Below are 288358 nucleotides of genomic sequence, written 5' to 3'. Positions count from 1 at the left end.
TCTCTTAAGGATGGATAGGGAGCAGTCCTGCCTCCAGCAATGTTTTTACTTCCCTCTTACACAACTCTTCTAAGCAGAAGGGCACATTTATCGTTTGTTTACCTTTGAGAAGAAAAAAAAGAAAAAGGACTGATTTTTTTCCAGCAATTTAGATTGTATCTAAATCAGTTCAAGGGGGTTTTAGATTAGTAGATACATTTATACAAGAATACTCTGATTTACTAGTATATGTAACTATTTACATCTTCTGATGCTTTATTGATTAATATTGGTCTACGAGATTTGAAGATCTGATTCTTGGTGCTTGTTTCTATGCTTGTGTCAAGTAAACATATTGTATGTAGCCAGGTAATTATAAACTATTGAAAATGTCTTCAGAATTTTCTACAGTTACAATACTGAAGAAATTTGAGCGGGTAGTTAAAGAATGCATGGAAGGATCTGAGGGCTGGACATTTTTACATATTTGTCACTGATTTAGATTATTAGTGTAGCTATTTAAAGCTTTCACACTAGCTCTTTTATATGAAAGGGGATGAAGAAACTTATTTCATAATGGCTGAGTGTTCATAACGCCAAAAGATTAATAAAAGTAATACACGCATCAGACCAACTGTATGGAGTCTGAAACTTATCTTTTAAGGTAAAGTGAAGAACATCAGTCTCAAACTTCCTTCCCTTTCCCACAAAAGTGAGAAGAAAAAAGCTGTTTTCTCGGCACATTTGGGATGTGGTTTCCCCAGCTTTCTGATGGTGAAGAACAAGGCTGGCACACTCTTCCCTTTGAAGGAAGTTTTCCCTATTCCAAATGATGCTGCCTGATTTCAAGCATAAGGAATTGTGGCTCGTTGGATGTGTCAGAAGGATGTCATACCGCAGCAGTTTAAGAGGATAATCTCTGGGCGAAATGGCTTTGGTTAGAGATATGTCTGTAAATCACAGAGGTCAGAGTACAACAACTAATCTCCCCCTGGTGAGGCTGCCTCCCTGTGACTTCTGTCTCAGCTGAGCAGGTTCAAGTCGATCCTATAATCTGCTGTGAAAACATTGAGGCTGTTCAACCAAAACAGTGCTACCGTGTCCCTGTGATAATAAAGCAGGGATCTGTTAATTTGCCCCAGTCTAACCTTAATCTGCGTTTCAAGGCATGTAGCTACTTGTTAAGCCAAATGCCAGTGACAAACTTCATTGAAGCTGCTGTTCTTGCCACACACCGTGCGTTTTGCAGCCTCACCTCCAGCACTGTTGCTTGAAGACAGTTATTTGCTTTTATTGCAGCTCTAAATCTCCAGAAGATAAAAAGGAAGATTTCACATCTGTACAAGGTTTTGCAATCTTTGCACCTTCAGACAAAAGCAATTAGCTTCACACAGTAAAACCAAAAGAGAAAGCTGTCCCTTTGCCTTTCACGTCCTGAGTTGTGACCATGAAAGGATTAATAGACACATGACAGTCTGACAAGCAAAGAGAATTTGTTCACTTAAAATTTGTTTCCTTATAAATGCCATATACTGAAACACACGCTTATAGCTTTGAGCACTCAGCTATGTTTTATTAATTACTACAAACACTTTAGCTTGGTTTCTGCAGGTGCTTCTTGACTCACCAGTCTCAGGCAGATTCCGGGTGCTTTCCACACGGTTAATCCCATCAGACAGAGGGGGCACGGCCACACAGAACAGCAACGCAAAGTACTTGGGTGTATACAGACCACAATGCCGGGTCTTGTGTCTGCTGAGAAAGTCCCGTGCTATACGAAATAATATGTCCTGCTGCCATTCTGAACCCTGGAGTTAGAAAAGCATTTTTGGTGGGTTTGGTGAGCCTAATTCAGCTCCAGCTCTGCTGATAGCTGCGGAGACTGAGACTATTCCCATGGCTGTCCTGTTCTAAGTGCGTATGCGTTCTGTCCCTGGTCTGTGTTTTACAGCCCTTACTAGACTAGGCAAGACCTGGACAGAGTCTCACTAGTTTCTTACATGTCACAACAGGGTCCTGTTGATTATCTTGCCTAAATATGTACCTTATGCTATCTGAGTAAAGAGCTATTTGTTTTAGACCCCCATGCAGGACTCTGTGGATAAGCCTCATGTCCTGAAAAAACAGATACATAAATTTGGTCATCTCTCTGCATCTGGCATATTCCCTGCGCATGAAGTGAGCACTGGCAATTGCTGACTGTACAGGAATTGCATAAATAAAAGTATATATACATAAATATTTTACACACACAAGCATGAAATCTATATATTAATAGGCAGATGTATATAGATGTGTATATATTCTACCTATAGAAGGAAATGTCCATAAGGACTAAAGACTTTCTAATAGTGATCTTTCATGGACTATAATCTTTCACAAACTCTGTGTACAGGGATACTTGCCCTATTTCTTCCTGATAACTTCATTTTATACGTGAAAGGGTTGTGTAAGCAGCCTTTTCAGCTGCCATCTGACTGGCAGCTTATGCTGAAATGATCATCTACAATTACTCCTAAATCTGTCTCTGAATTACTGCTTGCCAAGACAGTCCGTGCGTCTGTTTCTGGTGTTGTGTAAGTTGGTATTTAGCTACCTGCCAGTGGATGTCATGGGACTGTGACCAGGCAAGTCAGGTTTGCATAACAGTAACCTCTCTTTGTCCCTCTTGTAATAATTACCCTTCAGTTTACATGTCTTCACAGAATTCATCAGCAGTTTTCTGTCATTGTCTAGTTCACCAATGAACAAACTGAATTGTAGCCAAAAGACCTCAGCCCTTTGGCATCGTTGGTGAATGTGGTCATGTTTATTGGTGTGTCCCAATGATCAATGGTTTGAGATCAGTGAAAGAACAGTTTTTTAATCCATGTAGTTAACTACCTGGTAATTCCATATTACACAAGTTTGTAAGATCAAATACAGTATTGTGCTAATGTCTTGGAGGAATTAACATTGCATTACAATGGCTTTATTTATTCAACAGACCTGAAATCCCATCATTAAATAGTCACCAGTCCTATATTATTTCCCTTTGTCACCACCAGCCAGTAAAGTGCTCTGAACCAAAAGGTTATAGAGGATCTACTTCTCCTATTAGGATTTTCTTCCCTATTTAGCTTTGAGCAGGAAATGCTGCTGGCCAAATCCTGGTTTCTACTGCAATTCCTAATGATGAAAGGTAATACCTTTAGGTAAGGAATGTGCTGGGAATATTTGGCTGGAGAAAGCACAGCCCTGGGGAAGAAGTGGGACTTGTGTGTCAGCTAGATGAAGTCACACAGAAAGGGGGGACCACCACCCTGGGGACTGTCCTGCCTGGCACAGCCCAGACCTGGCAGCTCGTCCATCCCTGGGCAATTGTCTATGTTGGACCAAACTTGCCGAGCCACAGGCCTGGGGCTCCAGCTGAGCTGCAATGGGGTTCCTGGGCCGTGGGCTGGGGGTGAGGTGGCGTCCCAGGTGAGGCAGGTCAGGGCATTTGAGGCACTCGGTGCATGGACAGAACAGACGCGATCACGCAGCTTGCAGCTATGTCTCTATGGAATTAAAACCTACGTACTTTGGTGAAGATAGCTGTAGTGGACCTAAATCTGGTTGACAATATGTCCCCAACACCCTGCTCCAGCAACATTTAAAGGCTTCTGAAAGGAACACAAGTGTAGTCTTCACCCATGTTTATGTTCCAAAAGTCACCACAAAACAGTGAGCAATGCTGATGAGGTAGGAAAAGACAGTGAAGAACAACATTTTTAAGGGAGAGCACAACTTTTTGAGATGCACATGGTCCAGGGCAAGCCAGTGATACCCTCTCTCCAGTGGAAAGGGCGGCCAGCCCCAAGCCCTGTTACCCCAGTGGCAGTCATCCTCACAAGAAGGCCCAGGCAGTTTTCTGTCAGCACTGATTTCCTGAAGATAATGCACACGTGGTCATAGAAGAATGAGTCTGGGGTCTGCTTGCCTTTCAAGGAAAGCCAGCAATGCCATCATCCAAGCTCAGGAATTTTGTCCGAGGGGATGCAGGGCTCTGGGGTGTTATGCTGTGGGCACAGAGGTGGCATTCCAGTGTCACTAATGGGACCACCCAGCAGGCGAGGAGGGTGTGCTGTGTCTGGCTGACCCTGGGCTTTCCTGCAAAACAGGGCTCACAAGAGTCTGGAGAAGAAAGTCCCGGCCTTTCCCGAGCCTGCAGGTGCCAGGTAACTGCACACAATGCTCCTGCGTAGGGAGGAGCTCCAAGACTAAACTGCTTGAGCCAGGACTTGACAACCCACAGTGGCTCAACAGACCTCTCTGGGAGAGGACCCTGTGCATTTATAGAGCAACTCAGATGTAAATATGTGCTATATTTTGGGATTATCTATAGTGCAACAGAGATAATGCACCATAATGCACCTCCCAGAGCCTGTCCTGGTTGCCTCCCTGGGTTCCTCCAGCCCTGGCTGCTCATCCGGAGTTTTCATCTTCTGGAGCCTCAATGTGCAGTTCCCTGAGGGCTGTGAGATCCCCCGTGGGTGAGCAGAGAGCTCTGCCTGGTGTGGCTTCCACCTCTGCAGGACAGCCATGGACATGGAGCGACTCCACAGTCCCCTTCCTCCTCCTTCACCCTCTGGTGGAGCTGCCACGCTGTCTTGCCAGCCCTGGGGCCAGTGGCCCTGGGCAGCAGCGTCCAAAGCTGGGGCCAGAGAGGCCACTGTGGCATTAGCGTTTCCAGAGTGAGCTTGTGGCTGATGACAGGATGAAATTTAAAATGCTGAGTTAGATACAACATAGACATGGATCAGAGAAGTATAATGTCAAGAAGGAAGTGAGGAGTAACCAGCCAGCAAACCAGCCAAGGGCGAAGAGGAAATTCCTGTCAAATACCCAGCATATGCTGCAGAAAAAAAAAAAAAAATTATATGAAGTGCTTTTTCCACTTCCACATTGCTCCTTCTCGGTCAGATGTGAGCAGGGATGAACAATCATCTTTTAGCAAGCAAGGTGCTTCCCACCAGGCTGAGCTGTCCATGTGAGGTGCATTTGTGTTTCAAAACTGAGTTCTACCTCAGCATAGCTGCAAATTGGGGGACAGCAAAGTCATATAGACCAAAGGAGAAGGCAGTTTGGAAAAGAGGAGACTGAGGGGTGACCTCATTAATGTTTAGAAATATATTAAGGGTGAGTGTCACGAGGATGGAGCCAGGATCTTCTCGGTGACAACCAATGATAAGACAAGGGGTAATGGGTTCAAACTGGAACACAAGAGGTTCCACTTAAATTTGAGAAGAAACTTCTCAGTGAGGGTGGCGGAACACTGGAATGGACTGCCCAGGGAGGTTGTGGAGTCTCCTTCTCTGGAGACATTCAAAACCCTCCTGGACGCCTTCCTGTGTAACCTCACCTAGGGGTTCCTGCTCCGGCAGGGGGATTGGACTAGATGATCTTTTGAGGTCCCTTCCAATCCCTAACATTCTGTGATTCTGTGAAAGGAGTCTGTGGGGAAACAGCTGCTGCAAGGACACCAGATCCCTCTGTCTGCCTCTAAGGAAAACCAGGGGGATGGGCACTGCTGTGGGCATCCTGCTGAGCACAGGGGAGGACTGGATTGCTTCCACTAGTGACCTTTCAGCTTCCAAAGGCTTGGCTGCAACTTGCTAAAACACACTTTGCCTTTACCATCACACCTGTCCAAGCAGAGGCGTGAGGTAAAGAACTGAACTGGAGCCAGGTGAGCACACTTTGAGCACACCGCTTCCCTGAAGATGCCAAGCCAAAGCCATGCGGCATGTCCAGGCCGCCCTGCACCCTGCAGTGAGCCCTCTCCACCCACAGTTGCTGCCTGGATGCTGCTGTCACCCCTGCAGCCCAGCGATGTGCAGGACCAGCCCCTGGAGCAACTCTAGTCCCAGCTCCAGGTGAGTCCTGAAGGTGAGACCTGAGCAGCCTCAGCTCAAAACTACATCAGGACTTCAGGCAGCATCAGGCTTCTGGTGAAAACCGCTGCGCCCACCTAGTGTCTGTACAGGGTTTATTTCTTCTGGGGAGACGTGTGCCGTCTCAGGACAGGGTATGAGGTTTTTCTCTCCTCTTGCTGCAGGTTTGGGACAGGGCACCCTGGGTGACGGGCAGATTTTGGCAGAGCCAGTGGCCCACAAGAGGTGCACTTCACTCCTGCCTCGTTCCTCGGCACCTCCTTCTGAATAAGATCCTCTCTCATGGGCCCAGCGTCACTCAGTGCCGTTCAGAAATGGGCAGCAGGCAACACCAGAAAGGAAAAACAACTTCAAAAGTGGAAGAATCCAGGGTTCTCTGATGCCTTCCTCTGCTGGGTGAATAACAAACCACCCAGCCACAGTGTTTGTAACTAGACTCTTCTCTGTATTTTTAGCAACTGATCTATGAGATCATTTTGCTATTTTCAGTTGTTTGTGACTTGGGACTTTTCTACTGGGAACATGCTGAGTGGGAAGGAGCACATAACCTGAGCTTCCAGTGAGGGGCTGAGCAGACTCTACATACCCAGTAAATGATACTTATTTTCTGAGCAGTTTACCTTCCTGGAGCATTAGCAATCCAGGGCATCAACAACAGTTTTTGGAAATGCTCTCCAGATTGTTCCTCCAAAATGCAGGCGAATAAGCATGTACTTAGGAAAAGTCCAGACAGTCTTCATCAAACTGATCTAATCACTTCTGTAAGCAGGCAGAGTCTGTCTGTAAGCCCGGATGCTGTCTCCTGTGCCCCATTTGCAAGCAAATACCATCTTGCTTAAAGCAAGAAACACCATTCCCACACGTGCATTTTGGTGACTTGGCGGTTTCAGTGCAAAGGGTCTCACAGTGGATGATATATTCTGTGTATCCGACACGATTCCCAGTGTTAACCCAGTGCTTGCTGCAGACACCGACATCTGGCAGCTGGACACCGTTAGCGGGCCTTGCCCTCTGAAAGGGACAGCGTGATCGTCTCCCTCTTGCCGTCCTCTCCTGCTTGCCCTGCTGTGTTACACACAATGTGCCGTATATCATCTCTTATCTCAAAGTACAGAGACCCTGAGCCCTCATAAATGAATAAAGAAGAAATAATTAATTGACTGAGTGATAAACCACAGCTATAATTCACATCAAGCCTGCAGAATCACCTGCAGGATTCCCCTAATGTTACCCGCGCTGTGCTGCAACTGCCGCTTCCTTTGTCTACGCCAGAATTTAACATTCTTTAAACAGAGCCACCCGGGCGAGGCCCAGAAGAGGCGAGTTACCTGGGCTGTCGGTGTGTGCGTGGTCCTGGCAGCGCGGGGCTGGGACGCGGGGCTGCCGGCCGCAGCTCGGCACGCTCCTGCCTGGTGCGTTAGGCTTGGCTTTAGCCGCTCGCTCTCGGGGCTAACAGCCCCCCCTCCAAATCCGTTTCGCATTGTAGATGTGATTTCTTGGTAACAGCATCCTCCTGGCATTGCATCTCATCAGCCCAAGTCCCCTGTAGTGTCCCTTTTTCTCCTCAGGTGGCTACAGCCATACCCCGTCTTCTCTTTGACAGGATAAACAGTCTCCCACTGCAAAGGCCTTTGTAATGAGGAGCTTATCTGCCCTTCCCCGCACACCTACACCACACCAACAGCCCTTCAAAAGCCCCTGCAGCAATTGCCACCTGGGTGCCAGCAGTGCCACCGTCCCCTTGGCTCAGGGTCCCCCGTGGCCAGGCCAGGGTCGCACGGTAGGATACTGGGATTTGGCTCATGCCCCAGTCCCGCTGCACCCGTGTGCTGGGTGGGCGAGTGCTGCCGACCTTTAAGACCTTGTCAGAGAAGCAGAGTTTCCAGCCAGGATGAAATTCCGTCTCTGGAAAACCAAGGGTAAATCCGGGGGCAGGAGAGCTCGATTTCATCTGAACCCCCAAGTTCAAAGTGAGCTTTGAGATTTTTGCGTGTTGGGAGCCCTGGCAGGGCTCTGCCGGTTGAAGCACAGGCACCGACCAAAGCACAGGCACCGACCCAATAGGACCCTGGACCTTCTGGCAGCCCGGTGGCCAGCAACGACCTCTTCAAACCAATGGGCATGAGATGCCCCAGCCTGGGGACTCCAGCTTTTCCACAGCTCCAGGTTCGCCAGCTCAGCTGCGGAAGTTTTATGCTCCTTAGTTACTTTTTCTGTGGTGCTCCAAATGTATAAAGTACTTATAGAAGTACAAAATATCACTTTTACTACCAAAAGGGGAATGTTTTTCAGTTTTTATTTTCTTTTGAGTTAGAGGAGGAGAGTGGAAGAAAATATGAGCTTCCTCCAAGAAAACAAACTGACCTTTTGAGTGTTATGAAAGCCTTTATACAATAATTTGGGCAAAGAGAAGTGGAATTTCTCCTGTGAAGCACATTTTTCCTTAAAAAATGCCAGTTTGCTAGAACAGGAGCAGTTTGCAGAATGGCTTGGTTTGAGTGAATCTGCCCATTTGATAGCTGGTTAGAAAAGTTTCAAAGCAGTTGAAATGCTGACTTCGCCAGCAAAATTCTTCAAATATGAAGTTTCTCTACAGCTGGAGTTTAAAAAATAGAATTAGAGTTTTAAAAAATAGAAAAAATAAATAATTTTTTTAAAAAATAGAATTGAAATAAAAATGAAGTATTTTTGCATTATTTAAAACCAAAACGGTTAAACTGACCTAATCCAAACCATGTTGTGATCACCAGTGCGCAATGGCTTTGAAATCTGGATTTCTGGGGAGGGGAAAGTTCACCCCCTCTGGGGAGGAGGCCAGTAAGAGCCCTACCAGGAAAGCTGCAGGGGAGGTGGAGACAAGGGCATCAAGCTTCTCGCCTCTGCTCGAGAATAAACTGACGACCTTGTGCAGTGGCATCACTTTATTTACAGGTATCTCTTCCAAAATGGGTTCAAATAACTCCCTGACCGGTGGCTCTAACCATGGTCATGCAAAGCATGACCTCTGCATTTGAGCAGGTTAGCATGTAGCTGTTACCTCCTCTGAAAAGCTGTACACAAAATAAATCTATTACCCTGATGCAGAAATAATGTCGGTTAGAAATCGGGAAGCCCCATCCACCTCGTGACTCTTTTCTTCCAGTAGCTGGGACGTGTGACGCAGCCGCCTGTGGTTTCACAGCCCGGGGAGGGCTGGGGCAATGTTGGGTTCCCCTTATTTGTAGCTGTTTTACTGATCTGCTCCTACTTGATGGGTTTGTTTTCAGTTTTCAGAATAGCACAGGTTCAAAGCAACAGGTGAAACATTTCTGGCTCCCTCCCTCTTCACCAAAGGCGGTGCAAGATGTCTAATCTGAAAAAAACCCTAATATTAAGCTAAAGGCACATGTTGGTCTTACTAACCAATGCTAACTAACCTTAGAAGGCTTATTACAGTTTTGCTGCTGTTTTTTACCCCAAAAAGGAAGTATTCTGGGCTGGAACTACTGTGAGGCATATCTAGAGCAAGATAAAGGTCCAGTCAAGATCCTGCCCTCTTCTAAAGGTATTTTTGTCAAGGAAATATATTCAGAATAACTGGTGGGTGGGGGAAACCAAAGGAAATACTTAAAAATAGGTGAGTAAACTGTCGTTCTTTTTCCCTTTTTTCTTTTTTAAAATTTTTTTTCCCCTGCTTTCTGCACCAGAGAAAGCACACTAAACCAGTTACATTCATTCTAATTTTTGAAAGAGTGGGGGTTTTAAGGCCAAAATAGAAAAGGAAGATTTCATCCTGGAATAACTCTCCATAGCCTGCACTGGCAAGGTACTAATGCACTTCTCAGCTTGGAAATGATGCTGCCTTTGGCATTAAGCCCCACGGCACACCAAAGGCATAAAACTGGCTCATCGCAGATATCCTTCCTTGTGGCTTAGTGCCCAAAAGGCAAGAACAATGACTTATATTTGCACAGCATGTTTCATAATCCACTGGGGCTGCAACCAAGCAGGTTGTGTGCAGCTGTGTTCTTCTCCTTCAAATTCCTAAGCACCAAATTAATACGCTGGTTTGTGGTTGTTAAAGACACTAACTGGCCTGTCTTTCCTCCTCATTGCTTGATAATGCATCCTGCTGCAAGTCCTCCTGAGAGCTGCTGCTGTTGACTTTTATCCTCCTAGGGCTGAAGCATTTTAATACCAGGCAGTGTATAGTCAGTGCAAACCTGCCCTTGCTCAGGTCCTTGGCTGGAGCAAGAGATGTATCTGCTTGAAACCCAGAAAGACAAAACTATTCCCCCTCTCAGTTGATCATCTCCAAGCTGCTCTCCTTGGCAGCTGGGCATGAGGCTCACTCATCTGGAATTAATGTTTGCTCTTCAAAAAATCACCCATTGCTTATTTTTCTGCTTTCTTGCTGCTTAACCTAGCATTTTCCTGAATAGCCAGGAATAAAGTGGCATTGTGAGGTTTTTTAAGTTCACAGAGCTATGTGTGATTAACAATAGCTGAGAATCAAAAGCATTGTGCTTAAACATGTCTAATAAATATAACAGAGAGAGAGAGAAGTCTGAAGGTTTTTCTACATCTGAAACAGATAAATCAAGGGTCATAAAAAATTCACTGCCATAAAACATGTAAGTCCCTGGAGCTTTTGTAGTAAATCCAGTCTGAACCCAAAGACTGTCATGACTGTAATAAACGTTTAATTCATCAATCATTGTATCACGTGGTTCCTAATTCTCTTCTAGTAGGCTTTTTACCTGGTAATTAATTTATCTATATACTGAGCTCACACCAGTGTCCTCCTCCTGTTAGACAATGCTGCTGGTGGACACCCGTTACAGTCTCCATAGCCCTTGGTGCAGCTGTGCTGGAGTCCAGAGCTCAGCTCAGAGGATCACCCAAAACCACAGTGCCCAAACAGCCAGATCAGGCAAGTGCCTGTACCTGCACCCAGCGCTCACGGGGCGGCTGAGGTTCCACCATCTCCCACAAGGGACAAAGAGGAATGTGTCCTCCCACCAAGACCTGGGGTGATGCAGTGGCTTCCCTCATCACCTGGGACTTCATTGGTGATGAGGAACCTTTGTCTCCCAGCTCCTGCTGGCTTTGTCCTTGGGAGTCGCAGGGGCAGGATTCAGCTGGGCTGCTGGAGGCTTACGTTCACTCTTTAGGAGCCACAAAGCTCCCAAGGCAGCCAGTGGGGTGGTGGAAGGGGTGAAACCCAGACCATGAGCACCCCAGCTTGGGTCTGGGGATCCCCCAGGCACCTGCAGTGTGCTGGCAGAAGCCTGGAGGAGCAAAGCAGCCCAAATAATGTTATTTTGCAGCCCAAAATAATGTCACTGAAGCTAAGGCAATGTCAAGTTGCATTCTACTGCCCAGGGAAGTGGTTGAGTCACCATCCCTGAAGGTATCTAAAAGACATGCAGATGAGGTTCTTAGGGACATGGTTTAGAGGTGGACTAGGTGTTCTTAGGTTAAAGGTTGGATTCAATGACCTTAAAGGTCGGATTCAATGACCTTAAAGGTCTTTTCCATCCAAAACCATTCTATGCGAAGGGCTATCTCATTCTGTGAGCACTTTCCACACACCCCATTATTGTCCAAGCAGGTTTCTTACCTGCCTCCTCACACCTGTGCTGGGGCACTTGTGGGCAGGAGGGTAGGGGATGGGATTTCCCTCCCTCTGTGTTCCCAGGCTCAGGAACCAGTCCCCAAGCTGACAGCCAGCTGGCGGGGATGCTGCCATCACCGACCTCACCATGGGCTTCCCCTGCAGAGCATGTGGCAGCACAGATGACTTCACAGCAAGTGCACAAGACAGTCCCTGCGTCGTACACATCACCATGTAACTCATCACCACTGCCGCAGTGTGACTGCTGGTCTCTCACTGATCGTTTTTGGTTTTAATGAAAGTAGATGGACTTTAAAGCCCCAGAGGAGTGATTATAGGCAGGGGAAGGTCGATGTGTGGCTCAGTCTTGCTGAGCAACTTCATACGGCTGAGGCTAAGCTGAATCTGATAGTGGTTAGTTAGAACTGTGGGGATGTGCCTCTGCTGCAGGAGATACATGTCCACCAACCCAAGTAGTCACTGGCTACGACCAACCCAGTCTGCAAGGGGATGCAGACAAATTCTCCATGGCTGAACTGAGTGATGGGATGCACACTTGTGGGGGGCACAGTCACAGGGAGGGATTTCATTCAGGTCCCAGTGCTGGCAGGAAGTCACCAGGACAAGTCTGGGGTTGGGGCAGCCTCCTGGAAACAAGCCAGCGTGGGTTGGCCACTACCCACAAATCTAACGAGGCCACTGTGGCACATATGGGCTTAATGTGGGAGTGCAGGTATGGCTGGGAGGGATTCAAGGAAAGGAGAAGGTGGTGCCATGTAGACAAACAGGAATAAATTGGATTTTTTTCATGGAAAGTCCTACTTTTTAAACAAGAATAGGAAACTCCAGAGCAGGTGGGGATGCTGCTGTTGCTGTTTGATCCTTTGCTTCCATGAGCAAGGCAGGGAACTGCAAAGCAGTTGCCAAACAAGCCCTGGGGAGTGTGAGTCCAAGGCACGTGGCAGCTACAACAGCACCGTCCCGGCCCCAGGGCGTGAGGCAGGTGAGGCCGAGTGCAGGTCTCAGCCTTGATTACTGCACTTGCTGGAGCCCTGGGATTATGTGACAATCGCAGCTTTGACTTTTAAAAAATTTCTTACTCCTCGAGGTTAAAAGCAAGGGTTAAAAATGTGGTTCTGGATGTCCAAGAAACAAAACCAAAAAGATAAAAATGTTTTGCTTAAGTCACATTTACTTTAAATCACCCTCATGATTTTGAGTTGGTGCAACTTCTTTTTGGGGAACCGAGTGCAAGAGACCATGCAGTCACCACATTGTTGGGACTGGAAGGCTAAAGCTGAGCTCCTGCTCTGAGCAGAGTCAGCTGGGACATCAGACCAGGTGTCCTCCTGGGCCTGAAATCCCCAGGTGCCTGCCTCTGGTCTCATATAGGTCACTGTCAATCAGATATAGGTCCTGTCAAGTCAGCAGATGCACATTGCCGCTGTCTGTACATCACCGCTCAGCCTCTCATACGCCACTTCACAAGGAATCCCCAACTCTTTGGTGCAGGTGTCCTTTTCTGCACATTTTAAAGAAGGTGAATTAACCTGAGCCTGTTGATATCCCAACAAAGTTGGAATATTTGCAGGTAAAACATAGAGCTCGGATTGGTAGTGACAACTGGAAATGTTACAAGGGCAGAACATTGCATCTGGGGATGCACACGAGGCTGTTGAGCTGGTTTGATACGGAGCATTGATTGTCCTCTACAGTCAATTGCTGCCGCACAACTTTGCAAATACTCCCTGTTCCCACTTTGTTCAAAAGCTAAAAATGGCCTATGGTGCTGGAGAAAAGGTTGACGAAACAATAGCTCTTTTTTTCTTTTCTCAGCAACACAGGGAGAGCAAATTGTGAGGAAAAAAACCAAGCAAACACGTATCTGCCAAGATGAGGGTCGTCCTTTTTGCCAGTGGGCTGAGCAGAGAGCATAGCATCTTTCTCAGAAGCAGCACAATGACTGCAGAGAAAACTACAACTGAGTCAGTTCTGGTGCCAGGAAATCCTGAGTTTTCCCACATTAAATGACCAGAGAAGACTTTTTGGTCACTGGAGTCTATTAGCCTCTTCCCCAAAGGCAGCACAGGAGTTAAGAGTGCAAGCAGCTGCTGTCAAATGGCAGGACTATAAATCTCTGTCTGAAGGGTGATGGAAATGAAACTGCCTCAAGTTCTGTTGGAAAATCCCTCCTTGTTTCTTACTGTGTTCAAGCCAACAGAATTAAATCACTATTTTTTCCTTACTCAGAGCTGTTCATCTTGCAGATAAAGGAATATAAATGTAGAGCCATCCACCTCTGGCAGTTTGCATGGTTGATGCTCTGTGCACAGGGGCTGTAGAAAACCACTTTCCAGAGTGAGGCGATGACTCATCTGTACAAGAATCAGGCCCTATTTTCATTGAACTTACTTACGTTTTTTCTTTCTCTCTACGGAAGATCCAGCATCAACATTGCTGTCATAGCAGCTGCACAAGGAAATAAGTGTTTTCCTGTCTGAGCGTGTTCCATTGCTCTGCATTTTATTTTTGTGCTAAACCACAACCAGACATGTCACCCCACCCTGTGCGGGGGCACTCTACTCGTCCCCTGCCATGGGAAAGGCACTGGGAAAACATCAGGGAGGCAAAATGTCCACAAAATGCCCACTCAGTACTCGCACCAAGTGCCTTCCCCAGAAACATGCCGCCAAGGGAGATTTTTCTGGACTCTTTGAACAGTCAAGGACTCTTCTTGCAGCCTCTTATTGCTTTTCCTTCCATTAATAATAATTCTTATAATATGACAAAACTGCTAACTCACATCTGAAGAGAAGCAGGTTCTGCCTGGGCGCGGAGCTACTGATGTCCACGACAGGGCTACTGGCAAGGGCATTTGGGTGTTTTACTCTCGCAGAAATACAGAAAACGCACTGCCAGCTTTTTGGAAAAAAAACCACGGGCACTTCTGCTCCCTCGCAAGCTTTTGCACAAGCTCTGGCTCAAACCAAAGTGCCCTTGCACCGGCTGGAGCAGCATCTGGGTACAATGTGACCCCCTCTGCCCAAAGCAGCTCTTGCAGCAACAAAGTCATTAATGACTTGGCAGCAGCCTGGAGCAGTTTTGGGGACTCTGCTGCCTCTAGCCCTGGCCCTTCGCAGGCTCCTGGACAATCTTTTGCATTTTCAGAATGTCTGAGATGAGTTCCATGTTGAGGACTGATTTTCTTAATAGTGCAGTTGAAATAAAACATGTTTTATTCACACTCGGCAGAAAGATTTTGTTGGATCCGAAACAATATGTTCCGTGTCTGTTCAGCCTGGAATCTATTCTCATTGTTAAATAAGGCAAATTTGAGAATAAAACATGTTTTCAAAATTAAAAACTACAGCATTTTAATTAAAATACGTAAAAAATGTAATCTTTTTATATTTATCCATGTATATTCTATATACCTATGTAGCATATATTAATCAAAACATTTAATATCTTTTTCTTCTCTGTATATATTGTACCATTACCTTCATCCAAAAGATACCTTCTGAATTAGATACAATTTTTGGTCAACAGAAGAGGGGTTTGGAGGGAATAAACTATCTCTCAGAAAGCAAAAAAAAATCCTTTTCTAGTTCTGAGATTTTGCTTCCATTCACTTTCGCAGTCACCAGTAGAGCTGTTGGCTCTTCTGAATGCACCTTGAGTGAAATTCAATCCGGTCTTGAGGTCAACATGAATGTCAGCATTGCCTAGACGGAGAGGTCCTACTTGAGAGGTATGTGATCTACAGACTTGTGCCGGTTGATTGCACAGGGCTGAATGTGACCTTTAGATTGCTCCTTCAGCTCATCTGAGACTTTCTATATTATCTTTGGGACATTAAGCATGGCAGGATGAGCTCTCCAGGGAAATTCTACAGTGTTGCCAGCACTCTGAGGGCTGGTCCCGTGGGACGCAATGTACTTCTTCTATCTCCAGTTTCTGGAGTCATATGATTATTTGAGGATCTCAGCTTTCACAACAACGAAAAGTAGGTTTCTAGCCATTTTAGACTGCAGAGAAAAACTGGCAAATGTCACCTTCTAAAGGTACAGGATCAGAAGACAAACGAAAAGGAATCTCAGCTGTATCAAAAGCCTGATTTTTTAAGCTAACTGCGTGGCTTAAAAACAGCATGGTTTTGAGGACCAACTATTAACTTTTGAATACTTGGAATAAGACATAACACCATGGAATTCTTGAAGAGAGAAAAAATTGCTCCTTGTTTTCCCCATCTTCTCTCCCTGCCCTTCCTCCTGCTTTTCTAAGGCTCTAGCATTTTGCTTGATGTTTTCCCAGTCCGGAGATGCCATTGGAGGAGGATGCTGTCAACCAGTCAGCTGGAGTGTGAGTACTGGGAATTTTCCAGGGTTACAAAATGTTTTCCTTGCATCTGCCAAAGCTAACTGCAGCAGTCACTGAACACGTGCCACTGGAAAATCACAAGCAGGCTGCCCGCCAAGCATGCAGAGCTATTTGGACAGAGGCATGTCAGGGTCTTGCGAGCGCGAAAGGACGTTGCCGTGTCGGAGCCGGCGAGGCAGCGCTCCAGGTTGGACTGGGACGTGTGACAGCGCAGGACCGCGCTCCCTGCCAGCAGGGCTGGGGCTGAGCCAGGCGCTGCCGGCAGAGCCGCACCGCGAGCTGCCGGGCTGCGTGGCAGAGCCAGCCTTGTGCGAGGACGGTCCACTTGTCCTCAGAAAAGCACATTTATTTTTAACGGAACAGTTTAAGTGGAAGCAAAGTGGTCGGCATGGAATAAACAGTCTCGGCTAATGGCTTGCTGACATTCAATCACAGTTCTGCGGGGACACCTCCAGCACCCCTCGAATCTTGTGCCAAGCCATTAAACCCCTCTCACTTGGCAATGGGCATTTGCCAAAGGGAGGCTAAAAAGAAAGCTACTGAGGAGTTTGTCTACTGTGAGCACGTGAAGAGGAGTGTCATCAGTGTGAGTTGGGGAATTTTACATTTATATGGTATATATATTCATATAGATTTATAAGACATGGGCAGAAATCAGCCAGAGCAACGTCCATACTAGATCAGACCTGGGGCCTGTCTTATCCTATAGTCTATTCTCTGTCAGTACTCAAAACCAGGGGAAAGATTCCTAAAACTATGGAAGTGTTTCTCCCAACCTCAAATGAGTTGTGACACGTGGGCTTTGGTGGAGAAGTCCATCTGCCAGAGGAATTGTGGCAAAAAAATGAGATCTTTTGAACACCTCAATGAATCCCAAGGCTGTCAAAATGTCTCATCTATAGAAAAGCTGGTGGGAAAGACTGAATTTTTCATACAATCATAGAATGGTTTGGGTTGGAAGGGACCCATCTAGTCCAACTCCCTTGCAGTGAGTAGGGACATCTTAAACTAGACCAGGTTGCTCCAAGCCTGACCTTGAACACTTCCAGGGATGGGGCAGCCACAGCTTCTCTGGGCAGCCTGCTCAGCGTTTCACCACCATCATTATAAAAATTTTCTTCCTTACATCTGATTTTGATAGTATCTGTCCAGGCAAGAACCTCGTCTTACTTATACAGAGAAGAGCAGAGCATTCCCACAGGAACACACAACCCTGTGTACAACTGCTCTTGTCTGGCTTGATTTCTACCTTCATGCTTTTGCACTGAAGCCAAATTTGTCAATTAAAGCTATCTATTTCCATGAGAGATGCTCAGTGGCATCCATTTTTTTAGGATATTACTTCCAAGGAGTCATTCTTGATTTATATCATCTTAATGAAAAAATCGAATGAAGCTCCATCTTACAGAAGGTTTTGTCAAAACACTTAGGTCCTAAATTCTGCCTTCCATTAACAATATGCATTTTAATCAAGTTCTTGAAATTTATAGCTTAATGTAAATGATGTGCACATATGTTATGTGCCAAGCCTATATATACCTGTCTGAGGGAGCTTCAAACAAAAAAGGTCTTCTCTCTTGGATGTTAACAGGAAAGCTTGGAGAAGGTAGAGTTTTTAGGCACTATGTATAGCCCAGGATTCGGTGTGTGCTCAGTGCAGAAAGGATGAAGGGAGGAAATAACAGTGGATTTATGCCTTTGCAGAACCAGCCAAGCTGGGATAGCCTTGCAGTTTGCTGCCCATGGCCCTCAGAGGTTGTTCCAGCTTTATGTTTCACTAACACACACTACTGAAATGCTGCCTGGGGCCGACAGACTACCAGCAAGACTGATTAAACCAATCACTGGAAAAATCCCCAGGAAGCTAGTCAAAACATAGCATTTCTAGCGCTGAAACATGAGCTGTATTAGCTCCTAGAACCGACTCCTGGGTTTGGTTATTTTAAATTATATGTTCCCACACACCCGCAGAGCAGCCCAGGACCATGAGGTGCCAGCACAAGGAGCATCTCTGACGGCACAGCAGAGCCGGAGGTTTAAAGCGCTGTGCGCAGGAAAGGGACGTGTTACTGGCTGTGCTCCACTGACACGCAGCTATTTGCTGAAGGACACTTTGCAATGACAAGGGCACCAATATGTATAAATGACCTCAGAGTGACCACGTAATTAGGCAACCTGGACTTTCCTCTAAGCTTTCTGTTCTTCATAATTTTCTCTGAGTAAAGGGCTTGTTTGTGAATATGACGAATGGCTCATGAAATTGCTTGTATAGCGGGATGCTTACAATAAAACATGTTTGGAGCAGACAAGGCAGCATTATCATTCCCTCGTCTGCCTGGCTTCTTGCCAGCCTCCTGCTGCCTTCTATCTCCCATCACAGGAGACTGGAAAAATTCCCCTGGGATTGATTAACATGAGAGAGATCCTGTGAAAAACGGAGGCGGTATGAAGGAGAGAGGTGATAGCTGAAGGGAGAAATCAGGCTTGCAAGGACTGACACAAGCAGTTAAGCGCCTGGAGAGGTGGGAAAGCAATGAGAGTCACCAAAAGAGGAAACGAGAAGAAAATCTCAGGCAACTTCTCTTTCCATGGGTGCTCCAGCACTCCCACAAAAATGCTGATTCTATATGAGAAAATTCAAGAGCATCAAGGAGATCCACCTGCCCTGGGGTGCTGTCGGTCAGCAAACTGGCGGAGCACTCTGGGACAGGAATTGGACACATGGACATGCTCCCAAATAATTCCCAGGCACAGTTCAAGAGCAAGGAGACTGAGAGAGCTGGGTCTGTTCAGCCTGGAGAAGAGAAGGCTGAGAGGGGATCTTATTTATACTTATAAATATCTCAAGCCTGGGTGTCAAGAGGATGGGACCAGCCTTCTTTCAGTGGTGCCCAACGACAGGATGAGAGGCAACAGACACAGACTGAAGCACAGGAGGTTCCGTCTGAACATGAGGAGAAACTTCTTTACTTCGAGGGTGCCAGAGCCCTGGAACAGGCTGCCCAGAGAGGTTGTGAAGTCTCCTTCTCTGGAGACATTCAAACCCACCTGGACACATTCCTGTGTGATCTGCTCTGGGTGAACCTGCTTTAGCAGGGGGGGTGGACTGGGTGATCTCCAGAGGTCCCTTCCAACCCCAACCCTTCTGTGATTCTGTGAAGGATGGTGCAGAGATGGTTCCCACCAGGTCATAAAACCACCATGGTGTCGGGGCTGAGGCTTTATGAGCAGAAAGTCAGATAACGCCATCTCGGCCGGCCTCCATGTCCAGGAAGGTTCCTGGCCACATTCAATTTACTGCAGTTGAAGCATCTTGGGAAACTAAGGTTTTCTTCTGCATTTTATACTACGTTATACACTGCATTGATAAGGCTCTAGAAAGATAAGAAGTCTTTAAAAATTAAACTGAAAAATTCTTAAAGTAAATCTTAAACCTGATTTTAAAAAAAATCTCTCTGTGAGAGCCAGTTATTTCACAGCCCAAGTATTTGAAAGTCTGGACTTGTCAGGTAGCCTATAGGAAATCCTTTTCTTTTGGTTTCTCTGTGATATTGTTTTTCCAGGATGAGCTGACAACATTGCAACATCTTTCTCAACTGATATCCTCATGTGCTTCATATTCCCCTGAAATCGTGCTCCTGTTGCAGCCCATAGTGTGACGGGCAGGTGTGGGCAGTGACCGAATTTATTCCCTGCCTCTGGACACAGCGAGGAAAGGGCAGGGGTCAGTGTGTGCCTGCTCGGTTTGCTCCTGTTAAATGTCAAGTGCTGAAGCAGTCTTGGAGGGAAGAAGTTAAACATGAAGCTACCAAACTACCGTGCCAGAATACACTTGGCTTTTTCTACATGAAGTTGGGCTTGGCTTGCATCAAAAAGAGAACTCACCCTTGCGTTTGGAAGTGCTGTGAACTTTTAGAATAAGGATTTGTGAACTATCTTCTTTCACCGAGTAGCATTTGCATTCAATGACATTAAGAAAGGCTTTTTTATTTACATAGGCTGCTTGAGATTTGTTTGGTTTGTGTTTTTCTTTTCTAGAAAATTTAATTCGGTCAGATGATAACTGAATTAACTACATAGCAACACTTTAATTTTATTATGCCTTCTATTTCAGATTTCACTTCTCATTGCTGTTTGAATTTTCTTTAATCTATACTTTTTTGTAATTTTTGATCTAAAATATACAATCTACCCAGTGCATTTCATTGCTTCCAAATTCCTAACAGATTCTTTAAGAACATGTACTGTGTCTCATTTGGCAGACAAATAATACCTGCTGGACCATCTGTATTTGTGTACAATTATTCCACCCAAGTACACAAGACTTCCTTTCTCACCATTTAGAATGAGAACTATTTGTACTGTTGAATAGATTAATTTTTATGTTGTGGCCTGTTGTCCATGACCCGGATTTGAGTTATAAACCTGTCATGTGTCAGGACTCATTATCCACTGATTGCATAAGCTATTGTTACTGGGATAAATTTAGAATTCATCTGAAAATCACAATTAATCATTTGACCAGCTCTACAAATGAGGTCGGCCAACGTCTACCGACTCTAAGTTCAAGTTTGCTGCCAGACTTTCTTCTGAGTTTCAGCTGCCTTTATTTGTTTTATAATCAGAAATATCTCATTTCAGATTCAAATTACTTTGTATAGTTAGCTCACTAACTCAAGTGTGTTGGCATGTCTTTTAAAGACTAACGTTATCCTAAATATGTGCATAGAAAATAAACTAGTAAGAACTGAAATAATTACTATTTATATTTTCCTTTGTTTTCTCAAAAAAGCAGGATTTTATACTTAGATATTGCTTTCAAGATAATTGAACTGACTCCTAAAATGTTTTTTCTAAAATATTTTTGTTTTTTTCAAGTCCAATAATGCTTCAGGACAATTTCCATCTGGTGGTAATAGTTCTGTTTATTCTGGAACATCTTGGTTTATATTATGCCTCTGTGTCACAAAATCTATTGAAATCATGCAAAACACTGATTTCTCTGCCAAAGTCAATAAAATTACTACTTGTTGAAGAAAACGGTAAACAACAGAACTTCATAATGGTGTCAATAACACATCCTTTGTCAACAGTTGGGAAATCTGGAACCTTCAAGAAAAATAAAGAAGAAAAAAAAAAAGTAATGCATGCAGCTCAGTTGTAGAATTAATTATGCATAAACTTCTAATGAGATTTGGTTAGCAATGTAAACAATATTTGTAGCAGCATCGGCTGCACAGCACCATAGCAGAATTAGTTCGGCGTGTAGAGCGGATGCTGCATTTTATCCATCCATCAGATAACTTGACACATTTTAAAGCTTCCTTAATTTTCAGACTCAGTGTGCTGCAACAGGCCCTGAGAAACTTGGAGCTGGTATATAGCTCTGGGTTGATCCTGAGTCTCATTCAGGGCGGTGTAGTATATTTGGGAGTTCCCAAGGGATTTTGTCCTATCCTGCATTTTCTGCTAGGAGCCAAATTCTCCTGCTCTTTTTGTTCAGAAAACGCCTAGGATATTTTTCTGAAAGGGAATTCCCTTCCTTTTTGTTTCAGTGGGGCATCTGATGTCTTTTATATAGGACAGCTTTTTGCGGGGAATCTTTTATTAATTTAGCCTTTGCGTAGGGAGAAATCCCTAAGGTAGCTGGGAAAATGGTATTTCCCACTCCTCAGCTGCCTATTCCTGTCCCCAAACTACCTCTTGTTTTGTGCCAGCATAAGCTTTTTCACATCAATTTGGTACAAAAAAATAACTTATTCTTGAGGTTAGTTTTCGTCCTGATCTGTTCAAATGTGGGACAAAACTGCAGAGAACAGTGCAGCTCCGGATGGAGTATGTTTGTTTAACTGCTAGTGCCACCCAAGCAGCACATAGAGCACTAGAAAACACAGCAATTGCCTGAAGTACTGATGGACAGATACGGCCTGAAAGTGGCATGATATGGTCCAAACTGAACTTACCAGGTTAGTTCTCATAGATCTCATAGAAATGAAGGGAGAGGGCATTTTGATTTCTAGATTCATCAAAAAGTAAATTAATAGTAGCACTAGACATGTGTGCTTTACCATAAGATATAGCTCGCATGTAGTAGTAAATACCGGGCTTTAGTGAGGCTAATGTATATTGAGGGATGCTACTGATGTCCACACCAACCTTAAGTGGTCTAGTTGAAGAAGAGAATAAGTTTTACCTCCTTTTGTCCATGCCTTCCACTTGAAATCAATGCTTATGGTATTCTTAATGTGTTCCCTTCATCCAAGAAATTCTATTTGGTTTCACAGACGACAAACATAAATTAATAAAGATTTATTATATTAAGAATTAACCTCCTTATCCTGAAAAAGGGTAATTTCCACGGTGTGCACTATCACAACACGCCACTAGATGGTAGAACAGGATTCTGTCTGCACAGTTCTGCAGCCACTCAGCACTCCCAGATAAAAACCCTTCCAGTAAAGCAACTAAATTAATTCTGGCTGAAGATTCCTAAGTCTACAGTGTAATTTAGAATTTTTATTCCACGTGCATACATCATATTCTTTGTCCTTTACAGTTAATTGTTATGTTCCAGCACTTTGTCTTCAGCAATGACTTTCCAAGGTGTATTTACAGAACTAGGCACATTTCAGCATACTGTACAGGGGAGCTCCCACAGCTACCTAGTTAACACCTACAAAGTGATGAGCTATGAAAATTAAGCCACAGGATTCGTTTGTAGATTGTGATCCCCCATGGAAATCACACTGCCTTGGAGGTAAGAGCAGCTACAAGAAAGCTCTGCTCCGAAGCATCCGCCAGAGGAGACACTGCCCCTCTGGGAAGGGCTGCCAAACCTCCTGCCCCTCGGAAACGTACACAGAAATGGGGCGCAGGGGGCATGACTGCCTGCCCTTCGGTGGTTTCCATGGGGATCAAGGAGAATAACAAGAATTTTTACACATGCAGCAGTAGAAAATTACAATTCAGGGCAGCAAGGATACTAATAAGCAATGTAAGTCTTCAGAAGAAACTAAGCTGCTATGAGTAAATGAAATAAAGGTGGTGTAAAATGCTGGAAACTTATTTTAAAAATTGTGATAGAGTGTCTCAGAAAATCTAATTTGTATTAACCACAGAACTTAAAATCTGCTGGGATATGATAGATGAATGGCACACGCAATGAAAAAATGTCTCAAGGACTTTTAGCAAGAGACGACATTAAACAAGGATTTCAAAATCTTGGAGAAAAGACAAAGGGGTGCCACAGAAATTGTTATTAGAGAGCCAAAAGATAAATAGATGGAATAATAATATACTAACAAGTCAAAAGAAGAAAGACTTAAACCAGCAGAATGCAGAAGCAAATAAAATTATGCAAAGATACTAGAAAACAGACAGATGGCTAACAAAACGGACAAGAACTACCCAAAGACATCTATTTGGCAGATGAGATTTATTGAATTTGGGAGGAAGAAAAGCACTTTCCCCACCTGGAGTTTCCAAGTTACAGCAGGCCTGTTGCACAGACAGTGTTGTGGGCAGAGCGATCCCGTGCAATGGTGTCTCCCCTGGAAGATAAGTGTTAACTTCATCATCCACTCTCGCTTTATGTATAAACACAGAGCTCAGGACTTCCCTGAATTAATCCTTGTTTGGACTGTGTAGGGGTTTAGGATGGGAAAAGGACACGGCGAACCATCACGTTTTTTCCACTGCTATCACAAGCAACAATACCACAACTATTCTGACTCCCTCTTAAAACATCTTCCAGTGTTTGCCTTCTGCTGGAAGACATTTCCAAAATCTCATACTTACACTTTATGTTCAGCATAAATTATATTCCTTGATTATATGCAGCAATCCCTGTAGTAAAACGGTCTTTTAATATAAATCTCTGCCTTCCCTGTGTCTATTCCTTGGTGTACTTCAAGCCAGCAGCAATACCTTCAGAAACCCTTCATTTTGCTAAGCTAAACCACCTGAGTTCTTTCAAGTCTAAGCAAATGAGCTTGAGCTCTCCATGACCCTTAATCACCCAGGTAGTTCAAATTAATCTTCCCAAGCATTAGTAAAGGAGTCTGCGGCACAGTGCTCCAGAGGAAGCTCGCTCGCTCCTGGCACAGGGGCACTGGCGCTTTGCTGTCTCTGCTGGGGACAGACCCCCAGGACAGCTGGGGATCCCACTGTTCTCTCCCACATCCTTCCCAGACACCATGAGAGCAGCTATATTAACCCCACAGTTCTGTCCTCCTTTTTGTTTTCCAAAGAATGGGACTCAGTATACTGAGAAATTATTTCTGTTTTCTCACTAATAATACCCACTTTTAGTTTAAGAGCTACAGGTTACCTAGTTTCTAATTACATCAGTGTTTCACATCAGTTTTATATCCTTGTAGAGTCATCAAGTAACAGGTCAAATATCTTGCAGAGCTTGGAAGTATATTACAGTGCCAATGATTATCAGCCCAGTCTTTTGATCATCACTGATTAAGCATTGGCTAATCAGCAAAAACTAACTCCCAAATGACCATGCATCTTGAGACTAACTATATTGTTCTAATTTAATGCTCTGTCAAGAGGGTTCTGCATCAGTCACCCCATCTTTTTTCTTAGGAATAGTGATAAATGGATAGGCCTATATTGCCACGACATCAGACATCTGGCTCTTGACCAGAGTTTCAAAGATGACCAGCAATCATTGTTCGTATCATGAGAGCTCCTTTATCAGCCCTGTCCAAACTGGGGCTGCTCAGTACTGACAACTGATATAAAAGCTCTAGCAGATGTGACTCAACACTCCCCTGAGCCCTGCTGGAGTGGAAAGGATTTGTTATTAATTAGCATATTAATAGTTTCCTGCACTTTTTTCCCTCAAATACAGAATATAATATTGGTAATTTTCTTTTTTTTTTTTTTTTCAGTTGATTCCATCATTTCTGTCTGTTCACTTTGGTGTAATCTCTTTTCTTTCTCCTTTGTTTCAAAAATGGATTGCTGTTGCCTGCAAGTCTGCAGACCATATACTGGTCGTTCAGTCCATTTACTTTCTTATCACTTTTCTGCAATAGGCTGCCTTCTAATTTATATTCATTATTGCCAACTTCTCCTTTCTCCCATTTGTTATACAATTTTTATACTTCTGTCACTTTCTCTCTAAGCCAAACTGATTTTCCAAGCAAAATAACCCTCTTTTTCTGTAGTGGGCTTTTTCAATGCTCTTAAACAGTATACAGTCTACCTGCTTAAATTCTTCCTTGCAGAGATTTGATATAGAATTTGATTTCAGCATATGAAATTGGCCCTGTGGAAGTACTATCTATATTTAAAGTGTTTGATACCACTTTGGAACGCAATCCACTAGTAAAAATGTTCCAAAATACTTTTAACCCCAGCAGAGAGAGAAGTTATATGGAATGAAAAATTAAGAGCCTTTTCCAATTTTGAATTAATGAGCCCACAGCTAGTACATTATATATAGTTCAGAGTACATCCATACCAGACATCTGACACCTGTAAAGACTTGGGGTGGGGCGGGGGGGAGGAATATCAGTCAGGGGCTGAGAGCAGTTTTGAAGAATGCTTTAAATAATTAAATATTTTTAACTACTGACAAGAGGAAAATGAGAGAAATCTAACAAGGGCCTATATGTATTTTTAGGGAGATACATTGCTTATAGGGTTTAAGTAGAAGACAGGGAAGAGGGAAGACAGAGAAAAAAATACTGAGACATATTGGATGGGGGGCAGGGAATTGCTTGGTTCATTTACACTGAACCAAGATGTTATATGTCACTTATATATGGAACAGTTTTTCTTGGGCATGGAGGATGCGGAGATGACAAGCAAATAGATATTCCAATTTTTATCTTGGTCTGTTTCCTTTTTTTATATTCCTATTTCACTTCTTAAAGGCACTGGCTATTCAGGCAGCAAAGGTAATCAAGGTGGCTCAAACACCCAGCACTGCTTGTCTGGATCATGGGGCTTTTTTTGTGAGATTCATGTAGTATATGGAGAGCAGGATGCATAGTCTCCTATAGCCTACATTTTCTCAGTTCAGCCATTGCTCATTTAATTCGGGGAAAATACCATTGAATTATGACAGATCCTTACAAGATCAGAGGGCACTTCACCTGCTTGAGGGCATCCAGCTGCTTTAGGAATACCACATTAAATACAGAAAAAGCACTGTCAGTCTACAGACACTCCTCCATTGGAATTTAGTCCTACAAGACCTGCACAGTGCAAACTAAAGCTGTTTTTAGTTGTGCCATTGCAATATCCCCAAAAGAAAGACCTTAGGAGACTTGAATATCTCTCTGTAGTCTTGTTCCCTAATCTGAACCCAGTGTTCAACTCCATTGACTTCAAGGGGAATTAATTTTAGCACCAAAGATCACATTACTGTTCTCCCCTTGCAACATCAGTCAATGACATATTTTATGAATACAAATTGTAAGTTCATCATCATTAGGGAAATAACTAGTTTCATTGTCTTACACCTTATCTTGGACAGCCTTTGCTGAAATGATGAGGGGTCTGGAGCATCTTTCTTAGGAAAGACTGAGAGCGGGGTCTGTTCAGCCTGGAGAAGAGAAGTTGAGAGGGGATCTCATCAATGTTTATAAATCTCCCAAGGGTGGGTGTCAAGAGGATGAGACCAGACTCCTTTCAGTGGTGCCCAACGACAGGATGAGGGGCAATGGGCACAGACTGAAGCACAGGAGGTTCCATCTGAACATGAGGAGAAACTTCTTTACTTTGAGGGTGCCAGAGCCCTGGAACAGGCTGCCCAGAGAGGTTGTGGAGTCTCCCTGTCTGGAGACATTCAAACCCGCCTGGACACATTCCTGTGCGATCTGCCCTGGTGAACCTGCTTTAGCAGGGGGGTTGGACTGGATGATCTCCAGAGGTCCCTTCCAACCCCAACCCTTCTGTGATTCTGCGAAAGCACAGGATGATAGCCCAGGCAGACGGCTCTGTCCCTCCAGCACTAAAGGGCTGATGGTGCTGTGGAACAACGCATTTGCAGGAGCTAGAGCTTCCTCAGGCGTGTGTCAAATACCACATCAGATCCCACAGAGGAGGTCCAGACCCTCACAGACCTTGTCAACTTCTTTTGCAAATGCAGACTGGTGATTTAGGTCCCTCTTACCCTGGGGGTTCCCACTCCTCTGATACCCTGCTGTGATTTCTAACAGTACAAAGAGTGTTTTAGTAGTCTGCTGCAAGGAACAGCTGATCTTTTTTGTGCTTCGAAAGCCTGCATACATCTGAGAATGTTCTACCCCCATGACAGAATTAAGACAATGCAACATTTTAAAAATTAAATTCAACATACGCTTGATGACACCTGTACACTCTGCTAGAGTCCTGGGAGGCTTGGCACCTTGCTCCCAGCTCCCTGAGTGCTTGCAGAATGGCCTTACACTGCCAAGGAGAGCTTCACAGGTAGCCCTTGCCAGACAAGTGCTCTCACCCTTCACTGCACTCTGCACCAGGTGTGTTATATACCCACAAACACATAGCCTTGGATACTTCAAATAGACAGGCAAACTAATCATCATTTCTAATTAATTAGTTACTAATCTGTAAGTTGATTTTAACAGCAACCTCATACATTAATAACCACTGTAATAGCGGTGCTGGCAAGCCTACAGTTACATTAGATTTAAAAGACATTTACAGATACTGGAATTAATAGAATCACTCATACTAATTCATTATATTTTGAGGTATCAACAACCGGATTTTCATGTAATAAATGAGGCTATTCTATTAATTTTAAAAGTTCATATAACCCTCAAGGACAGGCACGTCAGAATTTGACAAGTGGGGATTGACCCTATTTTGTGTGTGCAGTCTATGTTATGCTCACAAGCGCCAATGAGAACAAAGCAGGAGTCACCAGCCAGGGAGGAGGCTGCCAGGCTGGGCACCAGCTGGAGCTGTAATGTAGCAGTGAAAGAAAGGAAAGAGCCATCCTTTCCACAGCTTTAAACTTGGACTACCTCCAGGAGCCTGTAGCAGCAGGTAGATCTCAGCGCCTCTCTTGCTTGTTGCGCAGAAAGCTAGGGTCGAAAATCCGCCTTGAACAGAGAAGCAAACTGTGTGAGAACGTCCCACCCTTCTGCCAACGTTTTGCAGCACGGCAGCCCCAGGCCAGCTCTAAGACTGACTCTGTTACCATTCTCACATGCATTCTCCAACCTGGAAACTCCCTCATGTATTTCCACTCATAGAGCATCTCACCTTGTCAGCTCCCCATGAGAAGCTTTTCATCACTACCCTCCAGAAACCACCCGGATTGCTTGTGACCTGCCATGTTGCCGTTCCAGTAGGTACTTAAAGGTCCCCTTGAGGAGCAGGACCACTTTCTGGTTATCTGAAGAAGGTCTCCTCTACTTCTTCTTGATCAGGTAGTTTGTAGTAGGCAGCCGCACTAGCATCACCCATGTTGGTCTGCCCTCTCTCTAATCCTAGCCCACAAACTCTCAGCTGGCTCATCATCCATTTCCCTGGCCCACAGACAAGGTCCTCCATGGCAGTAGCACCTACCCCACACACCTGGGGCCTGGCCTCTGATTTGGGGCTGAGGAACCCCAGTGCGAGGTAACCATGGGTGGGGCCATCCCCAATGTATGTGGTGGGCGTGGCAGGGAGGAGCGCAGGGGCTGGCCCTATAGGGACGTGTCTGCGGAGGGCTGCATCTGTGGGTTGGTGGATCTCTGCAGGTTGCTCTGGTGTCTCCCAGAATGGCTCCATTGAGGGTGGACTTTGGCTTGCTCATGGAGCCCTTGGGTTTCATTAAGGTCCTTGAGTGGGTGAGTAGGGCTGGGAAGGCCTTGTTCTCCTTGTGGGGCTGTTTCTCCTTCTTTCCCAGGCTTGGCTTTGCTCCTGTGCCCTGGCTGGGTAGGGCTGCAGAGGTGTGTGCTCGTGGGCTGCCCGCTCCCTGCCTCACGTCACTGGTGGTAGATGTTCAACGCAGAGCTGCTCCTCAGCCTGGTCCTCTGGCTGGGAGGAAAGAAAACAGTCCTGCAGATACGTAATATCTATGTGTTCGTTACAAGCTTTGCTGAGCAGCTTGTGCTGCTGTGTGTTCTGTTTAGGATTTTGTTAGGGACCAAAGGAAAAACAAGAGCTACTCAGAGAGTCAAGCTGATGTGTGATACTCTGAGCATGTAGCTTCTAGCTACTCTAAGTATACTGTTGCGGATGTCTGAGACTCCGAAAAATACTTCCTTTACCAACTACAAGAGGTACTGTGATGGCTTTTAGCATTACAAACAAACAAAAAATACTTTTAAATTGGCTTTTGTTAGTGGTGTTGCTCACGTGTTTTGGATTATAGAAACTCAACACTTTCATCACTTTCATATTCATCAGAGTTAGTGCCTATTTCTTGCTTTCATTAGCTGTTTCAGCTAAAATGTTGAACTCGTTTCCTTTGAGCTCTAGTGGTGTGTACAAATATGTCTATGTATCAATTCCGACAGATTTTTTCCATCTTTGCTTTTGCCACATGTGGAGGCTTTCAAGGTGAAACTACCCTTCTAGTTTCCTGCAAAGATGTGGTAAACAAAACAATTACAGCTGCTTTTGCTTATCCATTCAGGTAAGTATTAGCTCTTCACTTGTCACTCATACACTAAGTATTTCTTATTCGCTTTTCTTCCCAATCTGTGTCTCTATGAATATGTACTTACTGCATATATCTGAATGAACATGTGAAACTTGTAGCTTGCTCTGTAGTAGCAATAAATAAATATTTAGTTGTAATTGTTCAAAGCATTGTTGTTGTCAGTGGCCTATAAAAAGAAGTAGGTAGAAAAGGCAATAGGCTATATTACTGCTTTCTATCACTCTACCTTAGGCTCTGTCCTAGCAGTGTATGAACAGAAGGTAGTTAATAAGCAAAATAATACAATTAATTTTAACAGTCTATGTCGTTATCAATTTGTAATTGCTTTGGAGGCCCAGATTATCTTTTTTGAAGACTGAATGGAAAATACTTTTCAGTTTATTTGATTATGATCTTGGTGAGACTGTTGAGTATGTAAAGACTATATATTCCACTGTCACTGTAGTGCTCTTGTAGAGGCCAGCTCCTTGCCCGGAGCACGAGGAGGAAAGCTTTGTCTTTGTTATCACAACTGCACAGTTACAAGTGTGGAGTTGAAGTTCTGTATGTGTTTGGTAAGCATAGGTGTAAGTATAGAAATGGATTCAGAGGCCAGAGAATAAAAACTACTATAGAAGCCTGTAATTTGGTCACAAGACCCAGTGTTGTAACAACACTTGGAGGAGAGACTAGAAATATGAACTGATTCTGTGCTGATCACAGGTTTTGTTAAACTTCTGTGCTTCAAGGCTCAGTTCTTGCATTTTCTGTAATACAACTCGGTGCCTTTTAAGTCCTGATCCCTTCATTTAACTGCCAGTCTCCAAAATATTGTTGTTAAGTCTGCTTCCAAATCGGAGTTTCTTTTTTCAGTGCCTCTAAACATAAGATTAAAGATTCTTCTCCTGAATTTTCTACTGTGTATCTCAAAGAAGGATGGGGAACGATCTTCAGATAATCTTGACAAATCTTTGCATTGTATAACTGATACATTATGCAAACACGAATTGTCTTTTTGAGTAAACTTACACAACGAGAATGCTAAAGAACTGTTATTGTGAAGCATAACTACACGAAGATTCCACTGCAGAGTAAAATCTAACTACATGAAAGACATAATCTTTGCAGGTTGAATACTGTTGTATTCAGTGCACCAGACCCAAAACGCTGTGGTGGTACTTGGACTGACGTCTATCTCGTGGGCAACTTCTCCTCTTCTGTACAGTTCTTTATTACACTTGCAGTGTTGGCATTCCTCTACTGTATGGCTGCCCTTGTGGTATATATTGGATATAAGCATGTGTATCAGCAAAACAGCAAGTTTCCACTAACTGTAAGTAACACTAAGATATTGTAATGTTTTGCCCTTGAAACAGCAAAGATATGAGAAATACTGCTAACACAAAAATGTCGGAAAAACTCATGAATATTCAGTAGTTCCAAAAGCCAGTTGTACCATGAACACAAATCTCTCAGACTAGCGACTACAGCACTCAAACAGAAAAAGGGACCCCAAGTCCCTGAACATCCATGGCATCATACCTTATGCAGTTATTGAAGCAAAGAGTGGAATGAAGTTTCACCTTTTCAGGTGAACAGTGTCTTCATTGCAACTTCTCCTTTGTACAGGGTATTTGAATTCTATACAATTATATACAATATACAATTGTTCGATAGGTGGAGCCTCCTCTGTTACTCTCTGGGAATTTTCTGTGTGTAAAGCATGTGCATGCACATGCAATTAGCCGAGGGAAATGGTTATGTTGTAAATTTTGGTCACCTTAAATACCAAAGCCTTGTTCCTCAAAATGAGACATTTCAGAGCATGCCCAGAAACAGACTTAGGCTAAAATTTGGCTTGAAAGGTCACTATCAGCCATCCGGACTTAAATCCCCTGCACTCCTTCCCCCCTGCCACCCCCACTTTACTAAACTTTGACTTAAATTTTTATAACATAAGTGCTAGGCGTCTGATTTCTACAAACTAATTTCTTACAAAGGATAATATTGCTTATACTGGATAGATGCAAAAGGCATACACAGTTTCGTAGCTGATTAGCCACACAGATTATAACTTGTTGTAATTATAGCATTGTTAATGGCTAGGTTTGCTTGTGATCATTAGCACTGATGCAGTTATTTTGGTGATATAATTGATTCTGTCTCTGCCTTACTCTTTCATGTACATTCATGAAAATTTTTTTTAACCTAACAATGCGTACTTCTCTTCCGCAGGACTTGGCTATCACTGCCATAACAGCCTTTCTGTGGCTGGTCAGTACTTTTGCTTGGGCAAAGGCACTTGCTGACATCAAAATGTCCACAGGGGCCAGCGTTATTGCAGGAATTGAAGCTTGCAAAGCACCAGGAACAACTTGTCGCTTTGCTTCTGTGACCAGTATGAGAACTCTGAATGTGTCTGTGGTATGTGTATCTTCTGCCATAAGGGTACAATAAATGTGTCAGAAAGTAGCCAATGGCACCTGAAAGCCCTGTTCTACTGATTGCATGTGTTGCTTTAAGATTGCTTTATGGCTTATCAGTCATTCGGGCCCGTTAATACTGTGGTAAAACACTGATCAGGTTTTTTTTTCTTTAAAAGTAAACTTGTTTCCTTAAAAATGAAGAGAAACAACTTGTAGGATCTGTCTCTAAAGCTGTTGGATGCAGTATTTCCAGACACATTTGAGTCTCCGTGTTATTTCTGCCTCTAACAGAGAGCACCTTAAAATATGTTACTGAGCCACCCAAGTGGTTCATTGATATAAGTAAGGAGGAAACACTGTGCTTACTGCTCTACCTTTTGATGCAGAACCTAGCTTTTTAATCCACTGTGAGCATTTCTACACATCAAATAGAGGTTCCTTGTAATACAATGATATAAAGCTTGTGTTCATTGAAAAAAAAACTATTCACAGCAGAGCAAATGAGGCTTGTTGTATGAGCTTTCTACTGAGTCCTACTCTTCAAAACTCTGGCCGTTATTCATTAGCACAGTAATAATTAAGCATGTGCTCTGGATGTGCATATGCAGAAGTGCTAAGTGACCAAGAAGAATTTGTATAATCCCATCAAAGGACAGTGTAAATTGACTATCTGATTTCCAAAGAAGTCTGTTTAAAACAGCTTGTAATATTCTAAAGCATGTGGAAACATGTTGTCCATACTAAAGGGATGCCAAAGATAGCAGTTGTTTCTGACTTGCCTTGAAATCGTATTCTGTTGTGGTTTGGTCTGGCTTTAAAAAAGTGTGTGTGTTGTGTTTTTTCTTCTTTACCTACAGGTGTTTGGCTTGCTTAATATGGTTTTATGGGGAGGAAATGTTTGGTTTGTATACAAGGACACCAACTTGCACAACCGATCAAACAGAATTTCTCAAATTACAGGAGTGTATTCAGCTCAAAGAGGAATATAAAAACAAGGTGACATTTTGAAGTACTTTCACTTTTACATCACACTGCCAAGAGCACGGAGCCATCAGGATTTATTTCAATAATAACTGATAATACTTGGTACAAACTGCTGGTTCGTACTATGGTTTGATACAAGGTCTTGGATATTCCATTTGAAGTGTTTAATTATCTTGAAATACATCATGCCTTTCAAAGCTGTCCAGCTTTTAATTACAGTTTTTGAAGAGCAAAATGTTGAGGTTATCTGTATCCTGACCCTTTCAGGTTGTTAAGTTAGCCTTACAGGAGGAATGAGTGAGAAGCAATTGCATTTGAGTTATTACTGCAACTTCTGTAGTTCTAACAAGGTTTGGCTGAAAAATGCAATGTAAATGTCAAAATAGAATTCAGTTTCTTCCTGTCACTGATACCTTGTAAAAGCCATCTGAGTAAAACTCATAGCTCTGAGAGAGTTGCCAACATCATATGTTGTTTCCAGATATTCTATTCAGATTACTGTATCAAATCTGCTGATAGGAAAAGCATATTAAATACAGGAATAATGTCCCATGTAATGCCTCAGGACAATCTCTGAACTCATTTAGCAAAGATAAGTGTGTATACGTATGCAATTGATTACTTAAACGCTTTAAAAAAAAGTATGTAGAAATCAAAGCTGAGAGATTCTAACTATTAGTGTCTGGGCTTCTGTGGATTTTTTTTTTGAGGTGTATGAACAGTGCTTGTGTGTGAAAGTCATATTCAGACATCTCCAGTTCTGTCCTAATTCCTCATTGATGTCGTTCAGCTTACTCAATGGGAGCAGTATTTGATTCTTCTCATGTGGACCTCTTAAGATATCTGGCTCCCTGTAGTGCTCAGAAAATGTTTGTTTTCACAAATCTAATAAACAGTTTAAATGAAAAATGATCTGAAAAAATGTTTAGGATTAAAAGGGACATAATTAGGGTCTGTGCGATGTACTCACTACTATTCAGTGTGCCAGAGCTACTGAATTTCTTATAGTAAACTTCCACTCCAAAGAGCATAATAAAATGACTGTTGCTGAAAGAATGTGGCTTGAGTCCTTACTGCTCTAACAGCAATGCAAACATATTAGCTTTGTAGCTTTTGGGACATGGCTTTAGCTATTGCTGACCTTGCTAGCTGAATGAGTTATCTGTGCTACAGAAAGTTGTTTTTCGGTGTTATGTTTGTTTTTTACACTGATGGCTTGAGGTTTTTGTAGAGGACGGTCTATCAGCCCTGCGGACTAGAGCTGCCAGGTGCTGCCCTGCAGTTCCTTCTGTCAGCCCGTGGGGGTGATGCTAATGGGGTGTATTACTTATATCTACCCAAAATGTCATTTGAATTTCCTTTTGGAAGAGGTAAGAAGTGCAACACTCAGATACCCAGAGTATGGTCTTCTGTTTCTTCCCCATTCCTGGACGAGGGATTTGAAAGCCAAGAGCGTCTGCCGTTCCCTGTTCAACAACACAAGCTGTGTTACTGCCACCAGAGAACAGCCTGGTCCTTTTCTCAGTGGTCACTCAAGTACCAAGTATTACCCCACCTTACAAAGGCCTCTTGAGGGAAGATAAAAGCAGTACTTGGTTTTAACTCTTGCATCAAAAGTATGGCACTAAATCATTATGTAGTCTTCTCAGGACCTTCTTTCTGTGTCCTGGACCTTCTGCAACCCAGGAGGCAACTCTCAGCAGGAAAAGACTGGGGCTTAGGGTTTGAAAGATGAGTGTGATCTTTCATCTCTTCTACCAGGCCCTACCCAGAACAACTGCATTGAGCTATAAATGTAGTGCAACTCTTGTGGAAAGGCTGTGCACACAGTGATTACAGAGCTTTGGTGCTAGCTAACATGGGATGCGGAGCTTTGATTGAGATTTAAAGTATTGAGTTGGGTGGTTGACTATCAATATAAGGAAGTGTTATTTTGAAGTGCTCTTGTGCAGACTGTTCTGCCTCTCAACTGTTCTCCCTGCTGTGACTTTTGTGTCCTTTCTGACCTCTTTGCTTGCATCAGTTCCACGTTCCACATACTAACTTTAAACTTTAAATCCTCATTCCTCTTTGAGGTCAGTTAATTTATTACCTAATGCTGCTCTGAACTGGCAGTTGCCACAGATGGCTTGTTTTGTAACATATCGATACCACTATAAATAGTTGGGAAGAGAGGGACAGAGAAGAGTTTAAAAAAAAATTGCTGCACATAACTCTTTTGTTTGTTTTTAACCAAAACTATTGGATCTTCTCTGTTCTTACTCTTGCAGAATTACAGACACCTGAGATAAGCTCTGTGCTATTTCATCATGGTGAGCTATAACAGGATCACTAGTACAAGGTTACTATAAAGATCAATATTTAGATGTTTTGGTAATTCTATTACTATATTTTAAATTTCAACACTAGATGTGAGGCAAATTAGTATTTGTCACCTGATCAAAGTTAGCACTGCTTTGAGCAAGAGGTAGAACCAAGGGTTTTTTTCAGAGGTCCCTTCTTAGTAATGTTGTGTTTTTTTTCTTTCCTCTAACACCTGATAGATCATTGTTTGCCTCTGTGGTTTTTTTTTTTTCTGTTAGCCAGAGGTTCCCTGTTTGCATTATTGTGCATACCTATTTTAAATATCTATTTCATACTAAAATCCAAAACTTCTATGAGTTTTCATATTGCCAAAAAAAAAAAAAACCCTGCTAATTATAGATAAAGTTTTTCAATCTCATAATTCTTTGGAATTTAAGGTTACACATGATATGGCTAAAATATTTTTTTAATTAATCTTCAATATTTTTAACAACACTGTGCTCTTGTCTATTATGTGCTTATCTACCACCTGAAGCTCTAGTTCTATGGCAAACTGAGTTTGTCACAAATAGCCCTGTTAGCCATTGGAATGGCTTAGTTAAAAAATGGCAATTTTGTGTATTTTTGCATACATGGGAACAGAATGGATTAGATTAGTATATGCCTCATTGGTGGCTAAGGTTTAGCCAGCAACTGAAACAAGTTGGAGGGCTTAGCACACTATGATTGTTTCAACAAAAACTTAAATTTCATATGTGCTTAATAAAGAGACATTCTGGTTTTCCACAGGGCTGAAGCTTTGTCTTGTGTGATTCGTAGATTAAACAAGTGTGTCCTGTCCCCAGAGTGCTTTCCTTTGGAAGACAGGGAGACCAAACATGGCAGGCAGGACTACAGCTGGTAAAATACAGATCAACGGAGATGTGATTGTTTTGTAGAGATTCAAGCTGCACATGTGTGTTCTAAACCACTAAATGTTAACAGTGTCCTGGCTCTGCAGGATAAGGTGAGTGTGGTGTGTAGTCCACAGCAAACAAGACTTCTAAAAGGGAAAAATAAACAGATGTCCCCTTCTGCCTCATTAGGATAAGACTTATTTTTTCTTCACAAGGGGGAGGGACTGATGCTCAGTTCTGCTGGCTTTGATGTCTGCCAGCGTCCTGCAGCTGAGACAGAATGGAAAGCATGGTGCAGCAGGAGCAAGCAGCTGCTCTCATTTACCCTGGACACCCACAAAGGGCTGAGCAGCCTTTGCCTTTGAATTGACATCACATTTGTCCTGGCACTACTCAGTCTTGTTCGCTCATGGAGGGGTGGGGTGGAGGAAAAAAACCCACCTCTCTTTGACTGATTTACCAGCTTTATCATGACTGTGCAAGAATCACCATTGTTATCAGGACATTCAGTGTGCTTGATCCCTCTGTAGTGAGGGAACAAAGGGCCTGGAAATCTGCCAGGTCTCTACATGTAAGAGATCCTCAGCTGGCAGCAATCTCTCTTGCAGCCCTCCGCGGAGCAAGCTCATAAAAATCCTCTCACACAGTGTGAATTCTTCTGGTAGCAGGCCGGAGTTATGTAGCTCTAGCGAGCGAAATGAAGTATGATGTATGGTGTGATACTAGAGAGAGGATTTGTGATCAGAAACCGACGGCAAGAAGAAAGGCTGGATGGTGGCAGTAAGGGAAAATGGAGCTGAGGGATCAGTATGGGACAGCAATAGGGAATTTGATGGTAGAGAATAGAAACCATCCGCATTAGGAGGTATTTAAGAAACCAAGTAATCTGTGGTGACTAGTGATCTGAAATGTGTGTGTTAACTCCCAGAAGAGTCCCCAGCACGGGAGCTAGCGTGGTGTTTGTTGTGGCTCAGAACTTACAGGCAACCTGCGGGAAAAGCCACAGGGACTCGAGCCCAAGAGACATCTGAGAATGTCAGATCTCCAGAGACCAGTGCACGGTGCAGATGGTGCGGAATGGAGTTACTCAGATCTATATCACTATGGCCACTGTCACCCCAGTGAGCAAACTCATCTCAAACACAGGCTGGAGCCAGGACACTGAAATGCCAGCTGCCAGCCCAGCAGTATTAGTGCTTATATTGTAGTGGAGCTGAGCAGTGTTCTGTGATGTGCAGTGAATTCATCAGGGCTCTGGCTCTGCTTGGACACTCCTGTTACTTGCAGTGCAGGGTGCAGGTGTGTAGCTCTCTGAAGGTAAGAAAGAGGATGGTGCCTTCTCGCTGTGAAGAGCTGTAAGACCACGGGCTCATCACCTGATCAAGGATACAGGGTAGCTACAGACTTTTTATTTTCCTCTAGAACCGAGCAGACCATCATGCTGGGGAACCTGGCCATGCTGTGCTGCACCATGCTGGTTTGGCTGCCTGCCCTGCTGAAAACTATTGGGGAGCTGTCTAAAGATAATCCCTGATGCTTCCAAAAATGCCTAACTCTCGAGCAAGCCACGACTGCACATCAGTCATTTTGGATCATCCTGGATCATCTACTTTTATTCTTGTGGTAGTATTTAGGACATGTTTGTTCCTAGCAGATTTGCTGTATAGCCTAAAGCAAAGTTGTTGTCACAGAGGCCAATTTTTGCTGCTAAGTCGCTTTTAAATATTAACCTGAATAATGAAATTACTCAAAAGAATGCTACAGGGTAGGAGTGCATCCCCCCCTCTTGAATACTAGTGAATGAGGCAGTTTCTTTCAAGGTTAAGATCAAGGCTGCATGTGCCAGCAACAGCTATTCAGAGCCATATTTTAGAGCCTGACTCAAACACAGAATTGCCTTTTCTTCTGGCATGTCAAGTGAATCCAGGTGTACCTTTAATAATGCTGCCCTCCTACAGATGCTCACCAGCACTCCTTGCAAATAGTTGGGCTGTATTTGAGCAGCTGATTCTCATAATCCTTTCTCTGTTCAAGGAACCTGATTGATTGCTGTCACTGCCAGGAGGGCTGCAGGTACTGGTGCCCCATCAGCAATGGATGGTTTGTACTTGCTAATATATCCTGCCGATATTTGAGCAACTCATTTATTCATAAAACGTGTTCTCTCTTTTCTTGGCTTGTGGCTTCAAGTTAGTGCTGCCAGCCTCATTTTCTTCTTACTTGCCTGCTTGTAAATTTGACTTAATTCAGTGATGGAGGAGGCTGTATACTGCTCCTTTAGTCACAAACTGAGTTAAAGCTGGTGTTAGCACAAGCTCTAATCTATTTGCACATTTTATTTCAACTCAATTCAAAGTTTGAAGTAGTCTCTAAAAGGACCATGCTCTAGTCCACAGCTGTGCTAGCTTTCTGTGGCCCAAGATCAGTAGCTACCTTGTCCCAGATGCCCAGGGTCATTTCATGTAAAGCAGCAGCACTTTTACCTGCTGCATCCCCTGCCTTGGGATGGTAATCTGTCAGTTCTTGCACATGCTGCTGTTCCCAGCTTCTTTACCTTTTCCCATTTATACATATCACCCCCTAAATCATCTTCCTCAGGTGATTTCAAATCTAATTCTTCACTGCTTTCTGCAGATACAGCAGCTATTTTTAATTTTTGCATCCTGATCAGCTTTTGCAAGCATCTAATGTTAGCTTCACATTTAATATGATCAGGTTCCCTTGGAACTCTCCTTTGCTATGGTGCCAATGGCTGCACTGTGCATGTTAATCCTTCTACCAGATTCTGGCATTTTCTACTTCCATAGTTTTTCTTTCCCTTTTTCTGAATTGAAAATACTGTATTATGTTGTTGCTTTTTTGAGACACTAGACTGTAGTCCTTTTCAAATTTCTTAGTATTTTCTTTTAAAACACAGCTTTCAGATCATAGCAGTTATTTTCTGCTTTTACTCTGGCTCGATCAGCACAAAATGTTTTAGCTGCTCCCTGTCCTGGTTTTGTTAAAAACAAGTTTCTCTTTTAGTGAATTTTTCCCTGACAGCTAAAGTCCTCTTACTAACTGCAGTTTTCCTGAAAGTTAGGTACATGTTTTGGTAGACATCGCAATGGAATGCAAGGTCATTGATAATGATGCATCCCGCGAGATGTGCAGGCAAGAGGTGAACTGAAAATTGACCAACTAAAGTATTCCATCCCATTCACGTCATACTTCATATAAAAGTGGGAGATCACGAGGATCTCGTCCCTTTTCCTTATGGCCGACATTGGGAGAGGACCTTGCGAGTTGTCCCTGCGAACTGAGGCCGAGTGACAGACTGAATCCAGCTCCGGTCGGCTGCAGAGTCCAGTCCAGGACTTCGGGTGCTGGCCCCACATCTGCTGGAGCAGCTGCCGGGACTTTCAAGATCGGTTTTGTATATTTTGTATTATTTTCTCTATTTCTATTAGTAGCATTAGTAAAACATTTTTAATTTTTCCAACTCTCTTCTCTCTGTCCTTCTTTCCCTCCCAATCGCCTGTCCTTAGTGGGAAGCGGGGAGAGAGGGTTAACAATACATCTGCCACGGTTTTATTGTCACCCTGCAATCAAACCACGACACTCCCCCAACAGTCACAGTAATACAGGAACTGTATCTTCAAGTTTCACTTCGTAAGATCTACACTAACTAGAGAGCATCTATTCTATATCACCCCTGGTCCTATGGGCTGAAATGACATACCTCTTCTTCCATGCAGATGTGCCTGTAGCCTGGAAGATCTTGGAGGTTTTTTTGGTTTTTCTCTTACTGCTCAGATCTTCAGCTAGATCAGTTAGTATCATTTGGGTGGAATTAGTGGCTCGTTGAGGCCACTGCCTGCAGTGACATAAAGCTTCATGTCCAGCAAACAAACAGAAGACTGGGCAAACTGCAAAGGACACAGATGGACTAGCTAACGAAAAACCTTGTTTTCTGACCATGCAACATCCTGGTCTGAACACAGCAAAAGGAGGCTGTGATGCCCTCAGACTGAAATTGCACTGTTCTTACACAGGGGCTTCATGGAATATGGTGTGTCCGGAGCCTTCCCCCATCAAAGGGGCCAGCGTGGTCTTTGGGCTCCTTACTGACACGGTACACTTCTAGTGCTCCTGGAACAAGTTATGTTTACACCTGGGAAACAGCCTGCAAATCAACAGAACACTGCATTGTGTTTGTTGAGCTGGCCAGCAGACATATGCCTGATCAGAAACAGCAGAGAGAAGGATGCAGGATGCTAATAATGAGTGCCAAGCAGAGAAACAGATACAGTCCTTCAAGATGGAAAAGCTCAGAGCTGAACTCAGGGTTGTCAGGAGTTCCCAGTGGTGACCATGGCACACAAGACATGAGAGCGTACAAGCAACAACCCCAGGCACAGCACCAGCAGGACCCCTGGAGAAGATTCATGCAGAAATGGGCATGGTACTGCTAGGGTCTCTTCCCAGAAGATCATTAATGCAGGTAGATCAAGTGGTTACTGTTGGAGAAGAAAACAGTATGTACCAGTAGAAGAGATGAGGGTGATTATAGATGAGGGTGATTATTTTTAGTTTCCACAGAGACTGTGCATCAAAAGTAATGAGAAAGGACTGGCAGGCACAGGAGGCTGTGAGATTTGCATTCAGCTCCATGAAGAACAGCTCTAGGATGAAGCGAGACCAAGAAATGAAACTGAGAAAAGCCTTGCTAAAGCGAAAAGACAAAGGGGCCATATTCCCATCTTCTCCTGAGGCCCTGACAGCTCTTAATCAAGGAACTAATTTAATTCTGAACTTTACCGATTGGCTGTTTTCACTTGTAGCCAATATGGGCACTTCAGAGGTTTCAACTTGGCTGGAAATAGAGCAGGGCTGCTGGAATCTTGGAAGATGTCTGTCTTCCTCTTCAAGAACCATGAGCCTGTTCTCCTATGTGCTGTGCAGCTACTCGTATGGATCTACAGCAAGTATATGACAGCACGGATTGACAGAGTTTTACCTGCCATGCATCAGCACGGCTGGCCCAAAATGGGCAGGACTGTGAAGGATCAGTCCCTTCAGGATTAATCCCTTGGGGTACCATGTCATTGCAACCACAAGCTCTGACCTACAGCTAGCAAAGCTGAAATGACAGTACATCTTCTATGCAAGAAGAGCCTGCAGAGCGATTGCAGCCAAGATCTGGCTGGAGGCACCCTGTGGCTGGCTGCTGCTTTATTTTGCTAAGCGGGTAAGTTCATGCTCTTTTATCTCAGGGGAAAGGCATCTGGTTCAGTGATGGGGCAGGATCTCTTCAGGCGTCTTTAAGAACACAGTATTGATTCAGCCCTGGATGTGCTTAAGGAAATCCCTTGGAGCATCCACCTTTGTCCTGACTTACCTGTCAGAACAGCACTGAAGTATTAGCCTGAAATGTGTCACTTGAGTTCTTTGTTGATCATCTGAGCTGGCTCCCTTACACCAACCACGGCTGTGGTGTGGAGAAGGAATGAAAGGCTATAAGGTACTGCTGCAGCTTTTCTGGTCCTGAAGGGAACACTAAAGCAGGTTATAGCTGCCAGCTGTCCCACGGAGACTCTCCACCCAGCGCAAACTGCCAGGGAGGGTTGCATCGATGCTCTGCTCACTTCCCTCTTTCCTCTCCAGAGCTGGGGGGCTAGGTAGGACCTCAAAACACCTCCTGGCATCAGGCCAACTAGTTGGGGAAACTCCTCACTGGGGTTGGTCTATCACTGAGCTGGATATACTGCTGTTGGACATTATCAGAACTCTGGTCTCTCTAGTAAGGGTTGGAAGTGCGTTCTCAGGCACCCGCGGGGGGTTTTGGGGCAGTCATTGACAGACCAAGGTGTCCACCTTCTTCAGACACTCTCAGAGCTGGGTAGCAGATGAAAAGGTGGGATTGCATATCTAGATTTTAAACCTTGCCTTTTAATCTTTGACAGCAAGCAAATACTGCGGTCACTCAATACAGGGAATAGGAAATACTTTCTGACGGAAGGTCAGCATTAGAAACTGTTGCTCATTTTGATATCTTTAAATGGTGTCACTTTTCCGAACTTCTGAACTGCTTTTTTTTTTTCCCCCTGCAATTTTGAGGGTGTCTGATCTCGTAGATGCTTCTGCCGCAGGCTGCATGTGTAAGGCTGTTCCAGAGCAAGTACATCAGATAGTTAGCCCTGGTTACTGGCAGTTAATGGGGAAAGCTCAGCCTCCTCTGTAGATAATGTGATAATACTGCTTGCATGAAGTGGGAAGACATGGTCAGGCTGGATATCGCAGGGAGGAGTGTTCAAGAAATTCAGTGTGAAAAAGGATTGGATATGATTTTTTATTGCTTTGCTGGCCATAGCCGTGTAGAGAAATGCCAGAGCACCCTTCCCTGCCTGCTAGTCGCACCTGATCTGCACAGATACAGAAGACTTGTTGACGAATTACAGGAGGCTCCATTCAGTGTCTTATATAAGCAGTAAGGAAGGGGTTCAGCTAAGTCTGGCAAAAGGAAAAGCTCAAAGAAAATGGAAAATAGGGTACTTGGTCATTTCAGAAGTGACACAGTGTGCTCTGCAAGAAAATTAATCCTATAATGGTGCGTGAGCTGGCACAGGCAGGATGCGGGAACAACCATAAAACCATGGATGAAATGCAAAGAGTAAATTTATTTTGGTTACCTCGCCAGTCAGGGGATCCCCAAAGCAGCCCCCAGGCAGAGGTTCACAAGCAGGGACGCAGGCACTGCAGAGCTCAGTCCTTGCTAAAGGATCAATGAACCTGCTGGTTTTGCCTGTTTATCGAGGATTCACGCAGATGTAGTTTTTCTCTGTGCCTTGGTCTTTCCTACAGCAGGGCGGGAATCTCAAGCATGTTCAATAGGGTGTCTCTGAGTCTATTACAGGCCTACGTTATGTAAACACCGAGGTTCTACTTGTCCAACACATAAGGCTAAAACAAGGATTGGTATGACAAATGTGGCTTTTGACACTTCACTTGAGCATGTTTACAATCCTCCTCACCAGTTTCCCATTATTTTCCCACAAATGGCATAATGTCTTTTGGGATATGTCTACAGTGTTATGATGCCTTGATGGCCTGGCTTTTTTTCCCTTGTTTTTCTCAAATTTGCTTGTTCTTTCCGCCTTTCCCTGCCTTTCCGGGCCCCAGCACACCCCGGCCCCTTCCCTCCTCCTGCCGCTGGGCTGGCGGCCCCCGGGAAGCCGCTCTGCCTGGCTATGGGTGGATCCACAAACCTGGATCCGGGGAAAAAAATAATACTACTAATAATTTAATAAATAAATGAGGGCCCCTCGGCCCGATTCCCCGGTTGCCGAGCCGCTGGGGGTCAGCGTTGCTCCGCTGCAGCCGCGGCAGCGCCGGGCTCCGCTGGCCGGGGCTGCCGCGGGGCGGGGGAGCGGGGAGGACGCCGGGGAGCCCGCGGCTGCGCTTGGGGCGGCCCTGGGCCACGGCGGCGCGGCGGCGGCTGCGCCCGCGGCAGGAGCACGGCTGAGCCCGGGGCGGTCGGACACGCCGCAGTCGTGCTTCCCGACGGGAAGGCCGTGCCTCAGTTTCCCTGGCTGAAATGCAGTGCATCGCTTGCCGCCCTCCTCTCAGTCAGCAGTGCCCAGGGGCCCTGGTGAGAGCCTTCAGCTGAGTAGTTCACCGACCAGATGGCAGAGACCCCCTTCTTTGCCACTGCTTTTAGTAATTACAGGAGAGGAGAGATGGCTAGAGCAAGCTGGGATCGGGCCAGCGAAGGGGATGCTGATGCTTCTCCTTTCCCCAGAGCCCGTGTGGCCACACGTGCACATGTTGTCCTGCCTGGCCCCTGCCAGCCGCCGTGCCGAGCTCTGCCAAGTGTGCAGATCTGGCAGCTCGTAGGCACAGCCGCTCTGCTGCCTGCAGGGATGTGCACCGGCCCTGCAGGGCTCCCTGGGGTTCATTTGCACCAGGATACGTGCAGCCCCTCTGAAAATGCAGCCGGCTGTTGTGGCTCACTGGCAGGCAGGGTGTTGTGGGGTGAACCCAGACAGACACGCGGGCAGAGCAGGCTGTGCTGGACCCAGCGGGGCTAGTCCAGGCAGGTCCTGCACAAACATGCTGCTGCTGTTTGCATGTCAGTATCCATGGGAAGGAACTGAAAATCAGGCACAACTGCGTGGCTGAACCAAGCCTTGCCTTGGCCATGTCATTCACCAGCTGCTTTTTACAAGCCCTGAAAGCTAAGTGAGGAACTTTCTTCTAAATCAAATCCCAGGGCATCCGTTGATCTGCTGCAGCTGGAGCTTGGTACCAGAGAACTACAGAGCAGTGGCATCCTCAGATGACATTCAGAGTAAGATCTATTGGTTTACTTTGCTTTCAAGTATGTCTTTGACTCAACCATTTGGAGCTTGCTGCAGAAACTCAATGAAGATTATGTTTGTCTTTGATCTTCTGGCCAGGCTGGTGCTCTTCTACCTGGCTGCTCTGAAGCACTTCTCATCACATGCTTCCAGGTGCCGACCAACCCCAAAGGCAGGTCCCACAAAGCAGCCTGCAGCCCTTGGACATCCAGCAGAGCAAAGATGGTGCCCCATCTCCACCTGGGATCTGAGCAGGCAGCAGCAGAGCTGGGCTGACCTTGTGCTTGGCTTCCTTGAGCACTGGTGCTGGGGCACAGACCTGCCCTCCCCCGAACAAGCTGAGCTGAGACACAGCTGATCTACCTTTGCATGTGTGGTGCATAGGCATTGATGTCTGATTTAATCAGCCAGAAAGAGCTGCTTTTAGGGCACAGTTCATCTGACCTATTCTAGACAGATGTCTGCTTTGCAATAAGTCACCCCTAAAGTGTCTTTTTCTCCCCAGTGAATACACGGGGAGCTTGCAGAGACTAGCTCAGACAAGGCATGTGTGGGTGAAGCCCAGTGGGTGCTGAGCCTTCGTTCAGCCTTTCAGCTGGAGCCTTGCAAAGGGCCTGTTGTGGCTGGGGATCTCCAACAACTCATCACTTGGGGTGTGTGCAATATGCAGTTGTAGCTGTTTACTGTCAAAATGTTATTTCCATGATGGTGTTGCAATCTAGGTCTCATAAAACAACCTAGCAGTTAGATCCTTTGCTCAGGAAAAGGAGGATTGTTCTCTTTGTCTGACACCCTTGTCTGAGGGGATCCAAGACCCAACTCCTGCTCCTAGCAAGTAGTCATGAAGTGGCAGCCTCCTGGGCAGACATTCTCCATCACTGCAGCCCAAACTGTTCTCCGGTGTAGCTCTCTTGGAGACCACGAACAAATACAGTATTAGCACTTTTACATTCCTTGATATAAATGAAGTTACATTGCCAGAAGCTCAGACTTCTGATGTTTAGTGCAAGTGCTTTTTATAGTAGTGACATGACAGCAGAGCATTTATGCTTTAAAAGTACACTCACTTTGAAGAAAAGCACAAAAAACCCCCAGCAATATGATCGCATATAAACTACTGGGAGGACTAGACCCAGTCAGGAAAACTGACCCATGCTCTTTCATAATCACTCTTGAACTTTTCAGAGCAATGTTAATCCAAAGGTCTCAAAGCACTTCAGAGGTGCGTAATAGGTGGAGACACAACAATCAAAAGCTGTGGCAGAACTCGTACTGATCTTTGTAGACTTTGGATAAAACAAATGTGTAATGTGTATGTGCTGGTTTGACTTGAAAGCAAGTTAATTTTCTTCATGCAGTTAAAGCCCTTTCTTTTTCATAGCTAGCATGGTCATTCTTTGTACCTAGTTTGAGAACAAGAAGATAACATCCTGGGACAGAGTTAATGTTGTTTGGTTGTGGTTTTTGGTTTTTTTTTTTTCAAGTAACCTGCCAGTGTCTTTGAGTTGGAACAAAGAGAATGCAAGAGCTTATTGTTGTCTTAGTTGTTTTCTGAGACCCAAGGTCTCTAAGCTCTCTGCCCAAAGGTGTGAGGCAGCTGGGACATGGGGGCATGGATGGGGCAGACCTTGATGACATCCAGGCTGATCAATGAGAATTTTTCATGCCATTAGCATCATGCTTCATATTTAAGGACAGTCGGATTTTCTGGCTGTGAAGACAGACACTCATTCTGGTTCTGCTCCGTTTGGGTTGAGTTCCATTCAGGAGTTTCTTTATTTTGGCCTTTTGTCATCCTGCTGGTTTGCAGCGGCCTCTGGGCCTTCCTGCCTTTTCTGTCCTTCCCCCAGGATCGGCTGTTCAGGACCAGGGTTCTCTCTTCCCAGAACAGGCTGCTCAGTGAGGACAGAGTTCATGAGGAGTTGCACTGAGTATCTTTTATTTTATATTCTATTTCAATTTTATATATATTAGTAGTAGTGGTGGTATATTAGTGTTATTTTGTTATTTTATTAAACTGTGTTTGTCTCAATCCACGAGTTTCTCCCTTCCCTTTCAATTCTCTCCCCTATTTGTTGGTGGGGGTGGTGAGTGAGTGAGTGGCTATTGTGGTTTTGATGCCAGTTCGGGTTAAACCGCGATAGCACAGCAGGCAGCTGGGGGTCAGAACTGCTGCCCTCAGCCACTCTGCCTGAACCACCAGGCACCCTTCTTCCTTTTCTAATCTCATCAGTGTCATCACTCTAAAATAAATGGCACCAAAGTTCACACCTTGTAACTATATGCAGACTAACAGAGCTGTTGATGACTAAAGAGGCTGTTCCCATCATCTAGTCTGACCCTCTACAGCACACAGCAGCCGTTCTTGACTTCTGAAGTCTTCAAATAGTGGAAAAGCCTCACAGTCTTAGCTAATTGTTCCAATCTTTAAATACTTTCATTGTCTAGAGCCTGCACTTAATCCTTGCTCTCAGTCCATCTATTGGCAGTTTTCAACACTGAATCTCTGTTCTCAAAGACACTTCTGAATGAAAAAAGCACAAAAGCTGGTTTAACAGTTAGATGAGGTTCCTAGCATTTAAAGCTGTACTGCACAGCATAAGTATCATATGCTATATTGTATGAGACAATATATGTTTCTTTTACATATATTCAAAGTATCTTTTCATATCTTGTTTCATATAATATGCAGTAAGTGTACATCTGGGTCAGTCAGTTGTCTTCTGTGCTTTTGCTCCACCAAAGGCAGGCCAAATAAATGACTTGCTGTGCTTCAGCTCAGTGAGACCTGAGTTCCTTCTTGATTGCTTCACAGGGAGGAAATCAATAGTAATAGGGGAAGCTGTCAGGAAAATGGTGCTGTTTTTGCAAAGAGCTGATACTCCAATAATCCTTGTTATGCCTTGATTCTGTAGATCCTGAGCAGAGAAAATAGTTTTGTGCATGGCCAAAATAAGACCTTACAGTGAAGACCAAGATGAAGAATTAGTTGGAGCTGGAGATCAGCACTGGCCATATTGAACCAACAGTGTGAGTGAGGAAGCACATAGCTGTGCCTTAGGGTCAGCACACTTGTGCCCCTATGCAGCGAGTTGCATGTGACTCACAAGACAGCTTATTTTGCCTGAACCTGCCCCCCAAAAAGCTGAGTGCATCAGCTAAACTCACCTCAACTGGACAGAAGCATCCTGGGCAGTATTAGCTCTTAGATCTGGCAGCTCTTAGACCCATGGTGCCTCTTCATAGAGCTGCCAGTTGCTCAGAGGTTAGCGTGTGTGAGCATCACAAGGGTGGTTGCTTTTCACTCAGCTGTTGGCCAGCTGTGAGAGACTACAGCACCATCAGTGTTGGCCATGACAATGTGTTTGCACATGCAGATGTTCAGAGCATGCTGTGATACCATGTTGTGCTGTTGTTGGAATCTTTTTTTCCTGAGAAGAAGGGAAAGAAGTTTGTGCAGTTCAGCATCAGGAAGAGTAGTAAAGAAAGATGAGTTTTCATCCATCTCTTTCTAGGTTTCCTGGCTGAAACTACAGCCTGTCTCTGTCTCCCCTTAAAAAAAAAAAAACAAAAAAAAAAAAACAAAAAACAAAAAAAACCCAAAAATTATTATTATTATTTCTTAATCACAAAAGTAGAATGAGAGGAATCAAGGAAGCAGAGTGGCTGCCCTAAAGAAATGCAAAGGAAAATAAATACAAAAGCCTCCGTGTCTTCCTGTCATGAAAACAATGTAGTTAACTTCTTCAGGTAATGAAGATTTAATGTTTGAAGGTGCCAGGGATGCCTGTGGGTAGTTTGGTGTCACATTGATAGAAGGATCAGTTACAGCAGTACTACAAGTAACCACAGAACTTCCCTGTGTCATTGGAAAACCACCCACATAGGAATTGAATGTATCGTATTTACAGCACACAAATGCAAACAACAGTGGGTTGGGGCGCTGAATGTGTGGCCAGCCCTCTTAGTGCTGGAATGTCAAACAACACTATAACAACCACCGCAGACACAGCAAACCGATAATGTGCTCAGAGAGTATAAATTGCTCTTTCCTGTCTCTGTTGCTGTGGTGTTCATGACACGCTGGGTTTCTGGTTGTGCAATAAAGTGGCATTTCAATGAAGACATTTGGTGTTTGTAAGGGAAGTTGTTCCTGAGCTAAACCGCTCCTTTGGAGCACAGCAAAGAGCCACAGCACCATGACAGGGTGGTTTTGTGAAGTGTAAGATCTTTGGTGAAATTACACTGGAGCTCCTCATCCAGGTGTATGACAAAAAACAATGCATGTTACAGATTGGATAAAATCTTCATTGACTGCCCCTTCTCAACTTAAATCAAGTATTTTCTTTTGCCACCTGATATCAGTCCCTTGCCACTAAAAAAACTTTTTGTAATCAGAAAAGAAAAGAAGCCATCATATTGAGTGTTAACTCATAATTTACAACTAATTTTCTTTAGATTAAAACCATTTTCTGAAATCTTGCAGAGTTTGCTTGTTTTATGTTAGGTTATTAGACAGCACTTAGATAATACATGCCCACACTTGGAAAAGATTATTTCACCCCATGTGTTTACTGTCATTATTCTTTTGAGTGTATTCCACTTGATTCTGCAAAACATTAAATATGCCAGAGGAAATACCAAAGGTGAAGATATTGAATGCTGCTAGTGTTAGAAAAGATAAATAAGCTGAAAGTGTTGACATGACAGCCTGTGATACTGTAACAAGCTGTGGGTTTTCTCCACTCCAAAGCTGCTTTCAAGCCATGGCCTTTTCTACAGCAAGGTGGGAGGGTAAGGAAGGGATGAAATAAAATACTGAATGAAAAGGAAATCTTTTTAGCTGTTACCAGCAAACATTTCAACCCTGATGTGCTTTTGACCCATTTTGTTGCTCAGCAGGGACAGGAGATGCCATTCACCGATGAGAAAGCATGTCCATGTGGACACTGCCCTCTCCAAAGGCAGTCAGAGGAGGTGGCTGTGGCCGTCTGGGGGTGCAGAGCTCTTCCAGGAGGAAACTGCCAGCGGCTGTAACTGGAGGACAGTGGGCAGCAGATGCTTCTGTCTGTGACTCTTCTTTCATTTTATCTTCCCCCTCTTTCGCCTCCTCCCCTTCTCTCACACTCTTACCCAAACCTGCTAAAGGTAATTCTGGCTTCATCCCGCCTTTGGGTCCCGTTTATGCAGCAGTGCCCACCTAATGTTTTGCAGCTGGGATACATAGAGAGAAAATCACATCTGTTCGCATTTGTTGATTCTTTGGTTGTTCGGAGTGGGGGTTGCTTGGGAAGTGTCTTGGAGTCTCATGCACCCTGCTTTAGGGCTGGCTTAACGGCAATGCTGTGGTCATTTGGGGAGAGGAGGTTGGTATCTGCCTTGAGGGGCTGGTGAGAATAGACCCCTGTCCTCAGGCTCCTCTTTGGGCTTTTGCAATCTCAGCTGATCCTGGCCTGGTGTTTCTGATCGCTCCGCTGAGAGCTTGGCAGCTGGTTTTGTCTGTGCAGTTGGCTCTTTCATCTTCCTTGAAGGCTCTTTTTTGCTTGTTGCCTCTGCTCTGTCTGTCCCTTGTCCACCATCGTCTGTGACGTTGGATGTTACCTGCACGGCTGGCACTGGCTGAAGGAGCTCGTTGCTTTTCTTCCACCTCCGAGCCCCCGACAATGTATTGAATTCATACATTTTGCCGGTAACTTGCAAGGGAGAAAAAACAACTGATTAAAATCATTCCTGCTTTAGCAGATTAAAGCATAACAAACCTCCTCAGGATGGGGTCGAAACAAGAAATGTGAGGCAGCTGGAATATCAGCTGAGTTGGGAAGCCAGTCCTGAGAGGGAAAGACTCGTTTCCACAAGCGAGCGTGGGGATCTGGGCGTCATGGTGCCCCCTCAGGGGAGGTGCTATTCTATCTGTATAAAAACTGACTCTGCAGTTCAGGGAATAGGAATATTCAAAATACTCCCATTCCAAAAAAAAAAAAAAAAAAGGGTCCTTCTTATCATCCGGTACCTCTATCCAAGTTACGACTAGCATGGGTTAACATGGGCAGTGTAACAAGCATGTCCATAGTCCCTAGTTGTTAAGACTAACTCTCCCACAACTTTTGCCTTTGGTCATGCTGAGCAAGGCCACTGTATATGTCTGTGCCTATTTTTTCTAGCAGAATTGCCTACCTGAGCTAGCAAAACCTGCTAGGAGCACAATATGTTACATACATCTTCCAGACCATGTCAGGTCATCTAAGTGGACCCAAGATTTGGAGATCTGGGATCCCCAGTGAATTCTGGCTGTATGCATTTCTTCTCCATTTGCACAAAATGCCTTCCTCCAGGCCTGATTGCACGTTGTCATTAATAGAGTGAAATACTACATATATTCTGTTTGTGCAAGTATATGCTTCCCTCATATATATATATATAATAGTGTTAAATTTGAGCTGTTTAGCACACTTGGCTACCTTTCCTTGTTAGAAAGATTTTTTGCTTTTATGTGTAATCTCTACTTGTACTTTAAAAGCAAATGTCTTCTCTTTCCGTTTATTTGCTACCTAGAGACAGGTGGCAAAATTGCCATGTGTCCAGTGTGATTACCTCACAGTCGAAATCACTGTCTTTTGTGAAACAGATGGAGAATCAGGAGCCATAGTGGCACTTTTTGTAATTAAACATTATTAATATGAGACAAACAAAACACCATCAAGGCCTGGAAAGAAACAGTGGTTACATGTTGCTACATGTTACAGTTTGTATCAGAACTAATGGTTTCTGACATATTAATACAATTTGAGCAATTAAAGATGAAACTGGATCTCTTTACATGTTATTTTTTCTCACTGCTTACAAGGCGGGTATGTTACAGCAGCCCAGATCAGGAAGCAGCTCCTGACCATCCCTCCTAATCATATTCAACAGATGATGTCCTGGGAATTATTAAATATCATTTCCAAACCACCAACACTTGATCCTCTCGGGTTTGGGATGAGCCATGGAGGGGAGAGGGGAGGAGTGTGGAGCACACTTTTCTCTGCTGACACCACAAAGCTGTGTTACAGCTTAAAATTTGCCTCAGGCATGACACAAATGCTATGGCTCTGGAGGGCAGTTTGGATGGGCTCAGATATCCTTAAGTCCGATGGGGTCAGGTTTGCTGAGGAAAGGAGCCACCAGCTGTCCTGCAAAACCACCAGGAAACAGTTCTTGCAGCAGCCTAGAGAACATCCATGTTTAATATTTTACAAATGCAGTTACATATTGGAAAAATCAGGGACTTTGGAGCCTATTCCTCCAAATCTCTTTATAAATAGCAGGTGGGCTTGGATCTGGACCAAACTGGCATTGAGCAGCCTTGTGGATGGGCTTAATTGCACAGTCGGGTCCCATTTGTTCACCCAAATTCTACTGAAGTCCCCATGCCTAGTGTTTCCTATTAGCTCATGGCATCCAACAGCTCCAAGCCAGCTAATAAGAAACACAAGGTACAGGCACTTGGGTGGAAATTGGGCCAGATGAATCCAAGCCTTGAAACAAGCCTGCCTTCTTCTGGAAAATTTTTAGACCTATTGTTTCGGACTTATTTTTGGATCTATCAAAGATCTATTTTGACTGTGTCACATTTTACCTTCACGCTGGGGCCCTCAGGCATTAGATGCCGGGCTGGGCACCCTAATGCCAGGCCAAGCATCATGGTGTGGGGCTCAGGCAAGGGCTATAGTTCAGGGGGATGAGGTAAGGCACATCAATCATTAGAAAGAAAACATTTTTCTGTAATGAGCTCTGCTGCAGAGCACAGTGGCCATCACTTGGGAAAGGGGATAAGAACCATATCTCCTGGGTCATTCTGGTTTTCCTGGCTTTTGTCTTAATTTCACTTTTCCCAGCTGGTTAATCAGATATGCTCAGAGTTAGCATAGCTGGAGCCTGGTGACACACTTGGTAGCTGATGTCACCACAACTGTTTCTGAAAGCAAATGGTTTTACCTTTCCTTCCCAACAAGCTCAAGCCTTAGATAAATAGCAGCAACGCACTGTTGCTGCAAGGGAGGAGGTTTGTGCAGGAGCGAGTAACTCATCCACCTGCCCTACATCCAGGGAGAGGTTTAAGAGGCAAAGTCAGTACATCTGTGGCTACATTAATCTGCTGGCCACTTCCCAGACATGGGAAAGGTGAAACCACGTAGCCATGACAGCACTGGAGCCTTGCAGCAAATTGCTCCTCCCCTCCCACCTTCCTGTATCAGATCCATACATTCAGGTTTAGCAGAGGAGAAGTGAATAATCTGGCCATTGGATGTGTGTTTTCAAGAGCCGTAAGTACATTCTACCATCAGAAATGTTACTAAGGCACTGTCTTGATTTTCACCATCTGTGGAATATAGCTCCCATTCTCCTTAGAAACAGCAAACTTGAAATACAAAAAGCAAATATCGAACCATATTTAAACCAACTAATCCCATGTGTTTCCAGCCAAATATTCATATCCACTGTTAATTGCTTTTTATTACCTGGGTCTCTGGCTTCTCCATCAAAGACAGTGTTTAGCTTTGTCATTGTCTGTGAAGAGAGACAAAATGTGAAATGAATTCTGTGAATTAGTTAAATAAGAAGGAGGAGCAGTGACTTGGAAACTGTGACCTGCATGGATGGAGGTGGATTTGTACAACCTGCATATCGCATTCCTGTAGGCTAGGTTTAATCAAAACTGGCAACAAAAGCCATTTGTGCTGTAGGGTGTTGCCACTAGATTTTCAGAGAGTTAATAAGGTCTGACATGCTAAATGTCTCCACATGTGTAACCACAAGAGGGTCCCCTCCACCCAGAGGATGCTTGGGAATCCCCTCTCCGAAGAACTTGGGGAGGGAGAGTGAACTAATGAAAGTCCTGTGCAGCCTTTATGCTTTGAAAAAGGAATGAGACGTATTATAGTGGGAATAACTAAGGCATTTTTCTGCAAACAACTTATCAAGGCTAAACTCTTTACAGCAGGGGCGTCAAACTCATTTTCACTGTGGGCCACATCAGCCTCGCGATTGCCTTCAAAGGGCCGAATGTAAATTTAGGACTGTATAAATGTAGGAGCAGTTACATTGATACAGCCCTAAAATTACATTCGGCCCTTTGAAGGCAACTGCAAGGCTGATGTGGCCCTCCGGGAAAATGAGTTTGACACCCCTGCTCGACAGCTTGGATATACTTGTGTACCTTACTGGTTGGGCTCCAGTGGGTTGGGGTTGGCTGTGCTGGTGTCTCAGGAACATAACATGACCATCAGTGATGCTGGGACACTTGTCCACCTGCCTGTACGGCTGCAGCTGGTCTCCTTGTCAATGCTCTGGGCACAACCTCTCTGGCTTCCCACATACAGGGCTGCCAGAGCAGCTGGAGAATTTGGCACTTGGAAGCAAAGGGTGAGCATCTCAGTGCTGCTTCCAAATACAGAGTCCGGCTGGAGCACTGAAGTGTTTTTTATTTGAGGCCAGTCCTTTTTTTCCTCACCTGTCATTTTGATATTCTCTTTGGAAAACAGACACCTTTCATAGGAAGGGTCTCATGATCATTTGCATGATGGGGCTGGGCAAAACGGGGTTTTGTTTTGAGGCTGGCAATACTTACCACAACCACTTCTTTCTTAGGTTTCTTCTTTTCTAAAGAAAAGGAAATGCACATTCTAAAGAACTGGATTTTTCTGACAGTCACTATAGACACAAAAGCCAAGACTTCCTCAAAAATTGGCATTCTTGGTACTCAACTTCTGTGGCACCTCCCATGAGCCTTATTTCTTTTCAAAGGATGATCCCTCATACTATTTGAAAAGCAAACTCCTTCACAGAATTTTGGAGTGACAATCCAGTGTTGCCAATGACTAATCAAATTTTAGCCTTGAAAGTTCTTATTCCTTCAATAATGAAATAATAACGATGACTTCTTTTAAAAAAATCACATTCTAAATAGTACAAACACATATAGAAATTCACCTTTCAGAATATTTGAATTCTAAATGTAGATTTTTTTTTTTCCATGAATGTTTGTAGTTACAAAGCTTGTGTGCTTAAACATGCGCTTGGAGACAAAACAGGGAAGCGCTGCAGATCCAGTCAAGTAAAATTCAGATTGAACAACAGTTTGGTTATGTGTGAATTTACCACACTATTAACTCATCCCACATGCAAATACAGCAGCAGTACCACAGGCATCTTGACAGCACAAATTTGTGGATAATACCCAAGTAGTTGCTATGATTTCTTGCTTGCTCCTTGCCAATTTAACAGCCTTTCTTTGGAGAACTGTATGCCTGGCCACCAACAAGCTTTACAACCGGGTGTGCAACACTCTGAAGTGCTGCAGATGGGTCTCAACCTGAGCACTGATGGGAAACCTGTTCTGTCTGGCCGTTGCTGCCCCGCATTTGGGAACCAGTTTTTCAGAAAGCACCAATCATCCATTTTTGGAAACCAGCCAATGCTGAAATGTCTCAAATTGGGCAAACAAGACAACAGCTAATTTCATTGGATTTTGTTAGCTGTGTGTTTTTTTCAGGCTTGGAGATACTAATTGAGGAGAGGGAGTTATAAAAGCAGGGTCTCACTGAGCCATGCTTGCTAGCAGAAAGCTAATGGGACTAAAAGGAACAAGGCTGCTTAAAAAAGCACTTTTTAAAAATGTGCAATTTTTTACCCCTGCTAAGTTATACAAACCCCTTTAAAAGCACCAATATTTTAAAATAAATCTTCAGGTACATGAAGTAATGGTGTGAAGGGAGCAAATGAAGGGATCAGAGAGCATGGAATTAGAATGGAGAGGGCTCTTGAAGGTGCTGCAGAGGGATGGGATTCTTTTTTGACACATAGCATATGAATTCCATGTAAAAAATACAGTAATTCGTTAGCATCCATGCCAGAATATCAGGCTTTGGTTTTGACCTAGTAGTTAATAGATTTGAAGAACAAAAGGACCATGAAATCACTTAGGCAGGCCTCCCATAATCAGCCAGGGTTATTTAATCTCAGTACTCTTGTACTGGGTCAAAGTTATTTGTCTAGAAATGGATTTACTTACTTTACGCTGAATCATAAACAAGGTCTCGTTGTTAAGTATTAAAATATAGAAAAGAGGTACACACCTGGAGCATTTATCCTGTAATGAAAAAAGATTAAGAGTGTAGTTAACAAATGTCATACTTGTGTGTACACAAAAATATCACACTTTGTTCTCTGTCATTTGGCAAGAAGGATGTATTTCCTTGAGTTCTGGGATTTGCTTGATTTGTTTGGTTTCTGGTTTTGCTTTCACCAAAGGCCTGCATCATTTAATGCTGCTCTCAAACAGGAAAACAGCCTTGAGCATCGCTCTAACCCTTCTCCAAGAGGGGATAATGTTAAAAAAAAATAAAGTCTTATTGATGATAGCATGATGGATTTATATAATCGAGAAAAATATGTTTTCAAATATTGTCAAGTTTTCCCATTCTTGGAGGAAGGTCAATTTTTTCATCCAATGTGCTCAGATAACACCTTTTAAAATATTTGAAAGATTGTAAATGTTTTTGAAAACATAGCAATTTCTCTTTAATGGGAGAGCCTGGCTCCCAGTGAATCACTTGCCTATTAATAAATAATAACAATAGTCAAGCTATATGCTGCTAGATTCATTTGTCATTTTTATCACAAATTGCTAAATTCCTTGCACACACCATTTGAGTTATAATCACAGTCATATACTACCTCTTTACATTTACTATGATTTCTAAATTTAAGTCCAAATCCTGAGAATACTTATGGATTTTTTTTTTAATCTCAGTCCACTTAAAGAGCTCCTTATCTCTGTTTTGTGAAGTAAAAAGTAAATTTAGAAGCAGCCTAGCTCCAGCCCACGGAGACGGCAGCCAGCAGGGACCTCTGCTGCTTCCCACAATGAACCAGAGCCGGTCCCAGGTGCTTCCATGGCTTTTGCCAAGCACGAGCACTTAGAGGCACCACGAAGCTTTATGGGCCAGAGCTTGGCTAAAACGCCAGGAAATCTGCGGAAGTCTTGCCAGAACAAAGAATTTGGCATGAGCACCAAAGTTTGAAAAGGACTCTGGGATTTGAGCTGAGAGGTAGGAATATGCATCCAGTAACTACCTAGGTGGGAGCTCCCTCGGAGTGGGAGCCAAATGCAAACCAAAAAAATGTGTATTTTTGGTGAGCACAGTCAGGCATGGACTCTGACTGTGCCTCGCAAGTGCAGCTGCCTTTATAGGTCATAATTGTTAATTCCACTATTGCCTTCAGCTAATGCATTTGTTAAACTGTTAGTAAATCCAGAAAATAAAATTCCATGGACACTTTTCCCTGATTTCACATCGTTAACTCCAAATATCACTGTAGCTGGTAATACTACAGCGAGTGCATACTGCTATAAAATATTCAAAGCATAGGTTTCATTACTGCTGAAAGTCATGAGCTCTCTCTGACACTACTGGGTGTTGCTGGGCACTTCCCCAGCGTGACATTTGGGAGGACTCACAGAAGTGTGCTGTCTGCTCTGCCTGCCGGAGGGCGGTGGGTGCGGACCCACGTTGTCAGCAGGAACCCCAGGTACCCCAGCAGTCCGAGGAGAAGCAAACTGCCGAAGGTGATGACGAACGGCACATACCACGCCGAGTCAGAGTAGAGGTTTCCCCTTTTTGTCACAACAGTGAAGCCGGGCTGTTAAAACAAGATAGGAAAAGTTTCTCAGGGCTGCATACTTGTAAGGTTACTGGCACCAACAGCACCTTTCATCTGGCTGAACTTCTGTGCTGAAGTACCTGGCCCCAGGGCTCTGCAGATGATGGGCAGAGGGAGATAGTGATTTATCCCATGTTCCTGATTGCCATGCCCTGCCAATTGCCAAGGTAGCTCAGTTGACTGAGATGGACCATCAAGCTCCTACAGCAACCAAGGGCAGGTGAAATGGAGCCCACCCACAACACAAAAATGAGGTTCCAGATCATCTTTCAATGTCTTATATTAAAACAGGTATGCCATGATGGGGTTTAAAAGCCTCAGGTTGACTGAGAAGCTGTAAGTGCACTGTTGGAGGATAAGTCCAGGGAATACTGCCATCACCAAGATAATGGTTTCTCGTTACCTAAGGCAAAACTGGAAGGAGGTCATCTTCATTGCAGTGATCATTTGGCCCCCTTTGTAAGAGGAGTTGAACCTCAAGGAATTGGGTTATCGTATAAAAATAAATGAATCTCTTCCCCGCCCCCCCCCCCCCCCGCTATGACTTGTTCCAGAAGGGAAAATCACACTCCCTGAGCAGTTGCAATCTCCCACATCTTCCTGGGTGCTAGGAGATACAGCTCTGAGCTGGCACTTCACTTGGCACTGGCAACTCATTCATTAGGGTCCCATCATGAAACTATCCTCACATGGATCAGAAGTTACTTGTTCGCTCTAGCAGGATCATTATCTAGTGTGGTACTATCAGTCTTGATTGTCTGATGAAGATTTTATTTATTTTTCTGTAAGACATTTGTAATCACATTGTGTATGAAATTTAGTAGGGTATCCGATTGTTTCCTGTTTAGGGATATCTTTAACTTATTTAGACTTGCAAAAATTGGCAGGTAGCTGAACTGAGTAACCATTAAAAAGAAAAGTTTAGAGTGAAGTATTGACAGTGTCTAGTGTCAGCCAGTGGTGCTGGGTACGTGCAATCATTGGACAATCTCTCAGATAACCTCAAGTTCACCACCACAACTCCATCTTCACTGGAACTGAAGTCTCAAGTGACGTTGTACAACAGAGCTTCTACTCTACACTACCAGCTTTCCAGCATCTGATTGATCAAGTTGCTGCACTGAACACATGTAAGGAGTAGTGATGGGAGAAGTTGCTGCAATGGAAGTGCTCTTCTGGAAAACAGACTGAAAGTAGAAGGCTGATATCTCTGGGGAGACAGATTTAATGCTGTGGTATGTGGTCTAGACTGTTTGTATTTGTGGTAAAGCATGGGAAAGAAATACAGAATAAGTTTTGTTATTCAGCTTAGCTTTTCATTTCCACATCAAGTAGGGGGAGGAGAAGGCTGTGAGAAAACCATTTATTCCTTCCCAATAGAACATTAGATAATAATAGGTTTAGTAATCAGTCTGTAAGTTTGGATTTAAGCGTTTTCATAGCAAAGCATCCAGACTTGCATGTGCTGTTCGCAGGATCCTCTGGTTCTAGCTCAGTTACCAGTAGCCTCTAACAGATCTGGACCATTCTATAGTTCTTCACCAGTATCCTCACATTTTCATTTCTGCATGCAAGGGAGAAAAGGGTAATGCCATCTGCAGGTAGGCAAAACATGGATGGACTCCAGATGATGGACACGTGGTGCAGCAAGGGATGAAGGCAGCAACCAGTAGAAGGATGGGGACAGAGTGGTCTGTACCCTCAGGCTGTGCTGCTGCTGCAGGCAGGATGAAAGCAAGCTCTCCTCAGGTCCTGCACCAGCCTCATGGAAATCATCTCCAAAATGAAAGCGGTGAGACACAGCTTGCCTGGGATGCTGTGTGGACGAGTAGCCTGTATTGCTGTGACACAGGCCCACAGCTCCACAGGCTGTGCAAGGCCAGATCCCATCCCAGCTGCCGAAAGTAATGCAGACTTCTCCAGCTCAGCCATGGACCACCACCTGGATAGGGAGCTCAAGAAAGACCCATCCCACTTCTCCAGCTTTGCCTGTCTGAAACCTCAGCAACACACTGAGGCTGTGCACAACTGTTTCAATTCCTGACAAAATGCTCAAGGTTTTACGTGAGGGTGGCCTCAGGGGTGGAAAAAGGTCCCTACCAAGTGATGAGGACTTCTTGTTGTTGTTGTGGCCTGTTTCAACTTCCGTAGCCACAGACTAATGTGTCCCACTGCTAAAGAAGCACGTTCAAGCGCAAGGCAGCTGAGGGAGTTAATAGCTATGAATAAAAAAAGAGGTAGTGCAAAATGCATGAGGTAATTTTAAGGTTCCAGGCAAAGGTTAACCCCTGCTCTTTCCTTATTAATAAAACTGCCAAGATCATTAACTTTCCGGTTGCATGATAATGGCAGCATGCCCAGTCTTTTGGCTACTTGCCCTTTTTGTTTTAGAAACTAAAATACGAAACATATGTTATGACTCTGTACCTGGGACCAATCCTTCATGACACTAAGCACATCAACCACCTTTGGCTTCAATGTAAGCGCACAAGGCTCAGCACTTCCCAGGACTGCACCCACTACAGGTTTTTGATTTCCTTTTGCATACATCTACCCTCTTTTCTTCGAACTTATTAAGATTAGTCCATAAAAGAAATGCAGAATTAGCAATACATTTCAGTGAACTTACTGTGGTGGTAATGGCAGTAGTTGGGTTTGGGATAACTCTGATGCTTAAAGTCACCGTTCCAGTTTTAATGAGGTGTGCAGATTTGTCCCTGGTAGATAGTAAATTGTCATCTGTTATATGGACACGCAGTCTGTAGACCCAGTTTGTATCAAGTCCACTGTCATAGTTGAACCTTGACGCAAGAATCAGCCGAGATACATTAGAGCCAGCACTTGGCGAAAAGGTGAAATGATTGTTCACATTGCCTGAAAAAAAACCCCAAAAAACCCAAAAAACCAAAAATGTAAAAAAATTTACTTTAATTCCACGTTAAAGTAAATGCATGAAACAAGGAAAAAGATGTTTCTTTTGATAACTTGTTATGGAACACTATACACCTGTGTGGTGAAATATCATTGACAAGAGTGGCTCCTCAGTCTTCTTGATACCATATAAAATAATTTAAAACAATATAGTCATAAAAGCATTAAAATACAGAATAAGACCCTCTATGGGGACACAGCTGAGAGGAGGCTGTGGAAATGCTTCAGAGCCACATAGGGCACACAAGAGGTCATCCAAACAACCTGTCTTTACAGACTGGAGGGCACCCTGAACTAGCAGCACCCAGCTGGGGTGAGGACCCTATGCTGTTGCAGGTTCTTTCCACTACTGAGATGTCCCTGGAGCGGCACCTAGGCCACATGGACACCACCAGCGTCTTCAGAGGCCACTCCAGCCCCTCCCCATGGCTCTCCATGGCAGAGGCCTTTGAACAGGTCCTCCGGAAGAGAGATAAAGACTCAGGGACATTAATTGCCTCCAAGGCTCTGTCTGCACTGTGGAGGCAGAGAGAGGAGTTCAGTGATGCTCCCCAGCCCTCAATTTCTGTAATACCTGGAGATCTGCTAGTGGCTTGGGCTGCAGCCAGGCCAGCCCCAGCTGTTAGGGTCCAGGCAGACTCCACATATGAGAGACCAGAGCCATGAAAAGGCACCAGATATGCTTTGGTTTTGCTCTCATTGCCCCATAGAGCTGCCAAGTTGAAGTGACCTTGAAGGCCATGTCTACTGCACAGCACCAAATGGGCCATGGGCTGCTCTGTAGCTCAGAGGCCAACTGCGTAGCACTGCTTATATCTGTACAGCCAAAACTGGACTTGTGGTCAGACCCTGATTTACTAATACAAACACAGCCTTTGTATGCTCCTCTGCAGCATTAAGGGGCTACAACAGGACAGAGTTTCTCTCTTTTTATACTCATAGCTTTTTCTGGCACCTGGGCAATCTGTTCTCTCTTTCTCGGCAGTCACCTTAGCAAGAAAAAAAAGGAATTGCCCCAAGAGAATGTGTTCTCTCTTTTGTGAAGCTGAGCATCATCCTATAGCATTGCTGTTCTCTAAGTGGTTGCATCTGATTATTAGGTTCAAACAAACATTCTTAAAATGGGGGTTTAATGCATACAGCATGAACTGAGGACATGCAGATTTACTCAGTCATTTTGAATGGTGTACCAGCATCTAAAGGTGAGGTATACAGAGTAACAGAAAGCATCATCGTTTCTCAAGATTTACTCATCTGTAACTGGAAGAGAAATTTGACCTGCATATCAGTCCAGCTCATTCTTCTGAAGTTCTTATTAACTGTGTAATTAATTGCCAATTAATTAATGTGGTAAACAATCCAGTCTTGCGAGGGAATGTTTCTAGGTTGTAGCACCAGTAGCCAATTTGTGGAGAGACAGCTCTTTTGGTAAGCAGCAATGTAATGATGTGGACAACTTGAGGATCACAAGTAGCTCACCATGAGAAGTAGCACATAAACCATGCTAGACTTTTATTTACAAATCAAAGTAAACCATCAGTATTCACGAATTTTTGCACTCCTCCCAGTTCACACACCGTGACACAGTACCTTCATTAATGAAGTAACGGAAAGACCTGGGATCAGAATCGCGATCTTTACATTCAATCCTGAAGCCATTAATATTGGTCCCAACTGCTAAGCTGACTGGGATTTGAAACGAATAGAAATTGGGTGAACAAACTGGTTCTTCATCATTTACTTCCAGAACATTGACAGTTACCTGAAAGAAAAGAGCAAGAACAAGCTGAAGCTCATCCACCGCACTGAGCCAGAATTTTATGAACTTCAGAAACTGTTTGGCTTTGCCCATTTTGCTTGTTTGGTCAACAGGAGTTGAAGAGCAATGAATCTCCCTTTCTACCTAGTTTCTGCCAGAAAACATCTATGATCATTTGACTTCCTTGTGATCAGCTCTTTTCTGGGAGCAGGTTCTTTAACCCAAATCATCTTCCAAAACCACAGTGGTTTCAAGGTGATGTTTTTGACTGTTTGAATCACTTGAAGTGTGTCACAGCTAGAATGAGAAATAATAATAGTACCAAGTATTGATCAAACTTCCTTTCAAACCTCTCAAGTAGCTTCACAGTCATTAGTTAGGCTTCTTAGCATATTTTATAGTATTTCAGAGCATGATCCATGCAAGGAAGGAAGATAGAATCCTTATAGACTGACTGTTCTAGTCAGAGAGAAATGCTGGTAATGCCTTCTGCATGGCTGGGAGCACCCTGGATTGTGCTAGATGTCAGCTAGATGTGTTTGATGTCAGCTGGGGTTAGCTGGCTGAGAGAAAAAGGTTACTCTTCTCAAAGATCTCTCTTCTAATGTCTGTTGGTCTTTAACAGGCAGCAGATAAACTTGTCATCATAAAAACCTCCTGATGCTAAATTTTCCTTAGTCATCAACTTGAAATATTATAGGTGATAAAGAGATTAAGTGCCTCCCACTTAAGATCTCCATGGGTAGTGCTTGGCTGGAATAGAAAGCAGGCCTAGTACCTGTATCCCTCCCCAACAGATGTGCAAAAATCAAATGAAAGGCAGTCAAGAGGGAGAAGACATGAAAAGAAGTAAAAAGGAGTCTGTATGTGAAGTACACTGGGATTCTTTGAAAGAAGTGACTATATAATACCTTTGTAGATATATCATCTATATTTTTTCTTCTCAATAAAATAGGTCTAGGCATCACAGCCTTCCTGATTAATATTATCATAGTCCCTGGCGTGCTCTTGGCTCCTGCCAGATAGCACCATCAGGGACAAAACTAGACCACGGTTGGGGGAGGCGTGTGTGAGGGACCCTCCCCAGTAGGCCACGTGGACACAGCTGTACTGGGTGGGCCTTCTGACATTATTGCAAGAGGCTGTCCAAGCCCTCATCCCATCCCCAAGGTATGCAGATGCAGCACATCCCCTCTGTCCCACCCCATGAAAACACAATTCTGATGGGCTGCAATACGATTCTCACATTACTTTGGGCACTTTGCAGTGAAAAATTGTCACATACAAAATCGAAAGTATGTTCAAGGGTCAAGGGTCACTACACAAGATCTGTAAAAGACCTGGCACTCAGCATCATTAAAATTAGGTTGTGCTACCTAGCCTCAAGGCTCTGTCCCTTTTCTATCTTCCAAGACATATGTTGCCATAAAGAATATCTTAAATTTTCTAGGGCAAAGAAAACAATTTCACTGCCCAGGTGAAATAAGGAAAAAAGCCTGAGAAACAAAAACCACAGAGTTAAAAACATTAAAAATATTACTTTAGTCCTTTTTGTAAGAAATAAACCAAGACTGAGTGAACACTACCTCCTTCATTTGACTAGTATACAGCTCTGTGCAGGAGTGGACTTGCCTTTTACAGACCAAAGTGCTTTGCCCAATGTCATACCATTCTTGTCAGGAGTAAGAGAGAAAAATGTAGATAAAGGGGTAGAAGCAGTGGATTTACTCACAGATGCTGTTGCAGTCTTCTCTTGATCTGAGGCTTGTACTGTGAGAATGTGTTTCTGAGTTGTTTCATAGTCTAATCTAGCTAAAATCTTCACATCTCCTTTGGTTGGGCTGATCCAGAAGATATTCGTGTAACCCCTGGTGCCTCCTCCAGCTACGATGGAATAAGTGATGACACTGGGTGGCCAGTCCTTGTCTCTGGCATTCACCTTTCCAATGCTGGATCCAACTGAGAGACAGAAAATCCATATTTCATTAACATTTTAAGGAAAAGGAAGTACAGAGTACTTGTTCCAACCAAAACCTGATGAAGCTGAACTGAAGATTTGTTTTAAAGATTTCACCCCAAAAGGTAAAGCAAAGGTGTGAGAAATACTAGTTCACCATGCTGTGCTATGGCTCTCCCAGGTATGATTCGTCTGCTAGCAATAAATACCAAAACATGAGGAGCATGTAGGGAAGCACAACAGAAGAGCTCTGGTGGTCAGGGCCACCGCAAGCCCTGCACCAACACGCACAAACTCCTGCCTCGTGGCAGCCCAAGCGCTGGCTTGGTTCTTGGTTAGAAGAACAAGGCTCTTTGCCTTGAAAAGCAATTGCTGCTCTTCCTTCTGAGGTGTTTGAAAAGCAGTTTGAATTACTTTCATGCTGAGCATGTATGAAGCAAACTACAAATGGCAGCACTGTAAACTGTGAGAACAAAGCTGGGACTGTGCACACCCGTCTCTGCAGACATTGATTCAATGCTAAATGCATCCACATGACTCATGCATATATAGGATGAATAGTCTTCATGCACAGAGTAAGACAGAAGATGGATGTAAAAGAAGGGTTCGCTTTTTTTTTTTTCTTTCCTGACCCTGTGAACTTCAGCCCTATTGCAAACTGTTGGCTCCTGTTTGGTACAGCAATAGCAAGCACCCTGTTAATGTCAACTCAGCTCTAAATAAAAGGCAGTCTGAGTCCAAAAGTATTTCTCTTGACAGTCTCAGTAACCAGCAAAGTTCTGTGGCCAACACAGAGACATTTATAGACATACCCATGACACAGATGGGTTTCAAGTATTATATTTCTAAGGTACACGTCAGTGGTATGAGGAGACACACACAGAATAGGAAATGCCAGTAAATTCCCTGCATTATATCCACTGTGAAACAATGTAGAAAGCCAAGCTCCATCCATGCACCATAGAAATAAAAGTTGGGCAAGAACAACAGGCTGCTGATCAATGTGAGGTGCTGGTATGAACACCTGAAGGTTGGGGTCCTCTGCTGAGTGCCCACCCCGTGCCTTCTTGTCCTCCCTTAGCCCTCCTTGCTTTCCTGGCAATTTGGCTCCCGTGGGGGCCAGGGTTACCAGGGTCCCTCTGCCAGGCAGCCCCTCTGGGAGCTCCCCCCGCCTCTCTCAGTCTCCCCAGTCTCTCCAGCTCCCTCCCAGGCCAAGCTGCAACTTCACCATACTCAGCAGTGGCTGATGATGGCTTCTCCATAGGGCAGGGAGGAGTGATTTTTGCAGACCTGTGGGCCTTGGCAGGATACTCCTGACCAGAAAAGGAAGAAAACAGAGAGCTGAGGATGAGGGCTGGAAATCTGGATTTGCTTCTTCACCCATGGCAAGGGAGAGGAGGTCATGGGCAGGCTGGCGGGGCTGCTTGAAGCATGTCTTTGCCCCCTCCCAGCCCTGCCTCCTGGCTTAGGCAAATGGACACAGAAGCGCCACAGAGCCCACAGCTCTGCTGACCAGAGGCACAGCTGCCTTCGCCTGTGCTTTGAGCCTGCCCTGGCCAGAATAATTTGATGAATTCAAGCAGATATGAGATTATCTGGCTGCTAAATCTCCTGGAGTTTCATGAGCAACTTCACCATGTCCCACTCAGATGCAGTGATACAACTGGACGTCTTCCTCGGTGGTGTGGCCGTTGGGGCCGGTTTGTGAGTAAGAGTAGCCTGGGGCAGTGCTGGACGTGCTGGAGGACAGGGCTGCAGTTCAGAGGGGCCCAGCAGGCTGGAGCTATGGGCCAGCAGGACTTGGGGAGCTCAGCACAGACAAACGCAAAGTCCTGCACCTGGGCCAGAACAAGCCCGTGTGTCAGTGCAGGCTGGGACTGACTGAGCAGGCAGCAGCTCTGCAGGAATAGACCCCAGGGCCTGGTGGACAGGTTATACACGAGCCACTGGGGTATCCTTGGGGGAATGGAGACCACATCCTGAGCTGTATTAACAAGGGTTTTACCAGAACATGGTGGGAAGTGACTACTCCACTCTGCTCAGCACTCGTAAAGATACCTGTGGTCAGTTTGGTGACCCAGGTACAGGAGCATTGCCAAGAAACTGGCTGAGAAGGGCCACTAAGGTGTCAGGGGCTGAGCAGAGGGTGCAGGAGGAAAGGCTGATGAAGCTGGGTTTGTTCAAACTGGAGAAGGGAAGGCAAAGGGGGAAATTAATTGCTTTGTTCCACTACCTAAAGGGCAATAATCCAGAAGACCAAGACATTCTCTTCTCAGAAGCAGACAGTGAAAGGGCAACAGAGAACAGACACAAGGTGCAACACAGGAATTTCCAGCTGGATACAAGGTAAAATTACCTGAATGAAGGTTGCTCAGCTGGAACAGGGACTCAGAGAGGCTGTGCAGTCTCCATTCTTGGAGATTTTAAAAATTCATCTGGATGAGGCCCTGAGAAACCTGATCTAAGTTTGAAACTAGCTTCACTTTAAACATGAGTTGGACTTGAAACCACCAGATCTCCCTTATGGCTTCAATTATTCTGTGACCCTAAGAAGACCAGAATGAGGCTCAAGATTTATCCAACATCTATCTAATGGACCTCTCAATTTTTTCTCAGGCAACAGAATAAAGCCAGCAAGTGAGGTCCTGGGACAGAAGTTTTATATTTGGTACATTGGGTCATATGAGGGAGAGGCCGAAGGTGGAGAAGATGCCATTCCCATGCCAACTTCCCTGCACCCCAAGCAGCACAGCATAGAGCAAGGCTGGTACTTGCAACTGGCATGTGAGGCTTATCAAGGAGGCAAGTGACACTGCTCGGCACACTCATGAGGTGCAGGAATCACCAGGGGACAGGGAGGGTGCTGAGGTGGCAGTCAAGCATGTGAAAAATTTCAACAAATTCAGTTTTAAGGCCACGTTTGCAGCCACTGGTCCTGGGCTGTTGCAGGAATGGGAAGGACCCTGGCTCTGGGCACGAGGAGCTGCTCTGGCTGAGCCAAGCCTCCTCCTCCAGGCACTCCCACCCCATCTCCAGGGTACCCACTGCACCCGGGGAGAGTCGGATCTAAGGGGACAGTGGGGTGGCCAACCTGCACCATGCCTGGGCCCAGGGAGTCCTCGCTCACCTGTGTCAGTCTATCGCGGTTTCTTTGCACCACCACAGTCCCTCCAAAAGGCTAATTTATCAAGAGCAGAAAGACAGTCTAAAACAAGACATCTGAGTTCAGTTTCTGGCTCTGTCACAGATTTCTTGTGCAATTGCTGAATTTTAGTGTGTCTCAGCTTCCATCTGTACAATTGGAGTTGTTGCCAGTTTTGTCTATTTAAGGGTACTAGGTGGTTGTATGGTAAGACCCCAGTTGAACCAGAACTTTGAGCCATTCTCCTCATTCAAATACATGAAAATCCATTTGGAGCAAAAAGGTACTTATCAACAGGACATTATTATTTCTATCATGTAGGTGCTACTTACGGTACCTTTAGTAATTTCTGGAACACTGAATTCATATGATAAATTACCGAAGACTGGAAAAAATTCATTCACTGGCTTTATCCTGATGTAAATGTAGATGATATCTGGAAATATAACAGAAGATTAAATCATAGTTAAGTATGGCTGCGAAATTTTCTCATGCATATATTCAAAATACATATGGTATTCTTCTCTCCATGCTGTTACAGCACAGGAAAATATCGAAAGAGTGTAAAAGGGATACTTGCTTGAGTAGCTAGGACAGGCAATATCTTGCACCCTGACAGTCAAAGAATAAACTTCAACTCCTAGATTAGCTGGGTGTTCTAAATCAATACTTTCAGTCATCTAAATTAAAAAGAAACACAGTTGTATTTATACTTGCTTACATGAAGTCACAACACACATGATGGAAATTACTTTTTTCAGCATTCTGCAAGTGTGGTCTCCCCCTTGGATATACAGAATTGCTGTGTAGTAGTAATATAGACTATTAACCAGTTACAGGATTGAATTCCGGGCTTTTTCTACGTGTTCACACTCTAGTGTCTCTTGGCAACTGAAAACACTTACCTTCTGCCAACAAAATATCTTCCCCTTAAGTGCAGGAAATTTTATCATGTGGATCATAACGTCTTGGCCTTTTACCTGGTTAATTCAAATAGCGTGTAATGAGCTGGCGATTTGCTGTGCCCTTTGTTGGCTCAACAAGAATCTGCTGTTGCTAAATAGTAATGGTCACCCCTTGAGCTTGTGCCTGCAGACACGTATTAAAGGTATCAGGTTCAGCCACAAGTGTTTATCCAAGAACCAAGTTGTTACTAAATGGTGGCTCACGTGGATTTAAATCCTAATCTCCTGAACTCTCTGGAGGAGCCCCATAAACTCCAGGGCAACAGAACTAAAGCACAAGCGTGCACTGTTTATCACCTACAGGGAAATTCCTGCAGGGACAGGACACTGCAGATAGCCCGGTACATTACATATACACAGTGATCAAAGGGCTGACAACAATCATGTCCTGTGCAGCAATGAAAATGCTTTTAATGTTGGCAGATGAAGCAGCTAGTGGCAGTGCTTATTGACATGTATACCTCAGATCTAAAATAAAAGTAAGTCATGCAAAATTGTTTTACTGCTCCTGTAGCACTCTTGCCTTTTAGATGGAATGCCTATTTTTTGTTGTTTCCTCTTTTCTGTATTTGTCCACAGTTCTTTTCAAAGTAAGGAAACAACCACCATTGCACATGTCCAGCAACAGGTGGAGGTTCCAGCCAATGCAAATATACCAGCAGCTATCAGCATAAGGAATCGATATTTTGACATGCAAAGTAACACAAGCACAAATCCCACCACACTTTCATGAAAATTTACCACGCAAAGTAGTTTTACAACTCTGACCAGTGAGGCTGGGAAGTATTTACTGAGCGTGGGATTTCGCAAGTATTTCAATTCTTCATGCTGAATAGCATGGATCTTGCACAGTCTGTCATGAATAGATGGGTATGAAATGGCAACAAATTTCTCTGTTTATCCATGTCAAAGTTGGTGCTTCACACTCCCTAAAAAAGGAAAATTTTTTTCAGTCGTTTATAGCACATTTATTTAAAACTGGAGAAAACAGTCCTCTGTTTACCAAATTCTGTAGAATCCAGAGAAAGCATCCTATCAAAGGGTATGTAGTTCACGTCTAGTCAAAACACTCATTCTCCACATCATACCCACTGTCACATGATTTATAGTAATTATATTTTTTTTGTACAGACCATTAATTTAAAGAACTTATAGTATTTAATAAGCTGACTTCGAAAATGGGACAATCTAAAATAAAGTCACAAACAACTGACCACAAGTCTTCCAGATACAGCAGACTCCAGAGCGAAGTTATTGCTTCCAAAACCAGATAGTCCAGTGAAATTAAATTGATTGTTTGATGGATCAACATCAATATCTTTACAGTAATTTCTGAGATCAAGAAGAAATGTCCCAGCAATCGTACTTTCATCTGCCTCCTTCCTGTTTAAAACAAACACATTTCCCACCAGAGCAACTTATATTTCTCCTCTTGAACTTTTCATAAATCACATGCCAAAACATTGACTTGCATTTATTTTCTAAGTGAAAGTCTAGATCTGAATAGGCAACAGTTGATTAAGCAACCTAGTATTTGATCCATACACTGTGGTGGACAACAGCCCTGTACAATGGGCAGGACATAAATATTTAGCCAGATCCAAAACATAAACCTGGAACCCAGTTAAACTTCAGAAGCTGCCACGAGATCTTAATATTCAAAATTAGTTCAATTAATAATCAGTATTCTAAAACATCTTCACAACATTCATTTCTTCAGTATGCTATAATGTTCTCCTGATTGGAAGCTGTGATGCACCTAATGGAACTGCGGCTGGAGGGTGCCAATTTAATTGTTTCTAATCAAAACTAATACAAAAAATTGAAGAACCAACTGAAATAATGTTAAGCTCTGATTTTGTTCCCTCGCGCAATCCCTATAAGACTAGTTCTTTATTTGATCATATTTTTTCCCTGAAGATTTTTGCCTCATTCAGATAAAAAATTAAGTTCACTAGATAACAATGAGACTATTGTGTTACTGTCATTAATGTTGTAACTAGTCAGCGCTCCGAAGCATTGGATTATCTTCCTGCCAGTGTGCAGAAGTATGTTATTTAAATGCCAGACATTTCTATTAGATCGTGAGCAAGCAATTCTAACAGATAGCCACTAACTGGGTATTCCTCATTGCATAGGTTCTTGGCCTGAGATGCTGGATTTTTATCTGCAGGACCATCAGAGTATCTTATGTGCACCTGAAGAACTGCACTAGGCTGTGCGGTGTACCCTGAAGGATCAGAGCCCAGGCACATCAAACTCTTCAGATGGACAATTTTGATGTCAGTCTTTCTATGACACACTTCATCTGTAAAACTGAGTTAATGTTATGTCCTCGTCTGCAAATATAAACTACCTGATCACCACAAAGGTCTCAGAGCATTTGTAGCCATAGCAAAGTCCATAACTAAGTTACTATGCACAGAGGACACCTATAACAAGAGGTGATCTGGGCTCTGAAGACCTTACAAATTGCATTAGACAAAAAATATGCAGGTCATAAGGGAGAGATTTAGAAGAGAAGAACAGGAAGTTTAAAATAAAACTGCAGAACTGCCTGGCAAACTTGCCCTGGTGAATGATTTCCCACAGTTTAGCATAAAGTGGGCAAGGAGGAGCCTGGATCTGTATGGGTCAGAAAAGTAACTCTATAACACATGGTCTGATATCCTATGGGTTTAGGTACCTGAAAGAAAGATAAAGTATGTGACTATAGACACAATTTTTTAGTCCAAATTTCTAGTTTGAACATAAGGAAATTGAGTTTTGTGCTCCAAGACACTTACACTGAACAGTAACCTCTAAAGGGTTAAAGATGAATGTCCATTTGAACCTCTAGCTGTAATAGGTCTGGGGACCATAACTGATGTGCCCTAGTCCCCACACTGGTCTGGGGCAACAAGGCAGCACTCAGGCAATGAAGAGCCTCAATACCTGAAGGTAGAAGGATCGCACTCTGGTGGGTTGTCATTGATGTCGTCAATAATGATTGTGATCTCCATTTCACTGGCATGACCGCCAGTGGGGCTGTCCTCCACTCGGACTATCACTGAAATGTTTGGGTGGAGCCGCAGCGGAAGGGCATCTCGGTCAATTCTCCCAGTCACCTGCAGCACTCCAGTCGCTGGGCAGAAAGCAACCAGAAATTAGAGAAGTAACAAACACTCATGTACATGCAAGGGGACAGGGTACCTCAGCAGACAGGCAGCAGAATAAAAAGAATTCTGTTCTGTGCAAATCATGGCTGGTTTATTTGTTTTTTAAATGAAACAAAACGGATCTGAAAGTTCTGTAAGACTTTAATGGATAGATACCTATTGCTCAAAAATACACTGTAGGTGGCCTCAGCAGAGGGTTTGGAAAGCAGTTAGATTTCCCTTGCGTTCTCAAAGAGCTAGTGCAAGTCAGAGTTGAGTGGGCTCATGGAGCATCAAGGACAATGAGCTGCTAATGCCTGTGCCGTCCTTGCTCTCTAGATAGTAAGACTGCTTCACTTTCTACTGTTATCATTCAAGCACCCTTCAGCACCTCTAAATTTACTCACACCATCCACAGAGCTGTTCTTGGCTGTGACAGATTGCGCCAAGTGCTCTGGTCAGGCAGATACAGCAATACCTAGCCAAAGGACAGAGGGAATCCAAAGCATTTAAGGATCATCTCAATCTGCAAAAGCACGCTGTTGTGTGACATCTCTTCCAGCTGTGATAAGCAGGTCTAAAGCAATAGCAGAAAAGGAGCAAAGCAGTCACTGAATGCCAGCCCTGGAGCAAAACCTCAGAGCACTGGTGCATGCACCCCAGAGAGCATGGGGAGACAGGACCACCAAGAGAGAGAGGACTCTTTTGGATGGCCTTGCCTGAAAAGTATCATGAATCAAGCAATGAAGCTGAGGTGCAGATTTGCTGTGCGCTTCAATGCTAGAGCAGATTTCAGGCAAGAGAGAGGACGTTCTGGTCTAACTGTGTGCAGCTGTTTCAGGAGCCCCAGAAGGGTCACTGCAATCCTCAGAGTTTAAAAAGAAGGCAGCTAACCTTATTTATTTTCATGGGAGTGTTACCTTCCAGCTTTAAGTCAAAATTTCTCAAGAAGTCACCTTTAATTTACGTTCTTCAAGATATCTTATTGAATGATGGTCAGCTGACTGAAGAATTTTACCCTAATAACATACTGACCCTTTATTTTTTTCCAGAATAAAGTAAGTCAATTTAAAACTGAGGCAAAAACATTTCTCCAAAGTAGCAAGTCTCTTTTTGTGTGTGTGTCAGAAGGTAAATTTTTGTTTGTCTTACATGGATTTATGGAGAAATATCTGTCAGAAGACTGGATGCTGTAGAAAAGTCTGCTGGGGGAGTCTTCATCATCAGGATCTTTAGCTGTTAGATTGGCAACGAAGGTGCCCGGGCTTTGCTCCTCTGGAATCCTGTAGATTCTTTGTTTTCTACAAGATAGAACAAAATTCAGCAAAGCGCACATCTGTGTTTGCAAAGGCAGCTGAACACAGACTTAGCTGAGCAGCCAGCTGTAGTAGCAGAGCCACAGCCATGCTGGGCTCAGAGACGGCTATTTGCACGTCAGAGTAAATATCCCTGGTCACTGGTTCTGCCAGTTGGACATGTAGCAGTAGCTGAACTAGTATGTGGTCATAAAGCATGACATAGCCACAAAAATAAGTGTTCTTCCCCTGAAAGTTTTTCACAGTAAAAACAATTTGACTTTCACAGAATCATGGAAGCTGAAGATGGAAGGGGCTGTTCAGTCATGCAGTCCATCTCCCTACAGAGCTGCCAGATTGTAAAGCTACTTGCTTTAATTCCTTCATTTTGCATGAGAAAAACAAAAATAGAAGCAGTAATGTAATGAATCAGCTTTTGGAATGAATGCTGGAGGCTTTGGGGGGACAACAGTATTACTAAAAATCTGAGTTGCCCCTGCAGTAGGTGGAGGCAGGGAAGAGCATTCCCGTGGGTGCCCGCCAGACAAATGTGCTCCGAACTCCCAGCAACATCTGTCTGATTAATTTTACAAAAGAAAATGGTTCCTTACTGCTGCTGTTTGTTATGCCAGGGCTCCCAAGTTTCCCATTATTTGAGTTTTATAGCTCAGATATAGTCTGTGGGCAATTGTGCAGGATTGCTTATAATGGTTGCAGTTGCATGTTGACCAGGGTACTCAGGTATGCAATTATGGTACTTGAACTACATGTAACAGCAGGCATGGACAAGCACAAAAAAACTCTGCAAGGAATTTGTGAAGACTGACTTACTCTAGTGAAACACACACAAACACACAAACATCTCCTGCTTCTAGAAATCAAAGGGAGTTGAAGGTACTCAAGAGTTCAGAAAAGCATTAGGAGTATGTTTCAGACTGAATCCTTTTAGAACATTTTAAACTTCCCATGCATCACTTAGTTAATTGACTAGTCTATAATTGCCGGTACACGAAAGCATGAGCCCTTTGTCGTCATGTGAAAATCAACATCATGAGACACTTAGCAATTGGAACAGAGAACTGCAGAAACAGAAGATCCCATGCTTCCAGGTTTCCACTTGCAGTTTTAAAAATGGTTAAGACACAGTATCTTCAACTGTTTTATCAGCTGATGTGAAAAGAGGAAAGCATACAGGAGAGAAATCACATGGTGTTTTCCCAGTAAAAACACCTAACTTACAGCCGGAAGTAAACAAGTGGTTCTTGAAGGCTGTGGAGTCAGTGTATTTATTAAGTTTCTGTCTTACTCTTGGCATTGGGTCTCTTCCTTCCTTGCTCTCCTGTTGCTTCCAGAGTCACTCAGAAACAAATAGCAATAGATCTCCTTCATTGCTACCAAAAATGCCACCCAGGAGAGATTCTAACTGGTTTTGGCTCACAGTAGGGAACTCCCTATGACCACAGGCACCACAACTCCAGCCTCTCTGTGGGCAGCAAACTCACTACAGCTCCACCTTCACAGCCCTACCAGCTCTCCTGCGCCCTGCACGGGCCTTTGTCTGGTCCCCACCAGATCTCTTGGGAAGAAACGGGATGTTTTTGAGCACATCCCCGTAGCACCAAGTACTAGTACAGCTGCAAGGAGTTGGCGCCACTTCCTACGCAGCTACGTCTGGGCTGTGTCCTGTTGTCCATCTGTCTGCCACCTGCCAGTGGCTTTTTACAGGATGGTTCAAGTAGACCTCTTAAGACACTGCAATGTAATTGCGAAGGAAGCATATGTTTGTTTTCTTGTCTTCTCCTTTGTTTTCGTGACTCCACAAGTTTTCCATTGATTTTAACAGCCAGAATTTCAAAAGGCTGAATGCCAATGTAGTGTTGTGAACACCAAAACCAGATGTGCTTGCATATACTATGGGAACAATTAGAAAGACCCTTTGAAACTATGTTCTTGACAGCTTTGATCGGGAGAAAATAAAGGTTTTCTAACTCGTCAAGTTTCCCCAGCTCCCATCCTAGCACTAATTATTACAGTGTCAGAAAGTACATTGCCGCAGCATGCAGCTCACATTTTAGCAGGGGAGAGGCCATGCGTGTTTGTACTGAGGACAGCTCATGAAGTGTAATTCAATCTACAGCTCTTTACAAACTGAGCTGCTCTTTTTGGTCTGTAGTGTCAATCTAAAAGGGAGAAGATTCAAACAAATACCAGGCCTTACTTGTGCCATATGAGAAATGAGTCTTAGACCTTAGCTGTTATGGATGCTAAAGTCACTGCAGCTTTCACTAATTCTTGAACAAGTAGATAAATATTTAAAAGAGCTCCTTTAGCATTCCAGACATAAGGATAAATAAACAGAGATGGCACCATTTGGAGGAAATAATCAGTCTAGAACACATTGTGCGAACGTTGGCAGTGGGAAGAGGATTCCTCCTGCTTGTAGCAGTACAGTAATATGGAGCGAGCTGTTAACCTTATTGACTATTGCAGAAACCATGCCTGTTTCTAACATTTCATTCTTCTGTTTCTTCAGATTCTCCATCTCTTTGCCCAGTGAAGTCCAAATTCTGGGCCTCAGCCCAGGAGCTGTGCATTGCTCTGGTTCCACCAAGCACCCAGAAGATTGCTCCAAACAAGTGGCTGAAAACCTCTTGGCATGGCCCAGGTGCTACGCTGTCCTCTCCTTTCCAGAGATGGCAGGAGGGCAGCCGTCATAAATATTCTCAGCAGAGACCTTGTAGAGCCTCAGGATCAGGAGACATGAAGAGAGTGTCTCGAATCCAATCAGTGTGTCATGCAAGTGACAAAGATAAATCAACAGAATCAGATTGACTGTAATTGTCAAACTCCTGCTTCAGAAACAATCATCCATCGCACTTTCCACCGCAAAAAAGCCTGCTGGTGGCACATGTATATTCTTTCTTGTTTTTCCAAATGTACAACAACATTCCTGATTCCAACTAAAACTCCATTAGTCCTCAAAAGCTATTTCTGACTTGTCTGTTATGACACAATTTCCTGCTTATGACACAATAAGAGACGACAATGTTTCAAAGATCACCAGGATTGTTCACACGTCTAAGTGTCTGGGAAGAAGAGGAAGACAGATCAAAAGTGAGACCTTTTTATGTCTAGACATTTCCGCATGAATAAACATCATTATGGAGAAATACACATCTGCGTGAAGGGTAAATTTCTGTATGATGGTATTCATACAGGGTAAAATTCATCTCCTTGTCTGAACTTGTCCAAAGGTCTTTGCATAGCTTTAACCTCTCTAAATGCTAACGAGCACAACAAGCTTGTTTGGCTGTTCTTAGCATGAATGCAGAGCCTGGAAAACTTGAAACTATTAAGAATATAAGTAAGAACAAAAGAGGTAAATCAGGGCAAAGCTTTCTGGTAGAAAAACAGGAATCATAATGAGATGAAAATACTGTTTTCAGTAGTATTTTGTTGTTATATTTACTTGTCCTTACGTTACACCCTCCCATTGATGTCAAAGCAGTAAAGTTTGGAAAACATCTACATTTGGAGTACAACAGAAGTTTTTCACTCACGTGGTAAAGTAAGGTGTTTCATCATCAATGTTAATGATATTTATATTAACTGTTTTAGTCGAGTCGAGTCCGTCTGGATCTGTCACTGTTATATTTAAAAAGTAACTGTTAAATAAGAAAACAAAACAAGAATCATTCTGTGGCTATGAAGGAAAACATTTCTCTACCTACTGTAAGATATTAGGCCATGTGAATAAAGTACATTCTCACCAACATTGGGCCATGTGAATAAAGTACATTCTCACCAACGTTGATCTTTCTCATAATCAAATTCTTTTGTGGAAAAAATGTCTCCACTTTCCAAGACGAGGAATGGCACTGGTGCAGGGAGCAGTGAATACTGAAATAAAGAGAGCAAGAAATTAGTCTTCATATCTTTAAATGTCCCTCCATTCATTCCTTCCCTTGTAAAATGGGCCAAGTTATAGAACAGTATTTGCCTCAAAACTTTGCATATTGAAACATGCTGACATACAGCTGCTGGCACAAGCCCTGATCATCTGAGCTGAAGCAGCTCAAACTTGGTTGTACGTGCTCTACCTGACAGTCAATGCACAGTCACAGATGCTGAATTACATTAAAGCCCACATTATTCTCTACCTCTTTGAACTCCAGCTCTGCAATGAGGATTTAACAGAGAGGCTGGCCAGCAGAGCCACTGTGGAGTACGCAAAAATCAGCTTTGTGGTGGCAGCAGAATACATGCACAGAGGAGAAGTGAGAGGAGAAGGGGTGAGGCTGGATTTGGGGGGCGTAAGATCTACTGTGCAGGAGGCAATGAAGTAAGTTTAGGGAACCAAGGAGAGGAGAGTGGACTTTCACAGAGTACATGAGGGTGTGAGGCTGAAAGGTGTTCACAACAGCTCGGCATGAATGCGCCTGTTCAGCAGTGGCGGGTGGCAGCTGCCGCTCTCGGCATTGCACGACACAAATGTGTCCCACACCAGTGCGTGGGTGTGGGAGGGAGCTGAGCACCCCGACACCCCACAGAGCAGGGAGAAAGGCAGCACCCTGAGCCCCATGGCTGCAGGGCAGCTACCACACACCCACCACATCCTCCCTGCTATTGTCCACATGCCTCTGCCAGGCCACCACCAATAAGCCCTAAAGGACATTTTCTTTGTTAGTGCAGGTGTTAGTAATACTCATAAAGTCTAAAGTATGCAACATCAGAGGGTCATGCACTGTACAAGTAATCTGCAAAATCCTCTGAGCAACTTGTCCAGGGGATGCAACTGCTCTCATATCATCTTTTGGAAAAAAAAACCAAGAAGTACAGAGAGCTGAGTAAAACAACTTGCCTCCTGCTGTGATAGATTTAATTGAAATTGCTTTAAAAAACCCAGCCAGGTGATCACAATTCTTTTATCAATTTTTTTGCCAGTTAACCTTTCTAAACTCCCTCTCCAGCTGATTATTTTACCTGTTGCCCAGAACTTCTATACTCGTAGCTTCTTATTATGCTTGAGTTTCATCAGGGGTTAGAAAAAGTGTGGAGGTCACTGCCATTGGCAGAACTAAAGCCCAGCCTTCTGTTTCTCTCCTCACCAGCTCAGGTTTGGTGGTTTGACTGGGCAAAGCTTGAGGACAGGCTTAAACATAATCACTCTCTAAATAATGCTGCACATTGAAGTAGCATCTTCAGGTTCAGTTCTTGAATGTGCTGTCTTTTATAATGCCAAAGCCAAAAAAGCAAAGCTACAACACAATTCTTAGGTAAGTGCAGTTACTTTTCCCCTGTCCACAAACAAACTTACCACTCTCCAGAAATTTTTGCTGATACCAAGACTACTTCCAGATCAGCTAACACATTTTCTTGACTGAAGGTCACAGTTTGCACTGGGATTGTCAAAAAGCTGAGATTCAGTTGCCTTGTAAGCAATTTCCTTACGGTCTCATTTGAAAGAATTTACATTGCAATACAGAAGGTTAAAAAATGTATTTAATTTTAGTCATTCTCATCTACAATAAATGTTTTGCAAGCCTTTTTTTTTTTTTAAGAGATACAATTTCTACCATATCTCTGATTAACTATATCAAACTCTGTCTTCAATTTCCCTCAATTTTGGAGGGCTGAGGACTCAAAATACAATTTGTGTCCAAACAATGAGGCTGGGTTTTCTTAGTATATTATTGAAAATGCTTCTTTTTTCCTGACTAAACCTTTTCCTGTGTTCCTGATACAGAAGGAAGTTGTTGAAAGATGCTGGCAATTAGCATTTCAGATACAGTGGATTATATAATATCTGGGTTTTTTTCTTTAATATAACTTACTTTGAGTTCAGCATTTTCAGGATCAGTTGCATTAACTTGGTAAATGCGTTCTGGAGGTGTTCCTTCCAAGACATAGATCATTACGGCTGCATGGATATAAGTGTACTCAGTGTTAATCAGGTAAGAATAAGAAGACATGGCAGAAAACATACTGATACGCTGAAGCTGCCTGCTGCATCTTCTCACTTCACAAGTCTAATTCCAAAATCACCACAAAGAGCACAAATACTCAAAAGATAAAAAAGAAGCCAATTGCTTATCTGTAAACAAGCATCCATTGCTGTGAGTTGCAATACGAATTGTGCCATTCGGAGAAAGACTGCTCTTTACATACAGCCTATCTTGAGCTGCTCACAATGTATGGAGTAAAATGATGCATTTGGGCTATACCTGTGCCTTTCCTTACCAGGCACACAGGGAGAACGTAGCCCTGCACTAGGTCTTCATCGCCATCCCCTCCCTGTCCACCCCCTGTCCCCTGCCAGGACATCTCAGAGCCCTTCCTCTTAATTTCTTCTTTTTCTTTATACCTGCAAGGTAAATAAATAGCGGATGGTCTGTGTTGACTTAAATTTCTGCCTTATTAAGGGTGCTAATTCAGTGCAAGATGTATTTCTTTCCATGTTAGGAATTCTCATAGTTGAGCTATCTTGTACTGGGCCACTGGCAACAGGCGTAGCTCTCCTTCAGTGTAGTAATTAACAGAACAACAGATCTTTAGATCACATTATTTGCTTTATGCCCTTTTGTGTCTGCTGGACCTGCTGTTTCTGGACTATTAATTTCCACTGTGACCCCTGCTGACTGCTGCTCCTCATCAGAGCAGTGGGAATCCCAGAGCCGCGTAATGAGTTGTTCCCAGTGGACAACAATATGAATATAAAGTTTAATGAGAGGGAGATGCTTTTTCATAACCAGAGAATGCGCAATTAGTGTCTGATTGTAGCTGGTACTGCTAACTAAAGCCACACAGTTAGGCAGATCAGACATCTGTGCTCACCAATTTATGGCAGCTCTAGCTGAGAGCTAAGCTGATATTTGTAACAAGCTCCCACGTAGAGTGTGTTTCATGCTGTGCCGATCCCCTGAAGTGTCACATTTAATTATTATTAGATTCCAGCAGCACCCATGATATGCAAGACACCAGCTATACTGAGAAGATGACACAGCCTCTTCCCTAGGGGAAGCTAATTTGCTTTACAAACTAAGTATTGTATGGAAGCAGGAGCGTCCATGTGCTGCGGATCATTAGTGCAGCGGCTGGCGGGGAGCAGGGCTGGGCTGGACCCGGCCGGGCAGACAAGCCCTGCTCGCTGCAGCGGGCAGGAGTGCAGCTGCAGCCACGCTGCCTGCACCACCGACTGTGAAACGCTGCTGCTAGTCCCCATCTGCGGCGTTCCTCAGCCAGCTCCGAATGCCTGCCACAAACGGATCACAGTGTGGGATTTTCAGAGAGAAAAAATAAAATCAGATATTGAATTACTGAGTGCTTTTCCATATAGTGCTGTTAGAATATCAAGACTTCAAACAGGCTCTCAGTACCTCATCAAATAATAAGAGCATATTTTTACACACTACCTGAACTGTTCTGTCTGTGTGTGAACACATGATAAATACATCGCTATACTCTGTCACCTCATGGTACAATTTTTCCAGGTTCCTCTCATCAGTAAATAAACAAGATAAGGAAAAGGAATTACTGGAGGGAGTCCAGCGTGGGCTACAACGATGATTAGGGGCCTAGAGCACCTTTCTTATGAGAAGAGACTGAGAGCTGGGTCTGTTCAGCCTGGAGAAGAGAAGGCTGAAAGGGGATCTTATCAATTATTATAAATATCTCAAGGGTGGGTGTCAAGAGGATGGGACCAAACTCCTTTCAGTGGTGCCCAACGACAGGATGAGGGACAACGGGCACAGACTGAAGCACAGGAGGTTCCATCTGAACATGAAGAGAAACTTCTTTACTTTGAGGGTGCCAGAGCCCTGGAACAGGCTGCCCAGAGAGGTTGCGGAGTTTCCCCGTCTGGAGACATTCAAAATCCACCTGGACACATTCCTGTGTGATCTGCTCTGGACGAACCTGTTTTAGCAGGTGGGTTGGACTAGATGATCTCCAGAGGTCCCCTCCAACCCCAGCCATTCTGTGATTCTGTGATAAGATCGCTCAGAGAGTTTTTATTGATGGCATTGTCATTCGTATTAGGTGCTACACGGCCTGCAAAGCCTGCCCTGACAGCCAGGGTCCAGACACTCCAGCCTCATTCCTGAGGCTACTGCAAACTCCTCCCTGTTGCACCTTTGCCAGTGGTCTGAAAGTAACCCCACATCTGTCCCACACAGGAGACAGAGCTCTTTACTCCTTTCCATTTTTTCCCACCATAGATCACAATCTCTGAGATGTCACTCTTCAGACTGATTTTCCACTTAATTTCCCATGTGAAGGTGCAAATGCAATATACAGGTATAAACTATTGGCACAGCAATGTTTTTATCATTTTTCCTCAGAAATTCTTACATATACACAATATACACTAATTTAAATTTATCTTGTTTCTCCAAATCTGTCCAGTTTTCATGAAACTACTGAAACATGTACCCATATTCAATGGTTATATCCCCACCAAACTTCAAGTTTCTAACACATACCTTTAGGTAGGTATTCATCTCATTTTAAAAAAAAAAAAAAAATATATATATATATTAGCATATTTATTTTCCTTATAATTCTGCAGATGCTTCAAAATGGTTAAACTATTTTTGGTCAAAGCTTCAAGAAAACTAAATGGGCATTTCCAGACATGAAGCATACCAAATATTCATGTAAAATAAAGCTCTGACAACAGGGTCCTGTTCCTCCCCTGTTTTCCTAAAATGCTTTGACCACTTTAGCTGCAGGCATTGTATGCGGCTATAGTTTTTTTAAATTTCTCCCTCATGTCACCATTATCTTACTTTGAATTGCTATATTTCCTCTAAATACAGGACGTTCATTTTTATCTATTAGTCGGACAGTCAGTGTGTTAAGGTCTGTTCTCCCACTTGTGTCTTCAATGAAAATCTGTAAATCAAAGCTCTTTGGCATAGTTTCATAATCTAGTACAGGGTTTCCAGTGGTAACAACCTGAAAAGGAAATATTGTTATTAGCACATGGTGCAAGAGAGGTAAATTACAGTCAATACACGTGAATACAAGCAAAAGTACACTTTCCACGACTAAGTAATGAGTTTTTTAGAACATCTTCTGCTTGCTGGCACATTTCTTGTCAGTGGCAGAAGTGTAAGAAAAATAGAGTGAAAAGACCAAAATGTTGTGGCTTCATGGAGCAACTGAGGGACCTCATGTGAGGGACAGTTTGAGGAGGAGAAAGCCTGAAGGAGCTGTCCTGTCTCACAAGCAATGCTTTGCCTTCAAGGCCACGACTACATCTTGCAAGTACTTTGTGCCAAGCATCACCTTTCCACACCAAGCTCCTGGAGCAGTCATGGTGTGATGGGAGTGAAAAATGGGGGAAGCCCTGAAAGACACAAGGTCAGCTTCACCATTTCTGTGAGTCAGGAGCACAAGGGGGAAGACCTCTTACTTGCAATAAGGAGTGTGGGGGCAGGAGACAGTATAGTCTAGCAGGTGCCAGCCCCTTCCTTGTAAGAGCTGTGTCTGGGAGAAGACTTGCAGGAAACTAAAGAAAGGGAGGAGCTGCAAGAGCACAGTATGTGAGAGAGGGACCAGAACTGTTTGGTGAAAATCTTGAATTAATTCAAAAATAACATAGGCCTTAAGTTTTGTAAGATTGGTAAGGCAAATGTTTGCTTTGAGGGGTTTTTTTTAAAGACTTCAAGCTCTGTACATCATCTCTTAACACAGAAGATGTACAAACACAAGACTGACATTGCATGAAAAAACATTAAATACATTCATTTTGGATTTAGGATGAGTCCAGAGCAACAGCAGTATGCTGAAAGTTGTATGCTACAGTATTCATTGATGAAACTAGTAAAGAAACAAGAACTTTCCTTTCTTGGACAAGAAAGTAAAAGGTGACTGTTAAATTTCCTGTGTGGCTAAAAAACTCTGAAGCTTGAACACCAGTAGAGAAGGTGCTGTGGAACTGGCAGAGAAGAATTTGGGATCACAAATGTGTGTGACAAGGAGCGTGTCAGTGTATTCAGAGTAGTGCAGAGTGGAGGAGCCTGGAGAGGATGCAGGAGAACAATGAAATAAGCCCTTGATTTTAGATGAAGTGCTGTAGCCAGAGGACAAATGCAAAAGTGACATCAGCACAATTAGAAGACAGAAGCCAACACAGAGCCAATTAACACAGACAGTTGGAGGAGAGTGAACAGAAGCACAAAGATTTTATGCCTTCTGGTATTTAAAACTGCTGCTCTCTTGAACCTTGTGGATCTTTTTGCTACACTACTACAGGAGAAAACAACTATGTGCTGGATGGTCTCCTTCTTTCCTATATTGTGCAAGTAGAAGCTTCCCATGAAAGTGACGCTAACTCAGAAAAAAACTTCTACAACAGCTTGTAACACCAATGGGAAGGTTGGTCTCCAAAATGAGTGTTTGCTGGAGATCTACATACAATAAACAGATGCAATGAATTCAAAACGAGAAACTGTTAAATTCTAAGCAGAAATTATCTGCTCTGGGGAATCATCCCTACAGTTCAAAGCCAAATGTTTTCATTGGTGTTGTAACTACATCCAGACTGTCTAAACACACTCTTCCACCCTCCTTTATAGAGACTTTGCAAGTGATGTGAATCTAGACTGTCTCTTTGTAGGTTGCTTTGGAGAACAGCTTGCCACCAGTGTAGGCTGAGCCACAGGTCACCTCTTCTGCAGGTGGGAGCAATGCTTACTGATACAGGCAGCACTGGACACCACCTGAAGCAGCTGCAAACTTTGCAAAAGGGGGTCTAGAGTCATCCCATAACTGTACACCTCTTATTCCACCTGAGAATTTCACTGCTCCTTGCTCCCTCCTTCACTCCCGGGAGGTAGAGGGACCATCACTCTCAGCATCGAGGCCGTTTCAGGCAGCAGAATGCTTTCATGTATTCAACACACCTGCCCATGGGATTCTTCAAACAAGAGTAAGGCAGGGAGGAATGGACAGGGCTCAGATCTCAGAAACTGTTGCTCTCTGAGAAATCTTAAAACATACCAAGAAATGTGATATTGCCTTTGTTTTCTGCAACAGAACTAAATGTGCTTTCTAAGTACAGAAGAGCTTGTGCTAACAGGTACTTAGATAATCTGCAAACCCCATCATTCATACATTAAATACTTCCTTTTTCTGTATTTTAGGAAAGATTTAATGGCAGTAGTTAGTGGTGAGGTATCTCATTTTCGATCACGTTACTTTTGCAAAATATTGTCCCAATCTTCTACAACATAGCATAGGTTATTAAAAGTAGCAATGCTCATCAAATAAATGAACTAAGGACACTCACATATTTTTCCTTGCCTTATGAGTTGTAATTAGCAGTCAACTGCTAGTTTGCAGAAGTCATATGTAGCTTTTTTTATAATTTTCTCATGACTGATATTCACTGGCCCAACCTCTTTGTTTCAGTCTCTCGAGTGATTTAGGAAACCCTGAAAACAACTACAGTTCAAGGAAGACACCAAGTCCTCCATCCTCAGGCCATTCTGGTAACGGGGCTGTGGTATGAAATGGATATAAACTGGCACTTTGGAAGAAAGCAGTCTCCAGCCTTCACTTTTCATGGCCATTCATATTCATCCTTGTGTCACTCTCTGCACTGTGATAGAACAACAATTTCTCTATCATCCCTGCCTTGAAAAAAATCTAGGGAAGACTTTTTATCTATTTGCAGGGTTATTTGTCAGTCCCACTCAACAAGCAGCAACAAAAAATGCTGGTACTGGACAGTGTAGGAATGGCATGGAAGAGGAACAAGCATATAAGTATGAAAAAGGGCTACATTTTGCAGTGCATTAGTGTGGGCACAGAAGGGATAGCTTTAGTTCAAAATGTCAAAATACAGCCTAGGAAGGAAGTCTCACATTATGAATTCTCTGTCAGCAAAGCCAGCTTAAGGGCCGTATCCATTTCCATCTGCCTGTTACATTCCCTCAACTGAGTCAGTTCAGGTGTTTGTGCAGCCACATCTTATGGTCCACAGATGAAAAAGGGTTTTTTTGAGAGTTTTTTTGACCGTTTCACTGATCTGGCTGGGGAACAGTTAAAGAACCAGCAGAGCTGGCACAACTGAGCTTTTTATTCTGCTGGGAGGCAGGGGCAAGGGAGGAGCAGCAGCTTCCCAGGTAGGCTGGATCAACGAGCAGCAACCAACCGGGGTCACAGTCCTAATTTTCCCAGGTTTTCTCTCAGAAACATCAGCAAAGAGAACAACAAAAGAGCCTTTGTATCAGTTCTATGGAAACCTGAACTTCCTTGGAAACGCCCAGAAAAATGTATTCAAATTAACTCTATGAGTCTCTACTCAGTGCCTATCTCTACCTTTTAAAGACATTTCAGTGTCACTGTTCAGGCTCAGACACACAAGCAAGCTGCAATGAGATGACAAGTTATCATGTGTCAGAACACTCATTGCCAGTGACAAATGTGAGCTAATACTTGATAATTTATCCAGCAATGAAAATTACTCTGAAGTAATAGAAATTGCTTTGCATTTGCCATAGGACAAGAGCACGCAATAGATAGAAATAGATCACAGATGTGTGGAAGTGTGACAATTCTTACCTCAAGATGACTTCCTCATGTGTCACAACCTTTGTTCAGAATTAAATATTACTTTGATCTGACTCAGCTTACTTTGTTTTGGAAGTGAGTCAAATTCATTTAATTCTAGGTGAGAGGAGCCAAACAGAAGATGTGTGCTTTAACTAAGTCACTTTAAATTCACAGTGACTTCATATAAATTAAGTTGAAAAACTATGGACAAATCCTCAAAACAGAAGTAGGTCCTACACATCCTTCTTCACATCTTATTTTCCAAAAATCACATTTTTTCTATCACAGAATAATTGGAATTAGTGCGACAGGCATTTTTTTCCTAAATTCAATTAAAAATTATAATAATTATTGCTACTCATTTGTCATATCTATTACAGTATGTCTAAATACTACTACAGTCTGCATTTGCAACTCTTTTCTAACTAAAAGATGAGTCACTGTGCACTGTCAGTGCTCAGTAATCCAGGAAACATCAGCCTACATGACTGAACATTGCTCAAGCTGAACGCAAAACTCACCCTGTATTCAAGATTTCCTTTTGTTTCAATATCAAAAGCCTCTGTAAGTGGATTTGAATTTACTATGGTAGGAAGTATTTCAACACCTTCAGAAGACATTGGAGAAACAGTTACGTTAAAGGTATAAACTGAAACACCAGCTGCTGCATTTTCTTCAACAGTGCATGTTGCAGGTAAGCCCTTAAACAACTGGGTTCTTCTTCCTGCAAAATGAAGATGAATGCAAAATTACTTTGGGGAATCTTAGGCTAGCAGGAGCACACAGCTTGTGCCAAGAGCCACCATTAATGAGCACAAAATGACCCAGTTCTCTTTTTGCTTAGGAATGGTGGCATTGCACAGTATAAAGTCCAGTGCTCATGGCAAAAGAACCAATCTTTTCTCTAATTCAGTACTATACTATACTATACTATACTATACTACACTACACTACACTACACTACACTACACAATACAATACATCTGGAGTGGCTGATGTTAAAGTAGTATTGTTACTGCACCTTTTGCCCTCATATATGCCTTTATATAGAAGCAAAGAAACTCAACGTGTTTCTATTATTTCATTTCAACCCCTGTGCTAATTGCTGCTTCTATGTGCTAATCACATCAAAAAGCGCCTTGAATTACACATGGCTGGATGTTAAAGAAGCAATCTTTTCTATTAATTATGCCATCTATAGTGCCCATTTCCTCCATTTTCCTTCACCTTATTCTTTCTAGCACAGCTATGTGCATGCCTGGCTTCTCAGTTGTGAGTCAGCAACAACATTGGGGTGTGCTGTTGTGTCTTCTGCATTGAGCATGGAAGAGCAACCTCTATTTTTTGGAGGAGATACGGGCCCACAAAAGCACCCTATGGTTCAAAACTGCCTGGAAGCAGCACAGAGAGCTGTGGCATCCAACAGCTTTGCACGAGCTTCTTGTTTCTCAGTCAGACCTCTGGACTCCCCAAAACAAAATCTCTGCTGTTAGCTTGTGGGTTTTGTTATTTTAACAAAGGCCAGCAGTGTTTTATCTTATGAAGACTGTCTAGAAAATGCAAATCAGGACATCCCTAAACTGGCAACGTACCTCAACATGAGACTATGGCAGGGCTGAACATTGCTTGAGGGGGCTTTGCTGGTTTGTCCAAACCACTTGCCAAGAAAGCTGGCTGTGTGCAGTGAATCTTCCAACACACTGTCTGCCAGGATAGAGGCAGATACTGCTCACTCAAGGGGCTGGCCAGGCTGTTCGCACACCAGCAATTACTGTAGCAAAAACTCCATGAAGTCTTTTGCTGGGCAGCTGCAAGGTAAAAAGCTGCTATGGGAAGTAGTCTGAGGCCATTAGGTCTGCCCCATGTTTCTGCTTGGATGCTCAGGCTCAGCCTGGAGCTTGGGAGCGTAACACCAAGGGGAAATCTGCTGCTTTGCAACACCTCCACGGTGTGGGACAGAACCATCTCCCTTTGCCCCTTCTCATGTGGCTGGGAAGGATGGCCCACATTAGCTACCAAAGAGGCACCCTGATTGCCATTCCTCCAACAGCAGCAGGCTTTTTAATCTGGAGGAGGAGAGTTCAGGGGGAAAGTTCCAATACTTTCCAATGACATTAGAAGAAGCCTTAATGACTTTTTCTCCAAACCATCAAAAAATCTTGTTCCCCTACATTCCTATAAAAATTTTGGACCGTTTTAGGGACAGCCCACATATGGCTTTTGTGTGATAGACATTGCTCCTATTACTGGCCTCTCAAACTACTGTTTCCCATAGGATCAGAGAAGACTTAGGATCCCAATGCCTTTGCTACATGAGAAGCAAAATTAATAGCAGTAGAGGAGTCCACAAGACAAAGCATGGAGTCCCACATTCTCCCTTCTTCACGCATCCCACTACAGGAGACACTTGTCCTTGCAGTGTTTCCTGGAGCACTTCTTAGAGAAGCTTGACTCCATCAGACACCTCCAGTTCTTTGACTTGCAGCCTGCAAGACTCACTGCATTGTGGGGAGGAGGGAGCATGGTAGGTGTTGCTCACGTAACCAGCCATACTAGGCTGTGGTGGGAGAGTTTGCCTCTGGGAAGACCTCTTCGGAGCACAGGGCTTCACTGGTAAGAGGCAGAGTTGAGGCACTTCCCTGGAGCCTCTCCACAGCTGCATGGAGGCTCCCACGCTCCCACACTCCTGATATAGCAGGTCTGTGGATCACTGATCTCGCTGGGATTACTCTGATGTTTGTGGAAAAAAAGGCCTTGGAGATGCTCTGCAGGCAGGTGAGGTGCAGGCTGGGACGTGGGAGATGGTGAGGCGGAACTGCCTGTAAGAGCTAGTCTGAACAGGTTGCACTGACACTCTGGTAGGACTGACATCAGTTGAGCTGTTACTGATTTATGTCAGTGGAAGCAGGGCCCAGGGAAGGACTGAGTTTTAATCCATGTTCTTATAGACTCTGGAAAACATCATTAACAAAAATCATCCATACAAATGAGACTCAGCTGAGAGGGGCTGCTGGGGATACATTTCCATAAGTGAAGCTGAACTTTAAATATAATCTCCTATGGATAGTACCTGATGAATCCAGTTCCCTCAGCAAACCACAATTCATTAATGGAAACCATTCATGAAATCAATGAAATAATTTATAACATTTAGAAACGGAGAAAGAAAATAGTTGCTATTTTTATATTCTCTCCAAAGATTTCATTGTCTCTTTATTCAGGATTTGTCTTTCTAAATCACAACTTCTTACTTCTTGTTCTTTATTTTTAACTGAAATTTTTGGTATTGCATCTAAATGGCTTCTCCTTCCAATTGATTTTACAGAAGCTCTCCTTCCATATTCACAAGTCCTTGCTTACCTCCTTACTTAGGAGAACAAAACATGCCTGAAGAAATTTAATACATTATTTATAAGAATTACCAACCCCAAACATTGACAAACACTGAGTCCAAGACAATGCAATCATGAGACTGGCTTTGAGAAGTACATGTATATTTAAGTCTAATTTATCTGTGATATGCCAGTCTTTACAGTGTGCTTGAGTCACACCTTCAGGCTTTTCTCTCTCCACAATCATGTAGGTTGGAAAAACACTATTTTTCAAGAAAAGTTGAGTTTCACATGCAGTGTCCTGATCAGAGGTTTGAGGACATCAGGAAAACCACCAAATACTAAGAGGTTCCTGAGGGCCGGCAGAACTATTTCAGTTCTGAGAGCAAAGTGACCCTACCTGAGCAGCTTACTACAAGCAACACCAAGTGCTCTGTGAGCCACACAGACTGCAGTTGGAAGATCTGCTTTAAGTTGTTAATGTGCACATATTCATATTGGCAAAAGTCCCATGGTTTTACACTGGGCAAAGATAGCAATATTATCCTACTAATATTCTCCACAAAAGTTTGGTCCTGTTTGGTTACCCATTCTACTACATCAAAGAGAAATGTTACCAATTTTTGAAAGGAGAATACCGGAGTATTAATACTAAATATTTTTTCTCAGAGAGCTGACCTCCTCTCCCACGCCAACACCATCACACTGAGCAGGGGCTACTGCGCACAAAGTGCCTCATCCAGCAAAATGTCTTAGCAAGGAGTCATATTCTCTTCTTCGTCATACTGCTGTAACCACAGAGCTCAATCTATTTCAGTAGGAAAATAATTACTACTTGATTGTTTCCATCCGTGTCTGATCCCTAAATATGAATTATAAAGGTCCCAAGAGAAAGTATAACAGCCAACAGTGTTCTAATTTTAGCAGTGTAATGAAATCCTGTTCTTACCAGATACTACTCCCAGCAAAATGAGAAGAAGGAGCATGCTCTTCATCATCTTTACGACCCTGTCCTTCATGTTCCCAGGATGCAAACTGAAGGAAGATGATGGTATGTTTTCCCTACTTTACATCAGCTCCACCTAAATGCTTCTTCTTTGTCATGTTGTGGAGTGAGAAACGAAACAAAAGTCCCGTGTTTCTAAGGGAGTTTCTAAACAATGCCAGCTTGTTTGCTTGTCAGAGAACCGCTCCTTGCTGACACTCCATCCATAGACCTGGGTCACACTTGAGAAAACAATCATCAGTAGTCCTTTCACTGCAATGATCTTATTTATTAAAGCATTATCGAAATAATCTAGTAAGTTCTAAATCTGGAAATACTGTGCTTCTTTCATCACTCTGGCAAATGAGGCACTCTCCTCACACACCAGGATCAAATGTTCTTTCTTTCTTGCTAAACCAAGAACCTGAAGTTTTCTCATTTCTCTGGGTATCAGAGAATTACTCAGACCACACACACTGCATACCTGAAGGTAAGACTGCAGCTTATGTACATGATGAAGTTAGCTTTGCTGTAGCTGTCTCAGGAATGGCATGGACTACCCTGCAAAGTGAACTGGCTCCCTTAGACCAGGCATTTAGCCAGCTAGCCCACAATACACCCATGCAATTTTTTTTTTTTTTTAGCTTAGGGCAATCCTAGAGTTTTTCATGGAGCATAAGACAGAGGTGGCACTAATAGTAGAACTGGATGCAATATAGGTGCATCAGAATCGCAGTATCGGGTCACAGAACAATTTAGGTTGGAAGGGATCTCTGGATGTCATCTTGTCAAACACCCTGCTCAAAGCAGGGTTAATTAGACCAGGTTGCTCAGGGATTTGTCTAGTTGATTCTTGAACACCTTCACACAAACATAAGAGGCAGAATTTAGAGATTCAGGTTTAACACAGCTCTGGAGAAACCACACTGATTTGTGAGCTAAGCTAGCATCTCTAGATGGTTCTGTGTGACACTTTGTGGCTGTTCCAGTGAAAGCTGACAGTAGTTCAGAAAGCTCTGTCCTGTGCTCCTGTGTTTTGTGTAGTATGAGCATGTTAATTGAACATGCTAAACATGAACAGCGAGCTTAATGCTGGGGTAGGCACTATCTATGCATGATGCATGCACATCTTAAACCAGCATACAGATGTGCCCTGGAGGATTCTGCTGATATAATGAAACTGGAAAAGATGCATCAGTAAAACCTACTGATTGGAACTGAACTATACCTACATATCTGATACTGGTTTAGGGAATCATAAGAAACATACATTTCTGCATCTATTTTAAAGTGCTTTTAGGGCCCTGCCAAGTCCATATGCAGTCTGCGTTCAAAGTGAATGTGGCCACACCGTATCATCTCAGAGCACGCACTGCATCAACCTGTAGTACTGAGGAAGCTAATGTTCCATTGCCTCAGGAAATGTGTGCATAGATTTTATGTTAGTAAAAAAATATACGGAAAACTTCACCCTCAAATGATCTAGTTATGCTGATAAGATATTAATGTAAATGTATTTATATCGGCAGGCCTGTACAATCAGCTTGTGCTTGTAAAACTGCTACTAGTTTTATTCCTTCCTTTTAGTTGCAACGTATAATCTATCCCATAATACTGCTGTTTCTTTTAAACTTGAAAGAACTACAGAAACATCTAGCTAAGGTTTTAAGTAATCAGTTTTTCAGATACATGTTTAAATTTGTTTAATATCTAGCTGGAGTGATGGGACTGTTTTCAACTGATGCTCTGAATAGCCAAGCCATCCCCGGCACTCAGAGGTCACAATTTTTTGTCTATTTTCTTTCACTTCTTAGGCTGGGTTTTTGGGGAGTTAGGTTGGGTTTTTTCCAGCTTCTTTGTTTTGTTCTTCCTTCTTCTGACAACCTACACAGATCTACTTCCAGCAAGAGTTCAGTGTCCATCTACGTAAACCACTCTTTTCTCCACACATCTTGTGATAAAGAGACTACAGAGGGATATGGAAAACGTGCATGGCAAAGGCATCTGGAATGCACATGCGCTTGGAAGGCCAGCCTTTCCCCAGCTTCACCTGAAGTGCAATATTTCAGGTGCTATGTGAATATCCACTGAGTAACTAATTCCTGCTTTCTCTAAAATATGTCTCTAGGGCTTCCACATAGTCCCTGATAAGCCTCATGGTTCAAGCATGTTGTGAGAAGAGACCGCAGAGGTGACCAAGAAGACAGGGGGAGAGCCAAGTGTAGCACACAGCGAGGGAGGAGAGTGCGGAGGGCAGCTCACACAGGTGGAGCAAGCATGAGCAGAAAGGCTCCTTCTTGCTTCAGTCACTGCCAGTATCTCTCAGTGCCTCCCTTAGATCCCTCTTTTTTATAGTCCTCTGCTGAGTGGATTTCTGTGGTTCTCTGATTCATCCTGCCAGGTTGTGAGGAATAAGGTGTAAAAGCAGCCAGAGTTAAAAGAGAGCCCCGAAGAGGTTGAAAATCAAGTAGAAAGTATATGCATATCATCAAATACAGAGCTGGTTAGGAACAGATGCGCTAGGAAAAGGTGAGCAAGGCAGAAGTTCCCTGGCGAGGCTGGCAACAGCAGCTCTGTCACTGCAGGAAGGTCAGGAATGAGATTCCTGGGAATACAAAGCAGCTAGATGAAAAGAGGTCAAGGCAGTGCAAGCAGAATGCAATCAGGGAGTTTGCAGGCAAAATAGATGGAAGAAAAATTAATTGGAGCAAATGAAAAGGTCAAGGAACAAACTAGTGTTTTTAATCATTCCTTGGTTTTCAAGATTATTTGAAACCTCTAAAATAGAGCAGTGCAGAAAAAATGCACTTCTGAAAAAATGTCTTCTGAAGTATCAGGTAAGGTGGAGAATGTGAGGAAGATGCTACATCTTCCAAGAAATGAAAGAACCTCAGTTGCAGGGGAAAGACCAACAGACTGGAGTGCGAGAGACTGCAGTGGTCTTAGATTGGGATGCACAGAGAAAGAACATGGGAAGTGAGGGATACCGGGTGGGACAGAGCAGAACTTGATGGGCAAGCTTTCAACTGCCTGTCCTCAGGAACGTGAGGGATTTTAACAGAGGCCAGCTTCAGAGAAATAGTCTACTTGCATAACAAAATGTGCAGGTTCAGGACATTAATCTTTTTTCTTTACATTTAATTCTCAGTTGACTTCCAGTCTGTCAAGAGGAAAGAAATGTTCTCTCACTTTTTGAATGCTTCAGAGGCTCAAGACATAATTTTCCTATTAATGGCTATTTCAGCCAGAGTAGTGACTTTCTTCTGCTTAGCCAGCTCACAGGAAAGGAGACATTTTGCTCTTACTGTGGTAATTATTCACCAAAAATTGAGCAGCCTAAGGAGAATTTTCACACAACTGATCCAACCCCAGTCCAAGAATATTTATTATTGTTATTTCATGAATTAAATTACCTGGACTGTCAGGTTTTATTTTCATCTCTTTTCTCTTTAGACAGTACAGCTGCTCCATCTGCTGCCTTGGTAACCTTTCCTAAAATATTAAAAGAGTACCTTAGCATCCTACACCAAAAACTTATGCACCATTTCATTTGATTTCTCAGCTAAAAGCTTCCTCTGTACCATTTGTGAGTGACAAGAGCAAACTAGAAGTCATGAGTACTACCCAGGCTACCTTAACCTCACCTAATGCAGTCCCAGCTTAGCAAGGTAAGTAACACATGCAATTATGCAAAAAAATCCCAACAGATATCTGGGGCATCTATTTTCTAGCATTGACTTGTAGACACATAAACCCACTAGTCACCTCCTTGATAATTAACTTGAGGTGTCTGTTAATAAGAAGTGATTCCATCACACCAAAAGCTTTTTTTGGGATCCAGATTTAACTAAAGAACAGCCTAAAATCGGGGTGGGTACACACAGAAGTCTGAAAGTGTTGCTGTTGTCAGTGCTGAAAACAAATTCCCCAGTGCTCCAGTAGTTACACACTCAAGGGATGAAAACATTTGCCAAAGATGAAGGAATCCCAGGAGTCTGTCTTTTGCCACAAAGAATCTGAGCACTTATTTTAGGAGGACTGGGGGTATGTAAGGCATTAAGATTGTGGAGATTGTTCTGATCCTTCCCATTCCCTCTGCTTCATCTTGACAAATGTGGACTGAGGCAGACAGATGATTACAAGGACATAAGTTCAAGAAAGCTCCAGATGTACTTGAATCCTCCCTACAAAGAGGTCAAGTGACTTCTCAAAGGCCACACAGAAAGTCCAGAAAAGGCAAAGTGCTTGATCCCACTCCCAAGCTCAATCATGACAATTGTAAGACACCATAACTGTAAAAAGCACATTGTTGCCAAATGTTTTTCTCTTTAAGAAGTTCTTGTGTTGCTTAAAAATATTACATTTTCTTCACCGTTAACACAACATGGAAGTCAGTGAAAAACAAGCTTCAGTATTCATTCACCTGAGCAAAAGGAGATGTTATCAGCAACTACTTTGTGTTTTGTGGTTCAAAATCAAAAAAACGTGGTGGTGTAGAACATTCAATACCTGTGAGAAATGATGTTGCTTGTCCACGCCAGTCACGTGTGATGCATGAATTTTAGTTGTGTGATTTGTCTTCCAAAAAAAGTCCTAGTGCAAGTAAAGCTTTAGTGAAAAATGTGTCAAGGCAAATGAAGTCTTCTTTCTGAGTTTACTGGATACTGAATCAGGGTCTGAACCTATGTGGCAATACTTCATACCTTGTGATACAATATTTGCTACATATTATAAGTTTGACTGTTATTGTAATTGCTTGGCCACCTGAGCTGATTGGTAAATATATAAACAAGGATGTGAAGTATCAAATGATGCAAATGCAACGAGAAAGAATGCTCTGGGCAAATATGGATACAGAGACTTTGAGGTTTCTATGTACACAGCATGATGCAATTAAGTATTTTAATATATCACTAAGAATTACTTAAACAGGCCTTTGCATCATGAAACATGCTATATATTGCTTATTTTATCAGCAAAAGGTATTTGATTCTATTTTGCAAAAGCAACCTTACATTTTAGCACAAATGAAGTATTTTCTGTTGGTTTGGGGGGAGCGGGGGGAGAGTACAGAATTAACAGAAAAGAGTACGGCTGGCACAGGGTGAGGGCCCAGGTGATGGAGTTTCACTTGGAGGTGGACAGTTTTTTTACACCTAAGTTCCTCCATCCTTTGAACAGGAGGAGTGAGAATAATTCACTACTTCCTATCAGTGTGAAATATCGTTTGTTTATGGTTTCAAGAACTTTGAGACCTTCGGCTGGGCTCTGTAGCTCTCCAGGGGAGCAGAGGAGGGGTGTGTGATGAGAGAAGGGCATGTAGCCCTGGATGCACTCTGGCTTTGCTTGGGCTGCCAAGGCTGTGGTGAGGACTGACCTGTGCCAGGTCCTTGAGGTGCCACAGTGTATCGTAGCCACCTTTGTTCACCCCTCTCAAGGGCTGCATTTCCCCAGAGGCTCTGATTAGAAGTAGCTCTATATTTTCCTTCTTTAATTTTTAAATCATATATAGTATAAAACAACAGCAAATCTCTACCTCAGCCTTACACTTGATTCTGCTTTTCCCTGGTCCTCATCCTTTTCTGTCTCATCACTCCGGAGTTCCAATGAGTTTTGCCTCAAGCCCCAAAGGGTACTGAATTGACTAATTTCTCCTTGGAAGATTGTAGCCCAAGGATAGCCTTTTGCTGGAAGAGGATGTTCTCCTCCAGGATTTGGCATGGGAAAGCCAATGAGGAAAAAATAAATACTGCATATGCCTCCTGGCGTAGGCTTCCCCTGGGGAAAATGCCTTCTGCCCTTTTCTGCAACTGTACTTGGCATCTAGAAGATGTGTGTAAGGGAGTAAGGAGGGACTTTTTACTCTCTTCCCCATTTGTTTCACAGTACAAGCTGCAGTCTGGCCATTGGACTGAAGTGTCTGAAAGAGGCCAATACTCTTTTATGCAGGACCTTAAGTAACTGTAAGGTGACTGCTCAGGACTCTGTGCTTCTGATGTTCCTGTGACCTTCTCTCCCCATCAAATGACTCCCCATCAGCTGACTGATGGTTACTGCAGCAGCACAGAGTCTCAGTCCTAATAGTACCATGGATCAGACAGCACGCAGCAGCCTAATAACACCTGTGGGTCTGATGTATCAGTTTTGTTTCTGCTCCATTCTCTTGCTTAGCAATACCCAACACAGTAGTACCATAATTTACTCAGCTATGTCAGGAGACAAGGACAGAGTCTTGTGAGGCAGAGGATTGAAGCTGGGGCTGTGAGAAAGTGGAGGGAAATGGTGGAGAAGAAGTCAGATCTCTGCTGGGAAAGTTGAGGAGTGGAAGGAAGGAAAAAATGGGGCATGTGAGGCTGGGGTCCTGATCTGAGGACATGGAGATGTGCAAGAAGAAGATGGAGGAGGCAGTGGATGTGGTTTTGGGATCTTTGCTCTAAGAAGCATGTGGCAGAACAGCTGTGGCAACACAGACATAGGTTTATAAGGTAAAACAAAGGTTGTGTGGTGGAGTGAATGCGAAGTGGCAGGCATCAGCTTGAAGAGGAGGCTTGGGTGGTCCTATCACAGCAAGGGAACAGAAAAATACAACTTTTCCACAATAAGTTGAGTTTCTACCTCAATATATTGCCTGGGACGTACATTGTTTAAAGCCATTCTTGGAACCTTTCTGCATTTGGGTAGCACTACTATTTCATCTAGGCTATTGGAAAATAATTGTAATAATCCTGTTTGCACAAAGATCAATGACAAGCCTGATTTTGAAAGGAGAAATTTCAACAGACCTGGGCCTGAATAAAGTGGCCCGATGGCAAACAAAATCTTAATCATGCAGAGGAGACAGATGCAATATTCATCGCTGGCTCTGTTCCTTGCTGCCTGTAAGCTCTGTGACTAGAGAAAGCCTTTAGAAATATCACACAGGGAAAGGGCCAAATGCATATGGATACAGACACAGAATCACCTTTTTACAGTTGATGAGTTTAGGTTATGCTTATTTTATCTGAGAGCAAACACTAGTGAAAAAATAAGTCACTTACAAGCATTGTATCTGAGTAATGACTTGACTGAGTCTGCCACAACATTAATACGCAAAAGGCAGGAGGAAAGCAGCGCAATACTCCAGGTGTAGATACTTCTTGCCTGCGGATTTGAGCATCAACATCACGGAACAATTTGAGACCACAAGAGCTTTCTTAATAAAATAGAAGCTGCCACACAGTAAATGTGCTGTCCAATAAATGTTTTGACAGACAACTGCAAAACTGCAAAGGTAGGTGGGTGAATGCACAGAGACAAAAAAAAAACCCCAAACCAAAACCAACCTCTGCAGCCCCAGTTGACCTCAGTCACATAAAACCTGGCTGTTATGAGCTACATGAGTGATAACAAGGAAACAAGGTCAGAATATGTCCCTTTGCCTTGTATCTCTCCCCTGACCATTGCTGGAGCTGAGGGAATATTGCCATCTAGTGCCACACAGAAATCCAGCTGCCTACACAGAAAAGAGCCATTTAATTCATGTAGGCAATGGTTACAAAGCATACTAAAAACCAGGGACATTATGTGCCAGGAACATCATTTTGGTCACTGTCTGTGCCAAGCTTGTTATTGAAAATGGTACATTTTCTCCTTTAAAAAAATCACAGCGTGTTGTGGGAACTGAGTCATAATGCTTTGGAGGACAGACCTGTTCACAGTCATTCAGAGGTTGTGAAAGAAGGGCAAAAGTACTCATATAGCGCTTTAGCAAGTAGCAGTCAGAATGATGGGATGTTGTTGAGAATATTTATCTTACCTACTTGAAATAACTAAAACATAGACCTGCGTATGTTGATGTTATATAGTCACCCTAGGCTTCTACTGGGACACAACCAGTGTGCCCACCTTTAGCTGTCACCTTTAGGATGGGAAGCGATGTACTTCTGAAAGGTCTGTTTCTCCACAGTGGCAATGAAGGGGGTTTGGGATGGCAAGCTGTGGTGTTCAGATCCCTCCAACCCCTAGTGCCTACCTCTCTGTACCATTTTTTAACTAGGTGGGCAATAATTTTGATGAGCTGTTGGTGGAAAAATAAATACCACTTTCAGACTCCTAAAACCCATAATCCCAGTCGTGTGGTTCTCATTCAGGCGAGGGGACACGTACTCACACATAAGTTCCCACTGACCACAGCAGAAACAAGCGCTGGCCCATGACGGGTGGCATTCGCTGACAGGCAGGCACGCTGGGCCATAACATTTTATATTCACCTCTGTGTGCAGCAACATTATGAACTTCCTTCTGTTGCCATGCCAGAAAGAGCCCTTCGAGGTGACAGAGCAGTTCAGTTCCCCTCAGCCAAGACCCTGCTGAGCCAGAGATGATGGTTTTTTAATCAGTGCATATGTTTGAGATACTTTTAATGAGGCCATCAGCTCACTTCTCTATGTTACCAAATACATGCCAGATTATAACAATTTTCAGTCATTGCCCGTCTGGAGCAGATTCAAGCCAGTGGTTGATTTTCAAAAGCAATTTGAAAATCAAAATCAATTAAGCAATCAAATCTTTGAGCTGCAAATAATGTCCAGATTTTCAAGCCAGCAACGTAATGTTTATATATGTTACTTAAATATCCCACCAGTACCTCTGAGTTAATTGCCATGTTATTGCTCGTGGTTGTGACTTTCCCACTATTTCTACCCACTAACCATGTAAAGAAAAGGATTAAATCACAGAGGGAATCAGAGTCAATAATGTAAAAGAATACTATTTTTCAGGCTGAGAAGGGTTAGAACATTTGAGGTACCCACTACTTCATTTTATTTTAAAGATATTAATCCCAATTAAGCAAGACGCTGCTAAATTAATTTACTTGTATTTTTAAAATCCATTATTTCACACCATCAAATACAGATCCTTATAGACACTTTTTTCCCCTTTTCTATGCAGATTTTCAATATGTTGCAAAAAATGTGTATCTCAAGTTCCCCCAAATGAGGAATTACTTAGGTACTAAAACCTCTCACAATAATAATAGTGTATAAAGTTACTGATGTCAAACTCTGACAGGATTTTTAGGGGTATTTTCTTTGCTTTAGAGCAACGTTCATTCAAGAAAGACCTCACATGTGATATTAGAAAAGATGTAGAATATGTGCACTGTCCTGAGTGTCCACAAATAATGTCGAATTAAAATTCTATCCAAAAAGGAACCTGAAAAGTAAGAATTGTAGATTTATAAACACATTTTAAAGGACCTATACATGTGGTTTCCCAAACCCTTCGCTCTTATCAAATGTGACTTTCTAAAACCCTCACTCTTATAATCTCAGTTCCCACTAATTGATCAGTTAAAAAATCATAGAATCATAGGATGATTTGTGATGGAAGTAACCTCCAAAGTTCACCTAGTTCAACCCCCCCTGCAATGAGCAGGGACTTCTTCACCCAGATCGGGTTGCTCAGAGCCCCATCCAACCTGACCTTCAGTGTTTCCAGGGATGGGGCATCTACCTCCTCTCTGGGCAACCTGGGCCAGTGTTTCAACACCTTCACTGTAAAAAATTTCTCCCTCATGTCTAGCCTGAATCTCCCCTCCTTTAGTTTAAAACCATTACCCCTTGTCCTATTGTAACAGGCCCTGCTAAAAAGTCTGTCCCCATCTTTCTTATAGTCCACAACAAGGTCTCCCCAGAGCCTTCTCTTCTCCAGGCTGAACAACCCCAACTCTCTCAGTTAACAGCTTCCAGAAATTTATACCAAGAAGCTGGCAGCAAGTTCTGGAAGTCCCCTATACCTCTTGGTCCATGGGGACACAGACTGACCTTTCAGATGCAACATAAAGCCAGCTGATTTCCTCAGGTTTTGCCTGAGATGAAGGGTAGCTCAGGCAGTTTGGATGTTCTAGGCAGGCAGGAAAGGATTACTAATATTAGCTCGATATCTTAATTGTGGTACTTAAGAGGCTGCATACTTGCCTAGGGCTGGATCCAGCACAGAGAGAAAGCTCTCGCTGACTTCACTGAGATCGGGATCAGCCTTTTAGGTTTGAAGGAGCTGGGGAAGTGACAGGAAGGATGGATATTTTCCCTGCTGGTACAAACTATCACGGCTCTACTGACATTTGCACCAGACGAGACTACACCAGAACATGCATAATTTTATGAAGCTATGGCATAAAATAAATTCACAAATTGTTTTCCTATGCTAAGGGCCAGCAGTGAGATGACATGCCAAACCTCTTTAAGAATCAAGAGGAGAACACCCCAAAACCTTCACACACCCAGCAGTCCAGTTGGATGGATAGTCTTAATGCAAAGAAAGGTAATGCCCGTACATGTTTAACAACAGCACCCATGTATCTTTTGTTTCAATTGACACTAGTGGCAGACAGTGGGTTTTAGCCATTTTGCTTCACTGATACTTTGAAATGTCTGAGAATGTTTCCTTGCATAAACCATTTTTCTGGGTACAGACATTTTTTCTTGACAAAGCCAGCCTGAGCTGTACAGTTCGCTCTCAGTTGTTTCACATCAGCCCCGGCTGTGCCTGCACAACTGCTGGTGCTGCTGTACAGGGAACTGGATCCATGAATTGATTCTGGATAAGAATTGAGCTGAGTGGATGACATGGCAAGAAATGAAAGGTCGGGAAATAGGGGATCTGGGCAAGAAAGTGCCTGTGGAACTACAGCCTGAAGCACTTGCCTTATTTGTCTCCAGAGGATGGGAAGTAACACTGGTCCGGGCTGTGTGATACACCATAAATGGGTTTTACAGATCCTGAAAACTCAAATGTTGTTGCTGTTTTGTGAATATGGAAATTTAGCCTCGCTTCTGCTTAAAAAAAAAAAAAAAAGTGCTAAACATTATACTATTAGCTTTTTTCTGTTCAAATGAATTAAATACTCTGTGAAGTATCAAAGGGGCAGTCACCATGTCCTAGCTAAATGGTTTATTTGTGGCAAATTACTTTCTATTCTTAAGCAAAAAGAATTTAATCAAGTGTCAGAAACAAACTACATCTTGACAGATTATCAGGGTTGCTGCTGTTAAAATAAATTTATTGCCAGATTTGTTTACAAAACTACTCTTTCAGGGATGGGTGAACTTCCTGGAATTTGCCAATCTTTTGAATAAATATTGTGGAGAATTTTTGAAATGAGAATTAATTAAACTTTTCCTCTGAGTGTAATCCAGGCATTTTGCTCAGTGTAAAAAAATTGCTTGCAAGCAAAGTGAAGTCTTTTCTGAAGTGGTGGAGAGGCAAGGAAATCTGAGCACTCCCTTTCCTTTTCCAAACAAAATTTGGGATATAAGAACTATGTTAATACAAGAATTGTAATTTATACATTAGATTTGGTACATCCCTCTTAAATTTTCTTCACAGTTCTGAACTGAGCTCAATAAGTTTTACTTCATCTTTCAAATCCCTCAGAGGTTTATTTTTCTAGGAGTTTTTTTATTTTGGCTGCTTCTGTACAATACGTAGCAGACGGCTTCATTTCTGGATGTGGGGCTTTTTGATACTGACTCCTGTATATGACTTGTGTTGCTTTAACAAATGCCTTTAAGTGTTAGTTTGGATGGGTGATATCACCATCTCAGGCAGAGATTAAGATTAGTGTCATCATCCATTCATTCTGCTGGGATACCTGAAAAGAACAGATGATGAAATGCTCATCCTAGCCAGGGAGAAAACAAGGGTAATATTTGCATTCCACTTTTTCCCTCACTGCAAGTTGAGGTTTTTTGTGGGACTTGGGAGGGTTTTTTATTTTTTTAAGTGATCATGATGAAAATATTTTTCAGTTATAAAACAGTCACTAAAGATCCCATTTATTAGAATGATTTTGCTCTGGCTCCATTGTAGGGGAAATCCAAAGATGGTAACTCTTTTCTAATAAAGAGACAAGCAAACCTCTCATTTAAACTACTTTCTGTTGTTGTTTCTTGGTTTGTGTTTGTGGGTTGTTTGTTGTGGGTTTTGTTGTGGGTTTTTTTGGTCAAATGCCACTAACCTGAGAAAGTGGTCCTTGACAAAAGCCTTCCACTGCTACCATTTGGAAGATATTGTTTGCGACAAAGCCAGTGGCAGATGTCTGTCTGGCAATGGACCGTCTGGCAATGGCAGCAACAACTTGAGGGACACCAACATCACTGTCCAGGTGAATTAAGCACATGGGCTGTCGGCAGATCCTGCAGATAAATTGTGAGTTCACGGACTTCAAAGAAGACACAGGATTTTAAAAGCACGTAGCATTCCGGCAGACAGTCTTCCTTTGGTTCTTTAGGTGTCAAATCAGAAGGACTGATTTTTCACGGTTACAGTTACCTTTCCCTAAAATATTTCTGGCTTTTGAAATTATCATGACTGGTCTTAAAGGTTTGACCAGTCAGAGCTACCACGCACTGCCGCTGTCCTAATTAAATTAAACTCCACTGGGTCCATCCTTGCAAAGCCCGGCTGGGTGCATTTGAGCAGTGTTTCCCACGGTCATACAGATGAAGCTGCAAGTTGGCAGGATGGATAAGCATCTCTGTTTTAAAGACAGCCTCAAGCTTTTGCTTAAAGAGGCTAACACTGCCACTGACAACTAGGAAATCCTGGCAGATAGTCCACATGAAGATCTCTTTCTATATTTGCACAATGTCAAGCACACTATCAGCACTGAATAAATAATAATCATAGAAACCTGGAGTCAGCCAGGAAATAGCTGTGAATGAGACATTCACATTTTAAAAATTGAAACTGCAAGATTATCTTGTTATGATTCTGGGAAAACTGTTCTTTTCTTTTTTCCCTGTTGTTTTCTTTTCCTAAATAAGAAGAAATGTTAATGCTGGTGGTGAAGGTATTAAAAAAAAAAATGTTTACTTGGTCCTGTATTATAAAACTACACATCTCAAGTGTCCTGCCTGCTTAATACACAAAATCCCTCCAAGGGGCAAAAAAAAAGGAAATGCAATACTAATGTATTATATGGGAGAAAGAGGGAGACCAGATGAAAAATACTTTCACTCAACAATCCTGCACTTGATAATGTCTGGACAAAGTGAACTTTTGTCTATATATGATTGAAACTCCATGTTAAAAAGGTATTTGTATGAGTCATAAATCTTTAAAACAATGAGAAAAATTCAGGGGGAATTCAGTCTCCCACTCTATGGAAATAATAATAAAGGGCAACACCCTTTGGTAAAATAAGTTGAATTTGGTAACTCTTACTTAATTTAGACTCTTGGCAAAAATTCAGGGTGGCTCTTACTTCACAAAAGAATCAATTATGTTTCCTTTTCTGTTGAGGTGTAGGGCTCCTATAGTATACTAAGGGTATTTCAAGACTGTGTTTTTATGGTTACACATGAGAAGAACCATATTATTAAAGTACTTTAAAATCTGCTTTTATAATTACTGTGAGGAATATACATACAAACATATTTTTCCTGTATTGGTCATCTTTAACAGAAATACAAAAAGATCTGAGGAATGCCATATTACAATTAAGTTAGTCCAGAAGCATTTGTAAAAAGATATAATGGCAAGGATTATAAAGGAGAAGAATAAACTGAAAACACAGAATGCCAAAAATCACCATCTGCTGAGATGATGGAGTATCATGCTCAAAGCTGTTAAGGTGTTACTAGAGCTGTTGTGTGTTACAACATTAAACAGTTAATTGCAGTTCATGGGTTTTACTTAAAGGACTGAGGACTGCTTTTTACCATAGCAACCACAAAAAAGAAATCTCTTAAAGCATGTCTGTAATGTGCGCCAACAAAAAAAGCAGAGAAAATAAATGTATTTGGAATTCAGCATTTAAATTATAATTATTTGGAGAAATTCCTCTTTCTGAATTTACATTCAGAGTGCCCTGGAGAGAATAAGGCACTCATTCCAAAATTACCAAAAGTCTTTCCTGAGGGACAAGAAGATGTATTTGATTCTTTATCTTATCTCACTAAGAGCTGCTAAGATGACTCCTGCTGCTTAGGTAAACAGAGTAGGGGAGTGAACCAATAGAAAAGAAAGGAAAACTTCTGTCTTCTCATTGATGTGTGGCCACTTGCGCTGCAGGCAGGGTGCAGGTATAAATGAACCAGTCAAGATCACACGTGTACCGATGTTTATCCTTTGACACTCCAACCATTTCTGTTCCGTGTCAGGTCAGTCTGTTTGCGCTCTTTTAGCATGAGAAGCAAGTTACAGTGACAACATTGCTGATTGTTTAATCCCAAGTCAAGTCAAGTTTGAAAGGAAGACAGGAGAAAAGTAAAGTAAAATGGTAAAATGACAGTGACACCATCATCATTCCTTAAATATTAACACGTGACACTTTGATACTGAGGGAACTTCTTCTTATCCATGTTCCCTTTTGAAATAAAGTGCTGATGAGTTCAACCATCTTTCCAGATGTGGTTCAGTTTCAATGGAACAGTTATTTTGATGTATGATTCTTCCGAAGCCTTTGCAAAGGCTGGATAGCTGTAGGGGCAGCAGATCAGAGTGGCAGCTTAGCAAACTACCTGGATTGGTGCTCTAAAAGGTGAAACAGGCAGGTGAAGAGCAAGGAGAAAGAGGGAGGTCCTGCTGGTTGCTGTGCCCAGAGGATACACTGAGCGCAGGAGACAATAGGAAGGATTGCATTTCACCAGCCCTGAACTAACTAAAGGTTTGGATAGGGAAGTGTTTTTAAAACATCTATTGTAACTGCTGAAAACAATTATGTCTGTGGTATCTGCCAAGTCTCATAATTATCTGCTGTTGTTTTAAAAGTGTGTATGGGAAATTTTGCAAAATCTAGGACCAATAATCCCATGGCTGACACTGCATGCTCTTAGACTCTTACACCACAAATGTAGTGTGAGAACTGAACAGAACAGTTGGCTACATTAAGATTCAGACTGACAAAGACAGACTGAAGGGGTTTTGTCAGCTGATGTAAAAATTTCCATAGGCAAAAATATTAAACCCTGAATAAATGGAGGAATTCACCCATATATGAGCACTTTCAGAAACTAGAGATGCACTTTGAGCTTTTCCTGTACAAATCCAGAAGACAGATGTTCATGGCTCCGTGCACCTGTAACTTCTCCAAACGAGGTCATTTCTAGTCCCTCCAATGTAGACTCATCTCTCCATTTCCAGGAATACATATTGTACTGCTATTAAATGCTGTTTTTATCAAGAGACTGCTGTTAGCTTTTTTTACCACCACAACTCTGTTTACATATAGCCTCTAACTTTGTGTTTGTTTATAACAGCATGATATAGATTTTGCTCCATTGGTTAAGAACAACTTTAGAAACATTTAAAAGTACCCAACTCTACTGTGACATGAACACATAATTCAATACAATGCCACTGCTTAAGCTAATAGATTCGACTGAGTCGTATCAACTGTGCTAATTACGATGATGCATGAGGGCACAGAAACAAAGGCTCCACTGTTCTTGTAAACAGAAGAGTAGACACCTCTTGCCATAGAGCACTAACAGTCAAAATATGCTCAGACAGATAATCTTCTGCAAGATTTTTCAGCCCGCTATACATAAAGCCTTCTGATATTGGTAGCCTTCCGATTTTGGTAGCCTTCCTATATCACAGGCCACAATTGTAATAGTATCTTGAAGTCAACAGAAGTTTCAATGCCAAGAGAAAAAAAAAGTTCTTAACACAGAAGGAAAAACAGGCATTGTATTAGCAAATAGAGTCCTTGAATGTAAATATGAATGCAAGTAAAAATGAAAGAGTCAGATTTAGTATATGCAGAATAAGACTCCAATTCCAAATCAGGAGGAAGAGGAGTCTGTGTTTAGTAATTGGTTTGAATCTGAATATTGTTAATTTTTCAATGATTATTATTATTATTCAGCAAAATTAAACACAGAGACAATCCATAGATGCCCACTGTCTCTTAAAGGAAAAGCATTTTTTTATCTGTTGGTTAAAATATTTGGTAAACAACAGCCAGTTTGGGCTATAATCTTGCATCAAGCGAGCAGGTACCTGAAGTTGAACTACAAAATACTTAAATTATAATTTTATAATTTTTTTTTAGGTTTTGTCGTTGTTGTGTTTTGGTTTTGTGGGGTTTTTTTACTGAAACAGTATTGTTCACTTTTCACAGTCTTGTAACTTTTGCATAAACCAGATGTCACATGCTGAGTATCTAGAAAATAGGGCTTGATTCAGCACACAGAGCTGCATCACTGGAGGTTATTAGCCATTAAAATGTTTGATGGCCATAGATGTACAAAGATTTTCTCAATCCGATCCTGGGAAGTTGCAACCTTAGCTCCTATGCATTTCAAAAGTGTGCACTCCTCATAGGTAACGCTGGATATTTTTAGTAATGTCTCAGCTTTTATTTTGTCTTCTTGACTAGCTATGCTTTTGCATTTAACCCCAGAGTATCATTAGTACCATGTGCAAATTTGTCTGCTTGAAGGAAATAGTGCCTTAGGAACACTTGTTAAACCATAGTTTTCCAATAAACAGACCACCCAAAGGATGATCTATTTATATCATTAAGAGGAGGATTTAATTCAAAAGTTCATCAGATCTGTGAGACCATGACTGAGGTCCATCCATACCTGGTCTCTGCAGCCATATCACCTCTATAAAATGTCTGGCAAAGAGTTTGATGACAGAAGTGTAGGGTGGCCTGTGAGACGTTTTCAAGGAGGATGGTATCAAAATGTCTGTGAAACAAGTTCTCATTGCATGTAAGCCAATGCTAAAATATAAAACGTTTTCTACTGCAGTGGCCTTTAAGCTGTCAGGCATGTCATTCACTATGCCCAACTTCCTGCTAAGGCCTTTGGGATCCATTTGGACTGAGTAGGGAATTCGCAGTCCTTACAGGAGATCCTATCGTTGACTGTTCCAGGTTGGGATGTGAATCTTATCAGGACAAATCTCCTCGCAAAGTTAGCACGTTGATGCGAGGAGCTGCAAGAGGTTTCCCTGTACAATAGATGAGACACAACTGATTTCTTGCACTCCACTTCCAGCCTTAGCCAGAAATACAAGACGAACAGGCTTGCTTTCTGTGGTGATTTCAACACGTCTGCTTCCTGTAAGAGCTGGAAATAGGACATACCATAACAACTGTCAAAACATTTCAGAACCTCAAGCAAGGTGTGATTGGAGCCAGCTTCTGGAAGCAGGGAGGGCTTGGGGAGCCACGCGAGCAGGCTTGGCCCTCTCTGATATTGACTGATTTAGGGCCCAAATGCGACCTCTACCAAACGCATCGCGGTTTGATCCTCACTCAAACCCCTTGTCTGGGTGGCCCCACACTTTCAGAGCCAGGTTGAATTTGACTCGAGTGTATCCCAAATACTGAGGGACGAGCTTGCCCAGGCTGACATCTTTATTTTGCTGTTCAGGCAGCCCTTGGGGTGCCGCTCCTCAGCCCACTCATGCCTGGCCCTGCCATGGATGAGTCTGGCCCAGGTTGCCCAGAGAAGTGGTGGATGCCCCATCCCTGGAGACATTCAAGGCCAGGCCAGACAGGACTCTGAGCAACCTGATCTAGTTGAAGATGTCCCTGCTCATTGCAGGGGGGTTGGACTAGGTGACATTTGAAGGTCCCTTCCAACCTAAACTGTTCTATGATTCTAGACCCATTTACAGTGGGGGTCAGTGAGCTGCTGGGAGAAGGGGACAGCCTGTGTGCCAGCACTCATGGAAAATGGCAGGAGGGGAGGCAGGTCCCTGCGCTGAGGGAAAGGGGCCTCCAGTCAGGGCAAGGCTGCGAAGGACTGCTGGCTCCCCAGGCAAAGGCAGAGGAGAGCTGGCTGCTGGAAGGAGGGGAGAAGAAAGGGTGCTTCCTCCAAGCAGGGGAGGAAGCATTTAGAGAGGAGAAGAGGGGAACTCCAACCAGCTTTCTGAGGAGAGAGGCAGCTTGTGGGTGGGAGGTGGAGAGATGACTTAGGGCTGAGAGAGACCTGTCCTCCATTGAGGGAGGCAGGGGAGAGGAGAGGCTCCTAACTGCAAAGCAGGGGTTAGAAAGCAAGACAAGACATATTAAAAGACATGGTAGTGTTTGGTGAGGCAGGTGGGCCCAAGTGAGAGGGCAGAGAGTGAGGGACTGGGAGCGAAAAACAGGCCCCAAGGCGGTGCTTCCGCAGTGACCTGATTGGAGATGAAAACCCACCCTGCAGTGTTAGGGTGAAAGTGACAGAAAAGAGGGTGCAAAATTCAGAAAAGGGCAGTCTTTGGGAGAAAGAGGGTTGCAAACAGGAGAAATATGGCATCTACATTGAGAGAGAACAGAAGAAAATTGATTCTGATGCAGTGAGGGAGATGCAGTAAGTTGGTGTTGCCTGTTGCCAACATACGCAAACGTGGTTGGTGAACGGAAAGTTATAATATACATTATTCAGCAGGGAAAACTTAATTTTTAATGAAAAGCGTTTCTATGCCTATCTCATCAGAAATGTGTGAAGATCTTTGGGGACACGTTTTGTGGTTTTCGTTATTCACACGGGCACTGGGAGAGAGAAAAGCTTAGGAATGTAGAATGCTGTTTGAATGTGGACTTAATACTGAGGGGAAAAAACTTTCTCCATCCCCAAGTGTTTTTATATCTCAAAATCTAAAGAACTTTGCCATGCCTTTCAAAAATGCAGGGAACTCCTACAAGTTTCTTATTTTCTTTCCCAACTGGATGGTTAAGAGCCTTCCTCTAGACTCTGGATATGGCCTTCAAAAATATTATTATTGCTGTTATTTACCAAAAACCTGTTTCAAATAAAACAAAACAGATAAATATTTAATAAGTAAAATACAAGTGATTCGCTGCACCAGTGCTAGATATGCGTAGTAATTTCAAGAAGCGGTATGAAACACACACTGACAGTATTTTAAAACAATACCCCTGTGATCTTTCCTGAGTAGCCGTCAATACAGGGAAGTTGAATTTTAGCGTGTGAAGTACTCTTTGATCTGTCAGTCATGTCTCACATCTTCCCAAACAGCCAGACTGTTAAGAATCTACCCCTCAGTCTTCTGCAGTGAATGTACTCCCACCTGATGAAGTGTTAGACCAGGGACCCTGGGTAGTGTGCTTTAAAAAGTGAGTTTGAGATAAATATTTCATACGGGTTGTACCATAGTGCTGAGACTGGATGTTCAGGTGTTTGGTGAAGGCTGGGATGTGGGGAACGCTCTTGAGGGAGAGAAAGTATTGGGAAGGAAGATGGGTATGAACGGAACTCTCAGGGACCGCTGGCTGAAACCTGGAACTGTTTCAGAAAAAGATGAAACTGCTTTGCTTCTTACAAGCAATTGGTAAGTCGCTGTGTCCAGTGAAGATGCATGTCTGCACTGTACAAAGCAGTCCTATGATACCTGATAGTTACCATTAGTAGCTTTGGTATCAGAAACAGTCCAGATATGGTAATACAGTAGACAAATAATCCTCTTGAAAAGCAGCATACACTAGCTGCAGTACAGTGCTATGTTAATGCATTTAGAGTCTAACCAATACTTGAGCAAAATTGTTTAGAACAAGCTTTTAGACACTGCAACCAAAGAATGTGTGATTTATTTTTTCCCAGTGCTTGCATAATTCTCTTGGGTTTGAAACGTGTAGTAACTGTTAATTTCCACCTCTAGTTCATGGCCTTTTTTTTGGTAGCATTTTATCTTTAAACTTTCCAGAGTTCACTGTTGTAAGTTTTGTTGTTGTGCATTTTCTATTCATAGATTTGTGCAGCACACGTCTCCTTAGATTTCCTGTTTCATCTGATTACTGCTGCTATAGTGTTTCAGTCATTGTTTGGGGTAAAGTAACTTGCAACACTTGTTTGAGAAATTTGTTTTTGTTGGGATACAAGAGTATCTTGCTTAGAATTTCTGTTTCAATTCTTCGTTTTTCTGTTTCTTTTTTAAATGCTGGCTTCTTTGGCCAAGATGGAACCAAAAGCTTAATTTAGATTTTTTTCTCATGTTATTTTAGAGGACATTAAAATAGAATTCTCTGCTATAAGTGTCTATTTAATACATTTTCCTAGCTCAAGTCTTCTGTGATGGCACTCACATGGTGTTTGAGACACCTTCTGAAATTACGAAGAGAACAGAAATAGCACAGGGACTGAACTGGCCAGAGTGGTGTTAGGGAGGCTGGCTCATAGTGGCTTTTAATTTGGCTTGCTAAGTGCCGAGTTGTTTTAATACCATCCTGTATCAATCTTTTTGCAGAAACCCACATATAGGACTTTTAAAGTATCTGTTCTGTTTAATTAATTTAGCTACTCTAATTATCACATAACAGACTAGGATGCTACACTGTATTAAAAAAACCCGAAGTTTCCGAATCAGTTTCCCCAGAGAAAGGCAGGACTATCTGGTGGGTTTTGCACCTTTTGAATACAAACGTCTCTGGTGTCATTTCCCCTGATCTGCAGCTGTAATATTAAACAGAAACTTCATTTATCCACTGTGGAAAGGAAGACTACAGATAGAAAATCTACAGGTTAAAATTGGCAGGAGTGTAAAAATCCACTGTAAAAATCATTTGCACGAGTCAACGTATAAATTAGTTTTACACTTCTCAAAATCCTGGAGGAGGACTGAAGTTTCTGTACTTCTGAGACTGATAGCCAGCTAGTTTGCTGGTGCTTTTCTTATGCAAACTGCATCACTGACTATCTTTAAGAAAGTCTTATGATTCATTTACTGTTCCATCCCCACCAAAGTAGATACCTGGATTCATAAAACTGTCTGCTATGTAATAATTTCTGCTATATATGATAAAAACCACTATTGTGGTAAATCCATTGCAAAATAGGATCCTGAGAAGCACTAACGAGTCTCTTAACAAACTGCTTAAATCATAATGATTTTGTCACACGAAACATCATATGATTATAATCTCGTTATGATACTGAAGCCTTATACAGCTGTTTTTTGTAATACTTTTGTACCTAGCTTAAAGCCATCTGGTGCAGCTCTTGCCAGGTATACATGATTTAAAGCAGAAGGTCACAAATTGTTGTTGTTGTTGTTATGACTACACATGCACCTTCAGCAAACTCCTGAGATTTTCTCAGTGTATAACAGTGGAGTTGAAATGGAATCATGTCATTATTTATTTGTACATGGTGATTACATATGGTGCTCCTGATAGCCATATGTGATTTAGTTTGTTTTCTCTTAACATTTAGATCCTGAAAATTATATAAATGTTGGATTGGCCTCTACATAAGCCAAATATTGATACACAGCTGTGGATCTCTTCTAAATGTAATAACTTTTCCTGTGCTTTTATAAAGCCGAAGTCTTTAATTATAATTCTAGTAAGTAGATAAAGGAACATATGATTTTTATCTCCTGGTTACTTAGCAGAAAGCTTACATTTGGAGATCTTCTTATCAGAAGACCAGTGATATATGGATTAAAAAGATTAGAGTTAAGGTTTCATCCATATTTTGCTGCTTATTAATTAAAGGCCTTAATTTGCTTATAGTTTCAGTTTTTAAATTCTATGTTATGATTGGATCACTGTAGTATTTAGAAGCTGTAACCAAGATCAAGGCTCCATTACGTTAAATCCTGAAAAAACACACAGTAAAAGGAAGTCCCTACTTAGCAGTTGAAATAAAAAAGATCCACAGGGACTGGGGAGGGAAAGAAGTACCTTTCCTGACTGACTTAATTATTTTTCTATGGCAGAGTGACTTGTTCAAGGTCATGGAAGAATTAAACTTCTGTATTCATGTGCAGGTGGAAAAGAAACAGAAGATGTTTAAACTGCACGTTCATGTGCAGTTTTTTTATTCATTTCCTATGAAAATAAGTATTCTGTGATCATTGGTGCTTTTCCCTCCCTTTTTTCCTCCCCACCCATAAGATCTGGATCCATTGATTGATACAAAACAAATTTGAAGGAGGAGTAGAAGTCTTAAATGTATGTCTTTCTACAAATTTTGTGAAAGCAGATGTCAGGAAAAAGGAAGAAGAAATCATGTGAATGTCCCTGCTACAGTAAAGCTGCAGCCCAAGTTCACATTCACAAGAAAGAACTACGTATATTCCCAAGCATGGGAAAAACTTCTATAGTGTCAGATCAGCTCTCTTCCTATTTCGCTATAGGGCTCTAGAGCATAACGCACAGTTGTCCATGCTACACACACTAGTCTGATTTGGCTTCAGTCTGGAGGGAAGTAAGTGGTGTACTTGGGGCTACTTTTCTGCAGCTTCAGGATTTGCACTCTACAAGCCAAGAGAGACAAACCAATCTATGGTTTGCTCATGGATGGGGTTAGTTCGTTGGTGCAGATCACAGAGGTAACATAGATGGAATCAAAGCAGAACTTGCACTTTTCAAATAAAAGATGCTGATCGTTGGAAAGTTGTGCATGTCTGTTCTGATGATTGTGGAACCATTTGTTTAATGATAATCTTGAATACATACGGTAGGGAGGAGGAAGAATTCCTTTGGGAGGGCTTTGGAAACCTTTCTCTCAAACTGTAAGTCACTGGATTGTTTCTTTTTAAGAAGGAATTAGTACATCTTGCTTCTTTGATTTTATGCTAATTTTCCCTCATATGGTCTGTTTCTGTTGCAGACTGGACTGTAGTTCTGCAGTGTGTCATGGTAAGCAGCATGTAGATTAGTGCCATGTGTTAAAACTGGAAAGTTTCTTCACTCTTTTTGCTTGGTTTGTGGCAGCTTGTATTAAATAGTTTTCCCCTCCCCTTTTTTCTCAGTTCTGTGGTTAGGAATTGCTTTATTGCTTGTGTATCCCGTGGCCGTGTTTAATTTTAGTTAGATGTTTGGCCATACATATTTCCCTGAAATCTTATGTCAGTTTTCATTGACGGGGATTTCCTCACATGACTTTCTTTCGTATCTTCTCTCCAGACACGTGTCTTGGGTAATCACGGAAGTTTTATGGTATAAACTGTGCAGTGTAACTTCTTTAATTATGACACTATTTGGCCACTGTCAAGACTTTTGCTCAACTATCTTGCAGTGAATTTGAGCACGACTGCCAAGCATAGTTGACTATTAACTTCACATCATTTATCATTCCTCCTAAGGAATTCCATCTTGCTATTTCTGACTAAAGAGTTCTATGTGTTGGGAGCCGGGTTTTCAAGCTCAACATAAGCACTTTATTCTTTATTTTTTCTTCCTCACTGACAATTATGCCTCCTTATAATTAAAAACATCAATCGTATCCATTTCCAGCTAAATTTTGCTAGACTAAGTCAAGATCTTCTCATATGACAGAGTCTTAATTTCTCTGATCATTCTAATTACCCTTTCCACACTTTTTTTGTAGGAAGATTAATTTAAACTGGTGGCTAGAACAGTATTTAATATGCCAGAAGAGGTCTTGGCCAGGGAGTTGTATTATACCACAACTATTCTTCCTGCTTCTGGAAATTCCATATGTAATATACCTAAGGTCACACACCTTATGGCTGCTTCATGTTGGTTGCTAGTAAGCCTGTCATTGACTGGTTCTCTCTTGAGGCGTACCATGGTGAGATTTCTGCTTCGATTGTTTTAATTGTGTTCCTGTAGCTAATGTTACATGACTGGAACCACTCTGGCCAGGTCATACGGTATGAAAGCTTTTACGCTTGCCTCTGGGTATTAATGATGGGACTTGTATATTCCAGCTATTTTTTGGAAGAGGTGGAATGTGGATGTTGTCTGTATTTAACACTGCATCTGTTGACAGTATATATAAGGCAAAGGGTTTGTCCTTTACCCCAAACATTTACCCATTTTAGTGCTGTAAAGTGCTGTAAAGTGCTGTAAAAAGTGCCTAGCCTTAATGAAACTGTAAGAAATTTACTTAAATCCATTGTAAACCGTAGTACCATGCACCTTTCTGCAGGCAGCAGTGCTCACATCAGCAACTCTTGCCGTGTCCTTCTGACCACTGCTCCAACCCTTGAGTTGACCCTAAATGCTGTTCTTTTTTCTTGAGACTAGATTAATTCCATACTCTGCTTCAGTGTTGTCCCACAACTGTTTGAACCAGCAAAAAGTGGTGACAAAGGGTCTTAAATGCGTGGCAGGGAGGAGAGGGAGGATGGGGAAGGGACCACATAAAGCTCAAACCACCACTCTTGAGTGGTATCTGTTGAACCATAAAGTTCCACTGGCAGTGCTCCTGCTGGGGCTGTACAGCTGTAGGAACGACGCTGCACGGGGAGCCAGTAAGGCTGCTTATGTGAAGCCAAGTCCTTCACCAGTGGTGTTTATGTTTGGCTTCATAGGTGAGAGCTGGAGAAATAGGTTTATCCTGTAACTCCTTAGTCAAATTAGGTTTGAGTACAAAAATTTTCACAGTAGTGCTATTTTCTATCCTTACCTCAACGGAGAAATAAACCAAAAATGACACAGTCCTAGAATTAAATGAAAAGCATGTATGGTTATGTATAGCAAGATGAACACCTCGGTATTATTTGCGAGGAGTGGGACCCATGAGTTCAGAGAGCTGCTGCACTGCAGCCTAAAACACCAAAACAAGAAAAATACCTATTTGCAAACAGACGAAGCCTGTACTCAAGCACAGATTAGGTAGTATTTGGACAACAAAATGGCTGTGGTTGTGGTTATAGGTGATCCACAGCAGCGCAGCTGGAAGAAGTCGGGGGGAGGGGGAGCCCCGACACCGCAGCCCGGGGCCGCCTTCGGGCCGCGCTGGGGTGCGGGGGCCGCGCAGCAATTACCGAAAGCGCGTCCCAGGGACTTACTGCGGGGCGCGGGGAGCGCAAACCCGGGGCGCGCAACGCCAGCGGCTGCCTTCCCGGCGAGGCTCTTCGGCCGCCGGCCCCGCTCCGCTCCGCGGCGGCTCCGCCAGGCCGGGCCGGGCCGGACCACACGGGGTCGGGCCGGGCGGCGGCGCTGCGCGGGGGCGCGGACGGGCAGCGCGGAGCCGCCGCGGGCCCGGCGCCCCCCTCGGGGCGGGCGGCAGGCCCGGCTGCCGGCGGCGTCGCGGGGCGCGGCGCGCAGGCGCGGGGGGCGCGGGCATGCGCGCTGGGCGGCGGGGAGCCCGATCTGATAGGGAGCAGGGGCTGACACTACCCCCGTGTGGGCGGCGGAACGTCCCGAGGATGACGTGCGGCGTTCTCGAATCCCGTGTCTCGCTCGCTCGCTCGCCGCCGCCGAAGGAAACGGGAAAAGCAACAAGGAGGCAGGAGCAGGCGCGGCGCCATGGCGGCCCTGGAGCGGCCCGTGCCCAGTCCCGAGGCGTTCCTGGGCCAGCCCTGGGCCGCCTGGGTGCGGGAGGCCGCCCCCCCGCACGCGCACGGCGCCGCCCCCCCGCACAGTAAGGGCAGGGACCGGCCGGCGGCTCGGCACGCCGCTCCCCTCCCCCGGAGCGCACGCACGGCGGCGGGGCCAGGGGCCGGGGGCCCGGCCGGGCCGTCCCCCCCCCCCCCCCCCCCCCCGCCCCGCTCCTCCCGGGGCCGCGCCGCGCGGCGGGAGGTGCCGCCCCCCCGGGCGCTCAGCTGACGCGCCGAGCCCCCGGTGCCATGTGTGCGGGAGGCGCTGGCGCACGCCGCGCCGTGCTGCTGCCCCGCGGCGCGGGCTCCGCCGCTGGGCCGGCGGCGCGGTGGGGGAAGGGGGCGAGGGGGAGGATGCGCGGCGCGGAGGGGCCCGAGGATGCTGCGGCGGGGGCTGCAGGGGGCTGCCGCGGGGGCCCGGCGGTTCCGCTCCCTGGCAGATGCCCCGACCATTGTGCTTTCGCTGTTGCATATAGAAACACTGCTCACCTCCTCACCTCTCCTCCTCCCCCCGCCAGACAATAAATGCACACCTCTGGGCCCACGGCGCTTCCTGACTCTGCTTCTCTTCTGCAGGTGTAGACCTAGAAGAGACTGGAAAGGAGGGTGGAAAAAGCAGGGAGGTTATGAGGCTTAATAAAGAAGGTAAGTGGATAGTGCTGGCACACCTCTCTACCTGTCTGTCTCTTGGTGGCTGTGGATGACTGTGGTTTGGCCTTGACAGGTTAGTCGCATAGCATGTGGATCTCTGCTGTGTAGAATGTTTCAGGGTTGGATACGCGCAGATGACTGTCACTGTGTCAACTTCTTTTGAAGTACGAGTATAACAGGTGTACGCGTGTGACTGACAGACGTGGTAAAAGATAAGGCAATTTTAAGTCAAAAGACAACTACACGTCAGTGGCCATATTGGATTTTTTTCAAGGACCCTGTCCCTTGGTGCAACATTTCACTTGCTTCTGCGGGAAGATAAGTACAGAAACCTGTGCATCAACTTCGAATGTTGTATTGTCATTGGTGACTGTAGTGAAAAACATTTTCACTCATGGAGAGAAATGGTCTGTTACGATCTTTGTGTTCATTCACTTCAGGTCAAGTCACATTTTATTCTTTCATTCTCACTGCTGAGCGTGACTTACAGTCACCTGAGCAGCCAACGTCTAATATTATCGTAGGTTAGGCTAAGCCGTGCATATTATGCAAAACTAAATATAATATGCCATTTTGGCCACAAGGTTTTCTGGTACCATAAGTATGAACAGGCAAATTCCAGGCTAATGGTTTTTGCTGATATGCCATGCCCGACACAGTTCTGTCAGTTGTGAGAGGAGAAACTTTAGTGGTGAGTGTAGGCAAACCAAATTGGCATATTTTGTTTGTGACATGTGTCGTTAGCATCCTGCTGGGATAACACCTAAAGCAGCTAGTGAAATGGTTTGGGACATATTTTCAAGTAGCTTCCTGTTTGTTTCTGTTCTGTCAAGAAACTGATATACATATACAACCTTTCTGTCATGAGAAGTATTTCTTGTGAAGTCAGTTCATACTGAACAATCCCATGATAGTGAAACTTCGGTGTGACTTACTGATGCTGAGAGAAATTTTGCTATTACCTGTAATGTCGTAATATATATTCTGAAATTATGTTAAGTTTCTCGTTATATTATAGTTGTCGTTACACGTGCATTTAATTTTGAGCATCTTGGCAGCTTAAAGGAATCTTATGTTTTCTAAACAAGGTCTTGAAAAAGAATGAATTAATCAGTAACGTAGATTTGTGTGATAAACTATAAAACTGCATGGAGTACACATTAAATAAAATTACTTAAAATACCATAAAACCTCCCTTTTGAAAGACCTTTATAGAGATGCCAAGCTTGATTGTGTTCCTGTCTGGATTCGTATGTGCCTGAACCACTCTATTTTGCCAGCCCAAAAATAAGTTAGAGGCAGAACTGGGATTTTCATGTAGTATATTTATAGGTAAAAGGTTCAAGGCTCCAACAGTTTGTATGTCTAACAGTAATGTTGAGCGTACATTTGATTCAAAAGTAAACAAACAAAAATCTTGTTACAGGAACTTGGCCTTCGTAAGGAGCTTAATTCGTTGTCCTTGAACACAAATTCTTATTATAAGCTTACTTGAGACGTAAAGATTGAAGCGCATCCCTACTCCTTAGTCATACCTAATGTGCAAATTGTTTCCTAGAATGATTCAGTTTAGATTATTAGCTCTAGTCTCTCATTTTTTATTTCTGGGGGTGATTAGAGACTCTGTCAAAGAAGCTCTATTTAAACTCACTGTCCAGAAAAATTATTTCCAAAGTGTAATGTCATTGCTGACACTATGATAGTGACAGGTGTGAAGCACTTATTAGCCCTTATAGTTCTTAGATTGTAACACACTTCAAAAGCACAAAACTGACTTATATTTAGAAAATAAAAAGCCTTAGGAATTTTATTACTTCCAAGTAGTAGCTTGCTTTGGATCACTTAGAAATAGCTTTCACGAAGTTTGCATACATTAGTATGTGTTGAAATGTTTCTACTGTACTCACTTAAGCAGTCTGTTAATACAGGTGTTTTCACCACACCCATCCGATAATGGGTGTCTGAACACCCACGGGAAGTCTTCCTTGAGCCTCACTATTGTTATTAATAAAAGTGGAGAAAAATTTGAAGAGTCAGATGGGTGTGCAGAAAACATTATTCACGTACTTGCAGAAACGCTTGTGTGTTTATTCTGATCTTGCACACATCTGTTGTGTGACATGTTGACTTTCTTTGTTTGCTTTGTTCATAGACAAGGGTTATGGTTGTGTTGGGTCTTAATACCAAACCCAACTCATTTTTCTTTGCAATCTTATCTATTTGAGTAGGCCTTCTTATGACATTTGTGGTGCCAGGAGATTGTAAGTGTTGTCTTAGAAAACTCAGACTTTATGGGTATAAGGTAACTGGGGGTGATGGATGGACAGGATCTTGTTTGATAAAGATAGTGTAAAATCTGACCTCACTACATTTATGTCTTCTAATATTTGTCTGCGTTTTGTCAGCTTTAGTCGACACAACTAGATTTATGTGGCCATTCCCTTGCAAGCAGTTAAGGAAGGAGCCTTTTTAGACTAGTGAAACTGTATAGAGAACATGGTGGGGGAAAGGGTGGGAAGACAGTGGTCTCCTCCAGACCATGCCAGAGTGATTCCCTTTGGTTTTGTAGAAAAAAATATCAGATGTCAAAAAATGCTTTTGGCTAGCTTCATCACTGCATTTCTGCCTCCGTTCTGGTTGTATACTATATGTGTTTAGAGTGATGGGCTGCTCTTCCTCTACCTCTTCACCCAGATGGGGACCTGGGAGGCATCATTCCCCGGTGATAGCGAGGAGAAACACTTCCAAATCTCCACCTGCCTCAGTGGTCGATACTTCTTAGCACATCCCTGGGCAAAGGGGTCGCGTTCTGGCTGTGCTGTTAATTTCTGTAATGTGAAAGATGCACCAAGGCCACGTGCCTCCTGTGCCCCATCTTTAGGGCAGAATAAAGACATAGAAATATTGCTCACTGCTTTCCTTTATTCTAGAGTGCATCTCTAGGTGGCACAGAGGGAGAGAAATTTCCTGAACGTTTGTTCAGTTTTGTAGACGGAATTGCTTTTTGCATGCTAATACTTACTTTATGTTTTCCTTTAGCAAACGCAGTATGTCCATGGTGGACTTTAACTGGCATTTAGGTTTGGGGAGAAGGGATTACGATGTTGCAAGTGTTCACAGAAAATGAAAAATTTTATGCATAAATGTTTGTGCCAGAAAAAAAAAACTTATCTGCTTATCTAATCAGGAAGCAGAAACTGTATTGTGTAACTTATCTGACAAATAACTACCAACCAACCAGCTTGGCTAAAAGAGGGGTTATCAGAATTGGAGCAGCTTTTAGAATTTATATTGAATTGTTATAAGTCGAATGGCATATTTGAAGTATTGAAGATTGTCTTGTAGATAGCATGCATAGTAAAAGGAGTCTATATCTATTTGACAATTTGTGTCCTGTAAAAAGTCACAGTAACTGTACGCCTGAGATACATACAGTGATCTTTTATTATCAGTCATAACCTGTGACTGATTTTAGAGTAATTTTGGAGGCATATGTTTTACTTTATACAACATTTAAGAAAACAGTAGAAGAATGGGGATTTTGTTGTCTTACAAGCAGAATTCTTAATAATCAGTTTAGCAAATTTGCAAGCATTAAGTGCTGGGAATATTTCTAGGTAGGCACAGGCTGTAAAGGGGCAAAAGATATCCCGTGCATCTTCGTGAAGTACAGCAGGGTTAAATATGACCTGTGGGATTTAGATCTAAATCTGGGTACTTGGTGTCATAGTCAACTTCAGTTTCTCAGTTCAGTGGGTTTGTATTATTGAGGTTTCAGTCTCATGATGTGTGTGTTTTGTCTTAGATAATCTTTTCACAAACCATACTGACTCATTATTGTTTAACGTTAAGAGTGTTGCATAAAAAGTTCTGTTCTGTTTTTCTGATGTTGCGTTAAAATTTGAGATTTTCTATCCTTATTGTGCAGCCCCAAATTTGACCATTTTATTTAATGATTAGACATGCAAACTGGAGTCTTAAATCTATTGGATAGTTGTTTACAATGTATTTTTCCTGTTTTGACTTTCCACATAAATATGTGATGGAAAGCTTTTTGGTAAATCCTTTGGCAACACCAGAACAAAATTAAAGGGATACTGATTAGTTCTGCTTTCAGTATTTCTTTATTCTTAAGAAAAATATCTTGATGATTTTGTCATTCTTCATGGAAAAATAAGACATTGAGGGGGTCGGGAGATGGTAGGAACACTTCTGTAGGAAAAAAAGCATGTAATGTACAACATTCTACTTTATGAAAAGCAGGAGGAAGAGAACTAAAATTATTTGTGAGAAGATTGTGAAAGAAGAGAAGACGACAAAAACAGCTGGTTAATGTAAGCATAGGGATTGGAGTTGCTCTTTTTTCTTCAACTGTTATTTATTTTTTGTTTACTAGTGGTTTGCTGATAGTGCTGTTTGTCTCCTTTAAAAACACACCAAACAAAAACTTCAGAATGAAACATTCTTGTTTTTCTTAGCTGCCTTCATCTTTCACCTTTTTGTGGTGGTAGGGAATGTTGGAAAGGGCTGAGAGGGAAAGAAAATTATAACGAAGTTTTAAGCACATACCTCAAAAGAAAGAGGTGAGGTTATTGGATTTAGACCACCTTAGTTGGCAATTTGGGGTTAGCTTTGGGTTTGTGGTGGGCAAAAGAGAAGTGCGAATGTTGTATAATTTTGTTTCTCTTCCCTGTAAACTAATAAGGTCTTCCAGAGATTCTGGTTCTTAAACAGACGTAATAGTCAGGTGGTGCTTGGTGAGTGAAAGCACAGAATTGGCAGGGTACAAAACTCTGGCTGCTGTCAAGAGAAGCTTTTTCTTACCGTTTTTATCTTTATGCTGGGAATAAGAATAGTGAGCAAAGGTCTCCGTCCGTGAGGGTTTTCTATAGGATGAGAAATGACAGTGGGATTGAATTCTGGTGGGCATTCTGATGTTCAAATGCCTGGTTTGGTATATATCTGACCCCTGGGGGGTTTTTTAATTGTTTTTGGTTTTTTTCCATGGACAGCTTCTGCAGGAGGGTGGCGTGGCTCCTGGTTGTGGCTGTCACCTCATTTAATGTGTCTCAAGGAATGGTGACAGAGGAAGAATGAAACATTATGTATGATAGTGCCCAGAAATTTAGTCAGAATTGTAGTTTATCCTCATAGTTACACAGTTATTTTCTGAAACCTGTCCTTTAGTTCCTCAACCCACACACTGGATAAAAAGAGTGGAGTAATGGTAATGCTCTCTGATCAGTCATTCTGTGTTTTGAATCAGGATTTTGATGTTTTTGACTACATATCTAAAACTCTTGTTCTATAAATGACTTCTTTAAAAATTCTGGTTTTGTTAGCTGGCACATATCTTGATGGCAATCAGGTGATATTTCTCTCAGTGTTTGTGCAACAGTTATTCTGAAGATGTTAGTTCTCCTATAGTTTAAGGTAGCTCTTTTGAATGCTGATAGGAGAACCATGTGTGGTTTACTGTCAGCTGACAGTACTGTCGCTAAAGATCTGTCTCTGACATTCGTTCTACTTGTTGTAATTTATAACAGGGTTTGAGAAAGAGAAAAATGACGTGTGTACTAGAGTGTACCCCAAGCCCTGTTGTCACCACAGAAAGTGAAATGACTTCTTGTATCTAATCCTGATTGAGATATGAAAAACACGCATCTTTTCTTGTTGAGCTGCCTCTGTGTGTGGTTAATAGTTTATAGATGAAATATAGGTTTCCACCTATAAAAATAGACTACACAAGAGTTGAACCATTTCCACTGTGAAATGCAGTAATTTCCTTGAAATGGGCCTTTTGTTCCTAGTTAATTAAAAATTAGGACGTTATCAGATTCTGTTTTACCTTTGAGGCAAATAATGTTAGCCATTTATCCAAGGCTGAGGTGTAGGAGATGGAAGTGGTGGAAAATCCTATAGAAAACATGACTCAAATCACATTTTGTTAAAGTTGTGGATCACAGGAGTCCTGCAGGCAGAAAGCATAAGTTTCTGGTAGTCCCAGTGAAAGTTTAGATTTATAACGCTGCATATATTATTATGAAATATCACCTTCAGTAAAAATACTATAGAGTATTTCTTAAGGAGTTAACTCCAACATAGGGCTATATGAGTGCCATGACAACTTGTTATTAAGAATAATTTTGGACTAACTAGCAAGAAAGATTTTCAGTTTATATGGCCATGGATTAAGTTACTGGATCTCTCTGTCTGCCACATTCGACTTGGTGCTGAAGTTCTTCAGCTTGTGCTTGAAAAATCTGATTCAGGACTTAATGGTGCAAGATGCCAGGTGAAGTTGGTGTCTTCAGGTAATTTATATGCCAAAAACCTGTGGTGATTGCTGTCATGATGCAGTAAAGGGCATCTGACAGAGGTCTCTCAGCAAGCCTTAGCAAGAAGTCTTTGGTTCTTTTTCTGGATGAGAAAGATAGATGCTGTGTGGGTAAAAATGATCCATTTTTTTTTAATCGTAGTGCAGTGCAGCTGCCTAAGGTAACTCAGATTGGAGATGGAATGCAGCACTGTTACTTAAGATCGATGTAGGGCAGAGGAAAACCAACAATTGCATGCATCGTTTCTCTCCTTTTTTGTGTGTGTGTGTCCCTTTCTGTGGTTGAATGTTGATTAATTTAAGGGATTGGTTTTGTTGTAACTTGTTTTATAGCTTATTAAAAGTTATGCTTGAAAGCCACTGATGTTGCTGGAGAAGTGGGCTTTCTGATTGCTCTTGTATTCAGTAGAAACAGAGATGCATTCCTTACTTCTGCAATGTTGTGTTCATTATTCAAAAACTTCCTTTCATAATTCTCTTAAGTTATAGTAATATAATACAGCCCTTTAGCGCAACACATCTTCCTATTTATGTGTGTTCTTGACAGCAATTAATATTTGGTCTTGCCTCTTTTTGGTTTCTGTGTGCATGTATTTATAAAATGTGTGGTGTTTGGCAAAAAGTGTTTTCCCAGACCAGAAAGAGCATCAGCCAGAAGTAGCAAAGAATTCAAAGACAAAAGTTCTAAGTTCTGCACAACCCCTGGTACCGATGTATGTCTAGTACAGTTTCACTTAATCCCCAGGCACCTCCTGGATCCTCTGCAAAACGGAAACAGTTGTATTGTGACAGAGCTGCGCACAGTACCCAGGGGGCTGGCGCTTGCTTCCCTTTCCGTTCCCTTGGAGCAGGTGTTCAGCAGAAGGGACTGAAGGGTGACAGAGTAACATCAAGCTGTAAGAATGACTGGCAAAGGGCAAGAGTTCATGGGGTTTGATTCTGTGGGGTGGTCTTCCCTGTGCTCTTTTCTTTGTTTTGTTTATAATTTTTTTTCTGATATACAGTGTTTGATGTTTTCTCTCCAGTCATTCTTTCTCTTCCTACTGCAGGGGGCTAGATGTAGGGAGCAGGCAGAGACTGGGAATTTGAAGTTATATTTGGATTGAACACTGCTGTATGTCATATAAATATTGGTTGTTGACAAGTCGTTTGGGTCAAAAGTGTCTTCTCTACCAAGACAAAACAGGATGGACTGGATGTCTCTAGTGGCAGAATAAGGTGACTTCAGCTTGTCATTGTTCTGAGCTAAAATGGTCATAATGGAAGCAGAGATTTACAGACTAGTAAATCATCATTTGTGTTCATCTCTGTATCTCTGATAGGTATTCTATCCTCAGGTGGCCTTTAGGCTGGCCACTGGTGATTGTCCAGATTAGGTAGATTATCAGGTGGTAGTTAGTGTATCCAGTTATTTTTTTAAGCTGCTCTTAGTTCAGTCCCATTGAGACAGGATGCTACTGGTGATTTAAATCTGAGAAGTTTGTTGGACCCATGTTACCACAACAACCACTGAGAGAACCAAAACCTTGTTTGTTGGTGCTGATAATGGAGACAGTCAGAGGACAATGATCTGGATGAATATAGGTAATTCATCTGTTACTGCAGTGATTAGAGAGGCAGTATTATTATTATTTGCATGAACCTAACGCCTAGCAGCCCCATCAGAGAGTGGATGCTACTGTGCAGGGTACCGGAGCAGGGAGAAAGGGTGTGTACGTGTGTGTATTGTGAAATCATTGTGCTGCAGAGAACTGATTTTTTAATACATGACAAAACAGGAGTTTTAATGTTGACAAACGAAAGCGCTTAGTTGCTCAACATGATAGGTGGTGGACTTTAGCCTAAGCTGAAGTGGCTTTCTGAGAACTGTGGTAAGGAAAGTTTTAAGGTGGTGTTGGGAGAGCAGTGAAGTAGTTTTGCAAGAGCTTGCTTGGAAGGTGTTCGTACTCAGGTGTGGAAGTTGGCTGGAATGAAAATACAAACTGGTTGTTGAAAGCTTAGTAAATGGATACTGACACCATGAGCTGACGAGAAATGTGAGCAAATGGTGTGACAGCAAGTAGGATGTGGACAGCATAGTGTAGGTAAGACAGAGAAGCCTATAAAGCAAAGATGAGTTGTTTCCTGTGTTTAAAGTTGGAATGGAGGATTGCGCATAGAAGGATGCAGAGAGAATAATGATAGATCGGTATGACAATATAGAAGAAATAACTTTTGGAACAGTGTGAAAAAGCAGGATGGTGTTTGTCAAGACGAAAAAGAAGAAAATTTTAGTAACTAATGTGAGATGAAGGCCTGGACAAACCTTTAGCTCTGATATTTAGAGAAGACTTTGTCCTAAGGATGCAAGACAGGAAGAATCATATAGATATAAAAGTAGCGTGAACGAACAGATCAAGAGAGAAGTCCATGTCATATATAACATAGTATTTCATATCTGAATGATAGTCAAGATGATAATGCTGTCCACAGCAATCAAGAAAGGAGGTGGAGAAAAGAAGGTGGGAGAGGTGAGATCTAAGTTCTGTTCTAGCTGTATTGAGCTGAAGCTGACAGCTGCTCAGTGACAAGAAGTGTCAGAAAGATACACTGAAGTTTTTTGTTTAGACATAAATCTCTCTTTGAGACCTGTTTCCTTAAAAGCTGAGTTTATGGATGAAATTCCCAGACATAAGGGAAGGGGCAAAAGATGCAGCTCAATGGAGCCCTACTAGAAGACAAAGGAGAAATAAGGAGCCTCCCAGTGACGTGTGGGGTTGGTATGGAGAAGAAGGGAAGCAGGAGAAGGTAGAGTCATGGAAGTCAGAAAAGAAGAATGAATGCTTCAAAAGCAGAAATGCATTTTATTTTTTATGAAAAACACACAAGGTTTGTGGATGATGGAAATTGTAAACTTATTTTGATGTTGCAAGTAGTAAAACGTTTTTAGACATTTTATTCAGTGGAGTGCAAAGAACAGCCGAAGGGAGTTCAGGCTGAAGTTAGAGACAAATTAAAAGTGTACTTTGTTATCAAACAGTTCATCATGAACTTAGAAGTGAAAGAAGGTCAGAAAGAAAAATAGTGTAGTTAGAGAAGCAAGGGGTCAGAGGTAGATTTCCAAACATAGGAGAGACTGGCTGTCCTGCTGTTCCATCAGAGCAAGAGGAGAAAGGAGATGTGAAGTATGAGATGATGTGAGTGAGGCAAGTGGAAAGAGTGGGACAGATGTGTTTCCTGTCTGTGGTACAAGGAAGAAAGGAGAGCTGTAAGGAGGAGAAAGAGAGTGGGAAGGGAGAATGTGAAATGTTCATTATGTTTTCTGGCTTTCTCTTGGAATAAATATTTGCATTCTATTGTGGAGAAAGAAATGGATACAAGAGAAAAGGTTTGAGGAGTGAGTCAAAAGTAGGAGGAAAAAAGGCTGAAATTGCAGGTGTGGGTTCAGCTCAACCGGAGGAATGGCACAGCTTAGTAAGCGGCAGGAGAGAGAGAGAAAATATGCAGTAACCTCATTGCCAGACTGGTTTTCTCTTCCACTGCAAATTCTATGATAGGAAATGGATATTTAAGATGAGCATGAGTTGAGGATTAGTGGAGTTGGATGTAGGCGTGGGAAAGAGAAGCAAAAGCCACCAAGGGTGGAAACAAAAAGGGCAAAAAATATTGTGTCAGTGTGAAAGAGGGTGGAGTCCTGGGTATCAGAAAGAGTGGGATGGGAATAATGAGTGCTGAGCGAGTAAATTGATGCCATGCAGTATATGCCAGGTCAGTGTTTGGGTCAAGCTCTTGGATGAAAGATTCTTTTGGAGATGATTGGAGATGAGACTTCTGGGAGTTCATCGTCTCTGACAACTGTGCTTAAATCCATAATGTGCTTCTGAGAGCAGCATTTTGGAGAAATCCAGAGAATATTGCCTTTTCTCCAAGGAGAGAGAAGAGTGTATAGACCATGGCTATGGCAGCAGAATGCTTCTGTGCTTTGGTGACTGGTCATATCTATCACATTGCGTGATTGACATGAAAGTAGGTTTGCTGGCTGGTTTCTAGCTCAGTTGTTCTGTTCTTTGCAGTGCATCATAAGTAGGTAATATGTCAATGTGATCTGTCACATACTGGTACTGACTTGTGCTTCCTGAGCTGAGACAAGGCCATGGGATGACATTGCCATGGACTGGGTCCCATCTAATGTTGGGCTGTGAGGGGTGTATCATCAGAGCTTGGGTGCAGTACTGCAGTAAACATCATTGTACGGCTTTTGCTTTTCTGGCAGGACTAAGAAAGCTTGTCTGTCTACATGCTACAGGCAGGCATGCTTTATGATACAGCACTTTTTTTTTTCTGAGAAAGCAGGACTTAATGATTTTTGAGGTGTTATACTGAATGCTGTCATTCATGGCGCAGGCTCCTCAGTGTTTAAAAAAATTAATCTGGGGTTTTCACATCTCTTTAGTAGATCTAAACATCTGTATAAGGAAAGAAATAGGAAGAGGAGAATGCTGTGGGAAAGAGTTGTTCGCTCACACACTGAGCTGATCCTATGGCTTGGAAGGTTTTATCCATTACCTTGCCTGCCTTTCCCAAGCAACTTTCTGCCTGTCCCTATGTGTGAACAATGTTCAGTCATCCCAACAGCTTATACACATTGTCTTGCAGAGTTACTGAGAAAAGAAAGAAAAGGATAAAAGTAATCAGATTTTCTCTTCAGGGTCTCTCAGGGTTTTTTTGTGCACTGTTATAAAGTTTTGTTGTTCTAATCTGTACTCATGCTTTTGTTTTATTTTTGGCTTTTTAGAAGACTTGGAAAACCTTGGGCAAATATACTAAGGAACTGAATGCATGGCAATGGAAAAATATAAGGAGATATGAGACAAAATATGTTTCAGCTATTGAAATTATGGTGAGCTGTGTGTGTAGCACTTTTAATAGAGTCTTTGTACATTCTGTGCTTGGTGTAAGTTTTCTTCAGTTACTCTCATAACTCTCAACACACTGGGTGTGAACGTTACCAGGCCTTGTAGATATTTAGATTTTTAAAGAGGTATTGCAGCTTTACATATTTTTGGGGTTTCTTGTTCATCAGAAAAAAAAATATTCTTGACTGCATCGCTGAAGGAGGGAATGCTACAAGTTTTATTTTGTGGCATTTATTACTGTTTCCAGCTTTTCAAGATATCTGTCACTATCCTGACTGTTTTCCAAGTTCTTTGGCAAATCAAAGCTATTGTAAACCTTTATGGCTTTCTGGAAGGTAAGAGTTTATCCTGAATGTGAGTTTTTGTGTGGTTTTTTTGTTTGTTTGGTTTTTATTCCTTGCTAGTAAGTATATATTTGAAAAAGTTCTAAAGAGATGTGTAACAAGTTCAGATGATGAAACATGTATAAAAGTGGTAGCTTTAAAAAACAGTAAGACATGGTCTATATTTCAGAGAGCTTACAATGCACTTCAGACAAAGCCATAAGCCGTGTGTGTTTTGAAGACAAAAGTTGGTCTATGATCGTTGAAGAATTTCATGCAGGCAGCTATTTGAAGGAGGTAGAGAATAATTAGCTGATGTGGAGGAAGGAGGCATCAAGCTGATAGTATAGTGCACAGAAAAGTAGTATACAGAGCAGACTTCTAGTGAAAGGAGTTTATTTGTAAAAATAAACTCTTCCTGTTTTGTTAATATTGTCTTACTGTCTTGGAGCTAATTGTAATTGCCAAACTGCAAAAATAACATAAATATTGAAAGATAAATCTTAATCTTCCTTAACTCTGTTCCCTAAACATGCCCTCTATTCTCCAAATAATTCAACATTATCTTTTTTATTATGTTATCTTGAATGGTGCTCTGGTTTTGATACCGGGCAAAAAGTGAACAGAAACTAGCACATTGCATACGCAACATTTGTCGTTCTTTCATACTCCTCCTTCCTCTTCTTCTGTATTAGTTCATTTATGCCCATTTGTTTGTGTATTACAGGATCAGAAGATAAATGACATGCAAAATTCTAAGCAGTTTTGACTCTTGTTATGGACTTTCAACCTTAGAGTGAGTCTGTTATGTCCAAACTCCTCTGAAGTTTGAATTTATTTCAGGAGAACCCCTGGAATGTGGGCTTTTCATGACAGATTTCTGAAGTACCATGTGCAAGCATAGAGCACTATGAAAACAATAAAAAGGAAAAGTGCTTTTAGAAGCTTGTTCATTTTAGTACTATGAGGTTGTGAGAGAGACTTTCCCTGTGTTCAAAATCATGTATTAAAGCTACTTTGAGTAATGATCAGGACAGTATGTGTATATCCAGAGGAAGGGTAATAAATGCAATTCATGCCTATAACCCACCTATCTGTGTGAGGAGAGGCAGAGGGAGCAAGCGAACGGGAAGAAATAATGAGAATAAACAGGGTGACTACTGATCATATTTGTAGATCACCTACCTTTGGAAAAAGGCCCGAAGTGTTCTACTAGCTGTGTACAGAAATTAATCCATTTGTCCCTGCCCCCTTTCAGTGACATCTTTGAACTCAAATATGACTGCTGCTGAAAGCCTAATCCTACCTGTGCTGGAATTAAATGAAAGAACACTGAAAGCCTTCTGTGTACTAATAGGGTGTAATCCAGTCCTCACTGGAATATGTTTTTGCATAATGATTTAGAAAGGAAAGGAACAGTACCTTATTTCTAGGTTACAAAGAGAACACAGGTACATAGAATGTATTTATTTAAAAAAAAAAAAAAAAAAGGTAAAATGACCAGAGCACATTACCTTTCCCTGTGAGAGGTCATGGCAGGCTTTACTGGCTAGCACTCTGTTTACTGGTTTTGAAAAGATGATGCTCCCATTGGCACCACATTTTGATCATTAAAATTAAGCAGTGATCATAGACTGCCATCTTTCAAAATATGTTGTTGGGGTTAATCTTTCTACCAAAGAACAGTTACCCAAACCAAGCCTATGACAATAGTTCTTTTTATACCAAAATACTACAGTACTGTATTTTAGCAAGTTACTACAAATATTAGTACAGTGCTTGTCTATGATTTTTAAATTACTTAAAAGTAGAATTTGATGTTACTGCTCTAAAAGCTAGTTTGCTTGCTCCCTTCCTGTGCAAACATCATGAACATCATCTTCTTTTCTGCACCTGCTCTGCCAGTGAGGACCATGTGTACTTTACCAGATATGATAGGGTACAATCTTATAATCTGTATTTGATTTTTTTTGTCAGTGTGCTTTTTGCTTGTTTGTGGAAATGGTCATCCTAGATACTTCATGTTTTTACTTGTCTTCTTTTTTCATCCAAGATAGGAAAGGAAACTAGCTGGTGATACAGTAATAATTGAAGATTATAACTGGCAATTAATTTTCACTACATGGGTAGATTTATAACATTAGCAAATCCTCCATGACTAGCCTGCAGCTCTGCCCTTTGTCTGGTAGAACACTGCTTCTAGCCCGAAGCAATCTTTTGTTGTGCCCACTGGATTTTGCTGAAAATAAAATCTACTGTGGCCACCCAGCCTCTCAAGAGGTGAATATACAAGTGAGCATCAGAACACCATAGTGCAAAATAGCCTGGGAGTGGTGAGTTTATTGAATGAAATAAAGCTACCTCTTTAAACCACTAAATTGGATAACTATTACATGATTGCAATGTAATCTTTTTCTCTGCAGTTTTTCTCTTGTAAAATACAGGCACTGAATTCATACGTTCCATCATTTGTAGAGCTTATGCAATTGAGGTTAATATATATATATATATGCTTTTATGTATAACACATGGAAGTAAAGTTGTTAATGGTCCATTCCGAATTTGTTATGTTAGGAAGAACCTCCGTCTAGAATATAAGTAGAGAAGGAAGAACTACCTTAGAGGGTTGATTAATTTAAGTATTATTCCCTGGGCAAAACAGTATTGAAGAAGTCTGAAAGTGCATGACTGGGAGAGCAGGAGGGAGGTCAATATTACTTTTGATACAGCTTTACTGAAATACTGAATCCCAGTTCCGATGTGCACATCAGGTGTTGAAAAAACTGGAAGGCGTTCAGAAAAAATCCACATTAATTTGAGGTCTGGTTAATCAGCTTTAGAGTGGAAGATTTAAGAAGCTCAATCTATTTAGTTTATCAACAGACGGTAGAGGCTACTTGATAAGTCTATAAGTACTTAGACAGGGCAAAGGTATCTGACAGTTAGATGGTTCTTTGTCAGCTAGATTAAGGAGATTCTCATGGCTGAAAGCTGAAGCTAGATCAGTTCAGACTAGAAATAAGGCGCAGTTTTATAATGATACAATTAAATAGGAACAGCTTATCAAGGGATGTAGTAGACTCCCTGTTGCACAAAATCCTCGCATAAGGCCCAGGTGCTTTCCCAGGAAGGATCCTTTAGCCAGCCAGAAAGCTTGGAATAATGTAATAAAATTCTATGGTCTGTTTTAACATAGAAGTTCAGTACAGATCATAAGGAAGATTCTTGTTCTTAATTCCTCTCCTCCCTAAAATTTCATACATATTAAATGCATCTGTTTTTAAAGGAGAAGTTCATATGAAAGATGAGGTGATCAAAGCAAAAAGGCACTTTCTAGTGGGATGGGTGAGAAGGGACCATCCTTTAACAGCAGGTGAAAGACAAAGTAACAATTTCTATTCTCCCTTTCATATTTTCCCAGAAATCAAAAACACACATATCCCTCTAGTCATTAACTCTAAGCATAACTTAATAATTTACCAACCTAAGTGTTAGCCTTCTCGGAAGCATTGCAGACAGTTTGTGCCTTCTCACTGTAAGTTCCTGTAACTGACGGCTGGGCCCAAACACCCTCTTTGGCTTTACTTGGTTTGCGAAGCAAAGCAACCTTTGTTAATATGTTTTTCCTGGTGCTGCCTTCTTGTCTGTGGATTTATGAGGACATAGCAGGTCAGTCTTTATAGTAAGGTAAGAGACTCTGCAATTCCTGACGAATTGTGTGAGAACTCTTTCACCTGGTTTTGCAACAGAAATAGTAGGAATCTTTTGAAGGACATTAGCACTTACATCATTTTGTTTGCCTCTTCGTTGTAAAATCATCACCAGGCTGAGTGTCAGCTTTTTTTCTTGGCTATGCTCACAGCAAGGCCAATCAATGCCGATTCAAGGTACTGTTCAACTTAGATGAGAGACGTTGTGTATGTGGGGTTAAAGGAAGCACCGTAACCTACTTTCAGTGAAGATGCACTTCAGAGGTTTCCCCAGCGTCAGTGGTCCTGTAACTCCTGTAAGCACTGTGTGCAGTACAAGTGGAAAGCAAATGTGCTGCATCTCAAGTTTATAAATTCTCCTCCTTCATCCCCTTACCAGTATTGCAGCCTCCAAAAACTTGTAAAAGAAGGCAGCATGAATTGAAGTTCTAAAAAAGATAATATGCAATCTTTGATTTCTTTTTATGAAATGTTAAGTTTTTGGGCCTATAAACCCAACAAAAACTAAAGAATTTCAGGACTGCAGAGTAGGTGGTTTTCGTTGTTGTTGTTGTTTGCGTTTGTTTGGGGGGTTTTGTTTGGTTGGTTTTTGTTTTGTTTGTTTGTTTCCTCCAGTTTTTTGCGTGTGTTGGGTTTTTTGGGGTTTTATTTGTTTATGGGTTTTGGGGTGATTGTTTGGTTGGGGGGGGTGGTTTTTTGTTTGTTTGTTTGTTTTTCTGCAGTTGGAAAGGCTAAAACAGACTGCGAATTGGAAGATGAGGTTTGCTCCAGATGAGTGTCAGTGTGCTTTCTGTTCTAGAGCCATGTGAATTCTCTGTGCATGAGCTCAGGCTGTTTCTGGTCAGGAATGTACAGAGTCACATGTGTCCTGTGCTGCCTTATATTATAATAGTGCCATGAAGGGGTTCAAAGGTCCAGGGCGTCTGAATCTTCCTCAGCTCCTTGGTGCTGCCTATGACAAGGTGGCACAGCTTGACAGGTGTCTGATCCATCAGTTCTTAGCTGAGTAGCTACAAAGTATCGCAAAGTTTACACTCTGAGTGGCCTTTAGGATGTTAGCTGTGTAGTGAGCTGGACTGAATGGTTAGACTGAGTGTCCTTGTCATGGTCCCCTCACTATGTAGATCCCTCTGTCCACAATTTCACAAATTTTGGATTAGTCCTGGATCTGCTGTTAGGCCAGTATTCTCTGCAGAATACTAACAATCATGCTAAGCTCAAGCAGATGATTGGTCTACTTAACTTTCCCAGCATCATTTAGTCCGTACCTGCATTCAGGTAAATTGTAAATTGACTATGGCAAAAACAACAACAAAAGATGATATTTGCTTTGACATAAGGCACTAAAAAGGGTAATTTCTCATCTGAAAGCAGGAGTTCAAGAAGGAGACTGGTGCCCTGCAGTAGGGAGAGATTCATCAAAAACTGGAGGATGCAGTCAGGTAAAGTTACTCCACCTGCATGGTGTAACCAGCCAAGGCAGTGGTTTGATGGGCTGTGTATTAGGCAGATCTATCTCACTATTGCTGTCAGGCAAAGATCTTTAAAATGTATGGACACTCCATTGTACTGGAAGAAGCTCAAGGCTTCACCTTCCTGTGGGGTAGTGTTCTTCATGGCTGTTATTAAAGCTGGAAGTGAACAGCACCAAAGTTCTTATTTATCATTTGCCTTCTACAGGAACAAGGTACATGTTGAAAAAAGACATACTTTAGGTTGTCATGCCACAGTCTCAAAGTCTAAATGGATCAGGATCGTCATCCTCCAAAAGTTGTACTTGCTTCAGGAGAAACAAGTTACAGAGCTTCAGAGCCGCATATAGCACATGACAGCACCAAACCATTCTGGATAGTTCCTTGGCTTTTTGTGTCACTGTCCTACCTATCAAAAGGCAGGGCATCTTGAACCATGTGTTTCCATCTGATGTCTATTGATTATGAAGAAGCCCTTCCTCTCTTCCCACTCCCCTAGCCAAAATGTCAAGGTGTGCTTCTACGGGAGACAAGTGACAGCAGTCACTTGCACAGGGAGAGTTCCTGTCCTGAATGGCAGCGATGTGAAGAATAAGTTAAGCCCATTAGCTCTTGTTAAACAGTATGTTCTTGATAATGGCACATAGGTCAGATGCCAGCTCCTGGAGAGGAGTACTTCCCTCTCAGTACATCTGATTGAACTGAAACTCTGCTTTCTTGTTGCTGAGAGCAAGCCACACTGACCTGTCAGGAGGAAAAAAATGTTACTTTTAGTATAGCGACTCTTTGGGATGCTACAGGCAGGGTAGGTTCTGCGATGTGGACTTGAGAACATGGGGGACTTAAACACTTCATGCTGATATGGGAGCTTAAGGAGGCAGAGAGCTAGTGCACAATCCTGATAGTTGCATCAGGCTATGTTTTAAATTGTATGCTGGCTAAACTATTAGCAAAGTGTAGTACAAATATACATTTGCAGTCTGAAAAAGATCTAAAGCACACAAAAAGGTTAGCAAGAACAAGATGAAGGATGGCACTGCAGGATTGCCATATTTGTATGCTGAAAATCTACAGGAGGATTACAGCACATATCCTAAAATTTATGTATATATGTATACGTGTATTCATATATTTAGAAAATTCTCCGTAATTGTGTTTGCTTTTGGGTTTTGAGATTTTTCTTAAGTATCTGGTGATTCTAAATGACCCTCTTTCAAGGCATCAGTTAAGCTTCCTCAGCTGATGTGACAACTTTTATACAGTGTGCTGGGGTTCTTTTGCCTAAATGAAAGTTGGTTTTAATTTGTGATATGTTGGAGAATATTTGTTTTATTTGGCTATTCATGTTTTAATAATTTGAAAAATTATGAGATATGAGTACTGTTATTTATCAGTCTCTCTTTTGAATTTATTTTGTTTCAGGTGTCTCTTTTATAGCAACTGGCTTTAGCTATTGAAAGTGTACATTATATACTCTTAAGTGGAACTAGTGTTTGGAAGTTGGTCAATATGTGTCTGTGGTATACAGCCAATATTTTCAGATGATCTTTGTCCATTGTCAGTACTTTAGGCAGGCTGTTTCTCTCGCCAGGGATGCATTTGTGAAAATTCTCTCAGTGATATTGCAGCAAAAGCAACATTTACAAAAGAGTGAAAGCCTAAACCTTGGGTTAGTATTATATAAGCACAAAACTTCCACGTGGATACTGCTTTGAGAGGAGACTAGTGCTTAGATAGTATTTCACTGCCAATATCTAATATATTGTCTTTTACAGGAGTTGGAAACAGTTTGCGCTTGTCTGTGTTAGCATCCAGACTGTTTTCTGCCCTGATGAGGTGACCTGTAGTTGACATCTGCTGTCAGTTAAAGATTGCTGATGGGCCTTGGTGTGTAGAATTTTTCCCCTGTGGCCTGGGGACAGTGAGTCTGGCTGGGCACGTGCCACACTCATTTGGGTTACTGCTTTGTTTCTGCCTGCTTATCACCTGCCTCAGGAGTGTAACAGTAAGCGAAGGGAAGCAGAGGGGTTCAGAAGAAAGTCAGACCTCTGATGTCCTATGTAGTAAAATACCTAAAGTCTGCAGATTTTTTTGTATAAAGGCAAATACGGTGAAGGTGATAACTTCCATGTTAAAAAATTGTAGCCTTGTTTTAAGAATATTGTTGTTTTATTTTGGTTTGACTAACAGTTTACCTTTTCAGAACCAGTGAACAGTTTTAAGGCTTTATTAACACACTTGTGTAAAGAACTTGGCAGGCTGCTAATAAATTAAGCCCCTCAAGCTTCCTGTGAAGTGTCACAGATGGAAAAACAGAAACATGGGGAGGCCAAGCGACTTGCTCCAAACTTATAAGACAAATCTGCAGTGTGTTACTGGAGTGCTTCGATTAGATGCACCTTCATTTGGAGATTGTATGAGGCTGAGGTGAGGGGGAAAAAAAAATTGTGGTAGGTAATTATAGCACAGAGCACATTTTTCAGCAATAACACTGTTATTTACACGGTGTTGCTAGTTGTATCTGTACAGATGCTACATCCTCTTTTGTCTCTCCTTGAGCAACCTTGGATATTTTTATGAAGAGCAGAGTAATGAAGGACCAGGTACATACAGGGGAACTTGAGGACTGAGAGCAGCCACAGATTTACACTGCTGCTGGCAAGTTAAGTTTTAATTCTTCCTTTGTTTGAGGAGAGAAAAACTGCTTTTCTGTCTCTCTCCGGAGTATGCCAGTCTTATTGGCCTGTCTTATGGAAGATATTTTGTTATCAGAAGAGTTGATCAGCTTTTTGTTGTTGTTGTTTTCTTTCATTGTGTTTAAAATTTTGCTGTACTCGCAGTCAAACGAAGATATTTAGCAAAATCCAGGTCTCTGTCCAGACAGCACTGGCAAACCTTGCCTTGGAGGGTATTATTTATACAGGAATATCTGTGGACTGCACTTTACTAACCTGTGTATTGAAGCCTCAGATAGCTTTGAATTATGGGGTTTTTTTCTCAGAATTTGCTCTTAGATCCAAGCAGCTGGCAGATAATCTATTTGATGCTACTGTATATGCTCCATAGCTTGAAGGAGGCCTTCCTTCATTTTAGTGTGTATCAGTTCATTATTTTCTTTTTATGAGAGCAGACTGACTCAGAGTACTCCTATGGAGTTGGTTCATTCAGAGAGACATTTTGCAGCAAGGAATTTGCTGTTGTATATGATGTCTTCCTTTACCTGTTTTTGGGTTGTGTCTGGCATTTTCTGTCATAGGTTTGCTTTTAATTACAGGGGTTTGGGCAGGAGAAAGGGCACCGAGGGCTAGAGATGAGAGGAAAATATCCTGGAGAAGATGGGTAGGGCAGAGGAGCAGGGGGGGATTTTGCACCATGGCAGAGTTTCGGGAGTCTTATCTGCTGAACTTTTGGGGGATGTGTCCTGGCTGGTAGTGTGCCCTTTTCCCTCATTTTTTTTATGTGTAAGTGCTTCAGATATGCCTAATAGGAACACTATGGGAGCTTGCAAATTGCCAGAATCTGTTTGAAGGAATCGAGAAGTGTGGTAAATGATTAAGTTTTTGTTTGCTCAGAGTGTCCTGAGTTTTGATGGCGTCTGGGCCACTGATGGCTTACAGTTCCCTTGGAATGTGTGTTCAGCATTCTCACGGCAAAATAGAGGGCAAAGTTTTTGTTAACAGCGCTATGGCTCCCATTATGAATGGTCTTGCTCACCTTACATGTCCAAAAACCTTTCTTAAAAGTTCAGAATGTTGTCTATTCTGAAAATGAAGACATTTCTTTTTCATTTATGTTTGGAAGTTGTAAAATCTAGAAGTCTTCTAAGTGTAATTGAAAGCGACACAGTTAAATCAGTGCATGTCACTTATAAGGAGATCCTTATATCCTTGTATGCAGATGTCTTGATGATAATATAGTCATCCAGTCATTAAAACATAAGTTTAGGCCTTGGTGCTTTTGTTCTCTATTAAAGTGAAATACAATTCCAGCGTGTGAAATAACAGTTGATGATAGAACTGGAAAAAGTAGTCCTGTATTATTTACATAAATTTTAAAATATTTTTTTCCAAAGAAGAAATATTCACATGGGAGGAATGCTTTAATTTTTTTTTGTATAGCATATCTTTTTGGTGGAATCTTAGCAGATATTATTTTATTCTCAATTTCATCAGTGGTTTTGCAACAAGTTTGACATTTTGTAATGTTCTTTTTCCACAGAGGAAAAAAAGTCCTTGTAAGGTTATTGAAACATGCAGTTGTAAAGCGCTTGTAAATTATCTTGGAATGTAAACAGTGATTGTGAGCTAGCTATGAGTATGTTATTTTAGTAAGAATTGGGTCATGTTTTGACAATTAACTGAGCATGAATTATTACTAGTGATTTTTATTGTATCATAATTTCTTTTTCATGATTGCTCCCTTTTGTTTCTTTTTTTCCTTCCTCCCCCCTTTTTTTTTTCTTTTTTGTTCCTTTATTTGACTGTGGAAATTGTCATCTGTTAATTTCTGTCAGCTATCTTGTTGATACTGAACCAAAATAAATTAATTGAGAATGGCCAAATGTCCAGCTTCTGAACTGTTAAGTGGCAGATCCTTGCAACATTCTCTTTGCTGTAAAATGTAACTCTTACACGACACTAAATCTCACCACTTGATGTATGTGCAGTTATAGACTTAAGATTTTTGAATCCAGGGTTGGATCTTAGTTGTGCCCATGTTTTGAAACTGTTAGTGTAAATTGAAATTGTTAGTGCATTGTTGGATTTAATAGCCAATGACTTTGATAGTGTTAGCTGTAAAATTCAGCTGGTTCATGAAGTTGAAACTGCTTCCACTTAAGTGATAAAGAATTGTAATTAGCAAGTTCTGATTTGTGTTTATGAAGAGATTACGATGACACAGTAAGGAAGAAATTTCTTTTTTGTTATTCACTAATGTAAAATGTGGTAATGTTACAAGATTTTTAATAGTCAAAATGATGTTGCAAGTACTGTTCAAGTATTGCAAATATAGGTAATGTGTGATAAAGTTATAAAGTAATATTTCAGACATCGAAGAAACTCATTAAATCAGTAAAGAAATTTCTAGGTAAGGTATGCAGACTGCCTTAACTCTGTTGTGTAGTCATGCAGTTAACTGCATCCTAGTAGCTTACTCAAAGTATGTGCTTCCACATAATTAGTGATTATTTTTACAGGTTGTGGTGGCCTTTTACATCACAGAAACATGTTGTTCTAATCAAAATAAAAAGAGTTCAATGTCATGAACTCCAAAGATTCTTGACTCTTAAATGCTCACAGCTGAGAGACAAGCTTAAAAGTGTGGTCATTTGACTGTTTAGGTATCAAATGATGTACTGCATTTGAACTTTGAGACTTGAAAGAACAAGTGCACTTCGAGGGATGAAACTGGTTTAGGAATCACTTGCCTGAGACAGAAGCTTCGAAGCCACTTTATATTTTAACATTGTGGAAGAAAATGTGTTCTGGGTTTAAGAGTTTTCCTTAGGCTGAGACTTTCTATCATGAATGCTTGGAAAAAAAATAGATGGACTGTTAAGCATTTCTGCTGTGATAACTACAGAATATCCTTTCTGTTGGAAAGTTGTTGGAAAGACTATTTATGATAAAAACAGCACGGTATTTAATTGTAGAGTAATTGGATAGATCATTTACAGAAGCTTCATTAAGAGGGAGTTTACGTTAGCAAGTGGTGTCATGTGCCATTCAGATACAGAGTTCAACAAGTGACATATCTATCAAACAGGAGATTCAGAAGGAAAATGCACATCACTAACTTGGAGGTTTTGTGAGGGATACTCCAAACATGCACTTTACAGATGTAGATGGTCATTCCTTGCACTCGTGTTAGTGCATACTGCATTTTTTCTATACTCAAAGGTTTAGCTTCCTTAACTAGGAACTTCACAGCCTCTTTTGGTTAGAATAGTGATTCTGTCTGACGCTATATTCATTTACCCTTCACTAAATCCATGCACCACACAATATCTCACCCAAATGCTGCCAAGATCCCCGAGGCAGGTACCTTCCCCAGGTCTGGAACCGCAGCAGTGCACACGGTGCAGTCCTGCATTGAGAGTTGGTCCATCCCTCAAAATACGTATGTACCACTTTCACACTGAAGCAGCTTCAGCTCATGCAAGCAACTCCAGAATTTGCTTCTGATCCTCAATGTAGTTCCACCTGGAGAACAAGCAGACATTTCTCAGCGGACAGGTATTCACTCGCATGGCTGCTGTCCCATTATTTAGACCATTTTCTGGTTTGGGTTTTTTTCAAAAGCCAAATTTTGTTGAACTCGGTCTTTTGGAAAAGTATTAATACCAGTGGGGTTTTTTCCAGATGTTGAGATAAGGATTAGCTGTCACTTATTCTATTGTAATTATCACATTAACTTGCAGATGAGGTGTTAACATATATTAAGATATGTGTAATAATGGATATACTTATTTTCTTGTATGGTGCTTTTCATCAATAAATTTGAAAGTGTTTAATTAGGAGTTACAATGTACATAATTCCTCCTGATATACAGGGAAGGGCACTAAGAATTCAATGAATTTGGCTGAAAGTTTTCCCAGTAGGCAATGAAGGAATGCAGGGTTTGACAACTCCTTTGTCCGCTGTCCTGTCTGTTGGATTGTGCGGTAATTAGTAACAGCCCTCCAAGGACCCATACTGTTACAGTAAATGGGGGTAAGGTTTGCTCCTTGGAATAGTGTGGAGGATATTTTTGTTTAATGGGGTTGGTGAAAAGGTCTCTTAAGTGCTCTCCATTCATGAATCCTGATGACTTTTTATTGCTCTATGATGCTGGAGTGTACCTCAAATGCGTGAGATGGGGCAGTGCAATTTTGCTTCTCTATCTCCTTTTTCTTCTGCCTGTTCAAGGTGCTGTCACTGCTGAAGCCAGGTGTGTGCTGGAGAATTGAGAGCATCTCTGAAAAGCCGTGTCTTGGACTTTGTTTAGGAAACCTCTTGTTCCAATGACCCTGTAATTAGGTACATCAAGGAGTACTAGGAGGCACAACAGACTTGAAGAAAAGCTGAGAAAATGCAGTTTCTAAACATGTTAAGAGTCAGTTTTTACCAGAACTGTTATGTTGATTTTTTTGATTTTTTTTTTTTTTTTTTTTTTTTTTTTAACTGGTAGAGAGCTAGTACAGCACTGGATTAGTGGATGAAATGCCACCTAAATCCTCAGAAATAAATGAACATTTGTTTTGCTATACGTAAATCGTCAGATTAGTACAATGCTGGAAGGGAGATTCCTTCTAAGCAAAGTTGACAGGCATCAAGCTGCAGTATAAGAAGTGTTAAGTGGTCCACTCATGTCAGTGGGCTGTTAGGTGGATGAGATTAATCTGGGAAGCTGGCTGCTGGTGAAAGCATCACAAACAAAACAGCTCCAAAGGCAACTGAAGCTTTTCTAAGTCTCCGAGAATGTGAAAATGAAATTGTTGCACTTTTTTGTTTGTTAAATAATGAGAATTACATAGGTGTAGGTTAGAATATGACTTGTGCAGTATTCAGTGTCGCAGAAATTGAAATAGAACAATAACGTGATTGAACTAATAAACTACTTCTTTCTTTCATTAAAAAGAAAGAGCTCCATTAATAGCTTTTATTATATTAGCATGTATGCCTTTGAGTGACAATGTGAAACCGATGATTTGTATTGTGAGTAGGTACTGTGCAGCATAACAAGTACAGAAGATTTTTTTTTTTTTGACATACACAAATAACATGTGTCTTCCATTGCTTTTTCATTACTTTCTTTTGCTGTTTCAGTACTACTAGATGGGCAGATTTCTTTAAACTTGCCCAGTAATTTTTTGAAAGTCGTCAGAACTGGAATATCCTGATATTTCAGAGGGGAAATACGGTTATTTTTGCTCATTCTTTAGTTGGTAAAAGCTCCAAGTTTCTTAAGGCGTTTTTTGCCTGATGTAGCAACAACAACAACAAAAAAATCATTTTTCTCTCACCTAATTGCAGCAAATCTCTTGAGCATGTCTTGGTAGCAGAGTTTGCCCCTTTGTAGGGTGATCGTTTTAACTGCAGAGCTTTATTGTGAGGATTTAAATTGTGGTTGATCCTGTACCTGTGACAAACTATAACTTTGTCAGTAGCACCCCGGAAGAAGGCAGGATTGGAAAGGAAGGGAACACCTCTGAATGTAGCATGTACGTATTATTTAGGATGTTCATATTGAAGATTTGATGAACGCTTAGTGGCATATGGACTTGTACTGACCCGAGCCCGTTGTGACCGTGTTCTTCTCAAAGTGTTGTGTCTCTCAGAGGTAAGAATGCTCTCTGAGGTGTGCAGCAGGTTCTTGGCATGGACTCACTCTAGCAAAACTGTGCTTATATCTCCTGGAACAGGGAAGAGACTACTGTACCAGTACAAAGTGCTGCATTGCCAGACTAGTTTGTCTATATTTAACATGTTTAACCAGTAGGAGCATATTCCTATCCTGGAAAATGTTTGTGGTGTGTAAGTGTACTATATAAATCTCAGTGTAAGAGCTGCTGATGTATGTGTGCTTTTTCAGACAGTAAAAATATTTGACTGGTTGTACTTGCAAGGATAATTATTCCCTTGGGAGCAGAATTCTTAAAACAAGAGGTATTTTCTGGAGTTGTATGTTAGCGAAACTAAAGATTGCTCTTCAGCCTGCAGGAAATGTTATCGCCTGTTTCAACTGCTTTGTCTAAGTGGCCTTGGGGTAGAGTTTTTGGATGTTCAGACTGTGGTTAAAATGTTTCTCATTCGTATTTCCATGTCCTGTTATCCGTTAATGAACTTCTTTTCATATATGTTTCTTTGGCATAAATTCGGCTAACTGGAAAAAAAAAAGCACAGTTTTGCACTGTAAGCAGTACCTCAATCTGCACGCCAACAAGAAAGAGAACAAAATCCATTTCATTTGGAGTTGTGTGAAGGAAAAAGATGATCTTTTTGAAAGTATCTGAAATTAACTTAAAGGGGAGACGAGTTACACAAGAGGCAATATTCCTGAAGAGAGGCACTGTTAAAGGTGTAGGACTCAATACAGAAGGAGTCCAGAGAATTGGCATAAGAATGATTTGTGTCCTTTTAGACAATACATTAGACAACACATTTTCATTTAATATCCAGCTGTAGATTAAGAAAGAGCAGACATCATCCATCTTGGGTTGAGAAGAGAGTTTTTAAATTAAAATATGTTCTTGCCCTTGACTTTTGTTGAAGGGAGAAGTGAAGTAACAAAACAGAAATATCTTTGGTGATGGACTTGGGGATTGGAAAAAGCCAGGCAATTACTGGAGGAAAAAAAAATAGAAATTCACATATGTGGCTGCATAGAAAGTGCCCTCTTTAGTTTGTTGAGTCAGCTTTTGAATGCTGCAGGTTGTTTTGCTTGTAAAGCACATATGTGTTGTAGATGTCATGACTAATTAGTTTCAGAGGGTGCTTCTGATTGCTTTGAGATGCAAAGTATTTAGATATTTAGTTATTTGACTTTTCTTAGCTATGCTTTTGAAGAGCTGACAGACCCAGAAACTGGAACTGGCTACAGAGCAGGTAACAGCAAATTCTCTCATAGTGTCTTATGATGCAATTTGCTAAAGATTAGCTCCATTTTTATTAAAGTGTACCAGTGATGTCCTGGGATCTAGCTGTGATTATGTCTGTTGGCAAGCTTATTCTTAAAAAAATTAGGTGTACTCTACTAGTGTACTGTATTAATGGACAGTACAAATCATTAGTGATTTGCTTTAAAGTAGCAACCTAGTAGTGAAAGGTGATATACACCGAACCCATGCTTCTACTAGACATAGCATCTTTTTGTTAGGTCTACTGAAACAACAGGAATTTTCCTTATTTGTCTTCTAAGAAATAGTAATTGATTGTAAAACCGTGCAGAACATGTTGGGAGAGGAGGAACTAGATTTGAGTTTTTTCTGAGTTTTCTGGTTGCCGAGTTGTGGAGTATGAAGAAATAACTGACTTTCCTCAGCAGTAATGGATACTCTGGCAGCAGTAAAGGCAGCAAGAACAACACTTGGTGAATGAGAGCAGCATGTGGGTCCACTCCTGTACATGGACAAGCAATGAGATACTTGGTATTTTGTAAAAAGACATAGGTGAGATAAGGGATTTTATTTTTCTCAATGTTTTTTGCTCATTTACTCATCATTTTCCCTGCTAGAAAAATTAGAAGACTGTACCCATTACTCATTGTCTGAGAAATATCTCCCTGATCTTTATTATTAAACTTCATTAAACTTTTATTATAATAACAATAATAATCTTGTTATTAAAGAGCTGGGCTAGAATGCTGGGAAAATTTCATTTTTATAGTACTTTTTTTAACCCTTAACTTATGCTCTTCCTCTAAAAAGCAGGATTCTGTAAAGAATGCATAACAAGTTTTATTTGTCAACAAAGAAGAATATTTGCTGCAATTATATGTGACACTCGGATATGAAAATGGTCCTTTAAACATTATTAACACTTCTTTAGTAAGCCTTTGTGATAGCATCCCAGTTGTCACATACCACTTCTAAAACATACTGAAAGTTATCTGATTCATTGCTTGTTCTATAGTCATAGTGAGGTCCCAGCCAAAATGAAGGACCCCATTGTGGCCGCAGTGTATGGACAAATAGCAAGAGAATACTGAAAGGCTGCAATCTAAACAGGCAGGGCAGACAAAGAGCATATTATCCTGATTTTAGAGATGGGATACTGAGGCACAGAAAAATCTAATCAGGGTCATGCAAGAATGTTGTTCGGGAGCCAGGAATTGAGCCAGCTCTCCTTCAGCCCAGTCGTACCGCCTTAAACCAGAGTTGCTCTTCTGCAGAAGATAATGCAGCTTCACAGGCTGGCATGTGAGTGCCAGTTGTGTCTTGCTGAGTGTTTATGAAGAGCACACCAGTTGGAGGATTAAAGTCTGTTTCCTGGCAGTCTGCACAGAAGAAATAAGAGTGAAAGGTTTTTTCAGTCGTGGGATTTTTCTCCTGAGGACTGTTTGACTGCATAGATAACATATTTTTGTTAGCATGCATTGACAAGAAAATGAAAGAAGAAAACTTTCAGTCCTTGTAGTATTTCGTTACTATTACTCCAGATGATGGATTTATTAAAATAAATTATTGCAAATTAGTTGTATTTAAAAGATTTCTGGTTTTATGCTCCACATTCAGTAGTCCCTAGTATAGCTGTATTCAACATTTCTGTAATGAAAATGTCAATAAAGATCAGAGAAGTTATTTTCCTTTCCAACTTCATTTTTCAGATCACTTAATATTTGGTAACTTAATACAAGGTCATTAAAGCTATGATCTTAGCAAATGGGGAAAAATAAGGAAAAAACACTTTAGTACTCACCCTCACCCACTGTAAAGGTTATCTCTACTACAGATGTAATGTTTTTTAGTGTAGTTTACAGATGGGTTATTAATTTATTTAGATTTTGGTTATTTATTTTGACTTGCACAATGGAAAGCTTTGAGTCTTTGCACTAAGTCAAGGTAGAAACCCTACTGGTTTCAAATCAAGTAATAGTGTACCAACATCATTAGTAAATACTTATTGATTATAGCGAGCCCTTTATATGTGAGATACTAGTACAACTGTAAAGGTATTATAAAGAAGATGGTCTTCATTACAGATAAAAGGGAAGAAATCTCCTTCCCCATTAGCATTCTTAGCCAAACTCTTGGTGACAAAACTATCAAAAAGTTACATCTATGGTAGCAGTATTTGAATGGCCCATCTTTCTAGCAAAAGGTTCCGTAGTTGCCACCAATACCGTGTTTTCACCTTTGGCTCTTGACAGACTAATATATTTGTATTTTCAGGACTCTAATGACTTACAGGAGTCCCATATGCTTTTTGAAACCCCTTAATGTCCTGGGCTCCAACAAGGCTTCTTCACTGCACTTACAAAGGACAGCAGTACCAAGCTGTTGCCCTGTGGCAATTGTCAGCTATTGTAATGCCAAAGGTAAAAGCTGAGAAGGGATCCCAGGTACATGGCCCAGGGTACTTCTGTAGCTTAGAAACATAAGAAGTACTGAGGAAAAAAATTAAAAAGACCCTATACCTTTCAACCAGTATTTGAGATCTCCAGATCTTTACTACATCTGCAGGACCATGTTGTTTCCTTGCCACTTCAGTGTATTTGGCTGGGCATCAGAAAGCTTAACCATCTTATGGCAAAAAATCAAAAGCTGAAAAACTGTTCGTTTGTGAGTTATTGTAGTTCACTCGCAGACCTGACGTCTCTTCCTATGTCAGGATGTGCTCTCCCAGCAAAGCAGCTGGCAGAGTCCACCTGCTGTAGAAGTGTCTGAGAAAGTATGTGTGTGGTGCAACCCTCTAGCTGTTGCTAAAGGTCAAACGGCTAATTCAGGAGAGCCATGCATCAATCTGAGCTGAAATTTAGTCTCATCATCCATGAAGGATGCTACTTGGGTTGACAAGTCTCATTTGCAGTGAGACTTCTCTTGATACACATTCAAGGAAGAAAGAATTGTTCTGTTGCTATATAGTGGTTCGTGGAGACTCTCTAGTCAACGTGCATGATGTTCACTTTGAATTATGAGGGAAACGAAGATGATTTCCTCCTGTTCCTCCCCTTATGCCTACCTGTGGGAAGCTGAGAAATCAGAAGGCTAATGCAGAGACTGATAATCCTCCTGTGCATTTTTTATCCTTTGTACACACACCTGTGTGCAGCCACGCTCACTCTCTGAGGTTTTTTGATGGTGATAAATGTGAGCATCTAAGAGAAATCCACTGTTTGTGCAGAGTAAGAAAGTCTCCTGGTCAGGACTTCTTTGCCATGCTCTCCATACTCAGGAGTCTGGGGATGGTTATGCTTTATGTTCTACAAGTGAGATGTCCCAAGTGCTTCTGGACACAGAATGCATAGTCTGGATCCTTATAAAATATCTTTTAATGTTTCCTTGCCCTCAGTAATTTAATTTTTGCTGTCATTTAATGATACTGTTGCTATCTTAAAGATTTCCAGGCATAAGCAAGATTAAATTTGTAGCTGGAGGTGATATCTTTAATTAGACTAACTGTAGCTCATAGGAAAAATAGGAACATTTTGGGACACACATGTCATTAAAGCCTGAAAGCCAGATCTAACTGTTTACCTGTTGGTCTAATTGAAGATAGTGTCTACATTTACATGACTCTTCTAGTTTTCTTTGAACATGAAAGCCTGTTTCTTCCTTGTATTTTGCTCACCTTGATTTTTGGAGCAAATTATTTAACTGATGTGTGGAAGTTTGGCCTTTTTTTTTTCTTTTTTTCTGTCTTTGGACCTTAATATGCTTAACTAGTATCTATTTTAGTGCATAACAGGATTTTCTTCCAGGTATTGACTTTATGCATTTTTATAATAGTAGACTTTGTAAGCAGTTCTCTATTTCCTGGAATATGTTGTTATATGTAAAATGGGAGGCAACTTAAAATCCAGGTTCATGGGGAGGATGCATCTAATCATTGAAGAGAAATGTAAGAACAGTTATAATTTTGTAGGCAGTAGTTGCATGTTGTGAGAGTTGCTAAAATTGCATTTTATTCTTGTGTTACAATTACATGTATCTAGTTAAAACTAAATATCATGTAATTGAATGATGTCCATTTCAACTACAAGCGTGGGCTTTATTGCCTGTCACCCTGCTGAGCTGTCTTTTGCCCTTGCCTCTCAGCCTTGTTCCACTCTCCAAATTATTGCATGTGGACTCGCAAGAGAAGGGTCGATGCAGAGCATGGCCAAGGAATGAATGGTTTCTCTTTCCTCTAGCCAATGCTTTCCAGGACCATACCCTGTCACCCCAGCCCCAGGCTGCAGCAGCCAAATGCAAATGTTCACTAAACTTTATTAATATATGTTAGTAGCTTTAGTGTTTGTATTTGCCCTGCAGTTTGAATTCTGATGATAAAAAGTTAAAAAGAAAGTGTTAACTGAAATTCTCATAACCATCCAAACAGACCTTGGTGGTATACAACCCTCTCTTAATGTGCTCTGGTTTTTCAGTAGTATTACCTACACCTTTCACATCAGAAATGAGGAGGCTCTTTAACTGAAGGACAGGCAGGAAAGCCAGTGTGTTCAGGAATTGAAAAGGTAAACATTGACCTGTCTGGTTACATTGCACGAAATAAGTGAAAAGTAAAGTGATGAAGTGAGAACGTGGTTGTAAAGATTCATTCAGTAATCTGAAGTATTAGAACATAGAGAATGATGTAAAAGGAGATTATACGCTTCTGAATGTTTTTATACCGTACAAATTAATAATTTTTTTCACTTCTATCTTTAACTGAGGGACAAGTAGTTTTATTTTTATAAAGATTTTGAAGCCAAGTGTTTCGAATATTGCACAGATACCTATGTGAGAGATTTCAGCATGAGCTGGAGATGCACTGCTGCTCCACAGTGGTTTAACTGGTCTTGGTCCTGTTGGTCCTCCTGCTCTCTAGTTCTGGGCTTTACATTTCCTTCCTCTCCCTACACTAGCAGTGGTGTTCATCAGGTTCTGCAGTGGGGCAGCTCAAGGAATTGAACTGTCAGAAAACCTTTCCCTGTTTAGTTTTGTCCTTCCTCTTGTTACTTTGGTCCTGATTCAGAGTTGTTCTGAATTTGACTCCTTGTGTAATCAGTTAATTGGTGGTACAAGTACAAGGGAGGGGCAGGAATATGAAGCTTGAAGTCAAACGGACCATACCAGGGCCTGACTTTGGTTGGTTTAAGTTCTTGTGGAACTGCAGCCTGACTTACTATTGAGACAGAAAATTGCAAAACATTTATTTTGAGTGTGCTACAGTGTTACAGAAAGAAGATTGTTACAGAAGTTAAATGCCTTTGCAAACACAAGAGAGTAACTGAGCACTTCACTAGTCATTTGGTGTTGGAGGCTGTACTTTATCTGAGCTGTGTACGGAGAGTGAAATAAAGACTCCACAACCAGATGAGCTGTATTCTGCCTGCTCCAGGAGGTAAGAGGCTGTGTGCCTCCATATAAGCAAGTTTGAAGAAGTAGATTTTTCAAGGAGGAAAAACTTAAATTAGGTACTGACTTCTCCCTTTGATATCTTAAGATGTGAAAAGCTGAGATTTCTTGCTGTCATGGGTGTGCAGCCTACTTTCTAGTCCTGTGAGTTTGGATTTTTTTCTTTCAGTATTCTTGTGATGTGCTAATCTGGTAGCCTAGGCAATTCTGGTCCTGTGTTGCCAAATTATTTTAGACTGGGATGGCAAATAGCTTGCACAAATTTCAGAAAAGTCTTCAGAATCGTGGTAGAAAAGCTTTGTCACATTTTTCCAATGTTTGTTTCTTTTTTCTTTCTTTTTTTTTTTTTTGTTATATAGTGTATTATGCAAAATAGTAATGTCAGTGCTGTGTAGTTTACTTTACAATCCCTTCCAAATAGATAGTTGTTAGGAAAGGCGTGCAGATACTGTTAATCCACAGTATTTGTTTAGATCACTAATTCCCAACTACAAACTGTTCTTTCTTGTTACGGGCCTTTGGGAAGGGCAGGCACCACGTCCATCATCAATACAGTTTCAAAATGCCTAGAGAAGGCAGTGCAGTACAAAATGTTTCCAAGTCATTGGGGGTACTATTTCCTGTGTAAACTATAATTAATGAAAAATTCCCAACATTCTTTAGGATTGCCAGCATCCTCATGACTGCTGTAACCTGGAAGGCAGCATACCATTCAAAGTTACTGGTCTGGTTTAAAGGTGTCATCGTCATGACTCTTTCCCACACTGACTCTTGTAAAGTCTATTTGCTCTTTTTTCCCTGCATCTTTTTTTAAGTTGGTCACTGTTGTGTTTTATTTGTTGTTGCTGTTGTTGAAAAGTCCAGTATGTCTGTTTTCTTCTCATTAATCACTTGATTTTTTTAGCATGCAGAATCTTTGATTCCTTGTATTAACACCCGAAGGACATCAGTCAGGACTTAGGACAATGGTGTTTGGCCCTATGTTAGCTTTGTCCCGAATATTTTAATTTTGCTTCTTCCTCAGTTTCATGGTTACTTCAGCCACGAGCTGATTTTTCCATCAGAAAAGAAATGGGCTTGTGCCTTACTTTATGGTGCTGACCCTGAGCCATGATTTGAGCAGGGGCTTGGAGTAAGTGACATCCAGCCGTCTCTTTCAGCTTAAATTATTCTGTGATTGTGACTGTGACTCTGGCATTTTCACAAGTAAAATGCAGTTTATACTGGCTAACTCATTACTGAAGCAACTTACTGGTCTTTGCATGAAAAGGAAAACTAAAGGAAAACCATATTTGAGGAGAATGAAGCTGATGTTAAATGACAAGAGTGTGACATTTGTTTCTAAAATAAGACTATCCTGTCTATGCAAGCATGTTTAACTGCTGTCTGAGTAATACCCCGATGATGCCTTTATATTGTTTCAGTTTCAAGTTTCACTTCACCATTCAAATTACTTATTTTTTTAAGCAATCTCAAATGTAAAAGTAATCTAATGCACTGAAAGGTTTTGTGCATTCCTCTGTTTTTTAATGATGGATGGATTTGTCTCTTTTGTGGAACAAAAAGGAAATATTGAGCACATTTCTAGACACAGAGTTTAAAAATCTGTGTTTCCAGGAGTGGGAGAAGCCACATGGATTTGTTTTTTTCCATTGCCATTTTTTCCGTTGCTTCTTTTTTTTAGCTTTTCTTTGATTTAAAGCAGTGTGTCTTGAATAGTCTTTCTTTCTCCCCTCCTTGTTCCCCTTCTCTCTCTTTACACGTAACCATCGCTAATATTTTTCAAAGCAGACTTTCTGTGTATATTTAGTGGAGCAACTGATATATAAGAGAATGTTAGAGTGTATATGATTTATAGCAAAAGATCATAATTAAAAATTTAATTTCCCACACTATATTGTGAGGTCTGACTGTTCAACAACCTTAATTCTGCAGTGGAAGAATGTTTTAGATTATTTCTAGCTTTTGTTTTATTATACACTTGGATGTAAATGATCATGCATTATGTAATAGTAGAGAAGAAACTTCATATAAGTCATCTGACTTTGATTGTTACTAAAAATGATTCCTTTGTATGTGTTATTGGAGAAGATAAAACATTGTGTCTGACACCTGCATTTTTGTGTTTGTGCCACAATTTGCAGAAGCAACATTTTCTTTGGTATTTGTGGTTTTAATGCACATTTTACCAAGCTGATGTCTTACAAAACTATGTCTTATGGCTATAGCTTTTTATTTGCAAATGTTAGTAATATAAAAACTATAAGCAGAAGTTATATTTATTTTCCAAGCACCGTAGCAAAATATACATGAAGTAATATTTGGTTTAAGATCTTAGTCTAGGAAAGGCATATTTCCTACAGAATTCACTGTCTCTGATTTCCACCCATCTTGAATATTTTTCACGTGATGTGGGACACTCTCGCATCCTGTTAGTTGAATAGCTCATTTTCAAGCAGGACACTTGCGGGTGTACAGTATCCACAGACGTGGCTGGCCAAAAGATTTGCTTTTGAGGGGGTGACGAGCCAGTGCCGCAAGGAGTGGGGAACATGTAGGTCGCACTTCCACAAAGTGTGTGGATACCGGGAAATAAGTGATCTGTTCTTTCTTGCTATTGAGTCTACTTTGAATCTACCGAAAGCATGTTCCAGTAAAATGAGGTAACCATGATGGGGCCAGAGGCTGTGTCTGCTTGCCAGAGGGGCTGGGCAGCTCTTTCTGTCTCAGACTTGCAGCTGTGTGTGTTTGGGGAACACGGGCAACAAGCAGGTCACGGGCTCTGGTAGAGATCACCGTGCTGCTCTGGGATGAGTAACGCACACCTTGGCCACTTTGTTTCCCTTTTACTGGGGGCCAAGTTTTGGTAGAAAATACAAACTCTCTGCAGTCGCCCTACTGTCCCTCCCTGTTTTTTTGTACTTTGATAATTGTTTCAGTACTGTTTGATAGGCACTCACCTTGTTCAACAATTATCTGCTGTCTTCTTCAGTGGTCTCTTTCCATGAAGAAGTCTTTCCTGAGCTGACTTGGAAGAGAGATGTGATGTTCTCCAAAATTAACCTTTCCTGAAAAGCTTATCACCATTGCTTATGACTAAGCAGGCAGGGATGTGTGATTGTCACCTTTAGAGGATAAATTTTTATTTGGAGAGGCTGCTGTCTTTTTTGCTGCACATACAAGGTCTAGATTGTCAAATTGCTATAATCTGATCTGAGAATGATATCAGCATCCAGAATAACCCTTCAGTCTCAGTCACTTTGGGTAGGACATGGTAGCATTGAACTATTCTTAACAAAAACAACAACATGTGTATAAAAAGATATGTAGTTGTTTATATTTTCTGCTTTCTTTTCAAACTTTCCTTACTTTATTCATTGTAAATTCTCTGATCTGGATTGCATTTATAATATTATTACACCTAGTAAAGTGTGTACCCAGTTGGAATTTCTAGTGAGACAATATTAATGCTTCGTACAGCTTTAATTAAAAAGTAATTTAGGTATACTCTGTGTGTGCTTACAAATCGTGAGTTTAATAATGAAAACTGATTTGTGCCAATCTTGTTAACATTGATGAACTAATAGAGTTAGTCAAACCTGTTTATACTCGATGATCAATTTTCTTCTCTTACAAACTCCTGCATAGGAATCCAGTCTGAAAGACAGTATTTAATCGAAGTTTTTTAGCCATTCCGATTCAATAATAACAATTTATTTCTGTAGTGTGATTCCTGTTTCTGATTCTCAACCTGTGGTTTTGTTTCCTTGAGATTCTTGGGTTAATTTAAGTGGACTTTTGACAGGTAGCTAATAACTTCAATTCATATCAGAATACTCACATGTACAATAGACTCTTGCACCTCCACTGGGCTATTTCTATGCATCTGCAAAATGAAAAAACTTTCAAAGTGCTGCTTCAGGATGTCACTTTCTCTGCCTCTGAGCATCGTTTCGATGCTATGTTTCTCACAGCAGCGTTTTGGTGCATTCTCCTACATGTCTGTGCAGTTTCTTTGCACCTCAACTTCTGCCACCTCAGTATCATAAGAACTTAACTGGTGCTGGTTACCCAGTGGGTGCAGTGCTGTTTGCCAGGGTTGTGCAGTGAGCTCCCGGGTACCGGAACTTTTCCTCCACTGCTCTATCTTCTTGACAGTGCCTGGTGAAAACGTAGATGATATTGTGATCCTGTGAACCAACCTGATTTCTTTTTTCATCTATGTCCTTGGGATAGATTTCTCCAGTATTAATACCTTTGTGTTTTTATAAGTTACTCCTTGCAGCCAAACTTCATAAAATTCAGATTTGGACCCAGCCAGCCTTCATATGCCTCAGAGCTGAGTGTATTTTAAAGGGTAGTATACAGAGCTGTGAAGGTTAAATGGACTTAAGGAATTTAAAATGGAAAAAAGTTGAAACTTTTGTGTTTCTAAAGGGCAAAGTCTGTATGTTTTCTTAACAAGATTGTCACTGGACCATTCAAACGACAGAAAAAAAAATGTTTTAAGTTGTTGAGATGTTTTAGCTATTTTTGAAATATTTCATAAATGTCACTAAATGCACGTTTTTGAGCTGAGACTTTGTGTCAGATTATACCTGGGACAAATCCTCCTTTCTGTGGAGTTTACAATGCTGTTAGTGGAAATCTGTAGGTTCTGTTCAAAAATATCCTCAGTTAAGAATTGCCAACGTAAAGTCATTTTTTTAAGGTCATCGACTTTTCACATTGAAGCAAAATAAACAGGCCAGATATGGTGCCTGCTTAGGGTTTTGTTTGTTTGTTTTACTAGTAGGGAGGATTTGATTTAATCTAACTGTGTGGTTTTGGCTTCATCAGTACTAACACTAACTACACCAAGAAATTCCCAAAGGAGTTCGTACCTCACCACTGCCCTTCTTTTAAATTTCAGTTGAACGTGTTGGTTGCATTAATCTGACTGTAATGCATTTGAAGGCTTGGTTAGTCCAAAACAAGCACTGCGAAGGGGACATGATTTGTTAACCTTTCAGCTGGATTTCATAGCCTGGTACGAGCAGTAACGCAGAGAGAGGCTTGTGGTTTTCAGGGAATAAAGGAACGATTCACATCGTATCAGACTATGAAATACCTGCAGGTCGGTGGTGCTGGTTTGTGCCCGGGGATGTTTGGATCTCCTTGCGATACTGCCTGCATTACTGTGAGAGGGTTGTCCCATTCCTCTCTTGGGTTTTTGGGGACTGAAGACACTTTGCACTTCATCATGCCAAGTACTGACATCGTAAGCAGTGATGTTACTTCTCTACTGGTACAGACCTGGGCAGAATTACTTATAAAAATAACTCAAGGGCCAAAACGTTTGACACAGGGGACCTGCTTGAGTCACCTTTTGAAAGAAATCACTGTTTTTAAAGAAAAATATGACTTATTGGAGAAGTAGGATTCAGTCGCTGATGTTTTGTCAGTCATGGCTGCTGTTGTGCATGTTTGTCTCCTCTGAGGGTCTTCCCATTTTTCCTCTTGCTTAAGAGGCGCCAGGTTGATATTTCAGTCTGAATGAGAAGCCACAGTTGCAAGTTCTGTAATAGACTTTTGGATGCTGCTGAATAACGCTGGAATGCCATTTTACATCTTTGTTTAAAGATGTCACTGCCCTGTTCTGAGAGGTAGTGTGATCTGTGCGGCCGATACTCAGCACAGAGTTACTAATCCAGCAACACTGGGTGCGGTGCCGTGATCACACCAAAGTGCAGAAAAACGATGAGTTTCTGCCCTCCAAGCTGAGCTGCGGTGGATGAGGACGTGTGCTTGTTCTTCAGTTATAGCAATACAGGGTGAAACAAGTTACCTCGCTTGTAATGTTAGAGCTCTGAGGCCTTCAGTAGTAATTTAAGCTCATTTTACTCTGTGTTTGTAATGGCTTAAGAATGCATGTATTGTATTATGTGTTTCAGCTGAGACGAACAAGTGCTTGTCATCATCTGACTGTACCTGTCTTTTGATTTCATGGAATTCCTCATGCCGTCACTGAGAAATACCTCATTAACCATCTTTGTCTCTCCCGAAGATTTTGCTGGGGAAACGAACAGCAAGACATTTGAACTAGGAGGGTCATTTGCACAGAATCAGAAATCTCATGTCATAACATCTGGTTCAAAGCAGGGGTGACATTCCTGACTGTGTTTTAAGCTGTAGGATCCTTGACCGTGGTTACTAGAACTAGCTTTTAAGCAGGAGACTTTCTCCAGCAATCTGTAGTCAAGCTTGGAATGTTGTAACATGGAGCATAACATGTGTTTTCTCAAAGGATCTTTAGGCAGAAATTTTAAAATACATATTCTTTTACCGTTTCAAGAGTTGACCAGTACAGAAATGCTTGTTCCAGTTCTTGGCAGTGAGTGTTAAGACAAAGGTGTTGCTGCCTGTGTTCTGACTCAGACTGAGGGATGACGCTGCAGTATTAGTCCAGGACCTTGAAAGCCAGAAGAGGGGAAAAAAATCTCTGACATTATAAGAAGCTCTTATGGAGCAGTGTATAAATTTGCTTTGTATAAATTAATATAACTGTAGTGGCCCTGCAGTATTTTCAATTTTTTTTCTTAATATATATTTAAAGCATAATTTCTAATTCTTGTATATATTTTTAACTTTCCCACAGATATGCACTTATTTGGCCATTATCCAGCTCATGATGATTTCTATCTTGTAGTGTGCAATATCTGCAATCAGGTAGTCAAGCCACAGGTTTTCCAGTCACACTGCGGTAAGTGAATGTTTTCTTTCCTGAATTACAGTGCCAAACTGGCGTATGGTTCTCTTAAGACTCACTGCATACAATCATGACAGAGGCATTGCAGATATGCTTTTCTGGTTATCTTGTGTTCTTTCCACAGAAAATACCAGGGATGCCTTCAAATAAGTGTATTTCCTGTAGAGGAAGTTAAATTAGTTGTTCTAGAAGCTGGACTTTTCAAGTTAAACTTGTTATACTAAATTAACCTATTGCAACAAATAAATCCTATTAGTTAGGTACTAGCTAAGCTAACACTATTATGACGTAACATTGGATTGTCTTTTATTGAAGCTGCAAAGTGAGGGCTGTGATACTGATCTACGTTAACTAGAAGTTGGATGTTGTAGATTGTTTTCTGATGGGATTTATGCATAGGTGTGTATAGGTTTATTTTTATATTTATCATAGGGTTTAATTTTTTACGTCATTGGCATGTTGAATTGTATTTGTTAAGATTCTTTTGAAAAATGTTCATTTGAGAAACTGCAGAAATGTGCAGATATTTATTTCTCAGTTTGTATGACAGCAGCAAGATGACAATTTTTATGTTGGTTATTTGTAAGCAGAACTACTTTAGTTACAAACTTTTGCTATTAATTAACAAACTGCTTTTAAATATTCTCTGAAAAACTTCATCCCAAGGTCTGGTTTATTTATTAATTATCCAGTGGTTTATTTGTTATTTGTCTAGCGGTTTGTTTTTTTTTTTTTTCCAAGGCTTGCAAAATGTGACTGGAATGGCTAGCTTTGCATGAGGTTTAATCAAATTCAATTTAATCAAATTAATTTGAAGGTGATTGCATCATAACAAAAGGTAGCTAGTATATTGAGGTTGTAATCAATTAAATACATTAAGAACGAAAAAAGACCCATCAAGGTTTTCCTTGCCTACGTACAACAAATAAATGTCACAAATCCTGTGCCCCTTTCAGTTGTCTTGACAGCAAAGCAACTCACTAAGGAGAAAATGTAAGTGGAATGAACAGAAAATATGAAAGTTAATTTACTTTTATAGACATATTGCCAAAATATTACCCTGGGTTTGTGTGGATGGACTGCTAACAACCAGCTAGAAGGAACTGCATTGAGAGGCAGTTGTACGACTCACCATGACCTTTGGCCCACATTGAAATAACTGTGAAAAAATGTTAGTAGTGGAATGTAGCATCTATATCCAATGAATAAGAAAAGATGTCAAATAATAGTATAGTGGGAAAGCGACTTGCTAATGTAATGGTGGGAGGCAGGTGTTAATTTCAGTGTTTTAACAAGCCATCCTGCTATTTCTTCCAAAACTTCTCTCTTGCCCTTAGTCATGTGTGGTTTCTTCCAGCCCAGCTCGTCAGGTACCTCGTGGTTCTTTCGGTGACAGAAAAGCTTCTCTGCTTGCGGTCAGAGTGGTATTATGATGGGCACTACAAGCATTGAACTGGTGCGTTAGTAAAAGATCCACTACAGATCAGAAGAACCTACGGAACACCTTGCTGTAGCTTTCTGTAGTTGTGTGGTCTCCTGGACATGACCTTCTGGTTTGGGGAGCAGTATGAAATCTGCTCCTGTTTTCGTGTAGGAGGCATACAGAATGATGTTTCTTCTAGATGAGAGTAATGTAATCCATGTTCAAAGGAACTTTTTGAGCTCTTTGGAAGTAAAGAATTACTATCAGTGTTAGTGTATTGCCTGTAAACTGCAAAGATCCTGTGAGTCACTGTCCTTTTTCCTTTTTCTCTTTTCTCCATTATGCCATTATTTGTACAATTCCTTTTACTTCATTTTCATTATAGCAATCCTGTTACACTGAACAACTGAGCATTAAATTCTGAGTTGCTTGATTTAGAGCCTAAGGTCAAGAAAGACTTTAGGAAAAAAAAAAAAAGAAAAGACTGTACTAGAATAAATGGAGAATACTCAAAATAATTGACCAAAGATGTTACCTCTTGAAGGTTGTACTTAATCTAGTCAGAGCTGTTTCAGAAAAGTTGTACTAGAATACTGCTGAAAGGCTTGTGGAAGAGCTTTAAATGTGTAGGTAGAATATTTTAAAGAAGAAAGAGAAAAGTTGGTGTACTAAAACTGTATAAAAGAAGTTTTAAAAGAGAGAAGGCTTCTTGGAGGTCTGGGGAATTATTGGAAAATAATTTATTTTTGAAAAATTAATATGTTAAAAGTACTATGTGTTGTATAAGTGACATGCATCTACTAACGTATAGTTGTTTTGATAAGAAATTAGATCTAAAAAAGAGCTACACATAGATCTTATAAAATTGATCTGTAGTTGCATTGTCTGGTGAGAAAAATGATAAAAATCTTGCATTAGAAAATGGATCAACCATGAGCTGCTTGTGGCTTAATCATCTCTCACTAGGTATGTTCTGATATCAATAGTCCATTGAGAAAGGTCTGGAGAAGGCTTCGCTTGAGACATTAGTTCTGGCTGCACTTCTTTAAATCAAGAATATTTAATTTTAATTTTTTTTTTAGAGTTTTATCACCTGTTGGACACAATCAATTTGGTGGGTCAGATCTTGTTTAATGAGTTAGGCCATGCAGCAGTATACCTGTAAATTTGGTGAAGCTGTCAGTAGACTTTGAGGTATTTTAGACTGTCATATTTATCATAAAATGTGTTATTTTATGTCTTGAGTTGCACCTTTCAGGTTGTAACAAAGAAAGCGTTAGAAACCACTACTGGTTTTTTGACTCTTGAAGGCTGCGTCATGGGGAGTCTTTATTGCTACTAACAAGGACTTGTAGAGATCTATTGCAGAATCTTCCACAAAGTGTAGTTTGTTACTACTGCCCCTGGTAAGATCCAGTCCCTATTCTCTCAGTCAGGACTTAGGTCTGTGCCAGAAATGTACTTTATGTTTCTAGGTTCCCTGCATTGTAACTGGAAGGTCTTGGCTTTGGAACAGCAGTGGAATGCTGAGTGTAGCGAACATTTTTATAAAACTTCTCTTGAGCCCTTGCTGGCATTTGCCTGTCTCCAGAGTGTAAGACGACCCACTGTTTCATTTGTCTCTAATTTCAGACATGTGGCAGCCATCCTTGATGGCACTGGGACGTTGTGAAGATTAGAGAGGCAGATGTTGGTATTTAACTTTTAAAGGTTTGACTCCTAGAATATCGAGCAGAAAAAGAGAAGAATCTGGTTGTGGTTCAGGCTTTTTTTAATGGGAGGTGATGCATCATGCAGCCTTAGACCAGTAGAAATCAGGAAGGTAAAAGAAGAGATCTGGCTAATTAGAGGATGAATTTGCTGGACTTGAGGGTCTCTGTAATAAACACAGCATAAAGCTCAGTGTTGCAAAGCAGTAGATGTGTTCTAGCCTCCAAGTCAGAGAAATACTGAATTATGTTTAAAAGCAGTTTCACATCCTTGAATCTGTGGGATAAACATTTATATTCATTTGTAAGGATTAAATCATTCATGTACATATGGTGTAAACCCAACTGAAAGACAAATTTGCTGTTATAGGCTGCTGGATAAACTATATAAATAAAATAATTTATTGTATTTTCAGTATTATTATACACTTAGAAAATAGTATAGCAAAATGTCATCAACAATAGGGTTGAGATAGTGTTTGCTTCTGAACCCAGTTCTTTTGAGTAACTTGTTGAAGTGGTACAATATCTTAGATTTTTTTTCTTTAATGTGTGAGCACGTAGTTGTATTTATTTCTTCATAAAGTAGTTTGAAATTAGGAGTCAGTCTAGTCATACAGCTTGTAGCATTTGTAAACGTGCCTGGCACGTGGGGAATTTTACTTTTGAGACTTTTCAATGCTGACCTCAATGAAGACATAGAGCACTTCTTGGAACACCAGAAATGTAGTGGTTTAGTATTCCTGAAGTACCATAATGTTCTTGCTGTTTCTGTTTTCTAGAAGATATTTAGGGTGGCAGCCTATGCTGAGCTCTGTACATATGACTTCTGTTAACCGCAATTCTGTGACGGTCCGTTACTTGTGAAGATGGGACCCGTACCATTTCCCAGGAGAATTTTCTATTTTCCTTTGGCCTCCAAGAGGGTAAAGCTTCATAGTCTTATACTGCATTGTCCTTTACTAAAGAGCATCAGATACAGTTCTAGTTATTTTTTTTAGATGTGCCATGCAATAATAAACTCGTTAACTTTGGTCTTTCCTTGTCGAAAGGAAAGTCTCTCATGAAAGGTAGCTCCGGCATAGTGAAGAAGAAGCAGTGTGCATATAGAGAGCTTGTGAAAACATCTTGACTTTTTCTATTAATATAAGGAAATGAATTAATGATGGAAAAGTGTTAAAAGTAACATTGGGGGTAAGGGGTGAATTAACCAAGCTAAATAATGCAGATTGGTTAAACAGTAACTGCAGAAAAATCATCAATGAAAGTTTCCAAACGTACTCTGGAACAGTTTCCAAAACTGTGGAGGGCATCTTAATGAAATGAATAGTTAAAATCCCCATTTGATGAAGTTGTAGCTTACAGAGGAGAAAAGTTTTGCTTCTTCGTCAAGGGGAAATGACCATGGAGATCTCTTCTTTTGCCAGTTCCTGTATTGGAGACTTGTTGCTATCTATCCTGGCTGTCTCTATGGTTATTCTAACAGGCTTCTAATGAAGAAATAGAAAGTCTTATTCCTTAAAAAAGAAAAAAAAAAAACCACACACAAACAAACCTACCCTTGATTTTTCATTACTTCTAAGTTATAAATTCTTGGATTCTTGGGTTGACATCCTCATGTCCTTGTGAAAGCTGGAAAAGGATGTTTCCTTTTTATCCTTCTGTTTGGCTGTATAAGCATCATTTAAAAGACAAATAAGCTAGAAAGTAATGGAGCACTGAAGAATATAAATAAATTGTTTTCCCTCTTGTATCGTAATTATTTTCCTAAGAAAAGTTATATATTTTGAATTACTCAGGCTAGCTATTTTAGGTTGTACTTAGTTGTGTATTACAAATTAAAGAACCACGATTAAAGACGAGAAGGCTGAGCTTACAGTATGAATAAGAATTATTTGCTTTCTTAACACGAGCTGGAACATTACTAGCTGGCATCTTTTTTGCATAATGATTTCGATACGGGTATCACTTTCACATTTGCTGGATTATTCTGAGTTTTGATATTATTTTCAATTATTTAATGCCTTGTTTTTATTTAATACAGCTGTTTGGGGTTTTGTAGTTGTTAATATTTTATCCATTGCATTTGACCTTCTACTGAGAGGAGTGCACTTGTGCCCTTCAAGGACAATGGCATTTTGAGTGATTCTCCTTCTGTTACTGCTATTTTTTTTTTCACAGTCTTGTCAAAACTTGTTATGTGATTGAATTGATTGAGTAACTTTCTGGTTGCCACATGGTTATGTTTCACTGCATAAACAATTAAAATAATGAAAATTAGTCTTTTTCCTCCTGCTTTTTGTTAAATACGGAAACATGAGCAAGTAGACTGACAAGAATCCCAGTTTTCCTTTTCTTTTGGTGATGGTTGTGGAGAAGGAATTGAATGTTTTGTGTGTACTATTATTCATACATTTTCACTTGTGCAGTCGCCTAGGATACACTGATTTTGTCTGTAACTTTCATTTCCATTACTTTAAATTGGAAACCCCTAGTAGCTGAAAGCATACAAAAAATTCCCTTTAGCTTTACAGTCTTTCCGTCAGAAACCTTGTTTTTGAGACCAAAGTACAACCAGTGGCACAGGCCTCTGTCTCCTGCCCATGACGAAAATCTGAGCAAGTCCGTGCCATTGCAACTCGGTGCATCACTGCATGGACAGTCCTGGTGCAGTGAGTATTACCCTTGAAGAGGCAAAACTTAAAGAGCATTCCTTTGAATTAATCTGTTTCCCTTCGTTTTCTTGGAGTGCTGTATTTTTAGACTGTCAGAGCAATTCTTGAGGCTACAGAAATGCAAAATCTGTCTTCATTTATTCCTTGAAGAGACCAGTTCTATATCCTAACTGCTGATAGACTCAAGCCAGATTCAGAAGAGCACTTAGATGCATAAAAGATAATCTAATGACATTTTAATACTTGATTCAAACGAAGCAATAAATAAAAATACTTCTTAGCTGCTCATATGCATGCGAGTGTTGATCACCTCAGTATTGGCTGCTGTGCTCATTCAGCACGGCAAACAGGTTGGTTTTTTTTTTTTTCCATGTGTGCCCTGGAGAGAGTTCAATGAAAGATACATTGACAAGGCCATATTCATTCAAGAAAAACAAATTTAAAAAATCCTACCTTCTCTATAAGTGCTTGTCCTGGAAGCAAGAGATTTGCGTTTGGTAGCCTTGCCGCTTGGAGCTATTCTCTTCTCTTCCACCTCCTAGGAGAGGAACATGTCCTAACCACCAGGCATGCTGTAACCCAGGCTAAAACAAGAGTGGCACATGGGTTTTGCATTGGAGATGCATCAGACAAACTAAACCTGAATGTAGAGAGCAACATCGAAATCCAAGGGATAGACAGTGACAGGACTGAAAAATGTACAGCTGATGCTCAGAGCAGCAGCAAATGTAATGTGTCTTTGCCTTGCAGGTTGCTGAGATCTGCTCGAGGGCGGAAGGAGTTTGTTGTGTTTTCTTAGTCTAGTGTCTGAATTAAAAGTGGAGCTGTGTTCAGACCCACTGACCTGCTTGCTTAGAAACAAGTAGCACGATATTTGATGGGTTGGCTTTTAAAAAATTTTCTACTATCATCCCACTGCTTAAACTGCTTTCTTCTTTGTTGTTACTAATTTATCATCAGTGACAGAGCCTAAAATAGAGAAGTTCAGATGTAGAAACAGATACAATATATAGAGAGTTACAAGGTCAATGAGCAGCGTAAGTAGGAAGCCGACAACTTCCCCTAGATAACTTCTGCACTTCAAAAATTCGCCCTAGGTTGATGTGCCCGTAATTGAAAATTTCTTCATTCAAAAGATTCTTTGAATGAGAAAGCAGGAACATTTTGGCAGCGTTGAATCTCAAAAGAATGTGTGTTGGGGAGCAGTGAGTATTCAAGAGAAAACGTTCAGCAGTGAGCAAAATGCTACACATGTATGAGGTTGCTAATAAGGATAGAAACCTTCCCCCTTACCCTCCTTTGCCTCTCTTACCTATTTCTGGACCTGTGTATGCAATTGAAAATCTGCTGATCTTAAATCAATTGACATAGGAAGTAGGTTGAGAGAATAATAATGACACTGGGCTTTTCAGTGCACTGGAAGTGTATTGTTCTAGTTTACACGTAATTCCTGTCATTATAAATTAGCTTATCTCTTTTGCATAGTGTATTCATTTGTAGTATTTGATTAGTGAAAGCTTTTATGTTTTTTTACTTCATATAAATTGTGGTAAACGATGCAGTACATAGTTGAACTGGGTGTTGTTGTCATGGCATTGATGGGGGATACGTATCACTTGTAATTTCTTTCAGTCGAGATTTTAATAGAGAGGTAGTTTTAAATAGTAACCAATAAGGACTTCTTTTAAGGAGTGTCCATTAATAGAACTCAGCTGTTGAAGGTTGACTGTAGCATTAGGCTTAAGTTTAATCTCCTACATACTATAGTTTACAGGGCTGTGTTTAGCGCATCATTCTTCCAGCTGCTTCTCTTGTGGAGGGATGGGAGTAGAGGGGAAAAGTATAGTGAAAATTTTCCATCGTAACCTGTAAAAATCTGACAAAATTTAAAATAAGAGTATTTGGCTCAAAGTTTTCCATAGTGAGTCTTGCTTGGGCTGAATAAGTTGAATGTCTTCCATCTTAGAGAATAAATGTTTTTTAAAATAATTATTGAAAAATATTTTACGGTCCTATTGCTAGATAAAGTCCAAAACAGAAGAGCTTTTTGAATTCATTATTGGAAGTGTTTTGGTGAATAAAAGATAAGAAAAAAAAAATCTTTTTTTAATATCAGATTTTGATGCACTGTAAAGAAAGTAAATGCAAAGTCGAATCTGCATTTGCCAAAGGCCCAAATAAGAAGTAATTGCTTCTTCACTGTTTTCAGAAGTATAGCAGTGTTAAGATCAAGTCTCTCCTCTCTGTTATCTCTTTTTTTTTGTCCTGCCTGTGATCCGACAAGGAAGATGTGGTGGGGTTTTTTGATCGGACAGTGTTTTACTCTCCATGTGTTACAGAAAGTAATTAACATTTGCATAAGTCACTATCGAATATAAGTTTCTACTGAAATGTTTACTATAAGCTGGCTCATAAAGCTGATTTTTTTTCTTTTCCGTTGATGAGTGAGTTTTCTCAAAGGGAACAGCAGCAATTTTGGGGTAGTGTCTTTGACAGCCGAGCATGTCCTGTGCCGTGGGCTGTGGTTGCTGAGTGTGCGGGGCGGCAGGTGAGGCTGGGGGTGCAGCTCGGCCTGTGTGCTCAGGGCTCCTCCGCAGCTGGAGAACGGGCCTGCGGGGCCTGGGTGACCCCACAATGTTGCTCTGGCCCTCCCAGCTGCCAGGGTTAGGCTGCCTGCTTGTGGACAACGGTGAGTGGAAAGGAAACTGGAAGGGCAGTTTGTTACTTTCCACAAGTGCTACTTGTGATCCTCTGAGATACTGCTTTCCAACAGTGTTTCCCTTGCCTTTTCTAACAGCTACAGGCTACTTGGGGTGCAGTGGGGTAGACAAAAGTCCCCTGACGTGCAAGAGGGTGATAGAATAGTCATATGTCCTTTTTCAGAGAGGTGCAATGGAGAACAATTGAAATAAATACCGAGCTGTAGTTCAAGAGCTTTATGATTTTTTTCAAGTTGGAAGCAATTACATTAAATGCCTTTCATGAATAATTTTTTAAAAAATTTTATGTTTAAAAAACCCTCATATTTTACTAGTGGAAAATCTCAAGTGTGGTAAACTAGCTAGTACAAAGCTTGCAAATCTACTTTAGATAATTTTTCCACAGTTTTCAGTAGCAATATTAATCCCAGATTTTTTTTTACCACCTTAATTTTTAAAATATTTCTTATTGTTTATTTTAGTATGAGTTTTGTCTTCTAGTATGCAAGCATGTTTGTCACAGCTCCATGTTTAAAATCTAGTGAGTTCTGATTGTTTCATTGTAATAGTAGTATGCAACCCCTTGGTACCTGACTAGTGCCAAATCTATTCAAAACATTTTATTTGCATGCATAAAATACTGTACTTAAAATTCTCATCATTTAAAGTACAGCTGAAGCTCCGTATGTTTCCCATTTCACAAGCCTGTAGTGATTCATATAATTACCTTAATAGCTTATTGCTATTCTATTTAACTGGTGATATTAATGTAATAATTGTCATATTAAAATAGAAAAATACTGAATTAGGCCTTGTTCTAAAATCTATTTTATTGTTACAGATAAGTTAGTTGCACTGTAGGCTTCTGTTTTCAAAACAAAATTTTTTGCATTCATCTAGATAGATTAATGCAATTATATTCTACGAGACATAATGAAAGAACTGTTTAAAATATGTTAGGCAAATGATGATGGGCAACTTGTTCACCTCTACTACGTGTATATTTTGATTCAGTTTCAAATACCTGATTTAGCTTCCTGCACCAAAACCTACCTAATGTTAAGATGCCTAAACAAAATTTAGGAAACTTGCCTCATTAGCTATTTATATTTCTGAGACTAGTGATGCTGTTAATCAAGAACATTTTATTTGACTAGTTTTCTGGGAAATAACAGATTCTCCCACACTTCTTGATTCTGCAAAATAATCTTTTACCATGCCTAGTATCTGGTCTGCGACTAGTGAAGTATAACTAATACCATACTTACATAAAATATCAAGCATTGCATATGAGAAATGTGTTTAAGGCAGCATTAATGTATCATTATTTGATACGCCTGCTTTCAATTTATCCCTGGTGTCGTATAAAGTATTCTTTTCATGAGCATATCATCAATGTTGTGCTTTACTAATTGTGTAACTAGAGAATTTTTAATTATTTTAAATCTAGTTTTAGGTCTGAGATTGATGATTGAAAAATTGTTTCATTTTTTTAATTCAGTTTGTTAGGAGGAGGATTGGTAGGGAGGAGTCATTTTTGGTGCTGCTTTTTCCTCAAAATATTGAAGCTAGAATACATCCGTCTGAGCTGAAACATGGACCAGTAATTGGCCAACAATTCTGAAAAGGTCTGCATGGATGATAGGTGTTTCAGATTGCTTTATTGTGTGCTTGATGGTGACCAGATTGCATGAACTGCGGAACCGGTGCGTCCCTGTGTGTGCCGTACGTTCTCTCAGGCTTATAGTAGGATTGTGGGTGTCCATATGAGCCTGACGACAACTTTTTCTCATTCTGTGACTCAAGATACATGAAACCTGTATAACATAAGTAAAAATAATGTGTTTGAATGTGGCTAGGACAACAAAGGATTAGTTTGCTGTTTAAATACATTTTTTGTCACTCTGTAATGCCAGCATTTAGTGGGAATGCTGAAATGAGCAGTAAAGCTTTTCAACATTTTTACATAGGCAGGAAAGGCACAGTCAGGACCAGACAGTTAAGGCTTTGGAGGAGGGCACAATTTAGTAGGGTGAGTATAGAAATGGTGCATCAAAAAACTGGACCTTTGAAGTAAGGATCTGGTGTTTGTCATTGTGGTGCTAAACAATTTTGTGGACGCGCTGTTATTTTGAATTAAATGGAAACTTGAGAGCTATGGGGTCCTGTGGAAAGGATTCTCGAAACTTAGCTATACGTTGTGTGAAGAAATACCTCCTTTTTTGGTTTGTTTTTAAACCAGCAACAAACAGTCATTTCCTGTCCACCTTCATAATTGATGTGCATCATAACCTTCCTCTGTTGTCACTCGTCCAGTTTGACAAGTCCAAATCTGTCTAATTGTCACCCTTGTAGAGATTCTCCATGCCTTTGCTATGTGGTTTTCTGTGTGTTTTTGTTTGTTGGTTTGGGGGTTTTTTGTTTGTGGGGGTTTTTTGTGGTTTGTTTGTTTGTGTGGGTTTTGGGGGGGGGGGAGGTTGTTTGTTGTTTTTTGGGGTTTTTTTTAATCTTGTCCAAGTCTTCTAAACCATGTTTGAAAGGAGGGAAGCAATGGTATGATAAACTGTATTCCTTGCCTAACATTTGGGTTGACTTTTTGACCACTACAGATCATTGAGATGATAATTTCATAGAACTGTTACAAGACCAGTGTCTCATTACTGTGTAATAATAATTCAGAGGCCATCATTTTGTAGATAAAGTTAAGATTGGTTTCTTCTTCCATGTCTGTCACTTTACATTTCTCTACATGGAATTTCATTTACTCTTTTATTATATCATTCAGTAATGTTAGGTCTTTCTGCAGTCTGCTGATTCTAATCCTTAGTACGCTAAGTAATTATATACCAAAGGTCTTGTTCTCTCACTAACCACTTTCTTTTTTGGATCATTTCTGATTATGTTGAAAAGTTGAGGCCCCAATGCAGCCCCTTGCTGCATGCCAGTGCTGAAATTCCTTTTGTGAGGACCATTTTTACCCTCTTTTCCTTGCCCTGTAAGTAGTTTCTTAGCCTTCAGGTGAGGGGTTGGAACGCTCCTTCCTGTCTCACAGCAGCTCCAGTGTTTGTTGGGTCAGTGATAACTACTATGTGTCCTGAATAAAAAATAATCTGAAGGACAGGCAGGATGCTCAGACAGCAGTTACCAGCAGCAGGTTGGTTGGCAAAGCCTGGGCGTTCCTTTATGACTGACTTGTCCACTCAGGTCAAAGCAATGCTGCAGTGAGCAACATGCTTAGCAGGGTTTGGGGGCTTTTTAAGGGAACTGGAAAGAGAAGCAGGTCAGGCTATTTTCATATCCAGTCCATGTGATGTTCACAGCTTTCACTGTAATTTATTTTTATAAACTAGAGAAACAAAATCACAAATACTGGACTACCATGTCTCACAGACATCAGTAGTTTTGAGATCACTGCAATACCTATTTAGTCACTCCCCAATTTTGGACATCTTGGAAACAGTCAGTCAAAAAGCTTTTATCTTGCAGTTACCGTGGGTCAAGCGAAGGTGCTGCGTGTCCACACTCCGAGGCCGTTCCTCCTTGACACTCTGTGCCAGTGTATCCATGTGCTTTGCTGCCTTCCCATCACGATTCTCTCTGAGCACTTGCAGCAAACCGTTGCAGAGAGTCATAAGGGGAAAAAGCTGAATTGTTGCTTCTGCCCTGATTTGAGGATGCCCGGTCATCTTGAGCCTGTGAGTGACCTGTTCGCTCTCTGTGTGATGAAAAGTCAAAACATAAAGGCAGATTTTGGAAATGCAGGCACAAAAAGGTGAAGTACCTTCCTCCCTTGCGTTTCTGAGATCAGTGTCAGTGAAACCTGGCAAAGTTGGCTTCAGTCTCTGCTTTGCTTTCGTCCGCAGACAGGATTCAAGTTACTCTGTAGTCCCTGTGCTAGGACAGTTTTATTTCTAGTTGCTCATCATGTGATGCAGTTATATATGAAGGAATTACAAATTTCTTGCCAGCATTTGCACCAGAAACTGTTTAAGCAGACAACTTGGGTTTGGTTTTGGTTTTTTTTTAACTCACAGGCTTGAGGATTCTAGCTAGATAGTATCATTGAGATGAAACAAAGTTCAAATAAATGATACATAGACCTTCAAGTATCATAGTTTCAAAAGAGAGCTATAGAAACAAATGTATTCCACTGAACACTTAAAAATTGGGCTAGCTTGATGCAAGACTTTTTTTAACCATTCGTTATTCATTGAGTTTTTGCTCCACAGTTCTATTTTATAAAACTAAAATATTTTCAGTTTTTAAACTATCTTACTTTAATGTCAGTTTAGTAGAATTGCATTGTGTCTTGGTTTGGTTTTTTTTTTTAAAGTTTGATGTTTAAAAAAGTCAATCTACATTATTTTATTTTTTCAAAGCATACATACAACACAAAAAGAAAACACAATGTAATTATTTTCTTCAATGCTTAAGTAAAGTTAGAATACCTATTGGAAAGTTCTGATTAATGGCAAGAGAATATACGTACACCAGCTGACTCTCCATGGTCAGAGTTGCATAATATTAACTGTTAAGCAAGTAAAACAGGTGATGCTTTTGCGTATTTATGATCTAACAAAACTGTCATCTCTGCTGCTGCATCGTGTCACACCTTTATTTGCAGCCTGCTCTTCCTCGGCTTTGGAAAATACAAAGGTTCTCCACTCAGATCTACCCAAACAGGAGCTTGAGGGGTCTGCTATTACTTTCATTTTATGAGAAAATCATCTCAAAAAATAATTACAGCCTTCTTAGTTTCAATTAGTATAATTATCTGAAACTTGTGTGTGTGTCTGTGTGAGAGGCAGCCAACTGGAGATCTGACTTGGGGGGTTCATGGCTGTGAAGGAAGTGAATGCAGAAAGCATGGTCTGACTCAGCTTTGTAAAGTGGACCTTTGGAGTTACATTGGATGCCGAGGTAGCATTTTCTTTATGGTGGTCTTGTAATTTTCGTGCAAGTTTTAGAGCTGTCATTTTGTGTGCTTATGTGGCTGTATAGCATATGCTTAAAAAACTTAGATTAATGTTAATTTGTAAGGTATAAGTTACAACTATTTAATCACAAGTTTTCTGGGCAATCCAGATAGCAAAGATCTGAAAGTGCTCATTCAAATGCATCTTCTGTCTCCTCTAAAACTGGATATAATATCAGTATGGTGTCTTTTTTGATACACACGTGTCTGTGAAGCTGATAGAATTGATGTTTGTTTTGCTGCCAATAGAAAACGTATTAAGTAAGTGCAGCGGGTTGTGACACAGGAAGAGGTCAGACTCTTGCTTCATTCAAAGAGGAAGCTGCTCCTCCTTGGCGTTTGTGTTGCAAATCGTGCTGGGCTTTTAAAGGCTCTATTTCACCCTGCCTAGCCCTCTTTTTTTTTTCTTTTTTCTTCCCCCCTCTAAACTATGATTCTTTTTCTTAGTGCAGTTCACATAGAAGTTTACACTGGATAAGACATCACCAGAGTTGACCTATGCAAGTTTTACTGGTTAAGCTTTGCTGTTCTCATTTTTCTGATGTGCTTCACTTTTAAGCTCAGCTTCAGCCGAATCACACGGATCAGTCCCAATTGTCTTTTAAAATGTTTGCGGGAGGTCGGTTTCTTCTCAAGTAATTCAACCCTCCAAGTTGAAGGAGGACCACGGGGATAGCAGACACATGTTACGTTATGCAGGTACAGCTGGCTCCTTTGAGATCCTCTTGGTTAGCAAGATGTGTACTGGTCTTGTTTTGGGATAAATGGTTTTGGGGCTCTGAGTCTGCAAGGTTTCTGCCAAGAACTTCCATGGAAATTCTCTACGATTTGGTCCAGTTGAGTGGCCGCAGTGCTGAGCCTGTGCCATTCCTTGCATGCTCAGAAGATAAACTGTGGTGAACGTCATGTTGGCCAATGCTACTTTTTACACTCTTAGAGACTGCAGTGGATATATTAAGTGTCTGATTGCGATAACCTAAAGATACTTCTGGAAATCTTGAAACATTGTTTATTTTTGTTGTTTAAAAAATTAAGTATACCTATTTGCAAAATAGGTATAAACTGTTTTTTTTACAAAGAATAAGAAGTTTAATTAGAGCATCTAGAAATATGCATAAGAGGTATTGTTGGGCGAAGCTGTAGTAATTAATAACTTGTTTAAAATGAAGAATGACAGCTATGTTGAGGTATTGTATAGGAAGCTGTGCTGTGGCTTAACTACCTTTTGTCTGTTCATTTCTCTGTAAAATGGAAGCATGTTGACATTATGAGGATTGATATAATTACAAAAGGTAAGATTCTATCATGTGGGCTTTGCACATTATCATGTGGTACAGACATGGAGACCTTGGCTTACCTGGCATTAGGTGAAGACAGTATAGACAGTCATTCAGTATTAGCTTTACGTAAGTGAAAGCAAAGGGAATCTTCATATAATTACACTGACATTTAGCACTTTATTTCAATTATTAATAAAAAATACTACAGGAGGAAAGGCTGAGCAGTTATTTGGTTTGTTGCCTTATATTTTCATTACAATGTTAGAGTATCTGCTTTACCTTCCCTGCGAGCGTCCCTTGGTATGCCGTGCCTCTCCCACGCTGTGGGACTCGGCTGTGGCCAAGCAGCACCTCTCCCCATTAGTCATCATTGCCTTCCCTAGTGCTGCGTGCACAAGAGGAATTCTCTAACGCAGTTTCTCACAGTTCATTTTTTAAAGATTATTTCATAATACATCATTGCGCTAGCACCTTCTTGTAAGCATGGACTGCTCCAAAAGCCCAAGCAGTTTTATGTGGAATAAAAAGATACAATACAAATAAATCACTACTTATTTGTTTTAATCTTGTTTCAAAATTGTTTGACTTTTGCCATTCAGACACAGCTTCCATTCATGTGTTTGGGAAGCTTTTGAAAGCATATGAATGGTAATTTTCCCAGTTTTTCTGGAACTTAACGTAGTTGACTTCCAGCAATGTCTGCAGCTGGCTGCCTAATAAAAATAACTTGCATTCCTAGAAACATTAGATTGTACTGATGGCAAAAATGACTAAGTAATTTTAAAATGTAACCCATACTGTTACATTAAAATATATTTTGCCTTAGTTGATACTAATCTAAAGTAGAAGATTAACTGCAGTGATGTTTAGTAGTGTTACTATTAATGTGGATTAGCCATTTACAAAAAAGTTCTCGTATTGTAGCAGTTTACTTCTTTAACTTTGATTGCAATACGCTTGTTCTTACACTATCAAAAGGCTTCCTGATGCCTGCTGCTTTAGTGCTCTCTCTTTCCTTAACGTATGGAATATTCATATAGTGTTGCAAGAAATGCAATAACTACTTCGTGGTGCAAATGAACATTTACATCTTCATGCCTAACAGTGTTACACTGTCTTTCATACTGTTTTTTCTTTTGATGGACAACCTATGTTTTATTTATTCTATGCTGACTTATTGGTTTTAGTATTGTAAAACTTTGTTTTAATGTAGAACTTAATTTTAATGTAGTGAGGTTTTTTTAATTCTCAATTTAACTTAAAGAATTGGGTTTAATTAACTAGAGAGAAAACAAACAGTGCAACTATTGTATTTCCAGTTCATCTTATATTTGAAAACTTTGGGGCAAATTAAAAATGCAAAATGTTTTTCTTTTAAAGTTTAGGTTCTAGAGTATTTTCAGTGGCAGGATTAGATTTCTCTTTTTTTTTTGTAATGGAGTGTATTAGTCTCACAAGGAAGGTACTAACACTATGATGGTGTTGAGCCCTAAGTCTAGCAAGGTGCACTGAGAAGAGAAGCATTATAACAAATTCCCTGTGCCTCTGTATTACTTCTCTAATACTCTTAGATATGTAAAAGTCATAAAAGTAGGTCTGCAGTGTCAAGTAGGCTCAGCAGCTCTAAGTTATTCTGGTGGTTTGTTCTTGGAAAAGAAGCACACTGTTTCTTGGTGATACACAGAGATAATGAATGCAGACGTTTTTCCCGTTTGTTTCCAGTTCATTACAGACTCACAATCGTGTTTCCCAAAACATTACTGTATGAAGAGTTAGTTACTCATTCTAACCACATGTGTTACGTCCTCTCTGCAGTATGAAGGCCATAACTGAAGGCAGCAGGGCTAGCTGAGACCAGCCAGTGTGGTACAACTATCAGGCAATTGATGCCAGACTGTTAACACTGCCATCGTTTCCCAAAATAACATTGTTATAAACAGCACAGTGGTCAGTGATGTTTTGCAGGAATAAACTGTTCGTAGGTTGGAAGCAGCAAATACAGGTTGGAGGCTCAGCGGTGAGAGCAGCCCTGGGTCCCGAGGTGCAGCAGAGCTCTGCAGCGGGCACTGACTGCCGAGTGACAGCTGCAGGCCTTGGAAAATACGCAAAACCCTGTTTCAACAGCAGCAAAACCTTCAGCAGCTTTGAAACATCATCGTCTCTCCAGTATGTTTTCTCTGTTGGTGACATCGGTGCCCTTTTTACAGCTCTGTTGGCTGTCACTGTGCCAGGTTATCATAGAACCATAGAGTCATTTCAGTTGGAAGAGACCCTCAGGATCATGGAGTCCAACCATAACCTAATCTAACTCTAGCACTAAACTATGTCCCTAAGAACCTCGTCTAGATGCCTTTTAAACACCTCCAGGGATGGGGACTCCACCACCTCCCTGGGCAGCCTGTTCCAATGCCTGACAACCCTTTCCGTGAATAATTTTTTCTTAATATCCAATCTAAACCTCCCCTGGTGCAATTTAGGGCTAAGCTCACCTGTCAGGGCAGCAGGTGAATTCCAGAGATGGTGCAAGGGAAAAGCAGGGAGAATGCATGGCTGGAGTAGCACTTACAGAGGGAACAGCAGCAGCAATTAATTATTAAATCAGCTCTGCTTGTCTTATCTAAACGACAATCTTAAAAGCATATATTTTGAAAAGGACACCTGACCTTGAAGATGAAAGATTTGCTGTTTGAATTAGTCTTAAAGTGGTGTTTTTCTGGGCTATGCCTGTTTGAGTATTTTTTTGGTAATTGGTATCTACAGGGTGTTGGATCTAAGAATTGGTGGCAGCATGCTATTTTTTTCCCCAGAAATGGCATGCTCATATCTAACAGGAATTCATATCCCTAAAGGGGGATGTGGTAGGGAGTAAGTTTTAATGTGCGGAGTAAGCCTGTTAGTATTATCAAAAGACACAGTAAGTCTAGAAGGACAGCTCTAAAATTCCACATATTCTGACTGAATAAGATTGAAGTAAAAGTTGTAAATTATAGAAAATTATAATTAAATGAGGGGAAAATGGTGAGCACTGCTAGACTGCATATCCAGAATACTGCCTTCTGCAGCACTGAATTCAGGAAGGGAGAGATAACAGATTGAATACAAGTTTCTACAAAAACTTTGTGACTTTAACTTAGGGATTGCTTTTATTGTAAATTATCTGAGCAAATGTATTTAATGAAACTACATGAATGTTACAGTTTTTCAAAGGCTGGAGATCAGAACAAAAGCAGTGAGGAAACTCTTAGGTCTAAAACTTCTAAAAATATTTTTGAATCTTAAAAGTAGAATTTTATAATATCCATTATTTGAAAAAAAATTCTGGAAGTCTCAGGTGGTACATGCAGTCGCAGAGCAAATAATGGAAAAAAAAGCTGTGATGTGTGTGTGATTCAGGAATTAAAAATGTAGTCGTAAAACCTATATTTCTTCCATGCATGTAAGTGATTTATAAACGTGTTTTCTGAGTGTACTTTCGTATGTTGAGATAAATCCATTCTGGACTATTTTTTGTAGGCCAATGTTGAGGTCCATGTCAGCCAGCAATGAAATACTGGTTTGACGGTTTCAATCAACTTCTGTGCAACTTGCAGTGCATTTCTGCAGTACTGTCAAAACATGCATACCCACAGGACGTGAAAATTATGTGGATTTAATTTCAATCTACATCACTGATTCTAATGTGAGACTAAGAAACTAATTGAAATGAAACCTTTATTATTAGTTGAATTAAGTCAGTAAGAGATACCAACTAGTACCTGGGATTGTGGAATCTCATGGCTAAGAAATGTAATGTTGGGGTGCTTGTAAAGATGTATGTGGCGCTGCACATATCAAGCAATGAATTTGTTTGCTCCAGGTCGTTATAGGACATGTTTGATGCCTTTTACATGTAACACCTTAAGGAAGCAATATGTGTATGAGGACAAAAGTAGTAAACTTAGGAAACTACTGCAACATACAGCAGCATTTCTCCTATAAGAAATACTATTTTTGCATATTTTACTTGTGCATTCGTTAACTCTGTGTATCATTTAATATGTAAATATTCTTTAAAAATATTCAAAAGCTTTCAGAGCTCTAAAGCGGTGAAAAAAGTTGTATGAGAGAAGTACTGAAGGATCTATTGTCTCCATGAGCTTGCTTGAAGAATTGCAGGTTTAAGTGTTGGAGGAGGAATGTTTGGTTGGGTTTGGGTTGGTTTTAATTGGTTATCCTAGAAGCAGGTAAGCACGATGCTGCACCTGTAGTGATACTGCTTAACTCCATGGTGAGGTGCTCAAGTGTTTGATGTCATTATTTATAAGCAGTTGAGAACAAGGACTGTTTTTTTCATATGACTGTATGATATTAGCTGTAGCTACATTTTGATCACTTCTTTGTACTTCAGCTTGCTTAAGCAATTTAGGTTAGAAGTTTTACAGCAAAAAAACTGTGTTCAACTTAAAATGGAAAAAAAAAATCTTAATTTTGTTGTTACAATACTTCATTTTTAATAAGAGAAACTTGTCTCTAAGGAACCCCTAGGAGTCACAGCCAAGAAAGAAAACCCCTGTGCTAGGCATTAAATAAGCACGTTCTGAAAAGACGACATTTTTCCTAAGAAAGCAGATGGTAGATTGTCTTTTTCTTATGCTGTTGCGGTATTTGAAGCTGGTTTTAAAATGTTATTTGTGTGCGTATTGACATCTAAATAGGCAATAGCTTCTTGGCCTGGATGAAGAATAAAAAAGGGGAGAACTGTGTGTGTCATATGTCTCTGTAGGGGAAGGATGGGGCAAACCTTTTGCAAGAACTGACTGCAGTCAAGTGAAAGAAATGGGACTGGCTGTTCCTTACCTGAAATATGGATAAATCTCAGATACGGCAAGTGGAAAAAAAAAGGAGTACCTCAACGTATGGATATATCTCAGGCCTTCTAGTCTAATTTATGGATTTAGGAGTGAACTGTGCAGGACTAAGGCACTCCTCAGTTAAACCCATGTGTATTACTTTTCTGCCTTCTCATTTCCAAGAGGTTAAACAAGAAGCCAGAATGCTATGGCCTTTCTGGAGGAGCTGCTGTGAAAATTCAGGACTGCTGAGGCATCAGTCTGATCTGTAGGGTAACGTTAGCATAACTGAGTGTCTGTCAAGCACCGCTTGTTAGCTGGGACTTTGTACTTTGCCTCAATACAACAACCGTTGTTGGATTTGTTTATGAAGGTCTATGATGCTTTAAGAGTTGCAGGAGTGTTTTATAGGCCACAAACACAGCTTCATAGCGTGTGTTTCTGAAAATCGATCAGATGCTTGATCTGTTGGAGTTGTTGAGTCAGGACACTTGGGATTCACAGAAATTTGGGTCCCTTCTCCTGTTTTCTGCTAAATATGGTTTAGATGAGATACCTGTGGTTGTTTTTACCAGCCATCTGTAGAAACAATCAGCTTGAGTTTTAGAGATTCTTCTGAAATAATCTCTGCGGGCAAAATCAGTACAATTTTGGCTTTCTCAAGTGCTCGATCTTGCACTTCTCTAACACCCCTCTTCTGTCCTTTGGTGCCAAAATATCCATGGCACTGATGAAACTTGATTTGGACCACAGAGTGAGATTAATATACAATTACAGAAAAACCCAAAACACTTCATACAGCCACCATATGTGCTGGTGTTTTGTTTCTCTGTTGGGTTAATTTTTTTGCCTGAAGTCTGTTCTGTTGGTTTTGCTGGTGCTGAATTGCTGAAGTTGTAGCCTTGTTTCTAGGTGGGGAAAAAAGACCCTGCATGTTGACCTACCTAGTAGTATGAGGAAACAAAATTAAATTTGGCATTATTTTAGGTCTGAACAGCTTTAGCAAGAAATGTGTATTCTCAACAGATTGGACTCTTGTTTCTGTATTCTGAAGCTTTAGTCCCAGAATGCATTCCAGACCAGGTGGTCTCCACGTACTGGGTACTAAGAAATGTTCCCAGGTTCAAGTAGATTCAATGTGCAAGATGTCTGATTGTGCCAGTGTCCATCAGGAAAGCACTTAATATTTACATTTGGGGCCTCCTATTGAAAATTATATGGAAATAGTCTTCTGATGCACAGCACAAAAAGTTGCTGTAAAGTGCTGTTGGCACATCACTCTTTTTTTCAATAGAGACAAACCCAGCTCCATCTGTCCAAAAGTAACTACAGAGATTAGAAGTTTTCTTTTCAAGGTAGTCTTAAAAACAGCCTGACATTCTACCTTTGTGCTGACATCAGACAAATTAATGTCTGTATCTAGGCATTGGTAAATAGGCAGTCTCCTTAATGTTTTTATGTAGTATTGCTATTACCAGAGCCACATTCATAGCCTCCAAAAAGCAGGTTACAAAGGAATCACTCTTAGCTGCTCCTTATGTCTTAACCACTTAATTAAAGCGTGTGAGATGAGCAGAGAGAGTGATCCTTTACAAAAAAACAGCCTTTTTTTTTCCCCTGTATTACCTATAATGAACTCTACTTCTAACTGTTGGCTTGCTTTGTTCTCTACCTTTTTACAGATTGTCGGTTCTGTAGCTAAAACTTCTGTATTAAGAATCTAGACTTAGAAAATAATTATTTACTGTGCAATATTTTCTTTGTATGAGTGCAGAACGTGTCTGTCATTGGCACATTGGCACCTCTGTTAGTCTTACATCACATAAAGAAAACCATTGACAAGAACTTAATCTGTGAGGTAGATGTCTGTGGTCTTCGTCTCAACTGAAGTCCTTTATATTTAAATAAATGTCTTGATATTTTTGCTAAATTCCCCTTTTTAAATTGAAGATGAAAGCATTAGTTATTAGCTCCTGAAACATTCTGTTCAGGTGATCTATCGATGAATCACTTGAGATACCTAATATTAAGAAACAGAAAACTGTTGACATCCTGATTGTATCTTAAACGAAATCTAACATTAGCCTCGCTGTTCAGAAGATGGATTTTTATTTTCAGATAGTGGAAGCATCAATTTGAATTTACTTCTGCTAGGTTGTTTGTATGGTTACTATGCATCCCGCCCCCATATTCTGGTTGTTTTGTTTGTACATGGAAGTTAACCCTTCCTTAACATTACCCTGCGTTGTATTTTAAACATTCAAAACCATGCAATGACTTACCACTCAAGACCTGTGATGTGACCTTTATCACACGCTCACGTGAGGCAGCAATCGCCACTCACTTTGCAGCAGCCTTGCAGTCCCGTGAATCCCCAGGATTATGTGTTACAGCATGCTCTGACAGCTGCTCCGCTGGCACGAACCTCAGACGTATAAATAGGTATTAGCAGTGTCTAACATCTTAGCCATGAAATGATGGAGGTATGCAACACAACCCATCGTTTCTTTCAGCCTTCAATTTCTCAGCTTTGCTGGAGCTTTTTATGAGCGTGTATTTTTGCTGGATTTTTTCCCAGTCAGTTTTAAACTTTTTACTTAACTATTTGTCTTATTATTTATTTACATGTTGATATTACCTATTATTTCTATACCTGTTTCTTGTTTCTCTTCAGCTTATTTCTCTTTCCATGTTTTATTTTGTTTCATTATTCCTTGGCTTCAGTGATTGCCTCTTCTGTGAGGCAGGTATACCTGCAGTGTATGCTTTCCTACACAGAAATCCCAGAAGCATTCAGGATTATTTTGCTTAGGTAGGCTCATGACCCGAACATATAATCTGTTTTATTTTTTACTTCAAGCCCCATGTTCAAATTAAAATAAAACAAATAAACAAAAAAACACACCAAAAACCCCATAAACCAACAGGTTATGCACCTTCTAAGATCTATTGGCTAAATTTCTGGGCTCCATTTTGGGTCCAGTGGGTCAGGATGTCTTGAATCCAGTTCTGTCTTCTGCCCTATTGAAACCGCTGTCAGAAGGACCCGCAGTGCCCGCTGAAGAGCTTGCTTACCATGACTAATCTTTGAGAAGGCTGGTTCTGTGTTTTCACACTCCCCATACACTTTCTCTCTTCTTCCAAGGCCTCAGGCAGATGATTCTGTGATTAAGAAAGAAACTTGAATAAATTGGGGCCATTCCCACTCCTGCCTCACTGGGATCCCTGGGGAGGGTGCACAGCCAGGGAATGCAGCGCTCCAGAGAACGTCTCTCAGCTTAATTTCCTGGGGAACACCGCTCCACATATGTGTGCAAAATAGAATTTAATCCTAAGACATTTGTAAGTACCATATGATGTGAGCTTGCATTTCTCAATGTGTTTCATGTTGGACACAGCTCTGAGAATAAATTAGCATTTAAACTGGGGTCCCATGCTGGTCTGCTGCAAATTGATGGTTTGGGCTGGTTTTAATGGACAAGCCAACAGCTACTCAGCTGCAAGAGGAGTTGCGTGTATGTGGGGAGAGCCGAGGAGCTGCCTTTTCAATGTGATTGAAACAAATTACTTGTAATGGCATCAGATAAGCATTAAACATACTTCCATTCCAAATGTTGCCAGTTATGCCAAAGGAAGTATTTCCGGTTAACAGGGAACCTGTCATTTCCAGCAGCTGGCTGCAGGTTTGGGAGGGGGATGCGTGAACATGCTGCAACAAAGCTCAGCTTCTTGATGTAGCTTTTCATTTCGTGTGTTGGTAGCTCTGATATCTGTGTACCTGTGAGTAAAGAGTACTTGTAAGAAGAAAAATAGGTGATGAAGATAAACAGGTGATAAAGAACTTAGTGTTTATCCAGTGGCCGACTGTAACAGGATCTTAATTCTGGGTCCACTTGGACACCATTGTGTAAAAATCAAATATAATCAGAGCCTCAGAAGCTTAACTTTTAATTCCCGGTTCCCATGCGTTATTCTGTGGAGTTCAGCAAGTGCTGGAGCCTGGGAGAGGCGGACGGAGCGTGTGGCCTCGCTGGGGGCGGCTGAAGCTGACGGTCTGCTGGCTCCTTTGCTGAAGGACTCGTTCTCTGCAAGCCTTCCTCAACTGAATCGGGAGGTTTGACAACTTTTCGGGAGAATAATTGAGTGCTACCCGAAACAGGGTTTTCACGATAAAAAAAATCTTGTACAGTCCTGAGCTTTTTGCTGCTTGGGCTTTTCCTGCTCGTCGGGAGGGTTAAAAAACAAACCAAAAGAAAAACAACAGGCTGTCGCCCCCCCGGGAGCATCCGTCAGTAAGTGCGTGTGTTGTTTCCGGAGCGCTGCCGGCGGGCCCGGGAGGGGGAGCTCCCCGGCCTCTCCCCGGCCCGCAGGGGCAGAGCGGCCGCGGGCTCCGGCCGCCGGTCTCCGCCGGGGGCCCGTCGGGGATTGTGCCGCTCGGGGGGTGCGTTTTGCGGCGGGGTCTGAATGCGAGTCCGGTCGCTGAGGGCCCGGGGTTGGCTTGTTGCCACCGGGGACAGGAGGCGCGGGAGAGCTGCTGCGGGAGCCGTGCGGGGTTACAGGGCACAGCTGTTGCTGGAGAGAAACATCCGCGGTTTTGGATACCTGTGTGATGTGGAGGGAGGTGGCGTGTATCTCGGGGTTGTCGGCAACTCCTACGGTCTCCAGTCCAGCCGAGGCGGTAAAGGGCACAAGGGGACCTTTACAATTCCCGCCCCGGGAGGTTTCTCCTGGGCTGAGCTTTGTGCAGCCCTTAAGGCCAAGCACAGCTCTGGCCTGGGGGACTAACTGTGGCAATGCCTTCTGTGGACTGAAGACCTTCTAAGACTGGCCTAATGGTCTAGAATAAGTGAGCAAATCAGAAGTAGATATATGAAAGGAGGGCGAGAAAGGGGGAGAATAGTAGTTAATTACTTTAGCATACAGGGGTCAAATAGATTTAATTAATTACACTCAGATCAGGAAGTGCCAATACTGAAACTTCAAGCATTACCAGAACTTTGACCCTTGCTTATCTATTTTTTTTTCCCCTGACTATATCAGCACACTGTTGTGCAAATACAATAACTCATGTTGTTTACAGTCTTGGAATCTAATATATTCTGTGATTTTTATTTGCACAAATCTACACAAATTACTGCAAAGATATTTAACTTGTGAGCAGACACTAAGCTCCATTTGCAGCCGCTTCAGAAAAGTTAAAGAAAAACAGAGGCAGGTAATTAGAAACTTAGCTAGATCCATATATGCAAAGAAGTTATTGTGATTTCTCCCTTACGGATAGTATGTACGTGTATGTTCTATGTTTCGCTCTGCCACATATATTTCACATGCGACGATGTGTTAAAAGATAGTATGAACTGTGTCTGATTACATTGGTAATAAGTAGTGGTTTAGAAATATGTAATAAATAGGGTGTGGTGTTTTTTGGTTTTATTAATGACATGACAGTGCTACCAAAGCAGTTTAAACACAATGTGCCACTATAATGGGAAACTGCTGAGTCTTGAATTAGCAGCTGTCAACTTTTTAATGGACTCCTTTAAATATATTCCATCGAGCTTTTTAAAAAAAGAACAAGGCAATTGCTCAGCATTTGCTTTTGGAAGCTTTGATATGGTTCTAGATGTGTCAGTTTAAATTAAAAGGAAGTGAGTACTTTTATGATACTGAATTATTCTTTAAATATATCTGATCTCTCTCAGCATGGAGTTCTTGGAAAGAGAGGGATTACCTGCAAGCTTTAGCGGCTGTGTAGTATCAGGTTTAATGTCGGCATTACCGCTTTACCTCTGCTATGCTGTAGTATGAATTACAGCTGAATTACTTGCTGTGTGCATGGATTACAGCCTCCCTCTATTTGTGATAATGAACTTAGAAGGAGAAAAACTTGAAGTTCTTTATCTCCGTTGCATTAATTTTAAATGGTTATAACTGTGAAATCTAAGTGACGCTAGGAAACTTTAAATAGAGTTTTCAGGGGGAAAAAAAGACCATCTACTTGCTTATCTGAAAACAGTGTCATCTGATGGAGGTGGTATATGTCTAAATCTGCGAAATACTATGGCTATTAAATGAGCTCTGTTTTCTGTAAAGCTAGAAATGTCCTGAAGTATCTGACCGGTACTGCTTTATATTTAATTAAAATACAAAACCATCATAGAATAATTTGTTTTAAACTCGCTGTGTAACAGATTTTGACAAGTAGTTATGAAAATGAAGACAGATGTCATGCAGAAGTAGTCCTTATCACTATAGTATTTAATAATTTTACAGTTAACCAAGAAGGGGGAAGCATGTAAGATTTGTGACTTGTAAATTGGCATAAAATTATTAAAAAGAGAGAGGTCCATGATACAGCATGAATTGAAATTGCTTGTGAAAGGGGATTCGGTGAGCCTGTTTCAATATACTGAATGTACGAGGCTGCATCTGGGGGCAGCAATACGTGCTGTACTTGCAGGTTGAGAGCAGCCTCTCTAGGAAGCAGATGCTGAAAGACTCAAGGTTATTTTATATAGTGTGCCTGGTCTCTATTCCTACACTGTAATGCAGCTGTGTATCAATACCAGGTTGAAGCCAAAGGTGAGCCAGGAATGTTTTGAAAGGGAGGAGGAGCAGAAATAGAAAGTACATCTCTGATCTGTGATGTGACGGCAGCCGTAACACAAGGCCTGATGCCAGCTGCCGTGTTTTCCTCTGGGGCCTTCGGGCCGTCAAATTTCACTGTCCTTTTGTGAGTCCCACCTCTGACGTTCTCTGAAAGTGTTTCGTTGTCTCTTGCTAATCAAGTTGCTGGCTAGAATTGATGTCTTGGAGTGGGGGAGCAGTAATGGAGCAGAAAGTTTATGTAAGTGCGGTTCACATGCATGTACTTGACAGGTACACAGCCAATTTACCTGGAAGTTACCTGCTGAAATTTGCTGTGGTGGTAGCCCGCAGGTTTGGGTGTCTGTCTTCAAACCTTAAAGCAACTGGCACTTTCGGCAGGGCAGTGAGGTAGTGCAGTGATTTTGCATTTATGGTCTTTCCCAGATTGATGGGGTTTAGGATGGGAGGAGGGGGAGCGTTGACCTCATCTTGTTCCAGCAAATAAGAAGTGAAAATTTTTAAGGCTTCTGTTGATGTGAATTGTTGAATGTTTAAGAGTCTTTTGCTCCCAGTTGTTTACAGTAATTGAGTCCTTTCCCTTCTAGTGCTTGTGCTGCTGTCCTCATTAGTATGTATTCCAAGATAAATACCATACATGAGACCTGCAAATACTGTACAGCAGAAGATACATTTTCCATTTTTGTTTGCTGAATGTTACACCTTCCAAAATACGTTAGTCCCTAATACCAAGAATAAACTCCATGTCCTAAGGTAAAACAGCAAAGAAAAGGCAATAAACCTGTAACTTCCACTGCTCTCACCTTAGGCAGTAGGCATTTAGGGATCTGAAATGTAAGGAGAAATAATAACAACTAAAACTTCCAGAGTTCTCTGATAAGTAATATCTATCATAGTGAATTTTGGTTTTGAACTGTTGTTTTTTCTTGAATTACTTTTTTTTTCAGACCTTAAGCAGCCTGGAAAGTCAAGGCATTTGGGAACAGAGAGAAGGAAAGGAAGGGTAATACAGTTGTAGATTTAGGACCTGCAGATTTCTGCAAGTGTTAAAATGATGTTCTGGTGGGATAGGTAACCCTTTTCCTCTACCTCGTCCTGCGCTCTCACCCTCTGTTTCCTGCTGTCATTTGAAATCACTTGAGCAGTTCTCTGCTACATGTTGTGCTGTTCAGCATAAATAAACCTTTTTCTCTCAGTATTTAGATGCAGAAGGCAAATCCCAGGGGTGATAGCCCAGGCATGGTTACTTTTGGTTCACTGGTTAGCCATTGCTGGTTAAATGTGCTGCACTGTCCAGCTACCAATTGGCAGACTCAGCAAAAAGCTTTAGAAAAGACTTGCTCTGTGATCCAATTGCCAAATACAGAGTTTAGTTCCTCCTCTGTAATCAAACTGGAGTCAGCTGAGTATAGCTGAGAGTTTTCATGCCAATATCCTGCTTGTTGTCCTTTCCCTGCCTCTTTGGTCAAGTGACTCCCATTGCTGGAAAAAAATAAACTGAATCTCAGACTCCTCCAATTTAGAAGTATCTCCTGTTATCTCTAAACAGTAGGATTTCTTTCAACTATAGCAGCATCAGTTTGATGAGGAGGGAGAACTTCCAGAAGAGTCTAAAAGCGTAAAGGCTCTGCTATCTTCTGGAGTTTGCTATCTCCTGACAGATGGAGAAAGGCTTCAGCCCTTCAGCATGAACACAGATAGTCTGATTCAGAGGAAACAATTGGCAGGTAGGAAATATAATGTTGGATTTTTTCCATTTCCTTCCCTGTCTCCCTTTTTATTTCACTGTCAATTACGCTTTTGGCATTGTGGCCAGGAAAACAGCTTCAAGCTGGATTGGTATTGTCTCTTGCTGTGTTTCTCTTACAGTTAGGAAAGCACTTCTGTTTAAAGTTTTCCCTTATTTAGAATATCTGGTTTAAATGACTGAACTGTAAAACATAATCTCAAGTGATCTCACAGCTCAGTCCCTCTGCACGGGGGCCATCCCAGCTGTATTTGGGTTTATTAGTGCTTGCCATGTGGGCTGGTGCCTGGCTTCTGCCCGGTCACAAGTGTCTTGTGCCTGTCTGCACCGAGCTCCCCAGGACGCAGCCCTGACGCAGCATGGCAGGAATGCACAGAGCCAGCTTGGGCTTGACGCTGTGCCTGACTTAGTAAAACTTCTTGGGACCCAGAGCGCAGGGGTAACGCTGCAAGGCGGTGGCTTCATGTGGAGTCTTTGCTGTTTTCCTCAGTGTTCTTGCTTTTGGAAATGCCGTACAGAGACAACCGAACTGCCTCACTTTAGATGAAAAAAAATGTCAGTCTTATGCTGAAAAAAAGTTGTTGCATAATTTCTGGACCCACACCGTCCCTAGAAATATAGGAACAATTGCACTGAGCTGCACCTAGGCTAATGAGCGCAGCTGAAGCTGATTTGTTTCTGCATCTCTGGTACAGATAATCTGACCATGGATAATTGAGTGTTGACTCTATAAATAACCCACATTGAAATCCTTGTCTTAAAATTGTTTTCTCTTCTTCCAGTTAGCTTCCAAGCTTACTCCCCCTGTAATCATTTCTTGGCTGACCAAAGGCTACTCTCAGCTCTTGACGACCAGATGTACTGTTTGTTCTTCCCACCTGAAGTGACATGTTATACCAAGCGTGGATGAAGCCAGGTTCTAGCACTATAAAAAGCCAGCTAAGCCCTAGTAGGAAATAATCATCCTAATATATTTTACCTATGCTCCAATTGACTCAGGTGGTTTAAATAAAAAATTACTGATACATGCCAAACATTTGATACCTTGGAAATATGTTTATTGCATGCTTGTTCTCAGAGATCTCCTGTTGCATATCTCATAGTTAAATGTCTTCAGGTAAAACTGATTCCTTTGTGTGGCATTGCATGCAAGTTTGACTCCTAATGATCTTGGTTTGTTTGCTTACTGTCGATGTTAAAATTCACAAGAATTGTTCTGAGTTGAGCTATGCCTTGTTTTAGTGAGAAGTGATTTTTTCCCCCAATGAGCTTATGCAAGTAATTATAGAAAGTAATTAGAGCTCCTCACAGGAAAAATATCACGTGTCTTCAGCTGTTGAGTGTCCACACATTTATTTCTAACTACAAGTTTTTCTAAAATATAGTCTGTGTGTGCTTCTGAGAAGATGCGCTAGAAGTTGGAACCACCTGCAGTGGATGACAGGTTGTTGGAGGCATTGCAAGGGAAAGCTGAATTTCACAGCTGCGCTGGCACAGCTGTGCCGCGGTGTGGAGGATGCACCTTGGTTGGTGGTTGTAAGGGAAATCATCGTGGCTTTCCCCTGTGCCATTCCTGCCACATTAATACATGACAGAGGCAACATGAGTGGGTGAATAAACTTGGAATGCCTTGAATTCAGATCCATGTTCTAATCACTGGGTAGTCTTGGAAAATACCTTTCTTCACATAGCATCTGAAACACCGACCATGCTTCAACAAATTTTGGAAGTCTTGATTTGTTATTGATTATGTAGTAGCTTGAAAAAACTGAGTAAAGGCCCATCTGAGAAGTCTTTTACATAGGCAGAACAGACATTTAAAATTGTAAACATACAACTCTCTACTATTCAGGACAACTATGGGAAAGCTGTTAGTATTATGAACAGGTAAATAGTTTATCCAAAACAAGTAACTTGCAATACATGAAATTCGTTGCAGCGAAGAATGGTTAAGAGGCACGTTCAGAGGCATAATGCGAAGTAGCTGTCGCTTGGACTCTCAGAGGTTGATTTGAATCTATTTCATTCATGTGCCGTTAGGTCTGAGTTTCTTTAGTTTGCAGTTAGAAGTCATAAATGATGCAAGTAAATTATGCATGTAAATATAGAATTAAAGGGATTTTTAAGGGAGAGCAACAGATAAAAAATGCCCTACAAACCCACTTTTATATTTGGGTATGTCTTTCAGTGTTGTCGGTTCAGTTTTGTTCTGCAGAAGGTTGAGAGTTTCATTTCTTGTTTATAAGAGCTCTTGCATGTAGTGAGGGAAACATGAACAAGTGACTTCTTCATGAATTATGTTTTGCACATTCACTTTGGAGTTTGGGTGTTGCATATGGGTATTCCTGCACCATTCTAAATAATAATATCTATGGATAATAATGTGCCTGAAAGATGAGTGAGCTGATTTATCTAAAACAACTGGAATAACTGTACTGACAGCTACGCTGCTTTTGTAGCAGGGTTTCATGAAGCAAATTGAAACTTAAATATAAGCTTATTCAATTTTCAAAACAAAGCAGTGACCTTGGGTGGGTAGATCTGTGTGATTAGTTGGATTTTCAAAAGATGTCAGAGTATTCCAAGGGGATTAGTTTGATGCCTGGGAATATCCATGAGGAGGGGCAAACACTGAAAACCAAGTAAAAATTTTCATGTGTAAATTCAAACGAGCTTCCTAAAATATGATAATTATTATAATAATGATAGTCATAATAATAGCAATAATGCTTATGAGATTATACCATTTTTTTCTAAGAATTTCTAAGTCTTCACCAATTTGGCTTCCAAAATACAAAGTTTCAGCAATCTTGTGAAAATCAACTGTGAAGAGACGTCTTAATTACTGTGCCCCCAGAGAACAGTATTTCATGTGGCAGTAGCACACTTGTACTGACAGCTGTCATACATGCACCTACAGACAAGACAGAGCTTATCCTGTCTCTTTTTTTGGGAGAGCAAAGGACAGTGGATACGGGATGAATTGGTGGGCGTGCTGGGGGCTGGAGAAGCTCAGGGTAACAGAGATGGAGCAAATTTAGGGATCGAACCCATGAATTCAAAAAAAAATGTTTTTCATTACTTTTCTGCTTATAAAACAGCTCATTAAAAAATATATTGCTTGACCAGATGCTGGATTTGGATCCCAAGTAACAGTTAGAGCTGAAAAAGCCGGAAGGTTTGACAATAGTTTTTATACAAGTCCTGCAAGGCTATTATTCAGGGCTAATTTCAGTAAAGTTACCATTTTTGTGCAAGTTTCTTCTAAGGAATGATAAAATGAGCTGGGGATGTGTTATCTTGATACTGAATGAAATCTGACATGATATTATGCACAAAACCAGACCAAGGACATAATTCTCCTGAAAACGATAGCTTGTTTTCCTGGAGTCATAGTACAGCATTGTTTTTTGCCAAACCACCTCAGTAGTCCCATATCACTCTTCTATGGCCTGTCTTGTCTTATCTGTAAAAAGAAATGCCATTATATCTGTTGGGATTAAGTACAGCATTAAAGAACTATCAGTTTTCTGTAATGGTTTCATTATAGATGACGAGAAACATCTGATAAGTATGTAAAACAATAATGTACATAAATTTTTTTTGTTATTGTTTTGTAAATATCATTAAAGATGGAGATAGAGTGAAATATTTTACCTGATAAGTGTAAGTAAATAAATAAAAACTTGTATAATCAGATGACCTTGAATATGTAAGATCTGCCCCAAGGCCTGGGGAAATGGGTCTGTTACACAATACGAAGCATTAGAGGATGGCAATACTGAATTTTCCTCTATTTGCAACAGCATGTCTGGAGTAAAGTTATTTAAGTTGCGTGTTTGGAAGAATGAATAGGTGAGTTGCTTTTAAATGTCTATATTTAGTAAACTAGAGTGCTGTTCCTCGTGTTATATTTCAGTGTTAAATATAAAGATACTTGTATCTTACATCCAACAAATAGCCAAGTAAAATATTTCTCCTCACATACAAAATCACCCACAAAATTCTGATTTGTTGGCCCTGCTTACCTTTGCTTAAAGGGAAGTGCTGTTGCTTGATTGCTAGAAATATTTTAGCATTTCACCTGACGTACCTGCCCTACGTTTAGGGCTGATAATATGTTTCCTTGCTCTGAGAACAAAAAATGTGGGGAATACCATTACCGCTGGCCAGGAGTGATAAGATACCAGTTTGGAGGAGCCAGTGTGAGAGGACGGTGAGGGCTGGCCCTGTGGTATAAGCACCGGACACGAGGTGCGAGATGGTTTTTACACTCCAGGCACATCGCGGTGTCTCAGTAGCTTCCCGCTGGATGACCAGAGCATCTCCTCCAGCACCAGGGGAAATTCCCATGCATAAGCTTTCCTTGGATTTTTTTCGGTAGAGTGTTACTCCAAAAAGTGTGTACCTGGGATTCACTTGCTCTGTGGTTTCTTTTTTGCCTGGGGATTTTTGGCCTTCCTGAGCTGAAAAACATATATGAGTTATAGTAGAGAATTGTCATTTTTTTCTGCAGTAGCAGTGCGTCTGTCAGGTGGCAAATACTGATTACACATGTGGAATTGTGTCATTACAAGAAGTGATGAATTCCTACTTAAATCTCCAACTCTTTTTTAATCAAGTTAATACCCTAAATCATTAATATCCTCTTTCATAGCTGAAGAGAGAGGCCTTGACACCAGAGTTAAATCTAAATCTTCCAGCTCAATGATGTGAAGACTGACACTGTCAGCAAGGCAAGGTATTCACTCTTCCATCGTTTCCCTGTTCCTCTGATACGTCCATGAGTGATACTGTGGATCTTCGTCTTTAGATCTCAAAATTCTTGTAAAAGAAGTAGACAAGTACCCAGCAGCTTCATTTTACATTTAGTAAATTAATTGCACTATTTGAAGCAATTTTTTGCTTTGCTGGAGTTCTGTTTGACCCTTTTTTGTGTGTGCTTTCTACCAAAGAGGAATGGAAGCATTCTGGGAAATGCTGAGCGTGTGGCTTTTTATGGAATTTGGCCATTTTTAGGGTATTTGGCCACTTAAGAGTAATTTAGTGATATTCTAGAGATTATTTCTCCTGCCTTTTATAATTACCCTAGGAAATGCCAAGTTATCCCAGAAACAGAAAATTTTGCAGGAAAACAGCAGGTTTGTCCCACTATGTTAAACACAAACACCCTTCTTCTCTCCTGAATCAAGAAAAAAAAAAAAACCAACACAGTGTCTTCCTCTAAATATACACTTGTGTTTTTTACTGCTTTTAATTTTGGACTCGGGTTCATTTCTGCAGTTACTTGAGTTGTATCAACAGTCATTAAAAAAAAAAAAAAAGAGAGAGAGGAAAAAAACCCTGCAGCCGTTTTCAGCGCTTGTTGTTCTTGGCACGGGATCAGTTCTGGTGTCCAACTGGTAGGACCTGAAACTTGGTGCTTAACAAGTGCCTGTAGTCAAAACAGTTGGTGTGTGCGAGCACCGATCTGGTATTTGCTGCGGCAGGTCATCTGCCTGCTTTTTTACCGTGTGCAGAATACCTAATCACGTTGCTGTGTTTCTCTGACGGCATCTGTGGCAATGTGAATCGTTTCACGTTCCAAAAGTACGTGTTTACAGTCGTCGTAGAATCAGATTAAGTTGGCAGCCTGCTCCTCTCTGTAAGTGGCTCAGTTTACATTTCTTCTTCTAGCAGGATGTTTTGCATAATTTTGCTGATCCTACTCACTTGTAGACTTTGTGAAATGAGATTTGTTTTAGTGGGTTTATGTCAGAAAGCGAAGCTTGTGTTTATTGTAAATAAACACCAGCAGAAGGGTGGTTATTTTAGCGCTTGATAATTTCCCAATTATGTCATTTGACCTGGAATGAAGCTTGCGATTGTCGAGCTGTGTTTTATGCAGCAGATCAGTCGGAGGGTTTGAGCTGGCAGTTTATTTCCTTTGTCAGTTTACAAGAAGTATCAAAATGAAACCGACTGTGCTGTTTCCTTTCCAGTGCGCAGCGCAAGAAGGGTGGAACGGTTTGCGGATATTATTTCCAAACTTTTTCAGCTGGACTTGGAATAGTGTTTTGTCAAAAAAGCTGGTAAAGTTATCTTTCGGTCTTGCAATGTTATGCTGTAGTTTTCTAGCATCAAACTGAAGTTTATTTTCGCTTAATCTCACGTACTGGGATTCTTTTTTTAGTTTTTTTCAGATTGTGGCTGCAAAATGAAAGTGCTTACAAGGTGTTTATGAACTCTTGTTATGAACCAGCTGCCAGTTACTGCAGGATGACACATTTCTGCAAGCAGTCTAGTTGTTCGGTTTTCTGGTTGCTGGCTGTTGCTTTTCGGGCATGTGTGGGTTTTTTTCTGCTTTAGTTTTATTAGAATGAGTGCCAAGTACATTTGCAAACTTTGAACTGGGATCAGTACAAGGTGGCAGGTTTCATTTACTGAAATTGTAAGTATACATTGCTCAACTTTGCACAATAAAGGGCTGTGCTGCAAAACACCTCAGGATATGCTGTAAATAGAAAAACTGTAATTTGTGCATAGGTGGTGTATGGAGTTACAATAAGCAACATCTTAATCAACAAGACCAATACGTTACTGGAACAGAATCACATTGTGGACGAGATACTAAATTTCATTACCATGTGCTTAAATATTGTAAATGGGTAATAACAAACAGTATTCATATTGTGTTAGGGGCAGTCAGATAAATTAGTTTATGCTGTTTTAAGAAAAAGGGCTATGAACTCAAGCACTGTGGTGAATACAAGCTTAAAAGGAGTTCTATTATTCTGTAATGTTTACTAACAGCAAATAACTTTCTTAGCTTTCTTGGTTTTAGCAATTATATTTTGTTTTTACCAAATGTAATGCCAAGCTATAATCCATAACACTGGATCTCTGAGTTATTCATGGGTCAACCTAAAATTGATTTTTGCTTTAGGCCTCTTGTATGCAGGAAGTCAGATCGTGCTAAAGGAGAGTAATGTTTCAAAATGACTGGTGCTGACAAAGTTCTCGTGTCTCTCTTCTAACAACGTCAGATGGATTTTTTTGTTGTTGTTGTTTTGTTTCAACTACCTACCAAAAAAAATGCTGAAAGACCAAAGGCATATCTTTGTCTACGTTCAGGCTGCATCATGACTTTTTTTCCTTTGCAACCTTCTGTGTCTCACCGATGGAGAAGACCCTAACTGTGGGCAGAACTCTTCACTTGATTTGATCAATTTTGAGTAGCGCATCTTGGGTAAGAATGGATGTATGTGGAATATACTAAAAAATATTTTTTGTTTGTAGTCCAAATTAAGATAATCTGCATTTTCAGGATCATATAAGGTTTTTTTGGAGGGGTACAAAACTGCTGCAATCCACCTGGAAATGTGCGGTTGGCGTATTTTACTGGCAACATGTTTACTGTTGTGTCGTTGTCTGTAAGGTTTGCTATGGGCTGAGTGCTCAATCTTGTGTGAGAGAGTTGAGGCAAAAAATTGAGAAAAGACTTTCTACTCAGAACATGGTTTTGCCTCTCTTTCCCACACGCTTTGTTTGTGGCTCTGGAGCTCATGTTGCCTCTCTGTTGCTTTGCTTTTTTTGCTTATGATTAGAAGGAGATGTGGTGTTTCCTGCAAAACAGCTGCCAGTATTCCCTGGTGACCCATCAGAGAGGATCCCGTGGAATTACAGATTCAAAGGCAGACCTAGAGAACTTTGGCAGCTGCAGCAGAGCTTTTGGGAAAGGTAGGGGGTTGCATTGTGTAGGATGCAGAAAAGAGGATTAGAAATGGAGTAACAGGGCATGGGAGAGAAGCTCTGGCGATTCAGAGACTGTTAAGTCTCCAACAACATAAGGACTTCACATCTACAAACAACTCAGATTTGGCTGAGAAAGTTGGACTGTATCCATGTTTCCATAGGACATGGAGAATCTCCTGGAATAGTTTAAGATCGTTCGCCATGCTACTGATGCAGAGTTTGCAATGCACATTCGGACGATATATAGCGCTCAGCTTTTAGACTCTTGCCACTAACTAGAAAAAATAACAGATATTGATCTGAAATTGATTCTTTAGAAAGTGCAGTTAATTCAGTGCGAGAGCGTTAAACTTTCTTTCAGGATTAATGTCATTAATACATTAACCGTTTGACAGCAGAAGTCACATGTTGCTTGTCACTTGCTGCAGTGGCTGCGCCGAGACAGCTGAGAGGTTGCAGAAGGATTACTGCGGTAAAGAGGATTGTAACTTTGATTCTGTTCTCTCTGCACTTGGATTTGACAGCAACTGGTATTTAGAAACTAAACAGAATATGTTTTGTTATTTATGTGCAGTGTAAATATCCATGTGGAAATATTTAAATGAGTTGGAAGAGTTCTCTTTCGTATTTTAAGCTTGAGCACACATTCACAGCATTGCAGGCTCTGCAGAAACTGAAATGCATATAGAATTTAGGTTAGTATCTTATGAGTGATAACTGGTTTTCTAGTTGCCTTGCAGGTTTTTTTTTCATTTTTTAGGGGCAAAAATTTTGATTCTCCTTTATGTTCGTTCATGTCCAGTGACTAGGCCGGTTCTGTATGTAAACAGGGACAGCCATGTCCGCAGCTGCGTGTGTGCGAGTTCACCTCCCCTGCTAGAGCTAATCTGTCTACACGTGAACTGCAAACAAGCGTAGAAATTCTTACACAGATGGCTGGTTGTCTCCTGAATGTGTTAGTGTGTGAATTTCTAATATTATAACAACTATTTGATGTGGAAATGTCTTTTATTCATAAATTGATTTATTACATAGGCTGCATAATAGTAGATTTCTATATTGTGTGTCATTCCTTCTATATATATATAAAATTTGAATAGACAAATTGGTAGAAATATTGAAGAAACAGGTGTGACCAGGAAACTCTGATAGAGGAGCACCACTGCCCTGGTTTAAGCAGTTGTTTTTAGCAGCTGATGCCTTCTTGCTTTTTTGTATATTCTCACTGTTTCTCCTTGAAACATATTACCAGTGTCTAAGGCTTGTTCACTACCACATGCATAGTAAGGAAGGAGGAAGCGAGAAGCAACCTAATAGTTCTTGAGAAGGAATATGTCAATATTTATTTACAATTTATGTCCCCACCGTTGAGATTTGTTTATGAGGTTTCATGCCTTTGGCAAGTCCAGCCTCCTGCAGCCACGCTTGCCCAGCTCGGACGGTGGTTTTCTGCCTCCTTGGTGGTGTTACTCCTCCAGCTGTCCCCTGCGGCCCTACCTGCGAGGTATCACTGCCACCTGCTCCCGCTGACGCTGAAGCGATGTTCACATACATGTGTACACGTGCAGATTTTACCTGTCCGAGCAGTGTCTGAGCACACCAATGGTTGTGTGGCACCGGCTGTTTATGTTCTTCCTCCCGTATGACTTTGCGGTGGTCAAAATTTCCATTTAGCTTCTAGGAAATTTCGAGAGAAACTGGGTGATGCTGATAATTCTCAAATATGTATCAGAGTCTGTTTAAAATGTGGAAGAGTTTCTGTAGCCATGTTTTGGGGGAAGAGGGGAGTTGGAGGAGGTAAAAGGAAATGCCCAATATAGCAGTTGGTTCTGATCACAAGAACGACCACCAATCTGACACACTCAGATAAAATTAATAATCTCGTAATCTTTTCCTTCCCTATCTTTTAAGTAAACATTTATTTAAAATAGTGGGATGCACTTTATTGTATTGTCTTATCACAACAGTGTCTCTTCCACCATTCTCTATGTCATAGTGAAAAATCCAAAGTTAATGTACTGGTTTGCTCTTGGGAATGAATAAATTGAGAGAAAATTGTCTAGGGAAAAGCACCAAACGTTTAGCTTGACTGAAAACCCAGTGTAAAGAGACTGTTGAAAAATAACTCGCTATGGCATGTGATACTTAGATGACTTTCAAATATAATTTTAGATGGTCAGTATCTTGAATGTCTGTCTTTCCGGAAGATGAATTTTAATAACAGAGTAGTGTATTTCACTTCCAAATATATCCATAAGGATTATATCAAAGACACAGTTTACTAGAAGGCAGTCGATCTTGAGAAAACCAAGAGCTGTGGTGAAGATTGGAGTAATTAATCCTGAATTTATATAATTTGTGTATGGAAATCATATTTTTTCCAAAGTTTCGCTTTATATACAGCTTGGTTTTGTTGGTTACACAGCAGTTCCTTTTCATCAGTCCGCAAGTAATTAATGGGAAAGTTGCAGATTTTTATTAAGCTAATTTAAATTGATGAAGTAGTTGCTGAGAAGGTTGGTGAATCTTGAAACAATAACTATTATTTAACAAAATAAATACTGTGTGAGTGGCACTCTGCATTTCAGAGGCAGATGCACAACTTACACGGTTGTTGCCACAAATGTGAGTTGAAATGAATGTAAATAAACTGCATCCTGCAAAGGACTTTCGAAGGCAGAGGCTGCACACTGAGGTGTGTGCCAGGGTGAAAACTGGCAAATGGCAGATGGCATTTAGGTGAGGGGACCTACTTTTTGTATTTTAAAAAAATTGTTTTTTTCTTCAGTTGCAGGAGAATCGGGAGGGAATTTCAGCATTTGTAATTAAAGCTGTGAATATGAAGATATGGAAGTGCTTAATCTTTAATAAAAAATGCCTTTATTTAGTCATTGGAGATCTAATAGAAACAGTTCGGTATATTCTTTAATATTTTTTTAAGCATTTATCTTTGTTCTTGAGGTATTCACTTATTGCAAATTAATCATGGATGAATCCTTCTCCTACTGGCAAGTTTTTACTTGTGAGAATGCCAGACAAATTGTCACGTTTTGATTCTCTGTGGGAAATTTTTTCTTAGTTCTCCTTGAAACATCGAACTAGTGAGCGCAGGGTTGATGATGTAAAGACAAAACCTTCCCTTGCAGCAGCAGGTTGCTGCTGCTTCCTTAACCTGCCCTTGGCTGATGGGGTGATGCTTGGATTCTTCAAGTCAAGTGCTGCAGGCTTCAGATGAGGAAAAATTGCCGCACATTGAAGGAGAAACTCCAGCTTGTCCAAAGTTGTCGGTCTATAATTACATTACACTTGCTGTGTTTGGTTACCGTGTCAGGACGGGGGTACCTGGCTGGTCCCCGCTCTCGCTGCCAGAGTCGCTGCTGCCGAGCGCGGTCCTGCTGAATGGGAAACTCCTCTTGCCCAGCCCGCCCGTGCTGCCCGCCGGGAGCCGCGGGGCGAAGGGCCTGTGAAAGGGTGTTCCCACAAACGGGCGGCAGGACTCTTAAGGATTTATAGCACCTCTCAGCCAAAAACAACTCCTGCCTCTTGTAATATTTTGTATTTCAGTTCACAGCACCAAGCCCGTTGTTTGCAGTACGCTGTGGTTGGCTGGCTGGCCAAGCACTAGCAATTCTCCCCTGGAGAAGTATCTCATTTGTAAAGAAAGGCTAAATACCTTCTTAAAACAATCTTTTCATTTAACAATATCAGAGACAGGACATTTAGGTAAATACTAATAATAACCAAACCCAAACAATTTTGCTGAAGTCTGTCCTGAAGCCTATTCTCCTGTTGCAGTGCTTTTTGCAGTGCTTAAGAGGTCTCTTGTGTGAGTGTGAACAGTGCTCACACAAGGGCCTGACCTCTAGACGCAATGTTTGTAACTGATACATAAACTTCCTGCTTTTTCGCACTTGCTATTTGCTCTGTGTGGACAAAAATAAGCTTTTACCTTGATTGGTGCTTGGAGGTAACCTCCAAGCTATGAACCAGGCAGAGCCTGCCTCTCTGGGAGGGCCGGGAGCAGCAGACCTTTTTCTGTTTCTCAGTCTCCCAGTCATTTTTCTTATAGCTTCGCATTAAACTTCGCATAAAAATAAGGTAGTCATAATGTAAACTGCCCAATAACCGGGTCACATGAATTCTTCACAACTCATTATAGGAGCAGTCTCATGTCTGTCACAGAGTATTTCACTGGGTCATCTGAGCTGTTGTTCCATACTCCTCTCTTTCTTCTTTGGGTGAAAGAGCTGGGACACCTAGTGTACCTCACACAGCTGCTGGTAGTTGCTTATTGCTTAAAAAATGGTTTGAGGTTTCTTGATGAAATTTTCTGGGAGATTACTAGCATTTATTTTACTAGATTTTACATTTTTCAGAGCTCCACACAGAGTTGATTTTGTTTAATTATCATGTGGCTTGATTACATTCACAATAGTGATGAACTGGTGTTCTTCTGAGTGATGAAGTCATTGTAACTAGGAACGATTTCCTCTTCCCTGACTTCTTTTTTTTCTTTAAGCCAATGAAATGTTGTAAAGCTTATTATTTTTCCATTACAGAACGAAGACACGGTTCAATGTGTAAACCTTCCCCTTCTCCAGCTTCTCCAGCCTGCAATTCCAGGACATCCCTAGTACAGATGAAACCGAAATCCTGTATCAGCGGCCATAACCCTGTCAGCAGCAACTCAAAGCCATTCAAAACGCCCAAAGACAATCTACTTACCTCCAGTAGCAAACAGCACACAGTCTTTCCTTCAAAAGTACCACGGGATAAACCATGGTAAGTACCAAAATAATAGTAACCAAAGATGTTTGTGTTAAAAAAAAATAGTAAGTATCTCTGTATTCTAGTATGGGGGCCACTTCTGTTTAATCTCTTTATCAAAGATCTGGATGAGGGGATTGAGTGCACCCTCAGTAAGGTTGCAGATGACACCAAGTTGGGTGGGAGTGTTGATCTGCTAGAGGGTAGGAAGGCCATACAGAGGGATCTGGACCGGCTGGATCGATGGGCTGAACCCAATTGTCTGAGGTTCACCAAGGCCAAGTGCCGGGTCCTGCACTTGGGTCACACCAACCCCAGGCAGCACTACAGGCTCTACACTACAGGCACTACAGGGGAAGAGCGGCTGGAAAGTGCCTGGGGGAAAAGGACCTGGGGGTGTTGATTGACCGGGGTTGAACATGAGCCAGCAGTGTGCCCAGGTGGCCAGGAAGGCCAACAGCATCCTGGCTTGTATCAGGAATGGTGTGGCCAGCAGGCCTAGAGGAGTGATCATCCCCCTGGACTCAGCATTGGAATCCTGTGTTCATTTTTGGGCCCCTCAGGACAAGAAAGACATTGAGGTGCCGGAGAGAGTACAGAGAAGGGCAGCACAGCTGGTGAGGGGTCTGGAGCACAAGTCTGTTGAGGAGCGGCTGAGGGAACTCGGGTTGTTTGGCCCGGAGAAGGGAGACCTTATCAGTCTCTGCAGTTACCTGAAAGAAGGTTGTACTGAAATTGGTGTCCGTCTCTTTTCGCAGGTAACAAGTGATAGGACAAGAGGAAATGGCCTCAAGTTGCACCAGGGAAGGTTTAGATTGGATATTAGAAAAAATTTCTTCCTTGAAAGGGTTGTCAGGCATTGGAACAGGCTGCCCAGGGAAGTGGTAGAGTCACCATCCCTGGAGTGGTTTAAAAGACATGTAAATGAGGTTCTTAGGGACATGATTTGGATGTGGACTTGGCAGTGTCAGGTTAATGGTTGAACCCGATGATCTTAAAGGTCTTTTCCAACCTAAACGATTCTGTAATTATATGTATATTTCACAATCATAAAAAAAAAAAAGAAATCCATATTGTCATCTAAGTTTACAGTTTAAGCCTCTACATTTTCTAAGGGAGGAAGCTGGGATGTTTTTAAATTTGAAAAAGAAAAAAATATATATAGGAAGAGGAAAAAGGATGGGGTTACTTCTCTGATGTTCTATCAAATGTCTGCTTTTGTAAGGTGCATATAGCAAGTGTGATATTGACCCAGTTTGCTATCTTTAGAGTCCATCTTCCATTACGGTATCAGCCATTAAAACTGATGCTTTTAACCAACAGGGTAATTTTTTGCAGAGTTCTTAATATTGGCTTAACCGATGTTCATGAAAACTTACTGGTTAAAGTCATTTATCTTCAACCACAGCTGCTCTTGGAGCTCATTCTGTGTTTTGATAATGTTTGATACCTTATAAGAAGACAGAAGAAAATTCTTGACTGCAAAACTCACTATTCTGGGGGAGTCTTACATCATGTACTGTGATATATATACACATATAGGCTCTGAGACTTGCGAGCCCATCCTCCCGTGACTGCAACGATAGCAGCCAAGTTGCAAAAATGTAAATGAGAGCAGAACTGGGTCACTATTTTATCCCATAAGAAACTATTTTGTCTTAAGTTCTCTACAGAAAAGATGATTTGTGATTAGACCACCAGGTTGGTGACTCAAGATCTGGGTTCAGTTCCTCGTTCTACACAGGCTACTCTTGCGAGTCCATCTCTTTGGCCCTAGTTCTGTGTCTGTGAACTTGAGATAGTACGACTTCCTTTTTCTTAAGTTTTATCTGCTTAGTGTGTAAAGATCCTTCCCTTTTATATGTAATATTTGGCATAAGAAGGTCATGATTTCAGGTAGGGTTTCTGGACATAACTGCCTTAAAGCAGTAAATAATCTAGTGCAAACCATTCACCCATGAGACAAAGTATAAACTCAAATTATGTTAAAGTAATAGCTCATGTTTTCTGCCTGAAACATGCAGCAGTTTGTGTGATTTCAAAGACAGCAGCTTCTGCCTAGCTGTAGAATTTACCGTGCACTGGAACAAACTTGATCAAAATCTGATCTTCCTATAAATCTGAACCCACCATCTCTATAAGCATGATGAGCATTCTGGACAACTTTGGTGTATAATTCTGAAAACAGAAAATACGAATGTTTAGATTACTCACACCCATACACACAGATGAGATAGAGGCTATTCTAGTTAATGTGTAAGTGCCTCATTTACTATTTTAAAAAAGTATTCTTGACTGAATAGTGACCTTTTCTTCTAGAAGTTGGAGAGGAATTTTATATGAGTATATTTTTTTAAAGTCTAATTAAAAGAAAAGCAGAAAGGACTTTAGAGTATTAACACTATTAGCTATAAACCTGTTTCTCATCCTAGTGTTACAGACAGCAAGTTGCATCTCAGCATACTGACTATAAACAGTATCTTCCGATCTGGCAACAGATGGCATTCTGTCAGTCAGTAAAAGCTGGAAGGGAACAAAATAACTAAGCATTTCCACCAATCCCTTTTCCTTTTAGTGGGAACATCCCAAGCGTTTACTGATGATTAACAAGATAGTTTTAGCCATTTAAAACTGTTGTACTGCCCTGTTAATACTTTGGCAGAGTGTCAGTAGTTGTACCTCTGAATTACCCAGTTCTTGCAGCTCTGCTGGGAGACAGTACTGTGGTTTTGTTTACCACTGGGGAGAAACGAGGCATATAGCAGTTAAAGATATTGTAGTCATCACGTAACAAATAATGAACAGTCCAAATTGGAGATCAGTGTAAGTGTCTTTCAAAATTTAGTGTTAAGTGCCTTGGATAACATGACTTGTTAAAGAACAAAATCAGTCTGATAATCATCACAGGTTATAGACAGCTGGCAGCTGTTATGGAAGAAAGTGTTTGTTCCTATTGCATTAGTGGATTTTTTTTTTAAATTTAGAATTCTAGAAAATATTCAGCAGGTCTGATTTTCTTCAAGGACAAATTGTTTGTAAAATTTATTTTTAAGATAAGATTATATCTTCCATTCAGCTATCTGTAAAAGCCATAGAATTTCACCCACTTATCTTTTAGAAAGAAATAATTGACACAAATACATTTGTCTCAAAAATGCAAATAGGATTCATCTTGTATCCAAATGTATTGTGGTTTATCATCCTCAGAAGCTCCAGTTATTCAGTGCTTTTTTTTGTTACATTGTAGTCTCCTGCCACAAATACTTACTTGACAGAGGTTCTTCCAGACAGTTACCAAATTAGCTTAATTCGGGAATTGTACCACTTGTAATGATTGCTTTCCAGACCTGGAATAACCTTTGTTGCGCTTCCCTGATTCTTTCACACAGCATCTCTTCTAAATTTTAGCTGGTACAATTAGCAGTAGTATTTCAGCAATGGCTTCTGCAACAGCATGGCCCAGGGGACCTGTCTGTTGTCGTGCCTGCCCACATGGAGATGCAACTCTTCCACTGTTTAATTCATTGTAGTTTTGGTTGAGTCATCATCTAAAACATTGACTGGGCAGCTCTTTCTCCTCTTCTTCTGTGTTGTTCTGAGATGCACTGCAGAGGTTCGGGTTGCTCCTCCGATAATGTTTTAAAAAACGTGACCAGAATGATCAGATCAAAGAGATCTGGAATTGCTTCATTTTTGTAGCTGCTGTTTTAGTATTTCCCTTCTCGTAGCTGGAATGTGAAGGATTATTGTGAATACATCATACAGAAATATCTGCCAGCTCTGACTTTCTCCCTGTGTCTCTCTAACATCATTGCTATTAATATAGCGGTGCTCAGAGACCGGAGCGGTGCTGGAGCACCACTGCTCTGTGCACGGGATAAATGTCAACCGTCATTTCCTGAAGGTTGCACTTGAGCTGGTAAGAGGTATAACAAAAGGGTAGAACATAGAGAGAAAAAGGCAGAGTAAGATGGTTCGTAGTAATAACAACAAGCAATCATAATTAATAAGAATACCCCAGATACTTACCCTTTATGCCGCTTCTCTTGCCGTGCCCCAGCGCCGCTTCTGAGCGCTGCCGTGGGGGATCTGGGTGCTGCGATGCAACAGGGTGTTCATTTCCACCCATCCGTGATCCTGAGCAGGGGTGTCAAACTCATTTTCACCAGGGGCCACATCAGCCTCACGGTTGCCTTCAAAGGGCCAAATGTAATTTTAGGACTGTATAAATGTAGCCTTGGGGTAAAGTGTTCCAGTAAGCTGGCCCTGTGGCACCAGCTGAAGCAAGTGTCCTTGATCTCCCTCCGTGAGGATTAGCCATTGCCTGCCAGAAGTTCTGAAAATGAGATGGAAATGATGTGGTTTTCATTAACATGTAGAAAACTGACAGTCTTTCTGTAAACAGAAATAGGATCACAAAGTTATACCTATGGGCAATAATTTAAAATTTATAATGTCACTTTTCAGGAGGTATTTTTTAATCATCTCTTAGTCTTTATTTCTTTGTGTTAGGAAATTATTCATACTGAGGTTGAGAAGGTGAAGCTAGTGAAGATTTAAGGATATTCCTAACGCAGCATGGAATTGGAAACAAAATTCAGCAGAGTTAACTTGGGCCACATATTCTAACCACAAAATCACAAATACTTCATTACGTTGTAGAGGCAATCTTAACAATGTAGAATAGAACAATGTTTTATGGTTTTAAATATTTGTGAACTGCTTTTCTCCCAAATTTGAAAAGAGATTAATGAGTGGCTGAGATTTTAAAATGAATGTAGTTATGAGTGACCAAAAAAAAAAACCAAACCCCAAAAAAACAAAACAAAAAAACCCAGCAAAATTACATAACAGCAAGGAAAAATGATTTTTAAAAGCCTGAGGAAAGGAAAACAGAGGTAATAAGGAGCTACACGTGTGAGGAGTGTTGTGACACACTACAGTTATTTTTCTTGCTTGGGAATGACAGTGACGAGCAATGGCTTGGAAATAAAAAGAATTGCTGCAAGATACTTAGGAGGGAAATTCAGTCTCGTTTCAGGAGTTTGCCGCAGGTTCTGCTGAAGGAGTTGTTAACTAGGCTAGACTATTTCAGTTGGAAGGGACCTACAATGATCATCTAGTCCAGCTGCCTGACCAAGAACATGAGGAAACAGAAGGAAATCAGTTATCTTATCTGACAAAAAGAGAATGAGCTTTTGCAGCCTGTCATGATCAGGCACTTTGTGTAGCCCTGTGATATTTTCGTAGCCTTTTTCTAGTTCCCTTCTAATTCATCAACATTGCCATGGGACCACTGGTCAGCAATGCTGGAACCCACATTGCAGTATCAGTAAAACCAGGGACTTGAGAAAACTCAGTTTGCTCCTTAGTCTTATTTGCCATATCCCTTTTTTAATATAAACACAACAATACAATATAAGGTCATATTGCTTATCCACTGTGACCACTAAATATTTTAGTCATTATTTTCCAGTATGTTGTTTCCCCATATTTCACTGCAGACTGAATAGTTTGTTATTTCATGTGTAACTTTGCATTTGCTTATAATAAAATATCTTTTTTAATTAATGACCTTTACCAAAACACTCCATGCTACTTTTTACAACTGCCTTCATCTCTTCATAATTTAGTTTCCCTTGATCCTGATTCCATCAGCAAATGTTATCACCAATAATCTTATACTTTTTTCTTAAGACCAGTGAAGTTTTTGGTCATGTCAGATTTGGTAATGATGGCTAGAAAGTCCTCCTAGCAAGCACCCTTATTGAATCATAAATCTCTAAAAAACTAGTTTTTAATTTTATGTTGCTTAACATTTGCTTTTAAACTGGTTTTATTTGTGTTTTATAATGCCTTTCAAAAGTCGGAACGTTTTCACAGTTGTCTTTGTCAGCTTAGCTGGTAACCTCATCAAACAGTAAAACCAAATTTCTTTTCCAAGATCTGATTTTCAGCAAAACCATGTGAACTAGTTGTTTATCAGTTTATTTTTATTAGTTTTTCCATTATTTCTTCCAAGACATTTGGGTTTTCAGTGTGGATGCAACAGCAGCACTCGGCTGGCTTCACCAAGGTGCCAAATATTCCAAGATTCAATTAGAAATTAATACACTGAGACCCAATATCTCTCCACCTCTTTTGGAACTGCTGGCCACATTATCCAGATTTGCTTATGTAAAAAAAAAAATCATGATTTTTCAGCTGGCACTTTACACTTACCAAGGGAATAAAAAAACATTTTAATCTGATTGGAGAGCATTGTCATGCTTCCTTCTTGATACTGAAGAAATACTGAACATTTCTGTAATTTTTGCATCGCTAATAACTATTTTACTGCCCTTTAGGTACATACTGCTATTATTATTAGAATTGCTTCTAAAAAAAAGTAAACTTGCCTTTACTGAATACAGATTTTTCTTGCCTGTCTTTGGCAATTCTCTCTACTCCCATTTTTCTCATTTTTAGTGATTGTCATGTGCCTTTCCTGGGTTTTTATATTTGTTGCATGTTGCTTTTCTAAGTGACCCTTTCACCAGTTGTCTTTAATAAATCTAAACAGGCTCTTAATTCAAAAATTCTTTTTAAAATATAGTAAATAAGACTAAGGACCTATTTTATATTTCTCCAACAAACTTTTAAAAGAAATCCTCAGTTTTCACTCAACTCAGTTTGGGAAAAGAACTCTTTAACCGTGAAATATACCTATAAGGATTTGTGATTTATTTACCTTTTTAGGCCTTAGTAGCTGACCATGGTCACCAGTCATGTGCAGCCTGCAATTTGCCTTTTAATTATCAATTCATCTTTATGTCTTATGCTAAGATGAAACAAGAGTTCATTACTGTTGAATGCAGTACACTCTTGGAGCTAAAAAAAAAAAATTATCTGTTGGAGCTTCTAAAATCTCAATTCCTATAGACTGTGTGTCTTCACATACTGGAGTTCGTTGGGGTTTTTTCTGCATTGCAATGAAACACATAATGAAAGTTGACTTGTTGATCTGTAACAAAACTGAGTTCCCTCCCCTGGGCTTTGTTCATTATCACAGTGATCCATCTGTATGTGCCCCACTGTTTGAGGTTCTGAGCATTGCAAAAGAGAGAAGCTTTTTTCATTTTAACCGTCTTTTGCTACGAGACCAGAAAATACCCTTCGCCCCTTCACTTTGTATCGATACTTTGAATTAAGATAGATGTTAGAAACTGAGCATGAATATTTGTTCATATGTTTTTACATAGTTTTATATAGTAAAACTACTTGATCTAGAGTAAAAAAATCTCATATTTTCAGAAAATGTAATTGTGATCTGTTTAAAAGAAAAAAAAATAATTCCTACCTTGAGATGTTATAATTTGTGTCTGTCATTTAGCTTAATAAGTTCAGAGCATGTTTGAAAAGTAGACGGAGGATCAAATCTTCTTTTCCATAGCTTCATGCTTGCATTGTCATTGAAATACTCCATGCAATTCTGGCTTTGTGAGTCAGTTAATTTTTTTCATTCAGTTACTGGCCAGCCCTCTACCTCTCACTGCAGTCAGATCTGTATTCTGACAGGCTGACTGCTGTATTTATGGTACCACAGGATACAGAAGTTTCATATAGTTTAATTCCAGCTCACGAATATGTCTTGGTGTCTAAATCTCTTTAGTTTTATATAGATATTGTTTATATCAAGGTTTGTACATTTTTCTATGTTAAAATACCCTTAGAACAAAGGTTAACAACTTCCCAGTGTGGGAGAGTCCCCTCCAGCCGCGCGTGCTGCCTTTGCTGTTCATCATCCTCCGCAGCTGTGGGCAAACAGAGGTTTTGCAGAACCACAGGAGGGTCAAGACTGGAGTTATTTTGGGCTCTGCTTCCGACCTTTCCAAAGGGTGTCCCACGGAGAATCCATCACAAAGGCCTCTTTTTCTGATTGCAGAAACTCTGCACCTGCTAACCGTTCCTTCCGTAGGAAGAATGCAGAGAAGGTGGCATTTTCCAGACACAAAAGATGGAAATTATGTGAGACTTGTGAATGGGGGAAGCCCCAAACTGTACAGTGATGCGCAGAGGGGCAAATGTTGCCTGTCCTGGGGCACTGACACCAGTGTGGCCTCTGGCAAGAAGCTCTGTTACCTGTACTGGCACATGGCCCTGGACTTCAGAAGGTACTCGTTTAACAGCGGTTCTGTGTTTAACAGAATGTTAAACAGATGTCACTTGAGTGATGCACTTGTAGAAGCTCTGCGCTGCCACGTGAAACTGCTGCAGTGACCTGCGAGAACAGATTTTCTCTTGGAGTATGGTTTCCTAAGGAGTAATTTCACACTCTTTATACATGTTTCACTTTATCTTCAAGCGTGTACATCAAGTTAAGCCTTTAAGATAATAACAGATTAAAGAATCCCCGAGTTTTATGGGGGACAGCCTCCTCGACTGTTACCTTTATGCTGGGGATTAGAATTAGGGATGTTAGCTTCTGTACAATTCATAAAGGGAAAGATAGGAGTGCTATTTAGGAGACTCTCCTGCTTCCAGATGAGGAATTTGTTTTGCCTTTTAAACATCGCCATTGCATTGGTATTTAAGAAAACTTGTGTTTCTTTCATTTGCTCAGTATGAGTGGTAGTCTGAAAATTGTCATTTTTGCATGATCCCTGTGTGAATTTGCGTACAAGGCAGATAGTCAACTATTTGGCCAGAGCAACTCTTCAGGCGGTGTGTGGGAAGAACTGAACAAGTGAGAGGTTTTCATTTGCGGCCTCCAGTGAAACCTGGGCTTAAAGTTCTGACAATTTAGTTTTATAAATTAGTGTTTTCTCCCTGGGTTTGTTTCAGTAAGGAAGGGTATATAATTTATGTATTATGTATTAATTGATAGTCACAAGACACACAATTTTGGAGTTGTTGGGGAGGTAAAAAGCAGCTACTGTTGCTGGTTTATTTCCTTGTGCACATAGGAGACAGAAATGTTAAAATAATGTTGGAACTGAAAATGATTTGTCTTAATCTTTTTTGCTGCCAAATTGAGAAGGCAGCATTTTTGAGTGTCACTTAACTAGTCAGGAGTAGTTACTGCAAGCTTTATTCTGAAAAGGGACAACTAAGCTAATAATGCGAATTTTTATTTTTATGTTCACAAGATTTTATGAAAAATACATTTTAGTAATGCTCAATTCATCAAGGATTTTAATACTTTTTAAGGGACTGCTGTTAGGATTTCTATGTTTAAAATCTCTTTTCTCCTTGTTTCCAGAACTTGTATGTCATTCAGACACTTCTGAGCAAAATAATTGTTTTGTGTTTGTTTAAAAATATCAATAGTGTTAGCAAATTACTTTATTATCATGGTGAGTTTAGTACTGTGTACACATTCCTGGTATGTGCTTGTGTTAAAGGCATGAGACCACATATGTAAGGGGGTATGTTTTGCTTAGTGCCAACGACTTATTTTGTTTATGAATAGCAGGGGAGAATCTTAAAAAACCCACAAAGGTTCATTTTCATAATTTTCTACATTGCCAGGCTTTACAAGTGCCTAGTTTTGTAAACATTTGATTGAACAAAAATGGTCAATAATGGTACTAAGTGTTTCATTCTAGTCTAATCTGAAGTTATTGTGTTAGTTGCATCGAAAATTTTGTATCTGTGGAAGGGAATCTTTGGTATGGAAAATACAACTTCAAGATTTTTCTTTGGTTTTGCAGCGTTCCTGTTCCAGTAGTCAGTCTAGAGAAAATTCCTAACCTGGTGAAGGCAGATGGTGCCAACGTTAAAATGAATTCTGCAACCACTACCAACATCACCTCCTCCTCAGCCTCTTCCTCCACCATACCTGCTCCAACTTTGGTGAAATCTGGTTTGACATCCAAGTCAGTGCCACCATCACCAGAAAAGATTCTGAACGGCAAAGGAGTTATAGCTCCATCGATAGACAAGAAACACCAAAATGGCACTAAAAGCAGTAACAAGCCTTACAAAAGACTTTCAGGTGAGTGATGTTGTAGTTCACCATTTGATGTGGTCCATCTTTCTTCATTAATATTTCTAGAGCTCAGAAATAATGTACTAATAAAATGCTGTAGCCTGGTTTTGGTTTGTTTGTTTGTTTTTTAAACTCTAAGATGCCAGTTTGCATATATGAAAAAGAAAGCTTTCACACTCTTAGCATGTGTAAAGTATTTTCAAAGTACGCATTCTGTTTAGCTTGAAATGATAGAGTGTTTAATGCGTTTCTCACCTGGTCAACAGGCCAGATATAATTTTTTTAAGGAAGTAAGTTAATTAAAACAGTCTGGCAGAAGTCTTCCTCACGCCATTTTATACGTTTGGTCTGTTTACAACAAAAGAAAATGTGCCTTGGTGGGGTGACTTCAGTGTAGTCATGATCAAATCAAACAGTTGAGGTTTAAGATGTTTCATTATCCACCAAGTCATGATTATTTAAATAATCTTCTTTCTTAGTTTTAAATAATCCGTAACTGTGGAAGTGCCCTGGGCGGCCGCGGGCAGAGCTGAGGATGTAGGTCCCTGTGCAAATCTGCCACCAAAGCACAGAACGCCTCGTCGTGGAAGGGCAGCCTTCGAAAGGTTGCCATCCGTTGGGAGTAAGAATTATTTTCCAGCGAGTTTCCCAGGGGTGCCCTGTGCCAGCTGTTGGGCAGCGAGTAGAGAATTTGCCCCTTAAAGCTTGAAAACATATTTTTATTCTGAATGAAAGGAAACAAAAGTGATTTGAGAGGGTTTTTTTTCTTTTTCTTTTTTAGCAAAAGTAACTGACTCAAGTTTACAGCTTCAGAAGCTGTGCAGAGTCTATTCTTCAGCTGGCAGTACTTTGTGATTTGGGCAGGAACTTCTTGTGTGTACTGAAAGGCTAATTTCACTAATGGCAGCGTGATCCACATTAGATCGTCAGTTTGGCAGAAAGTTCACATGATTTCTAAATGTGCACTAGTTATGAACCAAGTGTAAGTTGTATAAGATAAATAATTTCATTTCCACTGAACGAGTGTGCCTGACTTTTTGACTGAATATCAGGGTTTTTTTTTTTGTTTTCTCAAATTTGGCAGTTGGCCTGTGGCGCTGCCACCTTGGCTTGATTCCAGACCAGTGCGAGGTGTTTGCTGGGGCTGTGTGGGGTATGGAACAATGCCATTGCCTTAACGTATTCAGAACACTGATTGCTTTCTTAACTAGTTAAAGGTGGCATCTAAGAAAACAGAACCTTTGTTCACAGTAGTGTTCTACAAAATGAAAAAAATATTTAGAGAAAGTAGCTGATCAGCCTTTTAAACCTTACATTTCACTTGCTAAGATCCGATTTGTTATTCTAATAAAAAATTTATATTTTTTTTTCTTTTAAACTATTATTTCCTTTAGTGGCTTAGCTGCTTGATTTAGCTAATGAATTCTGAATTCCTACTTGGGCAATTAAAGGGTGATGCATCTTGAGATACTTGTTTTCCTTATGTCACCCCATACCACCGCAGGGCAGGTGATACTTGTACCTTTTTTTGTACATATGCTGCTGAAATGTGTTCACAAAGGAGAATGATTTCTGTAGGGCCTCCTCCAGCATGCTTGCTTTTGCTGTGGAGGAGACTCCGTCACTGTTGTGTCCCAGCTGTCCCTTGTAGTGTCTCCCAGGCTGGGGAACACTTCACTGTGGAGATTTCCAAATAGGCTGGGACTGTGCATAGGCATTCATTTACTTTTATGTGGTTAACAGATCCACAGAATTTATACTTTTTTAAAAACTCCTCTGTCATCAGATTGAGAATCGGTTCAGTCTTGCTTCTGATGCCTCATGTATGGATGCAGCAACACAGTAATTTAGCAGTGATGCAAATAGAAGTCCTGAGAGCACTGGAGATGAATTGCTTGTAGGTTGTGTGTCACCGTGATGGATTCCTCTCCATTACTATACAGAACTATGCAAAGGCTGAGAAAAAGATCTGGGAAGGTCAACGAGATGATTATTCTAGATACCCCATAAATTTCATTCATTTAACATTAAAAGGATGAGACAGTGGTTAGGGGATTTAGGTTTCCCTCACTCCGCTGCTGTGGAACTGTACAGCTGTTAATTTTTGAAGCTCCTTAATACGTCTGGCCAGTTTACATTTGTTTTCTTTCCTTTTTAGCAACCTCCACTCTCTCTCATACCATTTCCCTGCCTGTGGTGAAGTTTGTTTATTTCCTTTGCTGAGAGCTGGTGCTTGTTTGGGTGATGAATGAACCTGCCCTCTTTTCAGGAGCACTGTCACTGCTGGGAGAGGAAACAGCTCGTGGAACCACAAAAGATAGTCTGTACCTGCCCAGCACAAGTGGATCAGTGTTCCCTAGTAGCAAACTGAAAAAAAAAAAAATTTTTTCCTAAAACTTCCTTAGTTCTTGACCTTTTTGAGGTGAAGTTAAAGACTGGAGATGCCTAGTTTACACCAAGAATATCTGTTGTGTTGCAAACAGGAGTTTGAGACAATTCAGTTTTGGCCATTCCTCTTCTTGTGGCGAGCTTATAGTGATTGCTCTTCACTGCGCCCACCAAACGCGAAGAAGTGGAATCCGTTCTGGAGAAGCAGCTTTGTCAAGCTGTGCCTGTGCACAAGAGCCGTGGGCTTCTCAAGCTACACGGTTCCTAATACTGAGGTAGCAAGAAGCTGCATTTCATTATTGATAAGAAGGTGATAATCTTCATTTAATGCGTTGCCCAAACCAGGCACGTCTGTAGCTGGCAACTGGATGTCTGTGGTTTCTCTGGAACAGCCACACACGTTTCAGCCCGGAGAAGTGGTTTCCTGTTTGTTTAGTGTTTTCTCTTTCTCAGGGAAAACATGTTATTTTGTTGTTCGGTAGATGGTATAGGCTTCCACTTTTTCTGACTATAATTTATTCTGCTGATTTTTACCTCTATATGGTTCCCTGAAAACTGGCTTTGCTATAATCAGTCCTGTGAGTCTTTTTTCGTCGGGACACTTACTGACAAGTAGCAATCTGGATGCTCCCAAAGGGAGCACTTCTGATTTTTGAAGTATTATATGTTTCCCTGTTGGCTCAAAACAGTCCTCACTTAGTGACTTTGAGAACCCATTCCACAGCCTTATGATTACCTCCAGGATTTTTCATTCGAAGGCCTATTTATAAGTCCATATAGTCTATTTCGTTTGGGGTTTTTTTAGTTTTCATTGAAAGTTTTTAGGCAAGTGATTCAGGAAATTGTGATAGAAATGTCATACACTGAAAAAACAGGAGTAATTAACTCCTTTAGTTCATGAACATGTGTTTTCATCCAGTAAGTAGAAAAAAACGTTTATTACGTTTAGTCAGGCACTGTTTCTGTTGTGCTCTGAAGGCCACAGAAACTACCTGTGACAGATTTCCATCCCTTTGGAGGTTTCACAAAAAACCCGGTACCAGCTGTTTTTTCCAGACTCTCTTTTCGGTATGTCTCTGCTAATAGGTTGATAACGTAACTATTTAACGTTGGCTTTATCATTTTATAAGTCCGTGTAGCAGAATACATAAAGCTGGCAGTAATTGCGGCTGACAGTTGTTGTCTAACAGGCTACTTGGCCTCACGTTTCTTCTTCCAGCTGTTCTCCTTGCTGCGATGCTGCCATAACATTGTAACATGGCTGTGAATGCCATCTGCATCCTAGCTCTGATGTTTGTTTATAAAGAATTTTCAGATCCTCAGATTAAATGCTGCGTTTGAGTAGAGGATGTTTATTATACCTGAATGTAACACTGCTGTATAGTTAAAATAGGCTTTGGCAAGCGGTTTACGTTCCACTGTCAAACAAAAGCAAACCCGTCTGCCAATTAAAACATAGGATGTCAAGGTGTGTAAACATAATGGTAGAATTTTTGGTGGCACAACCTAAAACGTGTATGTCCGTAGTTTTGTTAAAGCACTGTAGTGAAAACCCTAAATTATGTGAACATAACCTAAAGGAGGTAATGCTATCTGTGGTATATAAATACTAAAATATTCATGAGTATGAAATATGCAAATACAGCATATTAAATATTAATGCACTTTTAATGTTAACCGTGAGCAGAACTCATGTAAATGCCTCTTTTTCATAATCTCTGCAAACTTGAAACTCCATGCCTCCCTTCACTTAGGGAAATAAGAACTAACTAACATGTTATTTTTGTACAGGTTTAGGGGACAGATTTAGATTAATTTTGTTTTTAAAATGCCACTGGCGATCTTGCGTCTACTTTTGCGATACCGCAGGTTGTTTTTCAGAGTTTCCGAGTGTTGCAAAGAAATGTTGTTCAAAGCGCTTGTGATATTTAGTCTGTATGTGTCTCAGCCCAGCTCAGAAGCTGGATGTGCAAATGCCGGCGTTACAGAGGGAGCTGAACTTGCAGGTATTTGGCTTGGTCCTGTGTTTGGGCCACTCTGTCAAGCACAGCTCTGTAAACAAACTTATTTCTGTGAAGTCTGTGACTGAAATCCTGCTCTGAATAGCTTGAAACACCTAAGGACAAAAAAAGGCAGAACCGCGAGTGATGCACATCCCGCCGTTATGGGGCGCTGGGGTTTGGAACAGTGGTTCAGGTTGAGCCTGGTTGAATTAAGTACTATGAGGCAAAAATTATAGCTACTCTGGTTAAAATTTCTGTAATAATCTTTTTTTTTTTTTTTTCTCCCCCCCTCCATTAAACAGAAAGAGAATTTGACCCAAATAAACACTGTGGAGTACTGGATCCTGAAACAAAGAAACCTTGCACAAGATCGCTCACCTGCAAGGTATTTTTCTTAGAAGATAAAATATCAGATGCTTTGTTATAGTTTAAATCCTACCACAGTAGTTTGAGAGGTCATACCTGCTCCTGTCTAACAGACAATGGGTATGGTATTCAGACGCTGTCTTCAGGTAATTCTTTTGAGTAATTCTGTTTCTTTGAATCAGAGCATCTGCATTATTCCACTGATATTTCTGAAAAGATTTTTTTTCTGTCATTTTGTTATGCAAAAAGCATTAATGTTTCACATTGAAGCACAAATGTTCTTTTAAATGCTCCTTTTTTGGTTCACGTATGCAAAAATGTTGAAGTATAGTCAATTTTTAGTAAAAAATTAACATGATTTTTGTATACTGCATTACTTGGAGGCTGCCCTAGCTATAGTAATGTCTCGTATCAAAAAGTAGCAGCAATGTAAGACATTTGTAATGAACATTTGTATGTGTATGTGCTGCCTGTCAGTAGAGATGATCAGTTAAATTTGCTTCAAACTGTACTAACATTTTTCAATCCAATGAAATCAATTTTTCTTTGTAAGTTAAGAGCTACAATGATGTTACTTCTTAATATGTTAAACTTATTGAAATTGTATTTTCTGCTTTGGAAAAGGTAAGTCAATAGACTCAGTTATATGAAAATTGTTGCAGAAAGTAATTTTAGCCTTGATGTTGGCATTTCTTAAGAATTACTTCATAAATTGTCAAAGAAAATGTGGAATAACAGCTTTATTTCCATAACTGTGGCTAAAGTTGTTTGAAGTAGATTTTATCTTTGAGAGTTGTGGTGTATCGGAACTATAGAGGACTCATAAACAATGTCATGCACACACAAATGCTTTTTAACCACCCTATTTTTAGACTCATTCACTTAATCATCGACGAGCAGTTCCAGGCCGTAAAAAACAGTTTGACATCCTTCTAGCTGAACACAAAGCTCGATCCAGGGAAAAAGAAGTTGCAAAAGACAAAGAGCATCCACCGTCTGCAAGGGAAAGCTTTCAGAGCCAGCCCACACCAGCACCAGACTCCCTGTCAGGATCTTCAGTGAACTCTGGCCAAGAATCTAAAGTAACATCTCCTGCAAAATCCAGACCACCAAATTCCGTACTTCCAAGGTAAGCGATTCTCCAGTTGCAGTGTTGCATTCCGAAGGTGCTGTGAGAAATGCCATAGTCTTCCATACAGCTTATTTTATAAACATTTGGTATTTATCTGAGCTATTGCATGATAAAACATATTAATGTAAGAGTAGACTATGTTTATATTAACCTAAATCTGTCCATAGTAGCCTGTGATTTGATTGGGAATGGGGTAAGGAGTTGTGTCCATCCTCTGATTGGAATCTCAGACTGCATTTTTTCTGCTGAAATAGTAATAATTAGGAAAGTTTATATTTGAGTCATTCTGACACTTTTGGGAATAAAAGTCTATTTACATGAACCAGGGTAGGTACTAGTGGTGAAATTCTGTACATTTATGTAGAATTTTTCTCTCCAAATACTTGGCCAGTTACTATAATGGAATGTCTTGTAAAAAAAGGTGTAGTTTAGTGTAAATGACAATGTAAGCAGCTAGTTCTTAAAACTATTGATTTGAAACTACCCATAACATATCTTTCCTCATCTTGAAGATTTTTCTTGTAAAGCACAAAGAGAGTCTTCAGAAAAAAAATGCAAACTTCTAAAGACATCTCTTTAGAAAAACTAGTATGATATATTGGATCTACTGAATTCTACTTGCCCTCTGGTAAACTTCCCATATGCTTTTTTTCGTTGACTGGGGTGGTTTTTAGTACTAATTTTGGCTGGAGTAGATAAAGCTAAAGCAGCTGGTTTTGTTCATATTTATTTTGTTTCATATTTCTTTTCTTTGCAGAAACTTTTGTCACGATCTTAGTGCCCATTTTGGGGCTTTTGTACTAAGATAGTCCCTCCCTCAAAGAAATACTTGATTTATTTGCTATCTCAAGTCTGGCAGAGACAGCCTTTTCCAATGTTTGCTGTGTGTTCATCAAGCCGTAACAAAATGTTATTCATACAATGGCAGAGGTTGGTCTTGAGTGAAAGGACAATGAAAGAATACCTGTAAATAAAAAATGTGGTGAGAAGTCTGCATAATTCTTACAAAAGGAGTGACCCTACGCAGTCCTTACATAGGGAGGAGCACAGACGGACAGACAGACATTGGTTTTAGTCGCCGTTACAGTCAAAGAGACAAAACTGGAATACAATTCAGTAACAGCTGAAGGAATTGCAAAGGTGGTGGTACACGAGGAGGGTGATTTTAGCCGCCATATGTTGTGTTTGTACAATCCACACTTCTGTTTCTGCTGCTGTGCCTCTGTTGTGTTGTCCTGTCTGGTTTTGCAAGCAGCCGTGCCAGAGGAAAGGAAAGCCTGCTGCCTCTCTGCGGGGAGCCAGGGTGCCCACAGCTCTGCTGCTGAAGGGGTTGTGTGAATTCTCCCTGCTCTGATGGGTCAAAGCTCACAGGGCTCACTGGAGGTGGCTTGGCCTGACCTGGCTGACTTTTCCTGAAGGCTGAGGAGCACTCGCACAACCTGTCCCTCGCTACAGCAAGTGCAGCAGTTATTTCAGGCTGATGGACATTGTTGAGCAGTCCCAGCTCAGTTCAGAAGAGGGCACCTGTCCACAATCTTAGTGGTTGCTGTGTCATGATAGCATAAATTCATGAGCTTGAAGAAGATCCTCAGATTTTGCTCAATGCGAACCTCTCCTCCAGCCTCCGAGGTCCTCATACATACTTGGTTGTACAGACTGCAATTGAGAATCCTTTTCACGCACACTTCTAATTGGATTTGTTTCCAAGCTACTTTCGAAAGGCAAGGCACCACCGTGCCCTGTGGTACAAAGACATTTCCACTTTGCTTTGCTGTATTTTAGACAAAGGTAAAGAAAACCTACATGCTGTAAGAGGTCCTCCCAGTTACTTCACTTACTAGTCTAGCTGTAAAGGGTGTCAGCTAAACACTCAGATTTAGCACATTAATTTCAGTAGTATTTTGGTATGAAATAAAATTTCATAACTGGACCCTTGGGATCAATCGAGTAGCAGAGTAATGGTGCTGTTATACACGTCTGATTTTTATTTGCATTTTTTATATAATTTGCCTCTCTCAAGATCCTAAACTCAACCTCATGGCAAATTTAAAACCTCAGGCAATACAAAGGTGCTTCTACCAGCATTAACTTCATGATAACCCGTGATATACTTCTGACAAGACCAAATGTCAGCTATTCTGTATCTTACTGTCCTTCTTTATATGTTCATTTCTAGTATCATTTCTTTCGATGCTTCACTCCGGCAGGTAGGTTTGCTGAGCCTTTGAACACTGATGATTTAAATGTATATTCTCCTTCTAGACCATCATCTGCAAATAGCATAAACAGCAACAGTTCTTCAAACCACAGTGGGTACGTACCAGAACTGCCACTGCCTTCCATGGGAGGAGATTTAACAAGCAGATTGTCTAGTGATGAAGGAGAAGCGGATGGAGCTGAAGAATCTGAGAAATTAGACTGTCATTTTTCTGGACACCATCCCAGACCTCTTGGGGTATGTGTCTGTCTCTGGCATGCCGTGCTGTTATGTAATTAGAGGGAAGTAAAAAGAAGTAATTTAGTAAAAATGTAAGGAACGAGTACCTTACATTCTGTGAACTGTATTCTAAAGAGAACAAATACATTTGGCAGGAAATGGTATGGATGGGATAAAGTAGGAGGAGGCATATGACAAACATTGCTAGGTTGCAGGACAGGATGAGCAGCAGAAAATCAGAAGTTCTAGTTCTAGATTTTCCTCTCAGTAGACTGCAACTTGGGTGTAATTCTGCCAAACTGAGGGAAGTTGCATTGTTTTAAATGTGACATGAACAGGTAACCTCTTCGTTGTCATAGTTCTTATGAAATTGTACCTTGCGATTGGCTATAGTTCTGAAAATCTGAGGCAGCAAAGGGCTATTACAGTGCTTTGTTGATTTTTGCGGTCTGATTTGAAGCAGTAATTAAATATCATTTATGTGCATGTATGTGGACTTAGAAGCTATTGCTTTGTTCATCTAAGAATTGCAAGTCTAGAGCACAGCATAGCCCATCTGCTCTGCACTGGCTTAAGTATGTGCTTCCCTGGCAGCTGTTTTTGTCTTTATCCCGTGTTAGTGAGAAATTTCATTGTAAGTAGTAAGAGCTGCCTTGTGGCATTATCTCCACAGTGTGAATTTGTTTATACTCTACAAACCAAGAAGTAATGGGAGAACTCTTGAACTTCTAAGTGGTTGGTTCTCATAAAAATTGAGCCAAGGAATAAAATTAATGAAGACTTCACTTACGTGTTTTCCATGTGATATGCAGAATAAAACACTGTGATAACTGTAGCATTGTCTACAGTCCCTAGAGCAAAGGAAAACTTCTTACTGTCAGACACCAGGAAAAAGTATGAGCTGAACATATACAGAATTTTATCGGACAGTCATTTTATGATTCTTACAAAGAAAATAAGAATAATTATAATCCATATAATACTGTGATATGCAGTAACCTCCTGCTTCCTTGGTACTCTTGTATTCTACTTCATTTTTGCTGGCTACTTCTTTATGAATTAAAAATCAAAGGCTCGCTGCCTGTGTGTCCACACAATTTAAAAAATAGAATCACAGAATTGTTGGGGTTGGAAGGGACCTCCGGAGATCATCTAGTCCAGCCCAAAATAATCGCAGTGCAGCCAGGTGTTGTACAGACACCATCAGCGAGGCATGGCTGGCAACAGCCGTTTTGTTGTAGGATCCTGGTTCTGGATCAAGGCAAATCCCACTGACTCATCTGTTCTTTGACATCTCAACATCTCTCAACTGAAGCAGTTACCGAGAGTGCAGCTGTTCTTAGGCCGTATCAAGGTGAAGTCAGAAAAGATGGTGCAAATCCCTTTCAGCACAGTTCTGGCTCACTTGCTACATTTTATATAGAAGTGAACTCTTTTCCTTACATAGTCCCTCTCCCAGCAAGGTGGTAATAACAGCCGGGGACAAGGCAGCAGCTTCTTAAACTGCCTCTTAGTGGGAACTGATCTGTATCACTGGGAGATGAGGCCAGTTTATCAGCTTAGGTGGTGGTTTTAATTAACCAGTTTAACCTTGTCATGAAACAGACTTAAGGTAAACAGTTAAAGTCAGCGCTTGCTGTCCATTAAGCTGAGAAGTACTTTAAAGGGATGCGTTCCGATCGCATCAGTAGCTTCTGCTCTCAGCAGAATTTGTGTGCCTTGGTCCTTGCGTGACGGAGAGTTGTCTTGTTTTCTGAAGATGATTTGGAACAGGTTTCTCTCCCACAAATAGGTCTCGCGACACTTCTCTACCTAACGTAAGATCAGTAAAAGTGAAAAAAGGGTAGATTCCTGATCGTGCCATTTCAGTGTAGCAGGACTTTGCAGGAAGTTCTCTAGAGGAAGTGATGCAAATATTCCTGAGCTCTGCAGAATTCGCAAAATATTTACTACTCCTCTAGGTGATTTTCATACACTATGAAGAGTGTACCTGGTGCTCTGTTGTAGCGTAGGTGCCATGGATAATAATTTATTTTTTTACTGAAGTGTTACTGGTGTGTTTGTTTATTAAATAGATATTGAAGATGCTCTCGTTGCACCTTTTTCCTCTTCAGTTATATTCTTATTCCTGTTACACAATTACAAGATCTAATGTGCACAAAAGGGTGTCACTTTTTCTGAGGCATTAAGAGTATTATTAGCCAGAATTGCTTCCTTAACAGTCCCACAGCATTTATATCCTTTCCATGTAACACAGGAACCTCATAGTAAACTGACCTGTGTATAATGTATATGACGTATACTTTATACTAAGCTGAAACACTATGCACATAGTTCATCTATCATGCAAAAAGTATTTATGATGCAGATAGTGAAAAACACCTTCTTAAAGGTGTTTTATATGCACAATACAAATTACAAAGGGGTTCCTTGATTTAAAAATTAGAATTATTTTATAATGTAGAAATTATTTTTTATAAACAACATTGAAATATCTTTTCTTTCAGTTTTGTTCATATGGCAGTCGCTTAATGGGAAGAGGGTACTATGTCTTTGACAGAAGATGGGACCATTTCCGATTCGCACTAAACTCCATGGTAGAAAAACACTTGAACTCACAGATGTGGAAGTAAGTGGGATTTTTACACTTGGTGGGTATTTTAACATTTTAAAATCTGTATTAAATCATAGCAGTAATACGAATGCAAATTTTCTCTGTTAAGGAATATGCAGCACAACAGAACAATCTCCTATTCTAATGTAAATTTCTGACAGATTTAGGGCTTTCTGTTAGTCCCTCTGAATCTGGGGAGAAATAATTCAGTAGCTCTGTTAATATAACTTAAAAGCATTAAAGCACAGTGTTTTCTGGGTTTGGAGGTATGTTTTGCTATCGTATTATTTTATAATGCACAGGTTAGATTTTGCCTAGATCTTTATACCTACCTATATCATGCAACCATATCACCTGTTTCGACTTTGCTCTGTAAGAGTCACGCTGTAAGATACGGAACTCAACACTCATTTGCCTGTGCGTGACATGAAACGTGATGGGTTTTTAGTCCATAGTACCCTTGCTGGCTTTTGAGTCTTAAAATTCTGATTATTAGCCACTATTGAAGCACCTCTATATCACATATGCAGGTTCCAAGCACTATAGGCTTTGGCTACACAGATACATTAAAACAGACTGCACTTCTGAAAAAGGTGTTGATTCTTTAAACAATATATATATTTGAAAAATTCGTGGCATCTGCAGCTAGGATTGATTTTTTGGCACTATTCTGCTACAGGATATGCATTCTTCTTCCAGTGTAATGACAATAAAGCGCAGTGTTTCATGTCCCTGTTTATTATCAGGACTGTGTTATATTCGTTGGATGCCAACCATTAGATAAACAAGGTCTGATTTTTATTTAAGTATCTTTTTGAAACTCTAAAGCTTGGCTTGTCTGACTAACCTGGTAACTTGATGATGACAGCGCTATTACGCTGGGAGACATAGTTTGGAAATGGTAGGGTTTGCCGTAAAAGGGCCCGTCTCATGTCTGTTTACAGACAGATAATCCTCTTCTACTTTGTGAATTTGGCTGTAACTAGCGTCTGTCACCTTCCACAAATAAAAATAATTTGATTTTCTTAAATAGGAAGATCAAAACTTGTTATCTACTGGCTTTGTTTGTCAGGAGAAAAGATACTCAGGCATCTGAGAAAATGTGTTACTAGTACCACTGCTATCATGAAAAACAAAAATATGGTAGTTATATGATACAAGAAATAAACAGGCCTCACTCTGCTCCCACTAAATCCAGTTGTAAATGTTTTCCCAAATTCTAGCTGTTAACATAATCTCTAATATTTTAATGAATTCCACCCGTACTGACTTGTCTGTATAACACAGGAAGCTCACAGTGCTTAACCCCTATTGTATTCTCCTGTTGTCCTCACTGCTCCTCTGGACTGATCTTTTCCTGTCTTCCCCAGGCAGGAATTTGCGTAAAGCCATTATTTTATAATTGATGCTATTGCAGCTCTGTAGTTGTGGCTAAAGGTACAGGGATGCGAGGCCATGTTTTGAGAAAGATAATAACATTTACAAAGTACCTTTTATCCCTGGTTCTCAAGTACTTTACAAGGTGGGTAAGAATAATTGGCCCTTCTTCAAAAATAATCTGAGGAACAGATCTGATACGCAGCTTTGTTCGCATAGCACATCACGGGCAGTAGGGGCTTCCTCGCTTCTGGCTGCATGGACTGTACGTAATCCCTTATGTAATTGTGCCATAAACAGTGTTCTGTCTGACAGTCTCCATAGGAAGAATACCAGGAAAGAACACTTGTAATTAGGATTTGATTCATGATAAAGCAGCATACCCAGTGCTGCTCTTTTATCATTCTTCTTTGAGGGCAAGAATTCTTCAAAAACTGAAAAGGTGTCAGTAGTGAGGATAATAAGGGCAGAGTTATGGTGATGCGCAGGTTTTTAAAGCAAAACAGTATTAAACTGTGAGTTAAATTTTAGTCTAAATAATGAGCAAAGCTCACATGATAATTTTCCTAGAGACATTACGGAAGTCTGGTTCTTTGTTAACACTGGGCTAGATAAAATAATAGAAGATGGTGGCTGAATAGGAAGGAATTTGGATACATTCCACTAATTTCACAGGTAGTATTAAATTTTATTCTCAGAATATTATTCAATGAGTTACGAAGATTATTAAGCACTGTTTAATACTTTATCAATTTTTCAATATCAGTGAAATTAATCCATAACTTACCTAGCTAATCCCATCTAACCAGCTCTCAAATGAGCTGTGGGGAGTAGCACTGCATTGGGAAAGGGATGAGCTTTCCTCCTTTTCATCTTTAAGCTCCGTGATTAAGTGCTTCACAAACCCCCAAACTGGCTCATATACTATGCTCATCAAATCTAACCTCTAAGTTTAGATTGCTATTGAAACTGTTCCTCAACTTGAACTTTCGAGCAAAACATATGCAATGAATGAACCAGGGTGACTGGAATGTTTATAGGTACCACTGTCAGGCATTTTATTTGCATTTTTTGTTTGGTAAAATAGGAGAGGAAAAAATTAAATTAAATTTGTCACAAGGTGATTGAATTGTAACACTATGCACTTAACTGCTGCATGGGGCACTTGTGCTGAAGTGGAGCTCAGTTGTGGTTTGAGGTACATGGTTCAGGGCTCATGGGCCATGACAGAATTTTATAGGGAAAATTATGCTGCATAGTTCTTTACCTGTTCATCTTCTCTTAGGTCTCTGCTGCCTTCACAGACATAATGTGTCTCATTTCAAAATTAATTTTTAGGAAAATATACTTCATGATCCAGCTTTCCTGAATCTTTACAAATTAAAACACACATGTTTTGGGTTTGTGGTTTGTATTAAATCCCAAAGAACCTCATAATGGAATTGCAAGTTTAAAAAGAGGGGAAAAAATTGGAAATAAAAGTATTTTTAAGCCATTGCAGAATGCAGAGCTGATTTTGAACTGTGATTGGTAGAATAGGAGTCAAAACTATAATGAACTAGGTTTGCATTTTTTAGTAAATTGCTCCTTCCCAGAAATCATTTCCTGTCTGCATTGTTCGGCTGGAATTTTTTATGGATCTAAAACTTCCTTTTTTTTTTTTTTTCTTCTCTGTTTAGGAAAATTCCTCCTGCAGCGGATAGTCCCATGCCTTCTCCAGCAGCACATGTCTCCACTCCTTTTCCAGCATCAGTCTTGCAGCCTTTCAGCAACCCCAGTGCGGTGTATATTCCTTCAACACCAATCAGTTCAAGAATCACTTCTTCTCCCTACATAATGACATCAGCCATGTTATCAAATGCAGCCTTTGTGACAACGTCAGAAACTAATTCCATTATGTCACACACTACAGCTTTTCCTCATGTGGCTGCAAGCCTAAGTATCATGGACTCCACTTTTAAGGCGCCATCAGCTGTGTCACCAGTGCCAGCAGTCATCCCTTCCCCATCCCACAAGCCATCCAAAACAAAAACCAGCAAATCCTCAAAAGTCAAAGACCTGTCATCTCGGGGTGATGAGTCTTCAAGTAACAAAAAGAAAAAGCCGCAGTCATCGTCGTCATCGTCCTCGTTATCTTTGCAGACTTCTTCCTCATCTTCATTTTCAGGGTCCCACAAAAAGAACTGTGTCCTGAACCCCAGTTCAACTTTGAACTCCTATCAGGCTACATCTTCCTACAACAGTATGTCTGTGCACAATACAAATAACGGAACAAGCCCACTCAGTGCCAAATCGGAGCCCTCAGGACGGACTTCACTATCGAGTAGTTCGACAGACTCAGTGAAACACATGAGCATGGTAGTGAGCAGTATTGACTCTTCTAACCTGTCTGTATCTTCTCTTGTGCACCACTCAGGGGACCACACCCTGGGAGCGCACAACGCAGTGTCTTCTCTACCCCTTTCGTTCGACAAATCAGAAGGAAAAAAACGAAAAAACTCTAGTTCTAGTAGCAAAGCCTGTAAAATCACTAAAATGCCTGGTATGAATAGTGTTCATAGAAAGAGCACTGCCAACCTTATTTCTGCAGTGCCAGATCCTACAAGCAGCTCCATCTCTCGGCAGGTAAGGGACCCTTCCAGTTATTTTTTTGCGGGTCATGTCTGACTTGAAATATTTCATGCATTCTGAAAATAATGTGTTTGCTTCAGATTGCTTTTCATTGCACAACTTAACTTTCTAGGTTAATACAGAAACGTACTTGTATTTGTGTTGTACGAATCATACAAAGATGCTTTGAGAGGTGAAAAAAAAAATCTACTTTCTTAAAATATTTTTATGACACTTTTTTTTATTCAGTTAATAAAGTAGCCATTTGTATCTCTGAAAGTAAAATTGAATGTCCAGACTGGAGAAATAATTTTTAGAAAGTAACTTTTTTTCTTAATTCTTATCTCTCTGAAATAAATTGTGTGATTAAAACAGGAAGATAAGAGTCAGCATTTATGTTTGTTTCTTTTCCCAAACTTGTTGCTGATTCGTTTTTTAATGTTATGCAAGTCACCTCTTTCTCTTATGTAAAACGCTTGCATCTACTGTTCCCCTGGGGCGAGTCAGAGATGCCTGACCTCAGGTGCTGTTTCCCGTTTGAAATTGGAAAAATTAAGAAATTAAGATCTTAACCAGATGACCTTTAGTGGACATTTGGTTATCTTTTTTAGTGTACATGCGATCAGAATATTGAAGTCAGCACAGCAGATAAGGTTACACACACTTACTTCATTGTCTCTAGAAATAGAGCTTTGACTTCTCTTTCGGTGATGCTTGTAAAAGGACAAAAGCGTGTGTGAATTAAAATTTGGTAGAAAAGCTGCCAATATGATCTTTATAGTGATCTACAGTTTCATTCTGCTACCATGTCCAGTACTATGCAGTGCACAGAAAACACAGCTTGGCCCTGGTGTCTGGAAGACAAAACCATAGAAAACAGAATACCTCAGAAAATCCAGAGAAGGTAGCATAGGATAATTTTGTTTGAGAAACTCTCATTTCCTAACAATATCGTGCATTAAATGGAATTTGGAAACGGAGCGGGTAAGGTCTTGGGCAAGGCAAACCATAGGTAATAGCAGACAGAAACAGTAGTGGAAGAAGGGAATAAACAAATTCTAGAACTGGTATAGCAGGCAGAAAGAAGGTCTCAAAGAATGGCTTAGCAGGTATATTTTCTCTGCTACTTCCAGCAGGGGTGCAACTGAGATGATTTGTTTGGCTTTTAAAAATGGGTAGTGGCATTGTCAATTTTAAGCTTTTTAAATGTGTCCTGCATCTTTAAGTCATTTCAGTCAGTGGAGGATGCTGTACATTCTTACTTCCGTCACGTATCTATTTTTAAAATGTATACCCCAAAAAATTAAATTGCCCTGAGATATTGGAATTAAAAAGAAGTACAAGTTGTTACTCTGGTATAAACATTGGTAGTAGGAAATGGCTTGTGTCCTCTTTACACAGTACGTGGGCTGTAACTGTAGCCAGTGCAGTTTGGGGAACAGGCACACACGGGAGGTTCTGAGTTCAAATTCTGACTCCCCTAGTGAGTAAACTTGTTCCTGTGGGACATTCCTGTTCCAGTTTGTGATGTGTGTCAGCATGTTGGACAGTAATGGAAGTAAATAAACCACAATCAGAGGTCTTTGCTGAATATTTCTAAAGATATAATTCATGCTAATAATTTTTTCCTTAAGTAAAAGGTTAAATATATGTAATGAATGTAATGATATACAGATTTTTAATCATAATATTTTTATATACATGTACAGATTCATACACATATATAGGTATACATGCATATATATGTCTATATGTATGTAAAAGTTGGTCTTACTTTCTTCTTATACTGCTGGTCTTTGGAGCTACACTAGTAATCAAAAACAGGAGGTAAAGTGGAGTTGATTGTATTTCAGATGTCTAGCTGGCAGCTAGTTTTGACGAGGATAATGAATTATATGCGATAACAAAATAGACATTTCCTACTGTTTCTTTATGCTATAAATAAATGAGATTTGTACCCACTTAAGCATATGGGTCAAATAATGTTACATACTGTACATGCGAATATTAAAACTCTGGAAAATACTCAAAATCACTTTTGAGCTTTGCTGGTTTGACTTACTGTGTTCTAGAAGTGCAATCACAGTAGAAATTCCACAAAAAGATCGGTATTACTTAAAATCTTGCTCCTGTTCCTTGATGTAATAGGGCAAATTAAATTAAGAGAATAGGAATACAGAAAAATGCTCAAGTGACCAATGAATAGGCTCAGGTGGGGGTTTTTTCTGATTTAATTCATGCCTGGCCTAGATAGATGGTAACTGAAAGTGTTAGCCATTGGGTTTTGAAGTATACTTTATTTTTAAATGAAAAGGACTTGCATCCTGGCTGCAGCCTAATCCTTTTAAAACGGTGTTGCCAGCATTAAAGGCCCAACACAAGTGGGAATCTTTCTTATTTTCACTGGGTGCTGTGACCGTCGGGTCTGTTGTTTCCAGCTGGGAACCAGGCCGGGCCGTGCTGGGGCTGTGCTGCTCCTGGCTTTGCCTGCTGCGGAGAGTCGGGCGGGTGGCGCTCGTGGCAGCACCGATGGAATGGAAGCCTGAGGAGGCAGAATATTCCCTCTTGGGATTCTCAAATCTCAGCAAGTCAATTTCCTAGTGGCTCTTTTCTCATCTGGAAGATGGACATGTATTTTATTGTGGAAGGGGTTTATGAATATTATACTGGTGGATGTAGAGAAGAAAGGTTTGCAGGCGTGCCACGATGTTCTGAAGGGCTAGGAAAGATTTTACAAAGTTGTGTGTCTTTAGTCAAGATACTGAAGAAAAGCACGTTGCTACCTCGAGAACAGCTGTGACATGGAAAACAATATGCTAAAGGGAACGGGATGGGCAGAGTCCTGCCCTTTTAGTCTTTGTGCACCACAGGAGCTGCCCTCAGAACTGGCTGTAAATAAAAACTTTAAACATTTTTTCTGGCTAGAATGTGAATAGAGAACACTGTTTGAGTCACTGCGTGAGAAAGGGCAGATATAGAGAGGGAAACAAAGGCTACTTTATCCTACATACGTGAAATGGCAGCATAACAAATGATGTTGCAGAAGGAAAGGAGAAACCTGTGATGTTGGTGAAAACCCCACCAGCCAATGCCACAGTCCCATCAGTTCAGTAAGAATCTTGCAACTGCATTTCTCACTGTTTAGAAGACAGGCCCTTGCTGCCCCTCCATCAAGTGATTAAAGTTGGTGTTCCTTGAAGTCCGTTGACCTCGTGAATAGCTATTCAAAATGCAATCATCTGCCAGTTGCAAGCAGGTGTCCATGGTTGGTTTTTATCAGCCTTGTAACCCCTGAGGAACTGCTGCTGGGACTCAACAGCTGTCTTCCCTTCTGTATCGCTACAGAAATATCTACACTATGTTTGTGGGTCGTTGTAGAAAAACCTAAGACAGGCTGCGCTTGCAGAGTGCTGTAATCTCTCCGGTATTGAAATGTGCAGATTGAATATTGCGGTATTTTAACTAAGTATTTTTAAAATGTATGTGTACTGTCAGTTTGCACTCACTCCAAAGAAATTCTCTGATGCAGTAAATTGATACAATTGCTAATTTAAACTTCTGGAGTTTGATTCTTCTGATTAATATTTGCTTTATTGGGCAATAACAAATGAAGGCTCTATATGGAAGAAAAAAAATAATAACTTAGGGCATGCTATGGTGCTTGGCCAGTTGCTTTCAACTCCCCAGGAGTGGAGAGGGGCCTTCGGGGCCAAGTCCATGACCTTGAGCGCTCTGTGCTCTCTTGTTGCTGAGTAGCTCCACTGAGTGACTCCAGTAACTAGAGAAACGAGTATTTTGGTCTAGAGAGGTGAGGTTTTACAATCTGTGTCCCCCCAGTAACTGTTTCCTATGTTGTTTTCTGACCTGTAATAGTATTTATGTGCCTTTTGAGAGTTTACTTAAAGTATACAGGCTCTGAGGGATAATTATTACTTTACCTGAAGAAGCGTATCCTTTGCAATAGCAAAATACCTGTATTCCAAATGCAAAGCAATTAGTGCCACTTCATACAGCAAAGGGAAGGCCATTACCAGCATCTCCATTCAACTGACAAATATGCCTCTCAATGCTGCTCAATTAATGTCTTTCAGATTGGAAAAAATAGCAGTGTAGCTTTGTCACAATCCAGTCCTTCGAGTACATCAAACCCTGTACACAACAGACAAGTAAGTTGCTTTGGAAAAAAGCGTACTTAAGTAGTCCGTAAGCGGTTTTGAAATATTTTATATTGTAAAACCTTAAAATACAAATTCATTATGAATACAATTCTTTATAGAAACTGTCGGTGAACTAATATTAGATTTCTCCTCTCACTTATTTTTTTCCAGCTATTTTCCCCTCCGAGATTTATGAATAACAAGTTTTCCTTTTGTGTTTTACTACCTGTAGTACACCTCAGGTTGGCTTATGTGCTGCTCACTGGCTGTTGCTTTGGTGATAGAAACTCAGCAGCAGCAGCAGCAGAAACTGCACAGGACCCAGCTAAGCTGATGTGGTTTTTCTGTCCAGCTCCCCCTGCTGAGCGAGATGGCACAGCACAGTCCCCAGGCTGGCATAGGGGGGACAGCGTTTAAAAATAGGCCAGAAGTGACAGCAGCACAGGGACGACAGAAATGGGACAGAGGAGGCAGGGCACATGGCTATTCAGAGAAACTAATCTGAAAGCATAACTAAACTAAGCATAATCTGAGTTCTTAGACTGTGGGAAATCCTTAGCGCTTCCACCACACCTGTTTATCACACAGACTGCTAGTCAGAGAATTATAATAAATTCTGTAACTCAGCTTTTTTGTGAGGACAGGTGCTTGACTTGTGATCCAGCCCTCATCTGTCAGGAGGACTGATAGACTAGTTGATTTTTTTTTAATATGGCATCTACTGTGTGACTCTCCAAGTTGAGTAGTTTATCAAGAATTCATTATCAAGATTCTTGATATGAAAAGGTTTCCCAGCTTTGCAAGGTGTAATCACAAGTAAACAAAAATTCCAGAGGATTTTTCTGTACACCCAGTCAGTATTTTAGAATTCTGTTACATATTCTGGCTAAATCATACAGGAGTAGTTATTCAAAATGGCTGTGCTGCTTAGTTTGTGCTGTGTAGACACAGCAACAGAATAGTATGCTTGTAGTAATGACAACCCACAACTGTATCCCCATTAAACATATTTAAAATCACTCACATATTGAGATGAACTGCCAAACAGGATTTTTTTTTCCTCTTGGTGCTGATTGCAAAGCTGTATTTGTATGGAAGAACTGCTCTGAAGGGAAAAAAGTGGACAGTTTCTTCATATTCATAGGGACTGACATTTTGCTGTGTGAGACAGTCGTCCAGCTGCCAGGAACAAACATGGGATAAAGCTGTTCTGAAGTGGAAAACTGGTTTTGCTTTAGCCTCCTGCTCCTGTGTTAGTATAAAACACACACTACCTGAGGAGCAGAGCTTGTTGGGATCTGTTGCCTTAACAGTACTAAACATTAATTTTGTGGCAGCCTTATGTAAACAGGGGCTATTGCTGAGCTTTTCAGCTGCCTGTTTCCGTAACTTTATCAAAAATAGAAGTGCTTGTTTGTTTAAGCTCCACAAACTCTTTCTTGTTAAAAATATGTTTCAGTCACTTTGGTACTTGAGTATGGAGCTCAGAATACAAATCAAAAATCAAGATGTTCTAAGTTTTATTAAACTTTTTTTTTAACTCTAACACAGGATTTTAGTATTTGGTACCATGAATAATGATTACCTGTCTAATGAATGCTTGTCACTGTCAAAATAAATCTGAGCTGCTTTGTTGACAGCTTTCATCTCCAGTCTAGCAACTGAATGGTCTCTAAACAAAATTTTAGTCTTAAACTGTGCTACAATATTCCTTTATAAGGGTGTTATTAATTAGGTCACAATAAGTGGATCTGCAAGTATATGCCATGGCAGTCAAGATATTACTGGGGGAACCTGAGCTCTCTTGTTTTTAATGTTCGTGTTGTTACAACCATGATAACCAGGGAGCCCCAGTGAAGCAAGGTCTGCAGGCAGAGACAGTCTCTGCTGTACACTGGGGTTTATAGTTGGAAAAAACAGGCCGGTTTTCATGAATACAAGCCTGAAAGACTTTCCACAATGCAGTTTGAAGCAGAATTGCAGCTGCCGAGGTAAATGTGAGTACAGAGCAGTTACTCTGGGTTGCCTCCACTGTGCTACCTGCTCAGGCAACCTGTTGGGGCGAGCCGCTGGTGCAGAGGGCGTTGGATGGGAGGAGATTGTTGCTTCTCCAGAGGAGACAGAGGGGTCCTCAACACGGGGTTGAGTGACTGGGTGAGAGCGAGGCACTGGGCAGCTGGCGGTGGCTGTGAAGCCAGGCTGGTCGAAGCCGTGCTGGCCGCGTGCTGTCCTGCGGGGAACGCTGGCTGCCCGCCCGCCTGCCAGAGGCCGCCAGCCAGAGCCCAGGGGACATGGGCAGTGCTGTGACAGTCACCGGCCACCCATTGCTGGGCGCTTGCCGTTAGGGAGCTGTGAGATAAAGATGCCCCATGGTGGTTTTGATTTCGCGCAATCGGTTTCTTTCGGTGATTCGCCGCATTTGTTAAGTGCACTGTGCTCTGGGGTTCTCCCGTGGGGACTGGTGGCTGCCAGGGTAACTCTGGGCCTGGCTGCTCTCTCCCCTCGCACTAAACTCAGTCAGGTTAAACTCCAACAAATTGTTCTCGTTTCATGTTTAATTTGAATGTTGCTGCATCTGTTTGAGACCTGAAGAGGGGCTCGTATACATAAAAACATGCCTGTTTTTCCAACTACTGTTGCTTTAACAAAAAAAATATTACTCTTCCTTATAAAAGCTACTTGGTTTTTAACAAGCATTAATGGAACGGTAGTTTTACAGTCAAATTATTTGTGCCTGTCAATACAGATGATGTATTAAAAGCTTGTTTTCTCCAGATTTTATCCTTGTTCTAGGTTTATAACTAATCAAGTGTTTTTGTCTTCATAGTGCTTTTAGGTGCCTGAATGTGTTAACACTTCAAGACCTCAGTATGCGGTGGTTTTTAAATACTGAGTAACTAGATCATTTTGTTAAGGGAAGGTGACAACGTGTATGCTGTGTGGGGATTCCTTGTGCATGAAAACATGCTGTGTAGAGGAAAAGATTCTTCAGAGTTGTCGTCTAATTGCTGCTCTTTATTTGTAATGATACACCAAGTTAATGAACATGAGATTCACCAAAGCTTACTAAAATCAGACAGTCCCAAAAGGAAGTATGTTGTTTATTCAAAGCAGTTCCTTTTCTTAAAGGTCTAATGTAATCAGTAAACAAGAGGGAATTTAGTTCAGGGACGTGAAATAAATTCCTGCCTTGAGTTCTGTCAGACGCAGATGTTATTAAAGTGTTATATACTGAAAGACATTTTGTGATTTTTGAACCTGGCTCTGGTTTCTCTTTTAGAAGACATCAAACCGGACTGGTAGAATAAGGACTCTTCCATAACAAGGAAAAGGAACCAGCCTATAATCTCTAGCTCTCAGCAGCCCTACTCCACAGGGTTTTTCTTTTCTATGTCCTGCAGATGGATTTAATCTTTTATGAATTTGTGGTTTTAAAGATAATTAAATTTACAGAAAACTGTAATAGTGATTTGTTTAGTTTTTCACTTGTATTTGCCACTGATCTGTGCATTCTGCTTGGTTATGTTTCATGCCTTTTAAAGCTGTTAGCATTGCAATGCTCCCTTTGTTTCCTTACCAGAACACAGCGGACATTCCAAAAAAAAAAATCCAGGTCATGATTTGAATTTATTTAAAGGATCTCCAAATTTTTTCATTAAATTAAAATTACAGTAATTCTGTATTTAAGCTTGTCCTATGGATAAAAATCGAGTGCATTTCTTAGTAATTTGCAAACAGCTGGGGCACTGCAACTTTAGGGACTAATCCTGACTGGTGCTCTGTACCTACAGCATTTAATAATTTCAGTGGGAATTCTGAGTGTTCAGCCTCTTCCAGGATCAGGCTCTTAAGGAATCTGTACTCCAATCAATGCATAGAGGATTTTTGCACCAAACTGTAATTAGCGTTATCAGGGGCTCAACACGTAAAATGCCCATCTCTTGGGGGATTTCTAGACCCTTAAGATCACAGCACTTGATAACTTCAGTGAACGGTTTGTGTTTGCAAGGACAGGAGATGAGCAAATTGGCTTGCATTAACAGAATTGCACTGACAGTGTTTCTTATAGGATTACTGAATAATTTTTTAATAAAATATAGATTTTATAATCAGGAAGCCAATACTAGGTACTGGAACAATAGTACAGAGGAGTTAATTTTTATTTCTACAGTGTTAAAAGTGCACTTATATGCTGGTTTATTTACATCTTGGGGAAAGGCGAGAGACTGCAAATAGGGAGATTATTACTACTTTCTTTTTTAAAAAAAGAAGGCTTAAGGCAAATTTTAAGACTAAAAATGTTTAAGCAATTATAAACAAGGCTAGACCCTTTGAAAAAAGTTTAGAAATATTCTTAAAATAAATTTTTATAGTGTTAATTTTGTAATAATTTATGTTTTGCTATACTTCAGAGCTAACTGACCGGTATAGTTTCAGAAACAGTATGAAACTTAGGAAAGTTTAAGCAATGTTTATATTTTTAAAATGTTCTTTGAATTATGTTTTTATTGTACATTTCTTCAGACTGAAAAATGTGTACATATCTTTGTTATTTTTGCACAATTTTTGTCTTGTTCAGTTTTAGGAGCAGTACTATGTTGATTTTTTTAATTTATTTTGAGTTATAAAACTGCAGGAGTTGAAAAATCTCAGTAACAACGTCATCCTCTGTAATCAATGAACTGCTATTTCTAGTTGTTGGGGGAAAACAGTGGTTGTGAGATTCAGTGGTTGCTTCTGAGAAATAATGCTAATCAGTGACTGAAGGAGCAATGTTGTAGTTTTAGGAAGCTTTAGCTCTTTCCATGCATCTTTTCATTGGAAAGCTGGAATATGGAGCCTGTCCTTTGAATGCTGCTTGATTTTTTTTCAACTGGCTTACGCCTGACAGCATTTCAGGAAAGTTAAGCACCAAGTAAAATCCCACAGTGTTCTTTCATCATCAAAGAATCATTAATTAATTATCTGTATCAAAAAATTCAGCCTGAAAAGTGAAATGGAAGTAAATATTTGGAAAAAATGGATACAAACTGGACCAGCCTATAATGCATTATTAGTGTAGCATTCGCTCAGTAGTTCTTTTTCTTCCCCATTTGCCTGAAAGTCTTGTGATTTGTTTCCAGCAATAGAGGCTCAGAAGCTTTGGTTGTTACACATACGCAATGCATAGGCCCGTCAGCCATAAAAAGCGACTTGGATAACTTGTATGCCTTCTTTTGTATTGATGTAACAATTGTACATAGTGCTGATTGACCTTTGTAGAGAATAGTTTATACAGCATATTCTATTATTGCTGATTCTCAGTGAACTATTGTTTTAAAAAAAAAAGAAGAAAAAAAGAAATTTTTCTATTTACACCTTATATTTTGTTATGCTGTTGACCCATGGCACTTTAACAAAACTCTGTGGGTTTTGCATAGCTGGTCAGTCATGGGATATATTAAATAACTGTTGTTGCACAGAAATGAATTTGCACCTGCTATATTGTGCTTTCCTACTACAGATTTTAGAACCTTTTCCAGAAGACTTTTGAAGAAAGCATGTCCAATCATTCTAAGAAAAAAAAATGCCATACTTGTACAGCCAATTTCTTTTCTACAATCCATATTTTGTAACACTAAGTATTTTCATTCTTTGTCCTGCACCTTTACGTATTAGCAGTATCAAATAGAATTCATTCCATGCTTGTGATAATTGTAAGCAGAATAAATGTCTAAAGTAGGTGTAAATAGTAAATTCTATGGCTTACAGTTTTAAAAAGGAAAACCAGAACAAACATGTATCTGATTGATACTGCCATGGTTCAACACCGGGCCTGGAGATATTCTCTAGTGAGCGATTGTATTTTTTTGTTTTTTGCTTTATTATTATTATTTTTTTTTGTAACATGGCTTTGTAAATAAAATAATTTATATGTTTGTAAGAAACACATGGGGTTTGTCATTATTTATCTCTGCAACGCAAAAATTCTGTGTATTGCATATGTATATGTATATATATATACGTATATGTATATGTATTCTTTCTCTTTTTCTTCCCAGAGGCTGAAGTACCCATTGCAGGTAGCCAGCACTGAGGATGTGACTGGGAGTTCAAAAGACCTTCCCAGCTCTCTGTAGAGGGCAGAAGTGCTCTGGGATTATTTGTGGCATTTGTGTCTGAAATATTTCTATATTTACATGTCCAGACATGTGTGACGATCAGCTACTGAGGTGTTTGCATGGATAAATCATTTTTAAATTCCTTTGCTTAGCTGAATGTATTTTCTCGTTCCTTATCAATGTAAGAATTAACTTTGCTAGAGCTGCTAGATTTAGGAATTCTCACTTCAATGGGCAGTACAAATTTATAACCAGTCTTTTTATCACTGTTAATGCTAAAAATGCAGCTTTTATCTAGGCGTTAAGATTCTTGTTCTGCGTAAAGCCTGTTCCAATTACAGATCTAATGAGATTTAAATTGTTCGTTGGCTTGTCAGCTCTGCAGAGAGGATTGCAGTTTTTTCTCTAACTGCAAACATCATCTGCAAATCTGGGGAAGATGCACATTTTAATGCTCCTTTTAGGAAGTATCTGGAAACTTAGCCTTGGAGATACTGTAGGGAAGACGCTCGCAATTATAGTATGATCTTTTTTAAAACTAAGAAGTTTGGACTGCAAACTGGTTTTGTATGCAAACACTCAGAACTGGCAGAGGAGGTAAAGCTGGCCTGGGTTACAGGAAACAGTTATCGAAGGAGGAATATTTTACCTTCTAGGCAAACAGCTTTTTGTGTAACATCTTGCATGTTATATGCATGTGGCAAATCAAATCCTGAACTTCCTCTTCACTGTCCAATTTGTGCCTTGGTCTGAGCTGCTTATTATCTTGAAAACTTTTTTTTTTTAATCTTGAGTTTATCTTTTCTAGTATAGAAAACCTGAACATCATGAGGTAAGAGTGGATACATGAGTTTCTTCTGATAAAGTGGTTCCCATGTACAGCTGAAGAGTGACATGCTGTTTGTAAGATGCTTTGTTATTTCTAGCAGCCATTAGAAATTAAAGCAAGAGCCAAGAAAATGCAATATCGCAGCCATGAGTTATTAGTTGCTTGCTATCATTGCCCGTGGCCAGCAAAGGCCGAAGACCACTAAATTTACTTTCCAAATATGACTGAGTCATTTTCTTAGCACTTGTTGGTTCATTAGAATGATTTACAAGCTGTTCTCTAGAGTTCATTTCCCCCGCCCTTTTTTTGGTTACGCAACAAGTATTTTGCTTGTAGCTTGTACTCTCTTTCTTGTATTATCTAACGTGCTCTAAATACCACTAGTTCAGAGCGAAGCAGATCACACTAACTTTTGTATTCATTGTACTCTTAGTTTTTATGCTTCTGTTTTTACCACAGAAATATTTATTTTAGAAGAAAGTCGTTGCTGTCTGCAACCAGTATCTGTTTTACTCTTCTAAATCTGTCAGGATTCACAATTGGAAGAAATGCCAAATACTGATTCCAAAAATATTTGGAGGAGATTCATACAACGGATTCAGACTTCAGAACACAAGAATGCTTATTTCATGCAATCTTTATGCTGTTTTGTTCCTTGAGTACCTCTTGAAAGCTACTACTCAAAACAACTACAAACCTCTTTTAAAACATACTTCCTTAAGTATGAGAACAATCAGGTTGATAATTCAGCAGCAGGTCCCTGGAGAATCCATCATGGATGGTATGCATGCTCTTGTCATTTTGAAATGCATCACAAGTGACATGGGCGGGATTCTTCTGTGGTTTTTGTGGGGTTTTTTTAGTTTCTGGCTGACCTGCAGAAATATTTAGATCTAGTCTGTGGTCTGCTCTCCCTACGGAAGGGAGAAGGGAAGCTTTAGGGAAGCTCCCCGTGTTTAGGGGAAGCTTGCCAGAAATAACCATCAGGATCCAGGACAACCTGATTTGAGGTTAAGGACACCAGCTGGGATTCAACATAGTGCACAACATCCAACTGTCCCTTTGCAGCTTTCCCAAACCTGAAAGATTTAGCTCTGAAACTGAATCTGGGTTTGATTAACTTGGAGTACTTACTGATGTGGTTGATGTGACACCACAAGAAACTAGTTTTTCAGAAAAGCATGAACAAAGTGTATTTACAGAATGCTGCAGGTATAAAGGCTTGTTGGTGTAAATAAAGTGAATGGCCTGATGAACTCCTGACTGCAGCCCTGTGAATCCCCTCTCTGTGTCGGCTGTTTCCAGCCTGGCCCCTACTGAGGCAGAGGAGGGACTGGTGACAGAGTGAGCATCACCACAGAAGAGAAATCATCATCCCTTCCTCGTGGCAAATTTACTCGGTGCTGAGTGCGGAACTGTGTCACGGGTGAGTAGACAGGTCACTGGGAAAGGACTTCTCGAGCTCAATCCTTCAGGCTTTCCCACCACAGATGCAGAATATATTGTTGCTTTAGTTCTGAAGATACTCTCAAGAGCCTACGCAAGAAACTTTCACTTCTGGTCATCTCCACTCTTAAATTGCAACTATTTGCCTTCCTTTTTCTTTAGTTTTCTCTTATTTTGACCCATAATCGGTTGGGGATTTGGGGTGGTTGGGTTTGTTTGTTTATTTTAATCTTGCCTTGAGTTACTTCTTCCTTGTCAATTCTCTTTAGGATTTGTGTTTGAAGCCCATAGCCTGAACAGTAATACCAACACACTGGGCTTGCTGCTTCATTATCAAGGAGACCCCAAGAAGGTGCAAAAAGCTGGTTTTCACTTGTGTTATTTTGCAGAGTGTGTCAAAGGGCTACAGCTTCACACTCTGAGCATGTTCTTCCAGAATGTTAGTCTTTTGACTAACTGTGTAACAGGCTAGATGGCATTTTTTTTCTAAATCTACTGTCCCAGTTACCAGTACATTCTCTATTACAACACGTGCACTGTTGCAGTTCATATGAAGAGCATGTCTACCCTTGACACCTGTGGGAAACCATCTACACTGACATTGACCTCCACCAAATGCTGATGAATCCAGAAAAAAATTGGTTTGTGGGGATTAAGAGAAACTAAGGCGATGGAGATGGATCTCTGATCTCACCACCCGATGTAGTGTGAACTCCCTCTACAGATAGTGCTAGAATAAAATCATCTGTGATCTTAAGAGCTATGGGCTCAGAGCCACAATTAAAACAGACAATCATATATCTCAAAGAATGAAGGCTCCTGCTAAATATCTTATTTTCCCCCTTTGCCTTCAGCAAAAGTCCCACTGTAGTTCTAGGAAATCAATTTATTGGGTTTTCAGTCAACTGGGAAGTGGCCAGTTCTATAAGAGAGCTAAGTTTCCTGATATTCAACTATGCTCTTTTTTGTGACCTATTTTTACTTCTCCTTGACTCAGAAGCAGTAACTTGGAAGTATTTTTCTGATTCCTGTTATTTAATTTTTCTCAGTATTTGATTTTTGATGGCAGGTTTAGTCTTTATTTTGCAGTTAACTGAAAAAAACTAACAAATGAACAAAAAACATTCACAGCTTAGCCTTAAAACTGAAGGCTCTTGTTCTTGTAGTGGGAACTGGGATGGCAACATGGTGAAGGCACAGTGATCCAGGCTACTTCTGTACTACATCAAGGACAATTCTTGACAGGAGTGCTCACCAAGCTGAGTCTGGCTATGCCAGACATGCTACTCACACATAAGGAAGGGCTGGCTGGGAACATTGACGTTAGTGGCAGCTTTGGCAGCAAGGACTATGAGATGATAGCAAAGCTTAAGATTCTGAGTGAAGTGAGGAAGACAAATAGTGAAACTTCAACCCTGGAATTTAGGAGAGCAGACATTGTCTCATTGCAGACGTTTTGTTGGCAGAATCCCGCAGAAGACTGCCCTGCAGGGCCCAGAGGAGCTAGCTGAAGCGCAAGAATGGTCCTTTCTGACATGCAGGAAGTTGAGCAGACATGGGAGAAGGCCAGGGTGGCTGAATGGGAAACTCCTGACTGAAATAAAATCCAAAAGGCGAGCATACAGGCTGTGGGAGCAGGGGTGGGCTATCCTCAAGGAATACAGAAATGCTGCCTAGGCACACTGAAGCAGAACTAGAAAAGCCAAAGCTCAGCTGGAGTTGGAATTAGTGAAGTATGTGACCAGCCCTTTCTGTACAGTAATGTGGAAAGAAGGCTAAGGAAAATGCGCACCCCACTAGTGACAAAGGACGTGGAAACACCTGAGGTACACTGGGTGCTGCCTTTGCTTCAGGTTTTAACTAGAGAAGTCTGTGCTCAGGGCTTTGGGCAGAGTCTAGGGAGCGAGGTACTATCCACGTAAGAGGAAGCCTGAGTTAAGGACTACTTACCCTGGATCTATACCAGTCTATGAAGAAAGCCAGGCAGGATTCAGGGATGGAGGCTGATACCATTACAGGGCTGCTGTCATCCTTGAAAAAATCATGGTGAATGGGGTACAGGATTTCTAAGGACTGGAAAAAAGTAAATGCAATGCCCATTTTCCCAGGGAACTACAGAGTGCTCAAACCAACCTCAATCCCAGGCAGATTATGGAACAAATGCTCCTGGAAGCCATGTCCAAACACCATGGATTTACCAAGGGGAAACCATGCCAGAACAACCTGCTTGCCTTCTGTGATGAAATGACTGCCTTCAGGTGCTGACCAGAGGGTAGCAGATGCTGTTCACTTTGACCTTAGCAAGGCTTTTGACACCATCTGCTTTTGTATTCTTACAATAATTTTGAGAGATACAGATTCAAAGCATGGACTGTGAGATGGGAGGAAAGTTGTCTTGACAGCAGGGCTCGAGAAGGCTGAGGTCAGCTGCTTGACACCTGGTTGGTTGGTTGTTACTAGTAATATGCCTCAGGGGTTAACACTGGACCAAATAATGCTGAAGGGTTTCGTTACCATCCTGGATTTTGGGACAGGTTGCAAATTCATGGATATAAACAAATTGGAGGTAGGAATGTGATTAATACAGTAGGGGCAGGGCTGTCCTTCAGAGGAACCTCAACAGGCTAGAAAATCTGGCTGACAGGAACCTCATTAGGTTCAACAAAGACAAATGCAAAGTCCTACACCTGGGAGGGAGGCACAACCCCGTGTCGTTGCACAAGCTGGCTGCCAAATGCTAAGAAAGGAGCTTTGCAGCAAAAGGGCCTGGTTGACAAGCTGAATGTGAGTCAGCAAGGGACCCCTGGGGTGCTGAAAGCTAACCACAGCCTGAGCCGCAGCAGGAGGAATGTGGGCGGCAGTCAGAGGGAACTGATTGTCCCTCTCTGTTTTGGCACTTGTGAGACTGCATTTGCAGAACCGTGTCCAGTTTGGGCCTCCACCATACAAGACACAGCATGGGATACTGAGTGCTACCAAGATGATTAGTAGCTGAAGCATATGATATATAAGGATATGATAAAGAAAAAAAAAAAAAAGTTTTGTTCAGTTTTAAGAAAAGTTTAATGGGAGAGAGGGGTCTGAGTGCTGCTTTTAGCTACAAGGTAGGTGATTGTAGAAAAGATAGAACCAGAGTCTTCCTGGTGGTGCACAACAAAACAGCAAGAAGCAATAGACATAAGGTAAAGCAAGAGGACTTCTGATCAGATACAAGTCAATAATTCTTTGCAGTGTAGTTGAGCACTGGAACAGGGACCAAGTGATGTTATGGAATTTCCATCTTGGAGACAGTGAAAACTTGACTGGACAAAGCTGTGAACAACCTGTTCTCAACAAAACCAACCAAAACGAAACGAAAGAAATCAAAAAAAAAGGAAAAGGTTCTGTCTGTTGACATAATTAGTACCCAGAAGCTTAATATTTCTGCTGTTAAGCACTTTCCCTTATAAATATTTAGTGTAAAATCCCCTGACAAGGAACTTGCCTGTATATTGGAAGTCATTGAGGATACACAACAGAAAGGTGCAGTGGAGCTCTTCCAAAGCAGCTACCGAAATGGCAGGACCCAATCACTACAGCTGCACCCCATGCTCCCTAACACTGTGTGCTTTCTAATGTCCATGTTGAGGTAAATCATCAAAGGAACTGCTACTCAGCATGTTCACAGCAAGCATATGTCAGACGTAGGCATCTTTCCCAGCCCTTACTGCTCCTGTCTCTTCCCACAGCCCTAGATTTCAGTCTTCTAACACTCCCATTTAGAAAAATGTGTCCATCTGCCTGTTCTCCTCAGCAAGACAAATGCTGCTTCTGCTTCATGGCTGACCTGCAGTCCCTGTTCTTATTTGTTACAACACTTAAGACTCCCGATAGTCTATTTAGTCCTATGTAATTTGATTAAAGGCTTAAGTTATTAACAATACTCTGCAAAAGTCTCAGCTTCTGTCACAACAGGTATTAAAATTGAGTTTGTTTGAAAGACTTAAGTAACCACGACACTTTAAACACATTAGAATAGATTTGATCCTTGAGTTCTTGACTAAAACTCAGTTAGCAGCATCTCTAAAATGGAAAGAGAATTTTTTCAGATGTTTGTCAAATCGTGTTTTTTCTTAGTCACCAGAAGTGAGTTTCTCACAAATTGTCCTAAACTATCTTTTAGGACATGTAGCTGATACTATAATTGTATGAACTGAGGATAATAAATTCCTGACATCGCGCATCGTCAGAACATTTTTTTCAAGGAAATAAATCATGATTTCTTAATACTAAAATCAAATTTTAAAAAAATCCTAGGTGTAAATAAAATCGGAATTTGCTCTGCTTGGTGACTTTTGAACTGTTCATCAGAGAAACACGCTTCAGTTTGTAATTCCTGTGTTTATTCTAAAAATTTCAGCCTTCAACATACTTATTTCATATTCGTTATCTGTGCTGACCACTAAAGGAAAAACTTTGTCAGATGCTGTTTTCCCAGTCCCAAACACTAACTTACCTACCTTTCTCTCCAGTCTTTCATTTGCTCCTTCCTTTCCAGTTAGTTTTCCTGTCCGTAGGTTCTCATTTACACAAAGATATTTTCCATGTCTTTATTTCTACTCTGCTGGCCAGCTCAGTCTCTTGTTTGTGCTTCTCTGCACTTCAGTCTGCACTTTCTCCCATCGCTCTTCCTTAGGAAAAAACTTTGCTAGTGCTTTTCAAACTCTATTGAAAGGCACAGAAAAGTCAAATGCAGGAATGAGTTCAGTAGCTATGAAATGTATTCCTTAGGAAAAGGAGGTTTCTACCCCTGCCAGGTAGCTGTGAAGGGAAGTAACTGTTAAAAACCTGCAGTTCCTCTAGCTCTAATTAAGACTTGGAGCGGGTAGCATAATCAGTTTAAAATACCAAGGAATACAGACAGAGCATGGCTGTACTATCTGTGCAGTTTTGGATGCTGTCTTTCTCCCACTCTTCCTCTAAGAAAAAAAAAATGGTTAATTCTATTAACGTCTCATGATATTTTAGTTTCGGCAAAGAGCTAAAATATATAGTCCTAGACTTTTTGCCGGAATACCATTTTTTTTCTTTACTATATGGTCATTTATCATTGTCTATTTTTTTTGATGGCAGACAGTTATGCCTTTGTAGATTTCCTTGATTTTTTTTTTTTTTAGTGGGACGCATTATTTGATTGTCTCTGTCCTACTCACACTGGGTACTACAATAAAAAGGTTCTTTGGTGGCTCTTCTCTGTTTGCACAAGCTATGCTGCAAAGCTCAATAATGATTTAAAAATGTAACTCTTCTTACTCACAGTTGCTAATCATTGATTTTGCATATTGTACCAGCATTGAGCAGAGATGACAACGTTCCACTAGGTGGCACCTGGACCCACTCTTAGGGAAGTCTGCTGCCTCGCTGGGGCCCAGGTTAAAGATGTGAGGGGAAAGCTTCCTGCCCTGGTACAGCCTCAGATTATGATCCATTAGTCATTTTCCAGGTAGGCAGTGATGAAGTTGCAACAAGAAGTCCAAGGGCTGGCCAAGGGATCAGGAGCACAAATAGCGTTCTACTCTGTCCTTCCAGTCCCAGGGAACGATGACGGAACAAACAGGAAGAGCCAGCAGATCAATACCTGGCTCTGAGCCTGGTGTCACCACCAGAATTTTGTGGGTGTTTTGTTTTGTTTTGTTTTTTTTAGCATGGGTTGGTTTACATGACACCAGGACTGCTGGCGACAGATGGGGTACACCTGTCTCAAAGTGGGAAAAGGATCTTTGCACAGGAGTTAGCAGGACTCATTGAAAGAGCTTTAAACTAGAGGTGAAAGGGGGAAGGGGTAAAACCAGGCTCACCAGAGATAAGCCTGGGGGTGGCACACCAATGTTTGAGGGACAGTGTGTTCATGAGCTCCTCAGGTCACAGAATCACAGAATGTTAGGGATTGGAAGGGACCTCAAAAGATTATCTAGTCCAATCCCCCTGCCGGAGCAGGAACACCTAGGTGAGGCTACACAGGAATGTGACACATTAACGAGCTCATCCCTTAGTCTCTTCTCCAAACTAAAGAGGTCTGCCGACTCAGTGGAGATAGGGGGTGGAGATCCATGCGGCAGCAAAGACACAAAGGTTATTGATGTGTTAGAAACCACGGAAGTGCCTGAGAACGGTCACGTAGGAATTGGGGCTTCTCTCCCAGAAAGGTTGGTGGGATCAATAGCCCAGCTAAAGTGCATCTACACCAATGCACACATCATGGGTAACATGCAGGAGGAGCAGGAAAACTGATATAGTTATCATCATAGAAACACCGCTCCGTTAATTAATGCAACTGTGGTATGAACTAATAACTCGGCTGGAAGCAATGATTTTCTGTTCCAGTGCTAGCATGATGACATCCAGGCAAATTAACTTTTGCTTCCCATTTTCTACCGATTGGAGCAGTGGCTGCGCAGTCACTCAGGTCTCAGTGATCCGCTTTACTCCACCTCACGCCCCGAGCAGCCGCTCTCCCTCCTGCCCAGCCTTCACGGCTGTTTCACAGAATCACAGAATGGTAGGGATTGGAAGGGAACTCAAAAAATCATCCAGTCCAATCTTCTGCCAGAGCAGGAACACCCAGATGAGGTTACACAGGAAGGCGTCCAGGCGGGTTTCAATGTCTCTAGAGACGACTCCACAACCTCCCTGGGCAGCCTGTTCCAGTGTCTGTCACCCTCACTGAGAAGAAGTTTCTTCTCATATTTAAGTGGAACCTCTTGTGTTCCAGTTAATATCCATTGCCCCTTGTCCTATCATTGGTTGTCACCGAGAAGAGCCTGGCTCCATCCTCGTGACACCCACCCTTTATATATTTATAAACATTGATGAGGTCACCCCTCAGTCTCCTCTTCTCCAAGCTAAAGAGCCCCAGCTCCCTCAGCCTTTCCTCATAAGGGAGATGCTCCACTCCCTTAATCATCTTTGTGGCCCTGCGCTGGACTCTCTCCAGCAGTTCCCTGTCCTTCTGGAACTGAGGGGCCCAGAACTGGACACAATATTCCAGATGAGGTCTCACCAGGGCAGAGGAGAGGGGAAGGAGAACATCTCTCGACCTACTAACCACCCCCCTTCTAATGCACCCCAGGATGCCATTGGCCTTGTTGGCCACACAGGCACAGTGCTGGCTCATGGTCATCCTGCTGTCCACCAGGACCCCCAGGTCCCTTTCCCCTACACTGCTCTCTAATAGGTCATTCCCCAACCTGTACTGGAACCTGGGGTTGTTCCTGCCCAGATGTAAGACTCTGCATTTTCCCTTGTTGTATTTTATTAAATTTTTCCCCGCCCAACTCTCCAGCCTGTCCAGGTCTCGCTGGATGGCGGCACAGCCTTCTGGCGTGTCAGCCCCCCCTCCCAAGTTTACTCCTTGCGTCGCCTTCCCCGAGGGCTTTTCTCCTCCTCCGTGTACGAACGGCTCCTCCTCCGCCCCGCCCCGTCCCGCCCGCTCTCACCTCGTGCGGGGCGGCTAACGGCCGGCGCGCGGGGGCGGGGCGGCTAACGGCCGGCGCGCGCGGTGTCCCAGCAACGCGGGATGGCGGCGGGCGAGCGGGAGGGACGCGACTACCTGCAGCGGCACGGCATCCCCCCGCTGCTCCACCGCCTCGGCGAGCTGCTGCTGTACCACCGCCCCGGTGCGGCACCGCGCCCGGGGGCAGGGCAGGCCCGGGCCTGCGCAGCTGTGGGCCCCTGCCCGCCGCGAACAGCGGGGTGGGGATGGGGCGGGCGGAGGGGCTGCGCGGCCCGCGGTGCCCGGCTGAGGGGCCTGTGTCTGCGGGCGGTTTTACTTCGTTGCAGAAAGGCCACGCGAGTTCCTGATCCAGGTGCTGGAAAGGGTGAAGGCCGGAAAACGAGCCGAGGGGGAGTACCCGTCCCTCATGGACGAGGACAACCTGGCCGCCATGTTCAGCTTGCTGGATGTCGTCGGCCAAGGGCACATAACGGCGGCGCAGTACAGAGAAGGTGCGTCTCACCTGAGCGGCAGGTCAGACTGACGTGCCTGTGTTTGCACAGAATTATTAAAATCATCTAAAAGCTGTGCCTGCGTGTACTTTAAAAGTATCTACACTTCTGCTAATACACAACCCAGAACTTAGAAAGTTAAAAAAGCTACATGTGTTTAAGTTACGTATGTTTAGCTTTTATCATATCTAGGCCACTTTAACATGTTAAAATAATCTTTCAAGGACTTGCATAGGAAATTCTCTTTCCTTTAGCTCTTAAAACTTTGGGACTAAGTACTGAAGATCTGCAGTTTGGAGATGATGTGAATATTACACTGGATGTATTCAAGAAAGAAGTGTAAGTTTAAATGAAAGGGGGCTTTTTGGGGGGTGGGGAGAGGTATGAACAGGAGATATTTTATTGAGATTTATTTTTTATTTACAAAACCATAGAGTTAACGGACTTGTTGATGTAAGTAAGTTTAACCCCTTTACTTTGCACTGCAAGCTTTAAAGAGGTCCATTACTGCCTGACCTTGCTTGGCTTGCTGCAGCCTGAACCAAACGCGGCATTTTCCTCCACCATATGGGTTGTGGGATCCCCTCAGGGCAGCCCTCTGGAATTGCTGCCCCTCAGGTCAGCCAGGCCCACATCCGGCAGCCCAGGGGTTTGAACACAATCTAGGAACGCGAAATGGCAAAGCAGTGCTGTTTTGTTTACCAGAGGTTGCAACACAGCTGTAGATGAAACAAGCTCAGTTACAAAAATTTCTCACAGTCAAGGTACAGTTCTAGGGGCAATTTTTTGATAAGTGTTGCAATCACTGAAAGGTAATGGAACTAAATATCCTCATTGTTACCTAACTAGAATTCTTTATTTTCTGTCTTAGGAAGAAAAAGATGCTGGCGAGCTGGGCTGTATATTAGTTTGAGCGGTGGTTTGCTATATATATATATTAAAACCAGGCTTCTCAATTCTTCTTCTGCTTTGTTAGCTGTGGATAGCTGATTTTAAGCAGTACTGTCTTTTTCTTGTTGTCTATCCCCCCTATTTGAGCAGTGAGCTGAAAAGGAAAAATGACAAGAACTTGTTCATGTTTACCATGCACTGGACAAGTATCTTTTGGGAATTGCTTTTCTTAATGCAATTAGCTGGTTAAAAAAAAAAGTAGAGATCTCTTTTTCACAACTAAAAGAGTAGTTTAGAGTTTCTTCAGTTTGTAGCTTACAGTAAGGGGGTATTGCTTATTGGCTCATTACCATTGAATAAAATTATCTTTGGGGGTTTTTTAGCCCTGTGTTTTGTTTGTTTTTAAAGGAAAGACCAACTTCAGCAAGTTATGACAAATGTCCACAATTCATGGTAGCACTTCCAGGTAAAATGCTATTTTCAAACTTACAACACAGCATAAATGCAATTTTTAAGTAGAAACTAAAAAAAATAGGAGAGAGACTGCTACAGCAAAGAAAAAATAAATTGAACTAGTACAAATAAAACAAAGTGACATATTCCTTCATTCCTTCCTTCTGTGTTCTGTATATACACATTTTAGTATAGAAATCCACTGCCTGGGGTTTAGAGATGTAAAACATCTGTTTAGTTCTCAGGAGAGATTTGTCCATATTTTACACAGGTATATTTACACTGTGAATACTCGGTATTCCTTAGGATGACGTTGACAAGGCCAGATGTATTCATTAGAGGTGAAGACAGTTCTAGTTTCTAAATGCAATGGCAAGCGGGCTATTGAACACGATATCTGTGCAGTTCAAAACTAAGTCAGTAGCATATTGACATTTTTATTCAAACTGTATATAAGGCATAAAATTAGATGAGACCAAGCATTCAGCACACACTATTGAAAAAAATAACCCAAGTATGTAACAACATATTTGCTTTGCATTTTTTTGAAATAATAAGTAATCTAGACAAAGTTATTAACCATTTCTGAAAAAGTCTTTATTTTCCTGTATTTGGCCAACCAGCTCTCAAATTGAGAAGAATCTCAACATCCTTTTGAGATAATTTATAAACTCCAAGTTCATTCAGTGCTGCTGTGGCAGATGGCTGGTTTGGGTTTAATGTTTCATTTTCTGAAGCTAACTGTAGTACATCCTTCAGAAGCAAGGCCGAGCCAATATTCAGGTTCAGGATAATACAGGCTTCTTTTATGCTAGAGGGAAAAGTTATATGGATTAACATGAGAAGACTTCAGAAGACTGTGGGCTATTTAAAAAAGACTAACCACAAATAAAGTAGCTTCCTCTCATTAATGAGTACCACTAGACTCCTATGCAAGGCAATTGTGAGTTGGAACATAGTTTAAAGTAGTATTTCTTCTATCAACAAAGAAAGTTTGTGTTCTAACTATGTCTTCGAGTAGTTTCTTTGGCCTCAGTTTTGCAAGTCTCTGCTACTTATATTCCTTTCATAATTTATCAGGACATCCTGACTACACAAAATACTCTAGAACACATGCCACAGTCCGTTGCTGTCTGAGTATATGCTGCAGAATCAAGACTTTACTAGTTGTAAACATTGGAAGCATAAGTGATCCACATATTTTAAGTGTGGATCAAAACTGAAAAAATCATGGTGATACATAAACCACATATATTCATCTGGACATTCACTTCTGAAATACCGACAGATCAGAAATTCGCCTACTTACTGCTTGAAGTAGTTTTCTGGCCTCTTGCAGTAATGTGAAAATAAAGGGAACAGATTTCTACTCATGTCAAACTGGAGTTGTGCTGCTCCTCCTTCATTGAAATGATTTGCCATAATTATCTACAAACACAAAGAGGTACATCTACTGTTTAAGCCACTCACACCTATGCTGTGTTGCATGGGCCACATTTTGCTGATACCTACTTCCTGATATATGTATATATCCACTTTCTCTGCGAGTATTTGCCAGAAAATTTTGAACAGTGAGAGACAGAGCTGCTGTTCTAGTTGTAGCAAGCGGTCTCGTAGTGTCAACAACATTGGGCAAGCTGTGCTTGATAGAGACATTACTGCTTGCTCTGCTTGAGATGGTAAAGATAACCACCTGAAAGAAATTATTGCATTGAAGTAATTATTATGAAATTATTCCTATTACAACAACTGAAGTTAAAATTATCCTTTAAAAAAAAATCTTACCCATTTACAATGGTTCAGAAAGAGTTCTCCTTTCCCATTGAAAATCTAAAGGTAATCACAGTCTAATACTATGTTTAAATTCCATTTAATATTAAACTCATGCATTAGTTATAAATCTCTGAACATGCTATTCAAAGAAACTTCATCTAATCTAGAAAATCATTAAATTGCATTCTTTTTATCAAGTACGTCAGCAATTCTACTCAGGAGCAAACATTCAAGAAGCCTTACAAGTCTGTGAAGACAGAATGGACATTACAGGCCATATTGTATTAAGTCTTTCATACTACTATAAAGAAAATAATGCTTGTCCAAACTACAGTGATCCAGAATTCTTCCTAGGGTTTTTACGCCCACTAATTGTGGAACTAATTTAGAAAGTATAGCATTAAAATAGTCTTGAAGCGTTAAGAGAATTTTCCAAAACTTACTGCCCTGCCCCTTTCCTATTCGGGAAAATAATTTTGCCTCTTAGCTATTCCTGCCCTTATTTACCTCAGTATTTTTAACAGGAAATAATATTGTAACATGGGAAGAGAGTAAGGAGACAGAATCACCTCTCTTTTTTGTACAGCTTTGCAGCATCTTTGACCTCTCTGAAGACATGATCTACCTGACGAGTCAGCATGTCGTGTTTCAGGCGTTCCAGGAGGTTAATCATGTCATCAAAGACAGAACTCTCCATCGAAGCCAGCTGCCCCAGCTGTAGCTGACTGACAGCATTGCTTTCTGCATGAACCTCCAGTTCCGCCTGCTGTAGCTGCAGGAAGAACTAGAGAAACAAAACCAGATATGAATAACACAAAAAATGATCTTACCATTTGAACTTTTCATTGTTACTTTAGAGGCACGGTTGTAGAAAAAACTCTGACACATTTATAAACTTAAAATCTTAAGATTTTACAAACACTTTCTCTTTCCCTGTGGTCCTGACTTAGTGAAAAACAAAACATGGTGTTTGAAGCCTAGTGATGGAACTGAGATGGGTTTCAGATAAACGGCAGATAGGTAATGGGAACAGATCTAGAGAAATACTAAAAAGATATTTTAAGATTAACAGCAGAATGCTCAAAAAAACCCTGATTTTGACCTTTTTAATGTTTGCAAAATAAAACTAGAATCTTTACTTTTAATTAATTTTAGAAATAATTGTTCATTAAATCACAAATTTACTGGGCTGACAACAGCAAGAAAAGGGATCAAGTTTAACGTGACATAGTGGTAACAACTTGTTGGTTTTGCTTTTAAGCAGAGCAAGATGTTCAGGTGGATGCAGCTGTATACCATGAAGGCTGCTGTCCTATCAAGTCAAGACTACCCTCTGCTAGAGCCACAGTTTCTTGTGAAGACAAAAATAATTTGGAGGCTGCCCATCTGGCACACAAATCAGTGCTGTTAATACTGGCTCAGCGATCTCCAAAATCAACTCACTAATTTTTTATAATACAAAGCATGTAAAGGAGACTGCTTTTTTGTCTGTTCACATTATTCTATTCCCCAGGCTCTCTTTGCATTTCCCTAGAAAGTTTATAATCAATACGACTTAGATCTCAAACAATAATCTCTCTTTATACATCTTTTATTAGATATGAATTTACCTGTCATTCTATTTTTTCAGTAATAATTCTGCTGAATACACTTAGATAAACAGTGCTGAAAATAAAATGTTTGTTATAAAACAAACATCTGAAGTCCATTTTTTTAAAAGTAAAATAATTACTTACTACATTGTCAGCCCAGTCTGCTAACACTGTTGCTATATAGTTAACAGCATTAAGAATTGCACAGTATCGGAAGCCTAAGGGAATTCTAGTCTCTTCCTTCATTACTTGAGTTAATCGTATCCTGAAATCATCAACTAACTCCTTCTGTAGGCCCAGGAATTGTAGTTTTCTGGAAGCTGTTGGAAGATTCTTATACCTTTCTGGAAAGACATTAATAAAATGGTTTTAGGTTTTCCAACACTGAATAAAAGCTTTTCAAAAAGAAACATTACAGTCATCTTACTACACAACCTTATGCCTCTGAGAACATCATATAGTATTTAAAACAGCTGACATTTTAACAATTTTAGGGAAACTAGTCAATGCAAAAGCTAAACATGTAAAGAAACTACATTCTTCTCCCTCCTGATTCCACTAGCACTTTGTATTTTAATGCTTGAAGCAATACCACAACACCCAGTGTGGCCCCTAAAGCTTACTCACACAGAATAAGATAAAACCATTGAATATGCAATTAAGTGTCTCCTGCAAAATTACTTGCTCTTATATTCTGCTCCAAGAAAGCAGAGGCTACCTAATAGCTTCTAAATTGTCATGGAGGCAAAAGGAATAATGGGATTTTTTTTATTACTGCATTGTAACAAATTATATTATCTCAAGTATGAACAAGTTTGAATATGCTAAATATATTTTAAATTATTATTTTGTAAACATGTCACTAGCTCAAGATTATTCATACTTGAGTTGGTGTCCAAAATATAAAACTAACAGGAAACATCCCAACTTTGCAACATTACTTGGCAACTACGGCTGACAAAGGATACTTAGTAAAGAAATCTTGCTGGCTGAAGTTTTCTTACCATTCCTTACAAACAAGAGCAATGCCTACAGACTAATAATTACCTGTTATAACTAACAACAGAGTCATAAAAGTTTCAGCGCAGTCTGGGACTTTCATGTCATCTACATCACTGATATCTTTGTATTGTGATACCCACGCAGCCTCAGATGAAAGCATGGAGTCCATTTTCTGAAGAGCAACTGAGATGCACAAAAGTCGTGAATTGTAGAAGTATTTCTTTATTAAAAACTTAAACAAAAAAAACCCCTCTAAAATATATAAACATAAAAGTCTGATCTCTACTGATTTTACATTTTCAGGTTATAAAAACTACTGATGACTGGCTTCATACAAAACCAGCTTCAATGTATCTGCATTTGCAATGCTGTTCACAACTATGTCAGAGTTGATTGGGGGTTTGGTTTCGTTTTAACAGCTGGCTTGCTCCTTTCCAATATATTTCTTCTTCATTTCTCAAAAGTTAATGCCTCTCCACTATTTCAATTTAGAGTCCATCCTTGTCTGTACACACATGAACGTAACATTTGCCTAAAAACAAGCCTACTGGATTCCATGCAGCTTAGGGGCAAGAATCCTACAAGCCACAGAAGCAGTCTGAGTCTAACAAATTATTAGTCAAAACAATCACAGAATATGAAAATACGTATGTTGTATGTAGTAGCCCTGTCCAAGTCACTTATCCTATTTGAGAAGGCTGCTCATGGAAGTATACATATAGTTTCTGATCGTGCAGTATAAAGGCCAACAAAATCCATTTGAAGTCTTACATTTTCTTTCCACCGTTAGCCACCTTTGGAAACAGGATTCTTCTGACAGAATATGCATGCAACTGGGAAAGCTGCTGAGATATCCGTGAACACTGTACAATTCTCTCTCAAATAGAAGCACCTCATCCACAAGGTGACAAAAGAGTGTATCATCATACAACAGGCATGGAATATCAGCAGCCAGCTTCTCCAAAATCAGCATTACTAGACCACGAGAGAATTCAAGCTTTTGAAAGAAAAAAAGTGAATAAAATGTCACAGATAGAAAGTATTAACATGTGCAAACATGTACATAATAAACTGCTACCAGGCTGAGTTAAAAGTCTCATCACACACTTGGTGAAATCAGTGGGCTTGCACAAATATCTATTAGGAGTTGACTTACATATTCATACGTATAAAACCATGGAAGTGCTTACCCCAGCATTCACTGAAGATCCTGCTTTGTCCAGTATTGGCTGGATTTTGTCATCAAGGAACTTCGCATGATTTCCAATCCACATAAGTACTTGTGTTAAATACCACTCAGGCTTATTTAAAAAAAGAAAAAAACATTAATTCAAGTGCTACTAATATTTTAAGACAAACTTCCAAACATATCAGTCTCTTTTCCTGCCTTTTGACCTCAGATCACACAAGTCTTTCACAGTGTTTTACTTAGCTTTGATTTTCATAAAAGCAGCATCAAATAAATACTTCTGGATTTGAACAGTCTTAAATGCACCAATTATTCTGTTTCTTCTCAAGCGAAAGCTCCATTTTTAAATCTCCCTCTTCTCTACTGCATTCTCACTCATGAGGTCCTCTTTTCTGTTTCATATACTTCCTCCTGTTCTTCTGTGTGGTCTTTATTTCTTGGTACAGCAAAAAGGATGCACTCCTGAGAAAACTCTCCGCAGTGGCTCTGTTCATACTGTCATTGTATCCAACCTCCAGCCCATCTTTCCCCAGAAGAGAGGTATCTTTCACCTCCTTGTTTCACACTCTAACGCCTTTAAGCTTCTTCAGTTTCCACACCTAAAAATACGGGCTGTAGTTTTTGATGAATGCTTCTTTCAATGTTAGTGTAAGCATAAGCAGTTCCTGTCCTCCTCATCTCCAGTAGCCAAAGAACCTTCTATTGAGCTGCACTTGCATTCTCCACATTTTGTGTGTCTGTTTCTCATTTCTGTATTAATTTTCGCTTGTCTACTGAATTTCACCACAGTTTTTCTTTGTTTGTTTGACATTCCTTCATCAACTCAACAAGATCACTGTGAACTCCAAGCCTGTCCTGCGAAATATTTGTAATCCCTTCCAGGTTGATGTCTTTCAAACATTTTACACAGGTATTTTCTTTATTCCATTATCCAAATTATTATTAAAAAACAAAACAAAAACCCCAACCCAAATTCAAGCAAAGCCCTGTTGGAGTATCTTTCTGATCTGACACTACCTGTAAACTTTTCTTCACAAGTTTTTTTAGAAAAAATAGATGTTCACCTATTGTTGACCACAAATTTCAACTTTTGAACATAATTTTCCCATTTGCTTATGAAATAATTTCATTCATGTCTAAAAAACCTCTTCCCCACTAATATTCATTACATTATTTAAAAAAGCACTGTAGTAGCAACTATCAAGATTGCAAATATATGTGCCTTAACCCAAGATCGTCAACACAAGCACATAGACTTGTGCAACTAAATTGTTACAAAAGAGCTCTCCAACTCTGCTGCAGATGCACTACAGCAGCATTAACGCATTGAAGCCTGTTCCAACGATAATTCTCAGAAAAAAACCCTCAGTCTTTGAAGATAATTCATACAAAAAGTCAGTTTCCAGCTGGTAAACTGCAAATCTCTTCTTGTATTTTAACCCAGAAAAGTAGACTAATCACATTTTATATTTTTACAGCAGAATCCAAGTTTCAGTTACATGAAGGTAGCAAGACACCGTGCCAAAAATCAAAGCCTTTGAGCTCAAGCAATAAGGAACTGTGCACAACCATTTGCAAGGAGACAGAGGAAATCCAGCAAAGCTTCTGAAATTATGAGTCAAAGCTTGTGGTAATACTTCCTAAAGCATCTGGGCAAGAGAGAAACGCTGCCTGGCTCAGAGAAAATGTTTGTGCCTCTGAAAGGTCTCCAAGTGCTATCTTGATGTCTGTCCACACTTAGGTAGACACGAGAACTGCACAGCTTTGAAGAATCTTAATTTCAGAAAGGAAGGTGTTAAAACTATACAATTTAAATACAGCAATCTATCTGTTGCTTAAAACAAAGTAGCTTTCTCTCATACCTTGTTTAAAACATTGGTTTGTTTATTTCCAGTGAAATGATACTTGAATCTTTTCTGAAGAGGATTCAGCATGATCTGTATCGGAAGGATAATGGGTGGCGATGAGGGTAACGAGTACTTTTCTGGCAATTGTTTAGGTTTGGTCAAAAGCTCATCTCTAAGTTTGACAGTCAAGGATGAATTTAAGTGTTGAATTCTCCCAACATTATCATTTAAATAGAATGGGTTTATAAAAACGAATGTTGCTTACTTCTGCCTCATTGGCTGAAGGCAGTATTATGCAATCGATACAATTCCTGAAATATGAGGGATACTCTAAATATTTCAGTTTATATAATATTAAAGTACAACTCAGGCTGCTAAGGATTATTTATTCAATAAAAATACAAGTCACTTAAGTCAGTTTGATTTATGAAACCCCAATCAATAAAAAGAAAGAACACAGACAACCACTGTTATCAGTACCAAACACAGGGGCTGTCCAAGAGACATGCTTATTTATATTTGTTAAAGGAGGATAAAAGACTCACGAGAATAATAAATGCAAGACATGATTTCCCATTTTCACATAACTTACTTAAGTGACCCACTCTGCCAGACCAAAATTGTTACCAACTCAGGGTTGTGTAGAATGGCCTTGTATCTTCCTGCTCGCTTTAGCTGTGCTTTATTTGATTCACAAAAAACCAAAGGAACAGGATGAGCAGCAGCACCTTGTGATTAACCTCAAAGGCTGCACAATTAACTACAACGGCTGCACAATTAAAATCCTTCTGCAGTCACCCCATTTTGCAAAGTCTCCTTACGAGACATGTATCTTTAGCTTTCCCTCTTTTCCTCTTGGAATGGGACATATTAAAGTGACTAAGGCTGATTTCAAGTAAGGCTATGAAAGGAAAAGCGTTAACTGTGTAAAATAAAATACACATCACCATTTTTTATTAACATGGGTAACATTACCGAAGCATCTAAGGCCTGATCTTCATGAAACCTGAACTGTCAGCTACCCTGAGATCACCAGATCTGATGACTTGGTGTTACAGTGTTGCTACTGCCAAAAAAGGCAACTTTGCCATCTGGCATTTTCTGAACAACAACAACAATACATTCTCATGTTAATACAAAGTACCATAAATTAAAATTATCTTCTGTCTTTAGGGAGAACACAATTTTAAATGATTCTCCTAGAGAACATGCATCTCTGACATTTCTTATTCCTACTAAATTATACTGCAGCTCTTCAAAAGGATACGAGGTTTGCAATTTCAGAAGCTGACAAAACAGCATCTCCAAATTATTGTATACATCGGTAGCATTGCCTGGTGCAGAAAGGCCAAACGCCTGAGACTGGGGCGGCCCCACAAACGGCCAGCGGAGCTGGGTTAGTACCTCTTCAAAGTCACTGCAACACAAAACAAGCACTTCAACACGAACTTACAGAACAACACAAAGACGAGGGAGTGACAGTACATCTCTTACCTCGACAATTTGTCCTTAAGAATTTTATGCCAGAATTTAACAGTGGATCTCACAAAAGCAAGAAGATGAGAACAAGATGACTCCTTAAGTTTAATATCCAGTTCTGCCATGCATTCCAGAGTACTGGCTGCCTCTGGAACATTGTTGGTCATCAGATATTGCTGAATGCTATCACTACAAAACACAAGAGTCAAGGCTAAAAATTCATTAAAGATAAAATAATAATTTGTATATTGAAAAACAAAGATAAAACTTTCTCAAATCTAAAATATTTCAATGACAAGACAAACTACGTTACCACTCTCAGAACATAAACACAGTTCCCAAACTTCACCTTAACTCTTCTATTCGTGAAATCCATTTAAGATAGCACAGGTGTCGTTCAATCTCTTCTATTTGACTAATCAGTACATCAAGATCCTCCATCCATGGCTGAGCTTTCAGTAAGTGGCTATCAATTGAAGCAGACAGAAGAGCTTCTTCCTCTAGAAGCCGATTCAGAGACTTTTTAGAATCTTCTGCATTGTTTAAGGCATTTCGAATTCTTTTAGGGACTTCTGATGAAACTGTAAGTACCTACATTCATAGAGAAGTATTAAGTCTGACACAAAACCACTGCGCTATGTAGAACAGTACCATTTCAGATATTAATATATTGCTTTAATTTAGTTAAATACACTTAGTCATACGACATATTCAGAAGGGAAAAAAAAAAGGAAATCTGCTCACCTGTTCTTCTAACTGCTTTTTATTTTCAGATAGCTTATCAATAAGGTCATCAAGCTTCCTCAAAGAATCATAGTCAGTTCCAACCTCTCTTTCCACAAATTCAGAAACATAGTATGGGATATCACAATGATCTAGATCTCTCATGACTTCTTTCTTTCCAACAGCATCGGTTGCCATATTTTCCTTCTCTGCAATGCTGATCATACAATTTCTAATTAGTCACCAGTAAGCACAAACAACTATTGATCTATTGAGGACACAAAACTCCATGACAAGCTAGGTAGTTCAACTGCAATTGAAACTTAGAGCAGTATATTCACTGAATGTCTTATTTAAGTGAGACAATCTGCTGGCATAAGTCTTAACTGAGATATGCTAAAACCTTGCTTACACATCCAACTGTCAATACATCATACACTAATTACTGAGGAGAAATATACCTGTTAATTTCTTCCTTCCCCAAAACTGTGAAATTTATTTTTAAAAGTTCAATATGTGTGTAGTTTCTACATATGCAATATAGAAAACTTAATGAAAAATACTGCAGAAATATATTTGTAAAATACAAAGCAAAATAACAATGATCTGCTTTATCCTTTCATACAGTTTAGGATGTCCCAGATATATCAACTGATGACTGACATATTCCTAGTAAAGTATCCACTCACGTCTTGCAATTATTTGTAAAGTTAAAGCATCACCGGAATATTTATAAGAAAACCCACATGGTATAACAAAAAATGCACTTTCCAGAGAAAACCAGACTTGAAATTGAGAGGACGATCATGTACAGTGAAACTACAAAAGGCAACAATGACGAATGTTTGGCGACTTCAATTCTCAACTTCTTAATATCACTTGCAAAACAGTATTTAAAAACTTAATTTATACACTTGCCCTTTACCTGCTACAAGCTTTAATTAAGTGAAAAACCCGACTAAACTGACAACAGGAGTGAGAAAATGGTGCAACCGACGAGCCAAAGCCGGAAAAGCAATAGGGAGCACCAGGAAGAACGAACTGGGAGACCGAGAGTGTTGTTAAGGGAGAAGTGAATAAAGAAAAGAGAGGAGTGAAAAGCACCGTGCTGTTTGCAGCAATGAAAACAAATAACACCGCAGAAGACTGCTAACCAAGCGGTGCTCTGGGGAGCATCCTCCAGAGGTGCCCCAGCCCGCAGCTCTGCACCCACCTTCGCCACAGGGCCGGGACGGCTCGAGGAGCGCTGGAGGTTCAGCGGGCCCCGGGGAGGCTCCGGCCGAGCCACCCGCGGCCCAGCCCGGGCGGCCGAGCAGCCCCTCTCCCCGCCGGCCGCGAACGCCCCGGTGAGCGCCTCTCCCCCCGCCGCGCCGCTTTTCCTCGCAGGCTGGACGGCGCCAGCAGGGCCCTGCAAGCGGGCGCAGGCAGCGGAGCTCGGGGTGACGAGGGCTCCGCCCGGCCGCCGGAGGGAAAGCAGGGTCAGGGGCCCCCGCGCCCTCCCCGGGAGCCGCCGCTCAGCCCCGCCCCGGCCGCGTCAGCAGCTCACGGGCACGGGCGCGCAGCACCGCCCGCGGGCGGGGCCCCAGGGCGCATGCGCAGTGCCCACCGCCCGCCCGCTGCCCGCAGCCGCCTGGCAGGACCGGCGTCAGGAGCCTGCGGCGCGCATGCGTGAGGACGGCAGCCGGCGCCGGCCCCGCGCGGTTCGCCCCCCTCACACCGCCGCGGGCAGCCGGCCGGCGCCGCGGCGCCGCCGCTCTTCGGAAGGCTGGGCTCGGCGAGCAGCTGATTTTGTCCCCGCGTGGAAAGCGCAGCCCCGCTGGTTCAGGAGCCTTCGCCGCTTCGTGCCGCTGGAGACGCGTCCTCTCCTGAGGTACTGACCGGGCGCCGGCCCGGCCCGCGGCCTGCGCCGCCGTGACCGCCCGCCCTTCGCGTGGCTTTTAGCGACGCGGGCTGTTTGGTTCAGAAAGAGCCTGAAAATGCAGCGTCTTTCTAGAACAGCTTAATAATTTTTTTTTTTTTTTTTTTCTAGCAGAGGCTTGCCCCATTCCCTGGCAGCAATAGACAGGCCCAGATGTGTAAAAGCAGTAATTACTGATACACAAGAGTTTTTTAGGTTAATTTATTTTCAGCACCTGTTCTTTGGTACAGGTGTGAGTAAAGCTGGAAAATACACATAAGTATTTTCTCAAAGAAAAGACCAACTAATTAAAACAGCTGTACCTCTTTACAGCACATAAAAAGCCTTGCTAACAGAATCCGTTACCGCGTCAGCACAATTCTACAGCAAAAACTCCTGTGACACAAACGTTCATCGATATCTTAATTTTGTTGTAATTATCTTCCTAAGCTGTAATTTATTTAATGTATTTGAAGAGACTTAGAGGAGTGCTGAACTCCTGGAAACATTCAGTGCTTGCCAAAAAATAAGCAAGCTAAACATTCTTCCAGGTCTGAAACTATAAGCCCGCTTCTTAAAGATGCGCCCATTTTACAGCTCAAGCAACTTATTCATTAAAAAGCACCAGTCACTAAGATCTATATTATATTACAGCCACCATCTTGCAAATGACTACTGAAGTAAAATGCTAGCACTAATAAAAACTTAAAAAAATACAAATCTCTTACTACCAATCTTTAAAGGTTTGTACAGAACATGTAAATAGGAAAACCCTTTATATATGTTAAAATCTAAGTCATTTTTGCAGTTCATTCAGCGTAACCAGGTAGTATTCAGTTGTGTCTGGTTTTTTATGCTGGTGTCCATTTTCAGAACTTCTCGAATTGCCATGGTAGCATAAGTGGATGGGGGAAGGGAGAACTCCATCTTTAGTGCTCTGAATTTACCATCTATCATAAGGGATAAGAGGAGACACAAAGCAAGAAAACATAATTAAGGGCATATATAACACTTGTTTTGGATCTTATCTAAACTGGACTAAAAGTTTCCATGACCAGCTTTCCCCAACCCATAAAACAAAACCACCACCACATTCCAATTTACAATCCATACTGGCATCTCATAAAACAACTTCTTTTATCTCAGCAGGAAATGGTGTTTTGGTGGGTTTATTCTTTTAAAAGCAAAATAAACTTTTGTTCTTTCAAAACTGAATTCCTAGCCTCTCTTCACTTCCCCTGGAAAGTAGTGTATTATAAAAAGACTTTATGACCAGAGTTATATAAAATAATTTTGATTGAGTTATGTGAAGTATTTGAATAGTCTCTTATGTTCAGCACAAATAATACTTGCTCAAGAATACTGGCAGTGTTTGGCTTAATTCCTCCTTGATACATTTCACAGATATTTATTGCCAAGCATTTAGTCAATTTTACATAAGTCTATAAGAAAATGTAACAGTCAATACAGACTATGGGAAGAATTGTGTGCACTCTTGGGAAATAAGGGTCCTTATTTAGACACCTAACTTTGGATATCTTTAATACCATTGTTTAACAGTCTAGTTAAATGAAAGTTCTTCCTTAAAAGAGCTTTCAATATGTAGTAGTTCAAAGAAACAGCCAGATCAAACTTCTGTTTGCAGCCATCAGCAGAAAAATCAACATACCTGTAGGAAGAACTGGTAATGGTTTTCCTTCCAGCTTATCCAAATCCGTAGTAAATAATGGGATTTTGGGATCATCATATGCAACGATCTCCCTTTATAAAATACATAAGATTTTTTAATAATTATTTTAATTATTTAGAATAAGAATGATATATTTTATTATTTTATTAAAATATTATTATTCCAATTTGGCAGTTGCAACTGAAATTGAATTGATTTTCTAATAAAATAAGTTAAGGCAGCATTTATGGCGCAATATGTAGTAAAGCTTTGCGTCTGACGAAGATCATAAGAAAAAAAAAGGCAGTGAGAAGTTTCTTTGCATAACTCATGTTTTCCCTCATGGGCTGTCAGGATTTCCAGCTGTGTGAGAAGTTGTTTATGAAATTATGGGAAGAACGGTGTAAACTCTTAAAAATACTTGGGGAGAGGGGGATAAGTCTTAATTTTGAAGAAAGCCATCTAAACTTTGAAAGGGCTTAAATACATATTCCACTCTTTCTGCCATTCATTTAACAGAAATTACATACTTAATGACAAGGCTGAAAAAGTAACTAGGAAGTAGATAACCTTTAAACATCAACATTAATTAAAGTGTAAACATTTGTATTTTTTGTCTCACTCCTAAACCATCTATATTTTTTTGCTACACATCAGCGATAAAGTCTTTCTGCACATTTGTACAGCCATCTGTTCAAAAGGTATTTATTCAGTTGCCATATGACAACTAGGTTGTATCTCTAACATCAGTGATTTAGCAGGTTTAAGTGATCCAAATCTTTCTGATTGACAGATCAGTAATTGGACACCAACTCTCTCATAGCAAGACTACAAAAACACTTGGTTTGAATATTATCTATCATGGTTTCAACATAAATAATTATCTGTGAAGTGTTCAGGCATGCCCTTGCAAGGAGTGTAACAACTAGATAGATGTCTTCACACTCATGCTTTACAGAACCAGAGGACCAAGGAAGAAGTAAGGCTGTGGTTCAGCTTCAGCTGCATAAAAAACATGAGGGAAATGCACGGAGACTCCTCCCTACCTGTGTTTCAGTCTACATGGACATCACCTGGGTCAATCTAACAGTTCATGTACTTAGTCATCCCACATACACTCCATACTGTCAAGTGTAATTTCCTTCATCTTCTAACTTACCAATTGACATTCTGAGGTCGAATGATGATCTTTCTGTATGCTCCAGAAAGCGAATAATCTCTGATCTTATGTCTCATGTTGTTGATATCAAGATTGTCAGCTACTAGCATTTCCTTGTAGGCCTCACCAACTGCAAGAGCAGAAAATATTTAATAGCAGAGAGCACAGCATGGCCGATTGAAACAGCCTACTTACATGGATCATTCCTTCCCTTATATTTAGTAGTTTTCAGCATATATGGGATAAATGCTACAGGAAAGTTTAAAATTACTTATTGCAAATCTTACTACCTACAATGTTAGCTTCTACCAAGGCTGCAACCAAGAAAGAATCTTAGCAAATCAAAATTTCAGCTGAAAAATTTACAAAATATTTTATTGACATTTCATTGACATCTCATACATGCTTTCCAATTATCTATGTTTCACAAGACTAATTTCAGGTTTATGGAGAAAGAAAAAAAAAAAAAAAAAGATGGGCCAGACTACCCATTGCTCTATCTTTGAAAAAGCAGCTGAGTGGAGAGCCCTCTGAAGAAATTGGCTGGTAGGGACCATTAAGTACACTGCCAATGAGAGGAGTAATTCTATTACAGTCTTGTATCCTTAAGTAAGGGCATGTGCATGCACACCTGGGGAACACAGGGAAGGCAAGGGAAATAAAAGAATCTACTGCAGCTAAAATGCAGTCTGGTGCCTTTGATTTGCAGTGCAATTGCCAGTGTTACTTCATGCAGTTGGGAATTTTAAACAGGAATAAGTTAGGCTCACTGTGGGCAAATCCTCATATAAATATATTGAATGAAGAAAAACGCAGCTTTTCTTTCCAGTCTTTTAAATCAATGTGGGTTTGGTGCCACACCTCACCACAAACAGATCTTTATCTTGCAAGCGTTTCAGAGATGGGTGATAAATGGGATCCTTGCTGTGGGACTTATTTCTGACAGGCAACGAGTCTCAAGTGACCCAACTGGTCTTTTAAGGACAACCAAGTACAAGAGCAGTTCAACCAAACATTGAGGAAAACAAGTATATGTATTGGGAGGCTTGCTTGGCTAAGTAGGGAAAACTTGTGACTCAGAAAGGGCAAGGATGACCTAGGGAATTAAAGACGAGTCAGACTCACTTTGGTCCCTGGGAAAAATGTACATAAGTTAACAGTCGGACTTACTTTTATGCTTTGGATAAATAACATCAAATCCAGGCAATGGCATTACTACATCATGGATGGTGTAGTTATCAACATCTCCTTCTTCGATATGAACAGCTGTGGCTACAATCAGGACAGAAAAATGAAGAATTACCAGTATGGATGCCTGTGACAGTTAACATTACCTAAAGCTAAAATGAACCACTTGATTGAAACAAACCTACTTTGAGAGAGATAACTACTGTGTTTTATCTCTGCTGAACAGACAACATTTCCAAGAAAAGAAGTAATGAGTCTTTAATGCCGTCATAGTTACTGGCAGAATCATAGACTAGTTTCCAGTGACTTTTTTAAGCTGAATGAAGTAAAGACTGCTAGATGAACAGTCCCTAACCACGCATCAGGCACACATGAAAAAGAAATACTGTGGATGTTCTCACCCCAGGGAAATGCCAGAGCAAATCCAAGTGAATAAAGTTTTCACTGAGTGGAGTTTCTGCTTTACAAGTTACTAATGCAGACAAAAACTTCTGTGGTTAAAACATTCGTAACATACTTCCATCGTTCACCATAGCTCAACGAGGTTTGAGTTCATTCTTGAGAACAATCAGCCATTCATAGTCTCTCTTCCCTATCCAGCTATTTGGAAAAACAAGCACACCAACAGCTCATGGAAGTGTAATACCTAACTTCCAATTCCTTGCAAAATTTGACTAAAAGCAGCCAATGGATTCAGAATCACTGGACCAAAATGGGTGAGAGGGGAAAGAAAACATGTATGCAGATTCACGTAAACAGATACGTGCCTTGTTTTCCCAGGAATTTGAACTACACAGTGTGACTGGCTTTTTGTTTGGCTTTTACCTCCTTTAAGTGTGAGATCTCCTGGTACAGCTCTAAGCCCATATTCTTCTATTCTCTTGCTCACCATATTATTCCACACATAACTCTGGTAGCTATGGATATACATTAAACGATTATTTCTTGGTATCTAGAGGTAAAGAAAAACAAAAGAAACATTAGAAATATGTACTTTTAGTTTTCTCTCTCGATCATAACCAAAAAGGCATATATTTGAAACATCAGCTTCCCCAGCAACAAGATTAACACAATTTCTTGGTATACAGATTTGGTTTTTGTTCATTATTTAGGAAAGGAGCATGTGAAGAAATAATGCTTTTATGCATTTGAAATCCACAGAAAAAGCCCCTGTGCTATTTTTTTTTTTTAAAGAGCTTTTTTTTTTTTTTTTTTTTAATTCAACTGCTCAAACACATGAGGCTATTATAAACCACTGAATTCATCCTCAACCTCCTGAAATCTTAAGTAAACTTTGCAGATGTGAAAGCACAGTGTTACTTTAACTTCTTCATAAACAAGAAATTATTCCTCGGCTCCTACAATGGGCCCAGCAATTTGCTGGTGATTAAGTATTTTCTCCAAAGTCTTGATCTTGATTGCAGTACTTGAAAATGACAGTGAATCCACTGCTTCTATGCCAAGCTGATTCATTAGCACACTGTCAGTTCGATTTGTACTTTTAAAGCAACAGAAAAGCTCTGATACTGAAATTCTGCAGTTCTCAGATCTGTATTATACATGGTTACATTATAACTGTGTTGCTACCCATATACCAGAGATCCTTGTAAAAATTGCAAAGCTCATAATGCATACATTAATTACAATTACCATATAGCAGTAATTCAAGTGACAAGGCAAGATAAATGTGAAGTTCTTAACCTTCTACTCATCAAGCATCTATAAGTCTATTTCGAATTCATCATGAAACCATCAAAAGAGCGTTTATTCAAGTAAATACCCCACAGCACTTTTACACTCACTATGCCAAATGCAGAGATTATGTTCTTCATTCCATACTTTAAGAGTCCGCGTAGAAGCTGTCCTTCCACGCACCTTTTTACAGGTAGTTTCTTGAGGGCTGCTGCTGGATCTCTAGTCTTTGCCCATTCTTCTCTGCATTTTACTAAGTATCCCTTTTCAGCTAGAACAAGGATGTAAAATAAAGACATTTTAACTACACACCAAGAAGCATCCATCTCACCTTTGGTTAAAACAGTTGAAAAATAAAAGTTTCAGTCACAGTAACTACACAGATAAACAGAATCACCCACTAGTTGAGGCTGGAAGGCTTCACGTGGAGTCTGAGCAGACTCTCAAGTATTCAGGTCCCTTCTCACCCCCAGTGCAAGAAACTGCGCAGCAAGGAGAGAAAAGCAGAAAGGCAGAGAGTCTGAAGATTGCTTCTCCATTGCTAAGCTGGCTGAAGCTTAGCATGTGCAAAGCTGTCCTCACAAAAGTCCTTTCAAATTAAAAGAACTGAAATCTAAAAATGTTTTTCCTGAACATGCAATTGTTGGAGGAGGAGAGACAGAAACACTTGATGTATCATTTTTCAGTCCTTACCTCCGGGCCGTGGTTTTAATATCAAATCCATTACTTCACTCCAATTGTTCTGTAGAATAGCTCTAAAATTCAAACAGTAAAGTTTCTTAAGAACTGACTAAATATATTTTAAGGAGATTTAGCCATCTTATAAAAAAAAGAAATATCAGTGTTTAGATTTGTGCAATGTTAAAAGTAGTGGTATTATGCAAGATACCTGCTGAAACAAGTTCAGAAACAAGTTCCTTCTTGAATCTAAAATTAAAACTGGCACATGCAATACGCTAGAAAAACATTCCCCCAAACACATTAGAACTTATACAGGGCTGGTTTTTTTAAAGGGATGAAAACAACACATACCTGCCAATTTGATATGTAGGAACAGCTGTGGTTCCAAATCTTTGCATTCCATAGTAATTAATGAATCCAATTTCCCTGAGAGAGTGCATTGCTTGCTCTATCTGGTCATCTGTTCCTGTTATATTTCTAGCATTAAAAAAAAAGTTATAGACAGAGTATTAAGGGCTTACACTATTTTGTGATCCACATAATATTAAAGCTCAACATCAACATCATATAGCACTTATCGAATTCAGACCCTTGCCAACAGAAGGACTTTTTTTCTTTTTTGTAATACAAGATGCACCTATTTAAGGGGGGGGGGGGTGGAAATCGATCAGAACTGTCTAAATACATGCTAACATATTACCTGAGGACAACAGTGAAATGGTTCCCTTGCAGTTCTCCTAATTTCAATGGATGGTTCTTGTAACTGAAATTTCCTAATTTGAAGTTCATCAAACATTTATTCAAATGAGCAAGCCTTTGTGCAGTGATTCTAAAACAAAACAGACAGTGACCAACCTATGGTTAGAAAAGCAGATAGTTAAATAAATATAGAAATGCCGGCATTTCAAAACAAAAAGCAGCAAGTCCAGCCTTCCCAATTTTCTATTGTTGCCTTTTATTGTTGCTATTTTAATGAAATGTCTAAAAGAAAAGAACAGCTAATTCTGAAGGCTGTTTATACAAGAGAAAAGGTATACTATGACAAAGACTGTGAGTACTGTCTTGTCACATCTATGTTACAGTATGCACTCAAAAAACCCTGTTGCAATCTTGATGTATACTGTACCCCACATGCTGAACTCTGCTTTATTCAGGTATCTACACCATGAATACACTCCCAGTTAGCACAGTCATAAACACAGAGTTAAGTAATTAGCCACTGTGTAAGCTTAGTGCAGATGAAGCAGTATGAAATCCAATCTTTCACTGATATCTCTTGTTTTTGTTGCTCATACTTTTGGAAGCATATCCTGTTCTTTGCATCACTGAGCTGCTCTTTGACACTTCCCCTAAAATTTACGGCAGGACAGACAAGTGTATCAACTAGCACGGCCAACCTACTCAGCTCAGCACAGGCTGATAAAGTCATGTCTCCTCTCCTACACCACCCCCCTCCAAGGCTGCACAGGAGTTGAGTTCTGTGGTGCTGCTGAGCAGACACCACAAATCGGCACGTTTTCTTCGAGTCAATGCTCACAACACATTGATGCTCTTGGACACAGCGTTAAATGTGATCATGTTTAAAGTAAACAGAACAGCACCCGAGATGGCTACACGACAAGTTGGGTTAATGGTCATCACTTCGCAAACTTGCCTTACAGCAATGAGAATCTGGGGCCTTTCATGATTCACGAATTAATAATCCCTTTTCTATGTGCAAACATATGCACACACAAACCACTGAGAGGAAAATTACGAACAATTAAGTAGTGAATACTCTCCTTTTAACAAGGATTTGATAACATTTCTAGCTCTCAAACCTTGGAATTCCTCGCTTGATGAGTGTGGTTTTTAAAGAGTTGTAAATAGCAGTCCAGGCAGTGTCCAAGCTGGCTAAACAGGTCTTGTAATATATGACTGCAAGGCATCCATCATTCTCAGTTCTGAATGAAACACTAATCTCAGGTGCCCAGAAACCATGTAATTATCTTGGAATACAACAAAATAAATTTTCTTTTATCTTAGGAGGTGATTTACGGAAGTTGGTTAAGGCAGGAAAAATTCCTCATCAGTTTTTGCCCCTTCTAGCTACTCAGAGATGAGCAAAGACAGTGGTTAGCCTTCTCCGGAGCTGTTCAGAGAGTTCAGTGAGAAAGAAAATAAGATTCCAGCTGAAGGAAGGGGGAAACCAAAGTCCAGAAGGAAATGGGACATCATTTTCCTCACGTCATTCTGTTTTTCTGCTGTTGCATGGGAGCCATGCAGCATAAGAGCACAGAGGGCCATTGCTTCAGCCAAAGATATGGACATTGTTTCCCCAAAAATTAGACAGGGTCTTATATTAATTTTTGCTCCAAAAGATGCGTTAGGGCTTATTTTCAGGGGATGTCTTATTTTTCCATGAACAATAATCTACATTTATTCTTGAACAAAAAAAAAAAAAAAAAAAAAAAAAAAACACCACACAAAAAAATCAACATTTATTCAAATATAGTCATGTCATCATATTCTGGAACATCTGTCTGCTTTTCTTGGTAAAGGGTCTATCTGTCCTGCTGCACTCTATTGCCAATTAATTTTGCTTTTTTACATGTATAGCTGCCTGGACACTATTTAAGTTGACTTTTTTACTGAACTGTAACTAGGGCTTATTTTTGGAGTAGGGCTTATATTTCAAGCATCCTCAAAAATCCTGAAAAATCATGCTAGGGCTTATTTTCAGGATAGGTCTTATTTTTGGGGAAAAAGGGTATCCAGCCTATGACTCAGAGCACCACTGACTGAAAATCCTAGCAATCACCATGGAATAAAAAGGGATTAGAGCATCTTCATTAATACACGTGCTTTACACGATCAGGACCTGAATCCACCATTTGTGTCACATGCACACTGAGCCTTCAAGGTATTCAGTGAGATATTCAAGCTGTCACAGGAGTGCAAATACTCCGGGATACTTTCACTTACCTAAGAACAGCAATCTCTTGAACTGTTATAGCCCTTTTATCTTTAGTTCCCATGTAGGAAAATATGTTTGGCTTCACTCTTAAAAGCAACGGGTACAGATGTTATATATATTAAAATACCCAAAGACAGAACATAATTTTCAGCGTAATTACCTAGAATTATTAATCTTATATATCAAAAATAGAAAATATACATATATTCCCCAGAACTAGGCTACAATTTGACACCCTGGAATATGTGTGACATTTTCTAATCTCATCTCTAAGTACATAAAACACAGGGAAACTTCTCTGTTATAATTATATGTAGACAGATTTACCACAAGGGTTCTTTCAGAATATGATCTTTGAAGTACTCCATATATATCTAACCAATGAACAAATGTGCAGCCACCACTAATTTCACTAAATAATGTCCATTTCTTCCTTAAACTTCAAATAACATGTGTTTGAATATCATGCATGCACATTATGTGAGAATATGAGAAGCTAATTTAAAATTTGATCTATTTCTTTCCTTGAGAAGAAAATTTCCTTTTCCCTTTGTACTTTACAGCTGTTACACAGGGCATATTTCCAGTTTATTCCAGCTACAGGCACCAGGGAGTAGCAGGATTGCCATTACATACATTTTTCTACCAAAATATGCTCCTACCATTCTGTTCTCAAATACAAATACTAGTAGTGTACTCGTTAGAGTCTAGATTAAAAACACTTGGTTTTGGACAGGAATGGCAAAGGGAAAAGGAAGGGAGAAGAGGGGCAATTTCCCTATGAGTAAATCACTGAATTGACCCAATTTTAAAATAGTCCTTCCTCTGCAATTCACTGGGCTCACATCATGCCTTTGGCAAATCTTCTTGTTGCTGCACTTGATGGGGTGAAAGGAATGAAGACTGTGTTGCCATGGAGAAATTAATACATGGAACAACAGTTTATCAACTGTAACTGCTTAGGAACTGATCAGCATATTATCACAACGATATCTGACAGGTTCATAACATACTTGCATGTAGTCACACACTGGGAAAAAAAATGGCTTTTAATTCAAGTTACACACATTGAGGCTTTGAGCTGCACAAGCCTCTTTCAGATCAGACAACTTCAATTGTGGACCTTTTTCTATTGAAGCAGTAGGGTACAGTCTTCTAAATTTCCTGGCATAATTTTGTTACATCCTCACCTCCTTCCAAAACTTTGATATTCTAATTTTAGTGGTTTTTTAACACTACACTAGCTACAAATTAGGCAATAGTAACCACTTGTGTTGCTTTTACATAATTCTGAAGCATAACATTTACGGTAACATCAACCATACAGGGGAATGAATGCATGCCAGTCAGGCTGGCAGAAACAACAGCCTTACCTTAAAAATTTGGACAGGACATTAATGGCATCCATAGTATCTTTGTTCTCCTTGTACAGTACGAAGTGGCAATAGCTTCCCCTAGATTTTGGCCAAGAGTGTTTTCTTGGATCTTTAAAAATAAAAGGTTAAAAGTGTAAAGTGTCATTTAAAAAAATAGTTACTGTTTTTGCCATTGCAGCTACATTTAAAACAAATATGCAAAAATCAATTTCTACTAATTTCCATCTGCTTTAAAAAAATACGTGAATTACTAACAGCAAAAGCTGCAAAGCACATTGAAAAAGACTTTCTCTCCTTTCACTGGGCTGTAAACTTCTATTGATCAATTCTGTCACCTCGAAAATCTTGAATGAAATAGTGACAATTTCTTTGTAATGAAATTATCTAAATATTTACCCTAATCATTTAACTGCCATAGTGCCTGATTAAAATTCTCAAAACCATTATCATTACACTGGCTTTCAGCCATGAAAGCCACTCTACATTTCATCTAGTGCCTTCTATAATTAATAGGTAGGGATCACTGGAGCCCTGTTTGTGTGGACACTACAATTATTATTTATAGTAATAACATTTTTATTTCTGTACGATTTTTTCTGTGCGCCATGCAAAAGCACAGGTCATATCTCTAGAAAAGCCTAAAAAAAAGCATAGTTACAAAAAATTACTTTAAGGTGCATTTTTTTTAAAGTCTGTGGAAGAGAGAAACCTGGCACAACAGAGGCATTAACAAATAATTCAAGGCAGATACTGTGCAGTGTTTAGAGAACGCCAGAGGGAGAGATAACTTCAGCTCCTGCAGACTAACAACTGATTTACAATTCTGTACAATTATTTGGTGTTTTCTGCAGAGGGAAGAAAACTGTCAATGTATTTGTCAAGCTCTTGTTGCACATAAAAGCCTCCAGAGATAAAACTCTCCTTTTACAATTATCCACTGTTGATGCTATTACTGGGATGGGGGATTGATCCTACACAGGTTTAGCAAACAATTAAGGTGCTTTGTTTATTAATTCTTTGTTTTATAAGAAAAAGCCTAAGGATTTGTTCTGTTTTAAATAATAAATCCCCTATCTCTTGGTAGCCACCAAGGGGATATTCCTGATTTTGTACAAAAAGAACTTAAGCATCTTTCGTTAACAGCAAAAGCTAACTGAACAAGCCAGTCCTATTCCAGTATACAAACACCAACACAGGAAGGAAGTTCTTGGGAAATTTTGCGCTTTGTATTCATGTTAGTTTTTATTATATCCCACGCAGATCAGTGACTATCTTTCTGGTAAAAGATAATTCTTCTTGCTTTTTTCGAGAAAGTGACATCCACACACACACTTCTGCAAAAACAATTTCGCATGCTACAGTATAAATTATTATGCACTTTGTTTTTAATCACTTAAAAATTATTGCAACGCTTGCCTTGTACCATCAGTTTCTAAGAAAAGCCCCCCCTACGGAGTTTCCTAGGACTGACACTGAGCAGTATGGTCCAAAGCCTGTTAAGAGACATCATGCTCCTGCTGGTCTCCCTTCTGAGCAACCACTGCTCTTAAACACAGCCAGTGAAGCACTGCATTCAGCTTAAAGAGCTCAGTAATTAGAAGGGAAGCGAGGAAGACAGAGCGTGATTCACAAGGAAAGTCTTCTCCAGCAGGAGCTGTTCTTCAACCAATTCATGCTGCATGTGGTCATTTCAATACCCTTCAAAAAGTGAGCCCTAACCTGGGCTAGACTGAAAGGACTCTATAGATACTATACATACCAATGTGTTCCTCATGCTTTGGGCATCCCTTATCCCTTGCTGTGGCCATGCTGAGCACTGGGAGGCTGCAGCTACAGTCCTGGTATTTAACCATTCTGCACCCAATGCTTCACAGTATTCAACTGGGTAGATGGACCAGAGAGACAGTCTGCAGTCCTTATTGCTGTGTTTCAGAGTCATGTTACATTTCTGACAGTAAAATTTTCTTTCCTAGCCCTTTTTCCAAACCTTTTGCTGCAACTGAAGGGCTGGAAGCTCTTTTATAATATCGGGATAAACTCAGATGGTAGTGTTTGAAATACAAGGCTGAAGGGCAAAGGCTGGGCTTAATGAAATCAATGAAAATTTACCATAGATGTCAAACAGTATCTTGAAAACTGGTAATTCACATCACTTTTTACTGACAGATTTTCTCTGCACTGAATGACTACTGCCTATAATGCACAAGGAAAAGAGGTAGCACAAGCCCAATTCTTGGCTGTTTCAGGAAGTTTTACGCATTACTTAAGTTTGGGCTCTTTTGAAGAATTAATTTTGAACTAGTTTGGCCAGTCTTGTCGCTATTTAGGAGGTCGTAATAGTTGGCATTTCATTTTGTTAGCATGAAATGTCAACATCTCTTACCTGTTGCAGTTCTGACCTCTGTCCCAATGCATAGCATAAAGAGCACAAAAGAGTAGCATTTAATTTTTAGACTGTTGAAGGGTTTTTAGAGGTGAACATGCAGGTTTATGGTTATGGGATTGTTTATGCTTTAGAGAGCATCCAACAGTTAGGTGGTGGATGACAGCAATTTAGACAGTTATGCAATGGAATCGTGCAGAGGCAAACAGTGAACATATGGAAAGCTTCAATCGGAGATGCAACAAACTTCATTTGTGGACAATGATGAAACAGCACTTTACTGACAATTTAGTAAGGTGGTGTTTTAAGTATTTTGGGTGTAAACTTACTATAGACACAAAGCAGCTTCTAATTTTAAATTCTAGGAAAATATGTTTGGTAACCTTTCTCATTATCAACAAAAGTAATCAGATGTCTCAGCTAATATTTGAATACTCTACACTTCCGAAATGTTTATTGCCTGGGGAACCCGCTCAGGACTAAGATGTGTTAGTGGCTATATAAACGTGAAAGATAAATATAATCCTGACTAAAAACTTGCGCTCTTAAATCCTACATTCATAAGCATTTACACACACTCACTGAAACTGCACACGTTTCTACCAACACACACAGGTGTTTGTAGCATCACAACTTAGGAATCCAGGTTTAAATAGATGACGCTCCTCTGCATCACAAGATGGTGCTCCAGACAGTGTTTTAATCCTAGAGACACACAACTAAATTATTTTCAGTGTATTTCAAATACTTGAACTCTTTTATATAGTGTCTCTTAAATCAGACTGGTCAGCTTAATAACAATCACTTGACTGTAACAACGGTTGAAGAATAGAAGTGACAGAAGGAAAAGGTGGAGGTAAAACCATTACAAACCAACAGAGAACAAAACTGGCTGAGGAGAATTTTGTGCTGGCAAGTATACATACTCCATGCATAAAGCGTGCAGACATACAGGTTTTCTAAACATGGTTAAACAAGATACATAAACACATAATTGTACCAATAAAAGTAAAACATTCCCATATCTGCTTAGAACAAGCCTTAAAAAATAATAACTAAATTGAATGTGGAGATAGTGTTACTTCCAATTTTAAATTATCTTCTTACTCTTTCTCTGTCTCCATCTTTAAAATGAAAGGGCTAGGTTTACATATTTACATGCTGTCATTTGTAGTAGGTTAAAATGACATAGGAATGCAATCAGTTTAAACCAAACCAAACCTTAAGACCTTGTTTTAAAATGTGCAACATTCTGCATGTAGACAATCCTCTCAGCTTACAGTAGCAAGAAATTTTTAATAATATTAAAAGATGTAGAACACATTAATTTATCCCCAGTAACCAAAACAGTATTTGGCAAGATTAAGGTGGATAATACTTCATCTTGAAAAATCCTTCATTACTTTGATTATTCCAGAATAGTACCTGTGATTTATAATAAATAAAGACAATTTTCTGCAAATATAATTAGCCTTGGAAGCAGAAGTAGCCTTAAAAATCATGGTAAATGTATTATGTTTATATAAAACTATAACTCTGAGAAGACAAACAGGTGCCTGTCTCTATTCAAGCCATGAAGAATTTTACCATGGATTTTCAACAGTCAAGATTACACTGACTGTCAGCATTTCAACTACAACCTCTTAACTTCCACAATGCACATTCAAACATCCAGGTGAGTTCCTGAAAGCTAAGTTCAAACAATACTGAAAATAAAGCCCTTATTTGCTATTTCAGTGCAAACAGGCAAAAAGATCCTCACTCTTCTAACACAGTTGTATTTGATGAACAGTTTGGAAAGAAAAACAAGTAGAAATTTAAATTTGAGACACTCCTAGTGTTCCTAGTCATTATATATGCACCGCATCAGTTGCAAAGAGAAAAAAGCAAAGCCAGGCTACACTAGGAGGTACGTTCCATTTGAAGTACTTACTAACAATTTTTATTTTGGGGGTAATTTCAAATTTACTTTACCCAACTGCTGTGACACTGAAACTCACTTGCCAGTGCTTTTTTCCCAGCAGCATGATAAGCAATAATGTATTTTTTTCCATCTCGATCTTCCGTTTTAGTCTCCAGTCCAGGAAACAAGGACTTCACAGCCTGATGGATAACTGTTCTTTTTTCTTTGGTGTCTTCAATTACCTGTGTTAATATACACATATGCAGAAACCAAATAAAGTAATACAAAAGGGGGTGGATTCTCTTGAGTTAAATTTTGCATGCTTAAAGAAAACCTACCATATCTCACTAAACTGGAAACATTTCATTATTATCTGCTGCATCATGTTCAAACTGCTCTTACACCTGACATGCACTAGAAAGCACGTACCTTCCACTCACTCCCTCCCTCAGCCTCCCCTCCCCAAAATTGGTATCATTTATCAATTTTACCTCTATGGCAACACTAGTTTCCTTATTCTTAAGAAGCTGGAGCTCCTCTAAACGCTGCTTGTCGTCATCTGACAAAACTGTAAATGTTTCTTCTGATGGATCCTAATATGTATTTGGGGGAGGGAAAAAACAAACATCCAATAACCCTCATGGAACAACTTTGAGCCTATTAATGTTTTTGCATAAGTAGCAAAGCCATTACCGAATCTTTACCTCACAATTTACCTCATCATCCACTGGAACTGAAAAGTCATCCAAATGGCTCACACGTCCATCTTTGCCTATTTCATGGACAACAAAGTCCGAGTATCTGATAAGAAGAAACACATTAAAATTGTAATTAAAAAACCCATAAAAATCCCGTATCACAAAGTCCTTTTCCCAAGAAGCTGTTTGTTAGCAGAATTCGTTCAAGAATTCTGAACTCACATAATTCAACTCATGTAAAAGAAATTTCAACCATGAGAAGGCTGTACCTATTCCCACCCCTCAGAAGGATACGAGAACACAGAAGAAAGTCTGGCGTATCTAAACACAGCAGACTTCTTTGCAGATAACCAAACACCTACTGTAGTTATTCTGAGCCGTCTTCTTGCTAGCTTGCAGAGATCAGTAATGCAGATCCTCAATCCCACTCATTACCAACAATTAAGAATCTACTGCATTGCTACAATGTGAACACAAATGCATTAACTCTGTCACTTCAAACAACCTGCAGAATGAAGTACATGCTAGCCACTCTTTAAGGAAAGCAGGACGAATCCAGCCCTGTTACATATATCCAGTTATAGAGAACATCTTTCAGATAAACAGCTCGTCTTGATAGTCTATGACAGCGACAAAGAATTTGACTGTGACATTTGCAACCATGTCACTATGTCCAATAATAAAGACATTCTGACCTGAAGAGAGCAGAGTGTATGTTGCAATTGCTAAATGATTTTTAAGTAGCATCTGCTTGTAAAAGAAAAAAAAAAAAGAAAAAGAAAAAAATTCTCAGTCTATGAATGTTGAAGGATGAATAAAACTTCACCATGGGAATGTTTCTACTGTATCTCCCCCGAGTGCCCGTTTGCCATTCCTCTGTGCAGCCATACATCATATGGGTAGAATTCCTTCCTGAGGAGTGTTGTGTGTCCTCTCTTATTATCTGTAGCTGTCTAGACATGCTAGTGACTGTCACCATAAAAATGCCAGGATTAAATTAATGATAGGAGTTCTAAACTAGGATCAAAGAAAAACCATGAGCTCATGGAAGTTTCTACCACCCAGCCACCTTTGGCCACCTTTGTTCAAAACTGGCAGATTGCCCAGAAGGAGGTTCAGCACAGACTGTGTTTCCCAGTGAAGGATTATGCTAGCTGCTTAATGCTGCATATAGAGATTAAATACATACATAATATGTACATATCACTTTATGATGTAAAATGATCTAACTATGAAGCCAGTATTTAAAAACAGGGACTTCTTGGTGTGTAAATAAAGCATCCTTAACTGCTTTGCTAAGTCAGGGCAACAATTCTCACTTCAGTGATTTCTGTATACGAATTCTGTTTTACTTAAAGATATTATTTAATTTTTAAAAACTAGACGTTTCATTTTAAAAAAAGCTACTAAATCCCAAACATCTTATTAAATATATTATGTAAAATTCCACACCTTTATTATAGAATTCCCTTTCGTGTTTTGTAAGTGACGTTACAACTGATCAGACTATAATTTAAAGCCTAATGAACCATCTGACAATACACATGGTTAAAGACTTTAGCATAAGAGTCAGGGAAAAGCAAAGAAGAACCAAAGAGGGATGGTTTCAGTACTGTTCTCCAGCGCCTCTTTAATCAGCACTAAAGAATGGTGCAAAAGGTGAGTGCACTGCATAAGGTTTTATGCTGCTGCCAGAGATCAAGACAAATGGCAAAGCTCAGTGTAATCATGTATTTCTGCCTATACACAGCTTCTTTCTTCAGAACTCCATTTGACAGGTGAGAGAAGGAAAAACAAAACCAAACAAAAAACCCAAAAAAACCGATAACCTCACACACTATCTAGAAAAATCCCAAATTAAACCTTTCAGTCTCAGCGTTAGGAAAACAACATGATGAACCTCCTAAGTGGCCACACATAATCCAGTTGCATCCTGCGAGTCAGAAAAGCAAAATTGAGAACAACAGCTGCTTAACATACATAAGACAGAGTTACCTCTCTTTTAAGATTCCAGAAAACCCTTTATGAGAGCTAACAAATTTAGTTATGCCAACGTCACTTTCTGTGAGTCCATGCTTCATCATGTCCGCAAAGCTCTCTGAATCTCCATCTTCATCACTGTCCTCTAGTTCCTCATCTTCCTGCTCTTCACCTTCCTCGTTGGGGATTATTTCATTTTTCGTGTCCTCAAGCAGAGATTTGTCAGGCTGTTCTGTTTCAGTCTCAATGCTCTGCCCAGAGTTGTTTCCTGTCTCAGAATTCTCTGAGATCTTCTGCTTCTTAATCTCATCTAGATCATCCTCAGAGTGAGGACGTTTCAAGGATACACTATTCATTTCTACAGTTTCCATGTTTAAGGCACAGTGTAGGACAGAAAGCCCTGAGGAGCAAGAAGAATGGCTTATTTCCCGTCTGCTTAAGAGCAATTACCGATACATAGTCTCTTCACTCCAAGGACTCTGGGCCCTGCAACAGTTCAGGAAAACCACATAACTTTCTGTTTTTTTAAGTTAAACATCAAGTAAAGACTTTGTACAGCTAGAAACAATATGTACTTGGGAAGAGAGAAGGGAGATGTTAAGGGGATGTAACACCCACCCAAGGCCCCACGCACATTAAACTGCAAAAGAGCAGGATTCAAGACTACACCAACCATTTACCACCATCATCACTCCTGCCAACTCTTACCACAGCTGCGTCCAGCCCTGTGTGCGCAGACTCTACTGTCGACAGCAATTTAGTGCCTAGGAAACTATTTGCTCCCAAGCCTTCTGTTAAACGTGACTACTCTCCATTATTCCTTGTTCCACCAAGATTCCATCTTGCAAGGGTTGAGAAAGGATGGCCCAATTCCCCCAAACCTGAAATCTCATCTCTTCCTTTTCTATGTTCATCTCCCCTAACACACACAGTCTCACACAGAACTCAGGGTGGCAGCAATTCAGACCAAAAGATAATCGGGATGAGGTAACAAAATCATTGAATGAGTGGGCTGAACAAAACAACAAGCAAGTGAAATGATCTCCGAGAAGAACATGACTACTCACACTGGTGGAGCAGAGCTCTGACTCTTCCCTGGCAACTTGAGCTGCCACCTTTCTGTCAGCAGAACTAGTACCTTTGGATCTGAAAACCAGAAAAAAATTAACTCTTTGAGAAAATAGGCCAAAAAACCCAACTATGAAAACATGTCAGCCACCTCTGAACCCAGGTATAAACAGTTGTGTATGAGCAGACACAACTACTCAAATGGACAAGTTAATAACAAATAAAGTTGTAAAAGCGTTACCAACATAGTGACATAACACAATAATGCTATTTAGCAAGCTACAGCAGAGAAGCTTGGTTGTATTTCTATGTTTGTGAAAGGGGACCAGAGTTCCTGTCTCCCAGCATCACCCAGCTGGCACACTGGTGTGCTGGGGATAAACCACAGCTTTTGGTACCAGGGGGCTGCATGGGAGGAGGCCATCAACTGTCCTGTGCTGGTCACGGCCACCTCCAGTTGGGTCTACAACAGACCAAACCCAGTGCCTGCCAAAACTCCAGCTCATCACATAAGCACATGCTGCCCCTGTTCTGGCTTATTTAAGAAAGGGAGGAGCTGCTGGTGGCAGGAGGAGGAGCGTGACAGCGTGCTAAAGACCACACGGGGGGCGGCATGGGGAAGGGGGCATTGTTGAGGACGTGGCTGGAGTGGCACTCCTGGAAAGAGGGTCTCCACACCAGAGCAGGGACACCCCTGAGGGGACTGCAGCCCGTGGAGGTGTCCATGCCAGCACAGGGACATCCTTGAGGGGCCCACATGGGAGCAGAATAAATGAGAAAGAAGGAGCAGCAGAAAGAAAGCTCCATGCAATAATCCCAACCTCCTGCATCACCGCCCCCTCACCCAAGGGATGGAGTGTAACCTGTGGGGACAACCCGAGGAAAGCAGGGGAGGAGAGGTGACTGGAGTGAAGTTGAGGCTACGGAAGGGGGAGGAAAGGAATTCTCCCCAAGTGTTTAACTGTTTTTCTGCTTTGTATCCCACCAGAAATATCAGTCATTTATAATTTATGTTAACTGGCAATAAGTCTCCAAGTCAAGACAGTTTTGCCCACGACAACAGGCAAGTTTCTAAATTAATAGGATGTAGCAGTTACTAAGAAACTAATCTAAGCACAGAGCAATGTTTTCGAGCTATACACATCATGCTATATTTTTTCTCCAGCCACCAGATAGCATATTCTATTTAATTTTAAAGGGTATGTTTCTAAACAAAGACTCATTACTAAGTTAAGAACCACCATGTGCTAGTTTGGTAACTAACTGTTGCCAGTTAGCTGTTGGCCACTGCTGGTTTCACTGCCTGGACTTTCTGTTGTAGAGGTTACAAACGTAGGGTGAAGAGGCAGCAACAACTGTTTTAGAAACACCAGAAATGTTTTGCTTGAATGAAGAACTGAAAATGGATGCTAGAAAAAAAAAAAAGAATGGACAAAAAGGAAACAAGAACTTATAAAAGTGTATGTATAGCCTGAAGAGAAGTGTGACAAAACATGCAGAACAATTAGCAAATCAATGTACCTTCAATCAGAAAGCACCAATTTCAGTCTGTCCTGAAATAAAAGTGAAAGTAATTAAAACCTTATTTAAAAAAATATAGAAATTTATAGCCAAGATAAACAATTCACCATCATTTTGAGATTCTTCTCCTATGTACCCAAACTTACAGAGCCCAGGTTATAAAGCACAGATGCGGAAAAGGCTTCTAGATGGCTTGTGAATGTCTTGGTATGGCAAACAAAACACGACTCTGCACAGTGAAATCCTCTGAGACACCTGCCAAAGGTGGTAACAAGACAAATCTTGTAAAAATTGTAATACCTACTTACTGAATGGTACAAACTGCTAGATGAATTCAACATTGGCCACAAATACTCCAAAGTTGTCAGATACAACTTATTCTCACAGCAAAGGACTGACTCACATACAACAAAGTACTACCCTGTGCCAAAGCGTGGCTGCCATCTGGGGAAATTTTTGCAGGATAATTATTTGAAGCAGCAAGTTGAAGTGAGTGGTGCACACACCGTGCCACTTGGGCAGACTGCTAGTGAGAGGCACCTATTGTTTTTTGACAGCTGCTCAACCGTCTCGGTCCTTCTCCTAGCAAACAGGTGTCTCCATAAAAGCCAGAATCTGCATAAACATCCACAACAATTTCAACACAGACCATGTTTCAGCAAAGACTGAATTTACTACGAGTAAAGCGCTTGATTCTCCCCAGCAAGAAACGCCGAGCGATTACTTCTGGCGTGGTTCCTGCCAGGCAGGCACACAGGCTGCTGGGGGCCACGGGGCACTGCCCACTTCAGAGAATAAATAAGAGTAGCAGCACGCCAGTGCTGGGTACGGATGAGCAGTGGAGCGATGAGAGAGCACGGCACAGCCCCGCCCGAACGCAGCCCTTCCAGGCGGTGCAGAGGGAAACCCGCCGGCTGCGAGCAGCGCCTGCCTCCCCGCCGGGCGGGCGGGGCAGCCAGCACGGCCCGGCACCCGGCGGGGACGCGCTGCAGGGCAGCGGGCGGGGCAGCCAGCACGGCCCGGCACCCGGCGGGGACGCGCTGCAGGGCAGCGGGCGGGGCAGCCAGCACGGCCCGGCACCCGGCGGGGACGCGCTGCAGGGCAGCGGGCGGGGCAGCCAGCACGGCCCGGCACCCGGCGGGGACGCGCTGCAGGGCAGCGGGCGGGGCAGCCAGCGCGGCCCGGCACCCGGCGGGGACGCGCTGCAGGGCAGCGGGCGGGGCAGCCGCAGCGGGCAGCGCTCCGGGACGGCCCGGCCGGAACAGCGGCGGCGGCTCCCGCGGCCCGGCTCTGCCGCTGCCAGCCCCGAGGCTGCCGGGGCAGGGCGAGGGCAAGCGGAGGGGCTGGGGCAGGCGGGAGGACGGGGGGCGCGGCGGCCGGAGAAAAGCGCTGCCGCTGGGATCCCGGCACCACGCGGCCGCCGCCCGCCCGCCCGCCGCGGGAGCCCTGGAGCGGGCCGGGGAGCGCCCGGCGCAAGCGGGCGGAAAGTTACCCCGAGGCCGAGCCCCCGCCGGCCCCGCGCCTGGGCTGGGAGCGGGAGCCGGGAGCGGGAGCCGGCCCCGCCGCAGAGGCCGCAGCTCCCACCCGCCCGCCGGGGAGCCCTGGGCGGCTGCCGGGGGAGGGCGCGCCTCCGCCCGCGCCGGGCAGGAGCCGGGGAGCGGGTGCCACTTACCGCACGGCGGCACGGGAGGACGGGCCAGCCGCCAGCGCCGCGGGGAGCGAGGGGGCGGCGGCGGCAGCGAGCGGCGCGGGCCCGCCCCAGCTCCGCGTGTGCGGAGGCGGCCTCCTGCCTGCGCCCGCCCCCGGCCGCCCTGTCGCCGTAGCGGCGCGGCCCGGCCGGCGGGGAGCGCTCCTGCCCGCCCGCCGCAGCCGTTTCCCGGCGGCAGCCCCGCGGCGCCGCCGCTTTGCCGTGCGGGGCTGGTGGCGCCTCCCGCAGGGACAGCGGCGAATGACCCGCGGCACTGGGCGCCGGGGTGGGTCCTAACGCGGGAGGAGGGAGGTGCCATTAACACGGCGCCTCGCAACAGCCAGATCGTGTCTGATTTAGAGCTTCCAGGCGGCAGCAGCCCCGCGGGCGGGGGGCGGCGGTCCCGGCTGCCCCCAGCGAGAGCAAGGCGGGGTGAGGAGGGGTACCCGTCGAGGGGCTGCTCCTGAACCCGCTTCCGGCACCTCTGGCGTGCTGAAGCTTCTTTTGACGGTAAAAAACTGTTCGAAGCATCTAGGGGAAGGAGACAAGAATTTACAAAAGAACAGCAACTCGACGGAAAAAGTTTAATTTCCAAAATACAGCTATAGATAAAGCGGGGAGTCATGTCTACAAGACAGTGGTCTTCCTGAGCTCCCCTAACGTTTGAAACAGATTGTGCTAATTGAACATTAGTCCCAGGACACTGGCATGTTCGAGTACCATTTCAAAATTTACACCATATCTATGCAAATCATGCTACCATTTTAAAAGTAAATAAAACCAGGCCGGATCTGTCCTATAAGTCTTTTCTGACATTGTCAGAATGTCATCTTCTACCCTCCTTTCTATTTCAAGCAGTGGCGCAAAGAATGTCATTGCATTAACTTCAATACATATGGTTTGTCTTTACTTTTAAGACCTTTTGTGTCATATCTTAATCCTCGCCAGCCTCAGACTTCGTCTTTGCCAGGCTATTAATAACACTGTAGTTTCTCATACTTCTCTAGTTGTATTCTACTCATCACACTCATATGTGATGAGACTTAAAACTGCTGTGCGCAGATGGGTGACACATTTTCTCATCCCTTGCACACACTTCGTCATTCTGTTCCAAGAGGGAAGGTAACACAATGGACTGCTTTGGTTTCGATTTAAAAAAAAATCACAGGTATGCATGCCTTGCTTTATGGCTAACTTATAAAGGACCACATCAAGGAAATGCACATTGCAGTTAGAAAGGAAGGAGGAAAGATCTGTGGCTATCCTTAGTTCTGGGCAGAAGGGGAGCCATACAGATTTATTTTATCAAATATGAGGGGATCAAAGCTGTGTCTTTATCACAGAGCTTTAATTTACCCCCTGTCCACCCTTCACACTTGGAATTTGAATAACCTGCTAGAAACCAGTAGCACTATGAGGGATGAGTTTCATGTGCTCCTGTGAACAGGTCAACACGGACTGGAAACAGTGACAGACGTCAGCGATCACCAAGGCAGGGTATGGTGCTTCTGAAGACTGTAGCATCACTGAGGAATGCAGAGCTAGGCCTGCTGTTGTCCAGCTCCCAGGCTGTCTCGGTGGTAGGGAAATGCAATAAGAGCTATGCATCGTTTGAACATTGCTGCCATCGGACCAGCTGCTGTAGCCGCGGTATGTAGATGTTCAAAGGTAGTTCCTTCACCTCTCCCAGGCAAAGACAGTATTATCTGGCTGAAAATATCTGGCAAGACTTCTACCATGCATTGATCCAGTTCTTCTTCTCATGTAACTTTTTGCTTCTTTTATGCTGTGCAGCAGAAGTTCCCTAAAATCCTTATTTTTCTTCCTCCAAATTCCTATTATACATTAAGTACCTCCCTGTCTACAAAATCCCTGTCAGTAATTAAGTAGCTTGTATGTTGCAACCTGTGCTTGGTATGATAATTACCTACTGCTAGTTCTCCCTGTTGACTATGTTCATCTATCAGCCATTGCCATCATCCCGGATAGAATTTGGAGTGGTATGAAGTGCCTCATACAGTGAAGAACCAGCATTTTGAAGGACCTGCAGGTGCTACCACAAGGTAAATAGCTAATAATATCATTACTATGCATTTCTCAAGTTTTCTAATTATTCAGCAAAGTTTATTACTCTTTTCTCAATACCAGTAAGCAATCTCTGGCATATTAAAGAACGATTTGCCTGTGTCTGAGAATCTACAGACAAAATCCTTGAGACCATCTGTCCTATGGTTCAGGGGCTGGAAGGAAGGATTTGCTAGTTCTGCCTCTGAGATAAAACTGAGCCATGCTGGCAAGCAGGGACCTTCGGTACTTAGAAGATGGCATGTTCAGTCACCTTCTGTTACAGTCTATCCCTAACATGGTTTCCATGTGCGGGCTGGCAAAAGGCACGCGGTCATCACCACTTTGTATTAGTCAAGTGCTCTCGTATGTACAGAAGTACAGTGTAAAATATAATAAGAAAATAACGATATGGCTGCAACTTCAGCTTGACTTTTTCCTCTGGTTGATTTAACAATTAAAAATACTCCATTATAAATGGTCTAATATACCCATCAGGTGGTATCATTAAAGTATTCTTTTAATCTCAATTAAGATGTGAGTATCAGTACGTTCCCACAGAAACTTTATTTAATGAAACCTAAAGGAAGTTTGTTTTGTGGAAAAAAAATTATGAGTGAGCATAGTTATGGCCTGTAAAAGCTTATAATGTCTCCCTGCTCTCAGATTCCCCAGGAGGGGAAATCAGGATCGCACACATTGGCAGATGGGAGCATAAATCTGGCTAGGAAGAGAGCACAAGTGAGAAGCATGTTAAGTCAGTCTCCTCCAAAGATGCTCCTCGAAAACCCAAAGGTACAAAGTTGAGCTGTTCCCACTCCACAGAAGAAACTAATAAAATAGAACAGCAATAACTGCACTCACTCGTCTTCAGTTTTATGCCTCCCAGGGGCACAGACAATCAGGGAGATAAGTTGTAATTTTACACCTCTTTGCACCTGCTGCACTTAACTTGGTCTGATTTTTACCTGTCACTAACAGCACCACAGAGAATTAAAAAGAAAAACTATTAAAAGCCTAATGTATTTTTCATATGTAGGTTGTTTGCATTTCTAATGCTTAATTTGAAGCCTTGCATGAAGTGAAAAGTGGAGGTGATAATTCATTACCATGCAAAATCTAAAAGTACAGTATTATGAAAAAAAATTCGTTTTTTTCAGATATAGAGAACTTGATGCACAAGGTAAGTAATTTCAGTGAGGAGGTTCTTTGAAGTATGTTGAAAACAGTCCAAAAAGAATAATACAGGTTTCAAAAATACTGATAAATATAGTTTTCAGAGAACACAAATTAGCAAGGCTTATAGTGCTTTAATAGGCCATAACCTTTAAGTTGATTCTTCCCCTTTTCCCTTCCCCTATTCCTTTTCTAAAATGAAAAGCTGCTTATTTTTCAAATTAATCTCTCCAAATCCCTTGGTCAATTAGCCTGCAATAGCAGAAAGGTGGAAAAGCATCTTACCTAGACAGACAATGAGAATTTTAGGCAGAGAGGACGGGGGTTTTTTTGACCAAGTTTGTTCCTCTGTAAAAAAAATAATGATCTAAAGATAGCTGTAAACAAATCCTCAATCACTGTGCCATACAGAGTAATTTTTAATTAAGAATGTAGCTGACTGTAGAAGATTCAATAAAACCTTAACCGTAGAATTGGGAGTTAACTGTGAAATACATGTTCTTTGAAATACATGTTCTTTGAAATACATGTTCTGTGAAATACATGTACCTTTGTTTCACTGTTAGAAGTTTGATGCAGGGATGTTGTAAAACTTTGCAGCCATGTAGACAAAACAGGATGTTATCGCCCACAGATCAAGTGTCTTTGAGTGGCAGTGTGGAATTTTTGCAAAGGCAGCAAAGAGCAAATATTACAAGAAATAGGAATCTGAGCTGGGGGAATAATTATATATTTCTGCCTCCACCTGCAATTATCCCAGAAGGCCTTTCACCTTCAAGGGCTGAAAGACTTTTCTGTGTATTTGGTCATGGGAAGAGGAGAAGATCACTGCTATTGATGTGAAATTTTGTCCCCTATTAAGCTCCTGGTAAAATGCCTGTTGTCCTCAGTATGACTGGATCTGGTCACTGAAAAACACTTCAGAAGTCCCAGCATTCTTGTCAAAGATTGAAAGACATGAAACTAAAATGGATTATGGCAGTACCTATAGTATTTTTTTTACTCACAGCTGTGAATTACTTTAAAATCGTGCAATCCATACAGAAAATCCTAATACCTGCGTTGGTATAACTTCTGGGCTGTAGCCACATTGTAATATTCCCTCTTTACACACCTAGGTCAGCAGAACTGCCTCCTTGGACTTCCAGAGGGCAGACTTTGGCCTGTTTAGGAACCTGGTTGACAGAGTCCCTTGGGACGCAGCTCTGAAGGGCAAAGGAGTGCAGGAAGGCTGGTCGTTCTTCAAGAAGGAAATCAAAGATGCTGAAGGGAGTGGAGCATCTCCCTTATGAGGAAAGGCTGAGGGAGCTGGGGCTCTTTAGCTTGGAGGAGACTGAGGGGTGACCTCATTAATGTTTATAAATATGTAAAGGGTGGGTGTCACGAGGATGGAGCCAGGCTCTTCTCGGTGACAACCAATGATAGGACAAGGGGCAATGGGTACAAACTGGAACACAGGAGGTTGCATTTAAATATGAGAAGAAACTTCTTCTCAGTGAGGGTGACGGAACACTGGAACAGGCTGCCCAGGGGGGTTGTGGAGTCTCCTTCTCTGGAGACATTCAAACCCTCCTGGACACCTCCCTGTGTAACCTCATCTGGGTGTTCCTGCTCCGGCGGGGGGATTGGACTGGATGATCTTTCGAGGTCCCTTCCAATCCCTAACATTCTGTGATTCTGTGATTCAAGGCACAGGAGCAGGCTGTTCCCCTGTCCCGAAAGACGAGCTGGTGGAGGAGAAGACTGCCCTGGCTGAACAGAGAGCTTTATCTGGAACTCAGGAAAAAAAAAGGAGATTTTATGACCTTTGGAAGAACGGTCAGGCAACTCAGGAGAACTACAAGGATGTCGTCAGGTTATGCAAGGAAAAAATTAGAAGGGCCAAAGCACAACTAGAACTTAGTCTGGTTACTGCCGTAAAAGACAATTTAAAATGTTTCTGTAACTACAACTACATTAGCAACAAAAGGAGGTTAATGGTTAGACTCAATGATCTTAAAGGACAACAGGTTGACCATGAGCCAGCAATGTGCCCTTGTGGCCAAGAAGGCAAATGATACCTGGGGTGCATTAGGAAAAGTGTGACCAGCAGGTCGAGGGAGGTTCTCCTCCCCCTCTACTCTGCCCTGGTGAGGCCACATCTGGAGTTCTGCATCCAGCTCTGGGCTCCCCAGGTTAAGAAGGACAAGAATTACAGGAGGGAGTCCAGCGGTGGGCTATGAAGATGATTAGGGGTCTGGAGCATCTTTCTTATGAGGAGAGACTGAGAGAGCTGGGTCTGTTCAGCCTGGAGAAGGCTGAGAGGGGATCTTGTCAATGCTTATAAATATCTGAAGGGTGAGTGTCAAGAGGATGGGACCAGACTGCTTTCAGTGGTGCTCAACGACAGGATGAGGGGCAACGGGCACAGACTGAAGCATGGGAGGTTCTGTCCAATATGAGGAGAAACTTCTTTACTTTGAGGGTGCCAGAGCCCTGGAACAGGCTGCCCAGAGAGGTTGCGGAGTCTCCTTCTCTGGAGACATTGAAAACCCACCTGGACACATTCCTGTGTGATCTGCTCTGGTGAACCTGCTTTAGCAGGGGGGTTGGACTAGATGTTCTCCAGAGGTCTCTTCTAACCCAGCCATTCTGTGATTCTGTCTTTTTCAACCTAAACAATTCGATGACTAGTTCTTCATGTAATTTGTGGATGATAAAATCCAGAATACAGCAAATCTTCCACCTTTCTATCACCCTTCTCTTTCCTGCTGCATGGAGATACTCTTGATCCTTCATTCACTTATGGATTTGTCCAAACTGGATAGCATTGGCAAAAGTAACCCCTGGGTCCTCCTGCCTACTTGACAAAAGGAGCACAACTGACTTCAGGCTGTCTAGAGGAGTACAGTAAACAGGCACAATTTCAAATAGGAAATAGGTAATAGGAACGTATTATACCATAGCGTCATTTCACTCCAGCTTGATTAGCTGGACATTCACTGGGCTGGTGCATAGGTACTGGGAGCACACAAATAACCTCTCCTATGCAGCTGAGGGTGAGGACCAGAATCTTGAACATATCCCAGCAAAGTTTGTCTGCTATATGGAGTGAGAGGTACTTGCCAATGTTTAATCATTGAGCTTAGTGACCGGCCTGACCACATTTTTCTGTCAGGGGAATTATTTACAGGCAGTTGGAAGGTCTGTAAGGAGGTCAGGAGCCTGGCTCAGTGGCAAACTTAGAACACACCTTTCGGTGACCCTGGCCTCTCAGGTACCTGCTTGGTGGTCAGCTGGGAACATGGAGCGTGTCCCAAGAGCAATCGCCTTCATTGTATTTTTCACTGTACAAAATTACCTTGTAATTATGAAATAAGTGCAATGTCAGGGAGAATTCTGCTTTGAGTCTAAGCTTGGCTGTGGGACATGGTGGAAGCTGTACAGTGATCGGATACAGTAGCTTGCTTGATTCTGTTTTTGTGTCAGACACTTGCCAGTATTGCTGATGAATAGTAGGGGGGAAAGAAATATGAAAAAGCCCTAAACCAAGTGATAAATTAGAATGTTAATTTCTTATTTCTGCTGCCAGCTAGTCGTGCAATCCTTGGAGTTACTACACAAGGTTTAAAATGTTGAAAGAGGAATTCCAATATGATTTTTAGTGTCCAGATAACCTCTGAATCTAAACTCTACTACAGTTTTTCACCAAAATGAGTTGTTAATTAGTCAACGCTATATTCAGTCTTCTGTTTAAAAAACATTTACTTCTGTAGAAGGGCACCCAAAACCTGTACTATCCATGCTACTCGGTTTCTGTGGAAACTGTGTGTTGGAGTGGAATATGAAAAACAGGGGGGAGAGGAGGAGAGGTGAAGCGGTTTTGGCCGAAGTCCCATCGGCCGGTCACAGTTTCGGCCGCAGTAGCCCAGACAAGCCAGCCCTCAGTGCCCAAGTCCAGACAGGTCTCTTCCCTCCTCCCCTTGGCTTGTGCTGAGGGAGGAGCCTGGTTCAACAGCCACCGTTCAAAAAACAGTTGCTTAAGCAATTCATCCGTTTTCCCCCTGATTTTTAATCATATTAAAGAGGTGATATTTATGGATTTTTTTAATGCAACAAGAATTGTAGTCAAGCAGTGAATGTTAGTCAATAGGTACCTAAAGTGACACGGCAAGGTTTGCTCTGAAATGAGCGTTCAATTGGCAGACGTGGTGCACAGTCACCGGTCTTCTGAAAAGCACCATTGTATCCTTGAAAGGACACTCTCCTCTTCCAAGACTGAAAATACACCATTTTATAATTCTGGGGCTTCCAAAATATGTATAGTTTTGATGAATTGCTACGCAAGACGGACAGCCTTGACTAATAAACTTAGCTTTTTATTTTCCGTTCCCTGATAACAGTTTCACTGACAGTCATAGTGCTTTCTCCTAGAGTAAGACACTTTTCTAAAAATAGTATCTCAATTTAAAAAAAGAGAATATGTTGTGATTTTTTTCTGTTGTTGATCAATATTTGCCTCTTACCTGTGGGTGTGGGTCAGGGTAAAGCTTGTAACATGATACAGCTGTGATTACGGCCTTGCTTTCTAGAAGGTGGTGGCAGCGTCTCTTTCTAGCACATACACACAAAAAATGACTGAATTGTCATTGCAGTCTGAGGCTCCAGGTTGGAGAGCCTGCGCATTTTCCTGTGCAGCCTCAGTACGACTTGCTGCCACAGATCACCACACGGAAATGTGTGACACGTAACTTTATGTCCCAAGTTCAGTAGAGAATTCTGAGTTACTGCAGGAAAAGAGGAAGGGACAGAAAAAGCAGCCTGCAAGAATGGAGATTAGGGGGAAAAAGTAACTAAGGAAATGACATTATCTTCTCAAATTCACGTATAAGTGTGTGCAGACCCAAGAATTTCAGAATAATTTCTTACAGGCAGATGCTAAAGGGAAGGGCCCAACTCACAGGGACAGTGGCTGTGCATGTTCAGGCACCTGCATGGAGCAATGAACACCTACTTCTTGCTCTGCTGCTGCTTCGGCTTCTTAGTAAGACATTAAAATCTCTTTAAATCCCTCTCTAATCTCTGTACACAGGAGTTAGCAGTCAGACACGAAGAGAGTTAACTGGAACAACTCAGGGAACGCTGCAGCCCTTTCCCTTTGTGTGCCCGTGCTGTGTCGCTGTGCGTGAAAAAGCAGGAAGGGAAAGGAGAAAAAAGCAGCAAAGCAGGCAGCTGCAATCGGGCACTGGTGCTGCCTTCATTCCTTCGTGTATTAATGTATTCATAACTACAACTAAGTTGCAGTTCAAGCTAACTTTTCAGTTTTATTTGATTTGTAAGCTATTCTGCAATTTAGAAAAGTGTTTATTGTTTGCAGTTGGCAGGCCTGATTGCACTCCTCTTTAGGTTATTTGGGCCTTTAGCTCGACAGCCTAAGAAATATCTGTTTGTTGAAGTGCTTATTGCTGTTCGCCCACTTGTAATGAATAGGAAGTTCAGGCCACACAAAGACATTGATAGAGCCGGAACATGCCAGCAACACAATACATTGAAGCAACACTCCATTAACCAAAGTTAGGTAGTGCAGAAAAGTGATCGGCATTTCTACCATTATATGCTTTAGGAGACGAATTAGCCTTTTATTCACTGTAATCCATAAAATTCATCAGGCACAAAACAGAAGGCATTAATCAGCAGCTATTTGGCTCTAAACCCCTCACTACAATAGGGTCTGGAACTGCCCTTTACAGACTGAGAAAGTGTAAAAAGCTCTCTCTAGTGCAATATGAAAGTCCCATTTGAAAATCCTGGTAGCCATGATAAATAAACAACCTCCAGAGAAGCACCGTGGCTCCCTGCTGCACTGCAAGGGCACACAGCAGCTAGAGGTGGCCGATTTCTATGCAGCGACTTGCCTACGTGCAACACACTCCTCGGTGGCCAGACTGTTCTTTGCATGGGTCCATTAAGTTTTGGTGCCGCAGTTAGTCGTCACTGGTCTGCAAATAGTAATCCCACTCATCTTCTTGGTGTTGGTTTTTCTGCTACAGAAATACTGTTGAGGATAGAGTGCAAATTACAAAATGGATTCTCTTGTGCAAATGCCTTGTATTTCTAATGCTTTTTCACTTGCTGACAACCATATAGTCTAATAAACCACAAAAGCTTCTTCCTGCTTCTTGAATCATCCCTCTACACAGCTGTGCAATCACATACTCATTTAGGATGCAAGCAGAAGAGATCCCTTTAAAAAAATCTATAGTAAGTGTGTATTTCTACAAAATGCACTGACGTAGTGTGTGGGCAGCAGCTGCATCCTCTAGCAGCGTACAGTATTTGCATTGATATGGTGCTGAGAAGAAGTGTGGTACAACACACTGCGGATAGCTCTTTAGAAGGGTTCTGCTCCAGATAGGTTGTGGAAAACTGAATCGGCTTCAGGTGGTCCAAGGCAACCAGCTCACAGTGCTATACCTGAATTAAAATAATTTAGGTTCAGGATTTTTCATAACTTTTACAAAACCTGCAGACATGACAAGGGCAAGTTGCATGAATACCACTGATCACTCAACTTGTCAAATTTGTAAGGCCGGAAGTCTCTGATTTGCAAATCATATTTTCTCAAGTTTGAAAAAGATATGGAAATCCCAAGACAGCGTCCAAATTACACAATCATTTATACCAATTTTTTCCAGTTTTAAATACTGATTCAAGTTCAGGTCGGACATTAGGAAAAGGTTCTTCATTGAGAGGGTGGTCCGTCACTTGAACAGGCTCCCCAGGGAAGTGGTCATGGTACCAACCCTGTCAGAGTTCAAGGAGCATCTGGATGATGCTCTTAGTCACGTGGATTAGTTTTAGGTAGTCCTGCAGGGAGTTGGACTTGATGATCGTTATGGGTCCCTTCCAACTTTTATTCTAAGCTCAACAGGTACATTTTAACAAAAATATGTAGAAACCCCAGCCAGAAGTCCTATTTTCAAACAACTTTAGCAATTAAGATGCAGATAGGTGCCATTAAAAAGTGCTAAGAAGATGCTGGCCTATGAAATCACTGCTTTATTTTGTAAGTGGTAAAACCAATTAAGGTAATTTTTTGATACATTTATATTCTGTGTTCCCTGCATCTTCTCACCATGATGCCATCAAAATATTCTCCCAGTCTTCCTCTTTGCCTCCTGCTCTTCCTTCCAATACCTTCAGCTCCCTTCTATATCTCAAATATCTTCTCCCCAACTTGTAATGTTTCTGTTTCATTTGTACATCATTCTAGATGCCACCCTTGCCCTCTGCTTGCCCTTTTCCAGCTTGTTGCCTGGACCACAGTAGGAAAATGGGTTGATTTACTGGTGAGGATGCAGCGGCTCCTGCCAAATAGATTAGAAGGCTCCTGAGTTCTCCTTCCCTTGCTGTCAATGGAGACGTTAATCGTGTCTATCCTTAGTATCCTCATAGTAACTTTGAGACTGTTAACCTTCTGCCAGCTTCATTTGAAATTGAACAACAAATTTAAAAAAATCAGATGTTGACCAACCCTTCATACAAACCTTGTTTTCTTAGAAAATATGCCAAGAAAAATATTAATGCAAATCTTATCCAAAAATCAAACCAGGAGTAAAATAGCAATTAGAGTAGCTTTTGGGATGATTCACTTAGATATTTTCATTAGTTTAGAGTATTAGAATGCTTGTACTCAGTACAAATAAATAGTTTTCCACTTCAGAAAAAAGCTTACAATTTAGAAAAAGGTTAAATGAATTATGAGATGAATAAGTTATTCAGAGTTAAAACCTTAAGAACCTAACTAAAATTTTCAGACATTTGCAAATGTTCTGGTGCCAGCATTTCTTGGCATTTTAAAACTACTGCGTTGGGAGCTGTAGTACTTATGCAGGAGAGAGCAATTTGACATATATACATTTCTGTTTAGATTCAGCACCCTTGGCCCTACAAAAGGATGATTTTCCAGTTTAATTAAATACTACTTGAATAAAGAACTTTGTCTGTGGTTAACTGTCTGTCTGGTCTTCATTAATAGTTGTTTTATTGCTTAGAAAACAACCATAAATGCAGCATGATAACACGCATGAAGCTTTTGAGATAGCTGTTTTGCAAAGTTTCCAGACATTGCAAACAGAAGTTGAGAGTTAGAGTACTGTGACCTCATTAATGAAATTAAACCTTTCTTAAAGGATGAATGTAGTAAAAATAGAGAGGTTTTTGAATTCTAAGTGCTTAAATATATGGGATGAATTGTTGTTATATACAAGTAGAGATTATTCCTTTAGCCAGAGGTCAAGCCTAGAAAGGCCCCACAAAGGTAACTCTTGAGAAACTGGAAATTAATGATATGCTACTTCAAGAAAAACAGGGAACCTGGAATATCTGTGCTCTTTTACTGTCTGCTGGCAGGGCATGATTAAGCAGTGATTAAATTCAGAAAAAAACAATTTTTACACACACAGTATTCAAGAAACTCATTATTAATCTAAAATGGCCTTAACTTTCTCAAGTCCTGTCTGAACTACAGAAGTGTTGTTCTGCACAATATTCCCCAGCCCTGGTCCCTCGGTTCCCCCAGACTGGGGAGCAGAGCGCGGTGCAGCCGCTTTCTCTCCTCAAGCCCAATTCTTATTCCACCCATCAAAAACAGGCGGTGGAGAAGGCTGAGTGTGGCTGGGTTTTATTTCAGTGTAAGGCTGAGAAATAGCTAGTGATCCTCCATTCAGTGGCTTGCTAAACTGCCACCAGATCACAGTAATCTTCTACCAGACCCTGGGAAAAAATGTTTCTTCTTCCAACCTGGGACCTCCAGCTGATTAATTTATTCTCATGGCACTGCTGTTTGAAACCATAACTGGTAAATCCCTTTTATCTGACAGTTCCAGTCCCTTGTCAAGGGCCTCCTAACCATCACAATTTCTGTGCGAGAATACATTAATATGAAATACTATAAGCTCTGGAGACTGGCAGCATGTGATATAACTGTTCCTAAACCAAAAAAGAGACGAAATAAAAGCACAGTAAGCACATAAATTAATAATTTAAGTGTTACAGGGGTGATACTTTTTTTCTTCTCTTTGTGGGCAAAATCAGATACACTTTTGGTGAAAAGGACCCTGATCCAGCAAAGATTAAAAAAAAAAAAAAAAGGCGACAACCAAATCCAAAAGGGTAACCTGCTGCAAATAAGCCTTGGACACAGGCCTGATGTGCATCTTGAGCTCTACTGGAAGAGCAGCTGGGAAGAAGGAAAAAGCGGTTGCCAATAATTTAGAGAACAACTGAAAAGTTAGAATACACAAGTTACAAAATCAAGTGTAGTTTCTTGAGTTGCTTTTTCCCCTCATGTCCAATAAGCTGCAGTTCCCAAATCTTTACCAGGCTCTATGTGATATACAGGGGACACATATTTCACATCATTAAGTTCGTCAGCTGCCCAAGCAAGTCCAGACTATAAACGGTAATAGCCAACCATAAACTCCTGAAATGGAAGACCACCTGCAGAGATGTATTTCTTTTACATGAGGACCAGGATGGCTCTAGAAAAAAGGAGAAAAGCACACTGGCGATGCAGATTTCCATTACAATTGAGATTATGGTTAATTTCACTGCAAATAAGATTTTTGCATATTTTTCTTACTTCCGGGTAGATTCCCAGTACTATTTCATATCGTACTTTAGTTTGTAACAGAATTCTTGAACTTGAACTACCTATTATTTTGAGGAAAGAAGAGACAGGGAGCCTTATTCAAAGCTTTGAACAGGGCAGACAAAGATGCTATAACCAGAATAATATTAGATAAATTGGTATGTGGGCAAATCCATCGACAATGTCACATTTCCATGTGGACTTCAAGTACAATTCAAAGGAAGAGACAGAAAAGGCACACTCTGTTCTCCTGGATTTTCAGTGCTAAGAGGCGTGCTCTGAGTGTATGTGCTGGATTCAGCAGCACATTGAGTTCACAGTAACATTTTTTTGCTTCTGTCCCCATAGAAATTGTACAGTGCATTCAGAAATGGTACAGTGCATTGTTCCACTGAATGCAAATAGCGCCAAGCATATTAGTAAACAAATAGATTTGGATATATCCTACCATCGACTAATCAGCTGTGCATTCTGTTACCATTTTGCAATTGTTTATTGTCATTCTCTTTTTTCTGCTGTCTTCTGGAATTGTGTTCTTACTTTAAGAATAATGGATAAGTTAGGAGAGAGGAGGACATTTTAGGAAATGGACTTATATGCCTATTGTAACTACTTATATTGCCTAGTGTCTGGGGGGAGCAAAAGCCATTATTTTCAAAACAGCTTAAAGTCAGGTATCTGGACAAAGAAGAAATCGCACTTTTCCTCATTAGGAACCAAAATAGCCATAATCCTTTAGTTTTGTGCTTAATCCCTCTCTGTCTCAGGGCAGCCCAGCTAGTAAAGTACTGAGTGTCCTGGAAGGTGGGTAAAAATCCTGATACTTAGAAGTTACTGTAGGGATAGGCATAGACATATAGATGGACATAGGTGTGAATGCAGTTTTACAGTGTGGTGATTCTAAAGGCCTGGCTTGAGTAAATACTGCAACGAAGACATACTCGTTGGTGACAATACTTACATTCTTAATGTTTATTATAATATTTTACAGTTCTGAAGGCAAAAGCATGTGAATATTTCCTACCACAGTCATTTGTGTTACTACAATGAATGCAAAAGTGGGTGTAAAACATGATTAAACCAAACCCCAAAAATCAAGCCCACTGAATTCATTTCCAAGAAACAAAGCACAAGGCCACATTGCAATGGATTAATTATCTGTGCTGTGAATGAACATAGTTGACTGTTTATAATATTTTCACCGTTATTTGAT

General features: G+C 41.1%; 6 protein-coding genes across 16 annotated transcripts; 3 read left to right on the top strand and 3 right to left on the bottom strand.

Moving 5' to 3' along the window:
- Positions 1–28607: 28607 nt before the first annotated feature.
- SYPL1 (synaptophysin like 1) lies at positions 28608–32888 on the top strand. The gene is made up of 5 exons (XM_065657579.1): positions 28608–28676; positions 29349–29467; positions 30602–30806; positions 31709–31897; positions 32757–32888. The coding sequence occupies exons 1-5, from the start codon at positions 28608–28610 to the stop codon at positions 32886–32888; spliced, it is 714 nt and encodes a 237-aa protein (XP_065513651.1).
- Positions 32889–48033: 15145 nt separating this feature from the next.
- On the bottom strand, positions 48034–89225 carry CDHR3 (cadherin related family member 3). Its single transcript, XM_065626862.1, has 19 exons — positions 89156–89225; positions 85396–85598; positions 81100–81268; positions 78148–78233; positions 76119–76213; positions 75874–75978; positions 72171–72319; positions 70816–71005; positions 69096–69264; positions 67497–67596; positions 67254–67352; positions 63550–63776; positions 61649–61820; positions 59757–60001; positions 56925–57106; positions 55540–55553; positions 54033–54064; positions 52924–52972; positions 48034–50115 (listed from the first exon to the last, which is right to left on the bottom strand). Exons 1-19 carry the CDS (start codon positions 89223–89225, stop codon positions 49772–49774), a joined length of 2700 nt encoding a protein of 899 aa, XP_065482934.1. The 3' UTR covers positions 48034–49771.
- Positions 89226–114225: 25000 nt separating this feature from the next.
- On the top strand, positions 114226–228995 carry ATXN7L1 (ataxin 7 like 1). Of its 6 annotated transcripts, none has more exons than XM_065639096.1 (12): positions 114226–114477; positions 115010–115078; positions 153500–153604; positions 193847–194069; positions 203747–204030; positions 208718–208800; positions 209654–209910; positions 212176–212368; positions 214858–214979; positions 218021–218966; positions 223043–223117; positions 226392–228995. In XM_065639096.1, exons 1-12 carry the CDS (start codon positions 114363–114365, stop codon positions 226428–226430), a joined length of 2511 nt encoding a protein of 836 aa, XP_065495168.1. In that variant the 5' UTR covers positions 114226–114362; the 3' UTR covers positions 226431–228995. The 6 variants fall into 6 exon arrangements, with proteins under 6 accessions (XP_065495168.1, XP_065495158.1, XP_065495121.1 ...); XM_065639086.1 differs by having other exon boundaries at positions 226389–228995; XM_065639049.1 differs by lacking the exon at positions 153500–153604 and having other exon boundaries at positions 114262–114477; positions 226389–228995.
- A 10014-nt stretch (positions 228996–239009) lies between these two features.
- Positions 239010–244199, top strand: EFCAB10 (EF-hand calcium binding domain 10). 2 transcript variants are annotated; one of them, XM_065658306.1, is made up of 5 exons: positions 239010–239139; positions 239303–239467; positions 239722–239806; positions 240767–240824; positions 243171–244199. In XM_065658306.1, exons 1-4 carry the CDS (start codon positions 239040–239042, stop codon positions 240813–240815), a joined length of 399 nt encoding a protein of 132 aa, XP_065514378.1. In that variant the 5' UTR covers positions 239010–239039; the 3' UTR covers positions 240816–240824; positions 243171–244199. The 2 variants fall into 2 exon arrangements, with proteins under 2 accessions (XP_065514378.1, XP_065514379.1); XM_065658307.1 differs by lacking the exons at positions 240767–240824; positions 243171–244199 and adding an exon at positions 240339–240725.
- RINT1 (RAD50 interactor 1) lies at positions 241045–251939 on the bottom strand. Of its 2 annotated transcripts, none has more exons than XM_065658305.1 (14): positions 251630–251939; positions 250438–250633; positions 250043–250284; positions 249709–249882; positions 249482–249631; positions 248230–248386; positions 246369–246479; positions 245950–246175; positions 245224–245361; positions 244426–244520; positions 243154–243368; positions 242324–242504; positions 242121–242239; positions 241045–241622 (listed from the first exon to the last, which is right to left on the bottom strand). In XM_065658305.1, the coding sequence occupies exons 2-14, from the start codon at positions 250612–250614 to the stop codon at positions 241409–241411; spliced, it is 2199 nt and encodes a 732-aa protein (XP_065514377.1). In that variant the 5' UTR covers positions 250615–250633; positions 251630–251939; the 3' UTR covers positions 241045–241408. The 2 variants fall into 2 exon arrangements, with proteins under 2 accessions (XP_065514377.1, XP_065514376.1); XM_065658304.1 differs by having other exon boundaries at positions 241050–241622; positions 244321–244520.
- A 599-nt stretch (positions 251940–252538) lies between these two features.
- PUS7 (pseudouridine synthase 7) lies at positions 252539–274340 on the bottom strand. 4 transcript variants are annotated; one of them, XM_065641856.1, is made up of 19 exons: positions 274260–274340; positions 272734–272842; positions 272588–272619; positions 271066–271144; positions 270014–270484; positions 268025–268121; positions 267812–267913; positions 267418–267562; positions 263032–263143; positions 261667–261744; positions 259403–259531; positions 259054–259179; positions 258715–258776; positions 258132–258292; positions 257155–257281; positions 256312–256413; positions 255142–255271; positions 253983–254074; positions 252539–253263 (listed from the first exon to the last, which is right to left on the bottom strand). In XM_065641856.1, exons 5-19 carry the CDS (start codon positions 270367–270369, stop codon positions 253127–253129), a joined length of 1956 nt encoding a protein of 651 aa, XP_065497928.1. In that variant the 5' UTR covers positions 270370–270484; positions 271066–271144; positions 272588–272619; positions 272734–272842; positions 274260–274340; the 3' UTR covers positions 252539–253126. The 4 variants fall into 4 exon arrangements, with proteins under 4 accessions (XP_065497928.1, XP_065497950.1, XP_065497942.1 ...); XM_065641878.1 differs by having other exon boundaries at positions 268037–268121; XM_065641870.1 differs by having other exon boundaries at positions 270014–270398.
- Positions 274341–288358: the final 14018 nt, after the last annotated feature.

The sequence above is a fragment of the Caloenas nicobarica genome, chromosome 1 (genome assembly GCF_036013445.1).
Source record: "Caloenas nicobarica isolate bCalNic1 chromosome 1, bCalNic1.hap1, whole genome shotgun sequence".
NCBI lineage: Eukaryota > Metazoa > Chordata > Aves > Columbiformes > Columbidae > Caloenas > Caloenas nicobarica.
Note: the sequence above shows the minus strand (reverse complement) of the source record. Positions and strands in the feature narration are given on the sequence as shown.

Bases quoted from the DNA above. Each gene is read 5' to 3' on its own strand.
- SYPL1 (XM_065657579.1), top strand. From the start codon at position 28,608: ATGGCTCCATTGAGGGTGGACTTTGGCTTGCTCATGGAGCCCTTGGGT. The intron at 29,468-30,601 runs GTAAGTATTAGC...TAATCTTTGCAG, and splicing joins GCTTTTGCTTATCCATTCAG to GTTGAATACTGTTGTATTCA. The intron at 31,898-32,756 runs GTATGTGTATCT...CTTTACCTACAG, and splicing joins GAACTCTGAATGTGTCTGTG to GTGTTTGGCTTGCTTAATAT.
- CDHR3 (XM_065626862.1), bottom strand. From the start codon at position 89,225: ATGAAGGACAGGGTCGTAAAGATGATGAAGAGCATGCTCCTTCTTCTC. The intron at 76,214-78,147 runs GTAAGTTATATT...TCTTTATTTCAG, and splicing joins CTGAAAATGCTGAACTCAAA to TATTCACTGCTCCCTGCACC. The intron at 72,320-75,873 runs GTGAGTGAAAAA...TCTATCTTGTAG, and splicing joins GAAACACCTTACTTTACCAC to AAAACAAAGAATCTACAGGA.
- ATXN7L1 (XM_065639086.1), top strand. From the start codon at position 114,363: ATGGCGGCCCTGGAGCGGCCCGTGCCCAGTCCCGAGGCGTTCCTGGGC. The intron at 208,801-209,653 runs GTATTTTTCTTA...CCCTATTTTTAG, and splicing joins CAAGATCGCTCACCTGCAAG to ACTCATTCACTTAATCATCG. The intron at 223,118-226,388 runs GTAAGTTGCTTT...TTTCTCTTTTAG, and splicing joins ACCCTGTACACAACAGACAA to AAGACATCAAACCGGACTGG.
- EFCAB10 (XM_065658306.1), top strand. From the start codon at position 239,040: ATGGCGGCGGGCGAGCGGGAGGGACGCGACTACCTGCAGCGGCACGGC. The intron at 239,140-239,302 runs GTGCGGCACCGC...ACTTCGTTGCAG, and splicing joins GCTGCTGTACCACCGCCCCG to AAAGGCCACGCGAGTTCCTG. The intron at 239,807-240,766 runs GTAAGTTTAAAT...TTGTTTTTAAAG, and splicing joins GATGTATTCAAGAAAGAAGT to GAAAGACCAACTTCAGCAAG.
- RINT1 (XM_065658304.1), bottom strand. From the start codon at position 250,614: ATGGCAACCGATGCTGTTGGAAAGAAAGAAGTCATGAGAGATCTAGAT. The intron at 250,285-250,437 runs GTGAGCAGATTT...CTATGAATGTAG, and splicing joins AAAAGCAGTTAGAAGAACAG to GTACTTACAGTTTCATCAGA. The intron at 243,369-244,320 runs GTAAGTAATTAT...TTGTTTCTCTAG, and splicing joins CAGACTGGGCTGACAATGTA to TTCTTCCTGCAGCTACAGCA.
- PUS7 (XM_065641856.1), bottom strand. From the start codon at position 270,369: ATGGAAACTGTAGAAATGAATAGTGTATCCTTGAAACGTCCTCACTCT. The intron at 267,914-268,024 runs GTAAAGATTCGG...AATACATATTAG, and splicing joins ATGATGAGGTAAATTGTGAG to GATCCATCAGAAGAAACATT. The intron at 259,532-261,666 runs GTAAGTGAAAGT...GTTTTGTTTTAG, and splicing joins CAAGAGATTGCTGTTCTTAG to AATCACTGCACAAAGGCTTG.